Genomic DNA, 236,777 nt, shown 5'->3' with positions numbered 1-236,777 from the left:
AGTCAACAAGAAGGAGGAGATGTTGTTTTGGGGGTGTGGCACCTGCTGCTTCTCGAGGACAAAGGATGAATCGTGTAATCTTAACTCATTCGTGAACTTAAATCGCAAATCGTCATTATCACAAAAACAACTTCTGTATATTAATCCTTCAATTTCCTTTAGCTAAATATAGAATTTAAATTTTTAAATTGAATAAAAAATAAAATAAAATTTTGTATAGGTGTCAAAGTAAAGAAAAAGCTTTAAGTAAAAATTCAGCCAGAGGATAAAACTCAATATGTTTGTATGACTCTTTCCTAATATAGTGATCCGATTTTAATCGAATTTGATCGTAGCCAAATATCGAGTCAGATGATTACTGCATAAAAAAAGTATTATTATTATGTATTTTGTGTCGATCATTTCTATGGGAGCGATATTAAATAGCCCGAACTCAAATTTGGCACAGTACAAAATTAGTTGTAAAATTCAATAAGTTAATGACTCAAAACGCAATACCCGACCGATCGTTCGGTAGATCGTTTGCCAGATATGTAATGAGTATATAAATAATAATCGTATGTATATATAAAGTTATTGGAATTGAGCTTAATGTAATACATATTTTAGTCTGATTCCGCATCAAAACCTCAATATTCAATGCCTGAAGCAAACAAAAGTCGATATGTCTAAACACCTGGCCATGTGCAGTCTTTTTTTGGTGGTGATCCAAAGTATTTATTCTATAAATGGTCTTAGATTTGCCAATTTTTGACTAAATTATAATAATAATTGATTCAATTGAATTGAACAAAGAGCTAACTGGTCGTTCTTTGACATTGAAGCCTGCAAAACGCACAAAGAGTTAGCTAGGAAAGTATAAAGGTTTTCAGAAAAAGAAAAGAGGGCTCTGATTTAATAAATCTGATCAAATAATATGTGAACAGAGTAGAAACGCCCATGCCAAATATAAAAATATAAAGGAATGTCTAGGACATATATTTGGTACAAATAGTTTAGAGGATTCTGTTTCGGAATTATGAAGTTTTCTCGGAAAAATTAAAAAAAGAAGGAATGTTAAATAGTTGGTGTTCAATAAAATACGAAAGCAAATTGGTATATTGAGATCCTTCTTTATGTTAGGTCGCACCCATGATGTAAAAAGAAGGGAAATCTAATCGATTTTTGAAGGATCTGCAATAGTGTTGATTTCCAAAAGGCCATACAGCCAGGCCGGTTAAAACTATCTTTACTTTGGGTGATTTCATCACGTTTCTGTTCGAGTTATTTAAGTTATGGACTAAGTTCTCTAGGCGTCATGTGCGTCAATACAACAACCTACAATCTACCAAAATTACGACCTTCTATTAAGACGTGATCCACATTCTGACGTTAATCCTGATATGGAGAATACTACCTCAGCAAACAATAAACCAAAGAAAAATTTATGGATAGAGAATATTTCAGAGTCTTAATGGGAATTCGAAAAACGAAAAGAATTATTGGTGCACATTATTTTATTATCATATTGTTTTACTCTCCCACAGGTAATTTTTTAAAACGTCAATTTATAGTACTTATTACTGGCACTTGGAATTTTAATTTCCATATATTTATATGGGGGTTTATTATTTTGTGAATAAAATATTAAATAATATATGGATTTGAGTTGGTTTCTCCTTCTTTATCCCACACCTAATAAAAATAGTTTGTATTTATAGCTTCGCCATTATTAATTCGATTTTAATTTAGACTATGTTGATAGATGTTAATCGGAGTGTATCACACTTAATGGTGATAGTTTTAATTTTGGACGAGAAAATCGGAGAATCGAAGAGAATTAATTCTATCGGTGTATAAAAACGATATTGAAGTTTGTGATAATCTAACTTAAAACTACATTAAAAAAAGAGAATGGTCCAAAAAAGAAACTTGTTTGTTTATCTGATTTTTTGTGCTTCTATAAAGATTCATATGGGCACTTCCACAAAAATGTCAGTCACGGGATCTCAAAAAAAAAAAAATATTTCTGTGATTTATTAAATGTTTATTGTCCAAAAGAGTTCAAACTCGATAAGTTTGGGTAGAAATAGAGTGAAGGAAAGTTCGAATGTTGAAAAGTTTTAACTTAATTTATTTATCAGTATAATATTTCATTCAAAAACTAAAAAAACAAAACAATTTTTATGTTGTGCTTTTTTTAATCGAGATAATTTTTAAAATTGTGTACTGTTTTTGAACAATATTAAAGTAAATTTTCCGAATTATCAAGGGGTGTCTCTGTCTCTCTATGTCACTCTTTCGTTTTAGAGCCTGCCTGTTCTTATATACATATGTGTATGTGTGTCCGATATCGATAGGCAATTGCAATCGAACATACACAAACATACATGTACATACATATGTATGTATATATGTATTTGTTTTCATCGATCAAAGTAAATAAGAATAAAGCAAAGGCAACTATTTAAATATAATAGTCCTACCTTAATATAATATTATTTAAGCCATAGACGACAGACCCTGACATGGCTTTTCTTTGTCCTGTGCGCATGCGGCGCGACAAGAAAAAAGGTAATTGCAAATGTGAAATAGAAAGACTTAAGCCACAAACTTCTCTCCCCACCCTCAGCAACAAGTGCCAACATCGAAATTGAAAGGGATCGGGATCGCGATCTTCCTGTGGCCTTAGGCATGGGACGTATTACTGGATCTTCAAGCATCGAAACTTTGGTGCGTGTCGGAATAGAAAAGGAACATGGATTGAGGTGAAGTGAATGCAAACTTTTTACATTTTACACAATAATAATGCAAAGATCGATCTGCAGTCCTGACTCAAAAATGGTGGTACTTCATGACTTTACTCCATGCGTGGATGACGAACTGGAAGTGAAACGTGGCCAGTTGGTTAATGTGTTGTATCGCGAAAACGATTGGGTCTACGTAATTGGCCAGGACTCGAGGCAGGAAGGATTTATACCATTCTCCTATTGTGCTCCATATTCTACACAAATGGCTGAATTAGCCGTTAAGAAAAAATTACCACGTGAACAAACTACAGAGCAACTCCAGGAGGAGAAATTACCGCTCCTCGCAATAACAGAGAATAAACCGGACGATGAATCTTGCAATACCAACAGCAATGCGAATGCTAATGGCTCGTCCAACGAAATAAACCTGCATTTAGTCGAACCAGAGTGTACACCGTTCATTAAGGAGCCCTCTGGCCGTTGCATTGTCCTGTACACCTTTATAGCCCGCGATGAAAACGATTTGTCTGTGGAGCGAGGCGAATTTGTGACAGTTCTAAATCGTGAGGATGCCGATTGGTTCTGGATAATGCGCAGCGATGGCCAAGAAGGCTTTGTGCCCGCCAATTTCATTTATCCAGCAGACAGTGTTAGAGTCCTTCAGCAGCAACAACAACAGCAGCAGCATCAGCAAAAGACGCCTCTCAATGAGAGCCAAGTGCAACAACATCATGCTAATCTAAATGGTTTAGAGACCATTGTGCCCAGCCAGCATCAGGCGTCACAGCAGCGGCAACAATTAGGCCTCGGAACTGAGCTTGTAATGCTTTACGATTACAAGGCACAAGCGCCAGATGATCTGTCTGTACGTCGAGGTGACTGGATATATGCGGATCTTAATAATCAAACTGTCGATGGCTGGCTTTGGGCTTACGCTCCCAAGACTCGCAAATATGGATTCATTCCAAAAGCTTATGCGCGACCACCGGCCATGACAAGTCTATAAAATAACACTTGGATCCAAGACGGTGGAATTAGTTGCAATATTGCCATCATATTTCGTATTATTATTATTATCTTTGTAATCAACCTTGCTGCCGATTTTAAGCCATCTTGCTAGATAATTAAAACTAAAAGAAATTTTAGTGTAAAGGAGTATATATTATATATTGCTCTTATTTTAAAATAAATCTTCGTTTACAAGTAATTGTAAATTGCCCCACATTTCAATACATATCAAAAAAATTATATATATTCAGCAGTACCTATGGGCAGTTCGATATTTAAGCTATACAGATATACGAATACTAAGCCACTGATAAAGTGAGCGGGATATGCACTTGGTTGTGAAAAATTTTGATATGACTGTGTAGAGTTATGCTCAGCATAATATCGTACACAAGCACAGGTTACAGCTGATCTCAATACCCGGCTACTTGTCGCAGTTGAGGTCCTTTACGACTTGTCGCAGTTGCTCCTTTTCATTTATTTCCTCACGTAGCTTTTGCTGCAGACTAAGTATGAGATCATTTTTATTCTGTATCTGCAACTTCAAGTGCGCAATGGTTTCCTCTTGAGCTTCAAAAATGGCCTGCAATATAGATTTTCAATTGAAGAATGAGAGTTGTTGCAGATTCTATAATCTTCTTACCCTGCACTCCTCCATGGACTCGGAATACGATGGGGGCTCATCCAGGCAAAAGAATTCGCGCACTAACTTGCATTTGCGAAACTCTTCCTTGGCCATCACCGAATTCACAAATATTTGTAGTCCTTGAACTCGATTGTCCAGAAAGACTGAATTGAAATTGTCGCCAAAGAGTTTCTTGCGTGGCAGCGATAAGGATATGAGTGGAAAAGCCTGCTTTAGCTTGCCATTGAGGCGCACAAAGTCCGTGTAGCGACGCATTACCAGCCAACAGTCATTTGTTTCTGGATTTTCCACACGCAACTTGTAAACGGTGAAGCGGGCACGCTCTTCCATTACTTCGTAGCCTATAATTGGCACCCGTAGAGGGGCATTTGGATTAATAGGCGATGCCGCCGTGATGCCCGACGATAGCGTCATTTGGCTGGCGAATATGGAGCTAGTGCGTCCACCGCCACTTGTTGCCTGGCTGTAAGCCAGACTACTGCATTCGCTCATTCGTCGCTCCTGACGGGAACCAGCATTAGCATCAGCTCCATATGACGATTGCGTGAGGTCGCGATGTGAGCGGGCACCAAGCATGGTTACGACTGATGGATTGGGAATAGCCGAGGACTCGTAGGTATGCGAACTTATTCTCTGCAGGCACACTTCAGATTTCGCGTTGGCGGCTGTTAACAAATTTCCAGAATTGTTTTGAAGAAAGTTACCAACATCCCCCTCTGACTTGCTGCGCAACAGGTTCTTGTTATTTACTCTTATGCTATGACGCTGTCTCAAGTCAGGGCAGGAATGTGTTCGCCTTCCTACAATGATTGTTTCTCTGTGGATGGCTAAGTTCGTCGCTTTCGTTCTAGTTAATGATCTAGGTAATGAGCGCTTGGATGACGTAGTTGTTGTTGTCGAGCTGGCTTTCTTAAAGAGAGTTGAAGTTGCGTTTGTTGTTGTTGGTGCTATTAATGCACTATTACTTTGATAGCCAGGACCCAATTCTCGCTTTTTTAGAGCTCGCAGTGACATTGCTTTTCTTGTAAATCAGCCTCTCAGGCATTACATATATATTTCAATTGTTTATTGAAAATTAAAACAAAAACAACAAAGGTGAAACGAAAATAACCTGCGTCTGGCCACACTCGACGACATAATAGGTGAAAATCCCCCTATTATTAAAAATAGCCCTTCGATATCTTACGCAAAAATATCGATAGTCAATGTAAAACAGTCTGGGTTAGGAAAGGGTATTCGTAGGGTATTCACTTTTTGTGGTGCAATTTAACAATTATATACATTACAATTAAAAAACAACTTTAAATACTTTCAATTCATTCTATATTTACAAAATGTTTATGAGAGATTCGAAGATGCAATAAAACATGGCAGAATCCGAAAATCTTTAAGATGCCTAAATATTATATATTATATATGGCACATCACCATCACGTGAGGATTTCGCAGAAAATGCGTTGCAGCTATTTAAAATGCCCTCATTTGCAATTATACAATATTATTATCATTTAAAAACAATTTTTAAAAACAAATACATATCCCATATCCATTTTGAAAACTTTGTTAATCAGCAACGCATTTCGATTTCCCGTAATTTGTAATCAATCCAGTAATCGTAACTTCTTTTGGTGGTTATTCGCGAATTTATTTTATTCAGTTTTGTTTTCGTTTTTGAGCTAACGGAAAATTACACACACAAAAGGAGCAAGCTTTTTAAGTGAGTCACCATTAGCAGCGTTATCCATGGAACACCCTTTTTATGAATCAATGCTGTTCAAATTTCAAATTCCACATTTGACGCACATCTTGCGTTCCTCGCCGACAGCTGCCTGCGCCTGGTTGAGCAACTCCCAAGCCAAAGACCGTGCGCAAGGAATATATAGGTACCCTACAAGTCCCGTTTTTGTCAGACTGGACGTTGGGCAAACTGGACAAAGAAACCGTCGTTCAGGAATGGAAATTTAAACGTATCACCGATCTGTGCCAATTGCATCTCAATGGATGCATTGAGTGCAAAAACTGTTAAACGTTAATTATGTTTTTAAATCCATTTAATTAACTTTTTAGGCAAAATAACATTAAATAAAAACTTTATCGTCATACACTTATTGTGCTATAATACAAAAAAAAACTTTCCAAGGCAAATCAAACTAATACCAAATACTGTTAAACAGGTATATTGTTGCAAGATTCCGATATTGAATTCAAAATTAATTTAAAGTACCCAATTCTAAAAATGACAAATTTTTGGTTTGCTTCGAGATATTCAAGTAAAAACCCTTTTCTTTTGAAGCAACAGAGTTGAAATAAACAATAGATTTGAAAATTCGCATTCTTCCGCCATCGAAAAATTTACATCGATCTATCGCACTTTATAAATTCCATCGATACTATCGATGGAGCCATCGATGGATTTCCCAGCTCTAGTAGCAGTGCTGCCAATTTAGCTATTTTCCCCACTAGCGGGAACTATAGCTGTTTTTCAAGAAAAACTAGCTTTACTTTATATTTTGAAACATTTAGTAACTTTATGTATTTTTATGCTCTATGATGCCACATTTTCATACGAATAGTATTTTTTCATTTGAATGGCAAAAAACATCGATAAGCGAAACGAGTATTCAGTCTTATCGTTTTCTGTGAAGTTTACTAAATGTTTCACAATTTTTAAATCGCGAGCAAAAGTTGAAAATGCGAAAAATTTACTATCAAAAACCGCGTGGTATATGCATGCAAGCCCCTGCATTAAAAGATTGGCTGACTTTAAATGCAGCTGATGCGGGCAAATGTTATTGCAAATACTGACATGGTCGAACGCAGAGGGTTTTTAGTCAAATGAATATTGTCAAAACGAAGCAAAGAAATAGGTACGGCTAATACAACTTTGAACGTCATTTTACATATAAGGAAAAGCTTTTGTAAAGCTAATATTTTACAAAATTGTTAATTACAAGAAAAATGCTGCCACGATTACAAATTTCCAGCATGTTAGAGAAAGATAAGGACCAATGAAACCTACATTAACTAAGATGATGAAGATAAAGTCATTGATGAAATCATCCAAAATATTAAAATAAACAAATATTTTCTTTTTTTTGGCTACGAAGAAATATTTCTAGCTTTTTTCAAAGGCTGATTTAGCGTTTTGATGCAACGAAATGTTGGCAGCACTGTCTAGTAGCAATGTTTTTTTTCTAAAATCGCTAGCGTTTACTCACGCGACTTAAAACGCGTGAGTAAACCGCTCGAACATTTGAGTAAACGCGCGAACATGTTCGAGTTCGTGAGTAATGTTGTGTTTACGTTCGAAGTTCGCGAGTAAAGTTGCAGCATGTTTGACAAATCACTATTTAAAGGTTACAAACAATTAAAAAACAACTTTAAATACGTCAATATTAATTTTTAAACTTATAAATTTTATATATATATATCTCTTGTAAACAAAACGAAAATTTCTTTCTTGAAATAGGCGGCTGTCAAAATGGATCACGTTGGCGCTGGCGAATTGGTAAATATTCGAAAAATGCATCAAAACAATGAAATTTTTAATTAAATCCATTTAATTTAAGCATAGCGACACACAGGTTCTGCTCGAAGCGTTAACTAGTTTAAGTGTTCCAGAAAATGTAGAGGAAATCACAGTGCTCTTAAGAAAACTCCGCTTGGAGGTGACCAAAAGCAGCAGCCATCAGGAAACCTTCGCAAATTTTGTTGTTGCAACAAGTTTTTTGGAAAATGTGGCTTTTAATCCGGCAATGCGAATAGAGCACTCGTCTCTTCAATATTTGACCCTACAAGTTCTAGCTAACAGCGTGGTAAACAATGAGACAAGTCAGGCACTTATCTGGAAGAGACATGGCCACCAAATATCACAGCTGGCATATACCCCGCCTTTGGACAAATGTACTAATGTTTTGCTAATGATTATGTACAACATTTTTTTAAGGGACTCGCAATTGATTAGTGAACATGACGCACTTCAAACGTCAGTGCGTCTTTGGGAAGCCATTAAGAAAACCCAATCTAAGGAAAATTTTGAGTACTTACATTTCTTCCTGGAGCATTTCCTAGTCCAGAACGGACGTGCTTGTGTTACCTGCTATCAGCGACTGAGCACGGAAGAGAGAATAGTTTTTCTAGACTATGTGGTTCATTATCTAAGGGAAAACAGCCCCAATGGCGACCTGACCACATTTTTGATGCAGCATTTTGCCAAGGAGTTTCGCTTGAAATCGGATTGTCTGCTAAGGGAAACATTAAAACTTAGCAATGAACTTCATCCTCATGAGGTCCATAGTTTACTAGAAATTCTTGCAAGTGCAACCGGTTCGGATAAATATGCTCAAATCTATGAAAAGGATCAATCGCTATTCATAAATGTCAGCAGTTTACTACGTTGTCTTGTTGCTGCTGGAAAACAGCCGGATGGCGGGGGCCTAGATAAACCACTGACCAAGCTCGAGGAGGTAGCACCAACCTCCAATGCCATGGATACAGATTATGAGCATAGGGCTTCCTATGAACTAAAAACTCTGCTTGTACGTTGCACGGCCAATTTACTATACGAAAATCAGGCAAACAAGGGCTACGCTCTGGATACACAACTGATGCCCACTCTGCTCGAATGTACAACAATGGATGCCCGGAATCCCTGTAAGTAAAATAGGTTTTAGCGAATCGATAGTCTTAATTAAACGTTTTTCCGCTTTCCAGTGATGCGGGAATGGAGCATTTTGGCCATACGTAATGCTTGCATCAATTGCCCAGAGGCTCAAGCGGTTATCGCTGGTCTAACGAAGCAGGGAAATGCTCCAAATGATATATTAAGTGAACTAAATCTAGATATGGGAGCCCTGCGCATTTCGGATAGACAACGAACAACCACTGACCGTCCAACAAGTGGTTAGGCGTTTTTCACACAACGTCATTCGCACACACAAACACGGACACAGACACGTACACGCAACCAATTCCCAAACATTTGGCCCCAAATAATGCGCTAATGGGCATGCCAAAAGTTTAGCCAGCATTCATAAGCGCGCGTTGTCAACATTTAATGGCGGAGCGTTATAAAAATAGCTGCCCACGTACCGTTAAAAGCGGCAAGAAACAACAAAAATAAACATACTGAAAAGTTGAGAAAAACAAAAAGAGATTCCTAAATACATCAACTTCTAAATTTATGCATGTTCTGGCGCTACCCAATAGAGTTGTGTTGATTTTACTTCGGAATACACTTCTTTTGGGTACATTCATTTTACATTGAAACATTCAATTTTTAAACTCCACTTATGTGTAATATCTGTGATTGAAGCCTTTTCACTCTATAAACTTGTTAATATAAAGTACATACATATAAATTTCCGTTTATCTGCTCGTCTGTATAAACATCTGGATCTCGGAGACTATAAGGCACTAGCTATTAAATTCAGAATGAAGACTCGACGAATTCTTCTGTTTCAGGTTCTCTTCCTCTTCTGCAAAAACGAATTGCAAAAAATATTTATGTATCAATCTATAGAAAAGGAAACTAATTCGCAAAAACAAAAAAAAAATACGAGTCATCCTACTATCAATAAGATATTAGTGGAACGTTTAATGTTATGATGATAATGAAAAACAAATCGACCAATTTCAAAAAATATTTTATTCTTCAATAAAACTAATCCGTTTGACAGGAAATTCGTTCCAAGTGTATATGAAGTGTTGCACAGTCAGTTCTTTGTCGGATTCTCTGGTATTTTTTTTTAGTTTGATTTCGGGCAATTAAAAAACAATGACGTCTGCTGGGAGATGCTGCAGGTGGCAGTCAGCCTAGCTGGCTGTCGTGTACGAATACCCACCATTCTTAATCTGACTCGTCGTGAATATATATGGATGAACATTTAAAAATACATACATATGTAGGTAGTAGTGTGCATGAGTATAATGAAATATCTTTATATGTAGAACGCGCGCCGCCAACGCCACAATTATGTTTATGTTGCTTTGTTTTAGCTCCCTTCTCTGGGCGGCTGCCAGTGGGGCAGTATGTAGTCAGTCTGCAATAGCCAGCAGAAGTCAGCGGACAACGGACTGGCGCGATCTGTCCAACTGTCTGTCGGATATTTTGTTTAGCGATACGAAAAACAAATAATATATTCGTGTTCAATTTTGTTATCGCTCGAATAAGAAATATTTCGAAATAGTTTTAACGGCGTGTACGCGATAGCTAAATAAATAATAAATTCGAAATTCTTCTATAAATTGCCCTTACCTATAATACATCCTACATACATCTTTATCTATCTGTACACTAACTCATCCGAATCCGGATCTGCAGTTGCATTCGACCAGGTTGCAGTTTTAATGGTATATCAACTGAGCATCTTAATTTTGTATGTTGATTGTGCACTTATATAATTATAAATCAAATCTAGTGACAGATTATTTAACTGGCGGTTTAACTTTACCGTTCATTGGAATTTGGCATAATTTATGCCTAAGGCATTAATTAAAAATAAATCGCCAAGAGAAAAGAATTTAACAAAAAATACATAAATAAATAGAAATACAAAATACAATGCCCCTTTTTTAAAAAAATAAAAAAAAAAACTAGAAAAAAGATAAAATTAAAAACAACAAATAAACAGAAGGAAAATCTTTTATTTATTTATCTTGTGAGTGTGTGTGTGTGACTTTTTACCATGAAATAAAAATTTCTCATGTCAAAATTGTCAATATGATAGACGAAAAAGACAATGAGATGTGATGTGGATATGAAAAATTGATGGGGCGATGTGTTGGCTCTCTGTCCCTGTCCCTGTCCGCGTCCCTATCCCAGACCCACATCAGTAGACCACACTGGCGAGGCACAGCTTGATCACTCTGTATATTTTATCTAAAAATAAGATGAATTTTGTTTAAAACAAAAGGCGAGTAAAGCACATGCATAGCCATAGGCAACCAACTTGAAGGCACGCAAAATAAAAAACTACCATTTCAAAAGAAATTCGAATGAAAACTGGCACAAGATTTCTGGTCGATGATAGAACTTTCGGCTCCTTCAACTTAACTTTACCAAATGACGTACTTAATGACGCAAATGCAACTCCTCCACAGGGTCCCCCGCTGCCCCCCGAACTGCAACTGCAGTTGTTGCATTTTAAAAATAACTCACGGAAGTCGCACATCCCAAAAAAACTCAACAAAAAAGAAGTTCAAAACGAACATTTTTCGCAACGAGAGAAATTCTTAAAAAAAAAAATACGAGAAACAAAAATTCATACGACAAAATGGTCGATTAGGTCTTGGGTTTTTCAACTTGAAAATTATTATCATTGTTATTTTGTTTTTGAACAAAAGCACAGCAACAAAGAATGTAAAAATAAAATAAGCACATGCCACAAATTATATGGCACTTTTGCACGCACCGATCCCTCGCTCCCCGTTCCCGCTCAGCCGTTCAGCCGTACCGCCATTCCGTCCACCCACACGGCCAGAGGCACACCTAATTCTCTTTGAATATTTTTTGCAATATTCACGTATTTTGTCATTTCTTTTATTTTTCCCGTTAGCTTTCACTAATTTGCTTAATTTCTGTCAAAAAAAAAGAAGAAAAAAATGAAAGAAAAACAAACAATTTTGAGCAAGGAAAAACCACTTTTGACTTGCGTCCGTGGTTTGTAAAAGAATTCTCGATTCTCCAAATATGATCCGACAAATTGGGTAGACAGTACCCAACAGAAAGTATATTCGGTTTTGAATTCGTTTTTGAAATATTTAGCACAAAGGATGCGAGACTCTCGTATCTTCTGCATAGTTTCTTTGTTCCACATGACCTCATTACATTCGCTTTGCCTATGATTATGGCTCTGCCTCTTCACAGGAACGTGCCTTGTCCCATGTGCGTGTGGATTATCCGTTCAAATTGTCCAGGGACCTACCATAAAGTGTGAGGCGGGCAAACGCCAAGAGTGGCAAAATGAAACGCGAAGTGTCCACCTCAACAATCGGCCGGGATGAGGCTCGGCGGCCACTTATGGAGGCATATATGTTTCAGCGACGCGTCCTCCTCGGTTGTAGTCTGCTTATGGTTGTCTCTTTAATGATTTGGATAACGGCGATAGCAACTGATCATTGGATTATCATATCGGGTGGATCAGGTGAGAACAATCAATCCACTTATCGACCAATCTGGATGAGTCAAGCTTGTTAATCTTGGCATTTTGGCAGGCATCTTTATACCCGAATCGAGACGCTTTTTCATGTCCTCCCATTCGGGTCTGTGGCGGCATTGTCGGAACACCATTGTTCCCAATGCCTTGAGTAATGCTCAGGTTGTGCGGAATTTTAGCTCCATGTCGTATACCTCACAGACCAATATCAACGATGCCAGACGCAATCTCTCACATATGGAATTTATACGACAATTTGCTTTGGAGAGCCTCGAGGAATCTAATGAGTTTACGGAATCCGCGCGTCGGCGAATGTTTGCACACTGGGCCCGCGGGGAAGAGGACGACTTTCAGATGTTTCGGAGTGCCTTTCATAAGCTCATAATGTCCACGGAAGCCGGTCAAAGGGATTACAATGCCACAGCCAATAAACCAATTTCAATCGATCCCCTGGATGTGAGTGGTATCATCAAGAGAAAGACCTTCGGTGCAGCGCTGCAAAGGGTGAAATACAACAACACCTGGTCATATTATGTCATCCCAGAGATAGCGCAGCAGGCCATCTTTTCCAATTGGACAGATTATCCTCTAGTCGTCCGCCTTCTGGGTACATATATCCGGGACATTGGCATTCCCGCATTCGTGCTTAACGACGAGCGAGTAATCTTGATTTTAACGCCACCGTTACCACCAAGCAGAGGCGGCCAGACAGCCTTTTATAGTTATATTCCCAATCGTGAGTATGTCCAGAAGGACTTTCCACAGAAATGACATTCTTTCGTATGTCCCTCCCAGAGCGATGCAAATATATTGACATGTTTCCCAACTCCAATACGCTACGGAATGAGCCCGGATTCGACGATGAGCTAATGGGTTGGTATTTCCGTTTGAACGTATTCGTGGTAGACAGCTTGTAATGGGCAGTGACTTGGTATACCCTTTCAGATTACATCCGCACGCAGGCATCCTTTGCCTGCATCACGCTATTTGTCATGAGTCTGGGAGCCGTTTTCTCCTTCTACACGTTCTTTAATCCGCGGTACATGTTCAAGCGATTGGCTGGTGGGATCCACCTGGTGGCTGCATCCACGGCATTGGTCGTGCTTCAGGTGTTATTTTCATCTATTGACTACACCAAAGATAACTTATTCTACGCCTATCCGGATGGAGCACAATTGACGTGAGAATTCACTCTTCCGATCTCTATTTTCTTCACTAATGCTCTCCCCTTTTAGTTATGGATATGGTGTTTACTTGGCATGGTTCACATTTACAGTTAATATTTTGTGCGGAGTACTGTTCCTCTGGTATTCTGGCAAGAAGAAGGGCGCCAAGGCGCCGACTGATGAAATCGCCATGGCCGATGAGCCCACTATTATGGGCAGATGATGCGAAAAGACCAAAGCAATGAGCCGACTCTATTTGGCTTGATACTTTCACTTCAAAAATTTGTTATTTGTTACTTATTTTATTAACTATTTAATATCTTTAAGCAGCCTTGTGTGATACCGCGGGGTTGAAATTTAAATAAAACGGCATTTTCGTCGCTGAAATTTGAATATTTATCGTCAAGCGAGGACAGCAATCCTAGAGGAGCAGGATTTAATTGCATTAACATGAAAAATAAATGACATTTCAAAAATTTAAACCCGGACTCACGGGTAATACGAAAATGGAGCGAACCACCTCATCCTAACTAATTTTCAACACAGCCCTAATCATTCCCAAAAAACCAGAAGTATTAAATATGGCTCATGAAGACAATAAACACTTCCAAGTATTTTTACCCTTTCAAAAAGAGTATATTAATTTTGGTCAGAAGTGTGCTACGCATAGATGCAAGAAACTCCCACTATATAAAAGTATAGAAACATATATATTCTTTATTAGGAAGAGTTTATAGAGCAACGAAAACGCCATCTTAAACCCTACGGATTCAGCCAACGGTTACAACTATATTTTACAGTTGCGAAAGAAACAATCGGGCTGTCATAGGAACTTCTTTATTTTCAAACGATTGCCATAAAAGATAACGCTTTTCAGTTCAATTAACTATGGTTGTGCTGTCTCAAGTGACAACGTCGCTCGAAATTCATCCTACACATGGCATAAAAACTCTAAGAACATAAAAAAGAACAATAAAAACATGCGGCTCAAAGTATAGTATCTATTTAAAACTGTAAAAATAAATAAATAAATAAATAACTGCACTTTATCATACTCATTGTTTGTAAAACAATTTTCGGTACTCAATTAAAGACAAAGAGCTTACATCATTATACCTGTGAAATTTTGAAAAACCCGCTGAGAATTGTTATTTTTCACCACTAATTTTAAATTTCACAACACTAATATTTTTTCCAACACTAGGTAACACATGTGGATGGACAACAGTTGACAGCTGATTTTGCAATTTCAAAAAGACCGTGGTGACTCTGTGACAAGCCACCATGGATAAATTTTCAAATTTAAGAATAAATGAAGAGTTCACTGAAAAGTCCAAAGTGCTAAGCGACGCAGAAGCTCAATTGCTGGCGGAACAAGATAAGCGACTGGTCCCCGAATTTAAGGCCAACAAACTGGAAATAGATGCACAGCGTCATTGGGACATTTTTTACAAACGCAATGAGACGAGGTTCTTCAAAGATAGACATTGGACGACGCGTGAGTTCGAAGAGCTGTTAGCTGAGAGCGGTGAAACAGACAACAATAGACCAGGACGAAGGCGCGTTCTCCTGGAAGTGGGATGCGGTGTAGGCAATTTGGTATTTCCCCTCCTCGAGGAGCAACTCAGCAGAATGAAAGACCAACATACAGCAGAGGATAGTAATGGTTTCTACTTCTATGCCTGCGATTTTTCGCCTCGAGCCGTTGAATTTGTGAAAAATCATGCGTTGTATGATGTCAAGCATATTACAGCCTTTCAGTGCGACATTACAACGGAGCAAGTGCATCAACACATATCCCTGGAAAGTTTGGATATATGCACCATGATTTTTGTGCTGTCTGCAATTCATCCGAATAAGTTTGAAAAAGTTATTCAAAATTTAGCCAAAGTCTTAAAGCCAGGCGGGTTAGTTCTATTTCGAGATTACGGTCTATACGACATGGCCCAACTTCGCTTTAAGCCCGGCAATAAGATCTCCAATAATCTATATATGCGCCAGGATGGCACACGCAGTTACTATTTTGCCCAGGACGAAGTCTCCCAGCTTTTTGTGAATTGTGGCTTTGATGTTATCAGTAATCACTATGTTAATAGACGCACACTCAATGTTAAAGAGGGAATAGATGTCCCTCGCATATTTTTGCAGGGTGAGTTCAGGAGACGTTAGATTGAGAATCAAACCAACATATTATTTATGTATAGTATATGTTTTATTTGAAATCATTAACATGGTTTAGCTTTAAGTCAACATTCAATAAATATTTTCTGTATATTTGTGGATTAGTTCAAATAAATGGACACAAAACAAGAGTTCTCCGTTTTAAGTTTTGGTTTTGTGAGCTGGGAAAAGGATAGGACTATAATACCCTGAATCTAAACGATACACACAAGTATACATATGTATGTTTAATTCCAACAATTGGAAAATACGAAACTAACTAATATATAGAAGGGATAATTTAACGAATTAATATTCAACTTGTTTAGTTAATACGTGATAATGATTATAATTATATACTTGAATTTGGCTAATTGGTTGCACCTTCCCCTTGGTGATCTGATCTGATCTCCTGCGTTTACCTGTATATGTATATCTACTCAATTCCATGCCCGTGTTCATTGAGCTTGTTGCCATTGCTGGAGCTGTGGCCTATGGGTGCCAGCTCAATGCTGGAATCGAAACTCTTGGTCAGCATTTCGCTACTGGTCAGGGAGTTCGTATTGCTGCTCATTGTGGGCAGAGCAGATACGCCACTGCCCCCGACACCCATTCCCCCTCCTCCCACACCGTCATTTAGATCGCTGTCAATGCTAAAGCTGTTGCTTCCGCCACCATTTTCATTGATCAACGACAGCGTTTGCATGGGCAGTAGATCCGAGGCAGAATTAGAGGTGGGTTGTTGTTGCTCAGCGCTCGAATTCAATTGCTCCGATTGCAGTTGGAGCATAGAGTTTCGCTGAGTATGTTTATCGAATTTTCGCTGTGGTGGTTTTGGCGGCTCCTTGTCCTTTTCTTTATCCTTCGATTTCTTGAAGCCTGCTATCAGCGCCTTATGTGCCTGAGCCTTGATGCCCTCCATACTGGGCCGCATAATGGAAGTGCGTGTCCCCGAGCTTTCCTTAGTGGATGGTGACTCTTTGGTTCCCCCTGTAGGCTCGGTTTCCTCCGATACACTAGCAAGCTGCTGCTGCTGTGGAGCCTGGGGCATGGTTAAGTCCTGCACTTGGATTGGTATGTCATCGGGAAGCTTTTTCGTACGAAATGAGGCATTGGTGATCATGGATTTCGAGACAGAAGTGGTTACTGTTGTGGTTGCTGGAGTCAGAGCTACGCTCAGTCCCATGGGTCCGTCATGGGGCTGCCCTGAGGGATTGGCTTGCAGAGAATTGCGCACTGCGCTGGTGACCAAAATGAGTTCCGTATACAACTCGTAAGTGGCACGTTGATGTATATCCTCCATAGTTTGAATAGCAATAGTTCCATAGCCATTGAACATTGCAAAATAAATAGCATGGACAAGTTCGGTTAAAAAGCCACTGGATAATGGAATGCGGGGCGAGGAAGGTTTCGGAAACGTCACTCCCGTGGCCGGATCAGTGCTTAACGAAAAAAGAAACGCAACACATTAAAAATGTAACAGAGTTAAGCTTCGAAATTGACGTTACCCATAGCTCATGCGATGCCCATGACCTGATTTGGTGGTGAATCCCTGACAGACCAGTTGCGAAGCAACTCGGCACAAATGGAGCAGCGATGTTTTCTGTGTCTGGCTCACTTGCTGGTTGTAGCAAAAAAGCAGTGCCGTCAGTACCCGCATCCTGTTCTGGGCAGATATATTCTCAATGCGCATATGGGGTCCCCATTTGACCTCACGATTGCAGTTCTCCTCCCATCGTCGAAGATCCGTCATCGGTAGATTTTTAAGCTCGTGGTAGACCGAGCACTGCGCCAGAATGGGCATACGGAAGGCCACCACTCTTTGGCCGCCATCGTCGGTGGACACCTCGCCGTTGTAAATGCATATTAGCAGCGTCTCCATGCCGCGAGCGGATTTCTTATCACCGGCAGCCACGGAATGTAGGTACGTGTAGATCAGAACGGGAATGAATTGGAGCGGAAATTTATGAAGTGTCTGCTCTGGCGATCTATAGAAGGATAGCAGTTGCTGGCAGATATCATGAACTAGACCCACATTGCGTTGGCGGTCATTAAGTATTGTGAAAATGGCCTCGGCAATTTCCGGATCCGTTTCGTGCTCCACCACGAACGCCTCCGTCTCTGAAGAAGTCGGCTGTCGACGCGTTCGCTGATAGTCCGCCAGCCAATCTCTCACCAATTCGGCCATCTGAAATTAGCATGGATTTGGAAATTGTCATGGTCATTAGAACGAATGAACAAATCTCAGTGTCTTTTACCTTGACCTCCAGCCACAACAGCAATTAAATATAAAGACGTTCTTCAGCACGGATTCGAAGGAGTTTGCAGTAAATAAATATATTATTGCCTATTGCCGCTTATTATGTATTAAAAAAAAATTGTTAATTGGTTTTCTTCCATATAAACCTTATCTGCGCAGGGCTACGATGGCAGCAAAATAGAAACTAGTTCCGTGGTTCCTTTCGCCGCCCTGGTCTTCAGCAATTGCATGCCATGTATAATTGTACCGTTCCCATTCATGCAAGATGTTTGTGGTTGGACAAAATGGTTCTCGAGATAAGTATAGGAATATTTGAATCATGTGTCTAAAATCCAACATTCAGAGAATATCTCAAAGCGCAGCTTAAGAAAAATAAACATCTAGTTCCTCGACTTCGGGTTCCTGTAGACACTTTTTCAATTCGAAGGTTCACTTTTGGTGTAAACTAGTGTTATCGAGTTATCGATGTTCTCAATGTGTGTGAGTAAGCTACACATACACACAAATATAAATATATACTTATATGTAAACTGTTTATAATTAGCAATTTTTACGACGAAAAACTATTAAATAATGCAATTTTTTGCATTTTAAGAAGTCAAAATAAAACAAAGTTCATCCATATACGAGGAGAGAAGAAACAACGCAGATAAAGCTCCAAACTAGACGAAACGCGGAAGCAGATACAACATACGACTGTCAAGGAGAAAGAATTGTGCCAAAAACAACAAAAGCAATTTAAATTAAATACATTAAGTAGTTGATATCAAAAGAGAAACTGACTGCAAAATGGGGAACGCAGGCAGTTCCACCGTCCAAATGCAAAACCGCCAGAAATCCAACAGTCACGACATCTCCACACCAAGTTCTCCCGCACATTTTCGCGGTGGTGGTGGTGGGGGTGGTGTGAGTGGGGGGAGTGCTGCAACGGGTGGACCAGCTGTGGGTGGCATGGGTGCTGTAACTGGCCAAGCTTTCTCATTCGATAAAAAGCATACGGCAGTTTTAAACGAGGGCTCGTCTCAAGAAGACGAAGACCACCCTTATTATACGGGAGTGGGTGGAAGTGGAGTGGCCAGTAAACAGCGCTCAGCTGATAGCAGCAGCGAAGCAACAGCTGGGCTACGCAGTAGCAATAGTGGAGACGACAACGACAGCACAACGATGGAGAATAACGACGATGAAACACAGCAGCAATCCGTTGCTTCCCTGATAGCTGGTGATGAGGATACAGAACCAATTAAAACAGCGTTACCAACAGTTCTACGATGGGATGGCGGCGGTAAAAATGTCACCATTTCGGGCACCTTCTCCAACTGGAGGCCAATCACAATGGTCCGCAGTCATGGAAATTTTGTGACTATTGTCGATCTTCCAGAAGGTGACCATCAATATAAGTTTTGTGTTGATGGCGATTGGAAACACGATCCCAAATTGGTGAGCCTCTTCATATATAATCCTTTAAATGTGGAAAATCGATATAATTTATACTATATCCAAAGGGCTATGACGCAGTTCACTTTACTGATTTTTGCTCTTCTCGTTCTTTTTCTCGTTTCGGTTGTGTTGTGTAATCGCCGTAAACAAAAGGGGGAGTCAAAGTAATCGCTAGTACTATGTACATATGTGTGTATGTATTTTAGATGGGAAGGGGTTTAGTGATGCCCCAATTTAGCATTTTTGAGGCCGATTTTGGCTGTTTTTCTTAATTAGAAACAAGCTCCATGTTCTATGGAGAATTGTTATAATTTCTATTTTAGTTTTTGGTCCGTTTGTACCTTTTTTATTGTGAATGTGTATGATCTCGGGTTTTTCTGACAACGCTGATCAATTCAAATTGTTTTTATAGTCTGACTCATTGCGTTCAATCAACTCGATCGACCCCGATTCTATAGAATTGTTTATTTGTTCTCATGTTACAACAAACTGCTTACTTTTAAATTGGTCTTTACAGAAAACCGTCGACAACGAGGAGGGTGAGAAAAATAATTTGGTCTCCGTGAGAGCATCAGATTTCGAAGTTTTCCAAGCTTTAGCCAAAGATAGCGAGAATGTGACTAATTTCGCAGAGAAGGAGTATTCCCAGGAAGTGCCTCAGGTTAAGCCCTGGGAAAAGGTATCTGGACCGCCGGTATTACCGCCTCATTTGCTTCAGGTCATATTAAACAAGGACACACCACTTTCGGTGGGTAATCGATGGAGTAACTTGAAATTAAAAAGCTAATCAATGTTCTCTGGTGATTTTTTCTAGTGTGAGCCTACTCTTTTGCCAGAGCCAAATCATGTCATGTTGAACCATTTGTATGCCTTGTCCATCAAGGATGGAGTCATGGTTTTAAGTGCCACGCATCGTTACCGCAAGAAATATGTAACCACATTGCTCTACAAGCCAATATAAGCTTTAAAGTGGTCATTTATTTGTATTTTTACTCTAAACCCCTTTACACCCTTTCCTTTTTTTGTTTTCGAAAAATCTTTAAAGAGTTGAATAGAAATAGGATTTCGCTTCTTTATAATCTTTTATTCGTGTATAACTGTTTTTCAAGCGTTGTAATATTTTGATATTAGTTAAATATACTGAATTCTAAAAAAATACACCATCTATTTAGTATTATTGTTCATGTTAATCAGAGATAGTCGTGCCTAATCAAATCTATATAATTTGCTAATAATCCGAAAATTAAAAAAAAAAAAAAGACCAGATATGGATATTAATTGTACTCCATAGAGTCAAAAATATTTTTCTTGTTTGTGTTAGTTTAATTTGATCAAATTGTTTTCTTTTATCACATGAGTTTAGGATGGTACGTATACGGCCGATTACTATATCTGGTGTACGACTTTAAGGAATATCAATTCTATAGCTACATTAGTTTGACCTTATTAGCTTCATTTTCAGATGCTAGCGGAGTCGTCGAGGCCAAAGCGAGAGTCTGCTTGGTGAGGAAACGTTCGTGCATTTCATTGGCCGTATGCTGAAATTCTCCGTCCGTATCGAATAGAGCTTTTGTGAAGTATTCTGTAAAAAGTCGTCCCATATATTGATCTTTGGTTGATGGCCACCATCCCTCTAGGAAGCCAATGTGTCCACCTCTTGCAGTGATTACAATGGCCACATGAGTACAATTGTTGGCCGCATTTATTGGGATAGCATCCAAGGGCTGAAAGGGATCATCGGCAGCACTTAGACACAGCAACGGCACCGAAATATTGTCCAGCTTGTTGTGTAAAGTGGCGTCTGAATAGTAATCATTGACATGAGCATATCCAAACTGCTTCGCCGTAAACAGTTCATCGAACTCCTTGATGGTACGGCAGCGCAGGATGCGTTGGATGTCGATGTCCGAATCGCGATATATATCGCGATAGATGTCCAAATGCTTGCGTAGAGTGCGGCACAAACTGCTAGCCAGATGGCGACCCAGCAGGCTATTGATAACTGGTTTCTCAATGCTGGCACTTCCCTTGTGCACATCCCAGGGAACCGAGATAATTTTGGCCGCTGAGAAAATGGAGCGAGCCTCGTCACTTTTGCGTGCCAAGTAGTTTCCCAGAATCAGGCCACCCATGGAGATACCAGTGGCTCCCAGTTTGCAATGAGAGGGCACGGTGCGTCTCACATGCTGAACTACTTCACACAAATCCTCACAATTGGCAGCACAGTAAAGGCGTGGAGTCTTCAGCTCAATTCCACCCAAACCTCGATTATTGAATACCACCACACGCATACCAGATTGCTGGGCGGCGAAGACGAGACATTTTATATATTCCGCCTGCGATTCTCCGGTCAGGCCGGGCAAAATTCTACGGAAAATTGGGATAGTTCTATTATTTGAAGCTAAATTTGAGTTTGAGTTGCGTGATTGATTACATTATACAGGGTGAATCCGGGGAGCAGCCTTCTTCCATCCAATCTAGGGCAACCTCACCGCCATCTTTCAAGGTCAAAATCTCGCGACGGTAGTTCACATGTGGCAGACTATTCGAGCGCAGCAGGCTCGCCATAACAGTCTGGGCACGGCTTTCTACACACCAGAATGTAGGCCAATATTTGTTTTCCAATGTGGGAACTTTGCGAATCAAATATTGCTTAAAGGGTCCATCCGAGCAAGCAATTATGGGACGCTTAAAACGAGTTTCAGATTTTTGTTCACAAAAATTTAAACAAAAATTTAACTGGCTTACCTTGACAACTTGGATGAGGTAATATACTACGTAAGCTACAACGGCTAGACCGACCACATGAAGCCGCGGCAAATTTGAAAGGTATGCATACATGTAATAGAACATGGCTGAGTCAGAACTTGTGTGAAGGCTCCGCACTGCAAATTTTGAACTTTGAACCCGTAAACGGGAACTGCAGCTGCAATAGAATACCAAAACAGAACAAAAAGAGGGGGGAACAGATGTTATTACGAAGACGAACAATTGGTAAATGAATACCAAGTGGGTGAACTGTAGACTATATCTTATCGCCACACGTTTGGGGTATAATGTATGCACATGGATTTTGATTGAGCGACCAACCACACACTCTCCCCTATCTATTGTCTCTCACTCACAGCAATTCTCCGGATAGTTGCGGCTGACGCTCAATTTGGATACAGAATCTAGACCCACCTTCAGTGGTTTCGATGCTTCCGACAGGCCCAATTTGGGCTGTTGGCTGCGATTTGGTCAGGCTCCAACGGTGGAACTGATGACGCCAGCTCCGAAGCCTAGAATCACATTTCCTTAGTGTTAACATGGCCCAGGTGAGTGGGCAATAAGATATATTATCTAAAAGCTAATGCTTATCACTAATGATAGTGATAGTGAGTATTGGACGTGCAGTAAATTTCGGGTGCGCCCTTCGTAAGTCCACTGCCAATTCAACACTTCTGAATAGCGTTCCACAATCTTTGTATGTATGTGTGCTGGCTGTGCTGCTCTTACCTTCGAAAATAAAAATTTTAAATAAAACAATTGTAACAAATTTTGACACTGTCTCAAATGGGAAAAAAATACAAGTGCTGAGTGGCCACACACAACTTGAACTAACCCAGTCGTACGCAAGGAACACTATTGATTTGGGTTCGGACTTCGCTCCGTCATCATTATAATCAGCACTGCGACATTACCTTCTCCCACACGCGTGTAAGAGCAACAAAATCAATAGTGGCAGCAGTATTAGCTATTCGAATTTGAGTGGGTGGTTCTGTAATTATCGTGCCAATTATATATATATATATAGACAGTACTTACCTTGGTGATATTTACTACATAAAAAAATTATTATGCCAATGGCTCCTGACTTGATGTCACGGAAAGTTCGGACTAGATTCTTGACGTTTGTAAGGGTTATGTAACTTAAGACAATACAAATCCAATTATATGCATTTTTAATCAAGAGGGGGAAGCAATTTAAACAGAAATCCAAGCGGAAAGTACAAAATAAATAAAAACAATTAGTGATGGATCGTCAAATTGAATTGCCCGCAAGAGGGCGCTTGCACCGATTAGCGATAGTACATCGACGCAGGCCAACAAGTGTTGTGCAATTTGAAAAGATCGACTGCTTTACAGCACTGCACAGCTGTTTTTCTGCAGCGGCGCTAGTGTGCGGAGTGTTGGCGTAAGAAACTGTTTTTGGGTCTCGGTTTTTCTATTTATTTTTTTTTTTGCATAAATGCAATTATTGTCTCGACACAATTAAATGTGGCTGGAAAATTAATACTCAACAACATCTCCTCTAAGCGCAGTGCAATGAAAATGAATACAAGACAGTGAGTGATAGTGAAATGACGTTGCGAATATCCGCAATAGCACAAAAAGAGTATTAAAATTGTGAAAATCGTATTAATAAAACATTGAAATTTAAAAAAATTCAAAAGGAAACCATGTGCTAAATATACAACTACGCTACAAAAATGGGTTCCCGAATTAAGTGAGTATGTTTGTTAACACCCTCATTCCCCAACGCGAGGGGGAGGAGCGGGAATGAGATTCGTGGGCGTTACGCTTGCCTGCACCCAGCCAGACGACTTTGCTGATAGAATGAAAAGTGATTAAAAAATTGTTATTGTTGTGATCTCTCCTTTTTTAAACACAGAAACGATGTGAAAAAACTCTTTGAGTTTTGGTGCGAAGTCAAACCAAATCGTGGCCTGGAGCGCGGCACTAACTCGAGGCACGGTGGTCCAACGCCACCTGCTGGAGTGATACTCGAAAGTTTCCCCGAAGGATTTCGCGATAAGGAGGTCCTCACCGGCATACCATCATTTGCATTTCCCTGCGATTTCGAAAGGTGAGTGAATTTCCGGTTAGAAGTCCATTGACTGAACGACTAGCAATGTTCATCATGATGATCAATGCAGTGAAGAAGGAGGTGAAGAAGAAGGGTGGGGATACAAACAAAGTCGTCGTCGTCGACGTCGCTTTCTGTCTCAATAGTGAATGGATGATTCATACAAAACACGAACGGACCACTTCACTTCACTTTAAGTTTTGTCCATGAATTGTATAACCTGTTGTTGTTGGCGTTGTTTGCTTGTATTGTTGTTTATTTTGTAGTTGTTTATATAGCCAAAAGTAATGTCTGGTATTACTTCATTAGCTTGTTGTATGAACGAGCATTTCCTGAATTGCCTCGCCGCCTGGAAGTGTATCAATTCTTTTTTGTTTTGTTTTGCTTTGTTTACTACGTCAAATGTTATTGTCTCTCTTTGCGCCCCTCTTCCATTTCGAATGTTGGTTTAGTCATGCCAAATTTATGTGACTTATCTGCCAGCTGTGAGTGGGTGGAAGAGGATTCTATTCCCTTCAATGTTATATACACTAACTCTATTTATCATCGAATAAACAATAACAACAGCAACAACAAAGACAAAGTCCAGATAAGCAATTCGAAAGTTAACACAATTTTTAGCTAATTAAAAATATTTTCTTTTAAACAAAAAAAAATTCCTCATAATAATGACAAACATTAGCACAAAAACAAAATTAAAAGAAAAGAAAAAGCTTTTTGAAACAGCCCCCCTAAGGCATTGCAAAGAACCGTTATCTGACATTCAAAGAACAGTATATCAAAATCTCACTCTCTCACTCAAAAAATGCAATGACGCACTACCCCCATAGGATTTCCAAAAGAGAGAGAAGCGCGATCTTCAAGAAAGCAATCTTTGGACTTGGAGCATATCCAGCTATGGATTTAAAATAGAATCCTCTCAGTAAATCCGCCCCTGGAAGAAATTTAAACTAGCAAAAAAAAAGAGATTAACTATTCTTCTTCCAACTAATACATATATGTATTCATGTTCAATCCTTTTCAATGGGATGGAATAAATACGGGTATCAGTGCATTACACTTTGATACCATTTAATAGTGAAATCAAATTTAATTAAAGGCCAGTTTCTTGACCACTTTTTTGACCAATGCTCCCGCATAATCTGCGTATTTTCATTTCCACTTTAATAAATGAAGGCACATCATAAATATAAATGAATGTGTGTGTATATCCAACACATGGACGGATTTAGAAAATATTTTTGGAGGGTGTCCGATCAATAAATCAAGATTTTGTTTGTTACTGATTTTCGCTGTTGGCACTTTGTTACTAGAGACAGATGGATATCTTGGGGGGGTACCGCGCCCCCTCATGAGCCACCCATGATCTATCTATCATCAACTAACACTGAGATTGCCTCTGACTCGCTTTGCTCTTTATGTAATTCCACTGAAGATTTATGGAAACAGAGCTTAAGCCAAGGTGAAGCTTATGAGAAATTAAATTGAATGCAAAACGTGCCCAGGTACTGTTGCTTTTGATTTTTGCTGGTCATTCATGTTGGATTTTGATTACAAAATTGTTTGCCTTTTTTGAATTCAAATTCATAATCATCAAAGCAAACGAATCGTCACACAAACGAAAAGCAAAAGCCACACAAAGCTAAAGGAAAGAGTAAATTAGCACGTAACTCAATACACTATTTTTCTAGAGATTCCTTTAGTTCAGGACCGAACCAAGAGGCCCCGAAAGACTGATAAAATATTATACACAATCCAATTTCAGGGTACCGGAAGTATATAGTATATTTTTTGATATGTGGCCTTGGTCAAATGATGGGGTAATGCGTCACAGGCACTTTAGAGGGTATAGAGAAATCTTGAAATGTGAGCAAATGCGTTATTCTATATGCCTTTAATCGGGTCAGATCTGTGGTTATGCGGTATGTGCACAATAAGGAAATTTTTAAGAAAAACTGACTGTTCCTCTTCGAATTTTATCGATTTGCTCTTCTCAGAAATATGAAGATATCGAAATGAATCAGTACTGCTTGCAGCAACTAACCGAAAAAGTCATTATACCCTTTATTAGAGTAACTTTACACTGATCTCCGTTAGCCAAATTTAATTAGACGAAAGTCGTTTTGCTGTTGGCATGGACAAGTCGCTGCTGTTTTAAGTCATTTCGTCTGTCTCTCTGAGTTAATTTGGGTTAAGAGGTAATCCAAACCCCAAAAGAAAAACCCATAAAGACAATGGCAATGACGACAAAGTGGTCTCTCCAGATTCATTATGCCCAGACAAGTGAGAGAGAAACTATGACTTAAACAATTTGACAACAAAGGTCAGCAAGTGATAATTTCGTAACTTATTATTTATTGTTTACTTTTAGCGATTCTGTACAATCTTATTCATTTGTTCATACCACCGGCGACTCAAAATGGCGATTTGGCTTCTGTCGACACGACCCAAAGACTAACACAGCAATGGTGCTGATCACCTATCTGCCGTGGCATGATACTTTCCTCAAGCTGCTGCCTGTTCTGGTGGAGCTGAAGAAAACCGATCCCGATGGCTTTCGTACCTTCCTGTCGGAAGCATATAATCGCGGTGTACCCGATTCGGGAGGTAGTCTAACTGTCTTCTATAACAGTGGCCAAAATGTAAGTTGATGACAAATTGATTTTGAATAATAACGACTTTGATATTCTCTACTTTTAGCATTTTATATTTGAGCGACCGTTGCAGTTCCAGTTGCCCAGTATACCACAGAATGTAAGCAGTCCTCCCTTTCTTTTGACCAAACAAAGTCTGACTTTCACATCTAATTTTTGATTCCAGCACAATTTAAATCTCTATTATAACTTTGTGGATCCCAAGGAAATGATAGGCGTATTTGCTGCCATGCTTGCTGAGCGTCGTATCATATTCACTTCCCGCCATTTGGATCGGCTGTCGTCGTGTATTCAAGCGGCCAATGCGTTTCTCTATCCCATGGTCTGGCAGCATATATTCATACCAGTGCTTCCGTGGGAGTTTAAGGACTATTTAGGAGCGCCCATGCCATATTTAATTGGAGTTCCGAAAGCTGTACTCGAAACTGTATCCAATGATGAGCTCGGCGAAGTTGTGATCTTGAACTGTGATACAAAAATATTCGAGAGTCCCTTTGATGATGTGCACGACTTGCCGGCGGAGATTGTCTCCCAGCTGAAGAAGAATCTAAGTCACACACAGGATCATATTGGAGATCGGGTATCGAAGATATTCCTGGGCGCTCTGGTGCAATTGATTGGCGGCTATCGGGATGCCGTCGAGTTCCACGACACCAGCAAGAGCTTTAATCACGACAAGTTTATCGAGTCTCGCCCGGGTCATTTGCGGCCATTTCTTGCCAAAATGATGGAACTGCAAATATTTGCACAATTCATTGACGATCGCCTCAAAATGCTTAACAGTGGCCTTGGATTCTCTGATGAGTTTGAGCTAGAAACGGTTCGCTATGCAGAAAAAATGAAAAAACGGGGCCGCAATTATGTTTTTCTCAAGAATGTCAAGGACAAGGTGAGCTAGCATGATAATAAATGTATATGATGAGGGATATGAGAACAGGAAATGGGAAACAGGACAAAGAAAAAACAGCAACTGCTTTTCTCTAACCAATCATAGACCAAGCAAACATGTTCTCCTCATTCCATATTCAATTTAAGCTTAACTTTTACTTTCAAAATTTGTTCCTTTCTTCTTTGGTTTGTTTTATTTTTTTTTCACCTGAGTGATTTTATATTATTTTATGATCTTCCTTATTTAATTTATTTCACAGTATGATATGGGAAAATGCAGAGTTTTGCGTGTATTTGCCAAGAACTATATTTAGATGACAAGACCCCTTAAAAAAAAACAAAAACAAAACCAATTCCACAAATAATATAAACCACCAAACAAATAGACAGTAACTTTCCACACAAGAATCATCTTAGTGGCCATGTTAGTGGATTCGATTATCACTTTAATTCCTTTATGCCAATTTATTTTTAACAACGTTGAAACCGCACTTTTAATTTAATTAATGTAACGGCAAGACTAAAACCCGTTTGTTTTTCGTATTCAATTGATTAATTTTTAATTATTAATATATATCTAATCAATCAGTTTCTTAATTCAAAGTACCAAATCTCTCCCAATCCCTATTCCTTTCAATGATAAAATCTCTTGTTGTCAGGGACTTGTATAAAAACTCTAATAATTACGGCTTTAAGTTTATTTTTTATTATATTGTGTTAGGGTCTAATCTCCTGATCTCCTGATTAGATTGTGTTAAGTTTTTACGTCAATCTAAATCAATTTATAAGAATATTATACACCCTGACAGGGCGTATAGTATATATGTATGATTAGTTCCCGTCTGTCTGTCATTTTTTTTGCAAAACTAGTCCTCTCAGTTCCTAAGTTTTTATTAGAATAAATAAATCGTATGGAAAAATATAAATACGACTGCAGTAAGGGTATACAAACTTCGGCACAACCAGATTAAAATATCATTTGTGATTGCATGTGATTTCACTCGAAATCAACATTTATCCTATGCATAATTACTTATCTATCTACTTAGATAGTTACCTAGATCTTTCTTCTTTCTGCTAACATAGATTAACAAATTGAATTCAGATTCGACTTTAATAGATGCATGCAACTAATTTTCCATTAATTGGATCTTATTAAATTTTAATTATTTCAAGAGTTAACTACATTTTATATTAATATACAGAGTCCCCAGATATAAGACATTTTCCTCGTGACTTCCAACGCTTCCATTAACTAACAACATCAATGACATTGACCACCATTTTTTTGGGCCATTTCCATTCAATTCTATGTACTGTATAACACAATCTCTCATGATCATCACAAATTGTAGGCCTCATTGCCCATTCATCGTAACGAAATTAGGCATTAGTATTTATAGTTGTTGTTTTCGGCCGCCAATCATTCATCCATATCTTAATAATTATCTATATATTTGTATGTATATGTATCTGCATAACTCTCATTTGCCATCACTTGTTTTTGACGTATTCCCCCCGTGGTATGTCTCTTTATATATTTCTTCCATATCTGCCTCTTGGATTACGATCAATTGTGTGCTTTATATATATATTGTTGCGCCTATTTACGCCTGCAGACTAATCCGGCTGTTAAATCTGCCGTTAAATCGGTGAGTGGTTGTCCAGTTAAAGTTCTTACATAACTGTGCATCTATATGTTGTGTGTGTGTGTGTGTGTGTGTGTGTGTATGAGTGTGTATTTCTTTGAGTAGTAAGCTTACTAACCACCTCCCGCCCTCTATGTGCACAGGTCAAGGAGAGTTCGCGGGGCATGAAGACTGCCTATAAGGGTTTCAAGTCTAAATTGAGAGAAAATAGCAATCAATTCGGTGGTGCGAACTTCCACTTTGGACTTGGCTCGCCACAGCATTCGGATCGACCGGACGGTAGCAGCAGCGGCATTGTCTACGGAAAAGCCTCGCATCATTCGGCCCCAAGCTCTCCGGTGACTAGTAAGCGATTGGACGGCATCAGTATAAGCAGCAATGGTCCAGGAAGTAGTACATCGTCTTCCACGTACCAACAGCAGACGGCAACGCGACGTGGTCCCATTCCTTTGGCAATGTCTAGCTCGAGTTCGCACATTCAGCCAAATGGCTATGCGTACGGCTCGCCGGCTCCTGCTCATTATGGTCATCATTTGGCTGCGTCTTCTGCTGTTAGCTCGGCAAGTTCGTTATGCTCGTCATCGGAAATGAATCTGTCACAAGAGCTCCAGAACCATCCGCTCTTCAAGACGCCGGCAGTGGATCGTAGCGTAAGTAGCCTGGTCAAAGCCTACGAGAGACGGCTGGAGCTGCTTCAGCCTCAGTGTTGCAGTGTCGCTAGCCGCCCGCTTAATTCGTAATGCGCTTATCTGTCGCTCATCTCGATGTAATGTTAACTTTGTGTTCTTTTCATGCTCTTTTTGTTCGTTTTGTATGTTGTCTCTGTCTGTGTTGTCCCTCTGTTTGTCCACCACCAACTGCATCATGTCACACACACACACACACACACACACACACGCACACACATCAACACTATGTCGCGTAATTCGCAATGCAGCTGAAGCCAAATGTAGAGCATAATGTTCGCCAGCAGCAGCCAAAAGGAGGAGCCCCACCAGCTCGTCCACCTCCGCCACAGCAACAGCAGACACTGCCCACATCCTACTACAACCATCCACATGTGGAGACCAAACCACCACCAACGCCGTCTCATCATCTGCGCCAGACACTGTCCACTGCTAACACAACTGAGTCAAGCTTTGATTCACCGCCCGATATGCAATCGCCGCCGATTCCACCGCGTCGTAGCCAATGCAGCTCCAATGCAGTGGCCACCACAGCAGCTGCTGTCAGCGCTGGGATTAGCCGTCTCGAACGCAATTGCTGGCACGATGATCTAGAGTCCAACCGAAGCGGGTCTATGCGTATTTCAAATGCGTCATCCTCTTCATCATCATCGTCGTCCTCTTGCTCCTCAGGCGCCTCATTTGTGACGGCGGCTTCGAGATTCTCGCAGTTGAATGTCTCCGATCCGCCCCCGATACCCACACCGCGAGCTAAGAGAGAGGTACAACATCATAGCATCACCAGAGGCCGCTAAGGTCCACATCTCCCTGGTTGCGGTCCCTATAATACTCCCCACAGCCTTTCATTAAATAATCATCATCTCACACTAACCATTATGTTTAGTAACTCATCTGCCTGCCCATACGTAGCTAATATCCTTAATGTTGTGCATTGTAAATCCTTGGCCACTAACTTACCTGCTTCTCACCGTTTCTTATTCCAACAGCAGCCGCAGCAGCAGCTACAGGATGATAGCGTTAATGATCTGATATCGCTGGACGATAGTAACAACACCAGTTTCGACTTGGAAGATTTCGATCCGCTCAATCAGAATGCCCGCCCCCTACCACAGATTGGCAATACGATCTTTGGTCGAAAGTCCAGTACTCTTCCCGTAGGAATAACACCTCCAACTGCGGTTGGCAGCAGCGTTAACAACCCGCTTTATCCTTATTTTGCTCCCAAACACATGGCAACAGTAGCGGCTGTCACGAGCCGATTGCCAGTTCCACCACCGGCACATATCCACATTCCCACACAGCGCAATACAATGCCCGTCAAGACGGATGATGACTTTGAGTTGTTACGTAAATACGGACTAGATCAATTCCCGCTTAACGGCTCGGAGCAGCAATTGACAACAGCTGGAAATGGAACGATATCGTCCGGCAAGGGCATGACCAACTGGACGACATTCGATTAAAGGTCGTGCTGCGTGGACGAGGATATTGGAAACTCAATACCAAAATAAGTGTGTGATTAGACGGTTAGCAACGATTTCAGTGTTGTAAATAGTTAGGAACGGCTAAGAAATTAACGATGTCACCAGTAGGACATCCAATTAACCCTTAAATGTTATCGTATAGTAGTGCTTCCATGCAAAAATCAATATTTTCTTTGACTCTTCAAAATCCCCAAATGCTAACTAGAGAACCTAAAAGACATATAAGCGAGAATTCGAATTAGCCTAACGAAAAACAAATCAAACACCATTAATAAACAAATAGCAAAATCATTTTGAACTTTTCTTTCCATTCTTAAGCGATAAATTTTGTTCACCATTATCGTTTATTTAAATTTAGCAAACTCATAAATTTTGTCACTATTTCTTCAAAATAAGGTATACAATTTTGGGAGTAGAAAATTCCATAGGCAATGCCAAAGCTCAGTAGAAAACGGGCGATGTAAAAAACTGCATCGCTTAGCCAAACGGCCAATTGCGGAGCGTGATCTACCAAATATGCCCCATTTGAGGCCAGCAGGTCATGAATTGTACTCTCACAGAACAAATTTAGAAGAAGGATTAGACGGACCCACACCTCTACTAAGATTAGTTCCACCACATACAAGATGAACACCATTTCCAGCAGCAGCAAGCCCATGCGTCCTGGCCCAGACGACTTCTTAACTACATTCCAGCTGGGACGTCTATGGCAAAGCAGCGTCGTCAGCGATACATTGACTAGTAGGGAAGCAAAATCTGGTGTCAATATAGTTGTCTTGCAGTTAAGGGCTGAGCTAAGGCTAAGTCCTGTCAAATGCATAAATGCACCAATTCCAATAATGGACAAATTCTCCAACTGGCTACGTTCCATATTTATAATGGGGACGTTCTAGCAATTTAGAAAAAATATATTTGTATATCTAGTATTGTAGAAACTAAAAAAGTATTTAGCCAAAAGGCAAAGGCATGGAAAACTCAAAGCCTACCAAAATTAGACTATTGGGTATAGTCGTAATTAGGGCATAGATTCGAAACACAGCCGCCATTTCACAACTAACGGAAAAGGGGGGATGACCCCCCATGGTGAAAAGCACAGCAACAGGTTTGCTTTTCGATAGGTTTCGATAAATGTGGCCGCCAGCCAACTGCTGTAATTTAAAAAAATGCATCGCAAAGACCACAATAAATTAATCAGCCTTAAAATAAAAATTTATTTCTATTATATACTTGTAACCAACTGATAACTCTTTCACAGTTGCGTGCTTTAATATATCCATTAATATGTGGGATTGGTCCAACTGTTTTGTGGTTGTAGAATTACTATAAATTCTTTGGCGTTTTGCCTGTTATTACTTATTCCTTAACTTGTTTGCAACTTAAGGTGAATCTAAAAGCTCAATTACAGAATCATCTTTAACATCTTGCTTACGCAATTTTGGTTTGGGCGAAAGGATAACATCTTTAGCTTCTTCTGAAAATAAAAGAAAATTATATTTTTTCTCGGTTAAAATAAAAATGCAGAATGAAAAATGATAAACAAGTAATACTAATCAACACAATCCCATTCAATGGCAAATAAAACAACATATGCCCATTTTTACAAAATATTTAATTTTTCATAATTCTCATAAACTTTTCTTGTTTTGTTTTTTGAATACAATACATATATATAAATATATCCACAGATATATGATATATATACTGTATTTTCATGCACATGTTGGTAAATACAATGTCAAAGTTGTCAGTAAACAAAATGCTTGTGGGTTTTAAATGATCTTTTGATCTTGTTTTTTGTGTGGGCAATTATTTTAGTTTGATTTCAATTCTTGGGCTTAAGTAAATACAACGATCAAGGATAATTCGATTTTTTGTTTTAGTTTTATTACTATTGTGGTGTATTCTCCATTAAAAAAATGTAAAACCGAGAGTGTTTTCCAGTAAAAGACATTAATAGTCGACCGAATGTCTTTGTTTTTGTTGCTAGCCTTTTTTTTTAAGCAAAATATTAAAAAGTTGGATGTGTCCATCCCATAAAGATAAGAAAGATAATTCCATAACTAGTTTTAACTTATTATATTAACTTAAAAAATCGAGATGCAGATGTGTAAATCAATCCTTCTCAAGGCTTCTCATTGTTGATAGGACATTTTGTTTGCGTGTTTAAGTCTTAAATATTAACATTTGATGTATGTGTTTAAGCTAGGGCTATTCTTGGTAAATTAATTAAATATATAATATACGTAAGTGTAAAATTATGATGATTTTAATTATAATCTTGTGGCTGGCTGGAGCAAGCTCAGGAAAGAGGACAACAGAACACGGGCGACAGAACAGTAAAAGTTGCAGTTTATTGCATTTTATCATCACAATACGGGTGAGTGGGGGTCGGATGGATGTGAGGGGGTTGACCACCAAGGACGATGACGACAACAACAACAACAACGGCAACAGCAAATCAATTAATGCACCGCACTTTCTCTGGGCAGAGAGTCTATCTAAGCCCTGCAAACACACAAAACAAATTTGGATTTACTGTTAATAGCCTCTGGGATAAGTTAGCAAGCCAAATGGGGAAGATGGGATAGAGGGCGGGGACTAGCTAACTGGTAAATTTCAATAAAATGCAAATCAGAATTATTTCGTGTGAATTCGAGGAGTGATTCTCTATGAACCTGTAACTGTGGCCGAAGACGAGGCTGCAGCTGCAGCCGCCACGGCAGCAGCCAGCGACTCCAGCAGACTGGCATTGGCATGAACTGCAGCTGCAGTGGGCGGCATCGGCTGTTCCAACCCAGTCGAGGACATTCGTTGATCTGGTTGTGGTTGTTGTTGTGCCTGCTGTTCGGGGTAATCTTCGGCAGCAAAAGGGGAAACACAAAAAATAGACAGAATAGAAAGATCAGACAACAAGGTAGGAAGAGAAAGAACAAAAATGCTCGAATTACTACAATTTTTTGCCTCTCAAAATACATACAAATAATAAAAAAGGATTTAAATATAAAAAAGCACCCATGAAGAACTTATCCAACTGAATAAAAGACAAATACATTTTAAACTATCCACACGAAGCACCTTAAGTTTATGTAAACATAGTATAATTATTAAGTCCGAAAAATTCCCGATATAAAACTGTAAAATATTCATATTTTAACAGTGGGACTCCTCTTCTAGACCCCTACAGACATTTCTATTTGATAATCCTGCAGAATTTCCAATTGCGTGTGGGGTTTCCTCAAACTCAACGTCTGCGTCTGAGATTGCTTGGGCAGAGCCTAGATTCTGTATAAATTGCGTTATCAAAGGCATCCAATTTTGAAAAGAAACAATGGCACAGGAAATAGACAATCCCAATAGAAACCGTGCCATGTAAAAAATGAGATAGATCACTTGCTGACCGGAAACATCGGATGCAATAATTCCAATGGTTAAGCTTTCGATAATTAGTCTCACTAAAATGAGCAGCCGTATCCACACTTGTACCAGCAAAATATCTACCAGATACAAAATGACCACCGATTCTACCAGCAGCAAAGCCAAACGCCGGAATGACAACGACGAGACCATCATATTCCCACTCGTTGGTCGCCACTGAACAAGCAGAGCCAGCAGTGCAATATTAACTAGAAGGGTGCCGATATCTGGTGACAATATGAAAGCATTGGAATGGAGGACTGAGATGACACTCAAACCACTTAAACGGACAAAAGTTCCAATAGCAACAATACACAGATTCTCAAATTGAACACGCTTCATCATTTAAATTTAGCTTAATTCAGTAATTTCGAAAGAAAGAAATTTTTAATAATTACTGTGAAACAATATTGTTGTAGTAAAAGAAAATAAACACACACGAAAATTATGACAAGTAACAAATGGGAATCTCGATGAGGCTTGTCTAAATATCAATTCTAGTCGAGTGATTAGGCTATTCGCTTCTCTCCAAATGATCTTAGGCTAGCTAACAAACTCAAGTCTCTCTTGTGTCTAGTAGATAAGTTTTCTGAACCGATTTGACTTATTATAACTAAATAAAAACCAGTAAAAGTCTTAAAATAAGTCTAAAAGATTGTGGTTAAAATCCATGAACATGGCGACAAATTAAAATCATTTTAAAATCAGAATTCTGTGTCCTGTCCTTCGACCATATAATAAATGGCTAAAGAAAGTGTAAATGGAATGTGAAATGTAACAAAATCAGACGGCTATTGCGGCATAACTAGTTATATTATGTCTTTAAACAATCAATGCAGAGTCTTTTTTACATTAAACTTTGTTATATCTAGAACATTCCAAACGAACTGCAACAGGACCTAACTATTGATATCTTTTTTTCGAACGTCATTCTATATTAATTTACACCTTCTTTTCTTTATTATTAGTATTTTTTGTTTGATAATATAAAATATTTTCTTGAAATGAGACTGTTTTATACGGGAGTAAAAGCGTGAGTGTGTGTGGTCTTTACAATCTATAACCTTAACATATATATTCCTATATAGGTGTTATATATAAATTTATATATAATTATTTGTATTTTTTGCTATACAGGAGCTATGATTGGGGATTTGGGGGATTTTCTTGCTCTTTCTTATTGCAAATATGTATCCAACGTACCAGTTTCTTGCGGCGTGTAGGCACGTTGGCCACCGCCGCTGCCACCATTACCATTCGCTGATGAGCTGGCAGCGGCTAGTTTAGCAGGCGGACGACGCTTGGCAAGCGGCATATCGTCATCTGAATCACTCAGTGTTAGATCGACCTGGTTAAACACGCAGACAAAACAAATGATTCGTTAAAAACATTCATATATTGGATTCAATTTCGTTGACTTACCGTTTCACTGTTGGATGTCGATGTGGGCTGATCATCGGGCGCCGGTGATAGATCTCTTTTTACAGGATGTGCATCGTCGGCAATCATTTCTAAAGTAAAAAAGGTTTTGATCAACTGATGATCTAAGCATGCGCAACCACAGCCATTTCACTTACCTATATCATCGGAAATAACCTCAACCTTTTGCAGGGGTTTCGATGGTGTATCCAGAATCTGTGCCTCACTGCGTAATCCTGGTGTGCTCCACGAGCCGTCTTGATGCAATTGAATTTCTGTGTCATCGCTTTTCAGCAGTGACGATCCTAATACCTCTTGAAAATAGCTGCAAGTTAAAATAGGAAACATTTTTATTAATTCTATAATTTTTGGTAATTCGTTTAATACACAAGCTAAACTTAATATGGACAACTTTAGCGTAGCGCGCTTTACAATCGTAAGAAATATTATATGCTTAGAATAGACATTCTGGTTGGGATGAAGATTTAATGATGAGTCTTTCATTTCATCAAAGAGATATCAGTTTAAAACTCCTGTGACGGACGTTGGGAGTACAAATTATCCTATGGTTTTGCAATTCTTCTGTGAAATTGCAGTCTATCGAAAAATCGACATAACAAAGCAAAGAGGAATATTTAATCTAGTTCGATGGAAGAATATGTTTAAATTTACGCTTTTATATGAAAAAAACATTCCTTCCTTGCTTTAAATTATCAGTATTCTCTAAAATCTCTCCAAGGGTTAAAAAGAGAACTATGTCATTGTAGACTGATTACTTTAGTCAAATTTCAACATTTAAATGAATGCAAAGAAAAGGTTTCCAGTTAAAATGTCTAATAATAACGTTATCAATAGCGTCATTCTCCTTAGGATCTCGACAAACATGACAATTTTAGACAGTAACCATCTTTGGTAACCATCTAAAAAAAATATTTCTAGTTGAGTTTGACAAAAATTTGACGTTTGTGTCACTTTAGTTTTGCCAATTATAAATGAATTACAGAAAAACTATATATCCTATACATAATTTGATGGATGAGTAAATACACTATCCTTTCAAAACTAATATAATACGTAGCTTTAGCATCTTTAGAACTTTGACTTTGGTTTAAACTTTCCCGCATATGTATTCTATTTTAGAGTTCTGTTATTCCGTTCTGCCTTTTGATATCAACAAGAATTAAATTTATTTTCCTATAATAATCACATACATTTAAATGATCAATGATCAAATTTTCGATCTTAGCTACATTTTTGTTGCTAATTCGTTTATAGAACAGATATTATCAAATTGTTCAATTCGGATACCATCGGTAGCGGTTAAAATATGATAATTCGTAGAGTCTGTCTGTGCTACGCTATCTATGCTATTGTCTATGCTGACCAAAATATCATTATCATGTATACATTTGTATGCAATTTTCCAGGTGCAATCCTCTGGTTGATCTTGGGATCTAGCCTGTAATTAGCTATGAAGAAGGCATGACTTCCCTTTCTAAAAATCTCTGACCCCTATCAAGGATAGATCTTGGGCATTGTATTTAAATCAATGATAGACACGCATATCGAGTGGTTACTTTACAGTAAACATTAACATTTAAAACACAGTCGAACTGACATTACCAAAGACGGCTTAGCCCTAGTGTCCAAATTATTTTTACTAAATATATATTTAGTTGTGTCTTGGCTACACTCACCCATCTATAACCAGATTGTCGTAGATAGCCGATTTATCGCACACTGGGCAGTTCCAGGTTGGCTTGCGTTCATTCATCTGCAGGTAGAGACTGGCGTCAAAGCACTGCAAGTGCGAACAAGTGGAGGCGCGACATGGGAGGAGCATCTTCATCTTGCCCAATGGACAATTGAGAGATACTTTCAGCATGGTAGTGGCTATTTCGCAGTCAGCATCTTCGGTAAGCTTCTCTTTAACTGCAGGATAGGAAAATATAAATGATTAAATTGAGTTAGTAGTATTTAATTACCATAACTTACTCAGCCCTCGTGTGTAGTCTGCTGGTTTAACACCCTTGGTCTTCATGCGTTGTAGGAGCTGGGCAGATGTGAGCTTCTTTACCAGGTACACAGCCAAACAGTAGCTGCGCGTATAGTCTGGACACCATTGCACCATGATGGTGTTTGTGACTGTGGGTGACAGTTTCACATTTGATGTTACGTTCACAGGACGAGGTGGACGCTTGGGCTCTACATTGGGGCGATTTGTCGGAATCACATTCTGCAAGAGGTATTGGAAAAGGATAAGTCATTATCCATATTCAATGCACATAGAGAGTGGTGTACACATACAGGCAACTGACACAGTTTATTATTAACTTTAACATTAACTTGTGGCGGAAAACAGTCTTCCTGATCGCACGATGTCTCCACCAGGCAGAACCTTAGTTGTACTTGAATGGCATGCTCAACTTTGGAACTGTTTCGTATATCCCGATTGGTAGCTATCTCCGTGGCTTGTTGCGGAGTTAGTGTGAAGTAAAAGGGGACTTCCTGGACTCGCTGTGTGTTTCGCGGCACTAAAGTCGATGGCTTTATTAGAGTTCCGAGTACATCGTAGAAAGCTAACTTTTTCAGTCGCACATCCGGATGGATGGGTAGTTGGGCATTAATGTTGTGTGCATGGAGGAATGGCAGCACATTGGCAGGATTCGCATTGCCAGCCACCGACATTTGGGCACCCGGCACAGGTACCTGGGCTTGTGCTCCGCCAACAAGACCAGCTGGATTAGGCTGCACAGACGGCGGCAGCTGCATATGAGAGTACATTCTGGTTGGATCGATGTACTGCAGGGCTGCGCTTTGTTCTTGCACGGACTGGGCGTAGACCTCCTGAACTTTGGGGGCTAATAAATCTAAATTGGTACGCAGGAACGAAAGGATGCGGCCTTGTAAATCGGTTTTTCGTCCAGCGAAGGAAATGTTTAGAAACGACAGGATCTTTTGCAGCTCGACGACGCGGAGCATCTGCACCATTTGCTCACATTCCTGCAGGAGTATCAAGAATCAGAAAGAAACAATATGCATCATTTATATGTTTGCCAAAAAGCGGGACATCCAAGCCAAATACGCTACACACACACACATATATATATATATTTATGTGGCGTAAATGTATGCGTAGGTCACATTTATATGTATGTATGTATATAGATGTGTATGTATGTATATGAAGGAAAGTGCGTCCGGCTTGTAAATTTTTACAATGTAGCCCACAGACTTCTTTTGCAGCAAAACCAACATTCAATTCAATTTCACCCGTCACACTTACATTTGTAATACTATTTTATCATTAAACTAAACGACTTTGCCTCGTTTATATCCATTTATGTACCTTGCAACAATGGCAATGGCGTTCACGATCCACGAAAATGACTGCAGTTAACACCGAATTTTTTTCTAGTAGCCAACATTAACAACTAAGATTCTAGCTAATAGTTAAAGGCAACTTGTTTGTTTGTTAACTTGCCGTCGTTCTTACAACAAATAATTCTACGGATATATTTTAAATCACACACACGAATTATTTGTCGGTCTGAGGAAATATGGCGGATGGCGGCAGTGTTGTGCGACGCCAAGAAAACAATGTAAGTGTTGGTGTATGTACAGCGGCGTCAGCTATTTAGATGGCGCCACTGGATATTGACGGCATATGCCTTATCATTTAATTTACATTCACAAGAAATTATTATTTTGAAATAAATCATTAATATCTAGACCTCATTCGTACCTTATATTTGCCTGCATCAAAGGTATTTGGCGCCGATGTGTTCGGTGGATTGGTTGCCGCAGCGTTTTCAGCCGCCTGGGTACGAGTTTGAGAACGAGTCTTACGCATTCTTAAGTCTTGCGATTAACGCAGCGATTGTAACTCTAAAGCAAATAATATTGCCACACTCATAACACATAAATTGTTCACAAATTTGTATCATTCAACATTAAATAAAACCGCATAAAAAAACACTGTGCTGGGCAAATGTTTACTATTGCTGCACTGAAATCGGTATTGGAAAATTTACCAATGTGGTAAAAAAAACGCTATTTACCAGTTTTGGAAAACATAATATTAGCGCTGCCAACAAATTTGAAAGGCTGAGTAAGATGTGCTAAGGTCCGAGCCGGAAGTCCTTAGGGCTGAGTCATTTGTCTGGGCGGGCACCTTTAAAAAAAAAAATTCACTCTGGATAAATAAACTTCCATAATGAATGAAATATTGTTTTTGTTGCCAAGGGAGTGCAACTGGAGTAAAATCTTAAAACATTAAGATTATTTACTAATTTTTATTATTGCGATACGTGTCCTTAAACAGTAAACAATGAAAGAAATGAGTTCTCTTTTTTAATTCAATAATCAAATGATTTGATTAGTAGTTATTAGCTTAAATACGAAGTATATCTAACAATTCGGAGATTTAATTCATCTCAAATTTGTTCTAACCGCTGCCCATTGCCTATTAACCACTGAGTGAATAATCTTTATCAGTCACCTTTTAATATATCCTGGACTGAGAGCATAATTTGGCGTAAATAATATAAGTATTCTAATCCAAGCTGAATTTTGGGACATTTTCAAAGAGTTTTTAAAATATATTATAATTTACCCTTTTTTACCCCCCGTAGATCCGCTACTGGCATCGACCTTTGGTGTATTTCAATAGCGAAGTAAATTAAGCCCTATCCGTATGAGCAATTAGGTTTCTGAGACTATAAAAGCTAGAGCCACAAAATTTTAATAGAGTGTACGTCTTTTATTACACACTGTATTAGCCCAAGCCATCATTCATACAGAGTTAAAAAAAAAAAAACAACAGATTTTCTTCCACAATATTTCAACTAAAGCATCCTAGGTAGACTAATATTCGTTAGGAATTTAAGCTTATCAAATGTTATAAAAATTGTCTTTTGTATTTTAAATAGGTAAATACTAACTCCAAACTCCGCCTTTTTTAAGGTAGAATTAAAATTTAATTCTTAATTACAGATAAACTGGGTGATAAATGTTAAAGGGTTAACTGATTTTCTTTATCGTGCAATCTAGGAAAAACTTTTTCTGGGCTACGTACAACAGAATTTAGTATTGAGAAAAATGAAATTTCATCTTAGTTGACTTGTTGTTCCCTTGTATCTACTTTAAATAGACTAGAAAGGGATCGTTTGAACCCAAAATGAAAAGCATATTTGTTAGGAAAAGCCTTATCTAGTGCTTTAATTGGCTTTGGATCGATTTTTAGCATCGCAAACTCCAGTTCTAAAGTGCTTATTTTCTATGCATTTATTTAATTGTACAATTATGGGTCTAGCTATAAGATATGCAGTAGAAAAAATCTAACGCACAATACCTATTATACCAAGTAACGCTTAGCGCTATACTTTTTTCTTAAAAAAAGTCCATCTCGCCACAGTTAACATCTAGGAAATCATCATCGTAGCTAACCAGATGCTGCCCCTTTGTAGCAGTGGCGGCTTTGGATGTTGATGGCAGTTCCGTATGGTCCACGAGATTAATGTTGATTCCATGGGTCTTATACTCAGGACTGCTACCCTGTTCTAGGCCTACTGGCGACGGCGGTGGATTCGATACTGCAGTTCAAATAGTTTCACCATTTAAATATATATACAAACGTTTTCTAATTCCAATTCAAACACTTACAATTGCCCGGTTGGCTCTTACTGCTCAACTCGTCGTCCTGCATATAATGTTCCTTCCGAGAGTTCAATGAAGGCAAATCGGTGCTCTGTTTGTTTAGACATATTTTTAGCTCTTCAACTTTGCGATCACGCATAAGTGTTTCTATCTGTTTGCGAGATTTGTTCAAACTCTGGCGGTCCTCTTTAAAGATGGATTTTTGTTGGTCTGGCGTAATATTATCATGATGCTTTAATAGGAAAAGGAATACACCACCTGGTGTACGTCTACGTTTGCCATTCTGAAAATGGATGAAAGTAAGAAGCTGCTAAAATCAATGTCCTTCACCAAATCACCTTGATCATCATGCCGCCGTCAGCCTCGATGCGCTGTGTTTCTCTGTACAACTCCAGTGACAAATCTATGCCCAGAAGCTCAACTATGCGTACTGAGCAGACAAATGGATTAATTAATCGAATCATTAATTATGGCTTAACTTACCCATAAGTTCGTCCTTTTCCTCATACAGTTTGGTGGCCATTTCTTTGGCCACATCGATGGAGTCACGTCCTGCCAATTCGTTAAGATCTAGTATGTGTCGGGGCTCAGAAGAGGCATCCGATGATCCACCACTGGTAGAGGAGGTTCCTCTTCTCGAACGGTGTCCGATCCTATTTTTTGCAGATCCCCGATGAGGATATTCTCCTGGTGGGCGGGTGGACAGACGCCCTCGCTTGTTGGCTGGATGAGTCGAGGACTCCTCGTCCTCGGAGGAATTCGAGAGCCTTCGCTTCAACGTATTTTCTCCATTAAGTCGATATCTAAGCGAAAAGTCATAGTTCTCTACATTGCGATCACTGCTGCTGCGCGTAACGTCACACCCGCGCATATTTTCACTAAGGGCTTCCTCCTGCAGAGCAGCTGTCCACACATTATACTTTTTAAACCGTGTCCGGCTTGGCTGCATTTCAGATTCGGCGGTGTTAAACGGCACTCGCATCATTACCGTACGTTTTATACGTCTTTTTCGATTATGTTGGCCATCGGTGCGCAGTTTCTTGATGCAGGCCTCCTCAGAGGATTCACCCGACGAGGAATCGCTGTTTGATTGTGAATCATCGTCCAGGGGAGTTTGTATTTGTTGGCTTAATATCCTGGCACCTGTCTCCAATACCCTCCCGCCGCCCGTTGCCGTGCCGGAGGGAGGTGGGCGTTGTAACGGTGTGTAGATCTCATCATCGTCGCTTTCTGATAACTAAGGAAGTTAAAGATTGCAAATTAGCCATCTAATGTCAAAGTAATATAGTAATTTTACCTCTCCATCTTCTAAATCTTTGAAATTCTCCATTGACTTGGACTCTGTGATAGAGCTGCCAAATTGGCCTCTTTTCCGTCGAATCTGGCTGTTAAAAAATAATTCGTTTATAACTATAGTCAAAAAATTAATATCTACTTAAAATTGAAGATTTATTTTAGCAATTTATGTTTGGAACTACTGTTAGGCGATGTTATCGAGATATTTGCAAAACTAGTCTTTAGGTTCATATATTTTTATGCACTTTGAATAAACACTATTTTGCACTTTCAAGAAACACTCTGAAATGTGGAGGTTTTTAGATATGGTCAAAAATGTCCTAGTCATCTCTAGCGCAGTTGAAAGGAATTTTAGTTTATCGATGTCGATAAAAGTACCATCGATTGTTTGCCGACTCTAGCGGACACACGTGCAAATCAAAATAAATTTAGCACAATAATTTTTCAACTGCGCCCATTATGGTGCGTGTTAATAACAATCAGCTCCCGGAGAATCTTCCCCAGTTGCAGAACCTGATTAAACGTGACCCCGAATCGTATAGCGATGAGTTTCACATCCAGTACCAGCACTTCCTCAGTTTGCTTGGCGTGTTCGCCCTCAATCCCAGCGAGGAGAACAAATCGCTGGATGACATTGTGATGTTCATTGCCCAGGTGGCACAGTGTTATCCAGAGGTGTGCAAAGAGTTTCCTGTGCACTTGGCCGACCAGCTGAGGAACTACGCCACTGTTCTGGATCCTGCCATGCGAAATTGCTTTGTCAAAGCCCTGATCCTGCTGCGTAATAAGAATTTAGTACCAGCGTTGGACATTTTGGAGCTGTTTTTCCAGCTACTGCGTTGCCAGGACAAGAATCTACGTACCTTCTTACAAACACATATAGTCACGGACATTAAAAATATGAATGCCAAGCACAAAGACATGAAGCTGAATTCGGTAAGGATAAATAAATGAACACTTAACACGTTTTTTAATCTTTTAATTTTCTTAGAGTCTTCAAAACTTTATGTACTCAATGCTCAAAGATGCCAATCCCAAGGCTGCTAAGATGTCTGCCGACATTATGATAGAGCTGTACAAGAAAAACATTTGGAATGACCCGAAGACTGTGAATGTCATTGCAACAGTGGGCTGCTTTTCCAAGGTAACCAAAGTGTTGGTCACATCGCTAAAATTCTTCCTAGGTCACGACGAAGAGGATGAAGAAGGCTCCGGTTCCGATAGTGAAAAAGAAATTGATCTAAAGGGTGCGATTATGGCCAATCGTGTGACCAAGAAAACCAAGAAAAGACAAAAACAACTGCAACAGATCAAAAAGCAGGCCGTAAAGGCGCAGAAAAAAAAGAAGAATGCTCCAGCCTTCAATTTTTCGGGCATCCATCTGATCCACAATCCTCAAGGCATGGCTGAGGGTCTGTTCAAGCAGCTGCAGGGCTCCAACGAGCGTTTCGAGGTCAAGCTTATGCATTTGGATGTCATCTCACGTTTAATTGGTATCCACGAACTGTTTCTCTTCGGCTATTATCCCTATATAACCCGATTTCTTCAGCCTCACCAGAGGCAAGTTACTCGAGTAATGCAATTTGCCGCACAGGCCTCACATGAACTTGTTCCTGGGGACATTGTCGAGCCGATTCTAAAGACAATTGCCAACAATTTCATTACTGAGCGAAACTCCAGTGACGTCATGGCAATCGGACTTAATGCTACAAGGGAGATTTGCATGCGTTGTCCATTGGCAATGGGCCAGGATCTGCTTCAAGATCTGGCCATGTATAAAACATACAAAGAAAAGTCGGTGATGATGGCCGCTCGATCTCTGATTTCGCTTTACCGAGAACAGTTGCCTGCATTGCTGCACAAAAAGGATCGCGGACGACAGACAGAAGCACAAGCTGAGCGGAAGGTTCGAGCATACGGAGAGCGAGAAGTTCATGACACTGTATTGGGGGCAGAGGCATTGCTGAAGAACTCCAAGACCATAGATATCGACAGTGATGAGGATACCGACTCCAATGATGGCGAATGGGTTAAGGTGGATCATAGCGACAATGAAGGAGTGGCAAATCAAGATGAGGATGACGATGATGAAAGTGAGGATGACGATGACGATGACGGCGACGAAGAAGATGGCGAGGATGGTGAAGAAGAAAATGATGATGAGGAATCAGACTCTGACGGAGCTGCTGAGAGCGATCCAGAATCATCCACTTCAAAAGAAAAGAAGAACAAATCTTTAGAAGTCAAAATGCTAAACCAAAAGGAGGCGGCTCAAGAGTTAGCATTGACCCGCATCTTCACCGACGAGGACTTTAAGCGCATCAATGCCGCAAATCTGAAAAAGACGGTTACCAATGCCCGTAAGCGTCCGCTGGAACAGGATCGCAGTGAATTTGTCAAACTTAACAACATTGAAATGATATACAAAAAGCGTAAACACGATAAGGACTCGCGACTCGAAACGGTGCAGGCTGGACGGCAGGATCGTGAACGTTTTGGCTGGAAAGATGGTCGAGTCAACGAACACTGCTCCAAGACCAATAAAGAGAAGCGGAAGACGAAAAACTTTGGCATGTTAAGGCACAAGGCACGCTCCAAGGTAAAGAAAAGCTTCCGCGATAAACAAATGGCTCTAAGGAAACATCTGCTCCACCAGAAAAAGATGAAGTAAAAGCAGCAGCCATAGAGTAATCATATATAACATATATAATACACCAATATCTTTTTTAAAATAAATTAAATTAGGAATTGTAAAAAATTAACATACCATAAATTGTCACACTTATTTGCAATTTTATATTGAAAATTAAGTAAGTTTTATTATTTTATCATGTACATACATATATAATAATATATGTTATTATAAAACTCAAATGGCTATTTTGAAGTTGGTAAATTCAAAAAATTCGATTTTCTGTAGTTGTAGTTGTAGCTTTTCATATAGTCATCTGATTTGATATAGCTTATTATTTGAATTAAGGTTAAGGGATTCAACATAATTTTGGAAAACTCGTATGAGGAAAAAAAAATATGAAGGCGACATCAGATCTTGAATACTTGAACCAATCAGATGAACCTCTTTGAACTCGTCTTGTCGTGCTATCCAAAAATATGCCTGTATGTACATATACTATATAATTTCGGAGCCGCTTTTCTTAAGCAACATCGTTAAATATTTGCCAAAGTGGTCAAGTAACCAGCTCTTTAAATGACTGTGTTTTACTGGAGAGTTATTTATTAGAATTTTTGAATTATAGTCAAATCAAATCAAATTACATATTTAAGAGACAATTTTGAAAGATATAGAGCTCACCTTTCAAAACTTTTTTTGTTTACGATAATCCCCCCGGGTAATCCCCATTTCCATGAGTTTCTTCCGTGGCCCACATTCACATATTCCATTATTGACATATATTTAACAGAATTATTCGCGAGCCCTGTTAATTAACAGCATCATTATTGAGCACTGTCAACTTAACAGCATCATTTACGTAAATTTCGGCAGTTAGCTAATTGTTAATAAATTATTTTAGCCCAACTATGTCGATCTTGCGCTCGAATTACTACGACCATCCCGATGGAGAGGATGCATTCGGCAAGATTGTGGCCACTAATAGATATGCTGTGGCCGCCGGCTTGGCCTGGTCCACAGTCGATGTGCTGACCCTATCGAAGCCACAAGGGTATCTGCCCACTCTGGGACGTTTTGCATATAACACGGGCCCCCTGATGGGCATGGCCACGGCATTTACGCTCACTACATTGGCTGCCACAAATGCCCGCGGAAAGGACGACAAGTGAGTAGTACTGATGATGCAGAAGCAAACTGTTTTCATTGTTTATATTACTACCAGAATCAACTACTTTTTGGGCGGTTTTGCTGCTGGCGGCGTCTTTGGAGCCTGGAAACACAATCATGTGGCTGGACTATGCGCTGGTCTCTTCCTGGGCCTTGCCGGTGTTATTAAGAAGATGTCCATTGAACAGGGTTGGGAATTCTTCCCGGAGCCACCTACTCATCAATACGGTGGCGTGAATGTAGCCGCCAACGACTGGACAATCACTGCTGAACGTCCCAAGAACTGGACAGCCAAGGTGGAAACAGAAGCGTAAAGTCCCAAAGAAAGTGATAACAATTGTTTAGTTTAATAAAAATGTTGTTATGAGATAGAAGTGCAACAAGAATGACTGCTTCTGGCCAAGTTAACCACTGGACAACAACTCGCACAAACTTATTGGCGAAACCAATGTGTCAACTAAAGTGTACGAAAGGAGAAACTCTTTGGGGAACAAGTCACGCTTGAGCCGCGAACTCTCTTTGCAAGAGCTTTTTCTTTTTTGCCAACCCATTTTAAAAATTATGAATGTGCACTTATTCATGTTTGTCTGTTTCTTTACACCTTTTTTTTTTTGGGTCTTTCTCTTAAAATGATCTGTGGAATGGCGCGTTATGAGTCATAAGAAACTGTATATGGATAAGTGTGGACTCCGATTACGTCCTAAATGGGTTATGAACGTGGGTTTTCCCAGAATCCGTTTCTGTTTTATGTCAAGAGATCCTAAGAAAAGGTTCGATTAACCACCAACACATGTATACAGTAGCTCATATAAATCAAACTCAGGGAAAAGATCTTGTGAGCCTCTAAAATGCAAAATTCCTAGTTGGTTATTATTTTGCGGTGCCTTTCTACTTTAACCTTTGCCAATTGTTTGGATTCCCTTTTGGTATCTCATAAGTTTTGCGGTTAAGTTGTGGTCTACACTGTTTTCCTGCATTTTCTTTTAACGCGAAGATTGTTTAGGTCACCAACGGGAAACTCTTTAGGCCTTTGTAGAATTTGATGAGTTTTTTTTTTTTACATAAGATGTATTTTTAATGAAATTGTGTTGTTTCCACACATTTCTACTTGTTTTATTAACCATTTATTTATGCTTAAATCTCAATTTCACCTTGATCGTAAGCACATATGGCACAGATCTCCACTCCCTCGTGCCACAAAAACCAGTTGAGTAACTTGCTTAACCCGCAGGTAAATTAACGTGCGACCCTCCCTTTCTCTTGGATGCTGACTAATTTGTGGCAGCTGTCTTGAGATAGTTGCATCCTCCATTACCCACCCCCATCTCGCCTCCAACCGACCTCCAAGCTGAAGCGAATAACTTGAAGACTTTCGCGATTGTCTGGTGATTTATGGTAGATGAATACTGCGAAAACGACAGGGCGAATGACATCATCATGGACCGCTTGCTTCGAGGAAGAACAGAATGATTGAAAAACACAACAAGAATTTGTTTGTTTCTAGCTCTTTTCTGTCAATTTTTTAACACCAAATCCTATTTATCTCTGATAACGATCTTGTTGCAAGAATTTCACCCAAGTAGTAGAAATTTTGTTAAATAAAATCGCGCAAGTCATGCCAATTTGCTGCCAATTAATCATTAACACCCAAGTCTTGGACTCCATTTTATCTGAAGCACCGCAGTTGAAAATGCCAGACAAACCCTTCACTTGGGGGTAAGGAGGGCACTAATTAGCGTCTTGATAATGTTTTTGTCAAAGCGCGTTTCAGTTGTTGCCATTCAATTGGTTGCTTGCAAAAGTCCAGCATATCGACATGGCGACACTGTGGCACTCGGTCGGTTTAAAAGTGAGTAAAAATTAGGTTTCTCTTTGTTGGGAGAAGTTACACTCAGTTGGCTCAGTCCCTCTGAGCTAAGGTCAAGCTAAACTCCATCAAACCACTGTAGCCACAGAGTCGGCGCGGTATCAGATGCATCCACAATGCGTAGAAAGGGAGATACAAATGCAAATGCAGCAAACTTATAAATATAAATATACATACATATGTACATACATACATGCTAATGTATATGTATGGATGTGTGTACGAACGGGTGTTCGTATGGGTATATCAGATTCACTTAACCCGATCCGCATTGGGGTCATAAGTGCAGAGTAAATAAAATATTTTACTACCAAGACGACTTCGAACGTGCCGCCGCCCAGCAGAAGACGACGAACAAGATGGAAACAAATGAAGTGATTGAATGCATTGGACAGACGCGGAAAAGTGGAATTTGGTTAGCTGAAATGGGAAGCTATTGACGTTCTCAAGTCATAAGCAAAAATGAGAACTCCAACTACGACTTTCACATACCCTAAGGAAGCATTTACTTGTATGGGCTATCGTTTTTGAGCTAAACATTTCTTACTTAAATCTTACAATATCTTTCTATGGTTACATTGACTTGCATATACCCTCTCTGCCTTTTGGCATAGGGTATACAAAACAAAAATGACAAGCGCACGTGTTGGGGGATCTTTAATGGATGATGGGAGAGATGGATTGAATTTTCGTTTCCTTTTCGAGAGATTCAGAGACAGCCTAACATGGAGATGGCGACTCTCACAACGCTTGACGTGTACAAATATCAATTATCCACACTGAGCAGAAGAAAAAAGGGATTCAAATTGTTAATTAATGTATTACAAGCCTTAAAAGGCAAGCATGCGAGGATACTGACCCGAAAGTCACCATAGACCAAGTGTGGAGTAAGGGAAAAGTTTAAATAACACCAGTTCTATGTTGAAACATTAAAATAAAGAAAATGAGGTACACAAAAGTTCCCCATTTCCTTAATAATTGTTGTGAAAATTTTAAGTTTCTAATATGATTTTTGTTTTTATGGTGTACAACACGAGTGTAGTTTGTAATTTATAGCTTATCTGTTGGTGTATAGAATTTTTTTGGATCGAAAATTGAGAAATGTGAATTCATTTTCATTTAAGTAATTAATTCTTTTTGTTTTCCATCTGTCGTCAGTAGGCCGCAGCGATTATATAGTTGCAGCCTATATATGTATGTTCCCAAAAAAGATGCTATCATTTGAAAGAAGATATTTGGATTATATAAAGTTTTTAAAAAGAAAGTTGTGTTAAATAATAAATATGTTTGTCAAATTGTTAAAATTTACAATTTTTCATAACACCTTTACATGGAAAAGTAATTATCTAGTGATCAATTTATCAAAAGGTCTAAAAAAATTTCGTTGATTTCCGGAAATGTCTACAAAACCATCACAAATAATTGGATTATGGTTAATCATTTTTCATATTGTCACTAGATTTGTTTATCACATCTATGCATATGTCACTCGATCGAACTAAAAAATAGAATATTCTATGAAGACTCTGATAAAAAAAGGCTTTTAAAAACGACAAACCAGTGGTTTGTTTTAGCGATTTTTTTTTGTTTTTTTAAATTAAGCAAAGATATAAACAACTTAAAAACAAATTGTATAGTCGTGTTTATTTATTGGGTAGACGTTATTATAAAAAATAATAATAAAAAGTTAAATGTAATACATATATATCAACAATCCAGTTATTGCACAGTGTTGAATTTCTCCGTAAATTAATATACCTAAAAGCTGTTTTGTGACCAAGTTGTCAACGTAAATAATTAACTTTTGCATTGATGCAGACAAACATACATTTAGAAACTGTATATGTTAAAACAATTAACAGATTTGGTAGGCAAAAATGTAATATTTTGGTGAAAGGAAATTAAAATAAAGGTTAATACTTTCGGTCTTATATCTTGCGATTCAGTTTTTAAACAGTTATTGATATCATCAGGAGATGGGGTCAGATTAAAACGCTTACAGCAATATCACAAATGAAACAAATACTTAGAATTACTAAAACTATATAGCAAATTCTTATTCCGACAGACAGATGTCTAAAACTTGTAGATATACTGAAAAACTTGTACTGTCAAAATATCATCCAAATCGGTCTCGAAATTTTCCGCGTCCAGGTTCTCATTAAATGGTACAGTCTTGTCATGGGCACCAACAACAAGGGCAATCGTTGAACAATTTCAGGATGTTGATGGAGTTTTTGTAACAGTTTGTTAGTGCCAAGGTACCTTGGTTAGTAAATGATCTCCCAAATATCAAAGAAGCTAACTTCGGCTGTGCCGAAGTTTATATACCCTTGCAGTCCTTGGCCATAATATTTTTACATGTTCCGAACACTTTTTCTGTATCATCAATGCACAGACAAAACCTTCCAAATATCATTTCCATTTCTTGTTATTTTTCTTCGCCATGCTGCATGCCGCGACTGGCACGCATACACATACAGTTTACGTAGATTTCAAGCAATGACGTAGTAGAGCCGATTTATATTGACTGTAACTTGTGTTATATTTATCCGATCTGATTGAAATTTCGGGATCTGATGTTTTCTATCCAAAACTATCATATTAGTAAATTTCATGGAAATACTCCAATTTTTATGAAAATGATTCCCCTAGAGCTATATGATATAGTGGTCTAATCCTGATAATTTTCATACTCTATCTGCTCCGGGCTATAAGTAGCTCAAATATCAAGTTTCATCACGATAGCTCTTAAGATGGCGGCGTGAAGTTGATTTGCACAGACGGACGGACTCAGCTTCTCATGCTGATCAAGAATATATGTATATACCTTATGGGGTCGGAAACGTCTCCTTCTGTGCGCTACAAACATCTGACCAATTTTATAATACCCTTTGCTACCACTCCCTGAAGAAGGGCAAAACGGTCGCGAGACACAACTAAGTCGAATTACTGATCTTATTGATCTTATCCATTGACCATTTGCCACATTCTTCTTCTTTTCCAGATTTTGTCTCGTTTAACTTCTTATTCTAATCCTAAAAAGCCACTCGCATGGTAGAATGTCATAGGCGCCAAAAAGACTTCTTTTGCAGAGCTAAATTCCGAAGGTTAAAGTTAACGAAGTTTAGGCCTTGTCGGGACTGGACTATGAATAATGATTCTTAACTTCTGAAGTAGAAAGGCCTTAGAAACCAAATCCGCATTCGTTTGTGGTTGCTCTTGACCCAATAAGAAGAAAGTCTACATGCAAATATTACAATAACTTAAAATTTACATATGATTAAACATATATTCCCATTTATGTACCATGTATGCAATTCTATGTACTTATGTTATTATATGTGTGTGTATATGTACATATCTAAGGGAGTAAAACATTAATCAATTGAGAATTCGTCACCAGTGCTAACTTGCAGACACGCAACATTTGCTTCAAGTAAAGTGAAGTTCTTGGGCTTGGCTGAAGGGAGAAGCCAAATCAATTGGAAATGGAGCAGTAATAATTTTCAATTCTAAAGTCTTAATGATGATGCAGAAAAATTGTACGTATCAACAGATCCTGGTACACACTGGATTCACTAGATTCCCCTGCCCCATCTTGGAGCATATTTTCTTGAACCCAAGCTTCTCATTTACAATATGTATATACATATATGAAGACTCAAGGGCATCATAAATACTTGCCTATTCGAGTGGGGCATTCTTCTATGGAGCCCATGGTTGGTCTCTCAAGTGGCTTCCGTTGGAATAGATGTACATGTGATAAATCTGTGGCCACGACTAGACGGACTTGGGATCGACTTCTTGCTGTGACTGATGTAAACTTCAGTGGCCATCCGCCATCCATCTTGCTCTTTTAAATGGCAATCGATACGCAAGTCTCAATTGATAAAAAGAACTTCACCATTTAAATCTGATTTCTTCAGATTCCTTAAGTGTTCTTAATGGGAGAAGAGTTTGAACTGCAACCGCATTTATGAGCACACAAAGTGCAATGGCCACGATTTTGGAAGCTTTCAATTGTGGGGTCTGCCTACTCTTCGCTTTTCGGTTCATCTGTTCCTTTGTTTCCCCCCTCATAACCAATGCAGATGATGCTGGTGGCCCAACGACGAAATCTCTGCATCGGCTATTATTAACAATTCCATTCATTTCTCTTTGAACAATTTTGTACGCTACTCTAATTATGAAAATCTTCCGAATGAGTCTGTCTACCATTATTTCTCACGCAATTGATTCAATTATAGCCAGAGTCCAATCAAAATTCAAATCAAAAACATTTATACTTTAATTATATTGAATCAGTTTTCGAAAATGTTTATCATATTCCTAATCGTATCATATAAAAGGGTGTATTCATTTTAGGCCAGAAGCGTGAAACTTATAAGGAAAAAACAACATATACGAAATGAAGTATATATGTACACCCATACATAAATTTATGACCTGCAGAACCTAGTACATTCGATGCCCCCACGTCTTCAGGCAGTACTAGATGCAAATGAAAGACACACCAAATATTAGATCTTAAAAAATAATATTTTCCTAGTTTTAAGTTGACTTCAAATAATTGTTTGCATTTTGCAAAGAATTAATTGACAGTGTGAATTTCGACGACTTTTCTTTTTTTGTTTCTTTTGCATGAAAATTTGAAATAATTGTGCCTTATATTTGTTAAGAATAGTTATATCTATAAGTTACCAAAAAAATTTTTTGAAAAAAAGTAATCGTTTATAATAAATTTTAAGCTGAAAAATGAATTTGTGTGACTTTTTTCATTTTGCAAAGAATTACTTGACAAACTGTATGTATGTATATGTTTTGATGATCAAGTATGACGAGACTAGTTCATATACCCCAGCTCTTCTGTTTGCAGAATTCTGCATCTGGTTAATGTGTATCTCGGAATAAACGGATCTGACAACAATATTATTCAACTTCAAATCAGTTATCACGATTTAACAATCTTAAGTTTATTATATTCACTGCCAAAAGTCTGTTCCAAATTTGAATTTCAGGTATGGATTAACAACTTTGTTAAATGCCAAATTATTGTCAAAAAAAAAAATGCACTTATCTGTGTCAAATTTCATAAAAAAAAATGTGCAGTCCATTCATTGATATAGATTGAACTTTTTATACCATACACCCATAGGGTGAAATGGTATATTAAAGTCGCCAAAATGTATGTAACAGGAAGCATCTCCGACCCCACAAAGTATATATATTCTTGATCAGGATCAAGAACCGAGTCGATCTAGCCATGTCCGTCCGTCCGTCCGTCTGTCCGTCTGTCCGTATGAACACCTAGTTCTCGGAGACTATAAGAGCTAGAGCCACCAAATTTTTTATGTAGACTCGTGTAGTATGTAGAGTGATCAAGTTTATTTCAAATTTTTGCCACGCCCCTTTCCTCCCCCGCAATTTAAAAAAAGCGTTTATCTCAAAAACTATTCTAGCTAGAGACACCATATTTGGTATGTTTATTCGCTTAGTAAATGCACACATTTTCTATGTATAAAAATTTTGCCACGTCCTTTTCCGCCCCTGTAATTTGAAGAACTTGATTATCTCCCGTATTTTTTCACCTCATGCAATCAAATTTGGCACACTTAAATTTAATACTAATATCTAGCAAAATACCTAATTTGATAAAAATCGGATAAAAAACAGTCGAGTTATGCATATAAACGTTTTTCCATAAGGCCGGAGTTGGCCGTTGGCTGGTGGGGGCGCTAGGGTGCTCGTATGATTGAGTGAGCGAGATAGTAAGATATGCTTGTAAAAAGCATGTGAAAATGCTTGAAATATTTGCTTTACTGGTGTATGGTATACCAAAGTCGGCGAGACGACTTACTTACTTCATTTTGTACAAAATTTGTAAGTTTGACACATTTATGTAGGGAAGGAAAGGATGGTAAAAGACCATCCTTGGCAATTCGCTATAGCCATGTCTGTCTGATTTTTTATTTCTATAAACTTGGTATTTGAGCTTCTTATTATCACAGTTACATAGGTGAAGTTCAGGAAGTTGAGCAGATCGGACTACTATATCATATAACTACATATCAAACTTGTAAAGTCTTGATTTTCAATCCAAACTCGGACTCGGAATATTTCGGTATTTAATAGATAAGATAATCTCCCTGATTCCCATTGGTTTTTTTGTCATTGGTAGATGAGATGTCTAAGTCTACCCCAGACATTAAGATAACTGAACAACGATGGATATAGTCTCGCTTAAGTCCAAGGCCAAAGTTGCTAGTGTTTTAAAAAAAAAGGGTAGTCAGCTTAATAGTTTACAACTAAATGCTAACTGATAATAGCAACGTCTTTTGATTCTCAAAATAGAACTTAAGATAGATGAATTCTAGATAGCTATACATACATCGGCGACTTTGTCTGACAGACCCCGACTTCTCTAAGAGAGGACCAGACGCGAGATCTCCGTGTTCCTGAATCTGAAATTATGAAATTTTTCTCTCTGATCTTAATAGTAGTGAACACTGTAATCGCTATTGTTCCTTTTATTTCCACTCTATTGCTACTTAGTTTATAGTTGACGATTGGAAAGCAATTTCCCGTTTCCAACCATTCAAGCTTCTCTTTCTCTCTCGCTCTCTCTCTCTCTCTCCGTATGTCTCTGTTACCCATGGCTTTCGATTGATTTCTTTAACTAGTTGAATTCGAGCTGCAGCATTGGGAATGGAGCTCTCACCCACACCAAGTTTTTGCAATCTATTGCTCCACATTAACTGTTATCTATTGAATTGTTTTTTCTTTTTGGCCTTTGCTTTTTTGGTTTCATTCTTGGAGCTTTAATTGCTACTTTTACTTCACATTTTTCGGTTTTCATTTATTTCTTATGTACTTCCATACACACATTCATACACACACAAGTTTGTAGCTATGTATCTATTAGTTGAACTCTATTTTATGTTAGTTTTCAAAAGTTTACCGTTCAGCGAGTGAGATTGACAATTTGACAATTGTTGAATAGTTTCTGTTGCTCTTACTTTAATAGAGTACATCAGTTTTCATCAATACCAAAGCAATGGTGGTAAAATGTTTTAGCCATTCAGTACAATATCACACAAATTTTATCTTACCTAAACATGGGAAATACTAAATGGGAAATGTTAATTACATAATGTAGAACACTTTACAGAGTATACAAAATTCGTCAAGCCAAACGTTAGTTTTTTTTAAAGGTTTCTTTACGCACATTTAAGTGTCTATTGCAGTCCCAGAAGAAGAAGATAGCCTAGATGTGGCTCTTTTTAAAGCCTATTAAAAATAATAAAATATAAAATTATACAATAACAGAAAAACTATCTTCCTCCATTTACACCTTGCCCATTTTATTCTTTGCTGAAAGCACGAGGCGAATTTACCCTATAAAAAGATTACACAGATCACAATATGAGGTTTATATGGACTTGTGTATTTGTGGACGGACAAAAGATATAAACTATATAGATGTTGAAACAGTTGAGTGTCTTCTGTTACAAAACTATTTAAACAGATTGAGCTCCATGACTGATAATTACTAGGGTATTCCCTAGTCGTGACATCGTTAGTTGTTTGCGGCATTTGTTATTTGCTTTCTTTTTCTGGTAGTCGTGATAATGACCAAGATCACGCACAACTCCCATAAAAATCCGACATATGCGAGGGAGTCGAGTTTAGTCAACAATTCTAAATACATTTGAGAATTTTTATTTGGGGTAAAGCTAAGTACTTCCTGCACTTTAATTCTCCTAGACGAAATCAGAATAAAATGCTGCTAAAGTGAAGTTTACAAAAATGCAATATCCAATATTTATAGAGTGTCGGCAGCAGAATTTATGTGTGTTAGACATACCACATGGCAAACTAATCACAACAATATCACCCTCAGTTGAATTGGAATTGGACAGAAGGGGAGGTGGGTGAAAGAAGACATTTCATATTACCCTTCGAACTGACGAGCATTATCGAAATTGAATTACTTATGAGCAATTTGTCTAACAATTCGGTCTACTGGGCATGGCCGCAGGAGAAAGGCGGAAAATTCAAACAGACTTTGTAATCAAATCTCAGCACTTTGCAGCAAAAAAAAAAAAAGGTTCACAAAAAGTAAAATAAACAAAATTACATTTTTTTTGAAGTAAGCTCACGCTCAACAGGGTTGGATCTGCATTTGACTCAAAGAACAAAGACTTCCCCGTGGGCGGGTTGAATACCCTTTCAAAAAGTAGCAAAGTTTTATTGCAATGCTTGTCCATAATACCTACATCTGTGTATGTTTATATAGAATTCTGATCTTAGAACACAGTAAGAATGATCGGAAATGTACTTGAATCGGTAGGTTTAATGATTTCCTTTCCATGCACTTAATTTTCCTTAGATCACTTCACTTTATGGGACTGTAAAAAGGGTCTTTAAATGTTCGGTTACTCCTTGTTTTTTACCTCTCTGGTGCCATCGAATAAGAAGATATGGGAATGAACCCTTGGAATGTTTGGTCCGTTGGCTGATTTCATTAGTCACATGCTGACTACCCCTTGTTATTGTCCTCCTGCTGGTTGTCGTCGTTACACAGTGGTCTCGTTAAGTCTCTGTTTATCTGCAGTTAAGCCCTCAAGCAAACCAAAACAAATAAAGTCAACCAACCCCACTGGTACTCTCAATGGGATTATTCAAAATATTGTACAATATTTATACATATTGAGTCAATGCGCCGACGAGAGCATAAACTTTTTCAGAATCATGAAGTGTGCCGAGTGTTAAAAATTGTGGCTATTAAAAATAACCGCTGGAGATTATTTGAAATTTTATTCTCAAAATAAAATTAAACCTGCCCACGGTACGTCCAAAGCAAACAAATATCATTATAGCCTGCTGGCTTCAAAAAATCATAAATCAGCAAGCAGAACTATCTTAATTCTATATTGGAAAGACCTGACTTTGGGTCTTAGGAAAAAGTTAGGAATCATAAGTGGAATTCGGTGAGTTTTTCAATTCAGTAAAGAAGAAATCTTGTTGTAACCGTTTAACCCTAAGTTGGAAAAAAATCGCTTCGTTGCAGTTAAACTCTTTCTGAATCTCGAATTAAGATTATCTTAGTTTAATCATTTAGGACCGTCCATTAATCACGTGACGCAAATTTTCGGAAATTTGTACCATTTTTGGAAGTTTTCTGCCACAATGTTTTGCGTGACGCTTTATTCAAGCCCCCTCCCCCTTCTTGTGACAATTTCCAAACACAATTTTCCACAATTTTTTTAAGAAATATTAAATAAACCAGCTTGGATTAAAGCAGATCATTTCAAGCTGCTTTCCTTTACATTTAACTTGGATAGATTTTTATTGAATTGGATTTGAAACAAAAGAAAGTTCAGTTTATTTTATTTTGATACACTGGAAGTTACCATATCTTCAAAAAAGAGTAAGTTGAAAAATGTTTCTCGAAAAACATTGTCGTTGGCGAAAAATTCTAATCAAGGGCATTTCTGACAAAAATAAATGTGTACACTTACTTTAAAAAGTGGGCCATGATTTTTTTATACATTACTTGCAGGTTTTTTTTTATTTTGTTTTTGCAAGGGCATAACAAAAGCGAAAGTCAACAAAAGAGTGGCCAAAACTATAAACATAAAACTGAATTAATTATGATAATAAACTATAATTCTCACCCAAAAGAAAAACAAAAACGAAAGAGAGAATAAAACGAACTCACATAGTTGAAAAGACAAAAGAATCAGAGAGCGGAAAGGGCCAAACTGTTTGGATGAAGCCAAAATGAAAGCTAGAAATGTGAAAATTGCCCAAAGTTTGTTCACTTCTTGTACGTAATTTGGATTCATACATAAGTATATGGAATCTTCTGGGGAACTAAAGATTAATCTGTTTTTTCTCTGTTTGCAAATTAAAATTTGACAAGTTGATTGGGCATAAAGTTGCAATCTCTTCCGAGATATTTCCCATATGGTAAACTCACTGGAAATAAAACCTAAGACCTTTGCCAGATTACGACACATGTCACATCGTTAAGTCTTTCCTTTTCTGCAAATACCACGATTCTGGTTACACTTCAGCAAGCTCGACAAGCCAAGAAGCGCAAAAATAAAAACCAAATTTGTATTTTCTTGATAACCCCGTATTCTGTGTAATTCGAATAGGTAATGACCCTATATACATTTTGTTATCTGTGACTCATTGCGAAATTTTGGCGTTATGCATAGACTTCTATATACCCATAAACACCATGGATTCAGGGTATACGTAAATAGATTAAATCTTTGTGTGGTATTTTGTTGTGGCGTGGGCGACTCCGTGAAAACTCTTAGGTTTGCATAAATGTACATAGATTAACTCGCACAGAAAGTTTTCTTGTATTTGTATTAAGTATATATGTGCACACTTTGATGACATCACTAATACTAAACTAGAGCAATGAATAGTAAGAAGCGCAGCTTTTGAGGCGAGTTCATTGAAGTTCAAAGGTTCTTATTCAACTTTTTGGTTCACTTTCATTGTAAAAAGGACTGCAAAATAACCATTTTGTTGAATCTCTTATGCTAAATTTGTGTATTGTGATTTCTTGGTGGTGTATAGACTGACCCTCAGACTCCTCGACTTAGCTAGGATATATATTTCTGTAAAGCTACGATTGTTGCCTAGTATCAACGTTAAAAATATTATTTTCATGTATGCATTGATTGTTGTGAATTTAGCCTTATGTTGTATATTTATGATAATAAAAACTTGTTATTATTCAAATTTACAGAAAATCCACACGCAAAACGGTTGTAACTACTCCCAAAGGTATGCAACAGAAAAAATTACAAATTGTTGATATGCATTAACTAAATAAAGGACATTACTATACCCATATGTACATTTTCTTAATATAAATAAATTGAAATCCGTAAAAGTTACTGATTTGTTTATTTTCGTAATTGATTTGATGTTTAGATTTGTCTTTAATTAATTAATAGAGCCTTTTAAATTCCTTTAAACTCTACTAGTTCGGATTAGTAATAACAAGGATAGATCAAAATTAAGTGGATTAAAGTAGTAAAATTTATCCAATTGATACCCAGTATTTACAATTGTACGCAAGATCTTTCCTGCATTTCTATTTGGTTATTCTCTGTTTAAATGTTTTGACGAATGCACTTCAGAATTGTAAGTGTATTAATGTCTCGTTCTAGTTTTTTCAATAACCATGTACATAGTAAGTACTACATATGTACATATGTATGTAAATTAGTTTGTCTGTAGAAAAAGATTGTCTTCAGCTTTGTAAAGAATGATGGGAACAAAGATAGCCTCTATAACAAATATATAGCTCCAATAAATTTATTTTACAAACTTGTTTTCTATGATACAATTTTATCTTTGGCCAATTATCTTGATGCCAATCGCATTGCTCTCTTCTTCGATGAGAAGTTTCTTAAGGGTACAACTTATGCTAAAGCCTACATATACCCTTTAGTCTCCAAACACTTAGATATTCGATATCTACAACTAATTTTACTCACCTGAGTGCGCCACTGTGAATATCTATATCCTCAGTTCTACAGGGTAACTCGCAGTGGGCGACGCAACATTTTTATTGAAGTTTCTGCAAATTATAATGCAGTTTCGTGGTGAAGTTTATATTTATAAATAAGTTGACTATATGTACATACATATGTATGTAGAAGTTGGCATACACACACATGTGTGTATTTGTTCATACATATGTATGTATGTGTAAATTGGGGGTCGCGGTCGCATGTCGCCTTCAAGCTGTGCCACTTTTTTTTCTCTCCATTTTATTGCATTATGACATTTATTTATGTACATATTCTTGGTTCTCCCACTTACAATCGAGTGAAGAGAATGTCAGTTGAATGAGTGTGTGTGCGGTGGACACGTGCACGAATATTGCGTGGGGGAGTCGGAGCGAGAAGAAGAGTCGAGGAATGGGAACGGGAATGGGGAAGAGAGGTGGGGTGAGGTGAGTTGAAGTGAGGTGGGGTACATGTCCAACCATTTTTGTGGGTGTTAATGTCGTGCAAATGTTTCACCTTTTCATATCATTTTCATATCATGATTTATCAGTTTCTTTTCTTCTCACATATGACTGTTTGCTTTGTCTTTTCCACTTCCGTTCTGTTTTTCACCCCTCACAACGATCAGAAATGTCACGTTTGTTGACTATAAAAAAGGGAATACATATCTCTCCACATGAAAAGTAGATCCAAACTTATACAGACATAGGTTTCAAATGCTTTATGATTCATAAGACAGCAATCATATCGGTACATAAATTGCAAACGAATAATCAAGATACATACATACTTACAGGCATATGTATGTATGTATCTATGTAGATGCATCGATTTCTATAGAATTGTTTGCATCTTGCGTAAGGCAATTACAAATTTGCACCCGCCCTTGACATAGTCTCTCAGTCAGTATATATGTATGTATGTATATATGTATTTGTAATTGCCGTTGGACAGCAAAATAATTTCAGTTCATTCAAAAACTCGTAAACGTAATTAGTAGGCAAAAAATTAAAGAAACGAGAATATAAAAGAAACGAATGTTGGTCACCGAACTTTCTATACACTCCCTAGGTCTGGCCCTCATCTCACCGATTTCATCTTTGAGTTTCGTTTCGTTGAATAACTGTCATATCAATCAATCGGTTCTCATGAGGGCCATCTCCTCAGCTGATTTCGAAGAAATGATCTCTGAGAGTGAAAAAGATTGATAGGTTGATAATCAGTCTATTAATGCTGATCAAGAATATTCATCTTTTGTAGGTTACAAAGCAACAGCAATTTTCACAATGCTTTTGCTCTCTCTCTCTCTCCCTTTCTCTCTGTCTTTGTCTGCCAGAGTATAATGAAATTTCCTCAATTGTAATTGAGTGTCAATGTTAAACGGTCATGATGCTGCCGTAGTATGACATAGTGTTTATACATATACATATATGTATACATATGTCGCATTACCAGGCGAGACTTTATCACACTCGTAATTGTAATCACAAGTAATATATGATAATACTTTTTATTTTATATACTTTTTCTAGATAGAATTTAAAAATTAAATACGGATGTAATTCGAAGGCTGACTTAGGTATACCATTACCCTGGAAGACTATGTATGTCGCTTACTCCTACAAACATATTACCATTTTAGCGCCTTCAAAGGTCACCTTCGCCCTTTTGGCTCATTTACTGGAAAAAGTTTGTACGCATAGCTTCGCTATTTTTAGAAGAATTTTTCCGAAATGTGGTTTGTTGATAGATATTAATAAGAAATATTAGTGTCCGGAATTTGATTGAGATCGTTTATATATTGCATGAGAAAATCTGTTTCTTTCGAACTGCGGAGGCATGGTATCTATGAAGAATCTAGATGTAGATGACCACATCCATGACATTACATCAATTTGGTTGTTGATGTTTATGAAGTATGTACAGTTGGACCCCGATTATCCGGGACGGTCGGGACCAGAGCCATCAGGGGATACCGAAAAACCCGGTAAATTGAAGCAAATTTTTCGAAGAAAACAAAGAAAAATTAATAAGAGGTTGGATAACCTTAACCAGATCTCAACCCCATTGAACATCTGTGGGATGTTCTGGAGCGTAGGATTCGCCTACGAACTATTACATCCAAGGAGATGTTGAAAAATGTAATCATGGAGGAGTGGCATCAAATTTTACCAGATGTAACCAAAAAATTGGTAATGTCAATGCCAAAACGATTGGCAGAGACCATAAAAAGGAAAGGTTATCCAACCTCTTATTAATTTTTCTTTGTTTTCTTCGAAAAAGTGTCTTTTCTGTTAGTTTCTTTAGTTTGTACGCATACTTTTTCTGCATTGAAATACGTTGTTTTTTAGTTTTTTAATTATAAAAAATAAACTTTAATAGATATTGAAAAAAAAAATTTGCCCAACTTATTCATATATAATGCGTTTATCATAAAAAAATATAATTTTTAGAAACAAAGTTTCACATAGAGCTTGTACGCATAGTTTTTCTGCCGAGTGTATACATACATATGTACATACATATCTTTAAATCAAGCACACTGACCACAAAAATATGTAATATGTACATACACGTGTGTTTTATATTGATTGTAACTAAAACGGGGAAGCCGCGAATTTGTTTTATTATTTTAGAAAACAAATTTGATTTGAAATCACGGATAATAGAGGTAATCAATGTTAACAGTGACAATGAAACAAACTCAACTTCATCCCGGATAATAGGAGTGTCCGGTTAATGAGAGCCCGGATAATCGGGGTCCAACTGTACTTACAAACGATTCTGTCTGTTACATATATTTTGGCGACCTTAATATATCATTTAACCTTATTGGTGCAAGGTATAAAAACAATATCTTGTACGTGTTGAACAGTGTAAGCCGTATGTTACCTATTACTCTGACTGGGTAATTTAAAATTTTAATCTGATTTTGTAACTTATCAGCGATAAACTTTTTAATTACCAGTTTTATGATATGTAATAAAATAATTATTATTTAATAATAAATACTATTTTGTAATAAGTTTTCCAATTTTTTTGTAGATTTAACTTTATAATTTTAGTCATCAAACTTTTAAGTTTCAGAAGCTTTTCCAAATGTTTGATTTCAGCATTATCGTTTTGTGTGTTTGTCCATATGGATAGTAGAAGAAATTATGAATTCCGATTGTTAATCACATAAAAATTCATACTGATATGACTCAATAACTCTCATCTCTTTCTATGCAATCATAATTATTCCGATTAGGTTATATTGAAACAAATATTTGCATTCAAGATTTTTAGAAATTGATTTCATGATTTCAACCAACATATTAAATTAAAAAAAAGAACAGATATTTGTAGAATTAGTTATTTCCGTTTTCTGGATCTGGAGTCAATTTAACATAAGAAGTATCGATGGCACTAGTCTCATAAAGAATTGGTTTGCATATGTATGTATTTAATATTTATAGACACATATATATTATATATTGTAAAACCCAAAAATTTAGTTAGTTTCGACTGTGTAAAAGTTTGTATCCCCTTTTAATTTTATGCAATATACTTTCCCTACCTTTCAAATGTTAAAACCCGAGCCAAGCGGACCAAGAAAATGTCACACCTGTCCTTTAAATCAGAGTCCAACTGAAGATCAGAGAAAATTGCCACCTCCATATCATGGATTTCTCTTCATAATATTTGCTTATTGCAACTTATTTATATAAAAAAAAAAATGATAAGAACTGTTGGAATAAAATAATAATAAAGATATTGATTAATATTTGCATACTTAATCTATCGTTTCTATATAATATATTTGTCTAATTCCACTCAAATGAAATCATATCAACATAAATGCACGATTTCTGCACTGCAGATAGAAAGAATCTTTGGTGATTCAAACATTATACAAACTCGACTCATCATCATTCTTCTATGCACATTCCCGCAGAAGGAGTAATTATGAAAAACATTTCTGAAATAAAATTTTAATAGGAATTATTTTAAGCCTGGGCCCATGAAAGTCTGAACTTCACCGTCCCAAGCCAGTTATGTTTAGGAGGAAAGTAATATTATAGTCAAAGATGCATTTTGATGCATAAACAAGGTGCAAGATATAAAAAAGAAAAGGAAAAATATCAACAACAACATAAAACTCTGAGTCAACAGTTGGCAGATTTGAGTTGACTTTGGTTGGTAGTAGTTAGCAATTCCAGCTACTCGGCTCGGTTGAAATGCAGCTTTCTTAGCTGGTAAACTTGAAAACTGGAAATTATCTGAGTGCCAAAGGAAGACGGAAAGAGATGGAGAGAGAGGCAAGAAAGAGAGAGATAGAGAGATCAACAAAAAACTGGTTATTTGACTCGGGCGGAAAAAATAAACTAGAAGACCGTGGTATTAAATACTCTTTATGACATACGAGGTGAGTAAAATATTAATATTTTATTCATTTGCTTGGTTTATTAAATCAGGAAAGGTACAATCCAATTTTAAGCTCACTGGCGCCCCCTATAGTTTGGAAATCTACACTGATCACCAAGTAATTCTTGCTTTTACGACTTTTGGTCTTGTTTCGTGTAAATCCGACTATTCCAGCTTTTCGGTAAGGGTATAAAAATGGAAAAACGTCAAGACATAAGCATAAACGTTGGCAATCAAATGAGGCTGCCTCTGGTTCACTTAAAAGAGGTCAAAGTTGATCATGAGCTAAGTGAAAAATACGTCCCACTAAAGCCCGCTGAAGACGACAACAACAACAACAACAACAACTAATCCCAACTTATTCCAGACAGACACTCATATGTAAGCAGCCAAAACCTGACACTAATCAGCTCTTCGTCTTCGTCATGATCATCGTTCTCTGTTTTATCTGCTTGCTTAGTACCTACTGAGCACATCACATCGGATCACATCCATAAGTACTTGGCCTTTGGGAAACGCTTCTTGAGGTCGGTTATCCGCCTCTAAAAATAGGAACAAGCAGACGGCGCTAAATGCCAAGCCAACTCCATGTCAGACGGCGAAATATTGTTCAACACATTTGCTCTGCTATTTCTGGACAAGATGTGACAATTCTCATTTGGCAAAAAGTTGAGATATTCCCTTTTGATATTTACTCTATCTCATGAGATGGATTACAGCTGTTATTTACTTAGATTGCATAGTTTGTTTATTGTAAAAGAAAAGTACTTATATAAATTTTCGCAGTAACAATCTCAAAGATAACAATTTGTCATTAAATTATGAATCGTCCAAGTTTTAGATTCACTTTAACCGAATGCCCAACCCTTTTGGTCTATTTCGATTTGGGAACAACTTTGTATATCCTTATTACTCTGCTGATGTCACACACACACACACACAGACATAAACTTACTTGGAATTGGAATTCCCATGTTTATTTATTGTCATTAAAATGGCAATGACATTAAGTCAAATAAAATTATATAGACGGAAAGAAACATGTAGACATGGGACTACTGCATAGGCACGAACCGTCAGTTGTCCTCCCTGGTCACGCCCCACTCCTCCACATAGAAGTTAATAGATTTTGGAGCATCTGCAGAAGAAACGTCAACTAAATTAGCGCCAAAGTAGGCATTAAAATTTTATGACAGACAAGTAAACAAAACTCTAGAACACCTCCCTTCCCCCTCCTCTACCATCTCTTAGAGAGCATCCACTTGGCATGATGCCCATCTCCGTCGGCATCCCATCTAGTCACCATCACCATCACCATCACCATCACCAGCGCCATCATCTCCAAACTACAGCACACTACCCCATCTTGTGTTTTGATTCCTGGGTGTCGTTTAATAGCCTACTTCCATCGCTCCACGCACTGGCACTGAGCGTCAGCTTCAGAAGATTTATGTGTGTGGGCCGAGGCCGATGGTAAATCTTCGAAAGTGTGCAGCATGGAGACAGCCCTCGCCCTCCTTGTTGTAGTATGCAAAGTTTATTATTAAAGATTTCCCAGTCACCACCACAGAAATTGTCTACTTAATCTCCTTCCTTGTCTTCTCTTTTTTGGTACATCGTCAGAAGAACATAAATAAAATGAATGTTTCTAATTAAAAATGAAAAAAACATTGGAAGCTTAAGTGTGGCTAGTTCAAGTCATTCATAACTGAAGAAACTTTATGGATACTCTTTTTTCGACTTTCGCACGAAGAAACACTTTATACAGAGGGATACAAATCTGAGTAATATTTACCAAATGACTCTCTTATGGGTTATGGTCCATCTTCCTTCCTGAACCTAATTCTCGAAAAATGGAATTTAATATAGAAAACTGTATTTCCCGTAATCCCCTATTTAAATGACAAGAATCTTTGATGAGTATACAAATTTCGGTACATCTTGCGACTCTCAGATTTAATTATTCTTTAAATATGATTAGTTTTGCAAGTAGGGAGAGACTGAGGAAGATCATGACCCCATTTAGAGAATATAATTTGAATTGCGTTTCAGGGAAATCCAAGGCTTGTTGCGTAAATACTTAGATGTTTATGGCCTTTCGTTCCAAAAGTATTTATTTATGGAACTCTCCTCCAGCTCAAACGCAAGCCAGCTGTCAATCAGAAATCTGTCGGAGCCCTAAAAAAGCGACGAGTTTTTAATTGAATTTGAATTGAAAGATTTAAGTCTTTGACAGCTCAATGATTTCTCAACTTTGCCCTAAACCGTTTCTTAGCCCATCAATTGACACTCGATCATACTCACTTTCGGGTAAATGTAATACCTTCCATTCTCAGTATTCAAATTGAAACCACGCCCGTATGTTCACAAGGCCAAAATAATCCTCCTTACATTATTTATAATTAATTATTAACATTGTGAACATTTTATTGTTGCCTTTTTCTCCAAGGATACAGAGTCATAAACTAAATGTACACCATAGAAAAGGCATTAGCAAGGTCCTTTTTTTATACGATCACAAAGGGAATTTAACTTTGGCCCATTTTTTGTGTCTGTTGTTCGTTTTAATGTCAATCGTTAAAAGAGCTCTGCAAATTTAGTAAAAGACTAAAAGTTATACATATATGAAAACCATAGATGAATTTGGGCTAGCTTTGGTTCCAAGTCCAGTCTTTGAATGTTGAAAATTATGAATTAAATTGGGTGATTTATATTTGTGTTTATAAGAAATGATTTAGATTTCTTTTGGATACTTGCAACAGGAATTGTTTTTACCCTAGAAATGATTACACGAGGTATACAAATTCCAATGATTTGAAAAGATTCCATTTTGCAAATTGTTATACATTTCCAACTGCAGCAGCTGTCCCTATGTAGACGCCGACAATGAGAGAGGAGGGTTGTTCACTGCACTTTAGAGGGGTGAGTTGAGTGCAACAAATAATAATAAAAATCTGCAACAAAGGCAACAAAATAACACCAGAGGGTCGATCTAATTTTGTCACTGACGAAGTTTGTATACTCTATATGAAGTGAGTGTTCTTCTGAGACTCTCGATATCAAGAGGAACTATTATAGTATTATACCATAGCCCACACTTTGTGGTTACAAGGATCAAATGTTATTTGCATGAGGAAACATTAAATTTAAAATCTAGAATATTTAAAATAATACAAGTGAATAAAAGACTCTTTGGAAATATTATTAAGACCATTTCGACCTAAAAAAAAAATACTCCAAATTTAAAATCTATTTCTTGACAGAGAGATGTACTGAAGTCTCTATAAAACTTCGGTTACTAAGAGTACTTATTCGTTTTATTCGAATAAATTCAGCAAAGAAATTTATTGACTTCTCATTCATGTCACTACAACCTTTTGGAAAGAGTATTATATAGTGAATTGCGAAAATGTTTTGCAGCTGTGCCAACTTCAAATGTGGAAACTGGAATTGAAATGAAATGAAAAACTGTCAAATAAGCAAAGTTAGACTCGTTATTTTTGTTAATTATTCACAGCAACTGCAACATCAACAACAAAAACAACAACAACAAATGCCATCAGCCGAGTGCCAGAGGCAGAATAATCTCTTGGCTCTTGGCAAATGTCGCTAAAAGAAGGTCGCGCATGCTCCGCGCTCCAGCTGAGTGGAAATGGAACTGGAACTCTTTGTGACCAGGCACAGGCACGTGATCGGATTCGCAGCTCAGTTAATTACTATGTATTTGTGTGAGTGTGTGTGTGTGTGTGTACCTCTATCTCAATTTTCAAAACTTTCAACCGAAAATTGCATTTGCATTCGTGACTCATTTCTTGCTGGATGCAGACACCAAAAGCTGGACAGAGAGAGAGACAGGGGGACCCTCGTTTGACCCTCGACTTGTGCTTACAAGAGACTTGGGTTTTTGTTGTCTCGTTTTTTTTTGTTTTTGGTCTTTTTAGGGCGGGGTCACCAGAGGTTTCTACTTGAAGTTAGAGTCCATTTTCGATTGTGTGCAACAGCATTTATTTTGCATAGTATTGTTAGTTCAATAAGGTTGGTTACTTGACTTGGAATGGTGTCTGGGTTGGGCTAGCATTGGGGGTTAGTTGAACGAACTGAACTGGGTTCTGGTTTCTGTTTCTGGGTGCAGTTTTTTCCTCTCATATGTATACTCGATTGAAACCCGGCATTTCCTCCTGCCTTTTGTTATCATTGAAAGATAAAATAAATGCAGTAGATAAGATATGATTTTTCCCCTCTTGGCAATCTCTATTTATAGCCGTGTTATCTAGAGAAAAGTAAACCAAAAAAAAAAAGAAGTAAATTTAAAAAACTCTTCATTATACCGATGAATATCGGCTAGAAGTACAGTCGTTGGGCAAATTAAGAGACAAAAGAAACATCGAATCGTGTGAAAATGTGCCAAAAATACGCTATAGCGATCTCCCTCTCTCTCTGTATATATATTTATTTCTCGCTGTCTCTCCACTTTTCTCACGTCACTAATTCACAGTATTTTATTTGAATTCTTTTGCATATTCAAGTTAATTAGTTAATTTCTTAATTATGCTTTCGTACGAAACAAAAACAAATGGTAACAAACTTCTGTTTCTTTGTCTGCTTCCTTCTGTTCTTTTGCTCAATGCTTTAGCAATTTTTGTTTTGCTGGAAAATGAATCAGCGAAAATGCTTTAAGCCAGAAATGGAGAAAATTGCATGACAAATGGATCGAATTACTCGGCAAATGGCGTTAAGAGTTAACTGTATTCAAAGTGGCACAACTTGGCCCAAAAAAAAGAAAAAGTCAACCAAGAAGAAAGAAAAATAGGATACAGAATTAAAGCATTTTTATTTTGTATTTTCCTAGAAAACCTAACACATTCCAGTTTAGTTTGAACCAAAATACTTAAAGATAGTTTTGAAAAAGGATATTTGCGAATTTAAACTACATAGTTGGCAGCGCCACAGAAAGAGTATCCATAGTCATCAAGAATTGTCTTCAGTTTTGGTTGTTTTAATATAGTCTTGCTCAGCACGACGAGACGAGTTGATATAGCCATGTCCTTCAGTCCGGTTGGATCAGAGCCAACTCCATCTTGACCGTTAGAGCTACAGAGCATGTGGGCTTCTATATACCGCACGGGTTGTATATCTCGCATTAAGCCGGATCAAATTACTATATTATATAGCTCCCATGCAAACGGCTAAGTTACAAATAGTGACTCTTCTCAATAACTTCGTTATTTTTATACCCTTGCAGAGGGTATTATAAAATTGGTCAGATGTTTGTAACGCACAGAAGGAGACGTTTCCGACCCCATAAAGTATATATATTCTTGATCAGCATGAGAAGCTGAGTTGATATAGCCATGTCCGTCTGTCCGTCCGTCTGTGCGTATGCGTTTTACTCAGCCGTCTTAAGAGCTATCGGTCTGAAATTTTGTTTCGGGATTTTTTATTACCCGGGAAAAATAAAGTATGAAATTCATAAGGATCGGACCACTATATCATATAGCTCTAGAAGAACTAGAAGAAACATTTTCATAAAAATCGGAGTATGCTATGAAATTTACATATGTGATAATATTGGATATAAAACCCCAGATCCCAAAATTTGAATGTGATCGGATAAATATAACACACACAGACGCAACGCTACATGGAAGGGGAAGAAGAAGAACAAATTGTAAAATAGAGAGTAAAATTGTTTTGTTTGTATATTGATGAATTGAGTTGCAGAAAACAAACATGTAAAATTAATATTACCTAGGACTGCAAGGGTATATAAACTTCGGCATAGCCGATGTTAGCTTCTTTGATATTTTAAACTATTGTCATAAAATTCAATATACAATATGCATATAATGTTAGTAAATTAAAACAGAAATCACAACCATTTTTGATGGATATTAAATACCTTGATGTAGAATATTAAAATAAAACCAAAAATTACCTTTTATGAGATCTAAAATGTTTTTGTCGTGAAAAATACTGAGCGTTTCTATTATTTTTTCCAACCGAAACACGTGGCAGTTCTACTAAAAAGCGTATAAAAGAAAAAGTTTCGCGAAAATAGGTGTCGAAATGAATAAAAATAATAGAACTACTATCCCACATTCTTGAACACTGATTTTCAGGTCAAACAATTTGTCCAACGTTAAAAAAAAGATTTTAAAATTAAAGTAGGTTGCCGTTTTTATTATTTCTTCCAACACTGTATGAACCTCCAACTGACTGTGCCAAATTTTACCAAGATCTTTCGTCTAGATTATATAGCTCCCATAAAAACAATCGGTCGAAAACACTGACATTTATCAATGTATAGCAATGGGAGAGGGACTTTTGGCTTTGGCCGGCTCGCGGTGATGATTCCCTTTAGGATCTCCTTGCCCTAGGGCAAGTTGTGGCTAGCACAACTTAGGACGTTTTTGTTTTTCGAAATTCACTGGTAGAGCAGTCGGATACAAGGACTGTGGACAATGATCCTCCTGTTAGACCTTTTCTATCGTTTGCGATCGAAATTTTTAAAATGGAAAAAGGAAACGGAAATTTTGACGGTGTTCGAAGGGGTCCAATATTAATTGGGAATATGTACAAATTAAAAACAGAGACTTTTATTTAAAAAAAAACTTGAAAGGTCCGACAAAATCAAAAGAATCGTTAACAAATTTCGTAATCATATTTTCGTCGTACTTCTTTTCGGATTGGATCTCGGGTAAATAAATTACAATCTTTGGCGCAGTTTTTCCTGAGTTTTTTTATTACTTTTCTATGTTTTGGTTCGATTTTGATTAAATTTCTCATGTAAATACATAGTTGCAAAAAAAATTCAAATATTAGCGAAGAAAATGGAAATACAGGTGCAAAAAGGAACGTGCCAAAAATTTTGAACAAATATAATTTGCTTGCATATTTCGCTATTCTATATACCAAATTTTATAGTTTTACCATTTATAGGCTCAGAGATCTAGGTGTTGATACAGACAGACATGAATAGATGGACTCACCTTCTCAAGTGGTCGGGGAATATATGTATCTACATATATACTTTATCAGGTTGGAACTTCTACTTCCATCTGATTTTGTAATATCCTCTGAAATGCTTTAAAAAAGTTGTAACATTCGGATTTAAAAATATATACATGTATATACATACATATATACATATGTATGTAACAAGATCATTAAATTCTAAATTGACTGATTCTATGTAAGCTATGCTGTTTACAATTGTCATATTGAAATCCAGTACTTTAATAGATCAAATTGACGGAAATATAATGTACATTAGTTGGTAGTGTTTGTAAAATATGTCACATTTGTAAATCACGAGATTAAAAGTAGTTAGTCGTTAATTATAAATTAACTGACATGGAAACATATGCAGTCAATAGAACAGAGAAATATGTTTATATACAATTTGAGCGTACATCAGAATGTACATACATATGTATGTATGTAGGTACGTATCGAGATGGATGAGAAGAGAGGGACACGGGAGGAAGGGCAAAGCGGATGACACCTGTTCGTGGTTGATTCACCTTACCTTACCCCAATGTTGTTTATCATGATAATGACAGACTTTGCTCAGTCACTACTAACCCGACGTTGACTTCAAATTAAACAAAATACTCGCGGCCAGGCAACCTAGCAACCAACTAACAACAACAACAACAGCAACAGAAACAACAAAATTTGTAAGCTAAAATTTTGCCTCCCTCCATCAACCTTCGTACCCTCCGGAACCACCCTTGCCTTGATGAAAATGCACTCGAGTGTGTAAAGCGATGAAGTCGCGTGAGAGGATTGAGGATGGGTCGCGATTCAGACCCGGCTTCGCATGGCCGCCTTTGTCCTCACTCTGGGAAAGTGCTAAAGGAAGTCGCATAATTGACCTTTCTCGTACTCTGGAAATATTCTAGTTATTCCTCATGCCGGTTAATTTTTAACTATTGACACGCCCACACAACAAACCCAAACTGAATTGTACTCCACGGTACTTACAGTTCAATGCTGGAATTATGCTAATGTCCGACACTTGATTTGCATAACAAAACAAAAACTAGATACAATGACCAAAAAAGTACTTACCCATTTATGTATCTATGTATTAGCTAACATTTGTTTAGTTATTGGCCAAGATCAGGCAAGCGAAACTAATTACAACCATATGTGGCCACCTGTTTTTCTCGATTCATTCTTTAATCTAAACAATCGAACATATTTGTGCACTTAAAACTTGTGAGATGTTCTGCAAAAGACGGCAAATCTGAAGAAATAATAAAGTACAATATTGTTTACACAAGACCTTAGGAAGATTTTCAAATTGTTTAGATGAATTTCTTGTGAAAATAAAACTTAAACGTATCGTCTATAACAAAAAATAACTTGGGGATTTATTCGGAAGGGAACTTTTAACGGATATGCCATAAAAACTAGAGGAGTACATGTGTCAAGATTTTGAATAATCGCCGGAAGTAGAAGAGATTTAAAGGCAAAAGGCTATAGGGGTTAGTCTAGGAGGTTATAGTAAGATCCTACAAACGATCAATTTGAGATTAACTTTGCATGTTTCCAGAGACTACAGATACGACTGTGTTTCTTATTGTTTGACGACAGGATCAGCACATCTTGGTGGTTAGAAATGTTGTCCTCCAAAATAGTTTTGGTGATACTTTTTTTTGTTTTGTTTTCTTCTCATTCGTTTACTCGGGTTTTTGTTTAAAATTTACGCTTCATTTGCTGTTATACCCTCTAACCATGCGGTAGAAGAGTATACCATTTCCCCCATTTTACACATTTTCAAAATCAAATTGAATAACCCAATGCAAATCATTGATCAGATTTGCTTAAATTGTGGTTTGTCTTTTTAATTTGAAAATATTTAATATATCTTCAAGTTTCCTCCAAGCAAGAGGTATTAAAAAATCGTCAACTCAATTTGCCCATTAGATTTTTCGGGTATTAAATGATTTCCCATGGGTACATTTTAAGGCATCAAATTCGAATTTCCGGTTCAATAGAAAAGAAACAAAGACAACAGCAATTTGTGGTCACAATAGTCATTCTAATTTGTTTAAATACCTTTTGAGTTAATTGAATTTAGTGTGCCGTCATTCCTCTCCTTTCCAACCCATTCCACTTCCATTCTGCCAAATTGTGCGTGCGCATGCGTCACGGACGCCATGCCATGGAAATGGGGAAAATGGAATGAAAACGGAAATGCAATGTCAGCCCAAACTTTGGCTTTGCCCAGGTGACTCTTTGAAACTTACCGCCGATGGACTGTGACTTAAACTTCAACCGAGCTTCGGCACGTTCAACTTTAAAAATCGGGAGATATGCAAATACTTATCGGCAAACATGAAAAGATATATGGCTACTGCACATTGGCTCAATATGTGACTGTATTTTTCATAGGCAATTGCACTTAATAGTAAATTGTATGCAACGTAGAAGGCTTGACCTCGTTCTTAGCTTCATTGCTGCGTAAAATGCAAACTGCAAACAAAGACGCATAGTGCTGGGCGAAATTGTCATAAGCTAATCAAACTGTCGTTGTTGTTGGCCATATATCCCAGTGTTCCGATTCCACATCAGGTCACGTTGATCTTCTTAAAATTAATCCAAGACACTACACTTCTAACTTGAGTGTCGATTCCTATAGATTGAGTTCTTAAGTGATTCGAGAATAGTTTGGCGAAAACTTGTACTTTTCCATGTTAGTTTTGCCTTCTGTTCTCACTCGCACTCGGACTCATTGTTTAAATTGCGTAAAATCCAATTAATAATACTCACCAGAGGCGGTCACTATTATCATCATCATCATCATCATCCAACAATTTAGTTTGAGTGGCGACAGAAAATGAAAGAAGAGCTTACATGTGTGTAGTTTTAGCGGCATTGTAAAAGAATATTTGTGTCCAACGCAACGATTTGTTGTCCAGGGTGGTTAGCTAGATGGTTAGATGGAATGCACTTACCAAGTGGAATTATTCTTCTATACATGGTACAATGGGTTCAGCATCGAATTCCCGAATGACCCGTCAACTAATTTGTCAGTTACTTAGCCAACAATGGCAAAGATTTCCGATGACATCTTTTGTCTGTGTCAGCTGGGAGTGAGCTCCATTTCCATGTCCATGCCGTGGTGCGTCATATCCAGCAATTGTCTTACAATGTGTGTGGCCATTGAGAATCATAATTTGAGGTTTAAGTGCCTTAAAATGGAATGTACGTGTTTTTAAATTGAAATGTCTGAGACAATCCTCGATCCATCATCATTTTTTTGGGGTCGTGGGGGTCCCACATGGTTTTCTAATCGCTTACCTTCCACGGGCGTCCATTTTGACCAGTAAGATGCGTGCCTCTCGCCCTTTGCTCCGTGTGTAAGACGAAACTTTTATGTCAATGGTCTGTTTTTTGTTTTTTGTGTCGTTTTTTCGATTGTTTTGTGTTGTTAGTTTTTATTGGAAATTGTATATGTATGTATGTATTTGTGTTGGTTGAGTGTCGTTGGCTTGACCCGCCAACGTTTTTGCTTTTTGTTTGCCTGTTGCTCCAATTCTTTGAGTTATTTATTTGTTCTTCGTGTTTGTTTCTCTCCTTCTATCACGTACTCATTGCATAAAAGTCCCCAAAGTATACATATTTAGCAGGAAGAAAAAAAAGTGTTCAGAATTTGGATACAAGTCGAGTGAGTTTTATATGCCATATATTTGGCACAGGGTAACTTAAAGTCGGTGAAACGACTCTTTCTAGGGATTTCTTACTATATCAAATATCGGGTTTTTTGTTTTTTGGTTCCGTTAATGTTTTTCAGTTCAATTAAGCAATTTTTGTTTTCTTTTTATTGGTCGCTTCAATAGAAACCCTAAGTTGATTCATTCGCTTACACAGCATAAACAAAATATAAAAATCTATATGCTTTCTTATATACATATTTATATTAATACCCTTTCTTATTTGCTGAACGAGTGGAATAAGCTGACAACAATATTTAATGCAGGGTATCACAAGGTCGGCAATGGACTTAATAAACAATGTTTTCTGTGAATTTGTCAAGCCAAGCAATTTTGGTAAATAATTTCTTTAGAAGAAAAAAACGGTTATAAAAGCCAAAAATATATGCATGCAAAAGGAAAATATCTGGTAAATGAAATCTAATAAAAATAAATGAATTCCGCCACCAATCTAACCCTAGTGAATCTTATTATTGCGGTTCAAGCATTGTCAAATAAAACACAATTGGATTTATTTTCACTCAACTGGGAGAGTTTTGTTTTCCAAAGCGACTCGATCGGAATGCGCCACCAACATGAACATGAACATGAATATGAATATGGATTGCTCTCCTTTGTCCGATGTCTCGCCATTTGGAGAGGGTTGCTTTCCTTTTTCTGTTGCCAGCGAGGGGGGAAAGAATGGTGAGCACTAAGGAGGGTGAGGGGGGCACAAAGTTGTATTAGGGTCATATTTCACTTGTAGGGTTTCCAGCGAAGTTTCATTTTAATTTTATTGTTGTTCAAGTATTGTTTTGTTTTTGTTTCGCTTCATTATTGTTGTACTGATTCCACCACCCTGATCGCTTCAGTCAGCCCTCGGTCTTATTTTTAGACCATTCTCGCTACCCTCCACCATGAAATGAAATCCCAAAGCTGAAAGGAACTCTGTAATTTTTGGATAAAGCAAAAATAAAATATGTTTTTGTCCTGTTCAAAGCTAATAAACGACCTTTTGAGGTTGTGGGTGGACATTTCCCCCTCAATATTCCATGAGAGTACTTACATATGTATATTTTGGCCAGCTGTCCTTAGGGGTTTTGCATTTTTCGATAGCAAATATTATGTCACATTTCTAATTAATGTACTAAGCAACAATATGTCTTACATCTACCTTATGCGTCATCAGCACAAAGTTAAATACGAGACGGCCTAATTGTCCACGGAGAAGATTACAAAGGCAAAACGAAAATCTCCGGAAAAATATTATACAACAAACAGTTCCTTGAGAAGATAAAAACCGCGACGGATCAGTTCCTTCTGCGGCGCATTTGTTATATTTTAAAATTCCATTTACACGGTGTGTTCGAATTTGGAATTTTTTTTAAAGTAATGTCAAAACTAAGAAATACTGTATACTAGAAATTTTATGGGATCCCCAAATATGTATACTGCTGGACGCGAAACTCTCTTTTTGATAGGTTTCTTACGGAAAATCCTTGGATGGGACACAGGAAATATCACTCCCTGGACTAAAAACTTAGAAAAGCTTAGAAATTTTAGGTTAACTTTTTAAAATAAGCAAGTGCACTTCCCTAAATATCTGATATTCTTAGGTAACGTACATATATCAATTCTTGAAATGTTTACAAATTTTCATCAAAAAGAATTTTACCTTCAAAACGATATTTTGAAATATACTAACATAAGAGGGTAAATGGTGTTCCATAATGGTCTTTCAATGCAAAATGATCCAGAACTGGTATTATAATAAGTAGAAATCAGACCGCTAGGAGCGCTAAAGTTCTCGTATCGTGTCGTTCTCATCGTTTGCGGGTTTAACCCAAATCGCCCATTTCCATTATGGCGGCTCCCGCACCTGTAATCGTTGGAAACTTGCAAAAACTTTACATAATACAATTATGCATTTAGGGCCTTCATGTCTCTATATATTTTTAGTGGCAACTAATGTTCATAATTCGCTTTTGGTTAACTACAGAGTTTACTTTATACTGTAGTGTCGCGTCTGCTCGCTTTCTTTTCTCTTGGTTTTTTCTTTATTTTGGCTAACTAAGTCCACAAATGGCTTGAAAATTGTTTAGGTTGTTTTCAGACTTTTGTTTAGTCTGCTGCGCCATTGCTTTGGCTGTCGTTTTGGCGTTCGGCGTTGGCGTTTTGTCAACGTTGTCAGCGTTAGGTTGCCTGTGCCTCATACCCCACTCTGTTTTAGTATCCACACATTGAAACTGAAACCTCGCGGCTCCCGCTGCCTTAGTCTGTCCGGCCAACAAGACAACACAAAGCGAAAACGTGGCAAAACTAGTTTAAGACCATATTTTCTGCTTTAATTGCAATATTTCAAAGCGTTTCAGCTGCACGACGATACCAAAGCACTTTTGAGATTTTGCATTCGCCTCTTTATAGAAGTAGAGTGTGAATTTTTTCACCTTTATTACACATACATACATAAATAAGCAAGGCATAGCGTTGTCTTACATGGAATTCCGAGAATTATTTTCGGTATTCCCTTATGGGGCAGTTCTTTCTTACACAAACATATGAATATATTGAGCTGGACATAATGTTTTGGCCACCAGTGTCGATCCACCCGGTGATCGGTGCAGATGTGTGCGAGGCGGAGTACGTGCCAAGCATCAACAAATTGGAAATTGACGAAGAATTGCCATCTCGCAATGGTCAGAAGGAGCACGTTTCTACGCTTCTCCCTCTCGACTTTTGGTTCATTTATTCTTGATTTGCTGTAAAACGTTTTTAGCCGTTTATGAAAATTTCCCTTTATGAGCTCCACCAATTCCAACATCTCATTATGCATTCCAAGCTAACCACAGGCCTAACTACGAGTTGGTATGTTGACCAACTAATAAGCCACAATCGCGCGACTACATAAAGTTATTAAAGACCATACATAAATATGAGTTGCGGTGGGGGGTAAGAACATTTTCCCATGCAACCACTGGAGCATGCTAAAACAAAAAGAAATGAAAAGAATACTTTAAGGCAAATAAGCTGAAAACACCCACAAATTTAGCCTAGTGATAATTATAGACAAAGGGGAAATGGAACAAACCTCTGTAATTAAACAACGAACAGTCCACGAGTGACCCCCACTTTGATTCACCTGTAATTAATCAAAGTACAGCGAAATTTCCAACCAGCAGCAGAAGCAGCAGCAACATCAGCATCAGCACCAGCAGCTCTTTGGCAGTCGGCATCTCCATCTCCATCAACAGGTAGTAAAACGACAAGACGTGCTCATCACTGTCAATATCGCCTTGGAAAATAAGCGGGCGTGCGTGACATAGTCGTTCTTTGAGTTCTTTTATTTTGGAGAGTCCCGCTCAAATACAGAAAACTTCACTCAAGAATTCAACGGATACATACACATCGAGCCAAGAGCTCGAGAGCTCTCTGGCCTCTTGGCGTTGTCTTTTTCGAAATACCGGTTTTTCAACTCGAGTTCGTTACAAAGATTTGCTTTCATTTTTCCGTTAAAGGTGTGTATCTGTGAGAGGCGACCGAACGACCGACCGACCGGGGCAGCTGGCGTTGGTGTCAAGGGATATGTATGTATGTATGTATATACATATATATATGTATATATATCGGTGTACTTCCAGGTAGTTGTTTGAGTTCTCAACCTGGCTTGGGTTCTTCTTTTCTTGGCTATGTTAATCCCTCGCACACACACACACACACACACCTGAGTCAAGGAGGCAGCTGCAGCTTGAGTTTCGGACAGGTAGCCAGTCGAAGAGGTTATTTGATTACTCAACCATTTTCTTTTTTTCTTCATATTCCTTCTTCTTCTTATTCTTCTGCTTCTCTTCCAATGCTTCCTCTCTGACCCAAGTCTGAAAATACCTGGCCACATGTTGCCGGTGCCGGAGAAACCTCACGTTGGCATGTCCGGCTAAATTTCATGCAAAAAAATGCTTTCAAGACATCTGTTGTTGTTGGCCCTTGATTTTGGTGGACAGTTTCTGTTTCAATTTCTGAAAAACCAACTTACCACATTTGAGAATTAAAAAAATTTGGTTTTAATTGATTTTAAAAAAAGAAAAATTTGAGTTTTCGATTGGTCTCTTGACATACTGCTATAAATACATAAATGAAATCCACTTGTAAGTCATTCAAAATTCAATTCATTTGAAATCCCATTTTGAGGGAAAAGTTTTCCTTTCACATAGATCAGTGAAAGAAGCACACAGTAGGGGAAAAGACTTTCCAGTTGAGCCCCAGGCAGATGCAATGCGTCAAATTTGTAACTGGCAGCTGGCAACTAAAGTCCAGCTCTGACATCATTGATGAGAATCTGTTTCCAAGGGAAAGATACTTGCACATGTTCGTAATATAAGCATTGGAATGCACCTGTGTACAGTAATGCCTAGTTATGTGTGTATGTATACCTACCAATTTCAATTTTACCCTCGGTCACGTTTACTCGTTGAACTGTTCCAATTTTCTTCATTGGCTCTTAATCCAATATATGTTTGAATGCTAGTGCCGCAATCGATTTGTTCGGCATCGGCATCGGCGTCGGCCTACTTTCCGCTCAACACATGCTGATAAGATAATGACGTTTTTCCTCCCAACATTTACAGTAGCTGGAGCCGCTGCCACTGCCTCTGCCTCTGCCGCCCTCGTGACTTGCCAGTCAATGACTCTTGCTCCATCTACACACATTTGCCCCGACTTTTTCAAGTGTAAACATTTGCTTTTACAACTCAATAGAAGATAATTTTAAAGTTTTCCAAAAAAAAACACAAAATACGAGGTAATTGTTCACTGGAAGAAGATCGATGAAAGGAAGCAAAGATTCAAAGTTTACTGGAAATACAGATTTACTGAAAATTACCTTGAACCTTGGTGTACCTACTGAATGATAATCTCGCCGCAAACTCATACTTTTCAGAGAGAAAACACAACACAAATAAATTTTCCATTTACATTTTATTTTGTTGCACACAATTGTTGTAGTGTCTGGCTTAGTAAATTGATATAATTTCTTTTACTTTAGGTGTATATAAATAAATTTAATCAGTTTCTTTCAATTGGGTGCCTTGGCATGTAAAAATATTAAAGACTCTCTTTTTACTCCACTACGAAAAAAGACTTACAAAAATACATATCGCATTTGATTTATTGAACATTTTGTTGTGTTTTGTTTTTTTTTTTTGTCTGTTGTTGTTTTACATTTCCTCTTATAGCATCGATTTAGTTTATGTATATAGTATTTATATATATATATATATATTTGCTTCTATATTAACTGCTTCTCATAATTACAGTGCTTTGCTTAATTCTTTCAATTTGTTTTAATCGCTGATTTATTTTACACATGTATTAGACACGACGACAACCTTAGAAGAAATTCAATTGTTTAATTCATAATAATTATTTGTTTTATTGCGTTTAACTTTATTTGTTTGTTTTGTTGCCGAATTGTCTTGTGGTCTGATTTATTCGGAAGTTGCTTGTCTAGGATCTTAAAATACTAATGCCTTTTTAAATAAACATAAACTTAGATATAACTAGATGGAATTTAGTAACTAAATCTATAATAATATTGGGAATTGTTTGCAAAAAGAAAATGCAAAACGAGAGTTCTCGATGTTTCCTCCTCAAAATTTTGATAGGAATTGTTTGTTTGTTTTGATTTCGATTTCGATTTGTTTGTGTGGTCAGAGGGGAGCAATATTTGTTGTATAAAGAATATTCTTTCTGGAGAATACAGACAACAATTTAATACTCTCCTGCAGGCTTTGTTTTGTTCGTTTGCAGTTGCTTAGCTACTCGTAAATTTAAGATCAGATCACCTTTTGTTTGCTTCTTGTATGTACGTACAGAAAACAAAACCATAACAAAAACGTAATCTTCTAGGCCCTTGCAATGTTCCTCCTCCTCTCCATTATCATTATCATCTTCATCATCTACTTAGTTGAGGCGACTTAGGGGTCCGGCTAGGCCGGCCTTACAACACACAACTTAGCATATGTTTTATATAATAATATATATATATATGTATTACGTAAAAAGTCTTTTCAATCTTTTCATTATATGTATGTATGTATGGGTTAATGAACTATTTTGTTGTTTTTTTTTCTTAAATGCGCCAGCCCTGATCGTCGTCCACATTGGAGTCCGTGTCGGAGGGTTCCTCGCCATACATGTCAGCCAGTTTACGGAAGCGCGGACCGAAATTAGAAAGATAATCAAAGTTGAGATCGCCATCGTCTGTGCAGGAGGCCAAACTGGATAAACTGCCATCGGAATTGCCATCGCCCTCGTAGGCATAGTGACGCACATCGTCTATGGTGAAAGCGCCAACATCCCGATCACAGTTCTCCTTCTTGCCTCCCAGAAAATCACCAATATCTGGGATATCGTTTGGAACACGACCCATGCCGGCCGCTTGCAAAGTATGCGGATCTTTGTACAGTTTCTCCTCATAGAAGGGCTGGGTGCGCAGGACATTCAAGTCATAATCTGTATCCCGTTCGCCGCCACCTTCGTCCTCATAGTTGATGATCGTTTCACGTATATCGTCAATGTCCTTTTCGTGCCAGCCGTTCTTCTGTTTCTTCTGCACCACGACCGCCAGCAAGATTATGAGGAGCAAGGCTATGCAAGTAATGATGGCAATAATAAAGTTACGATCAATGCCAAAGCTTACGGCTCCGACCACCGCCTGTTGGCAGCCGCTGTCAATGTTGCGGAAAACGGCGGGCATACCCAGATTGTAGGTGTGGTCATTGATGGTCAGATTGCGGACGCAACCAAAGAAGCCCTGCTGATTGGGTATGTGCGTCCAGTTGAGTTGTCGTCCCAATTGTACCAGATCCACCGGTGTGCCTCCCAACTGCAGGGGAGCATTTACGTTGAGGAATTCGTTGGGTCCCTGAGGAGCTCCAAGACTCATGCAGGTCGAGAGTCTGCAATTGTCCACAGTCATCTCGATGCTGGTGCGCTGCAAAATGATGTCCAGCTGATAAGAGCGGCCGCGTTGCAATTGTATATGCTGATGCTTGATGCGTATGCTGCCGGAACCATAGTCCACAGTCAACACTGGGTATCCCTTGTCCAGTTCCAGGGCGAGGAAGTCAGACAACGGCAGCAGAGGATTAAAGTTAAGCGGTCCCAGATACATGATAAGGCCCTCCTCGTGCTGTGGCGATATTTCCAAGCCGATTCTCGTATTATCGCATGCCGAAATGGGTTCATAGAAGGCGTGTCCATTGCCATAGAAAGCCACTGAAACATGTTCACAGTGGGGACCCTCGAATCCATCGATGCAGTCGCAAATATCGTTCTCCCCATACCGGGGAGTGCCACCATTGAGGCAATAGTTCAGGACACTCGCCTCGCACACGCACTGGGCCTGGACAAACGCATTGACACCCACGAAGGAGGTCGTATTGGAGTAAATCATATAGGGCACCGAACTCTTGTGCAACTCATTGGTGCAGGAACTCTCGCACTTCAGTCTCTCAATTAGGCACTCATCTATGTTAATCATCAGCATAGGTAGGTCCAGCTCATTCTCTAACCTTTGCTGATTCTGGGCCACCATGCCATTGAGCTTCTCGGGCGCATAGTATGGCGATCCATGGGCAGAGTAACGTACATCCAGTGTGTTGTTCTCGTTCTGCAGAACCGTAAACACATCCACATTGGACACCGAAGTGTTAAACAGCTTGGCCAAGGAGTGCTGCAGGCGATCCTTAAGTGAGTACGCTTCTGGGGATTGCACGTCACGGGGTACACCTATGAATTCCTCTTTAGTAACGTTGATGAAGCGTATGCTGCCGCTTTTGTCCACCGCCTCTTCCGGTAGTTCCCGTATCACCACAGTAACATCAGCATCAACGGAGTGCATCGGTATGAAGGTAGACTCTTCGGTGACAACAAACACTAGTTGGTATTCACCCTCCGATGTGTGCTCCAGCATGGTGATCATTCCCGTGCTAGGGTTCAAACGGAACTGATTGTGCGGTATGCCATTCTTCCAGGCAAAAACTTTGTCCCCCAGATCCCAGTCGTCGAGATCGTCGACAAACACTCGACCGATGTCCGTATCTGGTGCCTCGCCCTTGTAGTTGTAGATGAATATGCGAGAGGATCCTTCGGTCATGGCATTATCGTTGACGTCGCCAATTATCAGATGCAGAATGCTAACCGCACTCTGTCTAGGTACGCCAGAATCGCTTATTCTTATCGGGATAAAGTACTCCTTTTGCTCTTCGCGGTCGAACATGACGTTGGCAAAGAGATAATCATTATCGATGCTGAATTTTTTCTTGATATCAGACGAGGCATCGCTGTCAATGCCGTAGGTGTAGGGTGGTCCATTTTGTGGTTCGTCATAGTCGTTGGCCTGCAACTGGACCACTTGTCCCGGATTCCGATTCTCTTGCCAATGCACGGGCATCTCGTTGATTAAAAAGGGAGCGTTATCGTTGATATCCTGCAACGTAATAGAGACAGCCTTGACCGATTTTAAGGTGGTGCCAACGCCATCCTGGTCGCTGGCTGAGATCAGAACCTGCCAACTTTTGTGACCATTCGGTTGGTCGCGATCAAGCGTTTGGATGAGCCGCAAACAGCCCGCGTTATCGATGGTCAAGAGTTTTCGATGATCCTCTTTTACTATGGAATAAGTTATATGTTGGTCGGCAGTGCGATCCTTGATATCTGGATCGTATGCCTCGATGGTGAGTATGCAGTGGTCAAAGGTCTTTTCCTCCGGTATGGTAATGCTATATTCTTTTTTGAAAACCGGCGGATTGTCATTAACATCCTCGATCTTTATGATGACCGTGGCGTAGTCATCGTAGATGCCATCAAAAGCTCGCACTTTTAGCTCATATTCTGTAATTGTTTCATAATCCAAGCGTTGATTGACCGTGATCTTGCCCGTTTTCAGGCCAATCTTGAAGGCATCGCCCACATTGCCGCTCTCAATACTGTATAGAATCTGTGAGGCATTATCCTCATCCTCAGCCTTTACCTCAATCACCTCATAGTTGGTATTAGCATCTTCGAGCAGCTTGTCGGCCAAATATGTCTTCTTTTGGAAATTTGGCTTATGATCGTTCTTGTCGCCAATGGAGATGCTGAAAACCTGATGGCCACGATTGGGTTCGCCATTATCGAACAGACTTGATGGCGAATTATCGCTAGCAATAACTTTAACGTTGTAAAAGTCTCGTTCCTCGCGATCAAATGTCGTCAGAGCCGTGATGTTTCCCGTATGCGGATCGATGGCAAAGTGCTCTTGATTATCCGCAAGCTGAAAGGACACAATATTGTTTGCCGATGTGCCATCATTGTCGAAGGCTCGCACCTGCATTACAGACGTTCCAGATGGTTCATTCTCCAAAATTGTGCCCGACTTGACTTCCGTGAAATAGGGAATATTATCGTTGACATCTTCAATCTTAATTTTCAACTGATGTTCGGCACTCAACTGGAAGTTATTTCGCACACTTACGGTCAGTGTGTATTCAGTAATGGCTTCGTAATCGAGAGCCTTGCCCAAACTTATTGAGACCTCGTTGCCAATCTGATTAAAGACGAATGTGTTTTTGCCGTTCGTCTGCTCAGTGCGCCCGGTGATCAGTTCAAAGATAACCTTCGGAGAATCGGGCATATTAGAAACAGCTCGCAGCGTGGCAATTGGTTGAGAGAAATTGATAAGATTCTCTTTTAGGTAAATCGGCTCATCGATGGGATCCACGAAGGAGGGCGGCTTTATCGATGATTCCACCACACGGATGCGCACTTCGATCTGGGCATCCTGCGGCGGATCTGGCACTATATTGTAGGCCCTCACATTTATTGTGTACGATTGTCCCGGTCTCTTGTCAATCGCTCGATTCAAGTAGATAATGCCGGACTCTTTGTCGATTTTGAAATATTGAAAATCTCGTTCTCTTAAAATCTCGTACTCGACAATGCTATTGTTGCCATCATCAAAATCGCTGGCACTGATTGACATGACCACCGCATCGGGCTGTAAGTATATATATAGTATATGGGTAAAGAATAAATTAAATATAAGATATTTAGATGGATGTCTTCGTCGGTTTGTCCTATCAATTGCTACTTTCCTTCAGCCCAAAATTAACCCAAAACCAAATGCACATTTATGTATATTTCTTAGTCGTGTCTGAATTCTACAAATGTTGTGTGTAAACTGAAACTATTGGAAAGGCTTTGGAAATGGCTTGCTAATTAGTGAGAGAAAGAAACCAAGTCTTTTTTCACGAATGAGAGAGAATTCTTGATGCTCTTACAAATCAACCCCCTGCAAATCAAGAAAGTTGATTAATTAATTAAAGAATTTACAATGCCTAAAATACACTTTTTACTTTGGTCAATTACTATTCGCTTTTTAAGGCCATTGCAAACCAAAAGGGAAAAACATAGAAACTAAAATCCAAGTGAACTGAGTGCAAATGGCAGATGAAGAAATCAATATCGGCAATTCTACTAAAAAACTGCACAACTTTTGCCGTTTCGTTACTGAAGGATTATTTATCTGAATAATCTGTCAAGACATTGGCAAAACTGATGTGGGACGTTCTTCATTTGAAATGAAAACAAGCTCTGGAAAACGCCGCCAATGCGCCCAGTGCGTGAAAAATTTCAAGGTTTTGGTATCGATGATATTGCGAGCATTGAACTCGAACTGAGGGTGCGCCAACGCAGAGGCGGAGGAAGAGATGAAGACGAAGAGGCGACGACGACAACGACTAAGAAGAAAACTAGTTTCCTCACGTCACTTCCAAGTATAAATCCGAAAGGTTAGGGCCTTTGGTTAATTAGTTAGAGTCGTGGGCGAATGAGGGCGATGTGTGTAGGACAGAATAACCAATTATTTTTGAATCTGAATCTAAGCCAAACCGCAGTAATCCAGGGTCCGCGTATTTGGCCAGATTCAATTTTATGCAATTAATTGTGTTTTTTTTTTTAATTTACCTGAGTGTTCTCCGATATGGACTCGTCGTATCGCGCTTTATTGAACACTGGCGGATTGTCGTTTATATCCTCGATGGTCACATTGAAGGTGCAAACATCATCCAATGGCGGAAGACCATTATCCGTGGCCTGGACGGTGACGAAAACGAATTTCTCATGAATGGGCTCATCGCGATCGAATGTATGGGCCGTGACAATGACGCCCGAGTTGGGATTTATAAAGAATTTCGGTCGCTCGAAAGGTGATTGGACGAGGCTGTAGCGTATCTCCTGATTGGGATCGGGATCTGTGGCCTTCACCTGGAATACATATGTATTCTCTGGCTGCTCCTCTTTAACCGATGGCGCATAGCCATCGCAGTTCTTGAATGTGGGCTTCCGATTGTCCACAAAGTAGCTTTTGTCGTTTTCAAGCGATTGTTGAAGCGATTGGGCAGGAGCTGGTAATACGAAGATTAGAGCCACTACCAAAGCGATGGTGAGTGGCAGAATGGGTAGGGAATATTGTCGACATTTCCGTTTATGCTGCTGATGTGATTGTTGTTGAGCAGGATTACTTTGGAATGCACTTGCTTCTTGCGTGTTTTTCCTCCGACGATTCGTCGTCATTTTGATTTCAGTTTTGTATATGAAGACACTTTTCTTTCGAAGACACTTTTGTGTGGTTTGTTCTTTGGGGAGGGGGAAAAAAGAAGCAGTAGAGGGAAGCGCAGAGGCGTTAGCAAATTCAGTTAGTTGAAATCCGCCATCTCTGCCTTTTAACTTCTTTTGTGAATCACCCAGTATTTGTATATATGTATATACACATACAAACACTCACACACACACGCGCGATCACACACCTTTTACTTTTGTTGTTGTTGTTATTTCAATGTGTAAAATTGTTGCTGTTGCTAACGCTCTTTGTCGTTTGTTTGGACTGCATTTTCATGGCAACCGTCAGGAAAATTGTTATAAATTTTATCAATAACTATTAATATTGAGAGAAATCGCCCGCTGCATGTACAGTATTTATGCTCGTTTTCTCTCTCTCTCTCTCTTCTAATCTTCACTCGCCTTCTCTTTCGCACACCGCAAACAGGTAATTCCAGGTATAGAGGTATAAAAAAAAGTGGTTACACACACACACATTCACGCTCGCACACTAAATACTGTGTGTGTATTCAAGAGCGTTGCTTCAGTCTTTGCATTAATTTACAACTATTTCCTTTTTTTTGTATAAGGCACTTTTTACACAGATTGCAACGATATTGCAATTGATCAAATTTATTATTATTTAATCGCACTCGGTGGTTACCATTGGAAAGCTGCGCAAACGTACAACGAATTCTCACTTTTATCAATTGCAAACTTATTCGGCGATCGTTATTTTTAGCCGGTTTTATACCATCGATTTACATTATTTCAATTAATATTAAATAAATATATTATTTTCATTTCTTTTCAAATAATTTAAAAGCGGCCGACGTATTTCCGACTTTCAACAGTCCGACGCACAACCTTCCGATTCAAAAACAAAATCACCATTAACGGCAGTTTTTTCGTGTCTCTTTCTTCGCTTCTTCGCTGTTTTCCTCTACCATTCGCCCACTATTTCCAAACTCCCCGTATTTGAGTTTGTACTCAGTGCTGCCAATCGATAGAAGTAGGGGGAGGCGAAAAAAAATACTGGTACGAGTAAGCGAATGACAGGAGGTAGAGCTGGGAATCCATATATTGTTGCAAGATTCCGATATTGACTTCTGTAAGATTCCAATTATTTAAAGTCTGTTAAATGCTCATGCATATATCGATTGTTAGTAATAAGTATCGACTGTTAGTAATAAGTATCGATTGTTAGTAATAAGTATCGATTGTTAGTAATAAGTATCGATTGTTAGTAATAAGTATCGATGGTTAGCGATAAGTCCTCGATAGGTTGAGAGACGGCGTCTCTCTTCTCTTCCGGCGATGCAACTAGAGCTGGAAAAACATCGATGTTTGGGACCATCGATGTTTTCGATGTTTTCAACGTCAAACATCGATGAAACATCGATGTTTCGATGTTTGCGCGGTATTTTTAAAATCATTCATTTATTTCGCGGATCTCAATGGAATAGAAAGATATAGCAACAATAGGTAAAGCGATACTAAATAAAAACGAAGTGACTTATTAAGATTTGGGGTTATATTTTAATTATAAGCTAAAATTTAGTAAATAACAATTCATTCATTTGGTAACTTTTTTTATAACTAACTAAAATTAAAAGAAATACGTTCTTTTAAAGATTTACTTTTGTTTTAAATTATTACCATTCAAAAAAAAAAAAAAAAAAAAAACAAGGGTAAGGGATCATTTTTGAGATTTTTGTTTAAAAACAAAAGTTTCTTTACGACACAAGATTTCAAAGAGCAACGTCTATCCGATATTATTTGGTCTGCCGTGCTAGATAGTTGTTCCGACTCGCAGGACGATGCAGGCACACATAGAAATTTGTTGGCCATTTTTTTAAAACTTTTGTAAATAAGATAATATTAACTGTAAAGAAGTAAAATCTACTTTCCAAATTAAATTGCAAAATACAAAACAGAAAACTCTTATTTATATGCTTTTCCGTCGAAGAATTGAAAAAGAAAGAAAACATCGATAGTGCTGGCCAAACATCGATGTTTTATAAAAATACAAAACCATCGATGCATCGATAGTACCATCGATGTTTTTTCCAGCTCTAGATGCAACGAGCAAGTTGCATCTGCGAAAAACCAAAAGATTTAATCCGACCAATACCAACTAATCTTTATCATTTTTTCTTAATAAATAGGTGTTTACACTTCAAAATTAATTTAAAGTAAAAATGACAAATTTTTGGTTTGCTTCGAGATATTCAAGTAAAAACCCTTTTTTATTGAAGCAACAAAGTTGAAATAAACAATAGATGGGTTTGAAAGTTCGCATTCTTCCGATTCTGACTAACTTAAAGGATTGATTAAGTTCGATACATCGCCATCGAAAAATTTACATCGATCTATCGCACTTTATAAATTCCATCGATGGAGCCATCGATGGATTTCCCAGCTCTAACAGGAGGAAAGAAAATGGAAACAGCATGGAAATAACCAAAACAAAAAAGACGTCTGTGGAAACTACTACTCAATATAAGCCCAATGTGTGGAATTTTTTGTGCAATCAGTCCAGAACACAATGTAAATTGTCAGAACCGTCTGCATAGGGCCTTAAGAAAGTTGTTAAGGAATCGTGGCCCTGATGTGCAGGACGAATTGATATTGGATCAAGGCCGGGTCTTGCTCGCAGGAAACGTTTTGTGGCAACAAGGGTCTCAAAAGGCTCAAAAACAACCAGTGATTGCTGGTCAATATGGACTTTTGTTTAACGGAGATTTGTACAGTATCGAGAAACCCTCGGCTATGTCAGACACAACATGGTTGGCTAATAAATTGGAAAGTTGCGACGGGGACAGCGATCTGATCTCGTTGCTGAAGGATTTGAAGGGTCCACATTGCTTAGTAGTATATAACACGACGACTGCTACTTTGTACTTCTCCCGCGATACACTGGGCAGAAATTCACTTCTCATTGAAAGGGGCCAACAAGGGTTAAATTTAATGAGCACTTCCTATTTTTTAGAAGAACGGATAGAGGGAGAAAACACTGAGCCGATGGGGATTACACTTGAGGTCCCTCCGCTCGGGTTATACAAATTAGACATAAACGATTTGAGTCAATGTGTTCTATATCCTTGGCAACCACTAAATGAATATACCGGAAAGCTGCTCTCTGGCTTAGAATCTTCAATGCAGTGGAAGGTTCTTATCGAAAATCCAATTTCTCCTAGTTGGTTGCTAACAAATAACAGTCAGGAAGATGACAACTATGACTTTGACCTTTACAGTTTTTCATTCAAGAAAGACTTCAACGAGTTGTACAATGAGTTGCTTGAAACCGAGTCGATTAGAAGAACATTGTGTACCCTCGACAAGTTACTATCAAATTCAGTGGCAGAACGTGTTCAAAACACGGCACCTGTTTGTAGAAATTGCAAAACCATGAAATGCAATCATGCCAAAGTCTCTGTTTTGTTTTCTGGGGGAATCGATTGCTCCATACTAGCCCTACTGGCGGACAGATTCGTTCCCAGTGAAGAGCCAATTGAACTCATAAACGTAGCCTTTGAGTCTTCTAGCACTGAGGGCTGGAATGTTCCCGATCGTCAAACTTCACTACAGTCGTTGATGGAGCTACAACGTCTTTGTCCGGAGCGGGATTGGCGGCCTCTTAACGTTAACGTGACTCGATTGGAATTGCAGCATCAACTTGCATCTCACATCAAACACCTTATATATCCACTTCAAACTGTTTTGGACGAGAGTCTGGGATGTGCTTTCTTTTTTGCTACCCTAGCCAACAATTCCACGTCCAGAGTCGCTATCCTTGGGAGTGGGGCTGATGAACTGTTCGGTGGGTATGTTCGCCATAGAAATGCCTATAGACGCTGCACTGGAGATGAGAAAGATCGCCAGCAAGCCGTTAAAGATGAGCTTGAATTGGACTGGCAAAGGATACCTTCCCGCAATCTAGCTCGCGATGATCGAGTTATTGCGGATAATTCGAAAACGGCTAGAGCTCCATTTATCGAGGAAAATGTTGTTCAGTTCGTAAGATCTTTGGAGCCAAATCAAAGGTGTTGTTTTAGTTTTCCTGAAGGCATTGGTGATAAATTTCTTTTAAGACTTTATGGATATCAACTGGGTTTCCGCAGTGCAGTGCAGCTAAAAAAACGAGCTATTCAATTTGGATCCAGAATTGCTAATAAAAAACAGCAGGCTTCTCAGCAGTCTGACTTCTTGCGATTCTCATTTGAATAATTATTAAATTAACTACAAAAAACTATTAGTTTGCAAATTGTAAACGAAAACCTAGATATTTTTTCATAACCTGATTGTTATTTTAATAAAGAGATATAAAAATTATAAATTTTACAATCCCGGTTTATCATTTTTATTTAACTTTAAAAACGAAAGTTAAAAGTTATTACTGCAACAATAAATGAACATATTTAAAGTAATTGTCATTTAAAGTAATCTTATTAATTAATAAGGTAATTACCGGTACTAAAATTTCTACAAACTCCTTGCTGTCCACTTCGAAAAACCATACATATATACAGTTTTAGTTAAAATAAATTTATGTAAAGTTAAAACTAGAGAGCTGCATGAATGAGAGAAAAATCAAAGTGAAATGAATCCATTCGATTTAAATTCAAATGAATGAGTGACAACTACACAATGAAATGTGAGTTAGTACTTGTCAAATCTCTAAAAATACGTAACTCTGTTTAATGAAAGGCAATGAATTGAGTGTCAAAGCATCGAAATGTACTAAGGCAATCGAATCATTCGAACTATTCGAATTGTCTCATTTTTATTGGGACGCTTTAAAGCAACAACAACTAATTATTTTATCAAAAATGTAGAGAAAATAATGGCGAAATGAGGGCTATTAAAATTAAAATATACTATACACCAAAAACTTTAGTACGCAGTTTTGGATTTGTCAATTTGGGACAAATCTTGTAAAATCTAATTTTTCTAAATTAGATTCCTAGTTGCCACGAACCGTGAAAACATAAATAAGGCTATCTAATATATTATAAAAAATAATATTTTCTACTCCATAATATACATACAATACAAATAAATAATAAATACACCTAGACCTCGCTTTGCGTCGTTTCGTTTTGCGTTTTTTCGAAGTTGCGTCGCTGCTTTATTAGTACTAATTTTCACTGTGCATCGTTAAATTCTCGTTGTTGCGTTGTTTTGAGTTCGAGTGTTTAACTTTTTTTTCTTAATCAGCCATTGTGGCAACGCCAATATCAACTTTTACCAACATTGCCTTTGATTTTTGTCAGTTTTACGTTTTTTAACATTGACATCTAGCGTACCTACTTCTGTTTATAATTGCGTCTTGCTATCAAAACTCGGGGAAGGTTTAGTAGAAATGTTCGTAGAACAGTGTTTAGCGATGGGCTTGTTTGACGAAGCAATGGAGAATTTTTATAAAAAACGATCCTGACAATGACAGAAGTTTTAAGGTATCCCAGGCGGTAGCTGCAAACATCAACTGCTACCAAGAAATTTATTAAAATTTACAAAAAAAAGCTATTCACCAAACTCTGGACAAATTTTTGGTGAACGAAGCCACTAAAAACTCATAAAGATAAATAATTGAATAGGTTATTTTGATTTAATGGAAGCAGTTTTTTTTTAATGAATGAATGCAATAACATTTTTGTTTTTAAATGTTTACTTTGTTCAATTTTTCTTTCTAAAAATTCGTATTTTCATGGCCCGGGAACCTATCTTTGATCTTTCCATGGTTGCCTATAGAAAATCTTAATTCACTTTGCGTCGTTTCAGTTTGCGTCGTGTTTTTTTGGAACGTATCCCCAACGCAAAGCGAGGTCTAGGTGTACTAAAATCAGAATTGGGATTCGAATGCATTCGAATCATAGCAACTCATTGTCTCACTTTCTAACTCATCCAATTCGTTTTGTTTCGTTCGAATGTTGTGCGACTGATTTTTACGTCGCACAATTATTTACTTAAAGTTGATTTTCAAAGTCATTACATTCATTCATTTGGTTTTGAATATTCTTTACTCGAATTGATTTTTTTTATCATTCATGCAGCTCTCTAGTTAAAACTAACTTTGTAAATTATTTATATTCATTTACATGGTTTTTGATATTAAAAGTGTGTAGTCACATATTACATTACAGAATATATTAAAAAGTTATATAATAATTAAGAAACGAAATTAAGAATTTATATTTGATTGATTTAAAATTTAAAATTAAATTTATTTATTTATTTTTTGATGACCGTAAACCGTTATCGATAGAAATATCGATACATGTGGGCAAATACTAGCTCATCGATAAAAACAAAGCGAAAGAAAAAGTAACTAATTTCTTTGTCGTTGCTTTGTGAATCATTTAAGGAATCCATCGGAAATTATTATGGAGCCAGCTGCACAGATAACGGATGCCGAGAAGGTGCGAATTGTGTCCGATTTTATACTCCATGCTCCACCCGGCGAATTCAATGAGGTCTTCAACGATGTCCGCGAGCTGCTAAAGAATGATACCCTACTGAAGGATGGGGCCAGCCACGCCTTCTCACAGTATAACAAGGACCAGTTGACACCGGTGCGCATCGAGGGCAGTGAGCACAATTCTATCATATCGGAATACAACGATTTGGGTAAGCTTTTACCATAAATGGGCAAATGGAGACCATGACTCATTAACGCTAACTGGTATTCGATAATTGGTTGATATCACTATTCACTGGTGCTTTGTCAAAGTATGTTGATACTGATAAGAGTTATTTACAGGAAACGGTCGCTTCTATGATCCTCGCACCAAACAAACTTTCAAATACGATCACTTAAGGAAAGAGGCCTCCGAATATCAGGATGTAGATGCTGATGCAAATGCCGAGCCCTGGCGGGCAGCCTTAGACCTCGAAGCGCTGGCCTATACTGCCAATCATTATAGACATGGGGTAAACACATGATTTTTTGCCTTTGAGATATCGCAGCAGTTCTAATCTTTTGCTCTTGCAGGTCAGCTCAGTGTTTGGAAAATCGCAGGGCAATCAGATCACACTAACTATTTGCATTGAAGATCATCAGTTCCAGCCGAAAAATTACTGGAATGGACGGTGGCGTTCCCAGTGGCATGTGACCTTTCAAACGGGTAGTGGCACTGCTGAACTGAAAGGCGTGCTTAAGGTTCAGGTCCACTATTACGAGGACGGCAACGTTCAGCTAGTGTCCTCGAAAGAGTGTCGCGATAGCTTAGTAATTTCAAATGAACAGCAATTCGCAAAGGAAGTCATTCGTCTCATCGAAGAGGCCGAAAATGAATATCAATTGGCCATTTCGGAGAATTATCAAACCATGTCGGACACAACATTTAAGGCAATGCGTCGACAACTGCCCATTACCAGAACCAAAATCGACTGGAGCAAAATTGTTTCCTATAGTATTGGCAAGGAGCTTAAAACCCAATAAGACCAGGAGCAGCAAGCGGAAGAGATGCCAGAATCAGGCCCCCAGACGGGAAATAAACGGCCAAATAGTCTTCCACTTGCAACGGCCAAGCGAGTATTGTAGAGGGATGTGCAGAAACTGAGCAGGATTGCTTAGTGAGAGAAGCAGAGAACATGTTAGCGCTTATTATTAAAGAAATGAATTCAATGTCTGTAATTTGCTTGAACTTATACATACAACCATGATGTATCTATTTCTATATATACATACATGCATATATTATATATATATATATATATATAAAAAATGTGTTACATTTACAAAAAAGTGCATAAAAACTCATAAACATTTGCATACACGCACTCATATATATAAATATGTATATATATATATATATACACACAGATTATTCAATTAATTTTTGGACTTGGATCACCACCAAATGTCGCCTTTATCGTTCGAAAAGCAAATACAGTTTTGAATGTGCACCGTTCTCATTTTTTTCAAACTACATTTAGAATCTAATCCATGGACGGTAAATAAAACGAGTTCTAGCTTTTCCATGAATAACAATAAAGATACTTTTCGTTTTTTTTAAGATTTGTAACAAACAATAAATATTTAAGTACTGCTTGCAAATTAGTCAAATTTAATGAGAATAAACTAAAATCAATAATTCGTTAATACCTTCAGTAACTCATTTCCATTTACTTGAACTTGAATTTTTTACTAAATCAGATTTAATGGCCACTCAAAAGATTTAATTGGTAGTTAACAAATTATGTAATTAAGTTAATAATATCACGGATCCGAACTTTCTAAAAAGGATTTAGAATCAGAGTCAACTGCGAGATTGTTGGGCAAAGCGTAAACTGGAGCATCTGATGACTTTTTTAGCAGAAAACGTTTATTGGGATTTTGTTTAGTTTCCAACTCTAACCGATCAATTAGCCAGCCATTATCGGATTTGGAAGCCCAAAAAAAAACTTTGCCTGGTAAATTAAAAAAAAAAGGATTAAAAGAATACTAATTTAGACTTTCACGACTAAAAGTTCATACCCTTATCTTTGCTGCCTCTTACGGACACCTCAAACTGTGCTTTTTCAGCGTTGCAAGAATTGTTTACATCGGACATATCAAAACCTGATTCCTTTATCGGTTCTCCCAATAAGCTTACGGCACCTTTAGAAGAAAACTTTTAACTGAATTATTTTGATAAATAAATATAAATCCCAATTTGTTCTTACCTTTGTGAGACCTGACAGCCTGAATAGCCAATTTATAGTAATTTTCGTTCCTTACCCGATCTTCCAACTTCCATCGCATAAACATAACAGCTGATATAGAAGCTACCGCTCCGTATACGCAGATTTTTCCTAGTGTTTTATTTGAGGGTATTCGAATCGTCGGCATTTTAGGTAAAAAATATGTTCTCGATTTGTTGTGCTCTGTGTTTTCATAATGTTTTGTCCGTTTCACGTTAGAATTTAATCAGGTTACGTAGTTTTAGCCAGTTCGGTGTGACAGTTGCAGTACTGGCGGTTTAGCCTTTTTTTAGGAAAACTTTACTTTGAAAGTATAATTTAAAAATCTTTTAGCGGAGTATTCTAATTTCACAATACAAAAAAATAATATTATTTAGTTCAGAAAGTGTTAATTGGAATTAATATTAATATTTTATTTGATAATTTCTTCATTGATCTTGATATTTATCAACAAGCTAAATTGGCATTACTGCTTGAAAGAGCTAAGGCATTTCGTAATCGTAAATAGTTGGACAAATTTGTTTAATTCTGAATGAAATCACAGCTCTACACAGAAGATATATAAATATATAGCAACTATGAACAATTTAACAATGGCATTAAGTTTGGCGAAGCAACGAATTTTGGTGGCACCACTTCCAGCGCTGGTACGTTCGTTTGCGGCGAAGCCGGCAGCAGCAGGTAAGAAGAATCATGACGACATGAGGAATACATCACTCCTGCTTATTTATTAACCACTTCCAGCTAGCAAAAAGAAAAAGCTGGGCAAATTGGGACCTATTATGGAGAAGAAAGTCATACCTGTTGAAACGGACGCCACCAAATTGGTGAACTACGTTTGTGGGAGCAACTATTTAAAATCTGGCGAGGATATTAAGGTGAGTTAAGACTTCCATTCTGTGCAGCCGACTAACTGCTTTCCATTTGTAGCTCAAACCGGACTCCGAGTATCCCGAATGGCTGTGGACGCTAAATACAGAACGTATTATTCCTCTAGACGAATTGGATCCCAACAGCAAACAATATTGGAGACGTCTGCGAAAGCTGGCGCTTCGGCGAAACAATCAATTATCCAAACTTAAGAAGTTTTAAGAGTTTCCAGAGTTTATGTAGCTTTAAGGTCTTATCAAAAGACCCAAGAGAATAGAATGAAATGTTGACCTTCAACCCATGTTAAGTGTGCAATTATGTCCATTCTACAGAGTGTTGATGTTGCATGATATTTGCCTTGTAAACACTTTGATTGCAAATACAATATACAATATTTTTCTGATAAAAGCAAGTTGTTTCTGCCACCTTTACAATTGCTTAAATAGAGGCCAAGCTGTGCAAGTTTTCATTAATATCAAAAGAGAATGTGGAGCAGGCTGATATTAGGACTAATAGCGGGAACACTCGTCCTTGTGGCGCACATCCAGGGACAAAGGACAAGTGAGAAAGACACATGACTTTGATTTCTTAAGGCTTTTCAATCCTTTTTGCAGAGCACGTTGTTTGCTACCAGGGTACTTGGTCCGTTTATCGTCCTGGATCAGGTAAATTCGGCGTGGAGGACATTGATCCTTTTCTTTGCACGCACCTGGTCTATGCCTTCTTGGGTATTCATGAGAATGGGTCACTCCGAGTTATTGATCCCTATTTGGACTTGGAGGACAATGGCGGACGGGGGAACTTGCAAAAATTTAACGCCCTTAAATTGAAGAATCCCACATTAAAGACTCTAGTGGCAGTGGGCGGTTGGAACGAGGGATCGAAAAAGTTCTCTTTGCTGGCCAGCGACCCGGAGAAGCGTTCGAGATTTATTGACGACGTGGTCAAGTTTTTGCAGCGTCATGGATTTGATGGGCTAGACTTGGACTGGGAGTATCCGGGACAGCGACACAGCTTGGAAAATCTAAATGACCGTCAGAATTTTGTGACGCTATTAAAAGAGCTGAAGGAGGGGTAAGTCACAAAAATGACTTGTCTCCAAAAGTAGATATGTCATTACTTAGCTTCCTCTTTCCAGACTTCAACCATTTAGCTATCTGCTCTCAGCTGCGGTAGGCTCTGCTCAGTTTTCAGCAGAAATCTCCTACAACATACCGGAGGTGGTACCCTATTTAGATCTGATTAACATTATGGCTTACGACTTGCATGGCCCTTGGGATGCTGTCCTTGGGATTAATGCTCCGCTTTCTCCCAAATCTAACGACAGCTTGCCACGGGAGCAGGAGCTCAATGTAGATGCCATTGTGAAGTACTGGCTGAAAGCCGGTGCTCCGCCTGAGAAACTCATACTTGGTGTACCCTTTTACGGCCGCACTTTCACCCTACTCTCACCGGAGCAGCATGAACCGGGCTCTCCCCACATAGGGCGTGGCATTGCAGGTCCTTATTCCAGGGAACCAGGGGTCCTTGGCTATAATGAACTTTGCGAACAGTTGAGCGAGTGGAATCAACAGTGGCAGGCGGACCAACAAGTGCCCTACGCATACAAAGGGCGTCAATGGGTGGGCTATGAGAACCGTCGTAGTCTTTCACTTAAAGCGGAATATGCAAAGAATCAGCAACTTGGCGGGATTATGATCTGGTCATTGGAATCGGATGATTTCCAAGGAAAATGTGGCGAAGGACGAAATCCACTACTTCGTGCAATCAATCAGGTTCTCTTTGGCCAGAATACGCCAACGGGACTGCACGAAGAAGAAGACGACGCCACAGTCACCGCACATAGCTTCGAGTGTCCCGATCATACTTCGATGGGTTATATGCGCGATCCACTTAATTGTTCCCGCTTCTACTATTGTAATGCTGGCATCAGCTTCAGTTTCGATTGTCCTGAAGGACTCCATTTTGATTCTATCACTAGCAACTGTAACTATGCCGAAACAGTTAACTGCTAAGCAGCTTATGAAGGGAGAATCACTACTTCTGAAAGGAATGTATCTATAAGAACTTTACTCTTGAATATTATAATATTTATCTTAATTTCAACATTGTTTTGAATAGAGAATTCATTCTTGAATGTATTTTAAGAAATGAGTGAAAGTACTTAACCCATAGAGAATAGATATTCCAATTTCAAATATATTTTCCCTTTTTGGCTGTAGTGTACCCTAATTACTGATTTATTGGACAAACTTTAAGTGACATTTATGGGAGAATTACTTTTCATTCATTAATTGGAAACAATCTTCAGATTCAATGGCATATTATCGACATTGAAGCCCTTTTGCCCTGGTTTCCAAGTAACAAAGTTATTTTCACATTTAACCAAATTGGCCAGTTTGCATTGGCCGTCCTGCGGATCGAAATAGTATCCATCGACGCATTCGTAGTCAACGCGTTGACCATCGCGACACTGGTGGAACTGTTGACAATCCCAGGGATGCCGGAACAGACCATCCTGGGGACAAATACCGATGCCCTCTGTGGTGGGTTTCTCTGTGGTCAATGTTTTGGTATCACCAATGGCTACAACAATCACACGCAGCAAAGGAAACCGCTCGCCACACTTGCCGCCGTGATCATCAACATCCACGGACCATGCCATGGCTCCCGCCAATCGATGGGATCGAATCACAGCCATTTTGGCATAAATGCTGCTGGCATCCTCGTAGCTGACCCATTGATTGTTGCGGAAAGCGTATGGTACAGAAGCTCTCGAGTCGAACATTTTCTTCCATTTGCCAGACCGTAGGCACCATTCGCCATATGTCATGAATCCTGGTTGGCGCGTGAATTGAGTTTGCTCACCAGGACCCTTGCTAGGAGCACCCACCATTGTATTATTTTGCTGCATTGTGTAGGACCTCACAAAGAAGGGTACCACGACAACTAGCTTTGAGGGCGTTTGTCCATGTTTCGTCCAATGCTCGACGGCAAATTTCACATCAGGAAGTGGGGCGTTATAGCCAAGATGGGACCTGTAGGGGTCGCTATTTTCGTGTAGCACAAGGCCAACAAAATCCGAATACTTCACAATGTTCGGAATGTCGTAGAATGCCAGAGTCTGCTGATCCAAGCGACCGGAGACGGCAGTCATCAATACGAATTCATGCTCCTCAAGACTACGAACATATGAGGTAAAACACATCACAAATTCAGAGACAATCTAGACTTACATTATCTTCAGCTCTTCTAAAAACATAATGAAATTCCGGCGATCTTCTGGTTGTACGCCGCGCTGCGTGGGGAATTCCCAATCAATTTGAATACCATCAAAACTCCACTGATACATAAACTCAATAATTGAGGTGAAGAAGCGATCCCGTCTATGAACATCTCCGACCATTTTCGAGAACTTGCCAGACCTATCATTGAAGCCACCCACCGAGAAAATTAGCTTTTCTACGTTTCCATGCTTTTTGAACTTTTTGCCAACCCTCAAAAATTCTGTAATGTTGGATATTAATGGCAAATAAAATTTTGCTTACCCTTACTACTTACCGTTCTCCACCAGGGCATATTTATCTGTCAGTTCCAACTCGCCAGTCTCCTCAGTCACACTAAATGCCGACCCGTAGATCAGATGTGTGCAGAGCTCGGGATCAAAATCCCAAGTAAAGAAACGTGTAATGTTCTTGTAATGCAAGGACCCGACATCCCAATAACAAAAGATTTTGTCTAGGAGAGGTTTGAAAGTTTAATTCTAAATGTATTCCCGTATTATTGATTTTACCTACAGTCCGAATTGGCTGCTCCACCCACGATCAGTGAAGCGATTAACGCAAGTATCACTTTTAGACAGTGCATTACTTGATTAAACTTGGAATTTAAATTACAAACGGTTTGATCACCCGATGTGATAGCTAAAAGGAGAACCGATCTGAACAGTTATCCTCACATAAGTACGTTTTTGTGAGGTTCTGGAAATTTTACTAACTAGGCAAGTTTAGATTTGCGAGTATACTAAGTTAAGGAATATTAGTTGAAGTGACTGAGTCAAGTATATTTCACATTCAAGGGTAACTTTGTTGCTTGTTTGTGACGTTAAAAGGAAAATAATTTGTTATCGTGCAAAGCAGACGACTACTAAATTTGACGATGATATTTAGACAACTATCCGGTGGACTGATGCCACCGAAGATTTATACATACATAGGGGAAGCCACATGGGGCAACACGGCGTAATCGAGTTTTCAGGAATTATAACAGCACGATAGAAAAAGTGATAAGTGTCCTAAGTTCGCATGATAGCAGGCTATACTTGGATGATAAACATCGAAGTATCCAAATCGTAGAATCCAAATATCTTAAATTATTATAATTAAACAAAAATAGTCAACGAACAGATTGAAGAGTGGATACACAACGATATAATTGAAGAATCTAATTCAGAGTTTACAAGTCCTGTAGTCCTTGTCAAAAAGTGTGACGGCTCACCGATACTTTGTATTGATTTTAGACGCATCAATAAGGTAATTGTAAAAGATCGTTTTCCCCTGCCTCTTATTGAAGACCAACTTGATAGACTCCAAGATGCAAAGGTATTCAGTACAATAGATCTGAAAAACGGTTTTTTTGACGTACCAGTGGCCCAATCAAGTAAAAAGTACACATCGTTTGTAACTCAGAATGGCCAATATCAATTTAAGAAAGTACCTTTTGGGCTCTCCAATTCGCCTGGTGTGTTTGAACGGCACATTAACGCAATATTTCGACCCCTTACTCGCCGAGGTATTGCACTTCCCTACATAGACGACGTAATAATTCCAGCAAAAGATGAAAAAGAAGCTGTTTTAAATTTAAAAGAAGTCATTACTACCTGCAAAGATTATGGACTGGAACTCAACATTAAGAAGTGCCATTTTTTGAAAAGACTAATCCAATTCTTAGGACATATTATTGAAAATCAGATGTTGTATCCGACAACCGAAAAGATTGAAGCCGTTTCTAAATTCAAAATTCCTCAGACACCTAAGCAATTTCAAAGTTTTTTGGGTTTAAGTGGGTATTTCAGAAAATTTATACCCAACTACGCAATCATTGCAAAGCCATTAACAGACTTGTTGAAATCCAATAATAAAATCTAACTAGGTGCAGCAGAAGAGTATGCTATCAATTTATTAAAGATGAAGTTGTCCGAAAATCCAGTTTTAAAGATATATAACCAGAAGTACGAAACCGAAGTTCATACAGATGCTTCAATAGATGGATTTGGTGCAGTCCTGTTGCAAAAATCAGATGAAGACGAAGAATTACACCCGGTTTATTTTATTAAGATTCAAGTTGACGGAAGAGAGGATTAAAAAAGTAGCAAGGGTATTCAAACTTCGGCGCGGTCGAATTTAGCCACGGCCCTCTGGTTATAAGTTAACTTTGATATGTCAGTACATTATTCTCTTGAATCGTAAATGCATTGCAAAAGTGCCACGACAGAAATGCAGTTGGGGTGAATAACACTTATTCCTAGACTTTACACTGTAGACAAAGCGTAAACATTACATTTCCAAGATTTCTTTTGATGACTAATAGCCTGAATGGTGACATAGTTGTTTCGAATAAAAGTTGGTAAACACATGCCTCCTACATATTTGAAAATCTGAATCTAATCTAAATAAGTATACTCGTTAATTTTACTATCTCTTATCATAAATATAAAATGTCTAATGTTGCTTGGGGGGTCTAAAATCACTTGAGATCTAAGTGCAAACTCTCCTGACCGTTTTCTTGCCCCTCTTTAAAGAGCTACTAAAGTATAAATCTCACTTTTTTGTTTGGCTTTCTTAATTGGCTTTTATTGATTTACTTTCTGGGCCACTTTAGTACGGACAGTTGGCTTCACTGGGCCAATTACAGATATTGGTACTGGGATCAAAGTGAAGTTGCTCACCACAGTCGAAATCGTATCGAATGCCACCTACACATTGATAGTAGAACCTGCAATCGGAGCTGTGCAAAAAGGTTCCATCGCTGGTGCAGTCGTCGTTGGATCCTCCGCCGTTTCCGTTACCGTTACCTCCATCGTTTCCATTATCATTGCCTCCATCGTTTCCATTGCCATTGCCTCCATCGTTTCCATTATCATTGCCTCCATCGTTTCCATTGCCATTGCTTCCTTCGTCGTTTACCTCCTTGCCCATGGCTCTGTTCATGGTCTTAAGAAGAGGATAGCTCTCGCCGCACAATCCACGGAAATCGTCAGTTTCAATGGACCACATCATTGCTCCTCCCAAGTTGCGAGACTCCACCAGCTGCATCTTCAACTCAATACTGGCAGGATTGTCATAGCCAATCCATTGGTCGCCTTGGAAAGCATATGGAGAGCTGGTTTCCTCATCGAAAACTGTAGCCCAGTTGTTTTGGCAAATCTCATGGTAACCCAAGAATCCGTTCTCACGGGTATACGCTCCAGCTGAACCAGGTCCGATGCAGGAAGCTCCTGGCCAATTTTGAGAGCTGTCAGACATCTGATAGCTGTGACCATAGAAACCAATACCCAGAATCAGTTTCTCAGGTGGAGCACCAGCGGACAGCCAGTAGTCAATAGACTGTTGCACTTCCGGTAGAGGGGCGTTCAGGCCCAAATAGCCATCCAGAGCCATGTGGAAATCATAGGTCATGACATTAATGAAGGTCAGATGCTGGGAAATGGCTGGGATATCGTAGGACAGAATAGCTGAAGCTTCCGATGCGCCGACGGCAATGCCCAATTCCAAGCCATATTTATCGTATGTTTCCTTAATCTCTTTCAGAAGAGTCACGAAATTTTCACGATCAGCATCGGCGCCACCGCGCTGTGCTGGGTACTCCCAATCCAAGTCCAAGCCATCAAAGCCATGTTCTTGGATGAAGGCCAGTGAAGAGGAAACGAACTTGGCGCGCTTAGCCGGATCGGCAGCCATGGCAGAGTACTTAATGGAGCCCTCATTCCAGCCACCCACAACAGCCAAAACCTTCAATTTCGGGTTCTGTTGCTTCAGGGCAATGGTCTTGCTGATGAATCCCAAGCCATCATCCATATCCAGCCAGGTGTCCAGTGATTGGAACTCACCATCCTCACGGATTCCAAAGAAGGTGTAACTAATGTGAGTGCATAGATGTGGATTGATGTTGGAGGGCTCGAATTTGCCATCGCCGGGACGATAGTTGGCCCAGGTACCCCAATAGCAATTGATGAGCTCTGCAAGAAGACGTGTGGCACCGTGAACATTCAGTTATGGGTACTGGCAATCCAGCCAACTTACTTTCAGTGGCCACCATCTGCGTGAGGCAGAGGCAAGCCAAGGCTATAAATCCGAACAACTTCATGACGACGTTGCTTCGGTGATGGTTCCTTCTTTACTTATGCTGCCCGAATGATTTAACAGTGTTTATATAGACCTGGCCAACCGATTCGATTATCGTTTCCTGATTTCTTATCTACAGCTTATTCGTATCAGGCCGTATAATTTAATTAAATTAATAGATGTTGTTATCGTCATAAAGAACTTTGAATATATTGCATCCATTGATACAAATACTTCTACGTAGATGTACCTACATATTTCTGATAAATTCTGTCATTAAGTCCGATTTGCAAAATACTTTAAGACATAACCAACTCAGCTAACTCCACAATTTCTATTCTCCTCAAGTGCAACACTTTAAGTTTATTACTTTCATATTCATGAACGTGGTTGTATTTTTGTGAAGTACTCACATATTCACAAAATCAATGAACTAGATTCTAATCTAGTCTTTGACATCTTAAGGCATTTGACTCTCGATTTATTGAGAATACTTTTAATTTATTGTATGGCCCATATCTAAAAGAGGTGCACTTCGAAAACTGGGTAATTGAAATAAAGGTAAACAAACAAGCAAACAAAAAATGTTTTTAAATATTGCTGACATTCAATGACATTGCATAAAATTCAAAAATATAATCATTATCATTCACATCCTTTTTTTTCACTTTTCCTTTTTATACCATGTTTGCATCAATATTTTAAAAATATTCTATCGATTAATTTTCTATATGGGCTATTCCAAATACTATAAGTACATATTTCTATATCGAGTTCATCATAATTTATGTATTCCAACCAAAGTTCTTGTATTGTATGTATGTATTGTATGTATTGGACAAACCAAAGTTCTTGTATTGTTAATGAATGTTTTCATTGTAAATTATTATGTATATACAGTTAGAGACAAAACTCTACATACGACCAAGTTTTTGCGTTATTCCGGTAAAGAGCATTGAAAATTAAACAAAATGTATATGCCATAATAAAGGAAACAAATACATAGTTTAAACTATTTGAGAAAAGCAAATTGTTAAGAAAGTTAAACTATGGAAGTTATTGGCAAAAAACATTAAAATCAGCTTGACAAAAGTCCTTCCTTTTAATGTATTAAAAACTCAAGGAAATGCAGTAAAATACTTGATTTTTTTACATATAGCTAAATTTTACATCCTAAGAGTTATTTGAACCGTAATTAATTTCGGCAAGAATAGGATAATGTAGTATTGATTATGGAGTATCCTTACAAAAGTCCTTCAAAAGCCTAAACGGAAGATAGACAATGATACAACACATCGCTTTATGTTCCTTACGGAATAGAGATATATGTTACATGCCGAAAAGACAGGTAAGCGGACTCTAAATGGGGAAAGAAAGTGAAAATATTTTCTGCATTTTAAAGATAAATAAGTATGTGAAGTGGCAAGGCGATACTTTGAAAAGCTATAGTATTATTAAAAGTCAGTCAGTGGGTATTTTTGGTATGCAACATAGATCAGATAGTATTGTTGATGCATGTTTTCATGGTAAATTATTATGTATTTTAATTCAATCTCCAATAATAGATAAAACGTAACAAAAGTTTTCCTGTTTTGTAAACCACATAAAATGTATGTAAAGTTAAAATGAAATTCGTGTTTAAATGTTTGCTATTATATATATATTTTTTCTGACTTTGTCGATTACTAGTAAATGCTCCAACGCAATTCGATAATTACGCATACGCAATGAGCTCCCTTATGACAATATTTTCCTGTTACTGATAAGAACTGATTAAATAAGTTTCATCAATAAAAACATTTATTTTACAGATATCTTCAAGATACAAACAAAGGTATGTCATACATATTTACCTATTAGGTACCTTACCTATCAAGGTAAGGAGCAAGCAAGCAGAGCAAAAATGGCTAATATAAACGGAGTAAGGTCATCGGCTGTCAGACAAGCAAAATGATAAAGTAGCATTCGCAAGAATCTTTTGCGGCGCACTGCTTGCTTTGTTTTATCCTGTATCCCTACCCTACCATTTTTTGAGTGCAATTCGAAATTAATTGAGATTAATTGTTATAAATTATTATATGTTATACAATATATGAGAACAATCAGAATACTATTGACTGCTTCACTTTTAAAAATCAAATGTTTATTGACCAAATAAGTTGGCCAGCTTTTCTCCTTTTATTTGCGCTAAAGCGCTAAAGTTGTAATGATTTAATATTTAACCAAAAAGACTAGATACAACTATAGAAGAATCCACAATTAAGACTATATCTTGAAATAATAAGAAATGCGATAACAGCATTTTGTGGCGTCAAAATTGAGTCAGAGTTAGTCATCGATTTCAAAAAAATCATGATTTGACTGCAAAAGCGAGTTATGGGTGGAATGCATTTTAAAATTTAATGTTTTGGATTGGCATTAATAATTGCTTTAAGCCTGGCTAGGATTGATTCCATCCTAATTTCGAACAGCTTTTAGTTTTCAGATCTTTTCAAAATGTATTTCAGTTTTCAGATCTTTTCAAAATTTATTTGGTACCTGTTATTACAATATGTAAGATAAAGAAAGTTACTAACATCCTAATAACATAAACAGTTCAATGTCATAATAGTTTACACCAAATTTGAAATTCCAAATGTGCAAGAATTCGGTGGTTTGTTATACCCTTGCAAAAAGGGTATATTAATTTTGGTCAGAAGTGTGCAACGCATAGAAGGAAGCATCTCCGACCATATAAAGTATATATATTCTTGATCAGCACGACGAGACGAGTTCAAATAGCCATGTCCGTCCGTCCGTCCGTCCGTCCGTCCGTCTGGATCAACGCAAACTCCTCCTAGACCGTAAGAGCTACAGAGCTGAAATTTTGCATGTAGGCTTGTATATACTGCAGGCGTTGTATATCTCGGATTCAGCCGAATCGGATCACTATATCATATAGCTCCCATACAAATGGCAAAGTCACGAACAGTGACTTTTCTTAATAACTTCGTTATTTTTTGAGCTATTGTCGAGAAATTTAATATTGGTAAGTTAATTTCACATATAAACGACTACGCCAAATTTGATCAAGATCGAATGACTATATCATATAGCTCCCATAGGAACGATCTTTCGAAAACAGTGACTTTTGTCAATAACTTCGTTAATTTTGCCGCGATTGCTTACAAATTAAACATTTGTTAGTTTAATATATCTGTTAATGACTGTGCCAAATCAATATCTTCGTTATTTCCTATGTAGGCCGTTCTTTCGGAAACATTAGCCTTTTTAGCTTAAACGTTTTTCCACTTTGATGGCTATAGGTAAGGAAAGAGTTACCAAAATAATTGCAAGGGTATACAAACTTTGACGCGGTCGAAGTTAGCCCCGGCCCTCTGGTTTTTTCTTGAGCACGGTTTTCAAGTTCCTCGACTCCACGTCATTGTAGACACCTTTTCAATTCAAGGACATTTTTTTTTCAAAGGAAAGGATTTTGGATGTATGTATATATTTTTTTGCTTAATTATGAAATAATCATTCTTTATTTATGCATTTTTAAAATTTTTATTCCGTTACAATACAAACATTTAACTTATCAAAGCTTTCGTAAAGTGGCGCTGCTGTGCCGCCGTCTATTTTTAAAGGTTTTATTTTACCGTCGCCATCTGGTTTTTTGCGTTTTGGTTTGTTTCGTTTTCGTTTTGCGACCCACCGGCTTGGCCGGCTAATATTAATTTAATTTCTTTTCTGCAAACACTTTAGTTTGAATTCGAATCTCAGCAGGTGAAGAACATTAAGTAAACAAATAAAGACACAAAATCAACATGACAATTGGTGAGTGGATAAACATCTCAATATTTTTTTTTTTCGCCCAAGTACTTGTGGGTGGAAACGAATTGTGTCAACATAAAACCTTCAAATTACAACATAATAGTAATTTAAGTTAAATTCCTTGCACCTTGTGACCGCCGTTACGATTTCACTGAATCAATTAGCAGATCTGTCCTATTAGTGGACAAATAAAAACCGTTTTTTATGACCTATTTAATTGATTTCTTTGAATTCATCATCCCAAAGAGTCTAAAAATATATGTATGCATAGTATTGTCTCTATGTGGCGAAGAACTGAGTCACTCAAGAGAAGTGAATTGCTTAAATACAGTACATACAAGAAGAAGTATGTCTTTTTGCCTTGAACTTTGGTAGTAATCAATACAAAAGGAAAATTGTTTTTGCAGTCTCGACCTAGAGATGAATCAAAATGATGTCATCGTAGAGAGACAAAAAAAAATTAGTGCGGAAAATTTTTTATGCTTCGGAGGCAGTGGCCTCTCTCACTGTCTCTCACTCTTTCTCTCTCTCTAAGCTACGCCTAGAGCTCGGCTTTTGAGTTGAGGAATGAGCTAGAATATTTTGTTGTTGCGATCACAGATAAAAATGACATCATGCGAATATCGCTACTAAAAAGCAAACAGAAAGAAGAAAACAAAAATAAAAAACAACAACAGACGCCAAACATTTTGAATTGAGTATATAAATAATTATAAATACACATACATATGGACATATGTATGTATATATGTGTCTTATGGGTGAGAAATATTTGAGGAAATCCAAGTAAAATAAAATTAAATCAATTCACATAATTTGCGGTTTAGATTTGTGGTTAGGTTGACAGGTGGCCAATGGACGTTTACTTTTCGACCAAGTACAGTCTTCAAATCGAAAGCCAACGATTGACGATAATAAAGATTTAATCTCATTTTTGTTTTCGACTCTTGCAGAAGTCACCACTCCCGACAAATTGGAATACCAATTCTACCCAGCCAGCGGTGGAGTGTTTGTATTCAAGGTGCGTTCTCCTAAGGATGCCCATTTGGCCCTGAGCTCAACAAACCAGGAGAGCGGTCCCATCTATGAAATATTCATTGGTGGTTGGGAAAACACAAAATCGGTGATACGCAAGGATCGCCAGAAGCCAGATGTTGTAGAAGTGCCTACACCTGGAATTTTGGATGCTGGCGAGTTCCGTGGTTTCTGGGTTAGATGGTATGACAATGTTATCACTGTCGGACGTGAGGGCGAGGCTGCCGCTTTCCTCTCCTACGACGCTGGAGATCTGTTTCCCGTTAACTTTGTTGGCATCTGCACAGGCTGGGGAGCCAGTGGCAGCTGGTTGTTGGATGGTAATGATGATGCAATTGATTAAAAACGTTCACAGATGTGTAATAAGCCTATTCTCCCATAGAGCCCGCTGCTTCAGCTCCGGTTATGGGATTCTCCGCCCCCACAGGAAGTGGCCCTGGATGCTGGGTGGCTGCTGCCAATGGCGAGGTTCCACCAAATGCCTTGCAGGGCGGTTTCGACAGCAACGAACAACTGTACATTGCTAGAGCACGTCACGAAGGCGACTTGATTCCCGGAAAACTGCATCCAACCCACGGTGTTACCTATGTGGCCTGGGGAGGCGGCGAACACGGCCACTCCGAATACGAAGTACTGTGCGCTGCTGGCGGCCAATGGATTCCCGTCGAAGGAGGCGTTATTCCACCAAATGCCTTTCCCGCCGGCGAGACAGCCGAAGGTGAGCCGCTCTTCATTGGCCGTGCCACCCACGACGGCACCATTACCGTGGGCAAGGTTCAGCCATCACACAACTGCTGCTATATCCCCTATGGCGGCGAGGAGTTGGCCTACAATGAGTTCGAGATCTATGTTTCCAACTAGATCTTGACCCCGCACTGAAACTTGCACTGTTAATGAGCGCTTTACACTCCAAACTTGTCGCACAAATTATCTTTATATATGTACACATTTGCAATGTATTTATTTACATATTTATTTCCCTGCATTTTAATTAATCTCGTTATTGTTGAAGAATCTCGAAATTCGAAATCTAAATTGAATTAATTACATAGTAAATAAATTTACCCCCTTGCTAATCCTGGTTTTAACTAGTTAGTATGAGCTAGTATATGCTTTAATATCTTGTTTCTTGAAATGTTCTCCATGAAGTAAGAAAAATTGTTTAATGCCCTTGTTTGCCCACCTTTCAAAACAAAATGAAATGATGAGTCAAAGTAATGACGTCACAAAAACTAAAGTAGAGCTTTATGTCTGACGTGATCTAATTCGTAGTTTGCATTAAATCAGATAAATTGCGTCAGATCGAGCAGACAATTTAACAATTTTAGCACCCAGACTCAAATCATGGTCTAAAAAGATAAACATCCTATGATTAATCCAATTATTAATAATTTGTAATTTTAGAATTATAAAAAATTGGCAAGAATTTAATATTTTCTCAAACTAAAGAGACCTGTCACCGCATTTCCCGTGGACCGATATCTTAAATGATCTTGGGATACGAAAATTCTTTGAAGAAACTTTCAAGAATTTGCTGTGGTGGTCAGACAATTTTTGTATAAAATAATGAAGTAAGTAAGTCGTCTCGCCGACTTAGATATACCATACACCAGTAAAACATAAATTTCAAATTTATAATAACAAATGCATTTTCACATGCTTTTTACAAGCATATCTTAAGATAGTATTTCGCTCACTCAAGCATACGAGCACCCTAGCGCCACCACCAGCCAACGGCCAAATCCGGCTATATGGAAAAACGTTTATATGCTATTTTTAGTCCGATGTTAATCAAATTTAGTATTTTGCTGGATATTAGTATCAAATTTAAGTCTGACAAATTTGATTGCACAAGGTAGAAAATTAAGGGAGATAATCGAGTTTTTCAAATTACGGGGGGGGGGGAAGGGGCGTGGCAAAATCACACACAAATTTCGTACTAAGAATGCAGATAACGAAATATTCTTATCACAATACACGCCGAAATATATATTTCAATGAATATTTAAACAATTCAATCATTGCTCTTAAAGACATTCTTTGAGTCGCAAGTGTAAAGTAAACTCAACATAAACTCATCTTGACAAATAAATAAATTTCTGAATACTTACCAAAATGAGACTACAAAATGGTCTCCCTCTTTGTGTCCTCTTCCTTCTTCCGGGATTCCGGCAAATAATCTCAACAACTCTTTCAATATCAGATGGTCACGGGGTGAGCGCATAAGTGAATAGTGAAAAGTGTATTTCAATCTGATAAATCAATAATTTTATACAGGAGTGCGGATTCTCAAATGACGAGGAAGATTTGTGTGCCTTATATTGCCATAGGTCTATGAAACTCGGTCTAGCTTATATTATTGAGTTAAAAGAAAAAATCAAAATACTCGAAGAGAATCATTTAGAGAGTGAAAATAGTCAACTAAGCCAAGCAGTTAAGAATTTGCAAAGTAAAATCGATCAACAGAATATACAGATAGCTAACATTAACGATTTTATCACAAACTCAGTTAACAGGCAGAAAGAAATGGATGAGAAAGACAAATCTCAAACTGAGATAGACAATTTTAAGAGACAAATAGAACAATTGAAAGAGAATTTAGAAAATGTTGAACGTCAAGCAGCAAAAGATAAGGAAGAAAGCTTAGCTGAACAACGAAATAGAAATGGAGAAATAGGGAATCTAAAAGAGAAATTAGCTAGCCAAAAATCAGATTTAGACAAAGCAATTATGGACCTCGAGTCGAAAAACAAGGAATTTGAAGAATATCAGATTAAAGAAACGAATTCCAGCAACAAAATTGGAGAATTGAATTCTAAAATTTCATCCTCACAGAAAAAGTTAGAAGAATCTGAAACTCAGTTGACTGATTTGAATCATTTACTTGAAAGACATTCTCTAAAACTAAATGAAACTGCGAAACATCTAATCGAGTGTAGGGAAAAACCACCAAAACCCAGTTGTAAAGGCCTCTCATCGGGAATTTATGAAATTGAATTTCCTGGGATTGATCCGATTTCTGTCCTCTGCGAGGGAGATTTGGAAGGTGGTGGATGGATAGTTATTCATAAACGATTTGATGGCAGCGTAGACTTTAATAGAACTTGGACTGAGTATCGTAATGGGTTCGGAAATAAGGAAGGAGAATTTTTTATTGGTCTTGAGAATTTGCATCGTATTACCAATTCCCAAACCTATGAACTTTATGTGCAATTGGAATATCACAATGGAACTTTCCTATTTGCTAGTTATGATAATTTTAGAATTGGCAACGAAACTACAAAATATAAATTGGAGTCGTTGGGAGAGTTTAGAGGGACAGCTGGGGATGGTATGAGGTACAATTTGAATCAAGCATTTACCAATTTTGATCAAGATAATGATCAAAATAAAGATGGTAATTGTGCTCGAAGGCGTGGAAGCTGGTGGCATAAATTATGCACCATGGCGTAAGTATGCTTTTTAATTATACAAGAATTAACAATTGTCAAATATTTTGTTCATCTTAATTAGCCGCCTTAACGGAAAATATTTTAATCGAGAAGTCAAGGATGTTTTAAGTATGAGCTGGTGGAACTTGATTTCTCTCAAATCTGTCCAAATGCTTATCCGACCAAAATAAAGATGGACGTCATCTCAAAATTAACGAAAAACATTTAAAACTATGCAATCCAAAAAAAAAGTCATTTTCTTACATTCCTTCTGAACGGACCCAATCTTGAGTGGAGAATTTCCTTTTTCTGTTTTGTCTCATTGCTGTCTGCCTAAAAGAATGTTTACTGTACTTCAAATGCAAACTTAAATTTTTTTTTTTTGTTTGCAATTTACTATAATAATATATAAATAAAAAAAAACATCAATAAAAAATAAGGCGAAATTTTTTTTTTTATCTAGATAATATAAAATGCGTTCTATTCAATTTCTCTTACAGTATGCAAATATATCCTAACCAAAGAGTGAATCAAAGAACCTGACTTACGATTATTCGACCATGATGAAATTTGTATACCCTTTCAAGTTTTTATATTCTGTGATCCCTCGGCAATTGGGCCAAACTTGTCAAAAGAAAAGTAAGAAAGCGCATGACGAGGTGAGTTTATAAAGTTAGTGTGACTGCCCATTTGCCATTTCGTCTGGATCAACATGCAAACTCTATATTCCATTAAAGGTATAGTGCTGAAATTACAATTTTATAATTTACTCCTTACTTTTTCGCTTCTAAGTCTAACCAGACTTCAATACAAATAGAATAAAATGATGGTTTTTATCTCCTTTTGATCAGAAAATTTAAATAATAAATAAAACAAACTAAGGAATATTTAATCAAGTGTCACTGGTTGTAAAGGCCTCTCATCGGGAATTCATAAAATAGAAATACCTGGACATAATCCAATTTCCGTTCTCTGCGAGGCAGATATAGAATTGCTTTGTTCTAATATCTAACATTAATAGCGTCAACGGGAAATTTAATAAACTCACATCGACCCAGATGATAATCCGATCAAAATATTGTTTAACTCTATTAAAAAATGAGTCGTCTCGCCGACTTTTGTATACCATACACCAGTAAAACAAATATATTTCAAATTTGAAAAAATTCTGTTCACTTGCTTGCTTGCATATCTTAGTATCTCGCAACTTGGCTATTTTTATTAAGGTCAAATTGTGTATTTTGCTGGATATTTGCAAATTTAAGTGTTCCAAATTGGATTGCACAAGGTAGAAACTTAAGGAAGGTAATAAAGTTTTTCAAATTACGGGGGCGGACATACGAAATGTGCGCATTTACTAAGCAAATATACATACCAAATTTGGAGTCTCTAGTTAGTATAGTGTTTGAGAAAATCGGTTTTATTTAATTTTCGGGGGCGTGGGCGTCGTACTCGATAACTGTACATACTACATGAAACTACATACCAATTTTGGTGATCTAGAAGAATATATATACTTTATGGGGTCGGAAATTTTCCTTCTGTCTGTTACATACATTTTGGCGACTTTAACATACCAATTAACAAAGAAAAGTTAGCCCAGCGTTTTGGTTCGAAAATCAGCGGAAGGGTTCGGATGCTTAATCCTGCTTATGCCCACTTTTCCTTATTCCACCTTAGGCAACAATCTAAAATTTTTGTCAATCGGGGTGGAAATTGCTTGCCACCTATTGTTTGTTTATTGTATTTACCAAGCTTCGTTTAAATTGGAGAGCATTTTTGAACTGCAAATCTAAGAATTTTGTAACTATGTAAAAATGAGGATAAGTTTTATTCAGATCGAAATTATCTGTACCATTTGCAAATCAAATGTTGATTAAATTTGTTCCCAGTAGTACAAATGGCGATGAGGATGTCTGAAAAGCTTTTTGAAAAACTACCAAGTTGCATTCACCTCTAAAACGAGTTGAGAATTAACCATTTCAAACTAAATCTTTAGAATTTTTGCTTGTTTTTATTCAGTACAAATCAATTGTATTCATCAGTCTATGTCCAACGAAGTTTCATGTTGATAGCCTTCAGCAAGGGGTAAGCCTCACCGCAATGGCCGCGGTAATCATCAGTTTCCAAAGACCAGACCATGGCACCAGCCAAATTCTTGTTCAATGCGAAATCCATTTTCCATTGCACACTCAGGACGTTGTCAAAGCTGACCCATTGATCACCAGAATAGGCATAGGGAGCAGCATTGTCATTGTCAAAAACGGTGTACCAGTTGTTCAGGCAGATCTCGTTGTAGCCCAGATAGCCTCCGTCTCCGGAGTAAGCTCCAGCGGCTCCCACACCACGGCATGGTGCTCCTGGCCAGTTCTGGGAAGCATCAGTAAGTTGGAAAGAGCGTCCGTACATGCCAACACCAAGTACCAGCTTGTTGGCTGGAGCACCCTGGCTGAGCCAATAGTTGATAGCGTCTTCGACCGCCCATTGGGGAGCATTGAAGCCAGTTTTGCCATCAGATGCCATGGCGAAGTCGTAGGTCATGACATTGATGAAGCTCACATGCTGGGCAATGTTGGAAATCTCATAAGATGTGCTGGCCAGAGCCTGTCCGGCACCCACGGCAATGCCCAATTCATAACCGTAAGGAGCAAAACTGAATAAACGACAAAGGATTAGAGACAATCATAATGTTGAATCCTAGCCCACTACTTACGCTTCCTTAATTTCACGCAACAAAGTGACAAAGTTGGCACGATCATCCCAGTTGCCACCACGTTGGTTGGGGTATTCCCAATCCAGATCCAAACCGTCAAAGCCATTGTTACGCAGCAAGTTCAGAGCGGAATTGATGAAGTTTTGGCGCTTGTTCCAGTCACCAGCCATCGACGAGTACTTAGTGGAACCCTCATTCCAGCCACCGACGACAGCCAAAACCTTCAGATTGGAATTCTGCTGCTTCAATCCAACAGCCTGGTTGATGAAGCCAAGATCGTAGTCCAACCAAGTGTCCAGGGACTGAATTTCACCATTGTCCTTGATGCCAAAGAACGAATAACTCAAATGTGTGCATAGCCAGGGATCAATGTTGGACACATCGAACTTGCCATTGCCGCTGCGATAGTTGGCCCAAGTGCCCCAGTAGCAGTTCACAATGCCTAGATAATCGGAGACAGTTTTTGTTCATTGAGAGCTCATGTGGTCATTTCTTTTCGATTTACTTACGTTCGGCCACGATGGCCTGGCCCAGACAAAGGGCTATCAGTATGGCTAACAATTTGACCATTTTACAACTGTTCTAGTATTCAGTCAGTTTGCACTGTTTTTATACTTTTTCAACCAGCTGCCACTTTTTATTATCATAGATAACTATAACCGATCGTTGAGCTGATATGGCCCTACTCCATTTGTTTAAATCTGAAATGTTTATGGCCCATCCAATTATCTTTTTTCATTCAAATTCGTGGACGTTGGAGCATTTCTTTAAATAGAAACCGCCCTGAAAATGCTTAAAAGTCTTTGGAAATTAATCAGAAAGGTACTTGAAGTTTAGTTTAGATTTATATTCCATATAAATATGTATAGGTATGTTTACCGTTTCACATAAAGGTTTATGACCCACTAAAGAATGTTCAATTACACTGTGCAACACTCAAAATCAAACCCCATCCGACAATTTATTTCGGAAAATTTACCCTTTGAATAGCTGAACCCCATTTGGGGTTTTCATGGTCATCTTGATTTTCTTTTCGAATATTTTCATTTTATTTGCCCCTCCTTGTATATTTCATTTTGTCGATAACTGTCGTCTTTAAAATTTCGCCGGTATTCAAAACCACCAAAAAAAAAGGAGTACAGCATTTACTTCATAATACGATTCTTAGTTAAAAGTGAAGTGATCCGCTTTTCGTTTAACTTAATGCGAAATTGTCTTTCCGTTTTTGAACTATCCTCGAGATCGGAAATCGTAAGAGCCTGGAACTCCGGAACTTCCATAAGTTCGAAAGAACCAATAATCATCTTTAAATTGGGTGGATGGCTTAGTAAATTAGGGACTTGGTAAATTAAATTTTAAAAAATTGATTTTGGAAATACATATTTCCACCTTTTTTCAGAAAATACTTAAAGAAATTAAACATATTTTAAAGTCTAATGCAAAAAAACTGTAGCCTAAATGAACAAGTCAGAAATGGAAATATTCAACTATAAAAGACAATATACATTTTTTTGAAAAAAAAGTCGGGTATAAAATTTGTAGCGTAGTGTTATCGAATAGTAAATTTTGTCTTATATTATTGCGAATAATAGGGAAATTATAGCTTAATCTATTGTTGAGAGACAAATTGCAACAATGAAATGTTTTTGTTAGGGCAAATCTGATCAATAGTAAAAATCTATCGAGGTAGGTTTATCATAGAACTAATCGAATGCAAATGCCATAAAACCCATTTCAAAAATATTAAATTTAAGTGATTTTGATAAAGGTTCTTACCCTTTATAAATTTAAGCATACATATTTAAAGAAGAATTTAGCCTTATCTATTATAAGTATACATACATTCTTGATTAGCATAAACAATGACTTAGACATACCCTGTACATAAAATCAAACACTTGTGAGAGAGTAGGTACAACAGAAAAGTCGGTCGACTTCGCTATTCTAGCAATATTTTGTTGACAAAATTAATTTCTTGCCTGTTATTACAGAGTATATCAAAGTCGTCGAACCGATGTTGTGAAGGTTTGTTTTCTTTATTTCAATTATCGAGTAAAGTATTCGAAGTGCACCTCTTAGAGATTGAACGCATATAATAAATTTTAAGTATTTTCTTTTTTAAAGTTAAATGCAAAAATTCTTAACATGTCAGAAACTTCTAATCTGGTTCATTAATTTTATGAATTCGTGAAGTATCTCGCTCATGAGACAGTGATTCAAATCCAGTACGATGAAATTATTGTATTTTGACTTTCAGTTGGTCGCTCGCTCACTAGTTCATTTACTAAACTGATCGTCATGTATCCCTGCCATCCCTGATCTGCTTCTATACCCTCTGAGAAAAAGGATAATGGAATCATCCACATATCACAGAACTGTTGTAATAGTTTGAAAAACCTCTACCATTGCAAAAGTAACTAAATATTTTTATACTCTTCAAAAAGGGTATTTTAATTTTGGTCAGAAGTGTGCAACGCATAGAAGAAAGCATCTCCGACCATATAAAGTATATATATTCTTGATCAGCACGACGAGACCAGCTCAAATAGCCATGTCCGTCCGTTCGTCTGGATCAGCGCAAACTCCTCCAAGACCGTAAGAGCTACAGAGCTGAAATTTTTGCATATTGCACAGTTTGCATATCTCGGACTCAGCTGGATCAGACCACTATATCATTTAGCTCGAATACAAACGGCAAAGTCACAAAACAAAGACTTTTCTCAATAACTTCGTTATTTTTTGAGCTATTGTGAGTTATATGGGTGAGTTTATTACACATATAAACGACTATGTCAAATTTGATCAAGATCGCGTGACTATATCATATAACTCCCATAGGAACGATCGGTCGAAAACAGTGACTTTTGTCAATAACTTCGTTACTTTTGACGCGATTGCTTTCAAATTAAACATTTGTCAGTTCCATAAATCTGTTAATGACTGTGCCGAATTTTATCAAGATCGGGTGACTATATCATATAGCTCCCGTAGGAATGATCGGTGGTAAACAGTGACTTTGCTAAGCTAAGATGGTAGGAAGGCCGTTCTTCCGTTAAAACGTTTTTCCACTTTTACGGCTACAGGTGAGAAGAGAGTAACAAAAAACTTGCAAGGGTATACAAACTTTGACGCGGTCGAAGTTAGCCCCGGCCCTCTGGTTTATTTATTTATAAGGGTATTGAACTAACAATCTTATCTCGTAATTGCATGACATATCGGATTTACTTGATATGGACGTTTAAAAAAGCACATACCAATAAAACACAAAAGGATTTCATCGAAAATTGAATTTCGAATGGAGGACGTACAAATAGGACAAATAAATTGTAAATAAATACGATAATAACATCGTCCATCTCTTTTACTTTTTACCATCTACCGTAAGACAAATCTAAAACTTCCTCAGCTAAAATTAAACAACACATACAACTTTTTGTTTTTCTTTTTTTTTTGCTTTCGTTTAATGTATACTCAAACTAAGGAGAAAAGCAAAATGTAAAAAAAAAAACAAATACATACAATAAATAATTAAAAATGAATCCGCATTTGGTATATATTGCCATACATACGGGTCTGGCCAGAACCAGTTGTGCAAAGTAAGGGTCGAAAAATGGTGTACGACGGAGAGGTAAAGTTGAGATCTGGCAATCGTCGTTTCCTACAAAAAAAAAACAGGATGCTATGGTAAATTCAGAAATACGTGCTGATAGTGACTGGATGGATTGCATTTATTGGAAGATGCTTTTCACATGTCTGACCGATTGTTATTATATTGTTGTTCTGAATTCATATTTGCAAGCAACGAAGTAGTGTTTCAGAAGGAAAGTAAAGTCTAAACTTTAGACTCTGAATGAGAGGCGAAAATTTGTTATCTAAACCCATTTGATTTGTTTATATAAAAAGAGTTTGACGATTTTAAAAAATCAAAATTTATCAACAGTAGCAAAAAGCTTTTAGGTTTCGCGCTTTAAAATTTCTTTGCGCTTTTAACCGTTTGACGGAGAGCTTTTTATACCATGCACTCATAGTGAAAATGCTATATAAAAGTCGCCAAAATGTATGTAACAGGCGGAAGAAAGCTTTTCCGACCCAAGTATATACAAATATTCTTGATGATCATCAACAGCCGAGTCGATTTAGACTTGGCCGTCGTGCGTCAACGTTTTTTCAACGTTGTCATTTCTATTCTTTCTTCAACACTATCAATAATATGTATAGTCGTACGATCTGACTACCTGGCGGAAAGAATGTTTACATCCGGTACATGCAGTCTCGGCTTTTCCTGTGTAGAAAGATACCAACGGTTCAACACAGTCGCAGGCCGGTGTTAATTGAGTTTCAAATTAAACTTATAAGTATTTTGTATTGAGTTTGATATTATTTTGAATAAAATACAATATACAATGAAGTCGGTACGAACGGCGCTTTTCGGATATGAAAACAATTAACTTTATAGTTATATTGCCTTTCTTTGTTCCGCTTCAACTAGCTGTAATTCCCAACTGGTTCAAGTGCTGAAGTAGTAGTACGACATTACAATTCTAGAGCCGTTAGCAAGTAATTCTAATAAAATAAGCATTTTGTTGCTCTCTCAGCTATTCAGACAACCAACTCAAATTTTCTTTACGCCAAATTCAGTCACAAAAATTAATGTCCTATTTAAATAAATATCTTTATAAAATTAACTTTTTGTATTCGAAACCGCTGTTAGTGGGTTTTAACTAAAAAAATGGTTATTTTTATCGGATTTTGTCACGATTCTCAAAAAAAAATTATATCTGAGTAACAACATCGGGTATCGAAATTTAAATCATGGAAATGACGCATGCGCAGAACTTAGTAAATAAGAAATGGAGTGCTTATTAGGAATGAACTATTCATATGGTCGCTGTGAAGCTAAAATTTTATTAATTTTTGTTTTTGATAAATGTGTTCATTAACGAAACTGATCTAGGCGGTATCTAGGAAATCCCACAAACACACACAAAAAGGTACACTAAAACACTAAAAATCCACACATTAAGAGAGGATTCCCCAGCTAATTGCAATGCAAATAGAAGATTAAGTTGTTATTACATCAGATAAGATGTAAATACATATGTACATACATATGTCATTGCAGCCGGTAAAGAGTATTTATCTTTCTTTATAGACGTAATGAGAAAGTGACAGGCCCCCACCAAAGTGCAATCATAAGTAGTTATTTATTCTAAACAGCAGCTGGTAGACAAGGTGAAATGCCAGATGGAAGGTCGCAAATGCATTACCATTTAAATAGTTTAACTTAAAGTACTGGAATGCTGGAATACAAACTAATTGCCATTCCCAGTAGAGTTTGCTACACGTTTCGAACAGGTTCTCCAATTCAAATTATTCTATTTTGGACCGTAATTCAATTAACGCTTGCCTTTTTTTTTAAACAATTCAGAACAATAAATTTACACGATTCAATTAAAGTTTCCGTCAACAAAAAACAATAGTAAAGCAAAGCAAATCTTCTGTGCGAATTGCGATGGCGACGATTTGGTCATCCAATTGAACCCAATTTAGTCACATATATGTATGTATGTATGTGTATGCACAACAGAATCAGCTCGACCTGTCATAATTCACATTTAACTGTCCTCATCTCTCTCTCTCTTTATGGAGTTGTCAGGGATTCAATTAAAGAGAAATTCAAGAAAGTTGATAAAGATTTGCAAGGAATGGTTTTTCAAGTGGGGATCGTTTATTTTTAAATTTGTCGAGAATATTGTCCCATCCTTTTCAACAACAATTTGAAATTTGTGTTAAAAATACGAAATAAAAATATGTAGGTAAATATGTATCTCTGAGTGTCTGTGAGCTTGACGAGCCCCTCCAAGCTCCCATACACATGCACATGACTCAAAGAGAAACCAAAATAAATGTCGATGTACATACATACATATAAAGACCCGATGTGTGGGGCGATAATGAGTGGGTTACTTTGGATATTCGAGTCGTTTTTATATCTTTGCGCTCTTATTCTGATAATAAATATTTAATCAACCGCCCCTTTTGTTGTTGTCACATTTTTGATATCATCTACTTCCTTTAGTATGTTTCCATTCATATTCGTCTTCCTTTTAATAAATAGATCCATATCTACAGCTGTGTTCAGAAATATAGTAGCGCAACATTTATATAAATTTTTCGACATGTTCAACATTAAAAATTCAATAAAGTCTAATATTTTGTTATAAGCTATACCTTTTATTTTAAAAACTGGCATCGCATCGGTGGAGCATCGAATCGGTGAGGTCCTGACAACGCTTCAAAGCGAACGCCATAGCATAAAAACAATCTTTTCGGATGCAAACCAATCTTTCGCCAGCTTGCTGGTGTGTTTGGGATCGTTATCCTGTTGAAATGTCCACTTCATAGGCATTTCCCAACTGGCATATGGTAGCATTGTATTTCGTAATATACATATCTATACATATATGACCAACAGAGTTGTATGAAAAGCATGTCCATATCATTATGCTTATGCCACGACCTGTCTATCCATATCAATGTATATCTTATCTTCTTTATGTACACAATAATAACAGTTGTATAATAGTCTTGGAATACGGTGTTAGAAACTGTAATACGATCATCTGAAAAATACTTACAAAATAATAATGAATATGAATATTAAGGATACTGCGTACATAGCACATAAATATTAGAGATGAGAGTCAGGATCGGGATTTCTGCGGGACTTAAAAAAGGGCAACACCGTAAACATTCTAAAAAATTTCGAGAAAGTCAGGATAAAGACTTTTCCCAAATTTAAACTATTTCAACGTTTTATTGCGAAACGACGCCCGGGGATGGAAATTTATTCAAAATCGATACAGTAGAATCGGCCTATAACATCCGACCTGTTATAGCTACGAAAATTAGGAGACCTTCGTTCGTCCCCATAAAAAATTATATGAAGGAGCCTTGCGTTAGTACGTCTCCGCTTCTAGCCGCGAACCGGCAACGATATATTACACAATTTAATCGGCTATTGCGACGTGCCGTAAGAGAAATTAGCAAAATATTATCAAAATATTTAGAAATGTATACATTATACATAACACATTGAGATCTAAAAAAGATTTGTGGGAGTCCTTTCAAGGACAAACATTTTTGTTTAGAATTTTATTTTAAAATAATATTCTAGTTTTTCGAACGTAAAACGATAAATTGATTTTGGGACGTGAACCAATTTTATTTCCGATCCCACCCAGTAGATCAAAGCCCTGAAGTGAAGTATTTAGATCTCAAAAAGTGTATACCTAGTTATGGTATATAAAGGATATAGTCTTGCTCTTCCACCAAAATTACTTGACTAAGACCCTGTTATTCATTATGGCTGAGGTGTGCCCCCTTTCTTTAAAGAATATTGCTTCTCTGCGGCCCTGTATATATCCAAATCTGATAAATCCGTGCCTCTGTCTGTATAAACACTTTAATCTCAGAAAGTCTGGAACTCAGAGGTAACCGACCTCATTACAACTTTACAGCAAATATTATAATTATTTATAGTACGATACAATTAAATACATACAGGTTATATGATAATTTATATTATTTATAATATATATTTCTGTTTATGAAAAAAATCTCTTTAATTGGTAAAAAACTTAAATATTTAAATAAAAGGTCACTCAAACGAAGGTCATTGATACATTCAGTGGAAAATATATTCTTGTTGATGAAACTTGTAAATTGTCACTCATTTCTATCTATGAATGTATGTACGTACATACATTTGATGTACATGAATGTTTTGTTTTGGAACCGGTTTGACGTTAAAGAGAAGAAAGGTAAATACAATAATTGGCAAAAGGGCACCTTGAAAAATAAACCAAATGTGACATAATAAATTTTACCAAATACATATTAATTTTTATGTACACACATATGTAAACATATACATACGTACATATGTTATACGTAAGTGATAAGTTCTTAAATATTTTGTTTATATCTTTTCACTGTCAACGCGTCACTTTTCAAATGTTGCTGCAAATTGCATCAACCAAAGTTCAGAAGAGAACAACGATGAGAAGAGAAGATGAAAAGAGAAGAGTAAATGCGAAAATTGCATACACTGCACAAAGGACATATACGTTTTGCACAACATTTAGCGACAGCAAAAAAAAAATATTGTTTTATTATATGCAGGAAAGTTTCCAGGGCGATATTTGTCGAGTTGTTTTAGACATTTAAATTTATTTGTGAAACATTTTCAGAAATTCTTATTGCTTAAACAATTTTCAGCCCTGGCCACTTGCATAAATAATGAGTTAATGCTTTGAAGAGTATAAAAATAATGGGTTCAATGTTCAGCAAACTTTCGCGTCTCTCAATATTACTCTCTTTTAACATTTTTTATCAGACGGCGGCATTTCTGTTCGCCCTCGCTCAGTTTTTTTTCTCCGATATGTACTACGTGTTCGTGTACATATTCACACGCACACATTAGTTAAAATTATTTAATAAAAACTAAAACTCGCACGATCTCATTTTCAGTCTCTTCGGGGGTCTCGCAAAAGCAACAGGTATAAAACGGCAAATCGACGAGTTCAGCAAACGGTGAATGGTGAATGGAAAACGGAATATTGTGTTTGCGCAGTGATAAAACCAACAACAACACATGTTCGGTGATAAACAAAAACACAAAAATCGACGCCAAATAACACTTGAACTTTAAAAGCAAAAACAATTCAAAAGCCACACCATATTGAAAGTCACATTAAAATTTCAAACTCTTCGTCGTCTGGCCCAAAGATTTTTACGAACCATGGCACCAGCAAATTCCATCAATGGCAATGGGTAAGTCGTTTTTCTACTTTTTTCTCTCTACATTTTTGAGAATTTCCTTCCTTTTTGTTCTGTTTCTGTGTCGCCACAATTGTGAAAATTGCATAATATTCGATTGCAATTCTTTGGGGCTAGACATCTGTTGCACCTGATGAAAACCCGAACCATATGATTTAGTTTGCTTTCACTTTTCCGCGAGCCCCCAAAAGAGCGTTTTCAAGTGGCTCGAATAGAGAAAAGAGTATCTATATATATACAAGAGATATATATACATATATATACACGTGTTGATATTTACTAATTTTAGTCTCTTTGTGTTTTATTTTAAGCATTCTGTTTTTGTTTTCCTCTTTGTTAGTTGAGGCAAAAGAGTTTTTAAGTTGCTCATTATCACGGTCAGCCGGCCTCATGGGATGACCTTTTGTTTAAAATGTATAGTTTTTACACTCTTACAAGAGTCGTCGTTGAAATACATATTAGCTTCCTATTCAGATAATCATATTTGTAAGTCCATACATAATTCATCATTTCAAAGGAACATCAGAAACTAAATGGGTCGAAAAACTTGCACTCTTTTAACTATCGTTTTTTTTTGTCTTATCTTAATGAACATGGACTATGGACTATTGTAAACGGGCTACAATCAATGCTTATAGGTAAATATTCTCTCAACTTAGTAAAGGTGAGCTTCGAAAAGGAAGGAAGGTCCAAGAAAATCTCAAACTACGGCTATACCTAGATATAAATTTCTTAGTTCACGCTTTGCTCGCCTAATTTCGAAGGCCTTTTTGTTAGTTTTTATTCTACTTCTCTGCAGTTTGGATTCATTCTACAAGTTGTAACAACTGTGCTTCTAAGAATGATCGTAGTTTAGTATACAAACAGGTAAATTTCCTATTCGATAAGTGTGTGCAAAATTTCTAAAAACCTATTTTAAAAGTAGGTTAAAAAAATACGTCTTAAATGCTGTTTCTCTTGTGGAATATGTACATATGTATGTACACATACTTTCTGTCGTGATAAATTGCTGTTAATTCTGGCCAAAAACTAAAAAGTATAAACGTTAACAAAAATTGTTATGCAGTTTGAGCACGTGTAACAGTCCAAGTTGTAAACGAATCGACCTTGGAATTGTCACCGTACTTTGCATTTCTTACCCTGTAACTCAAACTTAAAGGTATACTCAGATAGGAATACATATGTATAATTCAAAATTAAAGAAATACATCGAACGCAGGATCTTAGTCTTCTTGTTTAGTAAAATCATGATTAATTATCCAAATGAATAACAAAATGTATATTTTAAGTTATGGCATATTAATCACAGTATAAAAAAGTCGATGCCCTGATAAGCCAAGATTTAATTTTCATGCTAATTTTGGTTGTTGGGTGATCGAAAATAAATAGCCTTCTGTTTTGCAAAGTTAAAAGCAAAGGTTTTTTTTTTAGTCAATGTAATCCATTATAGGCTTGATTACAAAAATTATTAAATATTACAAAATCAATTAATAGTAATTAGTTAATCTAAAAAAGCCCTTTTAGTTTTTTTACGTTTTCCGTTCGTCTGGGAAAATAAGACAGACTCTTTTACTATAAAATAAAAATACAATTTCATTTCAGATACACATACATATGTACTTATACTTCATAAAATACATACATAATCCAACATTGAGAAGCGGGAGTTTATTGTTCAATTTGTTCTAAATGTAAATGCTGAAATTTGTTATCTTTAATTAGGAAATTATATTGACTGGTTTAAGATTACAGCATTCGATTTCTATCTTAAAATAATCTTTTGTCTGCTGTCACCGGAGACTGGCTTGATTGAAATGAGCCCGTCTTGTGAAAACAGTCTATATTCAATGGGGGTGGTCGGGACATTGATCAGTTAACCCTTTCACGACTGAATTACAATGGGAAGACTAAAAAAATATTTGATTGCATATTACGATTAATATGGCCACAAATATGACCAAAATCCATATTTTAGTCCTACGTATCCTGGTTCATCCTCACCGAAATGTTGCCTATAGGCAACATTGGCCCTGAGTAGTATATTTTTAAAATAATACGTATACGTAATTGACGAATTAATATTTTATTTATTTCACTCTTTTATTCTTAATATTTTAATAGGTTTAAACTCAAGACATTTTTTCTGAGACTCTTTGGTCTTCTGCTATAAAATTATATATTTATTACTTAAGCTTATGTGTGGTATGACACAAAACAATTCTGCTTTGCATAGTCTGCAGCTGCCTTTTGAACCCCATTGAATCCAATATTCGATTTTGTCATATCTTATGTCCTTAGGTTTTTCTATAACATAGCTTCTTTTAGATGTTGGAGTGGATAAAATTGATAAATCGGGGGAAGATGATGCTGGATATGAATCGCGCGAGTCAATATTGAGCACAAGTTGTGCTGGACGACCACTTTTTCGAGATTGAATTTGCATACTAGATCGAAGAAGTTCATTTGCAATATCCAGTTGAAATTGTATTAAAGGCATGTGACGGGTGTTATCTTTGGTGCAGTTCAAATCTCTACGATACAGAAGCCAACTATTTATCACCGCCATATTTATACACCAAAATACAATGTGCATATACCACTTTTTGCAGCGGTGATTAGTTTTATAGCATTCTACAATAGCAGGACGAGGCACTTGTACATTTTTTCTCTCCTTCCGGCACCAGCGGGTGCATTCTGTGACAGGTTGGTCTCCAATATAAATTGAAATTAATTGGACAATTTTTTTGTCATACCAGCGGCAAGTAATTAATTTTAGCGAGGTTTCTACTTTCAAATCATAGGATCCTCGACCTTCTTTCGCAAGTTCCTTTTCAGTCTTAAGCACACAATTCTTAAGGCGGTTTGGGCGAATCGTTCCGGCTGCGAGGATACCTTTTTCTTTTAGAGCAATTATAAGACTTACGGAAGTGAACCAGTTATCGAAGAAGAGTTTAAAGTTTTGATCTTGGGGCACACTTAATGCCAAATGAAGAACTATATCTGATGATATTCCAAGCCCAAAAGAATAACAAGTTCCTTCATCAATATAAACCCACTTGTGTTGTTTTTTAGGAAGATATTGTTTCAAGCTATTTTGACCTTTAAATGAAATCATTTGTTCTTCAATGCTTTGATACTCCTATTGCTCCAATTTGTTGCAAACTGCTTTTATTTTTGAAAGCAGCGGTCGTACTTTAAATAACATTACATTCCAATTGACCTATATTCAACAGTGTGCCTTCGAGACTTTCACCTTTGGTAATAGCATCTTGTAAAGATTCTTCGATAAAATCTTCCAAAGTCTTTTGAGTTTCGGTATCCTCTTCATTTTCTTTTTTATTTTCGTCATCGTCAGAATCATCCCAATTAAATTGGCAAATTTTTTCAATTTCCAACTGTGTTAAGCCTTTGGGTCGCATATCTAGCAGAGCAGAAACAATTTCAAATTTTGTATACCATTCGGGACCAATGTTGCCTATAGGCAACATTGTCTTTGGAAAATTCCAAAGACAACTCAACAATTTTGATAACCAAATTAATTCGTAATCTGTAAACTTACCTGATTTGTACATAATAGTTCACTTTTGAAGTATTTATATTTAATATTTTTTGGAACATAAAGTCAATGTTGCCTATAGGCAACAGTGGACCTGAAAGGGTTAAAATAAATACACATTAATATGCTGAGAAGCATATACATATGGGCATTTCCATAGAAAACTGATAGAGTACAAAAGCTAATTATAAGTTAATTAACCAGTTTAGTGATAATCGGATAATAAACAAAAATGATCTGATCCTGTGCCTACATTCGCATACTTGTAAAAATCCTTTATAACAAAAAAGACACATTGAATAAAGACAAACAAGTACGTTTCTATTTAGGAAAAAGAATTTAGTTTAAAAAAAAAATTTAAAACTGTTGACGGAGACTCGTGCTGAGCAGTTGTTCGTTATCAGAATAGAATGCAATTTTTATAAACGATTTTAGGCCTTTCGCAGAAAAGTTCATTAAATCTAGAATCAACCTTATTATTGAGATCAACTGAGCAATAATTAAATTTTCAAACACAAGCAGCTTTCGATTACATTAAAGATAGTCTGCTGTCTGATAGTTATAGATGAATCCTGTTGCAGCAGCTCTGTCATCTTCAAAGGATTTCACCAACTCAAGACCCGCAATTTGATGCCACTTACATGAGGTGAACATGTCTGAGATGTCTTTTAAGGCATGAGCAGGAAACGCATTCGCCTGATCGAAGATAACTCATTGTAGGCGGCATAGGAATGATTCGGAGCGTACATTATTATTGGGGCTGCGAAAGCATACAAAATATTTCAAAGCTCCACAACGTTTAGAAATTTATTAATGTATCATCCACAATTTCGAGCATTAGTGACCAAAACTTGAGGAATTCATCACATTCAATTTAGACCTCAATCCAGCAGCCGCATCCACATCTTAAAAAAGAAGGTATCAATAATATTAAATGGCAATGTAAAGAGTTCCACTCATCCACTTACCATCGACATTTGAATCGTCGGTTCCAATATGGTAACCTTGGTGATGTTTATATCCTTTAACTGATGTTTGATTTCATCTATAGTCGATCACTCTTCTCGATCTTGTACTGAAATTTCGATGCTATTGTTTGTCAATTCAAGCATACCCAAGTCCAAGGACAATTCGTTAAGGCTTTTCGTGCCCACTGAAATTATGATTTTGCGAGAATTAACACGCACATTAAGTTTCATCCATGTCCATCTTACCAAAACTCCAGGTGATTTGTTTCGAAGAATCATCCAACAAATTGAACTCATCAGTGATTTTGAGATCGGACCAACGTTGCATGCACCAATTGAGTGTGACCACATGCCTTGACTCGAGTCAATAAAAAAGTTCCAAAAAGAAGACCGAGGAATCCTCTTACTTGCTTAAATTTACTATCTCGCCTTGCAGCCTACGATGAATAATAGAAAATGAAATGTATACGATTTAGACTGAGATTCCCAATATAATTTTGCATTGATTTGTTTAAAAAGGCTTCCGGACTCATCCACTCCCCCGCTCTTTCTCATGTGTTTCAATTTAAGCAAGTTTACGAAACAGGAATAATAATAACAACCTCATACTACTTGGCCAGTGCAGAACACATTGAACAAAGGCAATGGGCAAAAAGTTGTTCTCGGCTTACAGCTGGAGCACAAAAGGGAGTGGATATGGAATGGATAAAGCATACATATAAACAGCTTGCGCATCATCTCCTCCTCTTAGAGGTCCTGGCTGCCGCTGATGCCGTTGTTGCTATTGTTCCCTCTCCACCTTAGTCAGTGTCCATGGCGCTGTTTGTCAGTTTTAACGTTTATTTGTTTAAATTGTAATTGTAAATTCTGTACTCCGCATTAATAGGATTACTGCATTGCAATTTCGGTAATGTTGCAGTAATGTTTAAACATTTGCCAAAGATCCGCATGATTGCGTTTTGATTATGCTCTTTCGGTATATATTTTATATTCCGTTCTTTTTATTTTGTTTACACCGTCACTTTTTCAAAATTCATTCAACTTCAATTTTGTTTCGCTTTCTATTTCTATTTCACGCGCTCAATTTTTGAAAATTTTAAATCCAAAATTAAGCATTCGCCTTAAAAAATGCGGGCGAACTACAGCTAGCTAGTGATGGCCAGCAAGCCAGACGATTAGTCGATAGAAATGTTAACCGTTTAACAGGTGGCTGTTAAGTGCAGAGGCCTGAGTCGGGGTTCGATTTTTGTAGCATAAGCTCAGGCTGAGTCGCAGTGCTACGGTCTGAGAAAAAGTACTAAGGCTTGAGTCGGAAGCCCTAACGTCTCATTGTCAGTCATTTGGCTATTAAATTAGGTTTAGAATTAATGATACAAATAATGTAAATAAGTATAATTTTTAAATTTAAAATTTTTTGCGATTTTTAAAGAAATCAAAAATCAGTCTAACAAATAATTATTTAATTTATTAAATTTTTTTGCAATTAATAATTATACTGATTTGCATTCTTTAAATAAAAAAGTAAGAAATGTTGATCTGTTTATTGCATTTTATGACTTTTTTTTGTTTATTGGCCTCTTAATGGAAATATGAGGGTAGATTATTAATCTTAACTTAATATCAATAGCAGAGTTTATGATTAGAAAACTAAAAACATTTTTGTTTCCATTAAAATGTACACCTGAAAAATAGTACAAATACGATTTTTAAGACATTTACTGCTGTAGGGAATTGTGTTTTGGAAAAAATTCTCAAATAAGCTTTTGTTGTTATTGTTGTAACAGATCGTTAACACCTCCTTGAAATTAAAGACCACGATCTAAATTAAAATCTCCTCCTTGAAAATGGTCTTCCAACCCAAAACGTTGGGTTCCTTGTTTTCAATGTCAGATTCAAAGTCATATTTATTACTATTATCCTCTCAACTTATAACCATAAAAATCTTTGATATCTGCTTGTTGTATATCGTCAAAGCCTTCTCCACTCAATTCTTGGCCAACTCAATTATTCGAGAATACTAACCCTCCTCCTTTAGCAGCCTTATGATCGCTCTTGCATTTTTTTTCCAAAATTATCCGAATTCATCAGCACTAAATATTGGTCTGGGCTGTATAACTTTTCGCCAATACTTTCAGCAAACTTTTGTGGATGTTTTTGTCCTTCTTCCAAATTAGCAGATCCCTGTTCACCTTTTAGATTTAGACTATGCAAAGAATGTATTTGATTAAATCGTTCGGACCATCCATGAATTGCGTTAAAAGCTGCCTTTTTATTAAAGCATTATTTTGTATGGCATTTGCATCAATTGAAACCCTATTTTGATTATGGTCTTCTATGAATCAATGCTTTTTCCATGTTTTCCATAGTCACAATTCTTATGTATGAAGTGGGTTTTCATACGCGTATTCATTCATTCATTTATTGATCTTATTGTTGCTTCGTTCATTGAATAAAATTTAGCAATGTCCACTATATCTTTCTTTATTTCTTAAGTCCAAATTACTATTCTATTTATACAAATTTTTATTTCTTATTTGGAAAAGCATATTAGAACAAACCCGTGTAAAGCGAGGTAAAAGTGTATTTATTTAGATTTAATCTTTGGTACTGTCAAAGTTGGCCCCGCCCTCTGACTTTAACACCTGTTTGTTGCTTTTTTCTCTTTAGAATCAGCAGCTGTTGATCGTCACGACAGTTGATCAATTAAAATTAATTTCCCTGAAAGTTATACCTTTTACTAAACTTGCGGGTTTGCTTCTATTTAAATAAGATTCAGATCAGATTAACTTAACTAGACTTCTGCCTTTTCCGTTCAAGTCTTTGCATTTTTATTCATATATCTTACCTTTTACTTCTGCATTGACATATTAACGAGATTGAACGATTTTAGTTTTTGTTTTTTTCCGCCGTTTTTCGGTTTTTTGTTTCCGGCGTAACCGCCAACACTGCTCCCAATATTCTTATCATCTCAAAAAGTACACGGCTGTCTCAGTTAATCTCTCTGTCTCACTAAGAATAATAAAGTCTAGTTGCATTTGGCATTTGTCAGAGGCTGGAATGCGTCTTGTCAAATATTTTCTTCGATCTGTTTGTTTTTACCCACGTGAGAGATCCATTCGATTAAGTAAAAGTTGGCTAAATAGAACTTACACCTCATCCAAAGCAAGGTAAATGAGTTTAGTTAATTAAAAGAAATTGTCAAGTGAATGAAACTCATTAAATCAAACTTGAAAGAGCTAATTAATTTCTGTGCGAAATCACGAGTGGGAGTTTAATTTATTTTGAGGCTTAATTGATAAATACATATTATATATACCAGAGAATGAGCCGAGTACGTGGACTATATTGAATCCATTGAGTACTTTTTCTATCTTATCTGAATTGAATTTCTGCCTATCGCTAAGCCTAATACTAGCTGAAGTATTTATTTTGTTACGCAGAAACAAAAAACACCATAGTAACATTAGATTCTAAATTGCCCATTGCGAATGTTACTACAAATCAAATCGAAAAGTGATTAGTTTTTAGCAAACGGGAATAAATCACATCGGGGCAAATTTAGTCTATCATAGATTTGACAGCTGAAGCAATTTTCACTGTCTATACGTGCCTGATTCTCGAAAAGGGAACTTTTTTATTCGACTTGCTCTTACGTAAATCTCATTGTCAGTTTTATTTTGTATCCCAAATACTTCAGGTGAGGCAGTTCAACAATTACCTTCAAGCGATCAACATCGGACATCGGCATCAACATCGGCGGGTACTCTAACTAAACCGACGCGATTTGATTAGAAGAGTTTTTCCTCCATTTATTAACGTTCGCTGGAACAAGTGTAATCAGCTGCTGAACGAGATAATGGGGGAGCGAATATACAAAAAAAAAAATAATGAAAATATTATAAAAAGCAAAAACAACAAACAAAATCGCAAAAACAATTCTCACTTGATGCACACACACAAAATTCCAATCTAAACAAAAACTGAAAGCACAATTTTAATTTAATAATTAACATAAAGCTCATGCAAGAAGAGAACTAAAAAACCGCAAACAATACAAAAATGCAATTAAATTATTATTATTTTTCATAGGAGCCCACAATATCTTGTGGTTTTGGATTCTTTTTTGTTTGCATTCACTAGTAACTCATATATTTTTGAGATTTCAACCTGTCAAGTTGCTAGGATTTGAACCGGGCTTAAACGGGGTGACGTCATAGGATATAATTTAATTGAACACTCGTGTCTAAAGTAAGAGAAATTAAAAAATAATATTCCTAATTAATAACAGACTTTTGAAATCCGGACAGACTACTTTGCTTTTAAACATGTTTGGTATTATCGTTGAATTTTTGTGTTTTTTTTTTTTCGTTTTTGCGGGGAGGGGGAGTTTAATGACATTAATTTCAATTCTTTGCTTTATCATCAATGTAAATAAACCGAATTTGTATACCCTGTAACTTGGTCGGATTAAACAGAGACTAGTTTGTTAAGGGTTTTAGAAATTACACTTGAAAACGTGTGAGCTAAATCTCAAATGGTCCTTTGCTACAGGGTAAACCAAAGTCTTTATACCATTCACTTTCAACAAAAAGTTTTCAACTTAAATGGTTATCTAATGGAGTGCCTTCTTATCTATATATACGTGGCTCAAACAGCCATGAACTTGTAAGAGGCAAATGACTAAAAAACGACTTGTTGAACTTGATGAAATTGTTTATAAACTCAAAGAAATCACCGAATCCAGGGCGAAAAATCTTACAGATTGCCTTGCTCTCAATAAATTATCAAAAAGGGATTAACTAATTGAAGAGCAAACTGCTTAAACTTAAAGAGTAAATCAATGTCAAAGATTGCCATATCGAAACCTTTAAATTCTATAATGCATAATTGCCCATAAAACAGTCGAATAATCTTATCAGCCCAACTGTCAATGACTAAAAACAAAAACGAGCAATAAATAACAATACGCACTTACAGAAAGCCCATTGAAAAGGTTCTCGCGAATTATTGACCGGGGATAACAATCATTGAAAAAATACAAGTGACAAACAATTCAAAAATATTCATTTTGCCACTCATTTTCGATAAATTCAATACATTTTCCCAGAGGAAATACAATGTATGTATGTATGTTTGTATGTAAAGGGTGATCCAATTATATGAAATTGTATAGCCTAAATTGATTTCATGTTTAATTTTCCATTCAAAAACCGAAGATTTGGGTCAAATTTCCATTTGCTGGCCCACCAAAGCAATTGATCATTTCAACTACCTTTGTGATATTTTGTGGTGATTTCAGAAAACGATTTCCATAGCTCTGTAAGAAAACAAAACAAAAACAACAAAATTCTTTGCCTTTATTGCATAAAAGCAATTCTCCAGGAAAATGTGTATTTGTAGCGTGCGAGTTACTTGGTTTATTTTTGATTTTGCACCAAAAATCTTACTAATCAAGAGCTATAAGTTTTAACCTTTTTCAAAAGGTCAAAAATTCGTACGGAATCTTCACCCTCGTCACTGGAGAAGTGCCCCTATAAAGAATCAGCGAAAAGATTAGATACAAAAATATCTGATTTTCACTCTTCTCTTTCAATTAGTACAAATTCCATTTCTTGTTGTTTTCGAGTTCAAACCTCGACTTAGAATGATTAATTGAGATCAATTTTGGCAATGCGTAATATATGTACGCCCGCACTGCAAGGGTATATAAACTTCATCGTAGTCATAGTTAAATTTTTGCTCGTTTTTTTTTTCATTTTGAATTATTTACAAGCTGTATTAAAGAGGTAATATACTTATTTTTTTGAAAGTTTTAAGATTAGGTCAAACCTTGCAATTAAGCCGGCTCGAGGTCAATTTTCCAAAAGAAGTTTTAGGGCTGAAGACATGGTACTCCAATTCTGGAGTCCTTTAGCGAAGTCTGCTGAGGGTAAAACTTGGTGATACTTGAAATAGCTTTACAGACAACCTGTTCACCATTTTGTGTTGCCTTTGAAACAATCTTCTTTTGGAAGATTGACCTCGAGCAGCCGTAAATGCAGGGATTGACTTAAATTTCAAAAAGGTCGTAGTCTAACCAGGTTTTAAGATAACTTTTTTTTCTCCCCTAATTCCGATGTTTTTGGGTAATCTGATTTCAAAAATGAAATTTGTAGGGAATCTTAGGATTGAAATGGCTTAAACAAGTTTAAAATTTCTCTATACTCTCTTTGGAGACAATCTCTGCTCCTTTTTCCTTTAAGAATACCTTATTGGTAGATGTTAATCAGCCGAAGAAACCTTTTTTATTTAGCATAAACTCTTTTGTTCTCTATTTAAGTTTTTAAAACAATTTTATATATTGAAGACATTTTCTTGGAGACAAACAACCAGGCATCTTTTTTTGCTGTTGATCTGTGTAATAATTCTATTTTGTTATTTCAAATGTGAAAAATCGTTTAGCCTAGGAACATCAAGAAAAGAATAAGTGATTAATTCGAAGCTTTATCAACATTTATCAATATTAAGTGAACTCTCAAGGTAAATGAATCAGTGTAATGCACTATTTTTTTAATCACTTTGCGTACAAATAACTAACTAGTGTAAATGTCCATGTTGTATATTTTTTATACCCGAAAATGATTTTATTAGCCTACCTAAAGGATCGCCTATACTCAAATCTAAATGACAGTCTAAAATCTTAATGACAGCAGATGAAGATTATGTGTGTCATGTCAATCGAATGCAAGTCAACAACCGTTAAAAGGTCTTTGCATTTGAATAATTAGAGAATACAAAAACAAAACAGAAACAAAAAGGCATTAGTTTCGGCCTCAAGCCATGGCTACTAAAATGGCATACCGTGTGTATGTATTCTTTCGTCAAAATGTTGAAAAAGGAACAAAAAGTAAACAAAATATAAAACAACCCAATTAAATTTAAAGCCAGTATTATTAACCAGATATGCTAATTATATTTTAGCTGTTTCACATCTTTTTTTTTAGTCCATTCGATTTTTTTTCTTCTTCTAATTTCTTTTCAAACAATTATATATATAAAATCCATGATGCCACTTGTCAGAAATTAGACAATTAAATAATTATGTTAAACGTGGTCCTTGAAGTTGACTTTTTCTTGCCTTGCCAAAAGTTTTTGAAATATACATGGCAATGCAACAGATTGAAACATGTTTGAGAAACAAGTTTTCATTCGGTTTCTATACACTTTGTCAAATAAACAAAAAAACGAAAAAGTATAAAACGTTTCGTTAGAAGTTTGTGCAGCACATGAAAAGAAATATTATCAAATAAATAGAGTATATATTCTACTGACATACTGAATGAGGCGATTTCACAAAAAGTCAAAAGAAATGTTGGATGAAATTGTCTTCCATATTATTGGCCAGTTTCATTAGTCACCAAAGTTGTTTGTGTCCCTATCAGTCTTTATAGGAGGCAGATCTTTAAACGATATCTTCCAAAAGGTTAAAATCTACTTAACATTTTAATTTGCGTTCTTATCATTATCAGATTTAGTCATCCATATTATCCCATGGCTCCCATTGAATTTTTGATGATTTCTTAATAAATTAAGCCGGAACGGAATTGTCTGTATTTATCTTTTGGTTTTTTTTGTTCCTCACTCTCTTGTCATTATGCGGAATCGGAAGCCCTCAAGCAAAAACATAATGAAACAATAACTGAAATTCAATTGCCAATGCCTAACACGTTCATACATACAAATGTTATTAATAATAATAACAACAACAGCAGCAGCAGCCAACTGGCTTTGTCTAGTTGAACTATGTATTTGTCATCAGAGTCAGAGACCGACATTTAAAAATTTTTAATGAATCGTCCATTACACCCGTTCAAATATTTAAACAGTCGCGTGAGCTTAACAATAATAGTAATAATAAAAATAATATAAACAACAAAAAACCATAAAAACAAAGCCCATTCAAATTGTTGTTTTCGCCCCCCCTAAAAACAAAAAATAAAATAAAATAAAAGCATCTTGCATTGAGTCTACTCTAAAGCCGAAATCCACCATAACAAGAGATCGTACGTTTTTGAATCTGATTTCGAATCTGACTTTGATTTTGAGAAATGCCTTTAACAGAATGTTGACTTTTTAGTTGTTGCTATTTTCCTGCCATTTATGTTACGATCAACTGATCAAATGTCGCCAAGCACCTAGTCGAATGAAATTACAGAAATCACTCAACTCCAATTAAATCGATCTGACTAAAGACAATGAAGTTCTCGCGTTTAATTCTTTTATCTGTTTGCGTTTATCTCTCTCACAAAATGAATTGCAAATTGCACAACTGTTCCGATTGTGTTTTTAGATGATGTTTTTTTTGTTTTCCAACTTGGGTTACTTATATCATCACGATCCCCTTAAGCCAGCCAGCAACGACAATAGATCACTGGCTAACTATAATTCATGTATTTGTCACTAGCTATACGTAGTCGCAGCAAACATTAGTTGAGATACATACTAAAACGCTATAAATCATTGGGCGGCATGTCGCAGACTTTTAATTTCCATTTCCCGGTCAATGGAACGTTTTTCCCTCCTCTTCTCTTCTCTTTTTTTTTTTGTCATAAGACGTAGTTGGGAATATAAATATAGATGTATGAATATGATGAGTGTATTGTATTTTAAGCTTTGCAGAACTTTGATCTTGATGTTATTATTATTGGTCGCATCATCGCACATCAGAGCACAGAAAGAAACGTAATCCTTATTCAAGCAAATCATTTCAATTAAGACTCATAAGAGACTCCCCCATTCAAAAATATGAAATAAACCAAGACGCAATTTCGGTCAACTAACTAACTAACTCAGACTCAGACTAGACACGTGGCAGAAACTATAAAGTATGTTTTAAATTTGAAACTAATTCGCCTTACTTTATCTATTTGCGGATTTTAATAGTGTGTTTGTGTTTGTAGACATATATATAGCTCATTCTCTGGAATCGGCTAATGCAAATCAGTCTGAACCAGTTGCATTTTTTCACAATGCTTATAGACATTGGGTTCTGGGAATGACTCTATGAATAAAGGTTACGATTAGTTTTAATCTATTTATGGCTTTAGGAAATTTACCCAATTCTTATCGTAAGTAGAGCACGGTTGTTTACTTCACTTTTTATGGCATCTTGTCAATTTAATTGCTTTAAATTTGCATTATTTTAAGTAGGCCTAAAAATGTCCAAATTACTTACATATATACAAAAAAAAAAGAATACATACTGCTGCAGCCCCTCTTGAAGGTCATCATTACCTTGATGGATTCATTTTATCAATTAATTACTAAACTTATTAAGCACTATGTGGAAAGTAAATGCGGGCTCCATATTGCATTTGAATAACTATTTCAAATTATTCCCATATATGTATGTATTTATCCATCCATACGAGTCATTAGCGAGCAAAAAAAATTATAATTATTATAACCTATTTATCTCTGAAATACACCCCTTTTTCCATATGCTATCCATTGCACTTATTTACATATGAAAATGTTTGAGTTTCATCAAATTGCACATTTAAATGCAGATACACTGGAAAGCAATCCGAAACTGAAATCCCACAGTAGCTATAAAAAGAAATTCCAATATCCGACTTTGGGAAACCCCTCTACCAAGAAATCAAAATAGCAATAATTCCTACAGTTACGAAGTTTTAGAAAACAAAAGCAAAATCCATTAACAATAGATTGAAACTCACTAGTATAGAATTGTATGTACCTCTCATTTAGACTTGTTTATTGATTGTCTTTTAGTTAAATGTTTCATTAAATTCACTCAAGATTGTGATTCTTCGTTTAGTTAAGAAGAATCCTTGAAGGAGGAGCAGCTTTATATCCCCTTTTCAATATGAGAAATACAGGGTATTCAAAATGCATTCGTCAAGTTCACGAGACTAGAAACTGTTAGATTGAAACACAACTACGTCTACATTTACGGTTATTCGGTTCGGGTCAGTTCTGAAAATGAAAAACGATTGTATAAATAGAACGAAACGCGCCCCCCAAAAGCACGACTCGACTCTATCGAGAGACGCCCCCACCCATCACCTCATCGTCACCTTATCACCTCTGGGCTTCGGCAAGCAAACCTCACCTCACCTCACCTCACCGATCTTGGTTGAGTCGTCGTCGTCGTCGTCGTCGTGGACGTGGACGCGCACTGGGACGGCATTCAATTAGATTATAAAACTGAGCAAGATCGAAAACAGTCAGAAGTATTCTTGCGCTGACTGCCGCTGGTCGTGTTTGCGGATAAAGTTTGTTAGGGACATATAGGATATTGATTTATCTCCTTCCTCCTATATGCCAGCTGGGAAACTTAGTTTTGTTTTTTGTTATTTCGTTTATGGTTGGGAATAATTGCTGATTTCAACACACAAAACAAAAAACTGAACTCAATTAACTTGTTGTGACTTATTTCGTACTTATAGCTATAAAACTAAATTTAAAATTAGACAAAACCAGAAACAAAGTTCCTAGAAAAAAGAAAACAATCGTCGAATTTGTGTTGTTATGTTTAAAATGAAATTAATTTTCGGGCTCCTGTCGAGCCTCCTGATCGTTCTGAATGTGTGTCAGGCAAGGTCACCCGATGCCCTGAATCGAAATGCCATTGCCAAGGATGTGGAGCAATTCAATTTCGAAAGTTGGTAAGTTTGTTTGGCTTGTTTTGTGTTTTTTGTAATTTGTTCCTGTTCCATCTCGAATCTCAGCAAGTAATTAAAATACATTTACTTCATGCTTGACTGCCTTCCCTTCTGTGTTTAATTTTTCTTTCTTGAGAACACTTTTCGCATCGTGAACGTGACGCCTTAGTGACGGACGCAAAGTATTGTATTTAGATCTAACTACTAACTATCTATGTACAAATCTAAGCGATACATACACGTTTTACGTAGACACAGGTGTGTGTTCACTTAAGCAGCACCACATTGTGAGGCAGAGTGTTTTTTTTTATGGCCATTCAATTTGTTGTTGATTTGCACTAATTAATGACGTCAGATAAATTACTTTTGGATTAATTTATTGGGCATATCAACATCCATTGACGCTATCCACTCTCGATTGGGGAAGCCATTTTCACACTTTTTGAGTAGGATTGAGTATTGACAAAATCCAGATGAAAACGAACGAATCCAGATTGATCAAGACGAGTAAAGAATAAAAAGGAGAGTTCAGCCTCTCTATACTTCAAGTTCGTTTGATCCTCTAAATCACGTTTTTTATTCGAAATAATTAAAAATCCTTTCTTCCATGTTTCTTTCAGCCAAATCTATTGCTATGGCAATCTACTGCACACCATTCAAATGGCCAAATTATATGATGATTCAAAGACGTTTGTGGATATGAAACTCATTCAGTCGCCAGCCAAGACTTTGGAAGAGTTTGATGCATTGATGGCAGCCAAAAATAATACACCCAGTAAAGAGGATCTTCAGACATTTGTGAATGTAAGGAACTTAGTCTTAATTATGCGTATTGATATTCAACGTCAATTGGTTTTTGTAGACTTACTTTGGGGAGAAGGGAACCGAATTGGAATTGTATACGCCCACCGACTGGAAAGAGCATCCAGCATTCGTTGATCAGATCACCGATCCAGATCTAAAGCAATGGGGCATTGATCTGAACAACATTTGGAAGCAATTGGGTCGAAAGATGAAGGACGATGTGAAAAACAATCCGGACTACTACTCCATCATATATGTGCCTAATCCCGTAATCATCCCAGGCGGTCGCTTCATTGAGTTCTATTACTGGGACTCGTATTGGATCATTCGAGGATTACTCTACAGCGAGATGTACGATACGGCGCGTGGCATGATTGAAAACTTCTTGTCCATTGTGCAGAGAATCGGTTTCATTCCAAATGGTGGCCGAGTTTACTATTGGGGACGCTCTCAGATGCCCTTGCTGACGGCCATGGTAAAGTCCTATGTGGATTTCACCAACGACTATGTGTTTGCCATCAATGCCCTGGAGACCCTGGAGCATGAGTTCGAATATTTCATCAATAATCACACCGTGCAGGCCAAGGGTCATGATCTGTACGTATATAGCGACTTCTCAACGGGTCCCAGGCCAGAGTCCTACAGCGAGGATGTTGAGACTGCGCGTATATTTGAAACTGAGGAGGCCAAAGAAGCATTCTACAGTGAGATCAAATCGGGAGCTGAATCAGGAATGGATTTCAGTTCGCGTTGGTTCATCAACGAGAATGGAACAAATGTGGGCAATCTCTCTACTATTAAGACACGTTCTGTTGTGGCCGTTGACCTGAATGCTTTGCTTCATTGGAACGCCAAAATAATTGCAGAGTTTCACTCAAAAGCTGGCAACACCGAGAAGGTGACAGAATACGAGACGAAGGCTCAAAAAATCATGGAGGTATGTACATACAACGCCTGTGCGAGATTACAATGTTTTCCATTGTCCATGGGTTCGTTTATTTTCAGGGTATACAAGCAGTTCTTTGGAACGAGGAGGCTGGTTGCTGGCTGGACTATGATTTGATCAATGAGAAGCCTCGCGACTATTTTGTACCCACAAATTTATCGCCCCTTTGGATGAACGCCTACAACATTTCCGACACTGAAAAAATCTCAGCCTCCGTTCTGAAGTACATTGAACGCAATAATCTCGACCAGTTCCCAGGAGGTGTGCCAAACACACTGTACAACACTGGTGAGCAGTGGGACATGCCCAATGTCTGGGCTCCCATGCAATATATTCTAGTCGAAGGCCTCAGCAATCTGGGCACACCGGCGGCCAAGGAGTTGTCCAAAAAGTGGGCACATCGTTGGGTCCTCTCCAACTTCAAGGCCTACAGCGATACCTTCAACATGTATGAAAAGGTAAGTCGACCAATCATCATCGTTTGGATCACAAATTCTACAGATTTTTTGTTCTTGCACTTCCAGTACAATGCCGAGGAGTATGGCGGCCATGGTGGAGGCGGTGAATATGGTGTACAAACTGGTTTTGGCTGGTCCAATGGAGTCATCATCGAGTGGCTGACCAAGCATGGACGCGAAGTTAATCAAAGCACAGAGGGTGGAGGTGGCGGAGCAGGTGAAAAGCGACAATAGAATCTCCTAGACAGGCCACATTCAATGCCAAAAACCATACAACAAAACAAATCCGATATCAAATTCATCAATTTGTGTATCATTCTCTCAAGCAAATCCAAATCGAATCTGGGAGGCTCAAAGCCAAACTTTAAAGCTCACCTTCTTACACTTAGTACCAACTTAAAACAACACTCATCGATTTGCTCATCAACATCATCATCATCGTCATCAAAATATATAGGATAAGCTCTCACTATCCTGTCCTGCTGCTTCTGCTAACCTGCTTCTATCTATCTCTGAATCGCGTACAAGATCAACAACAAAAAACAAAAAAAAAACTAAAGCAACCAACAAGCACCTAGAAAACACGCACGTTTAGGAATTATTCTAGAGGAGATCGACAACCATCCACAACCACCATCAACCATCATCTTAGCTATCTTATCCTTCTATGCTTACCATTTCTCGTTCGTCATCGTTTGTTGTGTCCTGTTCAAATCGAAAAATCACGCTAAGCGGAAAGAATACGGAAGACGTAAGTGTTTCCCATCATTGGTTTGAATTTTGTTATATTTTGTGAATGTTCCAATGACATGTCCAAGGATAAACGTTTCTCATATGACTGACTCAGATCCATAATTGTCTACCTTATCGCTATATCGAGCACAATATTTATATTTCACTTTGCTTTCTTTGTTTGCTCCGTAAAATTATGAAAATGATTAGTGAAATGCACTTTGCTTTTGATCTAAGAATTATAATCTAATCGACGATTTGACTTGCTTTAATCGAATTCTTATTTTCTTCAATTTATACAGCAACCACTCGTCTGATCAGCCTATTGGGAGTGGCATCAGTTGCACTAGTTGCCATTTTAGTCGGACGTGTTGTGTGGTGAGAAGTAAGTAGTCAAGTCAGATAGGCCCACTTTATCAAAGCAACTTAATTGAATTTAATTTCTCTTGTCATTACAGCTAATGTGATTCCCCCTCACCTTTAGTTACCTAACCCAATACAGTGTGTGCGATGTTGATTTAGTTGTTTGTTTTTCTTTCTTAAATTAATTGTCTTGGTGTGTGCTTCAGAGATTGCAGTATTAGAGTTTTCCATTTAAAAGTTGATTTATGTATTTTTTAGTTGACCGGGCATGCCCGTATTGTTATTATTTATAATGAGTATCCTCGCAAACCCCGATGAAGACATTATGTATATGCAAAATTGCCAAATTGTTTGAATAGTTTGAATTGAATAAAAACCCAATGCATTTTATATGTGTTTGTTGCATGTTCATTTTAAAATTAACACCAACATTTGATGATGAAATCCTCTTTGTCATTCTTTTTCAGGCGGATGTGGTAAGGACACATAAGGAGTACACACATGTGGTTAGTTTTTATAATTTGTATATATATTTACCTTTTTTTTTTGAGTTAAATTCAATATTGAAATATTACCACAGAAAAAGCTATAAAGAAGGTACCGTAAAAAATGACAATCTGACATTTATATTTATATTTAAATCGCTTCATCCTATTTGAATCATCATTTTGGATATGACTTGAACTATTGTGACAAGGTTTAAAAAAGAAGATTTTAAACTTTTGGGTTTTTTTTCTTTTAAATAATATCAAAAGTCAATCAAAAATCTATTAACATTTTGGAGAAAAGAAAAAGACAAAACTAATAGACGTACATTTATGAATTACACAAAATAAATAATGTGGAAATTTTAGACTCTATGCCAAATATCCTTTGCCTAATTGGATTGCTGCTGATGTGGTTGGCTTTGCTGCTGCTGCTCCCGACTGAAGTAAGGAGCAGTATTTGGAGTGAGCAATGTGTGACAGATATCACAGACTCGGGCAACACGTTTCCGTGGTCCTGATGGCACCGTTTTTGTTAAACATTTATCGCAGTAGATGTGGCCGCAATGCCGGCAATGAATTTTCCGCACCATAACCGTAAATCCAGCATTACACGTCGGACAATTGTTCACGTCGTCGTCGTCCTGCCAGCGTACTTCCGTATCGGCGTGCCGAAGCTCTTCCAGGGACATCTACAATAGATTATTAAATACAAATATTATGCAATACTAATAAAATAAAAGTTTCATATTTTCTTCATACTTGTAGCGTTTGTGATAATTTTACAAAATCCTTTTGCACTGTTTCCATTGTAGAGAGCTCCTCTTGCAACGTTTTTATTTTAGTTTTATATTCGACATTTGCTTTTGAAAGCTTTTCCTACATAAACAATGTAAATTTTAATTGTGACGCACGTCTGCAGGATAATTAACTGAGTTCTAACTTACATTGGAGTCCTGTAACTCTATGATTTCTACACGGCAATCGGACAACTGTTTATTCAGCTCAGCCTCCTTGCGTTCCAATTGGGTTTTGGTCGTCTCATAGGCTTGAACTGTGACCAAATGCTCGGTAACACGATCTCTGCAACAAAAAAAAAAAGGACTTGGGCATATGTTTTTCATCTTTTTAATAACGGGGGAACTTACTGCAGCGACTTAATATCTAATTGCATCTTCCTCTTGTACACCCTTCGCTCGTTGTTGCTCTCCTCCAGCTGGGCACGTAGAATTTGAATCTCATCCAGCGAACTGACGCACTTTTGCTTTTCATATTCGCTGCTTACTCGAGCCTGAATCAATTCGCTCTGTTGGCGGAGCATCAGCTCGTGCAGTTCCACCACTGTATTGGGCAGATTTATGTTCTGATTCTCAATCTCTTCGGATGTCGCCAGATAGCGACCGGACAAAAAATCATTATCGGCTTGCAATGTCTCCAGCTGCTTGTTGACACGTTCCCGGTCATCGGTGACGCGTTGCAATTGTCGATTGACTTCATCCTTGGTCTCCAGGAACCTCTGTTGCATATCCAATAGCAGCTGCTCTTGGGTCTTGGCCTGTTCACGTAGACTCTGAACCTCGGTTTTGTGGGCCTCTCGCTTTTCCTGCCATTGATCTTCGAGATCTTTCCGCAGCGCTGCCTCTTTGGTCAAAGTTTCGCGCGACTCAACGAGTTGCCTCTGCAGCAAATCGATTTGCTTTTGTTGCCTCTTCACTTGCAAGCTCACTTCTTCGGCTTTCTTTTCAGCCGTAATACACGACTCACAAGAGCTGTCAGCTAGTTCCATTGATGTGGACTGGTGTATGGGCAAGGACTCGTCGTGAATGCTAGGCTTTAATTGCAGCTGTTCATCTTGCTCTCGCAATTTCTCCTTTAACGCCTTCATTTCTTCTTGTAGCTGCTCGACTATGGAATGTAGCATTTCTGCATCTTCAGAGGCCTGTAGGAGATACGTTGTTTAAAGAGAACCGAAACATCTCGGAACATTTATTAGACTTACATATTGCTTATTGGCTTGCTTCCCCCTTGGATGATCATCATCCGCCTGGAAGCTGCTGTTCAAGGAGTCGCTTCCCAGTTTTCGCACCGAGCCCAAAGTTTTTTTCACTTGATTCAGTACTTGAGGAGCCAGTCCACTACCTACTGATGATTCCGACTGTTGCTGCAGTTGGAGCTGCTGCTGTTGATATTTGATTACCTCTAATTTAATGCGTTCCAGCTCGCTTTTGTAGTTAGATGACTCTTCGATGGTGTCCTGCACAAGCTGCTGTAAGGAGGATATCTCCTCCTGTGCCTTAAAGTCCCTCATCCGCAGCTCATTCTCCGACTTTAGATCCGCTACCATTATGTGTGTCTTGAGTTCGTCCATTTCCATTTGCAATTGCTTTCGTTCGGCCATACATTGACTCAACTCCACCTCCTTCTGCATAAACAATTCCCTCATCTTGGCTCGCTGGACATTAAATTCATTTTGCAGTTTACGCATCTCACTGGTAGCGTCATCTTCACCTTCACCTGGCAAATTAGCAACTTAAAAAAGTAGACAAATGGATCGGGCGCTGGACTTACCATTGGCAGGGCCTGCGGATTCCGTCATCTTAGTCTCATTCTCTTCCATTTTTATTATATTTTATTTTCAGATTCCAGAATCACTGCCCAACACCAGTGTTGCCGGATGCGGGTTAAAAACAATTGATATCGATGGCGTTGCCGTACTAGTTTTACATCCCGAATTGCAAGAAAAATAATTTGAAGATAAAACTTATAGGACACAATTATTTAAATTTTGTCCTTAAGAAGATTAATGTTCATATTGTAACACAATTTAAGTTTAGTTTAGAATCACAGAGAAACACAAGAGGCAGGGGGGGCCCAAAGAAATTAGAAATTTGTATCGTTAAAAAACTTGTTATGTAGACAAACGTAAAAGTTTGTTAGTTGGGTTTTTTAAGGTTTTTGTGTTGGTAAGATAATCAAATAATCTAAAATCCCTTTGTTCTATGTCACTTTGACTAGTAATAGTAATTTCAATGTGGTTGTCTTCAGTATGTAAAATGTAATCTATATTTTTGAAAATATTCAAAATTGCCTATTTTAAATTTTGAATTGAAACATTGAAATATTCCCATTAAGCTAGGAGAAATGTCCGCCTGCGAGAGCTGTCTGTGACTATATCCCATGCTGGAGTCAAAAACGTCTTTTCCACGATGCAAACATCTGAATAATTTTATAATACCCATGGTTAGTTGTCAAATTGTGTACCATGTGCCAGCACTTTTTAAAATCTACAAAACGAAAAGCCGCATTTATTTCCGAGACCGCTAATCCAACGTTTCAATAATTTAAAAGGAGGAGGACTGGGAAGTCCTAAATTAATTTATAGTAACATCATATAATTTGTCTATCTTTTCAGTTTGGCAAATTAAAAAAAAAGGTTACCGTTTGAAATTCTCTCTTTCCTAGCATCCACATATTAATGTGAGAAATAGTTGCACCCACTTGTAGGAGTTTTATTATCATTCAGTTGATAAGTTCTTCCGTGTAATTTAGCATAACAAAAATCAGCTGTTTCTATTCAAAACGTGCGAGCGAAACAGCAATATGTTATCGCCGGCGGTGGCGATAAGTATCTTTGCGTTATCGTAAGCGTTGCCAGATGCTCGATATTGGCAACATCTGTCTCGCACATGTTTTTTTCCAAATTGTTGATAAATGCGTAAAATCTCGTAGAGAAATCAACTAAAAATGGTAAGATTTGGAATACAATAAAGTTTAGCTTGATTTTAAATATCTGTCACTCTGCTTTATCAGGGCAAGGGAAAGAAAGCTTACATTGATCGGAAGAAAGCAGTCACATTCCACCTTGTACATCGGAGTCAACATGACCCTTTGGTGACTGATGAGACTGCTCCGCAGAGAGTGCTCTTGGAGGCTGGGGCCAGACAAAAACCATCGCAAAGTGAAACCCCCATTGATCCTAGTAAGAAGCAGGAGGAGCTAAAGAAATTTGGCATCCACTTTGATGATGACTACGATTACATGCAACACTTGAAGAAGCGCGAGAATGATGTCGTGTGGGAGTACATGGAGAATCCGAATCAGGCAAAGAAACGGCAGGGCGATGAGTTGCCGTCGTCATCAACAGCTCCCAAGCTCCAGTTGCCTAGTTCGGTGTTTGCCAGTGAATTTGAAGAATCTGAGGGCATGCTGAATAAGGCAGCTCCACAGTCGCTACGCCTGGACTGGGATCCAGATGTAATGGCTGCTCTGGACAGTGATTGTGAGAACGATAATGAGGATTTGGATGATGATTTTGTGGCGCAGGCCATGGGCGATGGCGATGACGATGATGAATATAGCGACTATGAGGAAGAGGATGATGATGATATGGAAATCGATTCGGACAATCTGAACGAAGATGAAAACGATGATGAGCTGATGGATCGGCTGGCTCCGTTAATGCGTGAACGAAGATTCGATGACGAGGAGGTCAAGTCTCGATTCACTGAATACTCCATGTCTTCCAGTGTCATACGCCGCAATGATCAACTATCTTTGTTGGACGATCGCTTCGAGAAGTTTTACGCATCCTACGATGATCCCGAGCTAGGGGATCTGTCTTTGGAGGACATTGAGGGCAATTGGCACCAGAAACATCCCGTGGTCATGCAATGCTTCCAGGAATTCAAGAAAAAGGACAAAACACTGGAATACAATAAGGAATGGGATCGAGAGCGCATTGAAAAGTATCGCAATGTGGTGGATGGTGAACAAGATCCAACGGATGAACTGATCGATTATGAAGTAAATGATCCCAAAGAGAAGAAATGGGATTGTGAGTCTATTTTGTCCACATACTCGAATTGTTATAATCATCCCAAGTTAATTGATGAGCCGCGACGTAGTCGGCGCTCCAGTTCAAGCGCAAACGCCGTGCCCATTCAGATAGATCCAAAAACAGGTCTACCCGCAAATGTCTTACGCGGTGGCGTCGAAGGTCAATTGACGGCCAAGGCCCTGGCCAATTTGGATGACAGTTCGCCAAATGCAACTGGCCCCAAATCTCTTTGTGCAAAATCTGTCCTCTCCACTCTGAGCGTCCTGTCCATACGACCAAAAGACGAGACGCCCGAGGAGAAAAAGGAAAGAAAACGTCTAATAAAAGATTATAGACAGGAACGTCGCATCGAGCGAAAGGCCAACACAGAAGCCTTTAAGGAGGAAAAGAAACGGCAGACCCATGTTAAGATCAATCAACGCACGAACCAACAGGGTTCAACGATTGTCTAGTTATTTATCATTTCACTAGGTTTAAATTTGAATTGCATAAACTAATATTTACATTAAAGTGTAAACATGTCCTTTTCTCTCTAACTGAGCGTGTGTGTGTGTGTGTGTGTGTCTACCATATGGCAATGGCACGTGCCACGTGACCACCATTTTCCGGTCCTCTTAACTGCTCATTAACCCTTACCATAGATGAGCAATCCCCCATTCCATTCAAACTGTTGCTTGTAATCAGAGCGCAAAAATCGCAAAATTATAGGGATCAGAATGTTTGTGATTTGTTGTTGCTGCTTCTACTATTGAACTTGGATCAACGTTGGCTGGCGTCACCAGTGTCAGTTGGCCATTAATCAACATGGTCGCCCCCATCCCCATCCCGAACGCGAGTTCCGTCGACTTGCGTGCTTAAACAGAATAGGAAGACAAAAGCAAAACAAATGGGGGAAAAACTTAACAAAGTCACTGAATCAGTTGAAATACCCTTTATGAATTTATACAAAAGAAAGCATTTGGATAAGCTATTATATGGTTTGGAAATGTATTGAAATCAATTATTAAATATGTACAGTATATTTTTCTTAAAATTGTCTTACTTTCATTTTAGCATTAGTCAAGTGACTTTGTATACCCTATAGTAATGACAATTAAACGTCGGTATATATAGAAGCGGCATTTCCACGCAACAATTAGCTCCAACTCTAGAAACTGTCTGCAACAGGGAGTCAATGACGGTGCCGTCCACAGGCTGGGCGAATTGCTAACAAGGCTTCCAACGAAATCAACATTAGCGAGGGAGCATTGCAAATAAAAATAAAATTCATTTTGTTGTCGTTGTCGTTGTCATTGTTATTGTTTTCAGTTTGCCATTTTGGCAAACTAACAAACAAAATGTCATAACAAAATGGCGTTCCTTTCTCTGCCCCTAACCGCCCCTCAGTCAATGTGATGGATGCCAATTTACCTTAACTTTGTATACAGTACAGGTGTCTACACACACACACACACACCGAACTATAGCATAGTTTATACAGTATATATATATGTACGTACGTACTTAGTCCTAGAAACGCGATTTGTATTTGCATTGGCCATATGTACATACTTATATAGTGTGTGTAGAAATTTCCCACGAGATTTGTGAGTATGGGAGGCATGGGTCACCATTTCCAGGTCTAAGGTTCAGCGTGTGGAAGGTAAGGAAGGTCTCGGGCCTAGACCTAGCTCTGCTAGCTAGACAGCTATCCGCTTACAGTCCGTTATATCACAATTGTTGGCAGTTGTTTAGTGTTTTGGTTATTTTGTGGAAATTTCAAGTCAAATTGCATGCATTTCATTGGAAAAACCGACGTCAATCAGAGGTCAAAGAAGGAAAATGTGCACGCACACACGATTCCATGTTCGAACCGTTGACTAAATCTATGCAAATGTTTTGCAAATGGAGAGCATTCAATTAAATTATATTAATAAACTCTAAATGTACAAAATAAACAACAACAAAAAATAAAGGAAAAATGAAATAATTAAACAAAAATCCCCGAGTATTTCCAACCGTAGCGAACCCAACACCAATTTGCCAGGCTCGCATGTTTCCCAGAGCACGGCCGACACAAACTTCTCTCCTTGTAAATGGAAACCCCGTTACAGTTGTCGTGCCTGGGCCTTCATTGAACGTGAACGTTGGCGTCGATTTTGCTGGAGAAGGGAAGGGGGTTCCTTTTTTTTACAATTTTCTGTTTCTTTTTTTCTCCTTTTTTTTTGTATTAAAGTGGCATAGCAAGAAATTCGCGTATTTTCATTTCAGTTTTAGTCACTGAGCGAAGGCGAACGGATACGGAGTACGGAACACGAAGGCGCGTCGGCCCCAAAGGCGGTAATCCATCATCCCCTCGTCTCGACTCCTAGAGAGTAGTAATACCAAAGTTTTGGAATTTGGATTAGCGTGGGGAAAAAAAGCGTAAAACTCGTGTTAGTCCGAAACGAAAACGACACCACGAACTCGAATAGTTAACTACATAATTACTATAATTGCCCAACACACACACACGCGCACACACACACATAATTGACCTACCTAAATCGTGTCAACTATGACGGCAATATAAAAATTCAAAAAACGGATGTTTTCCAAATGTTAAATAATCGAATGGATAAAATGAATCTCTTCTAAAATCAATTAATATTAATCTAGATATTAAACTTTGAACTAAACCGCTGAAAGTCAACAACTGGAATTAATATTAATGCATTTTTTAATTCAATTAGTGATGAATTAATGCAAACATTTAAACTTTTAGTTTATGAATCTACTGAAAACTGGAAACATATACATATATCATATCTGAACGAAAAGTATCTCAGAATTTGAAACAAAATAATGTCACACTATGTATATAGATGTGTACAAAGTTGAGAGCTTAGCCGGATATGGTTCATCTGGCGATCTGGAAGTGAAATTTTTAATTTGAAATGCAAAAATAAAAGAGAGAGAGAAGACAAAAAAAAAACACAAAAAGAAAACAGTTCCATTGCCATTGTCATTGTCAAGATCTAGCTGAGAAGTGTCAGAGAGATAGATAGCAAAGAAGGGGAAGAGCAATAAGCAAATTTATAGATAATGGAATCAGCTTGGTCCAGTTACTACCAGGAAGTTTGAAATTAAAGATTCTTGTGGCTAAGCATTCCTCCTCCCTCGCTCTCCCTCTCTCTCTCTCCCACTCTCTTGTGTATATGTAACATTTTGGAAATCTTACTTGATGTATTTACAAAATGTAAGCTTTAAAATAAAATTGGCACGCGATTCAATTGAATCTTAGCTGGAAGTGTGGACAAGCCAGAGGGCAATTACGAACACACACACATACACACACACATAACTCGGACGCGACCGTCTGTCCAGCGAAACGAGCTCATCTCTCTTTGGATTGATATCAGTTTACGACCGCAATACGCAAATTTATGCCTCCCACACACCCACCACACGGCTGTGGGAAACGGAATCTTCGTCCGTATCAAACAGACACATCACATCTTTATCTAGATGAGCACACTTTTGCCTAACTATCCAAGAGGTTCACTTCTCATTGTTTATTCGCGTTCAGAGCTTAAACGAAGCGTGACAAATTTATTTACCCACTATACTAGGAGCATATGTGTGTATGTATGTGTATGATCCTGTCCGGTTTTTATGTTCAGTGTTTGTGTCCTTTTTGTTGTTGGTCAAGTGAAAGTCAAGTGTACAAGAAATAAGCAACGAAAATCGAAATATGGTTGAATCAATATCAATATGATAATAATCGTGTTACAGAATCCAACAGAGCAATAAAACAAAACCGAATAATGAAATTCCCACGTCGATGTAAAGTGAGATGATTTGAGTGAATTTCGATTTAAGTTTTTTCCCCCCAGTTCCTTTGCCCTGTCCCCCAAAACAAAATGCTTGACAAATTCAAGACAAGGGCAATAGTAACATTTGGCTTGGGATTCATATTTATGTGGTAAGTGAAATAGAAAATATAATGCAAAATTATCGATCTATAATCAAAGAATTTATGAATAACCATGATGGAGTGGGTGGTGGGCTACCAAAAGAACATGAAAAGAAAGGAAGCTACAATTTGCAATCAAGGTCAAACGAATCACGGCATCGAATTTCTCTGAAACAGAAACAGAAACAAAAAACGCCAAAAGCAAAACGAATTTGGCAAAACAGACAAAGTATGAAATCCTTTTTTGCCCTAGACAAAAGGACCCCCGTACACGGACAGGGATACTAACATGAAGCAAGTTAATTTCCAATTCAGACTTAAATTGACAAAGTTTGCAATAGTTGGTAAATTGCATGCGAATGTGGGCTATAGGAGGGGGAGGGGGAGGAAGGATAGGATCCATTGCATATTTGTTTGCTACCATTCTTTCGGTTCTTGCTCATTTTGCAGGTTAGGAGCACATGGAGCCACGGAAGCCAACGTGAACTATACAGCTAAGCCGCGAGTGGTTCTTCCACCTAATTATGTCAAGGGTAAGTTTTTGAATTTCTCTTCTCCACTTTTCTTTTTTGTTTGAACAATTGCTTCACTTACCTTCTCAAAAGGTGTCTGCTGTCTGTTTTTATTAAGCTCGTGTTTTATTTTTTTTAATCTATGGAAATTTTTTGTTTTGTTTGGTTTGGTATGGTGATTTGTTTGCACCATGGAATGAAACCACCAATCCTGGCGGCAAAAGGATATGGATATGCGTGTTGGATTTTTATTTGATTTTTTTTTTACCTCTTTTCATTGTGACGCAAAAAAAATTCAGTTCCCTCTAATATATAGTAGGTACTTTGACGTCATGCAGCGATCGATTAAAGCCCGAAACTAACTAACAAATTTGTTGTTTCTCAAAAATATTAGCAAGTTAGTAACTTCATATGTCAATTAACTGTCATTTGTTCGAATAAGTTCTAAACTAAAATATTTCAATGCAAAAGGCTATCGATTCGATCGAACTAATTTGCAATTTTGGCAAGTTTGCTACTAGCAATTTAAGCTAATCAACACCTTTAGTTCTATCGATTTTCGTTGTGTAATTACGCATATTAAAGCCACAATGTGCCCCTGAACTTGAGAGTGTGTGAGTGTGTTTGTGTGTGTATGTGTGTGGAGGTGTTTCCGTTTTTTAAAGACCCCGAAACTCCGGCGTCTCCAACCGTTCAGACACTATTTTAGCCAGCACGAAAATGAATTTGTGCACGAAACATTTGGTTAGGGCCATTTGTTTTATTTTCGCCGAGAATAAGATTTTCCGATATTATTTATGTATGATGTATATGGAGTTCACACCACATAACCATTACCATAACAATAACCATTGAAATGTAAATGCTAATTGGCTCTTTATCCCTCTTTTCTATCCAACAGAAATACGCCCGCCCTCGAAGAAGGGCTCCCCAGTGATAGTAGACTTTAGCATATTTGTCGTAGATATTAACTCAATTAATGTAGAGGATATGGACTTTAGGTAAGTGAATGACCTGAGATTGCCGATATGGAATAATCATAATGTGGTTAGCAATACAATATACATTTTCAGAGTAGACATGTTTATACATCAACGCTGGCTCGAGTCGCGTTTGGAGATACCCGACGATATATTCGAGGAGGGCGATGATTATGTTACTTTACTTCCAGAAGTATTTGAAAACTTTTGGCAGCCCGATCCATATTTCCTCAATTCAAAAATAGCCGGTACGTTCAAATATTGAAACTATCTCTGTTTGTATGTATGTCCTTTAACGATCCGCTTGCACTTACTTGTCTCTTCACCCAAATTTTGTGTGTGCATTTGAAATCTGATGTATATAGAGTGATAAATTAATTTTTCGTATACTTATCCATTGTTTTTTTTTTTTAAATTTGTCGTTGTTTTTTTTTTGTTTTTTTTTTTACTAACCAATCCATTCCAAAACGAAAATAACTAAACAAACAATGCAAACTTCTACCTAGGATATGGAAGTCCATATGTTGCGTCCACCTCTCTGCTACGCAATAAGGGTGAAAGAGATTCGAAAAACTTTCATCTAGACAAAACTTTAAGTATACCTACCCGAAAAACTAAACACATCTCAAGTCAAATCAATTTACAAAAATTTTCAAAAAGTATATAGAATGTGTGTTTTTGCGTTTTTGCCATAGAACATGCGACGACATTCAATCTCAATTCGAAAATCAAAGCAGACATAACCATTTCATATGTATTCTGTACAATACTCTGTCCAAAAAGCATTTATCGATGAAAATCCAAATCAAGGGATTGATTCTCTGTGTATATACAAAGCACTCAGTCTCCCCTCGCATAACCATTTTCAAAGTAGTTAGAACAAAGCATTAATCGCTCATTGTCATTATGAGTAAATGGTTTTCTTAAATTTTAAGATATGCGTTTAAAACTTGTACTTGATATTCGTCTTATTGTTAGTCCAATCTCTTCTCCAAGGACTTGACATTTGGATTAAATGATCATATCTTAAAAGTTAAGCGGCTTCTCATGGCACTGACTAGATATTTGCCGATAAACCAAGAACTAAAAATACAACCAAATAGATTGTCGAAATTGTAATTCATTGCTCATTCTCTCTCTATCTATCTCTCTCGCTCCTTCTCTGTCTCTCTCACGTTGTGTTACACAAGTGCATACATAGATGCAATGTACATCAAGGGTCTAACTGACCATTAGCTGCACGAAAACCATAACCATACCCACTTGCAAGGCCATGGTCAATTTGACACCTGCCCACACCCACAAAACCCACCCACCCACACACTCCTCCATTCCCGCAGTACTTACTCCAATTGTTATTGTTGAAAATTCGCAGTGATAAGATCTCGCCTTGGCTTAATGGTTTTATTTTTCCCTTTTTTGGTTTTGTTGCTATTTCCATTGTCAACACCCACCGAAAATCGATTGAGCCGAGAAATTTTATTTATTTTCAACTCTCGATTTTGGGATGGGCGATGATGATGATGATGATGGAGCGCTTAATTCAAGTCCTAAGCAGAAACACCTAAAACCACTTCCTCAATCAGATTTGCAAAATGAGTGACTTCCCAATGCCAATTCTATAGTTCTAATCCGAAATCACTTTGTTCCGCATCTCTGCAACGTCTTCTCGATGTCTTTTCGTTGTAGAAATAGCCACATTGACGCACAAGTTCACGTCGGTGACGTTGTACAAGAACAAGACGGTAAGATATGCTGCCCGGATGCACGCCATCATAGCCTGTCAAATGGAATTTCAACTCTACCCCATGGACATTCAAGTGTGTCCCATCTACATAGAGAGCTGTAGGTTCCGACAAATTGTCATCTGTCCCTTCCTATGATATATGTGGGTGTGTATTTTGCAGTTTCGTCCAACAATCAAAAGGTCAAACTACGATGGTCAGACTCCGGAGTGACGCTCAATCCGGAATTGAAACTCTTGCAATACAATCTCGGTCAGCCGCTGGAATTGGAGGAGAGCGATGGCTACATGCCAGAGAAAGTGGGAAATTTCTCTCGGCTCACAGTTTACTTTCGATTTGAACGACAAATCGGTCATCATCTAATCCAGACTTTCGCTCCCTCATCGCTGGTGGTCATGCTATCGTGGTTCAGTTTCTGGCTGGGCTTGGATGCGATTCCAGGACGGGTTACTTTGCTAGTGACCTGCATGCTGACACTGGTCACCATGTTCACGGGAGCAGATATTCCGCCAGTGGCATATGTGAAGGTAAACTGAATTAACCACAAGAATGAATTATTCGAGAGAGAAATGGAAATGATCGTTTACGATTTTCAGGCCCTGGATCTATGGATGGCTGGTTGTATGCTCTCCGTGTTCGCTGCCCTGGCCGAATTCGTGGTGGTCAAAGTCCTGGATGTCCAGTATCAGTACCAGGTGAATCGAATACCCAAGGTACTGCCCATGGTAAGGCAGCCAAAGAAACATTTCGCTTTAATAAATAATATTCTATAAACTGAACGCAGCGCATAAGCAACATGGAGAAGGGTCAATGTGCAACGGTGGCCAGCTGGGAGGGCGGAGCAGTGCGGTCTCGTAAAGCCACCCAAACGCCCACAACACCGGGGCAGGTAAGTTGAGTCGATTGAGAAGCTCACACACCTGTTTTTGCCGCAATTTCAATTCCTTAGACCTCGCTTCAGGGCAATGGAGGACCGCCGAAACCGGCCCGACGTCAGAGTCTTCTCTCCGTGGCCTGGACAGACACGGACACGGGGGTGGAGAAGATCATGTGGCGTGAGATTGACAAAGTTTCAAGAGCCGTTTTTCCCATACTCTTTTTCGTTTTCGTACTTCTGTATTGGCCTATTTTGCTCATGAAGTCCTCCTAGGATTTGGGGAGTTCAAGACTTCACATGTCTGGACTCCGTTAAAAAAATTATATTTACATGATGATGGGATGAGATGATCAAGGATACAAACAAGAAATGTGCAATATCAAAGATTTAAAGTACAAGCTATCTAATTGCCTGTGTATATAATATATATTATATTATATACTAAATAAGTAAATGTAAAGATAATGGAGCATTATATTGACAATTGCTCACAACGAAAAAGAGATTTGTTATACTCTAGCTTTCTTCTTTTTCCATTAACAATGAATGAATGATTCCTTTAAGCCGTCGTGTACATACTTACTGCTCTAAGAAGCTATAGAATTCTTGTTCATATTTGAATCGCGATTCACCTCGCTTCTGCTACCAATAAGTAATGGCTAACAACAATATATTTTATATACATATATCTTTATCAAAGTATGATTATTTCATTTGAATTAGGGAAAACCACACTGTGCTAGTTGACAATAACCCTAAGTGTATATCTTTAGGATTGGTCCTTAACAAACACACACACACACACACACACACAGAGTCACGAAATTTTCGTTTTTAAGCTTAAGCAAAAAATCAGAATCAGCCAGTGAAACAATTAATTGGTGCTTTAAATGAGAAAAAAAAAAACAAACAATAATAATAGAACTATTTATATGCTAAAACTAAGCACAATACATATTTGATTTTGAATTGTACATACCTACAAAATAATGGAAATACAAATAAATGCTTTTTAGAAAACTTTACATACATAATGAGAGATATTAATGTTATTAAAATCTAAGCAAAAACTTTTAGAGCTGTGGCTTTTATGTATTTACCTGTAGTTCAAATAGCGCACATCAGGAAAACAAAAACGAAATTTATATTTACATGTAAATATATTGAATTTAAACCACTATAATATATACTATATGGATATATATATATATCGATTTTACAATTATATCTGCTACACCAAGAAGAATAGGTTGATATCGATACATAACATATATTTTTTCATCTTTTAAGTTATTGTTATTGACAAAGCTTTAAATTTATCTTAATAAAAACATTGCATATATTTACTCATATATACAACATTTAATTATTCGTCTTCGTCTTCTTCTTCCTGGTCAGTTTGATCGCTCACGTTATCTTCTTCAAATTGGACTTGCATCGCTTCATCTTCTTGTGTTCGTATGAGCAGCATTTCATCGTCACTGTCCTCCTCGCTTGGAGCAGTGTCCTTGCCCTCATTCTGTTTCTCTCTTCTGTCGGCATTATTCAGCAAAACCTTCAGAGTGTATTTATTATAGTCGCAGCTGAAAATGCAATTCAATTTTCATAATTTAAAATTATAACGATGTTTCAATAATCTATCTAGTAAACTCGACACGCACATTTTATTCAGCATTTCGTATTTCCTGGACATGCTCTCATGTAGAGCCAGCAAACCTGTGTGCTGGAAAACACCATCGCGATTCCCATGTGCGGTCAATAAGCAGCAACTCCATTGCATATAGAACTCAAGGTGGGGCGTCGTTTGAAGCTGGCGGGCCAAGAATTGCATCAATCGCTGGGCAAACTCTGGCGACAGATCGGCACAGAGCAATTCAACTGCAAGGAAAGAAAGAAAGAGAGAGTGAAAGATTGACATGGATTTGAATATGCATGCAATGCAGGCACGTGCTGCCAAATGGGCATAAATTTACATATTGTATTTACGAGTATATGCAACTAGAGTTGGCTTTGGGTAGAGGTTATTAACCAAGGCAGGGCATGCTACCCGGGGAAACCTTGAAACTGTTTATTAACAACCAACCACCAGCAACATTTGCAGGCGCAAATTTGCACATTCGATCGGAAAATGGAGTCAGGGTAATGGCGTACAGTGGCGGCTATTTTTAGACCCCCCGATGAAGGTTGCCCGAATTATTTTTTTTTAACTTTACTTACTATCTCTGTAAGGGACACGCTCTAGCACTAAGGCTATCAAATTGGGTTCATTTAATTTCAAGGACATAACTAAGGCCTTTGAATAGTCCATCTTGCGGAGAGCCTGATGTGTAGCTTTCGGAGTGACCTCCAAGGACAAATCAAATGGATCGAAGACGACTCCTAAAATGAAGGAATCAAATGTAATCAACAATTTACAGTATTTCACAATTGAATTCATACCCTTGTCCAAGGCATATATACAAAGTCCTTCTGTGCCAGCTGCAGCAAACGCCTGGCCAGTGGGTGAGAATTTCACTGCGAAAACTCGAACTTCTGGCTGAAAACGTCGAGACGACATGTCGCCCTTACGAACTCCTGGCAATCGTATGGCCACTTTTTGATTGTCCAATTCCTCACGCTGTTCCACCAAGCTCATATTGCCAAATTCACTCATATGCTTGCGACTGATGAAATCCTTTAATGAAAAAGCCCATATTAAAGTCTAAATCAAATGGTTGTTTGGAGAAATCCCACATTTAGTCCATCTAAGCTGTAATTCTGAGTGATTTGGAATTTCTTGAGAAGAATGGCTTCCTTCACATGATAAATGCAAATGTTCGGCGACTTGCCAGCAGCTAAAATGCATTCTCCATCAGCTGAGTACTCAATGGTGGAGAAGTAGCTGAAATAAGAAAGCAAAAATTGTATCTCAAGTTTAAGTGGAAAGTCTTTTGCTTCTTACTTGGCCTGAGCATTCTTTTTGGCAGTTATAATATCGGTTTCCAGACGTCCACTACTAAGATCCTTCTGTCCTTCAATCGTAATCAATTGTGTAGCAGATTTGACGTCAAATATCGTAATATTTCCACTTAAAGTGGCAACAGCAACCTGAAAAACGATTCGCGAAGATGTAAAAAGAGTTTCCCTTATTATTTTAGTAGATTTTTTTGCCTTGCCTCTTCTCCATTTGGATTAAATGCCACACATGTAACATCCACCAGAGCATCGATGGTTTCATGCTCACTATTGCTTTCCAAACAATTCCATATCTTGATTGTTTTATCCCAGGAGCCAGATACCAATGTGGTAGAAGTGGCAACTGGGGAGAAGGCCAAGGAGGAGACCGGACCCTCATGACCGCTGATAATCTCCAACAACTTGCCCGTCTTCACGGACCACAAATAGATCTCAAAGATATCCTGGCCACCAGCTACAACTAGTTCGCCTGAATAGTCTACAGCCACACAGGCAAATTGAGCTGGATTCGGAGAGGTGAACGTTCGAAAATTTCGATATCTAAGAATAGACAATTATTGGCATAAGATTCAAGGATATTTCAACATCTGCCTACCTGGTTATGTCAAATGCTCGCACTGTGCCATCCAGAGAACTGCTTACTAAAAACTTTTTGTTACGGCTAAACTGTACGCCGGTCACTCCGCTTGTATGCTCACTGAAGGTGACAAAACAGAAACTATTCTGTGTATTCCACAGTTTTACCTTTGAGTCTTCGCCTCCGGTGGCAATGTACTGACCATCAGAGGAGTACGCTATGCAAATCATTTCACTGCTGTGCCCCTGTTGTTTCATTATGTACTGTTCACTTTGCCATTCCCACACCAGAAGTTGACCAATCTCCCGGGAAGCGAGTGCCACCCAATCTCCAGTGCAGTTAAACAGAGCGGCCGAGATTGGATAGTCGGAAATGCTCAGTGAATGAATCATATTCACATCAGGCAATTCGTACAGATAGAAGGCGCCAGTGCTAAATGCCGTGACCAGGACTTTGGTACGTCGATTGTAATTGGCGGCAGTTAGAAGAGCATCCCGTTGTTCCTTACGTGGCTCATTGGCCAAATAATGGCGAGCCAACTTTTTATACAAGAAAGGATGAGTTTTCTTCACGTCTTTGTCTTCAAGTTCATTCAGATCACCAGGAACATCTGACGAATCTGTCTGTGTTTTTTCAACAGCGTTTTCAACATCATCTTCGGATTCATTATCGGAGTCTCGGGATTTCTTGTTCTTTTTAGCTTTTGTAGGCTTTTCATCTTCTTCTAAATCCGATGGCGCCAAAGAGCACTCCCAAAGACACAGTTGTCCATTCCGACTTATGGTATTCAAGTGGAAACTATTGGCCTCAAAAAAACAGGCGACAATTGCATCCGTGTGCCCACTTATATTGTATGTGCGGAAATTCTTCATATAATTGATGCCACATATTTTGGTGGAACTGTCACGACACCCAATGGCAAGCAGTTTTGAATCTGTGGACCAATCCAACCAGGTAATGTCATCATAGCCACCTATAAAGCTTCTTTTTAGAACAAATGGATTGTATTCGCCTGTGATTTCTCCAGGAGAGCAGAATATCAACACCAAATTCTCGCGGGCCACAGCAAAATATTGACCATTCGGACTAAAACAAATACACTGCACACCGGTCTGGAACTTGTGGCGATGTATCACTGTACAGGACACCATGCTAATTAATTGGGCCTGGCCCTGCTCGTTGACAGCAATTAAAAGACTTCCATCCGGGGACAGGGCGATGTTTGTGTAATTGTATCGTGACTCCAGGCTTAAAGTTCGTGACTTGTTGCTATAATGGAAAATATGTAGCTCTCTTCGTATTGTATCAAGTTCTAATCCACTTACTTCTTAAGATCATATACAGTTATTCTGTTGCCCACAGGACTAATGACCGAATTTCCATCTGGCGTGAACACCAAGTTGCCATTCCGGTATATTGTGCCCAACAAGTTCGAAAACTGTAAAAAATTAGACTGATTAATTCTGCCTGAAATTTAACTAATTACTCACTTTATACGAGAACTTCATGGTGCTGGTGTTTTGCAATTTTAAATTGCAGTTGAAATTATAAACAAACCGCACGTGTTGATATCCAGTATTGCCATATCGTTGAGTTTATTCACACTATCGACTTTCGATTGACAGTACAGTGAAAACTCTTTATCAACAACCGTCGGTCTAAGGGACGATCTTTTTAGATGGCGCATGTCGAGGAAGTTTATTTTTGAATTAAAGGCCTGGTTTCGTTTCCTCCTCCGAATGATGTTTGGAATTTTGTCTTAATGGGACAAAAATAAAATAAATATCTGGCAACTCCACACGCTAATCGCCGTGCCAAATGGAATTCGCCGTTGTTATTGTTGCAAATAATTGAAAAGTTAGTCGGATTTTGGATTAATTAATTGCGGATACTGGCCAACTGGATCAGAGAAGAAATTTGGACCTGTTGGAATTATGTGAATTGAGGCTTCCACAATTACGCTAAGAACCCATCATGTTTTCCATGTGCAAGCAAACACACGCCGCAACCGCGGTGGAATTTTCCATCTCGTGCCGCTTCTTCAACAACCAAGAAGAGAATCTTGTTGTTGCCGGCGCCAATGTTTTGAAGGTGTACCGCATTGCACCCAACGTGGAGGCTAGTCAGCGGCAAAAGTTGAATCCAAGCGAGATGAGAGTCGCCCCAAAGATGCGTCTCGAGTGCCTGGCTACATATTCTTTGTATGGCAATGTGATGTCTCTGCAGTGTGTCTCCTTGGCAGGGGCAGGCGCCATGAGAGACGCTTTGCTAGTCAGCTTCAAGGATGCCAAATTGTCCGTGCTGCAGCACGATCCGGACACTTATGCCCTGAAGACGCTTTCCCTCCACTACTTTGAGGAGGAGGATATTCGCGGAGGTTGGACGGGACGTTACTATGTACCCGAGGTTCGAGTAGATCCGGATGCTCGTTGCGCTGTGATGCTGATCTATGGCAAGCGTTTGGTGGTGCTTCCCTTCCGCAAGGACAACAGTCTGGACGAGATTGAGCTGGCGGATGTGAAGCCCATCAAAAAAGCACCCACAGCCTTGGTGACGAGGACTCCAATTATGGCTTCATATCTAATAGCCCTCAGGGATTTGGATGAAAAAATCGATAATGTCCTTGATATACAGTTCCTGCATGGATATTATGAACCCACGCTCCTCATCCTCTATGAGCCTGTGCGCACGTGTGCAGGTCGTATAAAGGTACGCTCCGACACCTGTGTTCTGGTGGCAATTTCCCTAAACATTCAGCAGCGCGTCCATCCGATCATTTGGACAGTGAACAATCTGCCCTTCGACTGCCTCCGCTTGTTGCCCATACAGAAGCCCATTGGCGGCTGTCTAGTGATGACAGTGAACGCCGTGATCTATCTCAATCAAAGTGTTCCACCCTATGGCGTCAGCTTGAACAGTTCTGCAGACAATTCCACAAGTTTTCCACTAAAGCCTCAGGATGGCGTCCGCATCAGCTTGGATTGTGCGAATTTTGCTTTCATCGATGTTGACAAATTGGTGGTGTCCTTACGGACGGGAGATCTTTATGTGCTGACACTGTGCGTGGATTCGATGCGAACTGTGAGGAATTTCCATTTCCATAAGGCAGCCTCTAGTGTGTTGACCAGTTGCATCTGTGTGTGCCACATGGAATATATATTCTTGGGATCCCGACTGGGCAATTCCCTGCTGCTGCATTTTACGGAGGAGGATCAGAGCACAGTAATCACACTGGACGATGTGGAACAGCAACAGCAGCAGCAAGCCGCGGAGGAGCCCTCAGAAGAGGCAGAGATCGAAGGCATTCTGGACATGGATCAATTAGAGGCTGCAACATCTGCTCCGTCGCAGGCAAAGTCTCGTCGCATAGAGGATGAAGAATTAGAGGTAAGCCCATGGCACAGTGTGACAAAATTTAAAAACTTGTTTCATTTTGATGCGGATTTTTAAGGTATGAACAACACTTGAGTTGAAATTGTCAGGTTATTCTCAAAAATAGCCATTCAGAACCCAATCTCCAATTTTCATAGGTTGACGTTAAATTTGAGTCATATCTTGAAAATCATTTATTCAATTTTAATAATTTTCATGGGTTGAATAGCGCAATTATTACTTGATGAAACAATGCAAGAAGATGCGTTTGAATGTTGAAACCTAAATACCAATTATACATATAAAGCAAGACGTTAAATGCTTTTGACCCCCTCTTTTGTGATATTAGAAGATCGCAAGTTAAGAAACATTATAAAAGATTCTGAAGTATGTGTGTGTTGATTTAAAAATCAAAGCTTATAGCAGAACGGATAGAATCTTGGCTCAATTGCAAAACAATATTTTACTCAACTTTCATTCAAATTATAGTTAATGCCAGGATATGGGTTTTCCTCCATTGGGTGTGGTTTCGGTTATAACGACACAATCAATGTCAGATATAAATATATAATTCTCTAAAAAAGAAGTTTGGCTCTAGAAGGATATAAAGGGATGCTCTGAAAGTTTCGACCACACAGTTTTTCTTAGTTTCACTATACCTTCAGAACCCGCTAATAAGTGACCCCAAAAAAAGCTTGTCTTGTCTTCATTTCTCTCGTTCTCTGACCCTAACTGATTTTTCATCAATTTGATTGTAGGTCTACGGCACAGGAGCCAAGGCATCTGTTCTCCAGTTACGTAAATTCGTCTTTGAGGTCTGCGACAGTCTGATCAATGTGGCACCGATCAATTATATGTGTGCCGGGGAGCGCGTGGAATTCGAAGAGGACGGCACAACGCTGCGTCCTCATGCTGAATCTTTGCAGGATGTGAAAATCGAATTAGTCGCGGCAACGGGGCACAGTAAAAATGGAGCTCTGTCCGTTTTTGTTAATTGCATTAACCCCCAGATCATCACCAGCTTTGAGCTGGAAGGTTGCCTCGATGTTTGGACAGTGTTCGATGATGCCACCAAGAAAACGAGTCGTCAGGATCAACATGACTTTATGTTGCTGTCGCAAAAGAATTCCACTTTGGTTCTGCAGACGGGCCAGGAAATCAATGAAATTGAGAATACTGGATTTACGGTCAACCAGGCCACGATCTTTGTGGGCAATCTTGGACAGAATCGATTCATAGTCCAAGTGACCACGCGGCACGTTCGGCTGCTGCAGGGCACGCGGCTGGTGCAAAACGTTCCCATTGATGTCGGCTCGCCGGTGGTCCAAGTGGCCATAGCTGATCCCTATGTCTGTCTGCGGGTCTTCAATGGTCAGGTGATAACACTGGCTTTGCGCGAGAGCCGCGGCACTCCTCGACTGGCCATCAATAAGCATACAATCAGCAGTTCACCAGCAGTTGTGGCCATAGCCGCATACAAAGATCTCTCCGGATTATTTACGGTGAAAAGTGACGACATCTTAAATCTAACTGGAAGTGGATCGAACAGTGCGTTTGGCTCCACTTTCGGAGGTTACATGAAAAGCGAGCCGCATATGAAAGTGGAAGATGAGGAAGATCTACTGTACGGCGATGCAGGAAATGCCTTCAAAATGAACACCATGGCCGATCTGGCCAAGCAATCGAAGCAGAAGAATTCCGACTGGTGGCGTCGCATGCTTGTCCAGGCGGCAAAGCCCACCTACTGGCTTGTGGTAGCTCGACAGAGTGGTACCTTGGAAATTTACTCTATGCCGGACATGAAGCTGGTCTATCTCGTCAACGATGTGGGCAACGGGGCTATGGTCTTGACGGATGCCATGGAATTTGTTCCCATTTCACTAACCTCCCAGGAAAACTCCAAGGCTGGCATCGTCCAGTCCTGTATGCCACAGCACGCGAACTCGCCGTTGCCCTTGGAATTATCTCTAGTGGGATTGGGCTTAAATGGTGAGCGGCCGTTGCTCTTGGTGCGAACACGTCTGGAGCTCCTCATTTATCAGGTGTTTCGGTATCCCAAGGGCCACTTGAAAATACGTTTTCGTAAGATGGACCAGTTGAATCTGCTTGATCAGCAGCCGACGCATGTAAATCTCGACGATAATGAGGAGAACGAGGAATTGGAGTCGTATAATATGCAACCAAAGTATGTCCAAAAGCTAAGGCCGTTCAACAATGTCGGCGGCATGTCAGGTGTGATGATCTGTGGGGTGAATCCCTGCTTTCTTTTCCTAACTTCTCGAGGCGAATTACGGATCCATCGACTTCTTGGTAATGGCGAAGTGCGCAGCTTTGCTGCATTCAATAACATCAACATACCGAATGGGTTCCTCTTCTTCGACACGACTTTTGAGCTGAAGATCTCCGTGTTGCCCAGTTATCTCAGTTACGACTCAACGTGGCCTGTGCGCAAGGTGCCTCTGCGGTGTACTCCCCGACAATTGGTCTACCACCGCGAGAATCGGGTGTATTGTTTGATCACCCAGACCGAGGAACCAATGACCAAGTTTTATCGCTTCAATGGCGAGGACAAGGAATTGTCCGAGGAAAGTCGCGGAGAAAGATTTATCTATCCAATTGGCTCTCAATTTGACATGGTTCTTATCTCACCAGAAACTTGGGAAATAGTGCCAGACGCGTCAATTCGGTTTGAGCCGTGGGAACACGTTACTGCTTTTAAGATCGTGAAACTTTCGTATGAGGGCACTCGCTCGGGTCTCAAGGAGTACCTTTGTATTGGCACCAACTTCAATTACAGCGAGGATATTACAAGTCGCGGCAATATCCACATCTACGACATCATCGAAGTGGTTCCCGAGCCGGGCAAACCCATGACCAAATTCAAATTAAAGGAAGTATTCAAGAAAGAACAGAAGGGTCCAGTTTCCGCCATCTCCGATGTTCTCGGCTTTCTCGTGACTGGTCTGGGTCAGAAAATCTACATTTGGCAACTAAGGGATGGAGACCTGATTGGCGTGGCCTTCATCGACACGAACATTTATGTGCATCAGATCATCACAGTGAAATCTCTAATCTTCATTGCCGATGTTTACAAATCCATCAGTTTGCTGCGCTTTCAGGAGGAATATCGGACCCTGTCACTCGCATCACGCGACTTCAATCCCCTCGAAGTCTATGGCATTGAGTTCATGGTGGATAACACCAACTTGGGCTTCCTGGTCACCGATGCCGAGAGCAATCTCATTGTCTATATGTATCAGCCAGAGGCTCGCGAATCTTTGGGAGGACAGAAACTACTACGCAAAGCTGACTATCACCTCGGTCAAGTGGTCAATACCATGTTCCGGGTACAGTGTCATCAGCGGGGTCTACATCAGCGCCAGCCCTTCTTATACGAGAATAAACATTTCGTTGTCTACGGCACATTAGATGGAGCACTGGGATATTGTTTGCCACTCCCCGAGAAGGTCTATCGCCGCTTCCTCATGCTGCAAAACGTCCTACTCTCTTATCAGGATCACTTGTGTGGCCTGAATCCCAAGGAATATCGCACACTGAAATCATCCAAGAGACTGGGCATCAATCCTTCACGTTGCATCATCGATGGTGATCTGATCTGGTCCTATCGCCTGCTAGCCAACTCAGAACGAAACGAAGTGGCCAAAAAGATCGGCACACGTACTGAGGAGATATTGGCGGATCTCTTGGAAATAGAGCGCCTCTCTGGCGTTTTCTAGATTCTAATCAATGATGTAGCTCTTAGTTTTTATAGTTAAGTTTACGGATCTGTCTATCAATTGTAATTATAGTTCTTTAATTCAATTGTAACAAAGAAAGTAATTTGTTAAGTAAGCATTTTGTGCTCTTTATTTTCCTCCATTTGTGCGCCAACCCCTTTTGACTGATGATTCGCTGGAAAGAAATTTGATAAGTTTCCTCCCTCCATTTGGACGACTTTTCCCAAGAAATTTCAGTTTAGACGCTTGCTGTGTGTGTTTTTGTCTCATTTTGCCATTTAACAACTGGCTTTTCCATTATAATATTTATTATAGATACATAGTTATTATATATATATAATATAGATAGTTATAGATGTTCTAGATTATTCATTGTATAAACTAACATCATCATCAGGGTTAATTATTCAAAATGTGCAAACAGCCAAACAGAAAGCCATACTACACTTGTCGTACGAAGAAAATACACATTTTAATCGAAAGATCATCCGAAAACAAAAAAATAATTATTACATATCCAAATTATGTGTGGGGTATTCTAAAGGGGTATATAAGACATGTATGTATGTATGTATGTATATTGTATGTATGAAGGCGCATGATGATTTCTTTTCTCTCGAACAAACTAATTTAGTTTAGATAGAAAATATTCTCTTCTCAAAAATATGCAAAAATACGAGCTGAATTCTATATATGTGTACGTAATGGTGTTCGTCTCCTCAATGTGTCTCCTTTCTTCCTTCCACACAGATCAACATTCATCTTATTTCTAAATCTGAGAGCTAAGACGTGGACGTGGCAAATCTCCGAACACAGCCTCGCCATGAACACTCTTGGCTAGGGCCTGGATGCTGGCCGCAATATCGATGTTGTCCAACACCTGCAGAAAGATTAGGGAAAGAATATTAACTTCTTGGCATACAATCGATTGATAGATAGAACATACCTCCTCATCCTCTACTATAAAGTTGTTGTTTGCCCTCTCAGCCAGCGGAGAGTTGGAAATCTCGATAGGGAGACTTTTGGCAAAGTTCATAATATGCGCTGGGATCGATCGAGCTCCACGCATCGGTATGGGCAAGGAGCTATCAAGATCTACGGCATCTATAAAAAAAGAGATTAACATTAGTGCCAAAAGGTATAGTTGTGGCCATCATTGATCACTTACATTCAGCTTCATCGGCGGCTACTCCCTCGTCCACATTATCCATGGAGTTGTCAAGCTGCTGGGACTGCAATCTCTGGTATGATTGCTGCTGCTGTTGATATATGTGGGCTCTGGTGAAACTGGAGGTCTGCACTGGGTGGGATGGTGTGGTGGTGGTCTCCTCCACGTCTTCCAAATCGAATAGACAATCGTCAGCCTCCTCGACTCCGCCCATTGCCAATGTCGATGTATTGGTTACCGAAGGGTTTCTAGCTGGGATTCCCCCAGCCTGCTGCCTAAAGGTGGGGCTGTTACCCACGCTCATGGGCGTGGCTTCTGGTGTGGCGGGCGGTGTATCAAAGTTAGACATTTTGCGTGCACTCAACACAGAGGAACCACCAGAAATCAATGGCTGGAGCTGCTGTTGATGCTGCGACAATGTCGGAAAATTGGGTGGCTGTGTCACGGCGGTGGTTGGAGTGGTTGGTGTGATGGGTACGTTCAGATCGCGACGACTTCCAATGGTGTTTCGTCGACCTCCACGTGCAGCAGCACCTCCTCCTCCTGCTCCTCCAAGAGCTGTTCCTCCCGTGGCAGTCGCCAACCAATTGTCGGGTACCTCAAGCGAGGCATTCATGGCACAATCCACAATCAGACGCGTCAGATGCGCATAGTCCTGATTGGATTTCTCTCGATAACTATTGAGTAACTCGAATTCCTTTTGCGTAAAACGTTCAATCCGCTCGTTCGTCTTAGCAATTTCGGCCTGTACGCGAGCCTGTTGGTTGGTGGTCAATTGGCGCAATCGTAGCGATCGCTCATCCATAAAAATTGACGAAAGCGAACCAATACTCTGATTGGAAGCAGAAGGGGCTATGCCACTGGAGCCCTGCCCCTCCAGAATAAGAACGCCGAAGCATTCGGAAAACAATTTACTCCCACGTCGTTGGGCCAACTCTTCGTTGCTGGTCAACAGCGTACGATTGATGAGGTAGGAATTGTTGAACTGGACCCCTCCATCCGCTCCAGCCGGTAAGCGCTTGGCGCACACAACCTCCTTGCAAATGATGCAGCTGACAAATTGCCAACTCTGTACACCAGTGGCCACCACCTCGATGTCCAATGTGAGGCCAACGAGTAGCTCGGGCAGCTTGATTGCATTAATGGTTAATTCCGGAATGGGACCGTGTACCTGCAAAACCAAAAGAACAGATTATAAATATATGTATATATTTTCATTGAACTTCAATTAAGAATATAACACATGGAATCAAAAATAAGAGCAATAGTATTAAAATGCACTTTATCCATCAAAATTTATCAGTTTTTATTTTAAAAACATAGTTTATCCTTGGACAACTGCAACGTGTAAGTGCAAATTTTACAACAATAAATTATCCTAGATCTCCTGTCAGGCAAAAAGTTTTAGAGTAGTTAAAGTAGGGCAACAAATTAGATTCATCCTTTGAATTTTATTTATATTTATACGAGTAAAAATTACAATCAATTTTACCCAATAAAATTATGTGCAATGTGTCTTCATTCTACTTTGAATGCATTTTCCCCATATATAAACATTTAATGGTGTGAAATTATAATGTTTGGTATTATTATGCAACCAATTCAATGAAAGACTCTCATTTGGGACCCCTGAAAAATGGTGTGTGTCAAGAAAAGATAGAACTTGCAATTGATGATTGCCTCTCCTTTTGATAAGTTTTGGGTTTTGGGTGGGTCCAGCGACCCCTGCACTTATCTCGCCCCATCCCTGCATTCGGTAGTTCAAGTGCAAATTTGTCAATTATGTTTGAATCGAGTGTCTGCAACCTTATCAGACAGAATGCGACGGGAGGTTGGAGGCAGAAAGTCTATTAGAATCTAAACAACAAACAATTAGTGCAATGGCAAAATGTTGTTGGATCGCAAAATGACATGACTACTTGAATTTAATTTTGCTTTTGGTTTCTGTGTTCAGAGTATTCGATGAGGAGGGGAAACTTTTGTGTTGTTAATCACTGACATAATTTGAATAATTTAATAAAACACATTTAATTTCTTCTTAATCAACAGGGGGGGTCGGAGTAGTAAGAAAAGAATTTTTTGTGGTTGTTGATATAAACCACGTGTTGACGGACTGATTGACGCCTGACAGGAACGACACACTCGCACACACACACACCACTACCCACAAAATTGACACAATACTCCTCCCTGCTCCCCCTCCCCCAGCCCAGCAGAGCAACGACTACAGAAATTGAATTGAATTAACGTATGTAGGTAGGTTTAAAATGCAAACGTCAACACACAAGTCAAATGGCACATTGTGTGTTTCTGTTCATTTGCACTGGCCACAAAAAGCTTCTCATGAGTAATGATGTGAGGATGTTGGAAGTGCCGACCCCGAGATACCCTATTTTGCAGCTCATTTCGTTCTTTACATCTTCTTAGTCAAAGGTAATAACCTTAAATAAATGTATCCATTGAATTCGGTAATCAAATAGGAACTGTATAAGTTTATTTAACTGAAAAGATAGTTCTATTACGCAACCTTTATACTCTATTTATCCAAATTGTGGGCGATAGCTTCAAGTATAAAAACAAACGATTAAATTTGGCTTTCAGTCGTGAGAAAAGTTTTAAACCATGTTTATCCTAGAATGCTATCCCCGTGTCCCAAAAGTAGCGACTTCTCTGTTTTCCTTTTTTTCGCTGTCTCAGCTTGTTTCATATGTAATAAAATTACAAAATACATATTTGGTAATTTCACAATTTGTTCATGTAGATTTAAATATTTGAATGAAATTGCAGGTTATATATTATATATTTCTTTTGTTATAAACTAGTTGTTTACTAAGTTAACTAGCAAGGAAAGTATAAACGTCGAGGTTGGTAATGTTTGTTTTACAAACAAATTTTAACTCCCTGGACTCATTGATGACACAAACCTCTCTTTGTTTTGTCATCTGTTGTCATTAATCTTTGGACTTTTATCTGAAATTGGCTTCAAGTAAAGATATTTGCATGGAATTGGATATGACAACTCTAAGAAATCGGATCGGAACGTTTCAAACTGCGGCAAAATTGCAAGCTCACATAATGGATTATACGATTATAAACAAAATCATATAATTTTCCATAAAACAAAAATAATAACTTGTATATTATTTGTTTCTCCAATGCGAGGCAGCCCTTAAATAAATTGTTTATGCGTTTTGAGCGGGGAATGTATGTATATCTAATCAGCTTTAGTCACAGTTGTTATTATTATTTAAGAGGAAAGAAAATGTAAACAAGCAAATGAAAACAAAAACACAATGCAAATGCATTATGGCCAAGTGTTACTTAGCATTTTGTTGTCTTTTTGTTTTATCTCGAAAGCTATCAATATATTTATTGGCTCATAAACATATTTGCCTGGATTTGTTTTTCCAATCTTTTTTATTACCACTGCATCGAATCGACTTTGACTGGGTAAACATGAATGAAGGGAAAAAGAAGGGTCCAACTAAAAGTGATTAAATATTAGCTTTAGATATTTAGTTTTAAACACCTTCGTTAGACCTTAATCCTCATTTTCTACATTGATATTTGTTACATTATTTGCCACCAAAAGAATAATAATCTCGATTAGCTTTTCATTGTGACATTGAGGCTTTTAGTCACTCCGCCTCAGCTGTTTGTTATTTGCCCCTTTTTTTTTGCTATGGTTTATGGCATGGCTAAAGTTAAAGTGGTCTGGAACTATGTATGTGTGTGTGTGTGTGTGTTTGGCTGTTATTTTGCACTTGCCGATAGGCGTACACCCAAGCCACATTTGTATGTATATATCTACGAGGGGTAACACAATCATAAATGATCAGACCAGAAGAAAACTTTTATCACAGTTGATGATGATGATGTCACTTTCTTGTTTGAGCAAAACACTTTTTCCATCAAGCCAGTTTGGCTTAATTTGTAAAGAAAGGCATCGCAGTACAATTTTTGACCTGTGGGCCAGGCATAATTAGTTTGGTCTCTTTTTGGCCAGAAGATGGTCGATAACTTTTCATGCGCCTCTCGTCTGGCTGACTCTTGGCATTATCTCACAAAGTTGTAAAAAGTTGGGTACACATATTGCCCACAAAGTTTCCTTTCTCCCCATGGACCCGTTCGTTGGTTCTGCAATGCATGAGGCGTAGGAGGGAAAGGAAAGGGGGGCGGCAATGTGTGTTTACTCAACTTGGCTTGCACAATTTGCAATGTGCGAAATGTCATTGACTCTCCGGCCAAACAACAGTTCTGAGTGAAGACACTGCAATGACAATAACAATAACAATAACAAGCATATTAACAAATAACATTTGAAGGCCTGGAAAGCGGACTGCAGTCGCCTCTCAGTTTGCCAATTAACCCTTCTCACATTCAGTTTGCTCGTTTGGTGGTAATTATGCTGGTTGGTGTGGCGCCGCCATTTAGTGGCCAGTCGCCACTGTATGGCAAATTAAATAACCATTTATATGTACCTCCTACCTACCTTCTATATATACATACATATATGCATATATATTATTCGATGTATATTTTATGGCTCTCTCACTTGATTAAGACAAAACGACACAACAAATGCTAATACAAAAAAACAAAACAGAAAAAACAACACATCGAATGTTGATTCTTGAATGACTACGCCAAATGTGAAGTAGATCGACTCGACCGATCGATGGGAACGTGCCTTATTGCACACACACAATATATTTGTGGTCTATCCATACAAGATTCATATAATTGTATATATGTATGTACATTTATGCATAATGGAACATCGGAAATCAATACAAATAAATTGTTTAAAATGACGTTAAAGGCGACTTGTGGGAAAGTTGTGAGTTGCGCTCAATAAGAAACCGGATTCACATCAATTAAATAAATATGTCTTTTTATTTTTAAAACTTAATGCCTTCAGATATAATATATGTTTATGTGGCTGTAAAGTATGTACATATTATTCCAATTTATTAACTGTTTTAACAAAAAAAACTATATTTTCCAGAGTCTTTTGACATTTTGGATAGAAGAACTTTTTTCACTTTCTTCCAATCGAATGTTTAACTCAACAGTATGGAATAATTGGCAACTTAAAAAGTAATTACATTGTAATTACTTGTTTACTTTTATGTTTATAAACCAAAGTGTAAATTTTATTATTTTATTAGGTGAAACGGCAAGTTTTACATTGTTATAACAAATTAACTTTTTTGAAGTGGTGGGAAAGCCCTTGAAAATTATTATAATTTCCAATTTAGCAAACATTTTAGTTTCGCACACACAAACTAATTGCATTATCGGTTTCTACTAATTAAAGTAAATCCCTACTAAATGGAGTCAATCTGAATATTTGTGCACATTCTTTTTATAAGGTTATTAAAAAAAGCCAACAATATGGCTTGGTTAATTAAGTATTTCATATTTGCAGCAATAAGGAAACAATTCCCATGATTAAAAGTGTCTGGAGAACTGCGTTTATGTTTTGTCTGGTGCTTCTTCTCCAACCGAGGAAGCGGGGTGACAGGGTGACGGGGGGACATTATGCAATACCAAAACACTTCCCCCCATGATAAATATTATGTGCGCAATTCATTTTCGTATCATATTTTAACAAATATATTTTTGCATAATGAAATGGTATTGTTTATGTTTCTGTTTTTGTTCGCTTGTCTGGCATTTGTTTTTGTTGTGCAATTTTTTTGATGACATTTTGTGGTCTCTTTAATTGATTGCTAAGCATTAATTATGAAGTACATACATATTTAAGTGGTAGTTAATTTATTTTTCTAACCAGACAGACAAAATAATTGAAAGTTTATTGTTTAACAGGACACAAAATCAACTTTTATTGAGTTTTATTTTTTGTTTTTAAATTTTCTATTGTGATTTTACCTTTCTTATGGACTAATTTATTAATTTGCTTTCATCGAATATATGTAACAAAAAGAAACCGATGAAATGAGCGAGAAGAAACAGAAACGCAGCATAAACGAAAATATGTTGTAAACAAATCATGAGCAAAAAAGAAACCAAAATAATATAATCTTTTATAGTTTTTGTTGGCTTTTTGTTATTGTTTCTTTTTTTGTTTTTCTACTTTTCTATGGGCAAGCAGAGCGCGTTTTGTCGGTTTCGGCCTACGTTCGGAGGGGACGACTTCGTCTCCCCTTGTCGTTGCTGACAAACAGAATAATGCCATATCATTTGTTTTTGTTTTCGTTCAGATACAGATACAAATATTTATATACATATGCTATATATGTATGTAAATATATACGTATGTATGTATATATGCATATATACATCGACATCGGCGTTGCACAGTGGTTCGTTTAGTCATATTTGGTTTAACTTTTGATCAACTAAAGATCAAAAATAAAATTTTAACAATACAACAAAATGTTCTTTAAATTTGGTCTACATTTCCATATAGTAAAATGAATGGCATTAATCGCTTGTTTTTGTGTGAAAAATTGCCAAAGAGAAGAAATGCGGTTTATTTTTAAGTTTTGTCTTGCTTTTTTTTTTTGCTTAAATTTGAAGTAAAGTTTAATAATTATAGAAAGAAGATCACTTTCCAATTAAATTATTTAAAAATGAAATATCAAAAAGAATGTTATTACAACTTATATAGGGAGGGATCAAATTTTTTTAATAACTAGACTTTTTAATCTAAAATGAATTAAAAATTATACAGACATATCAGCAATTCCAAATCCAACCCTCTTTTAAAGTATTGTTAACCATTTTTGACAACTCGAAAATTGTTTATGCAAAGAGTTTTCGTCAATCGAACCACTGTACGTCGTTGGTTGTCGTCGCCGTCGTCGTCAGTCATTTGGCCATTATCATAAACAACTTTAGACAGCCGGGAACCTAACGCGTGCGGGGCAGCTTTTTGCTCTTGGATTACGGAATTGGCAAAATAATATTTTGTTGTTGCTCATGTTTTCTTTCCTCTTTATTCCATGTTATTCTATTCGGTTTGCCTACCCTATCCCACACCAAAAAAAGAAAAGGGAATTCAAAGCAGACAATGGGGATTATTCTGAGAAATAAGGCCACCCGAAATTGGTATACTTGTTGCCTAAAAAATTATCATAGGGCCACAGTTAGTGAGTAAACAAGCTTTAATATGGAAAAAACGTTTCTGTTTCTTCACAACATTTCCAAAAATTAAGTCAAACTATTCCTGGTAATGCTCAAATAGTGCAAACGTCAATGCTTTCTCATTTTTATTTTATTTATATTTTTTGTATCATCTGTCAGCTTCTTTATCCTTTTATGATTAACCAAGTAAGTTCCTTTTGCTCACCACTTTAAGCAAAAGGACAACAAATTTAAGTTTATAAATTTTCCATATTTCTCTTGGTCTCAACTAGTTTTGTGTAGTCTTATCAACAGTTTAAGATCCCGATATGATTCAGTTTGTAAATAAAATTCAAAATCCGATAAGGAACAGTTGAGACTCTTAAACAATTTCAAATGCAATGGTCGGGAAAGCTTTTCGAAACGTGTGCACGTGTGTCTGAAGGAGACATGAAGGAGGTGGAGGTGTAGGAGGAGGAGAATTGGATGGGTCGGACCCTATACATCGCTTGATTAGGCATATAATAGACACACCTCAACGTGTGTATGCCGGAGAGAGAAAGAGAGAGAGAGAGGCGACGCAACTTTCGTCTGGAGCTATAACAGTATATTAAACGCAACAATGTTTGCTTTCAAGCGGACGGAGCGGGGGAGAGGTTGGACGCCGGCTGGTGAAGAGATATATGTACATACATACATACATATACTATATAGTATGGAACATGTACCGGGTGTTATCAAAACTTTGACAAACAAATTTTCTTTGGCCCGTGTGTTGTTTGTTTAGCGCACACGGCAGCAAAATACATGTAAGGCTTTGCCCTACGAGGTGCGCTTGAAACATACACAAAGAGAGAGAGAAAGAGAATAGAATGCATCGGATGTTAATAGGCCCTTTAAGAAGGAATGTGAAAAGTTTAATTTCGTTTATCAGACATTCAATCTGTTGCATTATGTGTAGAAATGCAAAATATCTAAACTATTCAGAGTCTTGTCTCAAAGAACTATAGCTTCTGACTTCTTTAGAACCACCCCTCTTTCACATACATACGTTTATATGTATATATGTACACATATATTTGATATGCAAACAGCAATACGAACGGATGGTGCGACATTCTCTCTCTCTCTCTCTCTCTCTCTCTCTCACCTTCTTGCTGTTAATTGTTAAGTCTATGTGAATTTTTATGTATAGTTTGATAACACTATTCAACAAATTTAAAAGCAAAGATTCTTTCATCTATTCTTCAAGACCTCAAACTTTGGTTAAATGGCGATCGGTTTGAAATATTCCTCTTTACACCCTCTACATACACACACACATACATACATACATACGTATATCATCCAAAAGTCTTTGCATAGGCATTCCGATTTGCCTTGATTTTTGGGAGCGCATAATTAATGTAAATATGCATATATAGTTTGTACGATATAATGTGCTTAATTTTTTCTTTTTTTTTTTGTTCGTTTTTGTTTATGGCATGCAAACAACAATCTCAGTCCGCACATTTGACACATTTTTCGGTTTCTCTTTCTTTGTTATTCTCCTCTTAAACAAATATTTATGCAAACCCAAAGCATAATTGGACGGGGCCTGGGCAAGGGGACACAGAGGGAGATGGAGAGAGAGGGCATCATCATCTAACGAAAATTAACCCCTGCGCCAAATCACGCAAACTGAACGTGTGTGCCGCAATCCCCTCCCCTCTCTGCACCTACCTACCCCGCCGCTCCCTTCCAACCAACACCCCTGTCCAACGGTTTCAACCCTGCTCTATTGTGCGCACACACGAATTTCACCTCGTAAAAGTATTTTAAAAATCTGCTCTATAGCCAAAAAGGTGTTTAGTTCTCTATTTTTAAACATTGAGAATTTATAGTTTTGTTTACAAATTGGCAATACTGGCAACGCCGCGCAACGGTTCAATGGCTGCTGCCCCTCTGAGGGAAAGAAAAGATCCGACAATAAATACGTACAGGTAGGTAGGCAGCTAGGTAGGTACGTAAGTAAGTAGGTACACTGATCGAGTCAAAAGTTCATGCAAGGATAAATATACAATAGAATTTCAAAATTATTCCTATTGCCGCCAAAACTTATCCCTATCTGAAGGAGAAATCATTTGAAATTTAAAGGAATATGTTTAGTTTAATATTATTGTTTAAATAAAGTATCAAGAGTAAGCATAAGTATAAAATTAATAACATTTTTCCTTTGAGAAAGTCAGCGAGGATTGATCTTTCGAAATTTTGAACGCATAATTTACAAGTATTTCGAGCAACAGAAGTTACATTTTTGACTGGTTGGCCATAATCTCAGTTTTGTTTATCTCAAAATTCGTATAATAATTACCAGTTCTACGTACGTGTTCTATAACAAATATTCGGATAGAGGAACGGAAAGATCTTTTTTAAATACATAGATTGATACGAATTGTTGTGTTAATCAGTATAGACCTAAAAGTGGTTAACCACATTGTGGATTTGAGTGTCAATCTAGACTAAAACCGAAGATATATTCATTTTAGTCAGAATTGGGCAACGAATTCTGTATATTTGCTTTGGCAAATTAGATTAAGGCGTAAAAGGGCGTAGCGAAAAGAAATAAAAGAAAACCTTGGCCAACTACACGAGACTACAAATCAAATTTGATTGCTCTAGTTTTGTTTCTTTTTTTTTTTTGAGATCCAAGTGTGATTTTTTCTATGGGCCAACAGATGCACATGCTTATATCGACCGATCGGAAATATATGTGTACTTAAATACACTTTATAGGGTTAAAATTGCTTCCTGTTTCATACATTTGGATCACCCTTTGAGGTGAAGGTTATAAAAGTCCGAGATCATATATCATACATAGTCGTCTACCATTTAGAGGTCTATAAATTTTATAGCCCTCTTGCAGCTTGATTCTGTGCATATCTTGGATTTGTCTTTATCTACCAAAGTTTGTTTTTCTTTTTTTTTCCAATTATAAATTCTGTATTTAGATTTTGCCGACCTTATCATACTCCCAGCTCCCTTATCACCCAAACAGTTGGTCCACAATATAGTCGTAGTAATTGTAGAAATCTTAATAACCACAAATATCAAGAGAATAAATTGGCAAGGGTATACAAAGTACGTATAAAATATTATATACATATGTAGTTACAAATACATGGAGGGAGATATACACGTGTATATATTTGAGTCCCGCCTACTTATCTTTTTACTTCTATTGTTATTTGCCATACAGACACACACACACACACACACCCAATATAAATGTGTATATAGACATCTCTTAGTCTTACTTTACATTTGATAATGCCTATTTATAGTTTGAAGCGTTGTCAATGTAGCCGCAGCCGCGCCTTGCATTTTCTATCATACATATTGCTGATTGATAATTTTTTTCTTCGTTTTATTGTTTACTGGTGCTAAGTAGGCGAGTCAGTGGATCGTAAATCGGGGGGGCTGACTGGATGGCTGGGGGAGGGATTGATTTGATTTCATAATGCATTACAAATTAGCTCGAAAATAACAATCAAACTGCATTTGCATTTGAATGCAGTTTTGATTTTGTTTTCATTTCTATCGAAACTTGTTTTCCTCCTCAATTGAATGATGTTTTACACTACTTTCTGATAATATAACAGACCCAAAAACTGTCTCTCTCTAATATATACATGGATCTAATCATAAATAAATCAATCAATAAAAAAATAGCAAGTGATGATAGACGACGTCAGCAACAAATACACATGAAGAGGGCGAGACATAGAGAGAGAGAGAGAGAGAACATTGTATTTTTACCATTTGATAACCTAGAAATAATCGAAAGTCCAAGCATGTGTGTTTGATTAATACATATGTACATATAGTAGACTAATGTTGAAACCAAACGATAAGGGGCACGGGGGAAGAGGCATGGGCCAGCTCTATCGGAGGCTCCATTTAAAGGAAAGGATCATCTTTGTGTTAACAAATGTTTCCCGCGTTTTCCAAGGTGTTGAAATTCTGTTTTACAACGACAACGGAAAGTTAAGGAATTTTGCGGACGGTTTTCAAAAACTCTTATTCAAAACTGTAAGCTTTCGAAATTTCTTACCTTTTCCCTTTTCCTTCATGCATTGAACACTCAAAAGATTTTTTGGCACAAATCAAAGGTTTTTCAAGGATTTCTTAAGGATTGATACCTTCCGGTTGGTTCCCTTCAGAAAGTATGTATGTATGTTTATATTCAATGACTCTTCCTAATTCCCTTTGATTTAAATGTGAGTATTTATCTAAAACTCGAACTATTTTTGATTCATGTGGGAATTAGATAACAGATAGATGGTGAGATAGATTTTTGACAGAAGTCAATGAAATTATATTATTGTAAGAGCCTAGCAATTTGGTAAACAAAACGAATCTCGATTTGGAACACGAACAATTTTATATATTCAAAATCAAAAATTCGTGTGCCAGGAATGAATAAAAATTTAGATGATGAGTGTTGAGTAGAGATTACCATTTAAAGTGGCGCATCTTTTTTTTTCTTTCATAACAGGTCCACATTAAAACAGAAAAGAAAAACAAAGTGAACAGCCTTGTAATCGGTAGCTACTCCAAAAACACCTCCAAAGACAAATTTAAACATAAATTCATATTTAAGAAAATTAAATTAATTAAAAAAGCGTGTCGACTTCGGTATACCTTGCAAACAACTAATATCAAGATAGATTCTTTTCTCATGACGTGTAGTAAAGAGAAGCTATCTCTTTCGCTCTCATAGACGACCCCAGCGACCAAGCTTCAAATTAATCTCTTTTAGTCCCCAAGACCTAGGCGAATTTGTATTGCCTGTTACATACATTTTGGCGACTTTAATATATCACTGCACCCTATGGATGGGTAGTATGAACATATATCGGTCTTTATTGTGTATACACACACATGTGTACAGTAAAAACTCCATCGAGGAACACACATCCGCGTTTTTTGTAGACGCGAATGTCATTTGTGTATTAAAAAAAAGTGCGATCATTTCTTGGACGAGGTTGGTTTCCACCAAAGAGAGTTTTCACTGTACACATCCATACATACATACATACACATGTGTGAGTGTGTGTATCATATGGACGATGATGGGGCGCTGTCTGTCAACTGGCCATCAAAGAAGAAAAGGCCCTAATAAAAGAAGATGTGTCGGCTAACCGAATTCATTGTACCCTTTCCTGCATAAACGAACCCTGTTGCTTCTTAATGCTGATCAAGAACAATTAATTCTATGTATATAGGGCATAGAAACATTTCCACAACACTTTCAGTCCCAACTCCAACATCTTGTTGTCCCATGGATTTCTGCGAATGTGTGAGGGGAAGCCACTGCTAGCCGAACCAGCTGATCCTCTTTCCCGGGTCACCGAATTCTCTTGGTCCCCAAACCAGCCGGCAACATTTGGAAATCTCAAAAACTTGTTTATACAATTTTTGTTTCTTCTTCTTCTGCTTCTGCTTCTGCTTCTGTTGTTGTATAAACAAGTTTTTGTTTTATTTTTTTTCTTTTCATTGGGTTTCGTAATTTATTCTAAAAGCGTTCCGTTTGGCTCTCTATATAGAGAAGCAAACACACACACATATCAAGTGATATATGTAGAGACATACATACTGTGTGTATATATTTAAATTAATTCGTTATACCACACAATCTAGTAGAGAATATTTACTCGACTATTTCAGTTACACTACAAATGAATGAAAATTGCAATTTTATAGGAAATGAAGAAAGAAAATGAAGACAAAACTTTTGTCCATTTCTTAAAAAAATACACATAAATCAAATCTTTAACCATAAGAGTTCTCCAAAGAATTTTAAATTCGATCAGAATAATTAGAACTTAAGTTTTTGGACCCAAATCATCTTTGTCAAGTAGTACGAATTGAAAACCTTTTAATTATGTTACAATCTGGTATCAGTTTAATTTGTTTCTTTTTGCTAAGCTCTGAGGATTTTACTCCACAATTTTCTAAGTCTGGACAGTGTATTGTAACTTCTCTTTTGGTAGCAGCTAATGGTCATAATTAGTCATAATAAGCAGCACATTGTTTCATAAATTCAAAATAATTGAATAACTTGGTATACCCAGTAAATACTAAATGACATAATTAACTTTTCGGATATACTCATTTTAAGTTTAGACTATGATGTGGTTCACAAAAGCTATGAACCACTGTATTTATTTATTTATGTAGATATATGAAACTTATTTTGTTTAGCTTCTTCTTTTCTGTTTTAATTTTGCTCGTTGAATTATTCAAAATATCACTTTTTTAGTCTACTATTTGTCCGGACCCGACGATTCTCTTGCCTCTATTGTATGTGTATAATATGTTTGTTGATGCCTCACCGCTTCTGAAGTGGGTGCATACAGAGGAGATTCATATCACACGATCTGTAGACCGCAACCAAACAAACAATAACATCATCATCATCATTATTATCATGATGATGATGATCATACTCAGCGTAGAAGAAGCTTTTAATGAAAAAATTCGAATTATAATCCAAATAAAATGCATATCACAAGTTAGAACCCTCCACTCCACCCACTCCCATCCCACCATCACTTCTCCTCCTTCTACATTTCAGATTTTTGTTCAGCTTTGTGAAGAACATGGCAAGTGCTACTGGGCTTGGAAATGATGGAGATGAAAAAATTGGGGGAGAATAAAAGATGTAGAGAAGGGAGAGTAAAAAACAGACTTAACCTTGAAAAATGTAGCCACTCACACACACACACACACACAAAACACGCGCAGAAGGAAACAGCAAAGAGATAGAGAGAGAGAGATACAGTACAATAAAAAGAAGAAGAGTAGATTGTCCGGCTAAAAGTTTGTATACTTATTTATTTTGACACTTCTCCTGATAGCATATAGGATATAGTAAATTGATTTTTACTTGATTTATACTTATACACTGATCTAAGTAAAACTTAATTTAAATGTTCTTTAGCATTTCAATTAAATTTTTGATCTCATATGAAAGCATTCTGTCGTACGGTTTTTCCACTAAAACTGTGTACAGTGTCTGACAAAAGTGTCCATTCGGAAAATAAAATGCAATTTTTCAATTGTCTTACTATATATATTACCTTTTAATACAGATGAATCTGGTACTAAAATTGTCAAAAAATATTTCTGCACTTTCTAATATTTCCTTTTATTTTAAATTAGAATTCGTAAAGGCCTTCCCTCAAGAGGAGTACGTTGAGTTTTTTCCCACAATAATCCATTGAATAATGTCAACTATTTGTATATTTTTACCATAAACAATATCAAATTTACTTCTCTACTTTGCATTGCGTTTTCCTAGAAAAAACGGATCGTATGGAAACTTTTGTCCACCAATGTATGTATGTACATATATTAAGAATTCATTTGCAATAAAAATATTTAACTGAAGTCTTCTGTTTACTGTTTTCATAACGTATGTTTGTATGTAATAAGGATTCAAATTCGAAACTGTTGCTTCTCCCCTCAAATTTCTACTCCATCATAGTTGCAAACGTTACGTTTTTTTTAAATTGCACAAAGGTTTTATTTTAATATTTTGCTATATTTATGGTAGGTAGTTTGCTTTTAGATGTTTTTCTTTTGCTTTAAGTCAGTCCCAAAACATATGTATGTATGTACATATGAATGTATGTAGAAGGGGTTCTAGAATGGTTATAACCCAAAATAGTTTTGTATAAATTTCTTCTCCTTATTCATATGCTTTTAATAATGGTAAAAGTGATTTATCATCAAGGTTATTTTAATATTTTAGACTATTAACTCTAGTTAAAGAAATCAAACAAGTGTGTGGCAGTTCAAACTGATTTTGTTTAAATCAAAAAGAAATTGAAACACTTGAAAGTGACTTCATTCCAGCAGTGTGAACAAAATTTAATAAAAATTTGTTTTACGCCAAAAGGCGTGGCGATCTACATAAACATACACTTGCATAAATACATATATATGTACATACATATGTATGTACATATGTATGTACATATGTACATTATAAAAAGGGAAAATCGCATAAATCATAAAAAGAAGAGTCGTAAAAGAAACAGAAGCTGCTGCTGCTGACGCAGAGAACTAAAAATAACGATCAGGTTAAAAGGCAAACAGACAATACAGGGTGTTCCCAATAGGAGTCCCACCACACGATCAGGATGAGGATCAGGAGGGCAGGTGCAGTCTCTGACATCGAAATCAATTTTCGATGATGATTGTTTGTCCCGATGGAAGGAAGGAAAGAACGACGCATGAATGACCCTATTTTTTAGTTTTTTTGAATTCTCTTAAACATCCCCGTTTACCACTTCCCTTGCCATTCTTTCTATGGGCCTAACACACACACACACACACACACACATACACACGACTTTTCATGCGTGCCTCAAGAATAGGCCGGTACGACAAAGAACGATAATAGAAGGGAGAAGAAGAAAACGAGAACGAGAACCAAAGAGAGCGACACCAGTGGGTGAGAGGAAGCATACATATACATAAATGTATATGTATGTTTTATGTTGGCGTCGTCATTTCTTCTTTTTCAGCCAAATCAATATATGAAACAGCAAATTGTTAATTAAATAATCCTTGCTGTCGTGTACTTACATTGTTAAAGAAATCCGCAAATTGAGTGTGGTTCTGGAATTCAGTACTCTGACAGAATCGCCGGAATTCCTTGTGCAAATTTGTTACCAGGTCACCGCCATTCGCTCCTCCGTCCAATCCTCCCCCGCATATATTAATACTATTACTGCGCTGCAATTTCGGCAATGTTGCAGTAATGTTTAAACATTTGCAAGAGATCCGCATGATTGCGTTTTGATTATGCTCTTTCGGTATATATTTTATATTCCGTTCTTTTTATTTTGTTTACACCGTCACTCTTTCAAAAATCATTCAACTTATTCAATTTTGTTTCGCTTCGAATTTCTATTTCACGCGCACAATTTTTCAAAATTTTAAATCCAAAACAGCAATGCAGCAATTGTTTAAACAAATTAAACACCCGAGCAGCCACCCACACAACCGAACCATTCAACAATTTAATTCGCTTCAAATATGTTTGACGGCGGGTCTATTTATAGGCAGTGGCTCTGTTGAACATGTTGTCATGTCTGCAGTGCTGCCAATTTAGCTATTTTCCCCACTAGATCTAGTGGGTTGCAACAAGGAAATGCGGTAAAAATTGTGAAATAGCGGCTAGCGGGAATTATAGCTATTTTTCAGAAAAAACTAACTTTACTTTATATTTTGAAACATCTAGTAACTTCGTGTATTTTTATGCTCTATGATGATGATGCCACATTTTCATACAAATAGAATTTTTTCATTTGAATGGCAAAAAAACATCGATAAGCGAAACTAAATGTTAATTTACTAAATGTTTCACAATTTTTAAAGCGCGAGCAAAAGTTGAAAGTTTACGCTGTCGAACGCAGAGGGTTTTAGTCAAATGAATATTGTCAAAACGAAGCAAAGAAATAGTACGGCTAATACAACTTTGAACGTCATTTTACATATAAAAAAAAGCTTTTTTTACAAAATTGTTAATTACAAGAAAAATGCTGGCACGATTACAAATTACCAGCATCATGTGCAAGAAAGATAGGTACCAATGAAACCTACATAAACCAAGATGATGAAGATAAAGTCATTGATGAAATCATACAAAATATTGAACTAAACCAAAAAAAAACAAAAATTTTTCTTTTTTAGCTTTTCTAGCTATTTCTAGCTTTTTTCAAAGGCTGATTGGCAGCACTGCATGTCTGTCCAACATGCAACAAAAGAGCGCAGTTCATGCAAAAGAGTCCCCAACTTCGAACAAAACAGTAAAAATCGTGAAAAATAGTACCAACATCAGGTGAAGGAGTCGAACTCCGACAATAAATTCGAACATCGAACAAAAGAGTACGTCCGTAGAACAAACCTTCGCCTTATGTCGTATGTAGCGAATTCGCCTTACTTTATACACCGTGAGAAACGGGTTCTGAAGCAGTAGTTTTCTCTTTTATATTTTTTGTCTTTGTTCCTTTTATAAAAAGGAATATAACAAGACAGAAAGAAAAAAAAACGAAACAGTTAAATTAGTTCTAATTTAGTTTAATAATATATGTAAGTAGATTACTTCTAATACAAATTTAATAATATTTGTTATTAGTTCTAATTTAGATTTAATTCATTTTTTATTTCTAATGTAAATATATAAATATTTTTATTATTATTATTATTATTAAAGTATAGGATATAGTTATAAACTTTCAACCTAAGTATATTTTACAAGCGCTGGCAACTAAGGCGTACATCCATACACTAGCCTGGGATTCGAACCCGGATCCTCGTTGTTCAGTTGACTTAATGTCTGGGCCACTTAAACAACTCATCTACCGAGGACTGCAAATATATAAATAATAATTATGTAAATATAAATATATGAAAAACATTTTTAAAATATTTCTCTCAGTGCAAAATTCGCCAAGCCGCTATTCGCCTTAAAAAATTGAGCATGCGCCGCATACCAATGTTACCAACATCGAACAAAGTGTTGCCATTTGTTGTCATCACAAAGTTGCCAGAGTTTTTAGTTCTTTGCGCCCTCTGGCGGAATACAATAACGGCCAATCGGAATTTAAAGCAAAACAATTTAAAATCTTTATTGTTTATTGATATTTAGCAATGAGTCAAAAACCATATAAAAAATAGGAAATATCCTCAATAAAGCATTAAAAACACAAGCTTTATTGAGGATTTTAGCTATGAGCATTTTTTTATTGATGGTTATTATTAATATTAAAAACAACAACTGGCACCTCCTTTTTATTATTCAAAAATATTTATCTTTATGAAAGGAGATGAACAATAGTAATGCCTTTTTAATTTGGCATCAGAGTTCACCTAAACTTGACCCCTTTCAGGTGTTACACACTGATCTATGCTCTGCAACAGACCAAAATTATATTTGGTGGTCGGCTATGCACACTTTTCTAACGTCGCACTACAAGTTTCTAGTCAGATTTAGATCGTATAATGGAAAAAGCTGTATGACACTTGCTATGACACTTCTTCATATGTGTTTGACAACCCAAATTAGTTTGGACTCCAGGACAAATTTGGGAGCAGCTTTAACTAATCGATTTATTGGTACAGGTAATGGATCTTTCCAACAGGCTAAAAGGATTGTAGCATTCTCTACCCAACAATAGATTATGACTCAGAAAAAAGGACCGATGGTTTTAGATAATTACAGGATCTAATTTATGTTGATTTAACTTACTCCACAAAATCCAAGTTCTCAAAAATCGGGAAAGAGTGAGTGTTTATATTTTATTATTAGTTTATATTTTATTAGTTACTAAATTAAGTGCAGAAAATTAATTTAGTTGTAAGAATGTTATTTTCTTGCAATAATACAGACTTTGCTACTTTAAAATAAAAATCATATTTAAAAGAGTTAGAAGTCCATAAGGGAAATACATATAATGAGTGGAATATGTGAACCTCATTTTTATAAAATTGGTCAGATGTTTGTAACGCACAGAAGGAGACTTTTCCGATCCCATAAAGTATATACATATATTCTTGATCAGCATAAGAAGCTGAGTCGATATAGCCATGTCCGTCTGTCCGTCCGTCAGTCGGTGCGTATGCGTTCTATCAGCCTTTTTTATGCCTTTTTTATTTCCCGGGTTAGATAAAGTATGAAAATTGTTCGGATCGGATCACTATATCATATAGCTCCAGAAGAAACATTTTCATAGAAATTGGAGTATCCCCATGAAATTACTACTAAGATAGTACATATTGGATATAAAACCTCAGATCCCAAAATTTGAATCTGATCGGATATATAGAACACAAGTTACAATCAATATAAATTGGTTCAAGCGCTGCCGGCAGCGCTGCTTGCTGCCTACTATCAAATCAACAGAGCACATGCATACACACACATAGACCCAACGCTACATAAACTGTGTGTGTATGCGTGCCGTGCTTTTGCTTAGGTGCTGAAAGAAGAAGAAAAAATTGTAGTAAAAAGAGTAATAATGTTTTGAATTGAGTTGCAGGGAAAGAAATTTCAAAATGTAAAAAAATCATTGCCAAAGATTAAAAGGGTATTAAAACTTCGGCATTGCCGATGTTAGCTTCTTAGATTATACGGCGTGTTTTATATTTATAAGATAGCATATGTAAATATTAGAGAGCTGCATGAATGATAGAAGAGTCAACGACAAATGAATCCATTCGAATTGAATGAGTGCGATTGTAAGTACTTGTCAAATCTCCAAAAATAAATAACTCTGTTTAATGAAAAGCAATGACTTGAGTGTCAAAGCATTGAAATGGACTAAGGCCCGATTGAACCCGATAAAAATATTGTATGCGCCAAAGCGCAATTATACAGGATAGCGTTTTTATAAATTATTTTTGAATTCGTTAAGTGTGTCGTGTGTCGCTTACGTTATTATTGACAGGCCAATATCTCCGTAAATATATAAAATAGAAATGTAATATTTCGTTATAGTCGCAAATTGGGCTCGACATTTGCACTATTTAAATGTAAAGCTCAAATTTAAATGCAACTAATCCGAAAATTAGGATCACTATGTGAATTTTATTTAATGACGTTAGAATGCTCTCTCTAATTACAATGTATTGTGCCTATGATGAACGTTCTTGGGAAGATTTATGTAGTTAAAATTTAAAAAAGTTGTGCTTTAAATTGTCATAAGCTTTTTTTTGTAAGACCTATTTTATATGATGTTTGTCTATACATATATACATACATATACATATGAACAAGTTCTTTTAAGTCACTAAATTTTACAAACATGTGTGGTTTCTTCACATTAGCTGTCAGGATTATTTATTCCTAAATTATGTATTTTTACCTAAGAAAAAAAAATTGGAAACATAAATACAAATAGTACATTTTATTAAACCCAGATTAATTTGTTGTAAAAATGTGTATTTATACTGAAAATTTGACTAACATTTATTCGGCTGTGCCGAAGTTTATATACCCTTGCAGTCCTTGGTTATAATATTTTTACATGTTCCAAACTCTTTTTCTGTAACTCAATTCATTAATGCACATACAAAACATTCCAAATTTCATTTCCATTTCTTGTTCTTCTTCTTGTCCATCCCCTTTACATACATGCTGCGATTGGCACGCATATAGTTTATGTAGCGTTGCGTCTGTGTATGCGTGTGCTCTGATGATTCGATCCTAATGATTTTCATACTCTACCTTTCCCGGGTTAAAAGTAGCTCAAATATCTAATTTAATTCCGATAGCTCTTAAGATGGCGGCGTGAAGTTGATTTGCGCAGACGGACGGACATGGCTATATTGACTCTGCTTTTCATGCTGATCAAGAATATATATACCTTAATGGGGTCGTCTCCTTCTGTGCGTTACAAACATCTGACCAATTTTATAATACCCTCTGCAAGGGTATAAAAATAAACAAGTGTCAAATATAGCTTCGATTGATATATCTTTGCACCTTCAGATTACTGTTAATTGTTATTTTTGACTCTGAAATCTTTAAAGTTTTAATTTCAAAACAAATGAATACATACAAAGGTTAGTATATTGTATGAATGTCTCAATACACGTCCCAATCTGACAGACAATCTGTTCAAACCATCCATTATATCGAAATGTTTTAACAATAAGTACACATATTAGGGAGATAAAACACTTAACTTAACACACTTAGCACTCGTATCATTTGTTCAAAGCAAGGGGGTAGCTAGATATGGACAGGGGGAGGGCTGCCCTTCCACTAAATTGAATCCTGGCTTATTTCTTGGCTAAAAACATGCTTTTAAACATGAAATAGATAACTTTAGACTTAATAGAGTTATTTTTGTTATGCATAAATTCATGCAACGCTCTAATATTTATATACACATATGAAGTATGTTTCTTTAACTAGCACGAACTAGCACTTTAAGCAAATATCTTGAATCCTGTCTGTATACAGAGCGAGAGAGGTAGAGACGGATGAGTCAATAAAATTATTACATTTTTCGCTGGCTTAAAATACGTTGTAATGCTGTTTTTTTTCTTAAACTTTTATCTAACAATGGATTCACACTTGCAACTTGCAATTTTTTCTCCTTGTTGGAGTCCCAGTTAGAAAATTTGATTTCCTTTCTGCCTTTCGTTTGGCTCTCTCGTTGCGGCTTGTCGACTTGATTAAATTCTGAATATTCTGTCTTGCCACCTCGGGAACATCTAAAATGCAGTAGGAAAAACCCAGCAAACGAGAAAAAAATCATAAACGCCGACACGTGCCCAGATGTGGGCTACATAGACCGTCAGTCCAGTCGGTTGTAACCTTTTTTCGAGCATAAATTATCATCAGGTTGGCCCCCAAATTTGGCACCTGGCCGAGTGGCAAACTATGTCTGTTTTGTGAACTTTGACGAGGGCGCGTGCAGCTATTACAGCTCCCGTTTGCCTGCTTCGCGATATCTCGTCCTAATGAAAGTGTTGGAGTTGCTCTATATAGTATAACTAGTTGCTCGGCTGGTTGGCACTCATCATCTGCTTCATGTAATTGAAATTGCGCGGTGTACGCGGTATAAAGTCGTAAAAAAAAAAAACACAACAACAACCAGTTTGTCACACTCTAAGGCCAGGCACGTACGCACCAAGAGGTCAAGACGCACTAAATGGACGCGGAGTTGGAGGAGGCGAGGTTATGTTGAACAGGCAAATTGTGAAACTTGTCCATTTCTGTCCATCATCATCTTCATGATCATCGTCGTAAGAAGCGACATGAAAAAAAAGAAGACATCTCTGGTTTGGGCCAAAACTGTGTGGGTCATAAAAGAGAACCCCCGACCCCCACAAAGAAGTCAAAGGCGAGCGTACTTAGAACAAGTTATCACAATTCTTGTTCAACGAAACTTTAATTAAGGTCTCCGATTCTAAGGAAACATTTTACACACCGACCCATGGGGTATCCATTTACGGAGAGAGCATTGACACTTTTTTGTTGCAGAATTCAAACTGACAATTTCCTCAAGAACTTGGCCACATTTCCACCGATTGCTCCCAGATTGCTATTGGGTTGATTTAGTGAGACTTTGAATTCTCGGATTTTATTTCCCTTAAAAATTCCTTTGACTTATACCGGCCATCGAAAAGCTTTCTATTCATCTCACCTGAGCTCTTAATATCTCTCCACATCCTTTCCCAGCGATTTGCTTTGGTTCTTCTAGAAATTTGATCTTTTTTCTGTGATAAGAAAATTTTAAGCAGGCGCAAAGCATAAACACGCATAAGGAAATGTCTTGGCAATTGCTCTGCCAAGGTCCTTTTGTCTTTCAAAAGGACCTTTTGTGTCTTATCAAGGCGAAGCAAACTTGGGTCGCTTGAGTCGAGGAGAGCCTCGTCTTGGGTAACACAATACTTTTGCTTAGCAGCAGGAACGGCTATGGCCATGGCTCGGCAGGAGGTTCCTTTATAATTTTTCGCGAGAACTTAAGGCGGAGGTGCCATGCCGCTTGATCCAAGTAATCGTGATCGTGATCCCTTTGCATCTGGCTGAGAGTCCCGGCAACTTTTAAAATTGCTCATGACAAACAAACCGCCCGCAAAATAGAAATCCTTTGTACTCCATATACAAGTAATTTGGTGCTATGAATGGCAATCAATCAATCAAACGATTCCCTATGGATATCGATTTACATAACACAGATATTACGGCACGTTCGGATAAATTCCGAAGAGGAGAGGGGGGTGCGAGAAAACTAGAAGAAGAATAACGCAATGGGAAGTGGAGGGGTAAATGTCTATGTTTACGTTTTGTGGAAAATTAAATATGAAAAGTTATATAAACATACTATTTATAGTAGCTACTAGTATTATATAAAATCGAATTTCACAACAATCTTTGGACTTTCCATTTAGAATCACAAAATTCCTAATCTTGGTAATTAAGTGTGGAGCTAAATGACCCAATTTTGATTGGAGGAAAGACTAAGTTTAGGCTAAAAAGTGATTTTTCATTAAAGTGAAAGGATCAAGATACAAGCAAACAAATATAGTTCAAGGATAAGCCCTTGACTGCAAGTCAAATGGAATTGGAAATGGAAATATCAAATACAATTAGGCAAAAGTCACAATTTTGTGTAAACTTGTTTAAATTCATATAACTATTACGTCAAAGTGACATAATTAACAAAGGGTGAGTCTGTGCAAGTAAAATATGTATGTACATATAGTATAATATATATTTATTTATTTATTTGTACAGTGTTAGCTTATAGATAAATCTATAGCTACAGGGGGGACAGCCAGACAGCAGCTGCTAAGGCCTTTGGCTGGTTCATGCTTAGATATTCATTCTTTTAATATAATTCATATAATTTTCTTAGTCTAGAATATATTATTTTGCTATGCTAGCTTATCTTATAAGAGGTTCATAATATTGGTTAGATTGAGGTATTTTATAATTTATTTTAGATTTTCAGGGGTTGGGTTGGATAGGAGTGCGATAAGGTTTTGGTTTGGGATATGGTTTCGAAAGCTTTGAAACACCGTGCATGTGTTCAAGATATGTTCTATATTCATAATAGAATCTGTGTTGCAGAATTTACAGTGGTTGGGATTATTTTGAAGGAATCGATGTTCGTGTGTTAGTCTCGTATGTCCTAGTCGTAGCCTTATAAGTTTTATTTGGGTTTTTCTAGCCATTTGGCAAATTTCTAGTTTTTTAAGATAGTCATCAACATTGTATTTGTTATGTCTGTTTATCTCTTGATACCAGCATGATGTCTGTTGAATTAGTAGTGTATTTAGGTTGGAGAAGTATTTTTTAATGTATCTGTTTATGTCTGTTTTGTTATAATTGGGATGCGTAAAGAGGGGTGATATAGTCGCCGTTTTTGCAGGAAATTCGTTGCCCTTTATACCAACATGGCAAGGGACCCATGGGAGCAGGATTTTAGGCTGTTGTTTGATTAGTGTTTTTCGAACTATGTCTGGGTAATATGTGTTGTTGTTAATATTTTGAATAGCTTCAATTGCTGACAAATATATATATATAATATATCTTCAGTGCAAACAAGGGCATTTTAGAGTTTAGTGGTGTCCTTATCTCTGCTGATTACAAGTGATTGTTATATGCCTAAAATTTTGCAGCGTTTCGATTTCATTTCATCACACCCATGCCACGCCCTAAGAGCATTCCGACCGAAACCGAACCGAATTCCTTTACATAAACACCTACTCACTCGTCACACACACAACACACACACACACACTCTCACACATTCCCCTATACCATTTATGTACTTTGACTATCAACCAATGGGAAAGGCGCCGAATGGGTCGTCATATGTGCTTGGCTCCTGCGCACGGCCCAAAAATTGTTGTTCAAGTAAATAGAAAACATTTGTTGTTAATCTAATTGTGTAATTAAGGCAGTCTGTTTTAATTTATGTTAATTGTTTGCGTTTGCCGCCTGATACTGATAGAGATCAAGCCCTCAAAGGCGGAGATTAATCCAATTAGCGCCTCGAGCCACTCGATGAGGCTTTTGTCTTTTGGTCAGCTAATTAGTTAACACAATGTGTTGGTCTCAATTGAAGGCAGGAAGTGACAACTAATTGACAGCGGAGTGTCTTTCATAATTCCAATTTCACATTAATATCTATACGGAAAATCCATTAGCTTGTGTTGTAAAGTTTCAAAAATGAAATTCCTCTTCTGCGGTGGATATATTATGTAAATCAAGTGAAATCATCTTTCCATTGACACATTTCCTGCCCTCATCCATCAAGGAAATTCGCACGATATCATTAACCATTCACCATTAACCTTAACATTATTGACAAACGGATATGTTATAAGGATATGGCGCTTTCAGAAGTCACTTTCCCAGGCATTGCCATTATTAAGTATCATCCTTCTTCAAGGACCATCGTCTTTATTTTCACATCCTCATCTTCATCCGCATCACCCCCATCGGTAAATCACGCTAATAAGCCGGTAATGAATATAATGTAAGTCCACGGAGAGGGCAGAACGAACCTTGCATGTTTGGCACACATTCAGTGTCCTTAACGTCCTCCCAACCTGCGGAAGGAAACATTTGCCAAGGGTTGCAAAAACAGAAAACCAAAATAAAAAAAAACGAAGGGAAAAGCAATTTTTCACTTTTGTTTTTGTTTAATAAGGCATGCGAAAATGTTGCCCTGTCACTTCCTATTGCCACTCGAAAGGAGTTCTACATACGGAACATCTCCTCCAGCTTTATTTATCATCATTTATATCCATTTTTGGTTTTTTGGGTGTGTGTGTGTCCCAGTATCTCTAGTTGATGCAAACTTTTCTTCATTTGTCAAAGTTATGCAAGCTTAGTCGAATGTTATTCCGAGTCGGGACTCACCACCCATGCTTATCCTCTTCCCCCCCTACCACCACCTTCATATGCTCAGTCTTTGCCCAGACAACACTTTACCAGACTGCATAAAGGAGACATAGAAATAGGCGACCAGCTTAGGCACAGTGGATGCAAATAAGGAGACATTAATTTATGTTTTCCCTTACGGTAATTCGATAACTTGAATAATGGCAATCTTTTGTTATCATTGTGCCATTACACAAAGAATTACAAACAAATTTGGTTATGTTGACCCAATGCTTATTGGCTTGTTCGATACAGAATGATTTCAGAAAAGAACAGGAAAGGGCCTGTAAAAGTGTTTATCACAAATTTGCAGTCTAGTCAAAACTTATTATTATTATTATCAGTTTACCAGCACTAGCAACTATGACCTTCGGTTTGGAGGAAACTACATCCATGCCATAGCCTAGGATTCGAACTTGGATCCTCGTTGTCCAGTTGATCCAGATGGCGATACAGCATGTATTTTAACTACTTGCTTCTGGCTGTCAATAAGACAAGACCATATTATCATACGCTTGTCTGACCATCCATTTACTTATTTTTTTCCTCTGCAACTTCTCTCACTTATTGTCTCGAAAAGTACGATAAAATTGTCAATTGTCAGACACACTTAAGCATAACCCTAATCCCCAATCCTAACTTAAGGCGTACCAGTAAAGTTCACCAAATTAGCGAGACATTCAAAGAAATAACTTTTTTTGTAAGCAACAAAGCGGCAGTAGCTTCTCCACATAAAGCAGGGTATAGCAAAGTTTGACAAGAAATGACGACATATATGTTTTCATCTTATTCGATTGCTGTTGGGGAAAATTTCAAAAGAAAACATCTTTTTTACGTTGGACGGCGTTCCATGTAGAATGAAATGCAGAAATCCCAAGGCAATTTTAGATTTCAAAAAGTCCTCGTTGAGGTTTTACATCAAACCATTTAGGTCTTGGCTCTTTGCTTCACCTTTGTCTCACTGGTCTGCCACAACGACTCTGGAGTGTAAAAACCTGTCAAATGTTTCGCATACCAAAAATGAGCCAAGTCGGATCGATGAGTGATGCTTTGATATGTTGGTGGTTTTGGACATATTGGTGACGCATTTAGTGTTCGAGGCGGCGGCGGCGGTGGCAATAAAAAAGAGTTTCGCAGAAATAGCCAGAGAAGAGAGAGAGACAACGCATTGTAGTGTCGAGAGATAGAGAGTTGGACGCGCCTGGCGGTCTGGGCGGCGAAAAACTGATCAATGAAGTTTCCAAGCGACTTTCGATCAAAGCCAGAGCTGGCTCTGGAGCTGCTCTTGGAGCAAGTTTTCCAAGTGCGAACTTTGGTATGTAAGGCATGGCGCTAATTAACTACTGCCGGTGTTTAGGCCATGAAGAAGACCGACTTAAACGTGGTGGACCATCATCATCAATTGGCCGATGATGAACATTTTTATTGATTTTGTGATGATTGCCGACGCACGGGATAGGACAGGTGCAGCAGAATGAGGATGAAGATGAGATTTGCTTGGAGGCCTTCTGGTCTCTGCAATTTATTAAATGCGATTTATTTGCAATTGCTTCCCAGAAGCACCAGCCAGCAGTAGCTGGACACAGCCACAGAAAGAGAAACAGAAACAGAACAGTCGAGGTGCTGGATTAGGTACAAGTCGTCCAAAAGATGCCCGGTTGTCGTCGCCGCTGCATTTCATTCTAAGAAACGAGGCAAGTAATTGCCACCGGTCTTGCAGATAGAGATCACCCAACTGAGATGCCAATTTGTCCTCACTCATTCGTCTGTGAGCGAGAGTGAGTGAGTGTGGCTTATGCGAATTAATATCAAGCCAAATGCCGAGTTCAAGTCCAAGGAGTCACCTCCAAAATCGGGGGAGCGCACCTTTTTTATGGGCATTACGTGTCGCGGTTGCCGAAATGAGGAGGCACAAACCGACAAAAAAAACAAAATATTTGCCATAAAATTTTCGGCGACGCATGTCGTCAGCTTCCATAAAATGTAGCGACGGCTTCTTATCAGATTTTCCCCCCAAGCGAAGCCAAAGCGAGCTTCTAAGTAAAGTCATAAAAGGAATTACGCGACTCAGTTGGTCTTTTGTGTTGTTTTTTTTTTATGTTTTTGGGTTTTGTTTTATTTACTTAATATATTATATTATGTTTATTGTAAGTATTTCTACACAATCAAAATGCTTTGGTGCTTATATAAGATATATGTATAACTATGCATGTAAGTTACAACGTTTTGGGCATAAAAATACTGCGGAATAAGAAAAACGCAAGGCGTTGTCATTTCATCTAGTTATTTCTAGTATATGGTTTATAGAAATGATTTATCATTAAAAAACTATCACACACAAAATTCTTGTTAAGAAAACTACACGATATATAGTATATATATATATTTTGTGGACCTACTACCCTAGGCAGATGTCAAATGAACATTTTAGTTGAGGATATAAGCTAGGGATATTACGGATACTAAGTATGTGGAATGTAATGCTAATTGAAAGCAGTATAGTGGCAAGTACTTTTCATTTGCCGAGTAAAAGAATTAGTCTTATAAATACAATAAAATATGTTTCCTTTATAAATTGTCTAGTTAAAGTTGTTTTCTTCAGTTCTTCTGTTGTCTGTTTCTTTCTCTCATTAAGAGCTGTTGCTAGACCGTTCCATTAACTCCTCCGATCGCGTCTCATGAGGCATTTGTTCCACTTCAATGTACTCCTCCTCTTCCTGGGCAGCGTTGGTCGTTCCTTCCTCGCCATTGTCAACATCAGAGGCTTGAGTTTCCGATTCGTAGAGCTCAAGTTTAACCGTTGCGGGACTAAGACTTGGACTGCCTAGGGTACAGGGCGGCTCTTGTTTACTTAAGGATAGGCGACTCGGAGGGGCTGGTCGCAATTCATGTCCTCGCTGGTGGTGCTCTAGCTCAGCTCGGAAATAGAACTTCTCCGGACACAAGTTGCAATCATAGGGTCGCGAGTGGGCGCCATGCTCCACCGACATGTGATTGAGAAGTCCTCCGGGAGCAGTGAACACTGCCGAACAGATGTAGCAATTGAATCCACGCTGTTCGGTGCCAGCAAAAGTGTGCTCAACCAGATGCTCTTGAAGTTTTTGGGCATGGGGCAGAATCATTTTGCATAGATTGCAGCGATTCTCCAGAAACGGGGAATGGTTGGGAGCAACAGCCGTCGCGGTCGCCGGAGCCACATTGACCGATGGCGACTCGGATAGCTTGTTTCTTTTGCCATTCAAATTATGTTTACGCAAACACTTCTCACAAAGTTTGGCAGGGATGTGGCCATCAATTGGTGGTCCAGTGGGCGGAAGCGGCTCAAGACACAAGGCACACACTGGCTCCTGGAGGCTGCCTCTAGAAGTGCCTGCCGATGATTTAGTGTGGAACTTGGCATGCAAGGACAATTCGAACTCGGAGTGCAGAGTTTGGCGGCAACAAATGCAGGCCAGCGGCAGGCTTCCATCGCTTCCGTGCTCCGTGAGATGATTGCGGAAGGCGGCCACATCCTCCAATTGATGCGAACAGTGCGAGCACTTGCCCGACTGTCCCACCTTTGAGTGCTGCAGTTTGTGCTCGGCCAGGATCGCGGGTGAGGGGAATATCTCGTCACAAATTAGGCATTTGTGCTTGCCCGTCGAATTGTGACAGCTCTTCATGTGCTGCTCCAGTTCGGCCCTGGACTTGAAATTACCCGCGCAGTATGCACAACGTAGACTGACACCGGTTTTCAGATTGTGGGCCAACTTGCGATGGGAGTGAAGTTCAGCCTCGCTGCGAAGATCTTGGCGCTCGCACATGCCGCAACTGAAGGTGGCCGGGGGTGGTGCTGCCGCAGATCCCGGCGGTGGCTCTGTGGAAGCGGGCGGAGCGGGTGAAATGGACTTGGCCTTATACATTTCCATGAGATATCTCTGACTCAGTCCGTACATCAGTGCCGGGTGGGGTGAGGGCTGTTGTGCTTTTGTATCTACTTGTAGGGGGCTGTAGAACTTGGATGGAGCTGTGGGTGGTCCTCCTCCCCCACCACCAAAGAGACCCTTGAATTTGAAGGCCACGTTGTAGTCAATGATGTTATTGTTGTTGTTCGTTACAGCGGCTGCGGCAGCGGCAGCCAGAGGAGGCAACAGGGCATTCACATATAGACTTCCCATAGCCATATTGGGGGAGGATTGCTCCTTGTTGTCCTTCACCCCGCCATGTTGGCTCTGCATATGCCTGTCGAGCAAAAACTCGACATGAAATGTTTCCGGACAAGAAGGACAACGGAATTGTCGAGCATGTGCCGCTAAATGGAAGTGCATCTCTAGCTCCGAGGAGCAAACGGCACGACAAAACATGCACTGGAGAGGATTGGTTGGGCTCACACCACTTGACACTGATCCCAGACCGCTGCTTGTCTGATTGCCCAGGGCTAATTGATGACGTGTCTTCACATGTACATGGAACTCTGAATCAGAACGGAAGAGCTCCATGCAGGCACTGCATCTCAACAGCTTTGTTTCCTGGCTGTGGGCACAGGCCAGATGCAACTGCATGGCCATTCGATTTTCGCAGAGCTCCGAACACAAGGAGCACTTCAAAATGGTCACGACATGGTCGGCTAGTAAATGTTGCTGCAGATCTTCAGCTTTGGCAAAACTCTTACCGCAACTACTGCAATTAAACTCTGAGTTGGTGATCAGGAAATGGGCAACCACATGACGCTCGTACTCCTGTTGTTCTGGCAAAGTGAGGCCACAATGTGGACATATCAATTGCATTCCTTCGGCTATGTGAGTCTTGAGATGATTGCGAAAGCTGTCAAAGTCCGGCAGGCCTGCATTGCATTGGTTGCAAAAGAAGACACCTGGAGGTGGGACAGGTCCGGCTGCAGGAGTTTGGGTTGGCTCCTCCATCTGTCTCTTGTTGCTACTCAAGTCTGTTGGTAGTTCCTCTGGCTCTTCTGCCTTCCGCTGTGGGCTAGACAGGTCCTGTTTCATCTGCTTCGGCATTTCTAGGCGATTGAGATGCTCATAGTAGCTGGCAATGGATGGTGGCGAACTGAGCCTATCCAAATGGGTGGTCCTCATGTGCTGGAAAAGTCCCGCAATGTTGCCAAATTTCATGGTACAGTACTCACAGTTCAGCTCGAAGGACTCTGACTCTGTTTGTTGTTGCTGTTGTTCCTGTTGTTGCTGCTGCTGCTGCTGCTGATGTTCATGGACACTTTGCAAGTGGGCATTCAATTGTTCCAGACTACTGAACTCTGTCACCTTGGGGCAGTAGCTGCACCTTAGCAGAGGAGTGGGTGTAGATTGGTTTGTGTTTGTGATCCTTGAACGTTTCGGATAATCCAAACGACTCGGACTCCGACTACTGCTGTCATTATTGGCCAAAGCCAAGGCATAGCGACGCTTGTGCAGACTGCTATTACTCGAAGACACCGATGCGGAACCCGTTGATCTCGGACTGTAGTTGAGGGCATTGGGATTGCCCCCAGCAGCCAAAATGGCGGCGTTCTTCTTGTGCTTTTGCATGTGCGAGGTCAGAGCGGCTGCCGTATTATAGCCACGATTACACATGCTGCACTGGAACGGCTTCTGGATGTCATGGGTTTTCATGTGGATCTTCAGATGATCGCTGAACAAATATACAAACAGAGACGACATCAGTTAGTAAGGGGAACAGGGGGATGTTAGACCGTTAGTTACTGGGCGCTTACCTTCTCGAAAATGCCGCCTCGCAATGCGGACACTTGTAGTTTCGCTCATTTGTATGCAGTTTCTTATGACGATCTCGGGAACGCTTGTGCTTGAAGAGCTTGGCACAGTACTCGCACTTGAATGGCAGATGTTCGGCATGGCTCTAAAATAAAACACAATTTCGCAACTTAGTAATCTTGCATTAAATTCTTTCAACTAGCTGGGGCCTATTTTAAATTCTTAGAAGAGACGAGCGCGGACATCTGGTCACTTATGTCAACTGTCGTCTAACTCGGCTTAAGCCCCACTCCTGGCCTGAATTTATAGATGTCTCAACATCACCTGAATCCGAATCTCCGCAAAAAAATCTGCATACCCCGCATTCTATGATGGTTTCGTAGGTGTTTCGCTTGCGACAAAAATTCATCTAAATGCGCAACGCACACAATTCAACAATCCGTCAGAAGGGGAACCTAACCGGTTTACTTTTTGGGTTCTTTGGCAGTCGGTATGACACAAAGTCGGTGGAGCACTTTGAAGTCTAACTCGACGGCGCAAAAAATACAAAAAATTAGCCCATTTGTATGCAGCCCCCCAATTGACTTTGCTTATATTGCACAATATGAGCGACTTTAGTCCGCTGAAGCAAAACACAGAAAAAAAAACAACTTTGTCGTGTTGGTTATGGGTTTTTAAACTGTGCGCGCAAATCATCATCACCATCAAAAACATAATTTCATAAGTAAACGGATAGCCATCTACTCCTCCTACTATCCCATCCCATCCCATCCCGTCCTGTCCGGTACTGAAAACGTGCGAGAATTACCCAAACCCGTGGCCGAGTCAGGCGCTAGGATCAAAGGCAACAACAGCAGCGGCAGCTTCATGTTAGACCCGAGCTTGTCGTCGTTAGTAACGATAACGATCTGCATCGGGATCGCGGATAGGGGATCGGTTGGTAGTCCTAAACACAGTTGCAATTGGGTTAACAAGTTGCTGCTGATGTCATGGGCGTTGCCAGCTACCAACCACAATAGTCATGGTCGATCTTTATGCAAATGCCACAGAGTCAAGTGTGGGTGATGAGAGAGAAAGCTTTGCATCTAAATCTGCATCTAGACTTACGTGATTATTGTTAGAAATTCAACCAACCCTAAGCAGCAGATTTGTAAATCACACATATACCAGATACTTAATATACCATAGATGTACAGTGAAATCACGATAAAGCGAACTCTACTAAATCAAACATCTTAATGTAGACAATTTTCTTTTCTTCAGCGAGAAAGTACTAAACTTTCAGGATTGTTCTCATTCTTGGTTCCAAATATTTTGGTCGAAGTCATATATAAGACTTGATCTCGCTTTCAATTTTCCAATATTTAACAAACAACCAAAAGTTATCGTTTCCTAGTGTGCTTACAGACTTTATAATTTACAATTTATATTTAAAACATTGCACTAATTAATATTATTAACACGACAAATTTGTTTATTGGTTTAGAAACACAATTCAAAAGTTGTAATTATAACGTTGAAAGCCCCCGTAGAGTGGGTGAACCTAAAATAATTCCTTCTGGGATTGACAACACCAAGCTGAAAATCGGAGACTCAATCAGACCTGATAGCTTCTGAGTTATAAATTCAAGTAATACTTGGCAATAAAATTACAATTTTGTCCAAGGAATTTTCACCTTTCCGTTTTGATACCGAATTCAAGAACATTAGGACTGATTATTTGGGTTCTCTTTGCCGTTTTTACTTTCCAATTTGAATTTACTTGGTGAATTTAATTTTGCACAATTCACTAATTGTCTCCTTTCTACTCCGCTCCCTCTTCGTTTCCGGTAAAGTCAAGTTGTCAACCGAAAACTCTTGGGATTTTGCAACCTTTTCGCCTAAACTGTTAACTGTCAATCAAAAGGCATCCAGCCGCAACCACCACCACCCAAGTCCTAGGAGTCTAAGCGCTTTACGTTGGCAGCAGGAATGCCAAGTGACTAATTAACCACGCCGAGAAAGCCACCCAAACCAACCCCTTTTTCGTGGAACTCACCTGCACGTGATGCTTCAAGTAACCGAGTCGCGGAAATGATTTATCACAGAACTGACACTGATAGGAACCGTCGCCTCGGCTTTTAATGCTTTCGCCTGTCAACTTATCAAACTTTGTGGTGGCATCCGAGGAGACGCCTCCAATGCCAGTTGCTCCATCTTCGGTGGCGCCAGTGCCACTGCCTGAACCCATTTTGTTGGCCTCCTTATTGATTTTGCGCAACTTGTTGGCAATTTTCAGAGCCTGCTGATGATGGTAGTGGTGATGATGATGATGATGGAAGTGTGAGGGACGCTTGGGCTTGAATAGCTGTGCGGGATCCTTTTGGTCACGGTCGGCATGAGCCTTGTGTTCTGTTTGCAGATCCTCAGACAAGCCGGATACGGCCGAGGCGGGCAAATGGTGATGGGAATTGGGTGTCAGGGTCCCATCCGAAATGCTGGGCGAGTAGCTGGACGAGGTGTGAGTGCTGTACATATCTGAAATGAACGGAGGGTGGGGAATTGGGGCAATTAAAAACACTGCGATTAATATTGTGTGGGCAGCGATAAATGCATCCTTATTATCTCGTCGGGGTCGGCCTTACCCATGCGTTACTAAGACAGGAAATCAACGCCGGCTATCAAAAACACACACTGGACAAGACACTGGACTTAATTCAATTAGCTCGGTCAGTGTAATGCTTTTGGTGTTGGGTGTGTGTGATGATCCCCCCATTCCCCCATAGACCTCTTATCTTGTAAATGAGTTTCATGCAAACTAATTGAGCTTTGTTCTTGTTGTGGATTTTGTAGTTTTTAATTACGATGTCGCTTCTCTTACTACATGTGGGTCTTTGCCTCCTTATGCTCTGCTCTGGTTTGTTCTGACCTCATCCCATTCCCATTCCCATTCCCCATTCTATTTCATCCATCAACGCGCGCCAAGTGTTGTCACTTTCCGTTTAGGATAACTTTCAATTAAACCTAATTGTGGGCAGTGGGATCTATGAACAGATATCTCCCCTCTCTCTCTCTCTGTCTCTAACTTTTTAGATCAATTTAATTAGGAAACATGAAACTATACATCAGATTAATTATAGACTGGGAGCTGTAAGTTCTTTACCATTCGCTTATAAAGTTCTAAGGGGTCAAATAGAAAGTTTTCAAAGATTTGATTAAATTGTTCAAAAGACGTAATGCTGTGGTAGGGTAAGAAATGTCAAAGAGGTTAGAAAAAGATTTAAGATTGAAGTTGGGGAGAAATGGGAAATTAAAAGAAAAGAAAAGAGATTGAAATGTATGGGGAATCAAATTTATAAAACTATAATGAATCTGAACCCTAAATTCTTTAGCCAAGTCCAACCAGTTTGATATATGTATAATTATTTTCCAACTGATAAAATATGTTCAACTTTAGGATCCTTTAATAAAAAGGATTAATTGGTCCTTGTCTTGGAATTTTCTTCACTTGGAAGCAATTTAACGTTGAAGTCTTTGCCTAAATTCCTATTTAGAATTGACTTAGCATATTATTTCTATAACATTTTTTTGCATTTTTATGCCTCTTTAAGCACTTTTTATGAAATGTTTAAAATTACCGTTGCTAGTTATCTCCTTGGTGGCCTGAATCTTTTCGATTAAATTCTCCAAACGCGAACTAGGACCGCGATATAACATTTTTAGAGCCATCATGGCATAGTCAAGGCACAATTCACAGGAGAAACTCTTCACGCACTTTGCACATTAATCGTTTAATATATTAATCACTGTTGTCTATATATATCGGTCCCAAAAACCTATGTTGCACCAAAGGATCCGGATCCGGAACCGTGTCCGTATCCGCTATTGAGATTGGTGTTCTTGGTTCTTGTTGGTGTTGGGTTGGTAGAGAGGACGACAGCGACGACCACGTCTATATGTTCCGAGCACCAAAATGTAACTGAAAATCTGAGCCAAGTAGACGTAGGAAACAGAAATGCAGCTGAGAACTGGTTTCGCAGACGTCTCTCTGTTCGTGTGCTCGGTTTGCGTGTGTCTCTCTGTCTGTGTGCGTGTGTCTCTCTGTCTGTGTGTGTGTGTGTGCGTGTCTCTGTTGGGATTCTCGCCCCAAGCGCTGCGACAAATGAAAAGCAACAACACAAGCGTTTAAATGGCGCCCCACACCCCACCCCCACACATACACGAACACACCAACACGAACACATAGCGCTGTCTCAGAGTGTGAGTGAGCAAGCTGAAATGCTCTTTTATATAGGCACCACACTCACACGCACACAAATCGGAAGAGACCGTAAGCGAAAAAGAGAAAGAGAGTGCAAAAGCAAGAGAGAGAGATAGCTGTACATTGGTGTAAGTATATAATAGACTTGGTTAGGACAGTAAAAAGGCGGGGCATGGGTTCCGATTTGTTTTTTTCTTCTTCTTTCCTTTATGTATAAAGGAGAGAACAGTAAGAAGGAGAAGGCATTAATTTGTGCTCGACAAATTACACACACTCACACACACACATAAAATACTTTTTGTTTATTTATGTGCACATAAAAATCTAATTTAACCAAAATGTCAGGTGATGATGTGATTTATCTGCTCTCTTTTTCCCACAAATTTCATGGGAAATCTGCTTAGAATTCGCAGGTGAAACATGTGGGAAAAAGAACTAACTTATTCACATGAAGTTTTAAACAAAGTTTTTATTTTACCATCTGCAAAATGTGTTTTAAATAGGAATCGAATCCATACTTGTCTTTACGCTAAAGTCAGTCTTAATACCAAATTTTTGAGTTTATATTTTTCTATAAATATAAGTGAAAGTTTATTTTTTAATGACAAATGATTGATAAGGAAAAAAATTCATTATGTACCTATATTATTTAGCGGATCTAGACCTTCATTTTGATGTGGGCTAAAAATTACAAATTTCATGACACAAAAACTACAAAAGTAATTATCAAAACATGTAAGGAATTATCACACATTTTTACATCAGTTTTTAAGACCAATAAGTTGATTGAAAAGATATAATAGAAACATTTTATTTCTAAAAAAAAACTGTGGAATTCTCAGGTTAAGAAGGACTTGAGAATTTTGCTTGAAATTCATGAAGTGCCCCAAAAAATTCCACCCTCTACTCGTATGTGGTTGAATTAAATTGCAAAAACCGCAAAATTTTGTTTCCATTTACAACATCGTGCAGGAAAAAATTGAAATTCGAAAGCATGAGAGAAACAAAGGGCAAAGAAAGGCAAACATGTTTCAGCCATTAGCGAGGCGAAATGCAAAATTGAGAAGCCCGTCAATATGGGCAAAATGTAAAAATGGCACCGAAAAGCGGTGCGAAAATAAATGCATATTCACATGGTCCTTGACAGGACTGGAAAAGGACTGAAAGCGATGGCAGCCGCAAAAAGGATGTTGTTCGAGTCACTAAAAGCTAAATTAATTATGCATGCAGTGCCAACAGCAATCACAACAACAACAACAATGGCAATACCAAAATGTGCAGTAACCAGGAAAAGTTTCACCGACAACTGTCAACAGCAAGCAAAACCTCTGACTTCTTCTGTCCTCAATCTCTGGCTTCCCCCCCGCCCCCTGCCGCGATGTGGCAACTATTAAAGCAATTAAAAAATCACTTTGCACACATTTTTTTGTACCGCATTGTTTTTTGTTTTCTTTGTTTTTGTATTTTGTTGTACATTTGAACATTACTTTCAATTTACTTGGCTCTCATTGGCCGAGCCGACTTCCGGCCAATAGGAGTCGAGCCGCCCTTGGCGCATGCGTTGCAGAAAGTTGGAAAGAGATGGACTGCTTTCGTTCGTTTTCGTGTGCTATTGACAGGCCGATTTACGCTTGGGTTAATTGGCATGTCGCTTTCTTAACAGTTTGTTGCTTGAGTCTTTGGTTTGAGTGCCGATTAGAGAAAGCTATATCTGGATTGGGCCAATCTACTAATTGTAAGTGAAAACGCAAATCAAGCTAAACAGTTGGACCCATCAATCTAATACTTTGCTTTTCATTTCTTAGTCCCTTTTTTCTTTGTTAATTTCTCCTGGAAAACCCACAAATAAATCATTTTTTCAAATTCTAAATCATCTAAATTGATTTCTTGGTATTTACCATTAGGGCAAATTACCATTGAATTAATTTTTAATGAGCTTCGAAAAAGAACTTTTAAGAAAAATGTCCAAACAAACTGTGGAGCAGGTGGATACGATTGAGGAGGAGGAGGGGGAAAGGAAACAAGCTCCCTAAGCTTCTTACCTTGATTTCCTTTCAATTGCCTCTAATTGTTTGACTGAAATCAGATCTAAACCTAAATTTGAAATGTTAATTGTCCTCTTACATAGCAATTTTCGGTTTAAAAATGCAAAAAGTCACCTCAACGTTGACATTGAGAAAGATTTTCCGTTGTTTTTCGTTTTTCGTTTTCTCTGGCTCTGGCTCTGTCTCTGTGTTAATTACATTTGAGTGACAGTTTTGTGACAGGACCACGACAACTCGGGGGAGGGCGAAAGGTAGCAAGGTGTGGGAGGGTGGCTGCCAGGCTAAGTGGGTGGGTACGGGGACGATGGTTTTTGGTGGGTGAAAGGGTGTTCTTGTCCATATCCATGTCCAGGTGTATGTACATATATATATGTATGCTGACTGACGCCCCAAACTTGACTTGGCCCTTCTTCACTGTGTGTACTATATGTGGTATATGGGTCTGTGTTCATTTTTAATGCGCTAATGTGAGGAAAACTTTTCTGACTGAGATTTAGACAGAGATGGTCAAGTGGACCGGAGCAGGCGGAATGCGGGCTCATGTGTCAGTTGCTTAATATATGCTGATATGCTGACAGCAAAGGGTTTTCGTTTGGGTCCATGAGGCTCTGAGGCTGAGGCTAATACTGAGGTTGAAGCCGGCGCCCTCATGCATAATAGATAAATTATAAAAATATATACGAATATGTGCAATGCACACTCATCCAATGCTCCTGCTGTCATCAGCCATTGTCCTTCAGCCTAAGTGTCCTTTTGTTTCAGCGCATTTTAAATTAGCCATTGGGTTTTTCAGCTAAAAAGTCACTCAAATTGTCACTTTGATGTCCTGACAGCTGCCCGAGTAACGTGTGCCCTTCATGTCTCTCCATAGATTTCCCCTTCCATTTCCTTTCATTTTTTCCTTGGTAGCTCTCCTTTTGGGTTTCATCATTATTTTTTTTTCCATGGCTTTTATTAACTGCACAATTAATCAGTTAGTTAAGGACAACATTTAATTACAGAGACTGTGCGTTAGGTGGTCAACCGGGGGAAACCTTTTATTAGCATTTCCTTCCTTCTTTTTTTTAGGAAAAGAGTTGATGGAAAGAGTTCGTTTAAAAGTAAAACACTGAATTAATTTTCAAAATAAACACGTAAAACTCTTCAATTGAAACCTTTTTTGTTTTTGTTTTCTAAACAATTAAGTGGGCGCCATTTCATTTACTTATCTTTCCTATCACCAGGACACCCCCAACTGTGTTTCATTCTTGACCAAAATTTATCAAACAAACAATTATTGAACGAAAATCTGTTAAGTGTTGCACTTAGACCTCCAATAACAATATTTGTCAAGTCATCCCGATGATGGGTATAATGATGATCCTTTCAAAACAAATGTCAAATAGTCACACTGAGAAGAGTCAACGCAACACTGAATAATGAATAATGAATGCTGAACGTCGACCACAATCAAGGATCAGGCATCGAGGATCGGGCGTTTGTCTCAATCTCGAAGGAGTCGCTGACACGAATCGATCAGCAGTCAGACAATTGTGCATAAGTCAACAGGTAGGCAGTCAGGGCAGTTAGGGTTTTCCATTGATGAAATCGACTGATCTTGTCAGTGGGCCTAATGATTCTTCTGACACTGGCGACGTGTCGGCCCGAATCGATTTTGAGGCCCATAATTGACTTTTGCACCTGTAGTAGAACGAAACGAATATTCATTCAAGCACAGAAAAGGTAAAGTTTCCTAAAAAAGGGTTTCGGCATGGATATGAATGTGGATTGGGATTGGGATTGGTATTGGAATTGTGATTGTGATTGGGATGGTTACTGGGACGGCACGTGCTTTCAGCTTGTGGTTTCTATGGTTGGTGTTGGGGTTGCGGTTGCTCTTTGGGGTGGGAGCGAAAGAGAGAGATTTGGTTCTTAAAATAAAACCAGCTGCTCAACCTAAACGGTACTTGACCAGCGTCGAGTATACGCGTGCCAATGGCCATAAACTGGAGCATAAAGAAGTTGAAATAAACAATGAAAAGAATAAAGCCAGATTACCATGCCCGATTGCCACATCCGATGTCTTTTGTAAACATACCAAACCGATTCCGGTTACTGATATCTCTCTGACCAACACACACATAAAGAGAGAACCAGAAAACGAGAGAGGTAGAGTGAGAGACAAAACGGAAACTAGAACTCAAGTCGACTTGAGTAATGCCAACGGAAGATGTGAGTGCCAAGATAACTGTACAATGTGCATAACTACAAAAAAATTGGGTTTACGAGCCTCAAAGAGCAACGATATTGACAATAATAAACATAAAATTATTTTATTAGCTCCATTTCTGCGGTAGTTCTTGCCACCGTCTTTCTCCACGCATTTAAGTAATGAACAAGATGAAGGTGAACACACAAAAGTAATTCAATTTTGTATGAATTATGAATTACACTCGGAAATAGTGTCACAGGGTTGACAAATTTTACTATTTTCTTTCCAAACAGTTGCCCTAATTTTGACCCTGCGATGCAAATGTATTTACTGATTATTGATACATAAGTTCATACAATCCAAATGTATTCTACTTATGTGTAAATACAGATAAGGTGAACTACCTAGGCCCTTACCCTTGAGAGGCGTTTAACCTGGAAAGCTCACATCAAGGTCGAGCTAAATTTAAAACCGTCCTCGATTCAGTGGTTACTTGGCAGGAGATCTGAGCTCAGCACCTGCAACAAAGTGCTCCTCTATAAGGACATTCTGAAGCCTGTATGGACTTTTATCATACAACTCTGGGGCACAGCGTCTAACCCAAACACTGAAATTCTGCAGCGATTCCAGAACAAGCTTCTACGCAGAATTGTTAAAGTGCCTTCTTACGTACTTAACTCAGTCATCCACAGAGACCTTAACATCCTGTCAATTAAGTATGGCATCCGATACCTCTCCAGGATAGAAACCCATGATAGTGCACTGGCACTCAAACTGCTGGACTACAGCATGCAGATTAGACGTCTGAAAAGAAGTCACCAACTTCCCTTGCCATTTAGACCAGAGACGGACTGGTGATTCCACCCCCGTTTCATTGTTACCTTTGATAATATTTGCTTATTGACCATTTCTACATCATCCTCTAACGGAGCTTTATACCTTCAGGTCTGAATTGGACACTTTCTCTAATTTCATTATTGAATATTGTAAAAAATTGTCAAAGTAATAACCTGCACATTCTCTTGAGAGGACTAAATGTTAATACGACAGTCAGTACCAAGGGAGAATTCATTTTAATAGTAGGTACAGTGAAACCTCTGGGACTCCTCCAAAGAATTTGCTTCAATCTTTTGATTTGGTATTGGTACTTATTATGATTTTTTCAAGGGATTTCACAAAAATTGTTATATTGTGGGTTTCGTTAGTAGTCCAGATGAGAATATTAATATATGCCTATATCGAAAATGTGCGGTTAATGTTTGAAAAATGTATTATTACATTTTTCGAATTCTGGTTGCTGAATCAATAATATTGTACCTATCATTTAACAATCCTAATTGCAATTTTTAATTATCGGCTGTTGCGATCTTAGTATCCTTTTGTCCTCGTCCAAACTTTTCGGAATCCAAATAATTTCACCATCAATTCATCTACTTGTTTTGGTTTATATTCATTTGCATTTTAAATAAATTAAAGTCCAATTTATAACTTTTCAGAAATAGAGTTAAGTTACTTTTGAAAACGAATATTGAAAGTGAAATTAGGTCCAACTGACATTATCAAGGATTATGAGGAAACTTTATTGAGAGGTTCAATAAAAAGAAATCAAAAAAGCTAATCTGGGCCTCCCAAGTTCGTATATGTACCCTTGAGTGCGAGTCATTTTCAAGTCTATAATCCTTTAATAAATTTTCCTTAATAAGTTCCGTTTCTCATAAGATTTTGTTGTAAGCTGTCACTACTTTAACAAGATTTTTTTCTATTTTCACATTATAATATACATATAGCAAACTTCTCGACCGATAGTTTCTATTGTGCCTATATGGTATAGTGGTCCGATGTCAAACTGATTAGAGTACATTTCAGAACAAGCATATGTTTTTCAAAGACCACATAACCATATAAAAGTGTTTAAAAATATTCTTTTAAGAATCCTTTTACAGTTGGGGTTATGTACAATCAAAAGGAATGTTCCAAAAGGTATTAAACTTCTACTGTAAAATGATATCTGACAAAATATTAACAGGAATAATTAACAGTAAGAACAGGGAAGCTTCAGTACAGACACCGCTTTAAATAACTTGGGGAAAAGTTGCGTAAATTGCTACAAAATATATTTTTATACACTTAACTCTGCCAGGATGTGAAAGTTTTTATAGTGATTTTGATTGGATATTTTCTATAGTCTCATAGTGGTTTCATCACATGTAACTTGGACGACGCTAATAGACACGTTGACCCTTTTGGTAAAGGGTATTTTGCGGATGTGTATCCTTTTAGGTAGTCGTTGGTTAAAGAAGAAAATGTATCTGAAGCTGGTATCATACCCTGGGGAATGATGTAACACGAAATTGTGCATGCGAGTGGCATAAGAAGAGCAGCGACAAAAAGTGCCTCAAAGTATGCACATGGGAGACACCAAAAAGCAACAGCAACCAATTGCTATCAGCATGTATCCTTTAATTTTACCTTATCCTGAAAGTGCGTATGTGTATGTGTATGTGTTGACACTTTCCACATTAAAAAGGCGAAACGAAACCGTCTATGCGCGAAAGTTTTTCTTTTTAGCCACCCAGTTGTTTCCTAAATCTTACACCCAACAGCCATAAATCATTTGAAAAGGTGGCAAAAGCAGCAACACCGTCAGCTCCAGCAGCACGGCGACGGCAAAGGCGGGAGCGTTGGCGAAGGCGTGTCATAACTTTTGAGGCTGAAGGAAATGCTCACGGGTATACGGGAAAAAGGAGGTGTTGAAAAGTTGTTGGAAAAAATTGCCCATTGAGAATAAAAACAATACGCGACTGTCAGGGAATTGCCATTGCAACACTGCAGCTGACAGAAGAAAATATAGCAAGGAGCTGGCAAGTCCTGGCCAAGTGTGAGCAGGACTTGCAGGACCAACTTTTTTCCTCTGCATTGTGCGGTTGTTGTTCAGCTTTTTGGTGTCCAATGCATCTCTGTTTTTCCCATTACACCTGAGATTGGCTTTGGAGCAAACTAGCTGTGCGCAGTTTGGGGCTTTACATTTTTTAAAGTTTTCCACAGAAAAAACATAAAACAAATGCCACAGACCCACTAAAAGAGTGTGGCAAAGTTGAATCAGTGCCTACAAATGGAAAGAAACGAGAACAAACAATTACAGGAAGATTCTAACGTACAAAATACATTTAACTGACCAACTAAAAAGATTTTTCTTTTACTCAATACTTTTTTAGGTAAATATATTAAGAACGAATTTAAACTTTGTAGGTCACATAAATAGAATCCATTTGGATCAGGATCTACAACAACAAGGTTAGTCAAGCTATAGACAGAACAGGAATATTGACAATTTTTATACCATACACCCATAGGGTGAAATGGTATATTAAAGTCGCCAAAATGTATGTAACAGGCAGAAGGAAGCATCTCCGACCCCACAAAGTATATATATTCTTGATCGGGATCAACAACCGAGTCGATCTAGCCATGTCCGTCTGTCCGTCCGTCCGTCCGTCTGTCCGTATGAACACCTAGATCTCGGAGACTGTAAGAGAGCCACCAAATTTGGTATGTAGACTCGTGTAGTATGTAGAGTGATCAAGTTTATTTCAAATTTTTGTCACGCCCCTTTCCGCCCCCGCAATTTAAAAAAAAAGCGTTTATCTCAAAAACTATTCTAGCTAGAGACACAATATTTGGTATGTATATTCGCTTAGTAAATGCACACAATTTTGCAACGCCCTTTTCCGCCCCCGTAATATGAAAAACTTGATTATCTCCCGGAATTTGTTACCTTATGCAATCAAATTTATCACACTTAAATTTAATACTAATATCTAGCAAAATACCAAAATCAGATAAAAATCGGACAAAAAACAGTCGAGTTATGCATATAAACGTTTTTCCATAAGGCCGGAGTTGGCCGTTGGCGGTGGGGGCGCTAGGGTGCTCGTATGATTGAGTGAGCGAGATACTAAGATATGATTGTAAGAAGCATGTGAAAATGCATTTGTTTAATACAGTTGAAATATTTGCTCTACTGGTGTATGGTATACCTAAGTCGGCGAGACGACTTACTTACTTCATTCTATTAATGGCCAAGTAAATTTTCTATTAAGTGCCACGCATTTTGTAGGTTATTTTAGGTTCTAAAATAAAAGCACACTTAATCGCATCAGCAGTCATTTTTATACCATGCATCCATAGGGTAAAATGGGTTATTAATGTTAGCATCAATATCCGAGTCAAGTCTGTCCGTCCGTATGAACTCGGAAATCATCTCATGTCTTGGCCATGTGCTTATTAGATTGATTGAGATAGCACTTTACTTAGTGCATGGTAAGTGCTACTCAAGTGAAAATAAAGTCACTAAAACAAGGATTAGTATTCTTTTTTAATTTTTGCATGCATGAAAAGAATATTTATCTGCTCAACAATAAATTAAAGATTTTGTCCTTAAAGGATGCTATGCTTTTGGTAAAAATTTAATTTATGCAAATGAATCCTGTTGCTTAAGAATTAATTGAGAATTAAAGCTAAAGGCCAACTAATTTGATAAATTTTTATACTTTAGTCTTAACGTTTTTGGTGTAACATTATGGATTAGAAACATGCTTGGTCCAAAAGGCGCCATCAAAACTGAAGCTCTGTATTAGAAAATGCATTTTGTGGCCGCCAATTTAAAAAGTGTTTTCAAGTTTTATCAATAGGACCCATTGTTAGCGTCAACGTAGTCTTTTTCGGTTTTGTAAATAATGAAATCTTTATGAAACCTTTAAATTAACTAGCATTAGATTTGTTTAGCCCCATTGACCCAGATACGCGATGATGGTTGCAAACGCTGATATGAAGAGTGTCCGAGTGGCTTTAAAAAGTTCTCTACGTGATGATCGGTTTACTTTTTGACAGCCCAGCCGCACACAACGTTTTCGTTGAACATCAAACGAAAAAGGGCAGAAAAAGGTTCATTAACCGCCGATCTGAAGTTGTCACCGCTGCTCAGTTGACCAGTTTTCCACACTAACATCGAGACTAAGCCCGACTCTCACATCAGATTTGTATCTTGTTGTCAGTGCGTAAAGCAATTTGCCATCATGCTGTTGATGATGATGATGATGGGGATGGAGATGGAGATGATGGCTTCTTGAGAAAGCAACGGTTTGAGTACACGGTGAGAATCTGACGCTTTAAGCAAAATTTTCAACTTTACCAGTCCAACAGTCCAAATTCAAATACCTTTCTGCCACGGACAGTCTTTTTGACCAAAGACAGCAACTATTTATGTAGTTACAGATGCGACAACTAAGTATCACGCACTGGAGGCGGGGGTTGGCGGAGGGGCAGACATTTTGCATGTAAGACAAATATGTAATTAATTGCCTTTGGCTTCAAAAGGAAACTGTAAAACTATTTGCATACACGAGCATGGTAAATTGTCTTCTTCAGCTTGTCACTTTTAAAAAGGAGTAAGTACACGTGCTATTAATAAATCACGACCACAAGACTAATGCAGCCTCGAGACCCTTTAAGCGGAAGCAAGACAAACAAATGAAGTGACTTGGGCAAACTTTATCTCAACAAGAAAAAAGAAACCCCAAACACACACACACCATTTCAAGGAGTTGGAGGACATCTGAGACGACGCGGCGGTTAAGGGAAGAACCTCAGTCCGAGTGCAACTAATTGTATTTCATTGCATACATTTAGGAGCACAGCATAACATCACATGGCATAGCAATGAAACGGCAGAGACATCTTACACCGTAAAACGTTTCAAAATTGTACTCAAATAGCCATGGAGATTTCCTTAGAGCCAAGCAGACAAAAACAAAAAGCAAACAAAACCAACCACAAGTGCCTCAAAACGAAACGGAAATTGTAGAAGGGGCAGCGGCTCAGTCAGAATGTAAAAGGGCAACAGGAAAAAGGAAGTGAGAAACTTATGAAGCAAGCATGCTAAAAAAGAACTGAACTGGCCAAGTGTTGAGTGGATGTCGTAGGTTACCTTGGCGAGTTGCCCAAATGCACTGAAAGAAATTTAGAATAGAATTCTGTTTTCCAAGGACCCTTGCCTAAAGCGCACATAAACTGTTAACGCTCTGCGTAACTTAAATTTCTTATCTTAAAGTATAAAAAACATTTAAGAAAATTGGTATACGAAAGAAACAGTTTTCAAATATGGAAAAGCAAAGCAATGGATCTCTTTGATGCCCAATACCTATTTAGATATTTATTTGAGCTCATCGCACCGATTATAATTCTTAGCTTTTCTTAGTTAGATATTACTTTGAAGTGAACTGTACAAATTTAGCTTCCTTAAAACATAACTCATTGCAGCTTCTTGGATCCAGCTACTTTGAGCCTGTTAAATAACCTGGCAATATATTTTCTTGTTAAAGCTGCAGATGAAAAATTTTGGATGGAATTATTAAATTCCTTCGACTTTTAGCTACGTTTCATAGCATATAATAATCTTTAAGCCAACTGAGAGTTAATCAAGATTTATAAGATTTCTTTCAATGTAGCTCTAGACAAACTCTTAGGCAGTCAGCCAAGTCAAGTCAAAGCAGATGAAGGCGAGTGTGTATGAATGAATGAATGAGCTACAAAATAGGCAATCCGGGAAGGATGTGAGACCGAGACCGAGACGATGATGCCAAAGACATATCTCTGAGTAAAGCAAAAAAAACATGAAGCACACAAAATGCACACACACACACACACTCCCACTTCCACACACAGAAAGAGAAAGAGAGACCCCCCCACACAGAAAAAGAAAATGGAGAAAAAATAAAGAGGAGGAGAGGACTCTGGGCTGAGAGTCGACACCACAAAACGAAACAAATAACACTGGAAAAGCATTCGAAATGGCACTAGAGAGAAATGTGGCGAAAAGAAGATGAAGACAGAGGGACCAAGAAGGAGGAGGCGGAGTAGGATGAGGGAGAAAGAGAAAGGAGGGAGGTCATGTCGTGGCCGTGGATCATGATGCTGGCTCTGGCCTGGTATGGTCTGGTGTGGTCTGGTCTGGTCTGGTCTGGGGTCTTCGACAGCTCGTAAATGGCTATCAATGGTGAAAGTGAAGTTTTGTTGGTTAGCTTTTGGGGGGCAAAGAGACTGAGGCTGGCTGGGTAGGGTCTGGCTGATGGGGCGGAATGGTGTGATGTGTTCTGTCTGAGCTTGGTGTTGATTGCTGTTTGGGGTTTTTAAAACGTAGTTAGGCTGCCCGGTCTGCATATGGAACGACACCCACGACACAGGTGTAGAGCACCCTGGAGTGTCGTTGGCCATCTGCCATATAACACCCCGTTGGGCAATTTCCTATGGTTATGGCTTCAACTACGCATAAAGTGGGCCAAGACCAGAAACAGGAAGAGCATAAGTTGTAGAAACAGGAGTAGGGGCAGTTGCTGATGGAGCTGGCGTTGCATCCATCTGCGACACATTTTCGTATTTCGTATTGCGCTTACCTGAGTAAAAGCTGTCCAGACTCTGCAGTTCATCTTCATCATCATTGTCGCTCAGATTAGTCAAATAGTCATCGTCCTGATCATCATCTTGGCCTTCTCCCATGCTGCATCCCGGCTCATTCTCAGCTGCAAAATATGATAAACAAAAACTAAAGTTAGAATGCAGTTTGGCTGGTATTCAAAGGGGGATTTGCTCTCGACTAAGTCACGTACCCAGCACTCGGTTCAGGTCCCCAGCGATACAAAAGGAAATTTTGATTATGCTACGCCCCAGGGTACTATAATTCCATGCCCAAGCAAACCTGCATTCACTACTCCACAGCTCAAGCTCCTAGGCCAATTGCGTGTCTAAAGAGAATATACTTAAGAGTTGGGTCACTCTTCCAGGCGCATGCCTCCGAACAAAGAGAGTCCCAAAGAGAGAAAATCGATTCAGAGAGAGTGAGTGGCGAGAGAGAAAGAGAGCGTGAACCAAGAGGTTGAAGGGCAAGAGAGCGCCACTTGTTTTGATAGCACCGAGTCAGCTGTTCCTGTCCCGGCACGTGCTTAGCTCGAGTTTTGGTCTCTACTAAGGCAATGTCTGGAGACTTATAACCTGATGTTACTCATACGCAGCGTTTAACGTGACTAGTTCGACAGGTAGCCGTCCATACCCAAGGTCCAAGGGTGTGCGCCAAGATATTATAGGTAAATCCATAATTGCAGGAGAAGCCTCATCGAATCGAATAGCGGGAGAATAAGAATTTTGAATCACAATTTCACGACTTGCTTTTACTAGTTTCTAATGGCAAAATGAAATTTTGCTATTTTCCTCTAAAAACCAAATATCCTTCAATCTAGTGGAATGGCGGCCACACACACACACCCACATCGACACACACATGCAACATTCTAAGCATTTCTTTTGATGGGTTCGTCGTCAATGATGATGTGGCTGTGCTTTTATGCCACTTTGCATGCACAGAGACGGTGAAAAATAGAGGAAATAGACGAGGAAGAGGTAAAAGCCGAGAGAAAGAGCGAGTGAAAGAGAGAGGAACGCCACACGTCCAATAATCCTTGTCCTGCATCTGGGGAATACTTCATCAGCGGAAACAAAATTTTACGAATTTCTCCGTGTGTGTCTGTGTTTATGTGTGTGTGTGTGTGTGTGTGTGTGTGTATGGAGTGAGTAGAGTTCAGAGTCTGGAAATGAGAAGGGAAGGGAGATGGAGTAGAGGTTGGGACTCTGGGTTACATGGCACGTGCACAACCATCTAGCGGTTGGACAAGTTTTTAACATGCCACAAAAACGCATTGGCAGGCTACTGCTTGGATAGATAGCTGGATGGATGGCTGGCTGGCTGGATGGATGCCCTGTCCTGGTCCTGGTCCTGGTCCTGGTCCTCGTTGTGGTCCTGGTCCTATTCTGGCTCTAACGATGATGATTATTCAACATTCGCTCTATCTCTATTGGGACTCATATGCCACGCCCCCATCGCCGTTGGTTCATTCTTTTTGGCTCGACGTCGTGTTGGTATGACGGAAATTGGCTTTCGTCGAATTGTTGCTTTGAGTTTTGCAAATTTTTGGGGCTCTTTTTGCGTTTTTATAGGGGTGTGGGGAATGCATTCATCATCATCGTCGTCATCGACCGTAGCTAATTTTATGGCTCTTCGTTTTTCACTACCATCTTTTGTCGGGCTCATGATGTTAATGAAGCCTTCGCTGTGTATGAGAGTGTGAACGTGTGTATGACTGACTGTATATTTGTGTGTGTGTGTCTGTGTGTGTGTGTTTTGGCTTTGGGGTCATAAATCGAACTAAAAATTTGCATATTCGACTAGCGCCATCTTGCGGCCATTAGACAGACACCGTTTTTACGAGCTAAGGACACGCCCACAATACTATGATTGTGGCGGTGGCTACTGCAGTTTTCCCATCTCCCATCTCACTGCAGTGCTTCGCCTGCAACCACTCGCGCAGATTTCCCAAAGCGATGCCTACGGACTACGGACTACGGACTAGAGTCCAACATCAACAACAAAAACAACAACAAAAGAGGCACCAGCAGCAGCAGCAGCAACAAACGCCACAACAACAATGAATGCCGTTGTCTCTTGTCCAACTCACTCAGAAACTCCCCAAGGATTTCTTCTCAGCTCCTATGTGAGATGGGACCACCTACCGTGTGGTGATTCTTAATTCGATTCGTTTCCCTTTCCCCCACACATTCGTTTGTTCTCCCTCCCATTCTTTATACCCTGTGTCCATTGGCCATTCAAAGAGTATATCAGGTGGTCTCAATATATCACATATGTACAAAAGTTGGACTCAAATCTTCTTATATGCCCTTACAAAAGGTTATATTAATATGGGAAATTTTGTTTATTTGGCTATCCGTTAGGGTATTTGAGCTTCGACATGACCAGAGTTAGCCCGGCCCTCTGAATTTACGCTCCTATATTCTACGGCTGCTCCTTTGCCTCGTCGTCATCGTCATCCTCGTCATGGCTCCCTTTGGGAATTGTAGCGCAAATGCTTTTTGTGTGTTTCTGTTTGAAAATTATTGCAAAAAAAAAATTAAATTCCAGAAACGAAATAATAAAGACGCCTGGGCGATGTGCATGTAATCGAAGCAGACTTGGGAAAATATAGTTGGGCGGCAATGGAGCAGGAGATGGGTGGCACCTACAGGGATTAGGTATGCGAGTAGTTCAATATGTCTCTGATGCAATTATCGAGTGATAAATCGATTATTTATGGTTTTATGATTTCTTTTCCTTTTCGAACTACATATGAACCAAATTTGCAGCAAAGTTTTAGTTTTTTATTTATTCAATGCCCTTGGTATCGCCCAGACATGGACAAATGCAAAAAGGAAAAAAATACAAAAATGAAATTCACTTAAATGTATCGAAATTTCAAAGGCTTGGGCCAAATATTCAAAAGGTCTTCATCAAAAGTGGCTGAAGTAATTTCTATGTGAAATTTTTTCTAAATGGATCTATATGCTAGTTTAAAAATCAAAATTATCGATAACTCTTTCGATATCTGCTTCACATACGCGGATAAGGCATTAAAATTCATGATAAATAAACGAATGCCAATGTTAGGTTTTCATTTTCGATTTCGCACTCTATTGCGATGCATAACTAAAGCCTAAAGTTATTTGACCTTTTGTCGAGCGTTTATCGAATTGTTTATCGACAATCATCAATCATGCGTATCTGGTTCATTTGTCAAATTTCCAGACATCAGCTTGCATGTTGCTGTAGAGGAATGTACATATGTACATATGTAGGTATGTATGTTCATCATCAACGCCAACAATCAACCCAAATCCCATATTCTATTCAACCTACCTGCCACACTGGCATGCAATTCCCTAATCAAAGCCACTGAAAGCAATGAAGTTTTGTCATAAAATTTTACGCACCTTTGTGCCTCCCATGGGTCTGTCGAGCCAGAGACGTAGGGTCTGGCGGCTAAAGCTAAAGCTTGGAACTTGGAGCTCGGAGTTGGCAGCTTGGAGCTGGTTAGGTATGTGTTTTCAGTTTTCCTGTGCACCTGTTATTTTTATGGCCCCGCAAAAGTATATGTGTGATAGTCAGCCAGACAGCCGACCAGACAGAGAGACAGACAAAGAGTCGGAGTGTATACGATAACTCACTTTTGTTTCATTTTTCAATACACCGAGGAATAATAATGGCAAAATGAGCAACTTCACTATGCAGCAAGACGATGTCTCTTTCGGTCTCAAGATGCTCCCAAATGAGCATACCAATAAACACGCTGGCAGTAGCAAACACACACACACACGTACACCCACACCATGCACACACAAACACGACTTCCCTCTTTGTTGCGCACTTGTGAGAATAGGAAAATTCGACTTCTCCTCTCTCCTTCTATCCACTCCTTTTATTTGCCATCCTTTCTACATTTTCGTCTCGGCTTGCTAATGTATATGGCAATGTATAATTTTTATTCGCACCAAGGTTATTCCCCAAAGAAATATCATCCCCATGTGCCTCCGCTCCCCGCCCCACACTCTTTCCCCTTTCCCCTTTCTGCATAACCCGAAATATTGCAACACAAATATAATCTATAAGCAGGCAGAACTCATATTAATATCATCTTGGCGAGACACACAGCCAGAGAAATGAGAGTTGCTGACATTTTTATTTCATTCTTGCGGCGGAAGAAGAAGAAGCAACTGACATGGCAAACTAGTTGACCTTCGTCAGTCTTAGGATTAATCAGCCACACGCAAAATACATCCTTTGAAAAATTACAAAATTTTGAACTTTACAAACATTTGAGATATATAATATATACTATATATCTCTACTATTTGAACATTTCCTAAAATTGTAATACATAATTTATTACATTGGAAAGTTCCCATAATCCTGGCTTCATTTTGAAACTGAAATGAGTCATTTGTATTTTTTATATAAATAGGACATAGCGATTGTTCAAAAAAATTGGAAATATGGCAAAATGAAGTAGGTCGTCTCATTGTTTTGTTTCGAATTGATGGGGTGGAAGTGGGCAATTGAAACTTGATCAGCTTACAAACTGTATGAGTATACGCTAGAGAGCTGCATAAATGATAAAAAAAATCAATTCGAGTTAAGAACATTCAAAACCAAATGAATGAATTGAATTACTTTGAAAATCAACTTCAAGTAAATGAGTGTGCACCGTAAAAATCAGTCGCACAACATTCAAACGAAACAAAACGAATTGAATGAGTTAGAAAGTGTGTCAATGAGTTGCTATGATTCGAATGCATTCGAATTCCAATTATGATTTTAGTATTTATTTGTATTGTATATTTTTGAACTATATGTGATTACTATACAACGAAACTAGTGTGGTCAGTGGCTCAGTGGGGACCTACTCAGACTACAACACTGTTGTTACCGGGTTCAAACCGCCTGCAGAGATAGATGTGAATTTTCTTCTTTCAACTGGTGAAGTAATATTAAAAGGTAGATCCATGGATTAGGGAATATGATTTTTTTTTTTTTATAATACCTTTATTAGATAGCATTATTTATGTTTTCACGGTTCGTGGCAACTAGGAATCTAATTTAGAAAAATTAGACTTTACAAGTTTTGTCCCAAATTGTCAAATCCAAAACTGCGTACTAAATTTTTTGGTGTATAGCATATTGTAATTTTAATAGCCCCCATTTCGCCATTATTATTTTCCCTACATTTTTGATAAAATAATTAGTTTTTGTTGCTTTTAAACATCCCAATAAAAATGAGTCAATTCGAATAATTCTAATGATTCGAGTGCCTTAGTACTTTCAGAGTGCCTTTCATTAAACAGAGTTACGTATTTTTAGAGATATGACAAGTACTAACTCACACTCATTCATTTCATTGTGTAGTTGTCACTCATTCATTTGAATTCAATTCGAATGGCTTCATTTGACTTTGACTTTTCTCTCATTCATGCTCTCTAGTATACGCTCCAAATTGGCAGGCTATATTTCTTTTAGTCTCAGAGATGGACTCGTATTGGGTGCATGGTATATTTAAATAAAAATCAGAAAATATCTTCTGATGTGTGTTACATACAGACAGACAAGGCAGTTTTATTCATAAAGTTTTTAAAAATGACTTTGTAGTTTAGGAGAAAAACTATTTATTCAACTGCCTATTTAACTTTTTACAGTACATACGACTTAAATAATACATACTTATAGTATTGCTTAAATTGTTCAAACCTCTCTAGATTTTGTATAAAAGTGTTTTTAAAGAGTCTTAAGTTATTCCAATGAAAGAAATTTGATTACGAAATGTAGCATACTTTTAGGGCATTGTGGAAGTTATTTTGAAGTTGTTTCACATGCTTCTTGAGCTCTAATTGAGTTATGACGACTGAATGGTGGATTCCAGTTAATTTATTTCCAAACCACTGTGCCAAGCTTGGGCCACAACTTGGGCCGTGTTGGTGATGCGCACAAAAGGGCCAATTCATTCTCGCCGGAGTTTCTGATGGCAGCCGCAGCATCGGCAACAGCAGCAGCAGCAGCAGCAGCAGTAATGCCAAGCAGAAAGACAATTTTCGGATCCCCAAACTTATCACAGCCTCTCGATTTCCCTTTAGAACATTATACAACACACAAGGGAGTTGAAGCCAGGACGAGACCAGACGAGGACCAGCACCAAGACCGGGCCAGGACAGTAAACGGAGGGGCGGCAACTCGACAACCAAACAAGGAGCAGTGCAGCAGTGTACTTGTCATATATTATGCGAAAGCGAGAAGGAACGAATATGAGAACGCGCACTGGTGATAAAGTTTGGCCCTCCATAGTGCCGTTAGTGAAGGCTTCGCTCCTCCGTTCGCCCGCCGTGAGCTACAGTGAGGTTAAATCGACTCTTTGGCCAGCATGGGAGAGAGACGCAAACTTGAACTCTCAGGTACATGCGGCGGCACCCAGTAAGTCCAAACCTGAAGGACATGCGGAGGAAGCGGGCTCCTGCTGCTGCTGCTGCTGCTCCTGTTGATGATGTTCTATGACGATGCTGTCGCATCACTCCCGGGAATTCTACGTCCTGACAATAACTACAACAGCAAAAAGCAACAAATAACACATGATTATGCCTACGTGAATGTGTATGTGTGTGTGTGCATGTGTGTATTTTTGTGTCTGTGTGTGTTTACGTTCCATTTAAACATGGCGCTTTGGTCATTGGAATCGATGGTTTTACACCCAAGTGCCATAATCCATTGACGCACAGGAATACACGTGCATGTGCATGTACATGTGTGTGTGTGTGTGTCTATGTGTGTGTATATGTAAATGTGTGTGCCTGTATGGCGGGAGCCACATGGAGACATCAAAGTTTATGTGCTTCGCTCGCAGGGCCACAATGGGCAACCCATATACAGGGTGCCAACAAAGGAAAACAAAAAATGGAAAATCGCAGAAGAAAATGCAATGAGGAAAATATTTTTCTTCGAAAGTCCTGATTTGACCAAGCAATGATAAATTTCAATAATAAGAACTTTCTAATAGAATTTCCCAAGTCTATATTTATGTCTGATCGGTTTAGGCTAATATTTAGCATTAGTTTACCGAATATATAAACATTATTGTATGGTCATTAACAATTAAAAGAGAAAATATTATAACAGGAAGTTCAAAAGTTCTCTTTTTCAATGTAAAATGAAGCATTTGAGAATTGTTTAAAAAACTTGCCCGTCTAATATATATTTTCTAGAAATTCATTTCCATAATTAGTCATTTAATTTGTTTGACTCTTTCAAACAAAAAAGTGCTAGAACGATTAAGTTTAATATCCATATAAATGTAAAAAATCAAATCTCTTAGCATCGAGTTGACACTTTGCCTTAAATGACACCCTGTATTTGAACCATATCGTCATGTGGTTACAAGTATTAACCTTATCCAATTTACAAAACCCACTCCACAAGTATTCTCTACATAGACACACACAGACACAGGCACACATATAGACATTTTTAAACCGTTAGTATTTAGGCACCAATACACCTACGGCTTTTGCCAGGGACAGGACCAAAAGAAAGGGGACACAAGAAGGTGGGGGACGAGGGATGGGGCCATCTGGTTGCTGGGTCAACGGCAATGGAAGTACACCAACAAAAACTAACATTTGCTATTTATGAGACTGTCGAGAGTTATTAGCCGGACATGTGAATGCTCCAGAGGAAAGGCCCAAGATGACCAACCAACTACGACAATGGCCGACGACGATGACTGGCTAAGACTCGGAATGCAGACTTGAGAGGCGGTAGTTTTCGTTTTGGCTTATAGTATATCGCATATATCTTTCGGCTAGTGGCAATAAAATATGCAAATTGAAGTCAAACTTACCAACGCCAACGTCGCCCACGGACAAGGACTTGCAGTGCCCGTTGGCAACTGAAGCAGCAACAACAACACAAGCAGCAGGAGCAGTCAAAGCAGTGGTGCATGCAACTTCCTCCTCTCCAGGGTGTTGTACTTCTTCGTCTCCATCTTCTTTTACAGCAGTTGTGGTATCAGCAGCAGCAGCAGCATCATCATCATCAGCTGTTCTCCAGCTTTTGGGCTGTGATTCATTGGGTTTTTGCCTCGACTTCAAATCTTTCCCTTCCTCTCCTCTCGCACCCTTCTCCTCAGCATTATCATCATCATCATCGTTGTCGTCGTCCTCAATATCAGCCGATTCGTCCGCACTAAGCAATTCCTCTTTGGGCTCTAGCAGATCCTCCACATTGCAGATCTCCTCCCCACCATTTTCGTCCTCCTCCTTTTCGCCAACTGCAGAATAAAAATCAAGTGACAAATTCAATAGTTAAAATCTAATTGATAACATTTTCTCAATATGTATCGGAACGAATTGCTGAACGGTTTTTAGTTAGATGTGTTATCTCCAAATTGTATCTCCTGCTAACGTCGCGTCGTCGTCGGGTGCTCTACTTTGCAGATTATTCTAAAGTACTCCCCAGACGGTAATCGTGCTAAAAATTCTATTTACAGGTTTTGTGTTTTATTGTTGGTGGTGTCTCCAGTAAAAAACGAAAAACACCAACCAACCAACAATCCAGCCATTGCCAATAGCTAACAAAAAACGAAACAACCAACTCCAGCTCTCGACCAAAGCTGCCCGTGATCGATGGTCCTGCAAGAGCCTTGGGGGTGTCGTTTCCAAAAATACGAACAACAAAAAAAGGAGCAAACGAACGGCAACAAAAGCAACGGCGACCACAAGACCGCCTTAAAAGTAATTGCAAGGGTGCAACAACTTCCACAAAACCAGAAACCAGAAAAAAGGACAGCGGCAGAAACAAAACTCAGAATGTGGAACATGTGTAATTCGGCAATTAAATTGAATTTTTCATAAAATTTTTCTTCTCTTCCTCTCGCATTCGAAGTGTGTGCGGAGATGATGCTTAATGTTGGAGAAACGAAACTCTGGTCTGGATGAGCCACAGGTGGATAAAATCATTTACATATGCACTAACTAAAGTTGAACTAGTTAGTCTGATTCCACAACTCGATTTAGAAATGAGTACAGTCTATAATATTAATACACAAAAATGTGGATTAATCAAGTTGATCTTCAAAGTAAACTATCGGTTATCGGTTATCGGCTAAGTAACAATCGTTTATAAAATGAATGGCAATGCCTCAGTAATTTATCACGATGTTACCTTAACGAAATCTTACAAATTTGTCTTTAAATCAGTTTTTCTTTGTTTTATACATCGAATGTAATTTTCAACTAAAAATTAATAATAATAAATTCAAAATAAAAGCTTTTCATATTTTCTTTCGTTCTAATCTATTAAAAACAAGATCTGATGAAGTGAAAAGGAAAACTTTACGTTTATTTTAATTTCATATTTTTATATTACAATTTTTAAAAGACTTAAAATTATAGCTATTCAGTAGGCTGAGAAACAAGTGTGAATGATATGAGCTGAAAATGAAAAACGAGAGCCAGGCCTTTCACCATTCATTTCGTATTGGTGACCGACCCTCGCAAGGTAACATGGCTCACAAAATATATTGCCAAAAAGGACATGCCAGCACAGAATCACACCGCAAGGAATCGCCGCCATGGAAATCAACATTATGCATGGTCACCATAATGGAAGTATGGAAGCAGGCGAACGAAGGATGTGTCGAGATGGATGTGGACGTAAGGAGTGCAAAACTTGGTTATTATTTCCATGCAAAAGGCTCGCGCTGAGAGCCACTTGAAAGGCAATGGAATGGGTGCCCGCGGATTGTGTGGAGGGGCGGGGGAGCGAATTGTTGGTGCGGGCAACTGTGTGCCGTTTGCGGCGGAAGTGCCGCGTATTTTAAAATAAATGTGCAAGGAAGTAGAAGGAACAGAAACAGGACCAGAAGCAGGAGCAGGGGAGAGAGCACAGGGAGAACCAGTTATGGTCGTTAAAATTGTCGAAGCACCACAACAACAATAATAACAACAGCAACAAAAACACCAACAACAGCGCCACCATCGAGCACTACGACGTCGCAGTCAAGTTCCTTTTTGTGCAAGGCAAAAAGGATGTCTGTGTATGTGTTTGTTTGTGTGTGTGTGTAAGCGCCCATATGTATGCAAGCGATTTTCATTTTTGTTTAAAGCCCCCAAGAGTGCATTTCGCACTCGGTCGCTGTGTGTGTAAGTGTGTGAATGTGTGTATCTCTATATATGTGCGTGAGTGTGAGGGAATGAGTCTCACACTCATGTATGGCTATGCTGTGGATGGATATGAGTATGTGTGTGTGTGTGTGTATGTGTGAGAGTATTTCTTACTTGTTTTTCGGCTGTGGCATGTTTTTAAGCGTTTTACTCCACACCACCACACCAACACCGCCAAAAAAGGTGCACACACACACACACACACACTCACATGTATTTGTAAACGTAATAATAAGCGTCGTCCCCTTTGACCCATCAATCCGTTACCAGTGCCTTTGCCTTCGCCTCCCTCCCATTTCCCATTCCCCCCTTACCAAATACCCCAATGCTTGCTCCCACGTTTTCCATCTCCCAAATGGCTACTAAGCGTGTGTAGAGGGCACAAGTGAGCAGCGGGCGAGAGGAAGTGGAACTGGGATTGGGAACGGGAATGGGAATGGGAATGAAACTGGGAGCCAAGAGTAAAAACAAAACGCGCTTGCAACTTTTATAATGGCAATAGACATACATATATTTATCATGTATGTATGTATGTCTGTGTGTGAAGTATTAAAAAAATAATGAAATTACAAACCCGAAGGTGTTGTTAAAAAGCAACAAACAATAAATTTTATCAATAGTTGTTAGCTCAAGCATAATCCAAAGAAAAGATTGAAACTAACCAACTTTCACAAAATGCTTTAACAAGTAAAATCACTTCAAAAGAAAAACAACACTCCCCAAAAAATTCAAAGTAAGTCAACTTAGAAAAGAAAACCGATGGCATCGGAAAATGTGCTCAGCTGTCTAACCAAAATCTTTTCAATTATTCAAAGTGACTGTTTAGTGCCTTCTTATCCTTCCCCCAGATATTTAAATACAATTTTATTGCTGGAAATGTTCTTATTGATTTGCATACTATCCCAAGATTTACGTTGTTGGTTTTCCAGTGAAATTCGGGAGCAGTAATGCTTAATTATAGTTTGCAAAATAAGCCAAAATTCTGTGAGATTGTCATTGATGAAAGAAAATGTTACCGCTTTTTAGGTGTCCGCTAACCGAACTCTCAACGATTCTGACTCATATTGGGGGATATTTTCCATATTTATTTTGCATCTCATCGAAAATACTTGAAGTAAACCTTCGCTTAAGCAAACGTATGCTAAGGAATTTCGGTGGAGCTGTCAAAATGCCATTGCCGACGCTTCACCGGAATTCCCAATGTGAATTGGCCCACTCATTTTCCATCACCGCCCAATCCAACCATCCTTACATCCAGCCACATCCAGCTATATCGCCCACAGCAAATTCTATTTACCAAACTAGTTACCGTTAGACGCAGCCAATATCCCCCTCAGACTGAGAAACACATCTACACACACACACACACGCACACACACAAACACATTATATAAGGAAAAGCCACTGCACATGGCCTATGCCCAAAGCGAATTCCTGCTGCTGGTTCTGTTGTTGCTTTTGCTTTTGCCTTTGCTGGCTCTGTTACTGTTGCTGATGCTGTTGCTATTTTGGCGCGCATTGCAATGGCAATGGCAATGGCAAATATTTTTGCCAATACACTGAGGACCCGCGCTCAGCTCATGTTGACTTTGGTATGGGCAGGACGAAAGCCAAAAGGATGCTACCGTTGTCGCTAAGGAGCAGAAGCTTGGAGCAGGCAACATCGGCGACAACTTATGGCAGCTGGAATCCTAAGCCTTTCCCAGCTAAGGGAATTCCAACTCAGGGATTTTAAAGCATTTTCGGTTGTACAGTGGTCAATTTTGCACCCAAACCGCCAACTGATATACAATATATCTAGCTTTATTTTGGGATATGTACCTACTCATTTAAATTAAAAGATATTGAAAATGACAATCCGACCTAGAGGTCGTTCCATACAATATTACTCTTAGACGATATGGTACTAAATTTAATAAATGATGGACTAACATTAATTTATATACTTCAATTGTGACCTTTATATTTGTGGATTTTAGATTTTAAGCTGGACAATAGTAAAACATATAAGTATATATAGTTTTTATCCAGTTCTTTATACTTAATGCCATATTTAATTAATCGGAAAGGATTAAGAGACGTTCAATAAAAATTGCAACCATTAAGTTCTCTTCCCTCGCCAGACTTTGCTTCTAACTAGAGATGGGCGTCGGGATCGGGATTTTCGGGAATCCCGCGGGACCCGAAAACTTTATGGGAATTGGGCGGGATGGGAAAGATTTTCAAAAAACCGGGACGGGACGGGATAAGAGGTCGATCCCGAAATTCCCGCAGGTCCCGGAAAAACTATCGGGACCCAAAAACTACTCGGGACCCAAAAATAAAATGTTCGATAAAACTTTCAGCATTTATCGATATTACTCACTGACTGCAATTTATTAGTAACACGAAATATTACTCGTGCAATATTTCGTGTTTTCCATGTGAAGATGATATTGACAAAGAAATTAGTAATCATATTAAGAATGTTAAACTTAAGAAAAATGTGGATATATTATCTTTTTGGAAGCAGTGCAATGAATTGCCATTATTGCAAATGCTGGCTAGGCAAACTTTAAATGTTCCGACATCCTCTGCAACTAGCGAAAGAGTTTTTTCTACTTCAAGTAGAATTTTGGAAGACAGAAGAACTCGGCTTATTGGAGACAATTTTGAAAAAATATTGTTTTTAAATAAAAATATGGATATACATATAAAGTAAGAGTTTATTGGAAAAAACAAATATATAAATAAAGTAATATGCATATATGAAAAAAAATTTTCGGGAAAATGTCGGGACCCGCGGTCGGTACTGAAAATTTTTCGGGATAACCGCATCCCGGAAAAGCAAATTTGATTTCGGGACGGGATGGGACGGGAAGCATTTTCTTTCCCGATCCCATCTCTACTTCTAACTACTCCAGAATTGTAATTTTTCACGCTATAACTAGTTGGGAATTCCAACAAGCATGCCCAATCAACAGTTAAATTTGACCAAACATATAAATATCCCAGAAATAATGAAAAGGATAATGAATATACGAAATAATGAATATTGTCCAACAAATCGAAATGGTTGTATATATGATGTGGTGGTGAGTGTTTTCTGAGTTAACTATGTCGAATCCCTTTTCTAGGATCATGTTTTAAATACTGGTATACTTATTTGAAATAGAATATTTACGACTTTTGCCAAGTACATATATCTACTTCTTTTAACGACTTGATTGTTTAGACAGATGGGAATAGCTATTGAGAGTTCATTCTGAATCTGATGAAAATGTTCGATACTCAACGGTTTTTGTTGTAGTTCAAATGTGAATGTATACTTTTGGGGACCACTGTGAGTATTTTTCCTAGGTGTGAAAATAGTGGGCCAGAATCAAAGCCAAAGAAAATATTGGAATATGACAAGGCCAATACCTTTTGTTGTTGCTGAGTTTTGTCCAAACGATGGAATTATACAATATATATATTTATGTACATACATACATACATATGTATGTATTTGTGGGTATGAATAAATACATATGTACATGTATGTGTGATTGTATGTACACACATATAGTAAATGTGTATGGGTGTATGTAGGACGTACACATGCAAAAACTGCCAACGCCGTCAACAAATGAGAATTCTCATGGGAGTTGGCGCATGTTTGTTGTGTTGCCCAAGCCTCCTCTTTGCTGCTGTTGTTGTTGCTGCTGCCCCTTGGGGATTGGCCAGTAAGCCCGTTGCCGACTCCCTTGAGAAATACATGGCAATGGGTTTTCTGTGTTTTGTGCTTTTTTTCGCGAGATAGAGAGAGAGAGTACAGAAAAATGCGCAAGCCAAAGTTCGTTTCGTTTTTTTATACTTTGGGGAAATTTGTATGCCCCAGCATGAGGCAAATGTGTGTGTATGTGTGTGTGTGTGTGTCTGTGTGTATTTTCCAGCTGTCTTTGGGGGTTGTAGCCACACTGACACAGCTGATCCCCCCATCTCCACCCACTCTCATGCCAGTGTGTGTGTCTATGTATGTATGGGCATTGGATTTATTGTCAATTTTATTTGTTATCATTGTTGTTGCCGTAGTTGTTGTTGTTATTTACACTGACACAATTTGAAATTGTATTAAAAATTAACGGCACTTTGGTTGCCTTTACTAGTGCAATAGCAACAGCAGCAGCAACTATGTACAAATGGAAATGGAACCCAAGTCCGGGCTCCATCCAATACTATTTCCCAAATGGTACAACTTTGGGGCCAAACAATTTTTGAATACCCTGCAATTGAAGGGGTAACTCTGTGACAAGTCGATCCAAATAAATAGAGTAAATATTATAGAATTTTCAATTGCATTCCAATCAATGGTCAATTGTTCTCTCGGATACTGTTGGATTTCGCTTCTCACATTACAGGGTATCGGCTAGTCGTTAACCCAAGCATTTTATTTATAGAGTATAACTTGTTGGTTAACCAGAACACTCAACTGTTTGAAACTCATTCGGGGGCCAAAGGCATGGCACTACATACAATTCCCCCCCACTCCTAGGCGCCCCTGTCTTGCATTTAGGTGTGGTGTTCCCTAAGGAATGAATGTTCCTGCAAGCTACTACTACCTTGCAGTCAAGAGCCAGTAGCAAATGCTCGAAGGGGCTAAGCTGAGACTGAAACTGAAACTGAGGCTGAGGCCATTTGCATTCGTCACATTTTATGGTCCCATGAGCAAAGATTTGTCAGGATAGTGCTCTTATAGTCCGATCCCCAACCAAAGCAAATCAATCGCATATATAATGTCAAGGAATCGATGTCATTGGGAAGCGAATTTGGTTAAACTTACGTTTAAGACATGCTCGCGGTTTCGCCTGCTTTCGTCGCGACATGGCCAGTATGATTGAAAGCCAGACAGAACTGGTTTAGATAGAATACACTTTGTTTTTAATTGTCTTTCAAATTCACTTTCGAAACTATCCAATTTGGCGCGCGATTCAATTTGACACGTACGGGTAATGAAAACGGTGAGATTCCTCTTGGAAGCGCTGTGCGTATCCTTGCGCCTTCAACGTCGGCGACGAACTGACTGACTTTGTGAATTTGTTGTCTGTTTGTTAGAAGCAAAGCTCTTAAAACAAAATGGTTCGCCAACAAGCAGGCGCAGAGAGAGCGAGAGAGAGAGGAAGGGAAATGCCGGTGCCAACGAGAAAGAACGCACTCAAAGAGAGTGAGAGAGAGAGAGTGAGACTAGAAGACGACCGCGAAAAAGGGAAAGGGAGAGCCACCCAAGCGTTCGTCCCAGTCCTTTCCTTATACCGACAAAAGCATTCGAGTCCTATTCCCAAAGGGGGTTGCTTTAGGTTCATTCATCCCCTAGAGACCCTTGAGAGTGGGGTGCGCCTGCACCAATCGTGAGTCAATGGGTGAGTCACATGCTGTGTCCCAGGACGCAGTAGGAGACATTCCTCCAGCTTCTTCGCCCTCTTCTTGCTGCAATTATAAAGTCAAATCCAATTATTTTGGGACTTTACAACTTCACGACGTTCGCACGTGCGTATGGGGGGTCTGAGTCTGCCAAGGTGCTGACTGACTTTGTGTATGTGGCCTCAAGGATTCGCGATTTCTCATCAGCGGGACAACATCTGTTAGGGCGTGCGAATCCTTCGACATCGTGTAAAGGAGCAGCGGGTGATTGATGCCGATGATGTCGTCCAAGTGGGATCATACATATGTATTTATTTTCATTCAACATCACAATTATGGTTTCACTCCTTTTTGTCGGAATTAGTTCAAATAATATATTATAATTCCATTTCACTCCCCCAAATACAACAGCAAAGTAAAACGTATAGGAATAAGTTCCAATACATACTGTGATCATCACTAAGATTAAAAATGTGCAATTATACACATTTTGTGGTTTCATTATATATGAGCCTCAAAAAGATAAAACTTGGATGATCTTATCCTTAATGTACCATTTTGAGTACGAAGTTGGTAAAAAAAATAGTATTATGTAGCTCGCCGACTTCGATCTCAGCAAGTAAAACAAATATTCTTATAATTAGAAATGTCTTTAAAATCCTGTTAAATGCTGCTTAGTAAGCATATCTCGCTCGAGTGAGCGTAGGAGTCTACCAGGAGCACTCAAATCAAATTTGGTATGTTGATATATATTAATGAAAGATTTCAGTGTTTTAAATTCAAGTGCAGAATATAATCGGTTTTTTTTCAAATTCCGTGGCAAATTTGGTGGGTCATACAGCCAGATGGACCCACGGACGGACATAGCTAGATCGACTCGGCTGTTGATGCTGATCATTACATACATTATGGCGACTTTAATATACCCTTTGGACAAAAAGTACCTGTTCACTTTTCTTTACCAACTCAGTGTCATATAAGATTTAACATAAGCCAAATTTTAACAGAAATGTAAACTAATTATAAGCGTCAGGTCTAGTATCTATAGCTAACTTAGGGAGTAATTTGCATTTACCATTTAATTCAAATTATATTTAAATAAATAAATAAGTAAGGTCGTAGGCCGATTTATGGGATCTTTTCGCTAAACTTTTAACTTTGCACTCAAACTGTTGTATATGTATATATTAAGTATTTCAAACATTTATAAGCTATCTCTTAAGTAGAAAATACTTGCATAGTATGAGCTCTTCAGAGGCCGAAAATAAATATTATATCCAAAATATTTTTATTTTTATCTATCGATATTATAGATATCTCCGCGCGGAGATATGTCGTTCCGCAGATCACCGGCGATGATATAATAATAAACCCCAATAATAATTTCGCGCGGAGATATGTCGTTTTTCTAACGACGTTTTACAACCACATATCTCCGCCAGAAAAATTTACTGGGCGGAGATATGTCGTCGGAGATATGTCGCTATGCCGGGTGAAATGGTATATTAAAGTCGCCAAAATGTATGTAACAGGCAGAAGGAAGCTTCTCCGACCCCATAAAGTATATATATTCTTGATCAGGATCGACAACCGAGTCGATCTAGCCATGTCCGTCTGTTCGTCCGTCCGTACCGGAATTTACAAAAAACAGATTTTCTTAAAAACTATGTAAGCTACCGACATTAAATTTGGTATGTAAGCTAGCTTAATAGACGCGCAGATATTGACTATTTAAAAAATTTGCCACGCCCATTTCCGCCCCCGCAAATTAAACAAAACTGATTTTCTCGAAAACTAACAAAGCTAAAGTCACCGAATTTAGTATGTATGCTGGCTTAGTATGCGACTATATATATTTTAATATGTTGCCACGCCCACTTCGGCCTCCATAATTTAGAAAAAACCGATTGGCTCTTGCAATTTTTTGACCATCGCAATCAAATTTGGCAGACTAATTAATCTTGTCTATTTCTACCAAACTACCAACTTTTATTGAAATCGGACTAGAAACATGCAAAATATGCGTATGAACGTACTTTGCTACACGATCCATAAGGGCAGAATTGGCCGTTGGCTAGTGGCGGCGCTAGAGTGCTCGTGTGTTTGTTTCACCTGGTGTATGGTATACCCAAGTCGGCGAGTCGACTTACTTACTTAATTTTTTTTCCCGTCATGACAGTTAAGTTTTCATTTCATAATTTTATTTTTATGTATCACAAATGGATTACCATATAATTATATAATAAATATATAATTATATTGAAATATATATATTTTCTAATCGCGACATCTATGAACACAATTCGAATTGTATCAACCAGAAATAATAGTGCAGTTGATAACACTTGCTTCTTATAAATTCGACACTTACAGAATCTATCCATAATACATCGAAGCAAAAAAGTCACAGCTTAGACTGAAAGCGAGTAGCCTACATTGGGTCATCAATATAAATATAAAGTCCTCCTATACAACTCCGTACTGAAACCCATCTGGACTTACGGAGCCGTACTATGGGGAAATGCAAGTACCAGCAATGTCGATATTATACAAAGAGCGCAGTCGAAGATTTTAAGATCAATCACTGGGGCCCCGTGGTATATACGGAACGACAACATTCAAAATGATCTAAATATACCTACCGTACAATCTGAAATAGGTAATCAACAACTAAAGTATTCTGCGAAACTGGATGCACACCGAAAAGTTCTTGCCAATTCCCTTACGCAAACTAATAATGGAACTCGTCTTAAAAGAAATGACAGACCAACCCAATAACAAGTGATTAGGGCCGCCTGCAATATCCCCAGGATTTATCTTAAGTACTAGACTAATTGTAAGAAAAATATCTCAAACTTGTTGTTAGGCTCTAATTTAAGAGTAGATTCAACAAATAAACGTCAAAGAAAAAAAAAGGTCAACTTCCCGATTTGGACAAATGTTTGTTATATTGTCTCCCGAAGAGGGATCCAATTTTTCTTTACTTACGACGGCCCATTTATCATTATTAATACCATTGTTCTGCTTTTCAAGCAGCTCGATCATTTTTATCAAAAAATGGACCAAATTTTTGTAAAGCAGAAATCATCCGGATCTGGATGGATCTTGGCCGACTATTCTAGAACGACTTCAATGACCTAGTGACACGAAAGAAATCGTTTATAAATGCCTATTATACCATCGATAGTCTGCCACCATAAATTTCATTAGGGTAGTAATTCGAGAACTGGTTTTTTGGCAAGTGGCAAAATGTGTTCAAAACTAAAATCCCAAGTTGCAAAGAGGATGGCGATGTGGTTCCCTTCTCAAAACATGGAGCATGGCCAAGGTAATTGTTCCAGGTCTTTGGAGGATTGGTGAACGAATAACAAAATAAATCTGATTTAATGTGTAAGATTCCAATTATTTAAAGTCTGTTAAATACTCATGTATATACCGAAACCGGTATTGTAGTATCGATTGTTAGTAATAAGTATCGACTGTTAGTAATAAGTATCGATTGTTAGTGATAAGTATCGATTGTGAGTAATAGGTATCGATGGTTAGCGATAAGTCCTCGATAGGTTGAGAGACGGCGTCTCTCTTCTCTTCCGGCGACGAAACGAACAAGTTGTCTCTGCGCAGACGACTAGAATCAAATCGGAAAAATACTAATCCATCCTTCTCTTTATTATTTAAAATATAGCTATTTACAAATGGAACATTTGAAACTGATCCACCCGTTTGTCACAATTGTACAAATATACCGCAACACTGCACAAATATGTTCAACAAAATACAGACTATTGCAAAGCATGGTCCAGGAATCAAGGATGTGAGAAAACAGTATCCCCTTTGATCATGATCGCCCATACATTAAATGTTGTTGTGAAACTCGTTATGCCAGACAAAACTGTAAAGCAAATATGAGTCAGCGTTGAACGCAGTTTTACTCGGACTTTAGAACCAAATTAAAAGAATTAATCTGAAAATCTTCAACAATTATTTGAATTCGAGTGACAAATTTGTGGTGTTTTTAGATTATTCACGTATGCACACTTTGCTGATCAAATAATAAGTGAAATATTTATTGAAGAAAAAATTACATGTCATTTTGACCCAGCAGGTGTTGAGAACACCAAAAGATGATAGCTCTTCAAACCGATTGGCCGAGCCTCAAACCAAAACGTTTCCGAAGCGAGACAATAGCCATCAGGCGGACAAATTGCAAACGTCCGGCTCCTCGAATTTTTACGACTGGTCACACTTTCATGTCTTTGTGATTAAAGAAAAACCCAGAACATTGTTGTATGGGAGATATTTGGATTCCAATCAGAAGTGGGACAAATGGGGATGTCCATATTACACTGGGCCTCCACTCCAAACACGCCCACACCTGGAAATGAGAAGACAAATTAGCCGTGGGAAACCTGAAAACTGCATATGGTACCTAGAAATGTTAGCTGAATGTTAATTAACAGCTAATGTAAATGGATGCCGATACCTAACTATCGCATACATGTCGTTCTGAAACGACATAATTTCGCGCGTTTTGAAACGACATATCTCCGCGCAGATCGCCGTTAAAAATGCCACATATCTCCGTTAGAAAAATGTACTGGGCGGAGATACATATGTCGTCGGAGATATGTCGCAATGTCGTAGGTACAACACTTAACATAACTCGACAAAAACGATAACAATTCTATACAACACAAATGAATGCCCAATAACACCCTAAAACTTATTCTACCAACAAAGAATGAAAATTCATTCTAATTGAAAATCCAGCAAAGGTAAACCCGGACGACCACGTCGTACAGTAAGTTTAGTCATAGACCCCCGGAAGAGACAAGCTTCTCAGGATGACACGGATGACACTTGTCCTTCAACCAAGCGTTGGAAATATACTGAGCAATCATGCCAAACAATCGAGAGTTCCTTCAATGGTAAGCAAGGGTAAGAGGATAATAATTTTAATTGGAACTAATTTTGTTTTTCATCCTTGCAGGCAAAAATAATAAATATAAACCACGGGGTTTATTTCAAAACTTACTTAAGTTATTGTGTTCTATTAATACGCTGAGGCTGTGTCCGATGGCTAATCCACACTCAGAGCCGCTTTCACTTCTGGAACGGAGTCTGTGACTACCTCAGCTACATCAGCCGAAACAAGCTCATTTTGTTCAAAGAGCTCTTCCGGGTTCTCGTTGATCCATACCTTTGGCGGTATTACTGCAGTTGATGGATCATTCACAATCAAAACAGCATCCACCAAGGGAACAGGATCTGCCGGAAGAGGATCGTTTTCTCCAATCTGCGAATGAAAGGCATTTGTAAAAGTTTCGCATACCTACCTTGTGGACACCGACTCACCTGTTCGACGTTGTCATCAGCAGAGCATTGTGTTATTATCTGAGATGGAGCAACCTCCTCGTTAGGGTTAGCCTCGCGACCGGTATCCTCTTGCTTAATAGTCATTATGTCTCTTTTGTGGTGTTAAGAACGATGCCACACACACTCAGCCTTTGTGGTCCTTAAACAAAATGGAGTATTGCCGAGTTGGATAACTTGCAAACAAGTCTCGACTTTTGGCCACGCAACTCTAGCCGCGGTTAGGTGTTCGAAGTTTATTAGACCAACAAAAAAACAAAACGATGGAGCAGAACCAAATCATTGTAGAGGACTCTCCGACAATTACAAAAAAAAGCTTGCAATTTTGCTCGTTAAGCCATTTTGGAATAGGTATTCCGCATGGCTGTCTATTCTGCGGACGAAGCTTCAAGTCGGCAAAGAAAGTGCAGGAGCCGTATAAAGAGTACTACGACGTGACAAGGAGAGTGCACATGTGCGCGAAGTGTATGGTCTACTGAGCGGCACTTTCATAAGCATTCGCCGTACCCAAACCGCCCACTGTTGTCCCTTATCCGGCAAAAAACGGGCAGCGATCGCTGTTCCCCTTTGGGCACAACTATTATTTAAAGCGATTGAAAATTGAAACACATGTGCTCCATTGTGTGACGCGAAAAAGAATGACAATCAACGCGACTCAATCTTTCTGACCATGACAAAGTAACATACAGTGGTTCTGTCGGCAAGAGACAATCACTTAACGTATGCTTGC

General features: G+C 38.2%; 31 protein-coding genes and 1 long non-coding RNA gene across 51 annotated transcripts; 17 read left to right on the top strand and 15 right to left on the bottom strand.

Annotated features, from left to right (window-relative positions):
• The first annotated feature begins 2,352 nt into the window (after positions 1-2,352).
• On the top strand, positions 2,353-3,879 carry LOC6652534 (SH3 domain-containing protein Dlish). Its single transcript, XM_002074769.3, has 3 exons — positions 2,353-2,553; positions 2,612-2,747; positions 2,808-3,879. Exons 1-3 carry the CDS (start codon positions 2,508-2,510, stop codon positions 3,733-3,735), a joined length of 1,110 nt encoding a protein of 369 aa, XP_002074805.1. The 5' UTR covers positions 2,353-2,507; the 3' UTR covers positions 3,736-3,879.
• On the bottom strand, positions 3,870-5,481 carry LOC6652535 (sorting nexin-16). The gene is made up of 2 exons (XM_002074770.4): positions 4,381-5,481; positions 3,870-4,320 (listed from the first exon to the last, which is right to left on the bottom strand). The coding sequence occupies exons 1-2, from the start codon at positions 5,395-5,397 to the stop codon at positions 4,162-4,164; spliced, it is 1,176 nt and encodes a 391-aa protein (XP_002074806.1). The 5' UTR covers positions 5,398-5,481; the 3' UTR covers positions 3,870-4,161.
• A 2,231-nt stretch (positions 5,482-7,712) lies between these two features.
• Positions 7,713-10,080, top strand: LOC6652536 (ataxin-10). Its single transcript, XM_002074771.4, has 4 exons — positions 7,713-7,739; positions 7,853-7,891; positions 7,953-9,036; positions 9,097-10,080. Exons 2-4 carry the CDS (start codon positions 7,865-7,867, stop codon positions 9,288-9,290), a joined length of 1,305 nt encoding a protein of 434 aa, XP_002074807.2. The 5' UTR covers positions 7,713-7,739; positions 7,853-7,864; the 3' UTR covers positions 9,291-10,080.
• A 281-nt stretch (positions 10,081-10,361) lies between these two features.
• Positions 10,362-14,098, top strand: LOC6652537. Of its 2 annotated transcripts, none has more exons than XM_015176556.3 (6): positions 10,362-10,734; positions 12,251-12,527; positions 12,598-13,275; positions 13,335-13,412; positions 13,464-13,719; positions 13,775-14,098. In XM_015176556.3, the coding sequence occupies exons 2-6, from the start codon at positions 12,347-12,349 to the stop codon at positions 13,926-13,928; spliced, it is 1,347 nt and encodes a 448-aa protein (XP_015032042.1). In that variant the 5' UTR covers positions 10,362-10,734; positions 12,251-12,346; the 3' UTR covers positions 13,929-14,098. The 2 variants fall into 2 exon arrangements, with proteins under 2 accessions (XP_015032042.1, XP_002074808.1); XM_002074772.4 differs by having other exon boundaries at positions 10,364-10,734; positions 13,485-13,719.
• Positions 14,099-14,899: 801 nt separating this feature from the next.
• Positions 14,900-16,017, top strand: LOC6652538 (tRNA N(3)-methylcytidine methyltransferase METTL6). The gene has a single exon (XM_002074773.3). The coding sequence runs from the start codon at positions 14,990-14,992 to the stop codon at positions 15,872-15,874; it is 885 nt and encodes a 294-aa protein (XP_002074809.1). The 5' UTR covers positions 14,900-14,989; the 3' UTR covers positions 15,875-16,017.
• LOC6652539 (hyccin) lies at positions 15,899-18,580 on the bottom strand. The gene is made up of 3 exons (XM_002074774.4): positions 18,124-18,580; positions 17,374-18,053; positions 15,899-17,307 (listed from the first exon to the last, which is right to left on the bottom strand). Exons 2-3 carry the CDS (start codon positions 18,051-18,053, stop codon positions 16,302-16,304), a joined length of 1,686 nt encoding a protein of 561 aa, XP_002074810.1. The 5' UTR covers positions 18,124-18,580; the 3' UTR covers positions 15,899-16,301.
• A 38-nt stretch (positions 18,581-18,618) lies between these two features.
• On the top strand, positions 18,619-20,720 carry LOC6652421 (5'-AMP-activated protein kinase subunit beta-1). The gene is made up of 3 exons (XM_002074775.4): positions 18,619-19,562; positions 20,080-20,310; positions 20,377-20,720. Exons 1-3 carry the CDS (start codon positions 18,915-18,917, stop codon positions 20,521-20,523), a joined length of 1,026 nt encoding a protein of 341 aa, XP_002074811.1. The 5' UTR covers positions 18,619-18,914; the 3' UTR covers positions 20,524-20,720.
• A 108-nt stretch (positions 20,721-20,828) lies between these two features.
• LOC6652422 (protein ABHD1) lies at positions 20,829-23,557 on the bottom strand. Of its 4 annotated transcripts, XM_023181253.2 has the most exons (6): positions 23,370-23,557; positions 23,167-23,298; positions 22,688-23,060; positions 22,311-22,488; positions 21,997-22,250; positions 20,829-21,929 (listed from the first exon to the last, which is right to left on the bottom strand). In XM_023181253.2, exons 3-6 carry the CDS (start codon positions 22,870-22,872, stop codon positions 20,990-20,992), a joined length of 1,557 nt encoding a protein of 518 aa, XP_023037021.1. In that variant the 5' UTR covers positions 22,873-23,060; positions 23,167-23,298; positions 23,370-23,557; the 3' UTR covers positions 20,829-20,989. The 4 variants fall into 4 exon arrangements, with proteins under 4 accessions (XP_023037021.1, XP_046865805.1, XP_046865806.1 ...); XM_047009849.1 differs by lacking the exon at positions 22,688-23,060; XM_047009850.1 differs by lacking the exons at positions 22,688-23,060; positions 23,167-23,298; positions 23,370-23,557 and adding an exon at positions 23,061-23,118.
• Positions 23,558-23,702: 145 nt separating this feature from the next.
• On the top strand, positions 23,703-32,063 carry LOC6652423 (DENN domain-containing protein 1A). 6 transcript variants are annotated; one of them, XM_002074777.4, is made up of 9 exons: positions 23,704-24,051; positions 24,217-24,411; positions 26,783-27,053; positions 27,112-27,165; positions 27,232-27,954; positions 29,573-29,605; positions 29,746-30,252; positions 30,540-31,049; positions 31,278-32,063. In XM_002074777.4, exons 1-9 carry the CDS (start codon positions 24,035-24,037, stop codon positions 31,749-31,751), a joined length of 2,784 nt encoding a protein of 927 aa, XP_002074813.2. In that variant the 5' UTR covers positions 23,704-24,034; the 3' UTR covers positions 31,752-32,063. The 6 variants fall into 6 exon arrangements, with proteins under 6 accessions (XP_023036798.1, XP_002074813.2, XP_023036793.1 ...); XM_023181025.2 differs by having other exon boundaries at positions 31,275-32,063; XM_023181027.2 differs by lacking the exon at positions 29,573-29,605.
• Positions 32,064-32,959: 896 nt separating this feature from the next.
• On the bottom strand, positions 32,960-40,620 carry LOC6652424 (E3 SUMO-protein ligase PIAS3). Of its 4 annotated transcripts, XM_023181034.2 has the most exons (9): positions 40,351-40,620; positions 38,913-39,608; positions 38,601-38,841; positions 38,303-38,537; positions 36,764-36,930; positions 36,609-36,697; positions 36,390-36,534; positions 34,448-34,627; positions 33,635-34,277 (listed from the first exon to the last, which is right to left on the bottom strand). In XM_023181034.2, the coding sequence occupies exons 1-9, from the start codon at positions 40,456-40,458 to the stop codon at positions 34,267-34,269; spliced, it is 1,872 nt and encodes a 623-aa protein (XP_023036802.1). In that variant the 5' UTR covers positions 40,459-40,620; the 3' UTR covers positions 33,635-34,266. The 4 variants fall into 4 exon arrangements, with proteins under 4 accessions (XP_002074814.3, XP_023036803.1, XP_023036802.1 ...); XM_002074778.4 differs by lacking the exons at positions 33,635-34,277; positions 34,448-34,627 and adding an exon at positions 32,960-33,243 and having other exon boundaries at positions 40,351-40,619; XM_023181035.2 differs by lacking the exons at positions 33,635-34,277; positions 34,448-34,627 and adding an exon at positions 32,960-33,240 and having other exon boundaries at positions 40,351-40,619.
• A 1,176-nt stretch (positions 40,621-41,796) lies between these two features.
• Positions 41,797-43,638, bottom strand: LOC6652425 (phosphorylated adapter RNA export protein). The gene is made up of 5 exons (XM_002074779.4): positions 43,561-43,638; positions 42,747-43,500; positions 42,602-42,693; positions 42,270-42,546; positions 41,797-42,199 (listed from the first exon to the last, which is right to left on the bottom strand). The coding sequence occupies exons 1-5, from the start codon at positions 43,591-43,593 to the stop codon at positions 41,997-41,999; spliced, it is 1,359 nt and encodes a 452-aa protein (XP_002074815.3). The 5' UTR covers positions 43,594-43,638; the 3' UTR covers positions 41,797-41,996.
• A 296-nt stretch (positions 43,639-43,934) lies between these two features.
• On the top strand, positions 43,935-46,321 carry LOC6652426 (protein SDA1 homolog). Its single transcript, XM_002074780.4, has 2 exons — positions 43,935-44,495; positions 44,551-46,321. Exons 1-2 carry the CDS (start codon positions 44,019-44,021, stop codon positions 46,228-46,230), a joined length of 2,157 nt encoding a protein of 718 aa, XP_002074816.1. The 5' UTR covers positions 43,935-44,018; the 3' UTR covers positions 46,231-46,321.
• A 708-nt stretch (positions 46,322-47,029) lies between these two features.
• On the top strand, positions 47,030-47,732 carry LOC6652427 (NADH dehydrogenase [ubiquinone] 1 alpha subcomplex subunit 11). Its single transcript, XM_002074781.4, has 2 exons — positions 47,030-47,356; positions 47,414-47,732. Exons 1-2 carry the CDS (start codon positions 47,100-47,102, stop codon positions 47,670-47,672), a joined length of 516 nt encoding a protein of 171 aa, XP_002074817.1. The 5' UTR covers positions 47,030-47,099; the 3' UTR covers positions 47,673-47,732.
• A 30,566-nt stretch (positions 47,733-78,298) lies between these two features.
• On the bottom strand, positions 78,299-79,446 carry LOC124459871. Its single transcript, XR_006953852.1, has 2 exons — positions 78,970-79,446; positions 78,299-78,865 (listed from the first exon to the last, which is right to left on the bottom strand). It is a non-coding gene; the product is annotated as an uncharacterized LOC124459871 (long non-coding RNA).
• Positions 79,447-80,833: 1,387 nt separating this feature from the next.
• Positions 80,834-87,714, bottom strand: LOC6652429 (DE-cadherin). Its single transcript, XM_002074783.4, has 2 exons — positions 86,883-87,714; positions 80,834-85,914 (listed from the first exon to the last, which is right to left on the bottom strand). Exons 1-2 carry the CDS (start codon positions 87,489-87,491, stop codon positions 82,006-82,008), a joined length of 4,518 nt encoding a protein of 1,505 aa, XP_002074819.1. The 5' UTR covers positions 87,492-87,714; the 3' UTR covers positions 80,834-82,005.
• Positions 87,715-89,734: 2,020 nt separating this feature from the next.
• Positions 89,735-91,748, top strand: LOC6652472 (asparagine synthetase domain-containing protein CG17486). Its single transcript, XM_002074784.4, has one exon. The coding sequence runs from the start codon at positions 90,027-90,029 to the stop codon at positions 91,743-91,745; it is 1,719 nt and encodes a 572-aa protein (XP_002074820.2). The 5' UTR covers positions 89,735-90,026; the 3' UTR covers positions 91,746-91,748.
• A 2,057-nt stretch (positions 91,749-93,805) lies between these two features.
• On the top strand, positions 93,806-95,622 carry LOC6652473 (F-actin-capping protein subunit alpha). The gene is made up of 3 exons (XM_002074785.4): positions 93,806-94,145; positions 94,279-94,448; positions 94,510-95,622. The coding sequence occupies exons 1-3, from the start codon at positions 93,902-93,904 to the stop codon at positions 94,957-94,959; spliced, it is 864 nt and encodes a 287-aa protein (XP_002074821.1). The 5' UTR covers positions 93,806-93,901; the 3' UTR covers positions 94,960-95,622.
• Positions 95,623-95,655: 33 nt separating this feature from the next.
• LOC6652474 lies at positions 95,656-96,446 on the bottom strand. The gene is made up of 3 exons (XM_002074786.4): positions 96,186-96,446; positions 95,998-96,120; positions 95,656-95,930 (listed from the first exon to the last, which is right to left on the bottom strand). The coding sequence occupies exons 1-3, from the start codon at positions 96,349-96,351 to the stop codon at positions 95,740-95,742; spliced, it is 480 nt and encodes a 159-aa protein (XP_002074822.1). The 5' UTR covers positions 96,352-96,446; the 3' UTR covers positions 95,656-95,739.
• A 226-nt stretch (positions 96,447-96,672) lies between these two features.
• LOC6652475 (39S ribosomal protein L54, mitochondrial) lies at positions 96,673-97,481 on the top strand. Its single transcript, XM_002074787.3, has 3 exons — positions 96,673-96,884; positions 96,948-97,081; positions 97,134-97,481. Exons 1-3 carry the CDS (start codon positions 96,782-96,784, stop codon positions 97,293-97,295), a joined length of 399 nt encoding a protein of 132 aa, XP_002074823.1. The 5' UTR covers positions 96,673-96,781; the 3' UTR covers positions 97,296-97,481.
• Positions 97,482-97,543: 62 nt separating this feature from the next.
• Positions 97,544-99,305, top strand: LOC6652476 (chitinase-3-like protein 1). Its single transcript, XM_002074788.3, has 3 exons — positions 97,544-97,634; positions 97,688-98,147; positions 98,212-99,305. The coding sequence occupies exons 1-3, from the start codon at positions 97,559-97,561 to the stop codon at positions 99,086-99,088; spliced, it is 1,413 nt and encodes a 470-aa protein (XP_002074824.1). The 5' UTR covers positions 97,544-97,558; the 3' UTR covers positions 99,089-99,305.
• LOC6652477 (probable chitinase 10) lies at positions 99,291-101,123 on the bottom strand. Its single transcript, XM_002074789.4, has 4 exons — positions 100,871-101,123; positions 100,635-100,811; positions 100,310-100,580; positions 99,291-100,255 (listed from the first exon to the last, which is right to left on the bottom strand). Exons 1-4 carry the CDS (start codon positions 100,938-100,940, stop codon positions 99,364-99,366), a joined length of 1,410 nt encoding a protein of 469 aa, XP_002074825.1. The 5' UTR covers positions 100,941-101,123; the 3' UTR covers positions 99,291-99,363.
• Positions 101,124-102,903: 1,780 nt separating this feature from the next.
• LOC6652478 (acidic mammalian chitinase) lies at positions 102,904-104,460 on the bottom strand. Its single transcript, XM_002074790.4, has 2 exons — positions 104,375-104,460; positions 102,904-104,310 (listed from the first exon to the last, which is right to left on the bottom strand). The coding sequence occupies exons 1-2, from the start codon at positions 104,436-104,438 to the stop codon at positions 102,950-102,952; spliced, it is 1,425 nt and encodes a 474-aa protein (XP_002074826.1). The 5' UTR covers positions 104,439-104,460; the 3' UTR covers positions 102,904-102,949.
• A 3,690-nt stretch (positions 104,461-108,150) lies between these two features.
• LOC6652479 (C3 and PZP-like alpha-2-macroglobulin domain-containing protein 8) lies at positions 108,151-110,340 on the top strand. Its single transcript, XM_002074791.4, has 3 exons — positions 108,151-108,232; positions 109,183-109,584; positions 109,647-110,340. The coding sequence occupies exons 1-3, from the start codon at positions 108,223-108,225 to the stop codon at positions 110,123-110,125; spliced, it is 891 nt and encodes a 296-aa protein (XP_002074827.1). The 5' UTR covers positions 108,151-108,222; the 3' UTR covers positions 110,126-110,340.
• Positions 110,341-114,689: 4,349 nt separating this feature from the next.
• Positions 114,690-115,978, bottom strand: LOC6652480 (acidic mammalian chitinase). The gene is made up of 3 exons (XM_002074792.2): positions 115,918-115,978; positions 115,409-115,850; positions 114,690-115,348 (listed from the first exon to the last, which is right to left on the bottom strand). The coding sequence occupies exons 1-3, from the start codon at positions 115,976-115,978 to the stop codon at positions 114,742-114,744; spliced, it is 1,110 nt and encodes a 369-aa protein (XP_002074828.1). The 3' UTR covers positions 114,690-114,741.
• A 7,962-nt stretch (positions 115,979-123,940) lies between these two features.
• LOC6652481 (trehalase) lies at positions 123,941-143,133 on the top strand. 3 transcript variants are annotated; one of them, XM_047009848.1, is made up of 7 exons: positions 123,941-124,243; positions 140,061-140,244; positions 140,303-141,181; positions 141,250-141,648; positions 141,715-141,865; positions 142,683-142,765; positions 142,839-143,133. In XM_047009848.1, exons 1-6 carry the CDS (start codon positions 124,212-124,214, stop codon positions 142,760-142,762), a joined length of 1,725 nt encoding a protein of 574 aa, XP_046865804.1. In that variant the 5' UTR covers positions 123,941-124,211; the 3' UTR covers positions 142,763-142,765; positions 142,839-143,133. The 3 variants fall into 3 exon arrangements, 2 of the variants coding, with proteins under 2 accessions (XP_046865804.1, XP_015032044.1); XM_015176558.3 differs by lacking the exon at positions 123,941-124,243 and adding an exon at positions 139,261-139,443; XR_002724410.2 differs by lacking the exons at positions 123,941-124,243; positions 142,839-143,133 and adding an exon at positions 139,258-139,443 and having other exon boundaries at positions 141,715-142,399; positions 142,683-142,750.
• A 226-nt stretch (positions 143,134-143,359) lies between these two features.
• On the bottom strand, positions 143,360-145,919 carry LOC6652197 (rab GTPase-binding effector protein 1). The gene is made up of 6 exons (XM_002074794.4): positions 145,797-145,919; positions 145,228-145,742; positions 144,377-145,167; positions 144,176-144,311; positions 143,991-144,107; positions 143,360-143,920 (listed from the first exon to the last, which is right to left on the bottom strand). The coding sequence occupies exons 1-6, from the start codon at positions 145,843-145,845 to the stop codon at positions 143,621-143,623; spliced, it is 1,908 nt and encodes a 635-aa protein (XP_002074830.1). The 5' UTR covers positions 145,846-145,919; the 3' UTR covers positions 143,360-143,620.
• Positions 145,920-146,882: 963 nt separating this feature from the next.
• Positions 146,883-148,601, top strand: LOC6652198 (protein LTV1 homolog). The gene is made up of 2 exons (XM_002074795.4): positions 146,883-146,975; positions 147,039-148,601. Exons 1-2 carry the CDS (start codon positions 146,973-146,975, stop codon positions 148,515-148,517), a joined length of 1,482 nt encoding a protein of 493 aa, XP_002074831.1. The 5' UTR covers positions 146,883-146,972; the 3' UTR covers positions 148,518-148,601.
• Positions 148,602-150,344: 1,743 nt separating this feature from the next.
• On the top strand, positions 150,345-156,502 carry LOC6652199 (glycine receptor subunit alpha-2). Of its 5 annotated transcripts, none has more exons than XM_023181096.2 (11): positions 150,345-150,384; positions 151,819-152,008; positions 152,450-152,532; positions 153,413-153,512; positions 153,585-153,739; positions 153,998-154,087; positions 155,181-155,336; positions 155,399-155,763; positions 155,833-155,961; positions 156,021-156,125; positions 156,186-156,502. In XM_023181096.2, the coding sequence occupies exons 2-11, from the start codon at positions 151,947-151,949 to the stop codon at positions 156,384-156,386; spliced, it is 1,446 nt and encodes a 481-aa protein (XP_023036864.1). In that variant the 5' UTR covers positions 150,345-150,384; positions 151,819-151,946; the 3' UTR covers positions 156,387-156,502. The 5 variants fall into 5 exon arrangements, with proteins under 5 accessions (XP_023036864.1, XP_046865802.1, XP_023036865.1 ...); XM_047009846.1 differs by having other exon boundaries at positions 150,367-150,479; positions 151,736-152,008; XM_023181097.2 differs by lacking the exon at positions 153,998-154,087 and having other exon boundaries at positions 150,367-150,479; positions 155,833-155,949.
• Positions 156,503-157,359: 857 nt separating this feature from the next.
• LOC6652200 (periodic tryptophan protein 2 homolog) lies at positions 157,360-161,239 on the bottom strand. Its single transcript, XM_002074797.4, has 10 exons — positions 161,136-161,239; positions 160,971-161,083; positions 159,664-160,914; positions 159,269-159,608; positions 159,055-159,200; positions 158,847-158,994; positions 158,553-158,787; positions 158,331-158,492; positions 157,775-157,991; positions 157,360-157,696 (listed from the first exon to the last, which is right to left on the bottom strand). The coding sequence occupies exons 1-10, from the start codon at positions 161,151-161,153 to the stop codon at positions 157,480-157,482; spliced, it is 2,847 nt and encodes a 948-aa protein (XP_002074833.1). The 5' UTR covers positions 161,154-161,239; the 3' UTR covers positions 157,360-157,479.
• Positions 161,240-161,477: 238 nt separating this feature from the next.
• On the top strand, positions 161,478-167,241 carry LOC6652201 (cleavage and polyadenylation specificity factor subunit 1). Its single transcript, XM_002074798.4, has 2 exons — positions 161,478-163,032; positions 163,776-167,241. The coding sequence occupies exons 1-2, from the start codon at positions 161,620-161,622 to the stop codon at positions 166,752-166,754; spliced, it is 4,392 nt and encodes a 1,463-aa protein (XP_002074834.1). The 5' UTR covers positions 161,478-161,619; the 3' UTR covers positions 166,755-167,241.
• Positions 167,009-184,102, bottom strand: LOC6652202. Its single transcript, XM_002074799.4, has 4 exons — positions 183,652-184,102; positions 167,923-169,093; positions 167,701-167,858; positions 167,009-167,634 (listed from the first exon to the last, which is right to left on the bottom strand). Exons 1-4 carry the CDS (start codon positions 183,853-183,855, stop codon positions 167,524-167,526), a joined length of 1,644 nt encoding a protein of 547 aa, XP_002074835.1. The 5' UTR covers positions 183,856-184,102; the 3' UTR covers positions 167,009-167,523.
• An 11,520-nt stretch (positions 184,103-195,622) lies between these two features.
• LOC6652204 (zinc finger protein 423 homolog) lies at positions 195,623-230,557 on the bottom strand. 2 transcript variants are annotated; one of them, XM_047009845.1, is made up of 6 exons: positions 230,097-230,557; positions 222,973-223,401; positions 215,110-215,235; positions 201,221-201,699; positions 199,185-199,327; positions 195,623-199,102 (listed from the first exon to the last, which is right to left on the bottom strand). In XM_047009845.1, the coding sequence occupies exons 1-6, from the start codon at positions 230,137-230,139 to the stop codon at positions 196,108-196,110; spliced, it is 4,215 nt and encodes a 1,404-aa protein (XP_046865801.1). In that variant the 5' UTR covers positions 230,140-230,557; the 3' UTR covers positions 195,623-196,107. The 2 variants fall into 2 exon arrangements, with proteins under 2 accessions (XP_046865801.1, XP_023036926.1); XM_023181158.2 differs by lacking the exons at positions 215,110-215,235; positions 222,973-223,401; positions 230,097-230,557 and adding an exon at positions 202,800-203,121.
• Positions 230,558-236,777: the final 6,220 nt, after the last annotated feature.

The sequence above is a fragment of the Drosophila willistoni genome (genome assembly GCF_018902025.1).
Source record: "Drosophila willistoni isolate 14030-0811.24 chromosome 2L unlocalized genomic scaffold, UCI_dwil_1.1 Seg168, whole genome shotgun sequence".
In the NCBI taxonomy this organism is placed as follows: domain Eukaryota; kingdom Metazoa; phylum Arthropoda; class Insecta; order Diptera; family Drosophilidae; genus Drosophila; species Drosophila willistoni.
Note: the sequence above shows the minus strand (reverse complement) of the source record. Positions and strands in the feature narration are given on the sequence as shown.

What these genes read in the sequence shown, in the direction of transcription:
- LOC6652423 (XM_023181025.2), top strand. An exon ending in TGCCCAGTATACCACAGAAT is followed by an intron (nt 27,166 to 27,231) that starts GTAAGCAGTCCT and finishes TTTTGATTCCAG; the next exon opens with CACAATTTAAATCTCTATTA. An exon ending in CGCCGGCAGTGGATCGTAGC is followed by an intron (nt 30,253 to 30,539) that starts GTAAGTAGCCTG and finishes TTCGCAATGCAG; the next exon opens with CTGAAGCCAAATGTAGAGCA.
- LOC6652474 (XM_002074786.4), bottom strand. Translation starts at nt 96,351, where the DNA reads ATGCCGACGATTCGAATACCCTCAAATAAAACACTAGGAAAAATCTGC. An exon ending in GGCTGTCAGGTCTCACAAAG is followed by an intron (nt 96,121 to 96,185) that starts GTAAGAACAAAT and finishes TTTCTTCTAAAG; the next exon opens with GTGCCGTAAGCTTATTGGGA. An exon ending in AAGAGGCAGCAAAGATAAGG is followed by an intron (nt 95,931 to 95,997) that starts GTATGAACTTTT and finishes TTAATTTACCAG; the next exon opens with GCAAAGTTTTTTTTTGGGCT.
- LOC6652204 (XM_047009845.1), bottom strand. Translation starts at nt 230,139, where the DNA reads ATGTCGCGACGAAAGCAGGCGAAACCGCGAGCATGTCTTAAAC. An exon ending in CGTGGGCGACGTTGGCGTTG is followed by an intron (nt 215,236 to 222,972) that starts GTAAGTTTGACT and finishes CATATTTTGCAG; the next exon opens with CTGAGAATGAGCCGGGATGC. An exon ending in ACTTGAAGCATCACGTGCAG is followed by an intron (nt 199,328 to 201,220) that starts GTGAGTTCCACG and finishes GTTTTATTTTAG; the next exon opens with AGCCATGCCGAACATCTGCC.
- LOC6652478 (XM_002074790.4), bottom strand. Translation starts at nt 104,438, where the DNA reads ATGAAGTTGTTCGGATTTATAGCCTTGGCTTGCCTCTGCCTCACGCAG. An exon ending in GCAGATGGTGGCCACTGAAA is followed by an intron (nt 104,311 to 104,374) that starts GTAAGTTGGCTG and finishes GTCTTCTTGCAG; the next exon opens with AGCTCATCAATTGCTATTGG.
- LOC6652200 (XM_002074797.4), bottom strand. An exon ending in ACTGTATATGATCTTAAGAA is followed by an intron (nt 160,915 to 160,970) that starts GTAAGTGGATTA and finishes TTTCCATTATAG; the next exon opens with CAACAAGTCACGAACTTTAA. An exon ending in TACGAAATGCTGAATAAAAT is followed by an intron (nt 157,697 to 157,774) that starts GTGCGTGTCGAG and finishes TTGCATTTTCAG; the next exon opens with CTGCGACTATAATAAATACA.
- LOC6652424 (XM_023181034.2), bottom strand. Translation starts at nt 40,458, where the DNA reads ATGCGTAAGACTCGTTCTCAAACTCGTACCCAGGCGGCTGAAAACGCT. An exon ending in ATAAACTGTGTCAGTTGCCT is followed by an intron (nt 38,842 to 38,912) that starts GTATGTGTACAC and finishes TACCTCTTGCAG; the next exon opens with AATGTGATTCCGACAAATCG. An exon ending in GGTTATTTCCGATGATATAG is followed by an intron (nt 36,698 to 36,763) that starts GTAAGTGAAATG and finishes TTTTTACTTTAG; the next exon opens with AAATGATTGCCGACGATGCA.
- LOC6652429 (XM_002074783.4), bottom strand. Translation starts at nt 87,491, where the DNA reads ATGACGACGAATCGTCGGAGGAAAAACACGCAAGAAGCAAGTGCATTC. An exon ending in CCATATCGGAGAACACTCAG is followed by an intron (nt 85,915 to 86,882) that starts GTAAATTAAAAA and finishes ATATACTTACAG; the next exon opens with CCCGATGCGGTGGTCATGTC.
- LOC6652201 (XM_002074798.4), top strand. Translation starts at nt 161,620, where the DNA reads ATGTTTTCCATGTGCAAGCAAACACACGCCGCAACCGCGGTGGAATTT. An exon ending in TAGAGGATGAAGAATTAGAG is followed by an intron (nt 163,033 to 163,775) that starts GTAAGCCCATGG and finishes ATTTGATTGTAG; the next exon opens with GTCTACGGCACAGGAGCCAA.
- LOC6652479 (XM_002074791.4), top strand. An exon ending in TGGCAGCTGGTTGTTGGATG is followed by an intron (nt 109,585 to 109,646) that starts GTAATGATGATG and finishes ATTCTCCCATAG; the next exon opens with AGCCCGCTGCTTCAGCTCCG.
- LOC6652538 (XM_002074773.3), top strand. Translation starts at nt 14,990, where the DNA reads ATGGATAAATTTTCAAATTTAAGAATAAATGAAGAGTTCACTGAAAAG.
- LOC6652534 (XM_002074769.3), top strand. Translation starts at nt 2,508, where the DNA reads ATGGCTTTTCTTTGTCCTGTGCGCATGCGGCGCGACAAGAAAAAAG. An exon ending in GCGGCGCGACAAGAAAAAAG is followed by an intron (nt 2,554 to 2,611) that starts GTAATTGCAAAT and finishes CCCCACCCTCAG; the next exon opens with CAACAAGTGCCAACATCGAA. An exon ending in GAAAAGGAACATGGATTGAG is followed by an intron (nt 2,748 to 2,807) that starts GTGAAGTGAATG and finishes ATCGATCTGCAG; the next exon opens with TCCTGACTCAAAAATGGTGG.
- LOC6652472 (XM_002074784.4), top strand. Translation starts at nt 90,027, where the DNA reads ATGTGTGGAATTTTTTGTGCAATCAGTCCAGAACACAATGTAAATTGT.
- LOC6652539 (XM_002074774.4), bottom strand. Translation starts at nt 18,053, where the DNA reads ATGGCCGAATTGGTGAGAGATTGGCTGGCGGACTATCAGCGAACGCGT. An exon ending in GGGCATCGCATGAGCTATGG is followed by an intron (nt 17,308 to 17,373) that starts GTAACGTCAATT and finishes TTTTTCGTTAAG; the next exon opens with CACTGATCCGGCCACGGGAG.
- LOC6652481 (XM_015176558.3), top strand. Translation starts at nt 139,307, where the DNA reads ATGTTTAAAATGAAATTAATTTTCGGGCTCCTGTCGAGCCTCCTGATC. An exon ending in CAATTCAATTTCGAAAGTTG is followed by an intron (nt 139,444 to 140,060) that starts GTAAGTTTGTTT and finishes TGTTTCTTTCAG; the next exon opens with CCAAATCTATTGCTATGGCA. An exon ending in AGGCTCAAAAAATCATGGAG is followed by an intron (nt 141,182 to 141,249) that starts GTATGTACATAC and finishes GTTTATTTTCAG; the next exon opens with GGTATACAAGCAGTTCTTTG.
- LOC6652475 (XM_002074787.3), top strand. Translation starts at nt 96,782, where the DNA reads ATGAACAATTTAACAATGGCATTAAGTTTGGCGAAGCAACGAATTTTG. An exon ending in GGCGAAGCCGGCAGCAGCAG is followed by an intron (nt 96,885 to 96,947) that starts GTAAGAAGAATC and finishes AACCACTTCCAG; the next exon opens with CTAGCAAAAAGAAAAAGCTG. An exon ending in AATCTGGCGAGGATATTAAG is followed by an intron (nt 97,082 to 97,133) that starts GTGAGTTAAGAC and finishes TTCCATTTGTAG; the next exon opens with CTCAAACCGGACTCCGAGTA.
- LOC6652197 (XM_002074794.4), bottom strand. Translation starts at nt 145,845, where the DNA reads ATGGAAGAGAATGAGACTAAGATGACGGAATCCGCAGGCCCTGCCAAT. An exon ending in TAGAGTTACAGGACTCCAAT is followed by an intron (nt 144,108 to 144,175) that starts GTAAGTTAGAAC and finishes TTGTTTATGTAG; the next exon opens with GAAAAGCTTTCAAAAGCAAA. An exon ending in AATTATCACAAACGCTACAA is followed by an intron (nt 143,921 to 143,990) that starts GTATGAAGAAAA and finishes AATCTATTGTAG; the next exon opens with ATGTCCCTGGAAGAGCTTCG.
- LOC6652473 (XM_002074785.4), top strand. Translation starts at nt 93,902, where the DNA reads ATGGAGCCAGCTGCACAGATAACGGATGCCGAGAAGGTGCGAATTGTG. An exon ending in ATCGGAATACAACGATTTGG is followed by an intron (nt 94,146 to 94,278) that starts GTAAGCTTTTAC and finishes AGTTATTTACAG; the next exon opens with GAAACGGTCGCTTCTATGAT. An exon ending in CCAATCATTATAGACATGGG is followed by an intron (nt 94,449 to 94,509) that starts GTAAACACATGA and finishes TTGCTCTTGCAG; the next exon opens with GTCAGCTCAGTGTTTGGAAA.
- LOC6652425 (XM_002074779.4), bottom strand. Translation starts at nt 43,593, where the DNA reads ATGGAGAATTTCAAAGATTTAGAAGATGGAGAG. An exon ending in AAGATTTAGAAGATGGAGAG is followed by an intron (nt 43,501 to 43,560) that starts GTAAAATTACTA and finishes TAACTTCCTTAG; the next exon opens with TTATCAGAAAGCGACGATGA. An exon ending in ACGGCGGCATGATGATCAAG is followed by an intron (nt 42,547 to 42,601) that starts GTGATTTGGTGA and finishes ATCCATTTTCAG; the next exon opens with AATGGCAAACGTAGACGTAC.
- LOC6652427 (XM_002074781.4), top strand. Translation starts at nt 47,100, where the DNA reads ATGTCGATCTTGCGCTCGAATTACTACGACCATCCCGATGGAGAGGAT. An exon ending in GCCCGCGGAAAGGACGACAA is followed by an intron (nt 47,357 to 47,413) that starts GTGAGTAGTACT and finishes TATTACTACCAG; the next exon opens with AATCAACTACTTTTTGGGCG.
- LOC6652480 (XM_002074792.2), bottom strand. Translation starts at nt 115,978, where the DNA reads ATGGTCAAATTGTTAGCCATACTGATAGCCCTTTGTCTGGGCCAGGCC. An exon ending in CCAGGCCATCGTGGCCGAAC is followed by an intron (nt 115,851 to 115,917) that starts GTAAGTAAATCG and finishes CCGATTATCTAG; the next exon opens with GCATTGTGAACTGCTACTGG. An exon ending in TTGCGTGAAATTAAGGAAGC is followed by an intron (nt 115,349 to 115,408) that starts GTAAGTAGTGGG and finishes TCGTTTATTCAG; the next exon opens with TTTTGCTCCTTACGGTTATG.
- LOC6652426 (XM_002074780.4), top strand. Translation starts at nt 44,019, where the DNA reads ATGGTGCGTGTTAATAACAATCAGCTCCCGGAGAATCTTCCCCAGTTG. An exon ending in AAGACATGAAGCTGAATTCG is followed by an intron (nt 44,496 to 44,550) that starts GTAAGGATAAAT and finishes TAATTTTCTTAG; the next exon opens with AGTCTTCAAAACTTTATGTA.
- LOC6652202 (XM_002074799.4), bottom strand. Translation starts at nt 183,855, where the DNA reads ATGCGGATCTCTTGCAAATGTTTAAACATTACTGCAACATTGCCGAAA. An exon ending in TTGCGGATTTCTTTAACAAT is followed by an intron (nt 169,094 to 183,651) that starts GTAAGTACACGA and finishes TTGGTTTTGCAG; the next exon opens with GTACACGGTCCCATTCCGGA. An exon ending in AGCCGCCGATGAAGCTGAAT is followed by an intron (nt 167,859 to 167,922) that starts GTAAGTGATCAA and finishes CTTTTTTTATAG; the next exon opens with ATGCCGTAGATCTTGATAGC.
- LOC6652535 (XM_002074770.4), bottom strand. Translation starts at nt 5,397, where the DNA reads ATGTCACTGCGAGCTCTAAAAAAGCGAGAATTGGGTCCTGGCTATCAA. An exon ending in AGTCCATGGAGGAGTGCAGG is followed by an intron (nt 4,321 to 4,380) that starts GTAAGAAGATTA and finishes TCTATATTGCAG; the next exon opens with GCCATTTTTGAAGCTCAAGA.
- LOC6652476 (XM_002074788.3), top strand. Translation starts at nt 97,559, where the DNA reads ATGTGGAGCAGGCTGATATTAGGACTAATAGCGGGAACACTCGTCCTT. An exon ending in CATCCAGGGACAAAGGACAA is followed by an intron (nt 97,635 to 97,687) that starts GTGAGAAAGACA and finishes TCCTTTTTGCAG; the next exon opens with AGCACGTTGTTTGCTACCAG. An exon ending in TTAAAAGAGCTGAAGGAGGG is followed by an intron (nt 98,148 to 98,211) that starts GTAAGTCACAAA and finishes TCCTCTTTCCAG; the next exon opens with ACTTCAACCATTTAGCTATC.
- LOC6652421 (XM_002074775.4), top strand. Translation starts at nt 18,915, where the DNA reads ATGGGGAACGCAGGCAGTTCCACCGTCCAAATGCAAAACCGCCAGAAA. An exon ending in GGAAACACGATCCCAAATTG is followed by an intron (nt 19,563 to 20,079) that starts GTGAGCCTCTTC and finishes TGGTCTTTACAG; the next exon opens with AAAACCGTCGACAACGAGGA. An exon ending in ACAAGGACACACCACTTTCG is followed by an intron (nt 20,311 to 20,376) that starts GTGGGTAATCGA and finishes GATTTTTTCTAG; the next exon opens with TGTGAGCCTACTCTTTTGCC.
- LOC6652536 (XM_002074771.4), top strand. Translation starts at nt 7,865, where the DNA reads ATGGATCACGTTGGCGCTGGCGAATTG. An exon ending in ACGTTGGCGCTGGCGAATTG is followed by an intron (nt 7,892 to 7,952) that starts GTAAATATTCGA and finishes ATTTAATTTAAG; the next exon opens with CATAGCGACACACAGGTTCT. An exon ending in AATGGATGCCCGGAATCCCT is followed by an intron (nt 9,037 to 9,096) that starts GTAAGTAAAATA and finishes TCCGCTTTCCAG; the next exon opens with TGATGCGGGAATGGAGCATT.
- LOC6652477 (XM_002074789.4), bottom strand. Translation starts at nt 100,940, where the DNA reads ATGCACTGTCTAAAAGTGATACTTGCGTTAATCGCTTCACTGATCGTG. An exon ending in TGGAGCAGCCAATTCGGACT is followed by an intron (nt 100,812 to 100,870) that starts GTAGGTAAAATC and finishes AACCTCTCCTAG; the next exon opens with ACAAAATCTTTTGTTATTGG. An exon ending in ATATGCCCTGGTGGAGAACG is followed by an intron (nt 100,581 to 100,634) that starts GTAAGTAGTAAG and finishes CCAACATTACAG; the next exon opens with AATTTTTGAGGGTTGGCAAA.
- LOC6652422 (XM_023181253.2), bottom strand. Translation starts at nt 22,872, where the DNA reads ATGTTAACACTAAGGAAATGTGATTCTAGGCTTCGGAGCTGGCGTCAT. An exon ending in CAACTATCCGGAGAATTGCT is followed by an intron (nt 22,489 to 22,687) that starts GTGAGTGAGAGA and finishes ATTCTATTGCAG; the next exon opens with CTGCAGTTCCCGTTTACGGG. An exon ending in CCGGATTCACCCTGTATAAT is followed by an intron (nt 21,930 to 21,996) that starts GTAATCAATCAC and finishes AATTTTCCGTAG; the next exon opens with AATTTTGCCCGGCCTGACCG.
- LOC6652199 (XM_023181096.2), top strand. Translation starts at nt 151,947, where the DNA reads ATGCTTGACAAATTCAAGACAAGGGCAATAGTAACATTTGGCTTGGGA. An exon ending in CCTCAATTCAAAAATAGCCG is followed by an intron (nt 153,740 to 153,997) that starts GTACGTTCAAAT and finishes ACTTCTACCTAG; the next exon opens with GATATGGAAGTCCATATGTT. An exon ending in TCATCTAGACAAAACTTTAA is followed by an intron (nt 154,088 to 155,180) that starts GTATACCTACCC and finishes TTTTCGTTGTAG; the next exon opens with AAATAGCCACATTGACGCAC.
- LOC6652537 (XM_015176556.3), top strand. Translation starts at nt 12,347, where the DNA reads ATGAAACGCGAAGTGTCCACCTCAACAATCGGCCGGGATGAGGCTCGG. An exon ending in TATCATATCGGGTGGATCAG is followed by an intron (nt 12,528 to 12,597) that starts GTGAGAACAATC and finishes GCATTTTGGCAG; the next exon opens with GCATCTTTATACCCGAATCG. An exon ending in CCGGATGGAGCACAATTGAC is followed by an intron (nt 13,720 to 13,774) that starts GTGAGAATTCAC and finishes CTCCCCTTTTAG; the next exon opens with TTATGGATATGGTGTTTACT.